The sequence below is a fragment of the Pseudopipra pipra genome, chromosome 26 (genome assembly GCF_036250125.1).
Source record: "Pseudopipra pipra isolate bDixPip1 chromosome 26, bDixPip1.hap1, whole genome shotgun sequence".
Lineage (NCBI taxonomy): Eukaryota > Metazoa > Chordata > Aves > Passeriformes > Pipridae > Pseudopipra > Pseudopipra pipra.
In genome coordinates, this window is record NC_087574.1 from 6,224,206 (window position 1) to 6,496,016 (window position 271,811).

At 61.0% G+C, this 271,811-nt stretch overlaps 17 protein-coding genes and 3 long non-coding RNA genes across 43 annotated transcripts in view; 10 read left to right on the plus strand and 10 right to left on the minus strand.

Moving 5' to 3' along the window:
• The first annotated feature begins 10,908 nt into the window (after positions 1–10,908).
• KAT7 (lysine acetyltransferase 7) lies at positions 10,909–24,203 on the plus strand. The gene is made up of 15 exons (XM_064636664.1): positions 10,909–11,039; positions 12,689–12,836; positions 14,704–14,880; positions 15,030–15,269; positions 15,988–16,070; positions 16,298–16,387; positions 16,975–17,073; positions 17,243–17,353; positions 17,973–18,164; positions 18,454–18,543; positions 19,341–19,481; positions 20,649–20,742; positions 20,854–21,000; positions 21,571–21,677; positions 22,504–24,203. Exons 1-15 carry the CDS (start codon positions 11,025–11,027, stop codon positions 22,603–22,605), a joined length of 1,836 nt encoding a protein of 611 aa, XP_064492734.1. The 5' UTR covers positions 10,909–11,024; the 3' UTR covers positions 22,606–24,203.
• A 70,459-nt stretch (positions 24,204–94,662) lies between these two features.
• LOC135403181 (uncharacterized) lies at positions 94,663–95,943 on the plus strand. Its single transcript, XR_010425325.1, has 3 exons — positions 94,663–94,908; positions 95,491–95,567; positions 95,669–95,943. It is a non-coding gene; the product is annotated as an uncharacterized LOC135403181 (long non-coding RNA).
• Positions 95,944–98,556: 2,613 nt separating this feature from the next.
• On the plus strand, positions 98,557–101,665 carry DLX4 (distal-less homeobox 4). Its single transcript, XM_064636820.1, has 3 exons — positions 98,557–98,833; positions 99,869–100,062; positions 100,848–101,665. Exons 1-3 carry the CDS (start codon positions 98,557–98,559, stop codon positions 101,097–101,099), a joined length of 723 nt encoding a protein of 240 aa, XP_064492890.1. The 3' UTR covers positions 101,100–101,665.
• A 4,203-nt stretch (positions 101,666–105,868) lies between these two features.
• DLX3 (distal-less homeobox 3) lies at positions 105,869–110,818 on the minus strand. Of its 7 annotated transcripts, XR_010425287.1 has the most exons (5): positions 110,127–110,818; positions 109,579–109,769; positions 106,719–107,663; positions 106,620–106,646; positions 105,869–106,394 (listed from the first exon to the last, which is right to left on the minus strand). XR_010425287.1 is itself a non-coding variant. In XM_064636612.1 (3 exons), exons 1-3 carry the CDS (start codon positions 110,443–110,445, stop codon positions 107,325–107,327), a joined length of 849 nt encoding a protein of 282 aa, XP_064492682.1. In that variant the 5' UTR covers positions 110,446–110,818; the 3' UTR covers positions 105,869–107,324. The 7 variants fall into 7 exon arrangements, 1 of the variants encoding a protein (XP_064492682.1); XR_010425286.1 differs by lacking the exon at positions 106,620–106,646; XR_010425285.1 differs by lacking the exon at positions 106,620–106,646 and having other exon boundaries at positions 105,869–106,619.
• A 4,097-nt stretch (positions 110,819–114,915) lies between these two features.
• ITGA3 (integrin subunit alpha 3) lies at positions 114,916–131,615 on the plus strand. 2 transcript variants are annotated; one of them, XR_010425249.1, is made up of 26 exons: positions 114,916–115,175; positions 121,589–121,710; positions 121,791–121,873; positions 122,293–122,542; positions 123,305–123,388; positions 124,296–124,503; positions 124,910–125,103; positions 125,291–125,379; positions 125,689–125,825; positions 125,916–126,002; positions 126,084–126,151; positions 126,306–126,442; positions 126,902–127,048; positions 127,126–127,223; positions 127,310–127,475; positions 127,576–127,644; positions 127,742–127,821; positions 127,944–128,021; positions 128,226–128,328; positions 128,405–128,575; positions 128,681–128,794; positions 128,921–129,034; positions 129,491–129,589; positions 129,686–129,811; positions 130,408–130,568; positions 130,785–131,615. XR_010425249.1 is itself a non-coding variant. In XM_064636419.1 (25 exons), exons 1-25 carry the CDS (start codon positions 114,961–114,963, stop codon positions 130,941–130,943), a joined length of 3,198 nt encoding a protein of 1,065 aa, XP_064492489.1. In that variant the 5' UTR covers positions 114,916–114,960; the 3' UTR covers positions 130,944–131,615. The 2 variants fall into 2 exon arrangements, 1 of the variants encoding a protein (XP_064492489.1); XM_064636419.1 differs by lacking the exon at positions 130,408–130,568.
• Positions 131,616–132,400: 785 nt separating this feature from the next.
• On the plus strand, positions 132,401–139,883 carry PDK2 (pyruvate dehydrogenase kinase 2). Its single transcript, XM_064636421.1, has 11 exons — positions 132,401–132,580; positions 134,291–134,432; positions 135,815–135,886; positions 136,125–136,309; positions 137,187–137,276; positions 137,572–137,649; positions 137,779–137,855; positions 137,935–138,033; positions 138,118–138,225; positions 138,916–139,029; positions 139,105–139,883. The coding sequence occupies exons 1-11, from the start codon at positions 132,463–132,465 to the stop codon at positions 139,243–139,245; spliced, it is 1,224 nt and encodes a 407-aa protein (XP_064492491.1). The 5' UTR covers positions 132,401–132,462; the 3' UTR covers positions 139,246–139,883.
• Positions 139,884–140,492: 609 nt separating this feature from the next.
• On the minus strand, positions 140,493–157,060 carry PPP1R9B (protein phosphatase 1 regulatory subunit 9B). The gene is made up of 20 exons (XM_064636276.1): positions 155,344–157,060; positions 152,742–152,874; positions 152,508–152,628; positions 151,934–152,038; positions 151,461–151,596; positions 151,203–151,355; positions 151,062–151,115; positions 150,326–150,555; positions 149,320–149,416; positions 148,084–148,135; positions 145,675–145,808; positions 145,127–145,178; positions 143,882–144,036; positions 143,308–143,566; positions 143,130–143,217; positions 142,465–142,539; positions 142,232–142,388; positions 141,513–141,626; positions 141,284–141,439; positions 140,493–140,773 (listed from the first exon to the last, which is right to left on the minus strand). The coding sequence occupies exons 1-20, from the start codon at positions 156,640–156,642 to the stop codon at positions 140,615–140,617; spliced, it is 3,729 nt and encodes a 1,242-aa protein (XP_064492346.1). The 5' UTR covers positions 156,643–157,060; the 3' UTR covers positions 140,493–140,614.
• Positions 157,061–158,676: 1,616 nt separating this feature from the next.
• SGCA (sarcoglycan alpha) lies at positions 158,677–162,741 on the plus strand. 2 transcript variants are annotated; one of them, XM_064636422.1, is made up of 9 exons: positions 158,677–158,757; positions 159,435–159,587; positions 160,134–160,276; positions 160,360–160,432; positions 160,521–160,719; positions 161,029–161,191; positions 161,276–161,481; positions 161,656–161,682; positions 162,319–162,741. In XM_064636422.1, the coding sequence occupies exons 1-9, from the start codon at positions 158,718–158,720 to the stop codon at positions 162,512–162,514; spliced, it is 1,200 nt and encodes a 399-aa protein (XP_064492492.1). In that variant the 5' UTR covers positions 158,677–158,717; the 3' UTR covers positions 162,515–162,741. The 2 variants fall into 2 exon arrangements, with proteins under 2 accessions (XP_064492492.1, XP_064492493.1); XM_064636423.1 differs by having other exon boundaries at positions 158,678–158,757; positions 160,137–160,276.
• A 3,049-nt stretch (positions 162,742–165,790) lies between these two features.
• On the minus strand, positions 165,791–181,946 carry COL1A1 (collagen type I alpha 1 chain). Its single transcript, XM_064636418.1, has 51 exons — positions 181,730–181,946; positions 179,865–180,059; positions 179,658–179,692; positions 179,514–179,549; positions 179,336–179,428; positions 179,183–179,251; positions 178,150–178,194; positions 177,857–177,910; positions 177,591–177,644; positions 177,414–177,467; positions 177,205–177,258; positions 177,047–177,100; positions 176,902–176,946; positions 176,582–176,635; positions 176,428–176,472; positions 176,168–176,221; positions 175,787–175,885; positions 175,656–175,700; positions 175,477–175,575; positions 175,167–175,220; positions 174,968–175,075; positions 174,687–174,740; positions 174,393–174,491; positions 174,157–174,210; positions 173,967–174,065; positions 173,727–173,780; positions 173,248–173,301; positions 173,097–173,150; positions 172,915–172,968; positions 172,620–172,664; positions 172,422–172,520; positions 172,145–172,252; positions 171,385–171,492; positions 171,231–171,284; positions 171,068–171,121; positions 170,859–170,966; positions 170,707–170,760; positions 170,281–170,334; positions 169,915–170,076; positions 169,693–169,800; positions 169,460–169,567; positions 169,212–169,265; positions 168,998–169,105; positions 168,300–168,353; positions 168,074–168,181; positions 167,917–167,970; positions 167,655–167,762; positions 167,284–167,566; positions 166,442–166,632; positions 166,121–166,363; positions 165,791–166,040 (listed from the first exon to the last, which is right to left on the minus strand). The coding sequence occupies exons 1-51, from the start codon at positions 181,809–181,811 to the stop codon at positions 165,894–165,896; spliced, it is 4,362 nt and encodes a 1,453-aa protein (XP_064492488.1). The 5' UTR covers positions 181,812–181,946; the 3' UTR covers positions 165,791–165,893.
• Positions 169,013–175,511, plus strand: LOC135402895 (uncharacterized). The gene is made up of 4 exons (XR_010425250.1): positions 169,013–169,150; positions 170,709–170,792; positions 174,673–174,760; positions 175,045–175,511. It is a non-coding gene; the product is annotated as an uncharacterized LOC135402895 (long non-coding RNA).
• A 13,530-nt stretch (positions 181,947–195,476) lies between the features above and the next one.
• On the plus strand, positions 195,477–196,748 carry LOC135403090 (vacuolar protein sorting-associated protein 37C-like). Its single transcript, XM_064636748.1, has 3 exons — positions 195,477–195,559; positions 195,781–196,033; positions 196,502–196,748. The coding sequence occupies exons 1-3, from the start codon at positions 195,537–195,539 to the stop codon at positions 196,604–196,606; spliced, it is 381 nt and encodes a 126-aa protein (XP_064492818.1). The 5' UTR covers positions 195,477–195,536; the 3' UTR covers positions 196,607–196,748.
• Positions 196,749–197,393: 645 nt separating this feature from the next.
• On the minus strand, positions 197,394–206,459 carry LOC135403092 (all-trans-retinol 13,14-reductase-like). The gene is given in 14 exon segments (XM_064636750.1): positions 197,394–197,603; positions 197,605–197,645; positions 198,333–198,492; positions 199,239–199,405; positions 199,599–199,708; positions 200,060–200,130; positions 200,132–200,199; positions 200,814–200,939; positions 201,042–201,239; positions 201,780–201,975; positions 202,721–202,950; positions 203,485–203,667; positions 204,501–205,372; positions 205,461–206,459. Coding segments are annotated over 13 exon segments (1,821 nt in total). The 5' UTR covers positions 204,667–205,372; positions 205,461–206,459; the 3' UTR covers positions 197,394–197,498.
• Positions 206,460–206,738: 279 nt separating this feature from the next.
• On the minus strand, positions 206,739–218,811 carry MPP2 (MAGUK p55 scaffold protein 2). The gene is given in 18 exon segments (XM_064636747.1): positions 206,739–207,857; positions 208,814–208,949; positions 209,554–209,756; positions 210,614–210,676; positions 210,679–210,766; positions 210,890–210,966; positions 211,465–211,570; positions 212,286–212,417; positions 213,783–213,833; positions 213,835–213,965; positions 213,968–214,010; positions 214,521–214,575; positions 214,577–214,668; positions 215,083–215,142; positions 215,144–215,164; positions 215,166–215,243; positions 216,887–217,005; positions 218,764–218,811. Coding segments are annotated over 18 exon segments (1,656 nt in total). The 5' UTR covers positions 218,795–218,811; the 3' UTR covers positions 206,739–207,687.
• Positions 218,812–219,234: 423 nt separating this feature from the next.
• Positions 219,235–221,782, minus strand: LOC135403091 (pancreatic polypeptide-like). The gene is made up of 4 exons (XM_064636749.1): positions 221,176–221,782; positions 220,161–220,338; positions 219,793–219,864; positions 219,235–219,371 (listed from the first exon to the last, which is right to left on the minus strand). Exons 2-3 carry the CDS (start codon positions 220,334–220,336, stop codon positions 219,801–219,803), a joined length of 240 nt encoding a protein of 79 aa, XP_064492819.1. The 5' UTR covers positions 220,337–220,338; positions 221,176–221,782; the 3' UTR covers positions 219,235–219,371; positions 219,793–219,800.
• A 1,341-nt stretch (positions 221,783–223,123) lies between these two features.
• On the minus strand, positions 223,124–227,539 carry LOC135402749 (peptide YY-like). The gene is made up of 4 exons (XM_064636199.1): positions 224,539–227,539; positions 223,821–224,008; positions 223,551–223,622; positions 223,124–223,393 (listed from the first exon to the last, which is right to left on the minus strand). Exons 1-4 carry the CDS (start codon positions 224,734–224,736, stop codon positions 223,369–223,371), a joined length of 483 nt encoding a protein of 160 aa, XP_064492269.1. The 5' UTR covers positions 224,737–227,539; the 3' UTR covers positions 223,124–223,368.
• A 591-nt stretch (positions 227,540–228,130) lies between these two features.
• TMEM101 (transmembrane protein 101) lies at positions 228,131–230,614 on the minus strand. The gene is made up of 4 exons (XM_064636198.1): positions 230,456–230,614; positions 229,738–229,918; positions 229,512–229,658; positions 228,131–228,690 (listed from the first exon to the last, which is right to left on the minus strand). Exons 1-4 carry the CDS (start codon positions 230,590–230,592, stop codon positions 228,382–228,384), a joined length of 774 nt encoding a protein of 257 aa, XP_064492268.1. The 5' UTR covers positions 230,593–230,614; the 3' UTR covers positions 228,131–228,381.
• A 226-nt stretch (positions 230,615–230,840) lies between these two features.
• LSM12 (LSM12 homolog) lies at positions 230,841–240,347 on the minus strand. The gene is made up of 5 exons (XM_064636456.1): positions 240,167–240,347; positions 236,849–236,982; positions 233,024–233,133; positions 232,536–232,662; positions 230,841–231,824 (listed from the first exon to the last, which is right to left on the minus strand). The coding sequence occupies exons 1-5, from the start codon at positions 240,285–240,287 to the stop codon at positions 231,732–231,734; spliced, it is 585 nt and encodes a 194-aa protein (XP_064492526.1). The 5' UTR covers positions 240,288–240,347; the 3' UTR covers positions 230,841–231,731.
• A 116-nt stretch (positions 240,348–240,463) lies between these two features.
• G6PC3 (glucose-6-phosphatase catalytic subunit 3) lies at positions 240,464–246,341 on the plus strand. 2 transcript variants are annotated; one of them, XM_064636453.1, is made up of 7 exons: positions 240,464–240,619; positions 241,588–241,814; positions 242,671–242,786; positions 243,218–243,308; positions 243,983–244,101; positions 244,232–244,373; positions 245,086–246,341. In XM_064636453.1, the coding sequence occupies exons 1-7, from the start codon at positions 240,581–240,583 to the stop codon at positions 245,456–245,458; spliced, it is 1,107 nt and encodes a 368-aa protein (XP_064492523.1). In that variant the 5' UTR covers positions 240,464–240,580; the 3' UTR covers positions 245,459–246,341. The 2 variants fall into 2 exon arrangements, with proteins under 2 accessions (XP_064492523.1, XP_064492525.1); XM_064636455.1 differs by having other exon boundaries at positions 240,484–240,598.
• A 291-nt stretch (positions 246,342–246,632) lies between these two features.
• HDAC5 (histone deacetylase 5) lies at positions 246,633–270,850 on the minus strand. Of its 15 annotated transcripts, none has more exons than XM_064636446.1 (27): positions 270,826–270,850; positions 268,378–268,500; positions 265,972–266,034; positions 262,764–262,990; positions 261,435–261,567; positions 260,613–260,727; positions 260,384–260,511; positions 260,167–260,298; positions 258,949–259,055; positions 258,009–258,137; positions 257,288–257,507; positions 256,607–256,794; positions 255,534–255,809; positions 255,091–255,241; positions 254,270–254,403; positions 254,066–254,186; positions 253,101–253,150; positions 252,922–253,029; positions 251,771–251,826; positions 251,572–251,659; positions 251,365–251,484; positions 251,177–251,299; positions 250,352–250,470; positions 250,139–250,272; positions 249,859–249,943; positions 249,059–249,281; positions 246,633–248,085 (listed from the first exon to the last, which is right to left on the minus strand). In XM_064636446.1, the coding sequence occupies exons 1-27, from the start codon at positions 270,833–270,835 to the stop codon at positions 248,059–248,061; spliced, it is 3,390 nt and encodes a 1,129-aa protein (XP_064492516.1). In that variant the 5' UTR covers positions 270,836–270,850; the 3' UTR covers positions 246,633–248,058. The 15 variants fall into 15 exon arrangements, with proteins under 15 accessions (XP_064492516.1, XP_064492522.1, XP_064492510.1 ...); XM_064636452.1 differs by lacking the exon at positions 270,826–270,850 and adding an exon at positions 269,967–270,078 and having other exon boundaries at positions 249,059–249,212; positions 251,177–251,274; positions 261,435–261,564; XM_064636440.1 differs by lacking the exon at positions 270,826–270,850 and adding an exon at positions 269,967–270,078 and having other exon boundaries at positions 261,435–261,564.
• A 124-nt stretch (positions 270,851–270,974) lies between these two features.
• Positions 270,975–271,811, plus strand: part of LOC135402912 (uncharacterized) — a 1,472-nt gene continuing 635 nt past the window's right edge. The window contains exons 1-3 of the long non-coding RNA XR_010425261.1: positions 270,975–271,048; positions 271,260–271,374; positions 271,573–271,768. This is a non-coding gene — a long non-coding RNA (uncharacterized LOC135402912). The remainder of the gene's footprint in view (positions 271,049–271,259; positions 271,375–271,572; positions 271,769–271,811) is intronic.

The window sequence follows — 271,811 nt, forward strand, 5'->3', positions numbered from 1 at the left end:
GATCCCGATCCCAATCCCGATCCCGATCTCGATCCTAATCCCAATCCTAATCCTGATCCCGCCTCGTCCCCCTCCCACCCCATCCCTGGAAGCACCGGGCACGGCCGTCCCGGGCTTTCCCATCCCCGGGGAAGCGGCGATGAACGAGAGCCGCAAAATGAGGCAAAAAAGCCTGAAATCAGTCCAAAATTACCGTGCGGGCCGTCGGCACCCGGCTCCACGGCCCGGCTCCAGCCCCAGCCCCGTGGCTGAGAGGCTCAGGGGCTGTTGACCAGTTTTCCCGGATTTTTCCCTTTTCCCAGTTTTTAATAATTTTTCCCCTTTACGTCTTTTTAGGGATTTTTTTCCTTTCACCAGCTTTATATGGATTTCTCCCTTCTACCAGTCTTTAGGAATTTTTCTCTCTTACCATCTTTTTAAGGGTTTCTCCCTTTTACCATCTTTTCAGGGATTTTCCCCTCTCACCACCTCTTTAGGATTTTTTTCCCTTTCACCACCTTTTAGGGTTTTTCCCCCTTCCCCAAGCCCTGCTCTGAGCACGGGGCACAACAAGTTGTTATTTGCCTTGAAACCAGAAAAACCTGCTCTGGAAAACTCTCCCCCAAAGTTCTACTGCTGAGAGAACTCCCAGTTTGGGGCACCCACCCCCTGAACCATCTGAAACCCCAGATATCCCCCTGCAGCCCCTCCCAGGCTGAAGGAAGAGATAATATAGATATATAAATATATATATATAATATGTAATACATTATATATAAATATACATAATATGTAATGTATAAAACAAAAATATGTAAATTATATATAGATACAAATATATATAATATATATTAATATATATTTATATATTTTATATATATCTCTGTCTGGGGACAGACCTGTTTGTGGGCTCAGGAATGAGCCAGAAAGGGGGAAAACTGCCTCAGGAATGGCAGTTCCTGGGTAGGACAATAGGAATGCTCAGGATTTTGGGGAGGTGAAGTTGAAGCTGGCAGTACTAAAGGACAGGTTTCTGGGGAATGGGGCCCCACAGCCCTTTCCAGGACGAGGTTCCTCCATCTGGCCCTGCAGTCCCACACCTGGAGGGTGGAAAAGGTGCTTCCAACCTGCCCCAACTCACCATTCCCTGACCTGCTGCTCCCTGAGCATCATTTCTGATCCCATCTTCATTCAGACCTTGGAACTGGGTTCTCACTGTTTGATTCCTTGGAAAGGCATCCCAGCACAGGATTCTTCCTTTTTCTGGTCCCCTAAAACACATTTTTAGTCCTCAGATAATCAGAGAATTCCAGAATGGTTTGGGTTGGAAAGGACTTTAAAGATCACCTTGTTCCTTTTGCAGGGACACCTCCCACCAGCCCAGGGTGCTCCAGCCTGGCCTTGGACACTTCCAGGGATGGGGCAGGCACAGCTCCTCTGGGAAATCCATCCCAGCCCTCACCACCCTCCCAATATCCCATCTATCCCTGCCCTCGGGCACTGGGGAGCAATTCCCAATATCCCACCAAACCCTGGCTCCCAATATCCCATGTAACCCTGCCCTCGGGCAGTGGGGAGCCATTCCCAATATCCCATCTCACCCTGCCCTTGGGCAGTGGGGAGCCATTCCCAATATCCCATCTCACCCTGCCCTCGGGCACTGGGGAGCCATTCCCAATATCCCATCTATCCCTGCCCTGGGGCACTGGGGAGCCATTCCCAATATCCCATGTAACCCTGCCCTCAGGCAGTGGGGAGCCATTCCCAATATCCCATCTCACCCTGCCCTGGGGCACTGGGGAGCCATTCCAGTGTCCATACAGTCTGACCCCCTGAGCAAACTCCCCTGTGGCAGCTCCAGGCCTGGACCCCAGAGAGACACAATCCCAGGGTTCAGGGACAGGAAGGAAAGGGAACCTCAGGCCAAGCGAAGGGTGGGGGTGCTGTGCCTGCCCAGGAGGGGGGAGCTGTGGCACGGGGAGATAAGGACAGGGAGGGCAGGAGGGGGCACAGCAGCCTGGCCCTGTGCCAGCCTGGGGCACCGGTGGTGTCCCTGCGGGGATTGGGCAGCACTGCCTGGGCACTGCAGGGCTGCTGGGATCGGGAACACCGGGGGATCCAGCAGGGACACCGGGGGATCCAGGCAGGGACACCGGGGGATCCAGGCAGGGACACTGGGGGATCCAGCAGGGACACTGGGGGATCCAGGCAGGGACACTGGGGGATCCAGGCAGGGAACACCAGGGGATCCAGGCAGGGACACTGGGGGATCCAGGCAGGGACACTGGGGGATCCAGCAGGGACACTGGGGGATCCAGCAGGGACATTGGGGGATCCAGGCAGGGACATTGGGGGATCCAGGCAGGGACACCGGGGGATCCAGCAGGGTCATGGGGGATCCAGGCAGGGACACTGGGGGATCCAGGCAGGGACACTGGGGGATCCAGGCAGGGACACTGGGGGATCCAGGCAGGGACACTGGGGGATCCAGGCAGGGACATTGGGGGATCCAGCAGGGACACTGGGGGATCCAGGCAGGGACACTGGGGGATCCAGGCAGGGACACTGGGGGATCCAGGCAGGGACACTGGGGGATCCAGCAGGGACACTGGGGGATCCAGCAGGGACACTGGGGGATCCAGGCAGGGACACTGGGGGATCCAGCAGGGTCATGGGGGATCCAGGCAGGGTCATGGGGGATCCAGGCAGGGTCATGGGGGATCCAGGCAGGAACAGCTCCCCCCTGCAGAGCAGCCCCGGGAGGGGGAAGGGGCGGGTGCTGCCGTTACAGGTGGGAGCAAAGATGGGGCAGAAACTGCGGATCTGGGGCTGGAGAGGAGGGAGGAACAGGATGGACCAAAGGGAGCACCCCCCCCAAACTGAGCATCCCCCCCCAAACTGAGCATCCCCCCCCAAACTGAGCATCCAACCCCCAAACCGATTCACTAAACTGATCTTCCACCATCCATCTGATCATCTCCCCACCCCACACTGATCAACCACCAAACTGAGCATCCACCCTCCAGGATGGTCAGCCCCCCCAAACTGAGCATCCCCCTCCCAGATGGTCAGCCCCCCCAAACTGAGCATCCACCCTCCCAGATGGTCAGCCCCCCCAAACTGAGCATCCCCCCCGACTGCTCAGCCCCCAAACCCATCAGCCCCCCCAACCTGCCCTATCTCCTGCAGGAAGGAGCCCTGCAGATCCCTGATAAGGGCAGGAGATCCCTGATAAGGGAGAGCACAATGGTGTGTTCCCAGGGTGCCCTAAGGGTGGGCAGGGAACATTCCAGAACAGCAGCACTGAGGGGGCATTTCTGAGAGTTACCCAAAAAACCACTTCACTATTTCCCTATTCACTCAACCTCACAGCTTAAAATGAAGTTTTAAACTAAAAAAAGGGCCCTCAAGTGTCTGTTTTAACAGTTCTCCCTATCCCAGAGGTAAATCCATCCCTGATCTTGCTGCTCCTCCATGTACAGACGCTTCTTCAAGGAAAGACACCCTTCCCAAAAACATTCCCTTCCCAAGGTCCACAAGAACTCTTAGCAAAGTAAAAAGTTATTAAATATAAGGGAAAAAAAAACAGAGAGGGAACTGCCAAGCACAGGTGTTCAAAAGAACATAGAACTGCCATGAGAAACAGCTACCAGTGCCAAATAGGGAAGTTTTGACCATATTATTGCCTCACTGATGAAGTGGTGGCTCAGCTTTTTCAGGGCCTCCCAACCTCAACATTCAAATTCACTTTCAGTTTCTCTGAGAACAGTCTTTTTTCAGGGCACAGCGATTAGAACCCAATACCCACAGCTGGGAGAAATTAAAAATATTCCCTGCTCTGGGGCTGTTTTGTTCCAGCACAAGGAAGGTCACACAGCTGGGCCTCTGCCTGTTCCCACCACAGCTCACCCTGCAGATAAGGGAGAGCAAATTAAATAAAGGCCCACTCTGACTCCAGGCCAAGTTTTGCTTTCTCCAAAGGTTTAAACCCCCACATTTTGGGTTAATTTGGAGGCAGGGAAGCTCCAGCTGGTGCCTATCAAAGGGGCTCAGCTGAGCTGCACGTTATCAGCCCCCCAAATTTATCTGCAGCAGCAGAGGCCCTTCCCTACCCTGCCCTGCCAGACACACACCCCAGAGTGAGGGAATTCAGGTCCCACATTCCACAGGCTGCACTCCAGCCCTGGAATTAAGGATCCTGATGAAGTGCTGCAGTAACACAACCTTTTACAAGTGCTCCAGGGCTGCAGGTCAAGGATCCAACCTCTTATCATCCTCTGCCTGCTCCTTTCAGGTGCTGGGCAGCACCTTCTGGAGCCTCCTCTGCTTGCCCAGCACCAGGAACTGCTCCCACTTTTCAGAGCCTCAGGAAGCCAAAGTCCCTTCACCACATTTACAAACACCTCAGAATTACAGGATCGTGGGCTGGGGTTGGAAGGACCTTAAAGCCCATCCAGTGCCACCCCCTGCCATGGGCAGGGACACCTCCCACTGTCCCAAGGTGCTCCAAGCCCCGTCCAAGCTGGCCTTGGACACTTCAGGGATCCAGGGGCAGCCACAGCTTCCCTGGGAAATCCATCCCAGCCCCTGCCCACCCTCCCAGCCAAGAATTCCTCCCAGAACCCAACCTAAACCTACTTTCAGTTTGACACCTCAGGGTTTGCAGCCACGAGTGTCACACACTCTGTGGGACAGCCTGGCCTTGTCCCTCTGAGACACCCCTGAGTGCCACCCACCCTCTGAGTGCCACCCACCCCTGAGTATCACCCAGCCCTGAGTATCACCCACCCCTGAGGTCCCAGTGCCACCCAGCCCTGAGCTCCCAGTGCCACCCACCCCTGAGCTCCCAGTGCCACCCACCCCTGAGCTCCCAGTGCCACCCCCCTGAGCTCCCAGTGCCACCCCCCTGAGCTCCCAGTGCCACCCCCCCTGAGCTCCCAGTGCCACCCAGCCCTGAGCTCCCAGTGCCACCCAGCCCTGAGCTCCCAGTGCCACCCACCCCCAGTGCCACCCCCTGAGCTCCCGGGGTCCCTGCAGGAGGGGCAGGGGCCCAGGGCCCGTGTGGGGCCCAGCAGCTGCCCCTGCAGCCCAGCCCTCCTGGGCCAGTCCCAGGGGAGATTACATTTCTGGCTGTTTGCTGTGGGGAGGAGGGAGACAGAGCTTAGATTTAAAGTCCTGATCAGCTGAGCATGAACGTGGAAGATCAAAGGGTCACTCAGCACACAAGCTAAGCTTTCCCTCATTGTCCTTGAACAAAATTCCTCTCACTCCAAACTGTGGAGTAAAAAAATGCCTGCCTGTCTGCCTCCCACTCTATCCCCAAGAGCCACGGCTGAGTTTCACTGCTGGACAGTTTCTGCACTCCAATGTTTGGAGATGAAAAGCTCTAAAGAGCAGCAAGATAAATAAAACTGCAGTTTATTAAAAGAGCCTCAGAGATTATTCACCAGCCCAGCCAAGCTATTTCACAGTCTGGTCATGCCTGCAGTGAAAACAGTGGGAGTTTTGGGAACAGACACAAGCCCTGCTAAGAGTAAGGAGACATTATGAAATGGAGCTTTTCCCTAAGTCATGGCAAGGCAGGAAGCCTCTCCTACCAGTGTGAATCATCCAGAAAGCAGGAGAGCACTTCAAAGCAATCACCCCTGTCCACTGCCAGCCCTGGAACAGGGCATGGAAAGGGACACAGGGAGAGGAGTCACTCACTTATCCCCAAAGCAATTGAAAGCAGGAGCTGCAGCTCCAATCAAACCTGTTCCGTACCTGCTGCTGCATCCTCCTCCTCCTCCTCCCACTGCTGGGACCCCACAGCTCCTCCTGGAAAACACACACAGCAGGGACGGGGGGATTATCCCCTTTAGGATCCCTCCCTCGCACACACAGGTTTGATTCCCAGTTTCCTTTGTGATTCCCAGTTTTCTTAGTGCTGATGGTGCTGGGGGAACCCCCTGGCCAAGGGGCAGGAGCTGGCACTGGAGTGTTCCAAGGGACACACCTGGGGACACCAGGAACTGGGATTTACACTGGGAGATCCCACCTGGCTCATCCTGAGGGATGAACTTGTCTCTCCTCCCACGCACAAAGACACGGATTCAGGAATTAACCAACATCAGGGACTCAGGAGGATTTCCCAGAGTAACATGGGCTGGAAAAATCAGATGTAAAACATGCAATAAAGGAAGAGTATCTTGCTTAGGAGAAGGTGTTAAAGGAAGCTTTATGTTTTCAGGGGAGGCAAAGCCCCTGGTTTCCCAGTTTGCAGCAATGAAAGCTCCAGCTCATGCACCAGCTCCTGCCTGGCAGCTCCCACAGCTCTGCCTCCCTCTCCTCTGAATTCAGTGGGAGAAAGTACCAAAAACGGGCCATAGAAACAAAAACTTCACAGAGGGGGCTGGATTTGGCACCAGAAAATATTATCCCCTTACGGGTCCGAGGCAACCCCAAGACAAACTCCCCTCCCAGCAGTGCTGCTGAGCCTTTCCAGAAGGTGGAATTGCAGCACTGGGAAGCACAGGTAACCCTGACTGTGGGTAACAACTGGCACACTGTAATTAGGAAAAACACAGAGGCTGAAGGAAATCACCTACTTGGCTCACCCTGGAGCTCAGGGAGCCAGGAGTTCATATGGGAAGGAGCTTTATTTTGCCATGAATAATTAGAAAAGCAGGAGTTTCAAAGGAAATCAGCAGTTCCAGCTGGCACAGGAGCCCAGGAACAGCCATTTTGCAGCACTTTCTAACAGGACACGAGTCCCACAGAGCACCAAGAGTGCTCACCCCAAGCTTTAATTATGTTTGCTCCAACTAAGATAATGTTTTTTTCCTAATTAGAGGCATAAACAGGGTTTTTTTCCCCCCCTCTAATTAGAGGTATAAAGGCCAGTGATCATATCCCACAATTAAGTGGTGTAGAAGCCACAGCTCCCATTTTGTGATGTCTCCCATTCTCCATCCATCCCACAAGGACAATTTGCCCTCAGTTTGGTGCTTTTTGGCTCCCTCAGCATTAGGGCTCAGAGCTCACTGGCCTCCCAGGAGCCTGGAGGAAGGAGGGAGCTGCCAGTTGGATGGATATTGGATCCTGGAGCATGTCAGGCCATCCCAACAGTCACTCCATGGACCAAACTGCTTGCATTTCCTCTCCAAATGTCTTGCCCAGCTCTGGCTCTTATTTCCACCTCACTCTTTATCTTAAGGCTCCTTATTTCCAAACACACTCCACCCCCCTGTCTGGGGTGACAGTTGCTTCTCTGTTCCCTTCCTCTGATTCTCACTTTGGATCCACACAGGCACATCCCTAAATTATCCCCCCCCCAGTGATTAGGGATCACTCTTTAATTAGCAAAGTTAACTCTCTGTACTCACATACAACCTGTTTTTAACCCCCTACACCTCTTCCTGTGTCCCAGACGTTCCTGCCAGCTGGAAGCTGAGCTCCAAAGGCTGGGAATGGTCACCCAGAGCCGGATGGAGAAGAGCTGCCCATGGAAAGGCCAAAAAGGATCAGGTTCCACCTTCCCTTCCCACTTCAGGGTCCTCCTGGGTGACAAATGTTTCCTGCAGCTGGGAGGGTTTGTGTCACTGGGCTGGGCAGTGTGAGCAGAGCTCTCCTTCAGGAGCAGGTTGGATTGGGAAGTGAGGAATTAACTGCAGTGCCAGGCAGGTGGAGAGCTCTGCCCAGACTGGAAGGAATGTATTAAAGGGGCAGACCACAGATCCAAAAAAATAACCCATTTTGGCAGGGACAGGGCGAGGGTGGCACAAAAATATCCTGCCTATCAATAGGCTTTATTCCTGCCAGGACAAGATGTGCTTTTATTGGAGCTGTTTAATAATTAGATTATCCTATGAGACCCAGGGGAGGGAGGGGACCAGGAAGTGGGGCCATAATCAGCTGGAACCAAGTGAAAAACCTCTGCTTTCAGCAAAAATCAGCCTGAATCTTTTCTTTTTTTTTCCATCACAATTTAAAAAAAGGAAAGATGTAGGCCAGGCTGGGCTGACCTTGCTCCTGATGCCAGGAAACACAGGCTCCACTCTGTGTCTGCTGCCAGAGCCCCAGGGAAGAGCCCAGGGATTCTCCTCAGGCCCAGGGATTCTCCTCAGGCCCATGGGACACCCCAAGCCACCCACCCACAGCTGGTGGTATTTGCAGACCTGCAGGGCCAGGATTCCCCACTCAGGCATTTGTTTAGGCTCAGCTCAGTGTCCACTCAGCTCTAAAATAAAATAAACCCACCCCTCCCTCCAAACTCATCCTCCTGATGTGCTGCAGCTCAGTAATAGTTTTCTTTAATGCAAAAGTAGAAAATACCAAGTCATTCTGCAGACAAAGCCCCGTTTCAGCAGCACAGAGTGTGCATTAAATACATTTGCTGCTCTTGGGCTGGTTTCTGAAGTGTCCCAAGGCCACTGGAGAGTTTTATGCAGAAGGGAAGACTCAAAAATTTGGGTCAGGCTTGTTGCTGGTCCAGGCTCCCCAGAACTGCCACTGCATTAAATCCTGTGCCCTGCAGCTCCTTCCTCTGGCTCCAAGTCTGCACTGCCCTGTTTGCACATCCCTCACTGCACCAGGCCAGGAACAAGTTCAGGCTGGTGCCAGGACAATTCAGGCTCCAAGCCCTGCTCAGACCCAGCCTAACAGGGATCAGGCTCTGCCCAAAAACCCAGCCAGCAAACAGCAGCCATTCCCAGTTATCCCCCAGGAAAAGTGCCCCTGTGGGAATAACCCAACCCAGAGACATCCAACTGGATCAGGAATTCCTCAGTGTTCCCAAGAGATCCCTGGGGCTGCTCTGTCACGTGCACCTAAAGCCAGGTACTGAAATGATTAATCAGGAACCAAAGCAGAGGGAACCCACCTCTACTCACCTTCTGAAGATGGGGAAGTGAAAGCAGCAGCTACCCTGGATCTTCACATCTGGTTATTTCCAGCTCTCCAGCTTCATCCCAACCTTTGGGCAACTCAACCCCCCAGAGCTGGGCTGAGATGGCACCTAAAAAACAAGTGAGATTTATTGAAATGTAGCAATTCAAGTAAAATATTCAGAGAGTTTAAAAAGTCTGTTTTAAGAACATCACTAAGAGGAGCTCAAACCCCGCTGGGATCCCGGTGGGCAGCAGCTGCACCAGCTCTGCATCCTGGAGAAACTGCTCCCAGATTTCATTCCCTTCATCCACTGACATCTAGTGGTGGTGGCACCGTGGCAGAACCTCCAGCTGCTCCAGTTCCACTTCCCTTTGTGCCTTTCCCAAGACAGACCTGCAGTTTCACTTCCAACGATTCCCAAGAAGGTTGGAAGGACCTCAAAGCTCATCCCCTTCCACCCCCTGCCAGGGGCACCTTCCACTGATCAGGCTGGTTAGAAATTAGGCAGAATTCCTGCATTTATGGGTTTTTTTCAATAGATTTGCAAATGAGTTCCCTGAAATGACCAGACTGGAGCTGTTCACACTCCCATTGTTCTCCTGGGCTCGACTTTAGAGCTGATTTGCACCCAATGCTTCACATACCACACCAGCTGCTCCCCAGTTCCTCCCCGCTGGGATAAGAGCTGAGGGATTTCATCCCTTCTCCAGGTTTGCCCTTCAGCATTTCACAGCAGGCTGGACACACCTACGAGAAATGACAACCTGGAGTGAGAAAAGCAGCATCACTTGCACGACTGAGGATGACAAACCCTCCCGAGGATTAGGGGATTAAGCCCTGAGAAATTCATAATCCCTAAAGACAACCACAGCTGGAAAGAAGTCACGTGTTTGACTAAATATCCTTTTTTCCCCCTAAGTCTTTACATGAAGCAATTTATTGTGGTTGATACACAGTGTTGTCACATTAAAACACAAGCCCAGAGCAGGTGATGGAGCAATTCCTGCTCTGGAGCCAGGCTGGGAGAGCTGGGGGTGTTCACATGGAAAAGGATCCAAGGAGACCTGAGAGCCCCTCCCAGGGCCTAAAGGGGCTCCAGGAGAGCTGGAGAGGGACTGGGGACAAGGGATGGAGGGACGGGACAAGGGGAATGAGTTTAAACTGAAAGAGAATAGGATTAGATGGGACATTGGGAAGGAATTCCTGGGATGGATTTCCCAGAGGAGCTGTGCCTGCCCCATCCCTGGAAGCGTCCAAGGGCATGTTGGAGCAACCTGGGACAGTGGAAGGTGTTCCCGGGGTGGAACTGGGTCTGTAAGGTCCCTCCCAACCCAAATCATTCCATGGTTCTCCATAGTTATTAATAAGCGATCTCGCCCCTCAGCCCGGCCCAGCCAGAGCCACCACACGGCTCCTCAGACACTCGAGACAGAACCACACCGGCAAACCCCTCCAAAAACCTGCCCCGCCCGCCCCCCGCGCCAACATTTTGAGAGCAGAAAGCTCAATTAACGACAATTAACGATAATCCACCTCCCCCCGCGCGCGCCGCGGCCCCGCCCCAGCGCCCAGGCCCGGAACAGGCCCGTCCCTGAGGGGAAGCGGCGGCAGGGCCGGGAACCCAACCGCTGCCCGCCCTCAGCGCAGGGCCTTCCCCGCCCTCGCCCGGCCCCGGCAGCCCCGGCACTCACCGCCCTCCTCCGACCCTCGTCCCGCGGCCCCTCAGCCCGGCCCGGCCCCGCCGCTCCGCCTGCCCCAACCCAACATGGCGCCCCCCGGCACCACCGCCCGCCCCGCGCCTCGCCGGCTTCCCGCCCTCACTCAAAATGGCCGCCGCCACAGCGCCCCGCGCCAAGAGCGCCCGGACCGCATCAAAGATGGCGGCGCGCGGCTTCACTGCCGGTGGCGTCACGGTGACGCTTTGCCCGGCTCCAAGATGGCTCGCGGTCACGTGACGAGGGGTGTGGGCCGCGTCCCGGCGGAAACGTGAGGGACCGAGCAGGGAACGGCAGCTGGAAGCGGCGGGAGCGGGGCTGGCGCCGCCGGAGCAGACGTGCCGCAGGGCGGGAGACACGGCTGTCACCACGGAGCCCGCGAGCGCTAACACGGCGGCGGCCACCGCCGCCTCGCGGGCCGCGGGCGCCGGGGACCAGGCGAGCTCACTGCCCCCGCCCAGGATGCAGCGCAGGAAGGTAAGCGCGGCCGGGGAGCGGGGAAGGCGGCTGGTGGGGGGTACCGACGAGCTTGGCCCGCAGCTTTCTACCATTCCCCGGCCCCTCCGCTGCCTCTCACGGGCACAAAACTGGGGGGAAAATAGCGGCCTTGAGCCCCCTGCGCCCGCCTCCTGCGCTCGCTGATTGGCTCCCGCACGGGCACGCCGCGCGCTAATTGGCCGCCTTGCCTGTCACTTATCGCCCCCAACGGCTACCGCTCCCCCTCCCCTGCTCTGGCAGCGGGTTCCGCCCATTGACGCTTCCGATTGGGCAGGCCGCCATAGAGCTGATCGCGTATTGGTTGAGCTGCAGTGCGGGGCTTGCCGCTGATTGGACTTCGCGGCTGTCAATCCGCCCCCAACGGTCACCTCCCCGCGCGTGCCCTGTCCCCCCTCCCATATCTAACTCCGCCCCCCCGGTTGATGTTGCTGTGGGAGCAAGCGTCGCGCTGATAGGCCGGCTCTGCCGTCAGTCACTTGCGGCGGGCCCCGCCTTTTACGCTCCTTCGAGCCGCCATTGGCGGGTTCTCCCTTTCGCCCCTCCCACTCGCGCTGCGATTGGCTGAGGCTGGCAGGGCTCCGCTGGGTGCAAAACAAAGCGGCGCGGGGGCCGCGCTCCCGCCACCGGCGCGAGGCCTCCCTCCCCTCATGGCGGCCGCCATCGCCGTCCCCTCACGGCTGTGCCCCCACACGAGTCCCGCCGGGGATCCCACCGTGCCCCGAACGACATTCTGGTTGTCCCCTCAGCGCGTCGTGGTTTAAACCCAGGTGGAAATTAAGCACCGCGCTGCCGCTCCCTCATCCCCCCCTCCCTTCAGTGTTTACCATCCAGCTTCTAGGGTCAGATAAAAACAATTTGATAATAAAAAATGAAGTAAAATATAATATTAGTGGTAAATAATAATAAAAAGGGGCAGCTGGAGGGGCAAGATGAGCTGGACACAGCACATGGAATAATCTGGGTTGGAAAGGGCCCCCCAGGATCATCCAGCCCAGCTCCTGGCCCTGCCCAGGAGGTGTCCTGGATGAGGTGGGAACCTTCCCCATGGGGGAAAAAACAGATCATGGAATCCCAGGTTGGAAAAGACCTCCAAGATCATCGAGTCCTACCTGTGACCCAACACCATCTTTTGCTTTCATAAAACCCGGCGCTCCCGTGACTTTTCCTTGGGGATCAGTTTGCAAGAAGCTTTTTATTTTTAAAGGCGCTTACACTGCATATTTATTAAACCAATACGTTTTTAGTTGAATTTACCTATCTAACAGCTCTTCCCATCCCTGGAAGTGTCCAAGGCCGGGTTAGCCCAGCAGCCTGGGTTAGCTGAAGGTGTCCCTGCCCATGGCAGAGGGGTGGGAGCAGATGAGCTTTAAGCTCCTTCCAACCCAAACCATCCCTCGATCCCATGAAATATTTCCTGCCATGTCCAAGCTGAGGTGCTCCCTGTGAAATATTTCCTGCCATGTCCGAGCCGAGGTGCTCCCTGTGAAATATTTCCTGCCATGTCCGAGCTCAGGTGCTCCCTGTGAAATATTTCCTGCCATGTCCGAGCCGAGGTGCTCCCTGTGAAATATTTCCTGCCATGTCCGAGCCGAGGTGCTCCCTGCTGACGTTGGGCTGTGCCGTTGCAGAGGAACGCGGGCAGCAGCTCGGATGGGACGGAGGACTCGGATTTCTCCACGGACCCCGAGCACACGGACAGCTCGGAGAGCGACGGCACGTCCCGGCGATCCGCCCGCGTCACACGCTCCTCGGCCAGGCTCAGCCAGAGCTCCCAAGGTACAGGCTCTGCTTCAGAAACCCAAAAGAAATTCAGCCTCCGAACCAAAACATAAAGGCTCAGTGCACTCTGTGTTTAGAACCTAAACGTGTAGGATTTAAGCATAAACAGGAATTTGTATTCATGTTTTTGGCTGGTTTTAGCACAGCAATAAGCACCTTTACACCTACATATTGTACAGGTGGGGTTGTATAACCTAAAGGGGATGGAAACCAAAACATGAGTGTGCTCTGTTCAAAAGATAAAGCTGACAAATTGTGAAGGGAAGGAGGAGTCAAACCCCATAATTCCACTGCCAGCTCTGCCTCATTTTTCTGAGAACTCTAAAAATCTCCTTTCCCTTCCTTTGGTGCTGGAGCCAAGCGAGGGAGAGGGGGTTCAGGGGTGAAAGTTGGGTTTATTTCCTTTATTTGTTTGTTTGGGGGGTTCTGTGCCCCAAGGGGAGATGTATTTTTGTGCTGTGCTGCCCCTGCTGTGTGACAGACACTACCAAATATTGGCAGTTATTTTGTGTGCTCCTGCTTTGGCACCCAGGCTGTAAAAGGAGACATGGAATGAGTCCACCTCTTTTTTTTTAGTGTTAGTGTGGGCAGTTTTTGGCTGTTGGTTCATGTGTTGCCATCTGGCATGACGGGGAGGAAATGACAGCAGATAAAAACTCATTTCCATTGCTCCTTGTAGACACTTTGATTGAAAAAAAACATGGTTTGCAATTTTATTGCAGATAAGAAATACATGTGTGTGATCATGTATTAGATCTTAAAAGGGAGAGGGAAGGTGTGTGTGGAATGTCTGTGATATTCCTGGGTTGGGACAGCTTTATTTTAATGCAAAACAATTGTTTTATATATATTCCCTGCCCACTGCAGGGGTTGGAACTGGGTGAGCTTTAAGGTCCCTTCCAACCCCAACCATTCCATGATTCTTATGAGCAGTGTAGGATCACAAACCCCCACACAAATCCAAATCCCAAATCAGCTACAAATCCAAATCAAATCCAGGTCCACACTGGAAGCTTTTCCCAAGGCTTATCTAAACACTGACAATTCTTATCTAAACTAACGGATCTTCAGCTTTCCAAAGGGAGCTGCTTGATAATTGCTGGTTAATTAAGTGATTAAGTCCTGAGAAAGCTGATGTAATTCCAGACTGCTCACTGTGGGTGAAATCCCAGAGATTTTATCTGGCAAGGCCAGAGCAGTGGTGAAAGTGGCAGGATAGAACTCTGCTCTTCCAGAGGTCTTCCTCCTCCTCTGGAGCAGGCTGTGGGGCCTGGCGGGGTTTGGGGCCGGGCAGGGTGTGGGGCCGGGCAGGGTTTGGGGGCTGGCAGGGTTTGGGGCCAGGCAGGGTTTGGGGGCTGGCAGGGTTTGGGGGCTGGCAGGGTTTGGGGCCAGGCAGGGTTTGGGGGCTGGCAGGGTTTGGGGCCGGGCAGGGTTTGGGGCCGGGCAGGGTTTGGGGGCAGGCAGGGTTTGGGGGCTGGCAGGGTTTGGGGCCGGGCAGGGTGTGGGGCCGGGCAGGGTGTGGGGCCAGGCAGGGTTTGGGGCCGGGCAGGGTGTGGGGCCGGGCAGGGTGTGGGGCCAGGCAGGGTTTGGGGCTGGGCAGGGTGTGGGGGCTGGCAGGGTTTGGGGGCTGGGCAGGGTGTGGGGGCAGGCAGGGTTTGGGGGCAGGCAGGGTTTGGGGCCGGGCAGGGTGTGGGGCCAGGCAGGGTGTGGGGCTGGGCAGGGTGTGGGGGCAGGCAGGGTTTGGGGGCAGGCAGGGTTTGGGGCTGAGCAGGGTTTGGGGCCTGGCAGGGTTTGGGGCTGGGCAGGGTTTGCCTCTCTGGCAGTCCCTGCTGGTTCTGGGTGTGATTCCCCGTGCCTGGGTCAGACTCCAGCCCGGTGCGGAACCCGGCGCCGTTCGGGGCGGAGGAGCCGGTGTACTCGACGCGCAGGGTGACCCGCAGCCAGCAGCAGCCCGCCCCCGTCACCCCCAAGAAGTACCCGCTGCGCCAGACCCGCTCCTCGGGCTCCGAGACCGAGCAGGTGGTGGATTTCTCGGACAGAGGTGCGTGCCGGGGACAGCTCTGGGAAAACCCTCCTCCAGGGTGTCCCCAGGGCCGGGGTTGGAGCAGCTCTGGGCTCCAGGTGTGTCTTTCAAAGCCTTCTCCCCGATTTGTGACATCTGTATCCTTCCTTATCCGTGTCCTTCTCCAGACACCAAAAACGCGGCGGATCACGACGAGTCCCCCCCTCGCACCCCCACCGGGAACGCCCCTTCCTCGGAGTCGGACATCGACATCTCCAGCCCCAACGTGTCCCACGACGAGAGCATTGCCAAGGACATGTCCATGAAGGATTCCGGGAGCGACCTCTCCCACCGGCCCAAGCGCCGCCGCTTCCACGAGAGCTACAACTTCAACATGAAGTGTCCCACTCCTGGCTGTAACTCCCTAGGTAATTCCTGCCTGGAGTGTCCCACTCCTGGCTCTAACTCCCTAGGTAATTCCTGCCTGGAGTGTCCCACTCCTGGCTCTAACTCCTTAGGTAATTCCTGCCTGGAGTGTCCCACTCCTGGCTCTAACTCCTTAGGTAATTCCTGCCTGGAGTGTCCCACTCCTGGCTCTAACTCCTTAGGTAATTCCAACACGAAATATCCCACTCCTGGTTTTGACTCTCCAGGTAATTCCAGCTCCAGGATCGATCTGTTGGGCTTTGCATTCCTGCCCTGGTGTTCCAAGTTGAGTTATACACCCTGAAAACCATGGAGTTAATTAGGAGCAGGAATATTAAGGAGAAGTGGGATATGAAGCCTAAATGCAGGTGTATCTGCAGGGCTATTCCTGGAGGTGTTTTCTGCCTAGGAGTGACAGGGAATGACAGATAAGGACCAAAATAGGAGGATGAGCCCAGGTGTGGGAGGAAAATGCAGAGTCTTGCAGGCAGGGAACTGATTTTTGCCAGAAATAGATTTCAGCCCCAAATTCCTGCTCCACCATACCTGGCTGCTTGCAGGGAGGGCAGCCTGACAAAGATTTTCCTTGCTTTTGCCACAAAGCAGGAAGTTTGCTCCTTCCATCCCACTGAGCCTGCTCGTGTGGGGGATCTGGGGGAGCTCTGAAACCTCTTCTTGATTATTTCTTATGAGTTGGGTTGGTTCTGTGCCCCTCTGCAGGACACCTGACCGGGAAGCACGAGAGGCACTTCTCCATCTCGGGGTGCCCACTGTACCACAACCTCTCAGCAGATGAGTGCAAGGTGAGTGTTTGGCCTTGTTTTACCTTCGGGGGGATTTGTAGGACAAAAATGCCAAGATTCAGAATTTTTGAACGGGAAGCAGAGCTGACACAGTGGACACAAAGGTGATGTCTTTGGCTGTGAGGCAGCAGCATTTGTGTGTCAAAGCCAGCTCAGAACATTCCCCTGGAAGAGGAGAGGGATGACAAGAGTTTGCTGCAGCACTGACGGTGAATTTTGGGTTCCAGGTGCGAGCCCAGAGCCGGGATAAGCAGATTGAGGAGCGGATGTTGGCCCACAGGCAGGATGACAACAACAGACACGCCACCAGGCACCAGGTAGAACTGGGAAAGCCTCAGCTCCCGCTTCCCAGGACCCGTGGGTTTGACCTGACCTCCCTTCTCCACATCTGCCAGCCGCTGGCACCTCCAGTGTGTTTCAGCAAAGGCAGCTCCTTGTCCCCCTTCAGTGAGGAGCAGCCAGGGAGAGCAGCTCTGTCATACCAGAGGAGGCTGGGGCGTTCTCAGGAGGGGCTTTGATGTGCAGGACGAAAGAATTCCTGCAGAACTGTAAACTGCAATTTGACTCTGACTAAACAGAAAAGAACCAAACCAGGGGAATTACATTTTTCAGCTCCTGGTGTTGGATTTGAGTCAGGATGAGTCAGCTCGGAGCTCTTCCCATGATTAAGCATTCCATGAGGAGTGCTCCCTGTCTTGTGGGGCTGAGGTGCTCTGGCAAAGGCTGTGGTAGGAAGACAAATATCCTGCTTTACATACCTGTGTTGGGCCCTGTTATTAACAGAGGATTTGGTTCAGAGGCAGCAAACCCCATGAAATGAGAGCCAGGACACAGGTCCTGGGGGTGGGAATGGGAATGTTTGGAGTGGATGGAGCAGGGAAAGACCCCACCCCTGGTTTTTCAGGCCCCCACAGAGAGGCAGCTGCGATACAAGGAGAAGGTGGCTGAGCTCAGGAAGAAGAGGAACTCAGGACTGAGCAAGGAGCAAAAGGAAAAATACATGGTAAAAGCACTAACTCTGAATATTCCCTCCTTCCCCCCGGTGTGGAACGAAACCACTGAGCAGGAGTTTGGCTTTCCCAGTCATCCTGCAGCATTCCCAGCCAAAAAAGCTGCAAGGTCCCGCAGCTTGGCAGCAGCCTGGCAGCAGAAGTGTTGTTTGGTTGTTCCAGGAGCACAGACAGACCTATGGCAACACCAGGGAACCTCTCCTGGAAAACCTGACCAGCGAGTACGACCTGGAGCTGTTCCGGAGGGCGCAGGCACGGGCATCCGAGGACCTGGTGAGACTGGGCAGACGTGTGACAATGCACCTCACATCTGTGGGAATGTGGAAGTTTCTGGGGTTTGTGGTACTTGTGCAGAGAAATCTGAGTTTATAGAGCAGCTGCAGCCCAGCCAGGCCAGCACAGTGACACCAGGACAGTGTTTCAGTGCCCCTCATCCCGGGGCACTTCCCGCTGGGAGCGCAGCTGGAGCTGAGCACTGCAGGCAGGAATGCTGCAGTGCCATTCCACAGGTGGTTTGGGGGAAAGAATGGGCACCTTCCCCTGCTGGAAGGGGGGCTGAGGGCTGGTGGCAACAGAAGCCACCCTGGCACTGGCCAGTGACTGAAATGGAGCTCAAAACCTTGTGGTGCTGAAGCTCCTGAGGCGCTTCCCAAAGCCTTATTCCACCTCCAGGGAGGAACCAGAAGAGCCTTTGATCCTTTCCATTTACAGTTGTGTATCTGAGGCAGAGCATTAGGCTGTGTCCTATCCCTGTGGATCAGGATTCACATCCATGACAAGGGTTTGTCATCCATGGCAAGGCATTCACACCGAGACATGGACTCAGAGGACTTGAATGACGTGATTTCCCTGAGGAAAACGGGTCCCTTTTCTTCTTTTTTCCCCTTCCCAGGAGAAGCTGAGGCTGCAGGGCCAGATCACCGAGGGCAGCAACATGATTAAAACCATTGCTTTTGGTCGTTACGAGCTGGACACGTGGTACCACTCCCCCTACCCCGAGGAGTACGCTCGGCTGGGCCGCCTCTACATGTGTGAGTTCTGCCTCAAGTACATGAAGAGCCAGACAATCCTGCGTAGGCACATGGTAAGGGCCAGGCCAGAGCTCCTTCCTTCAGTTTCAAGTCTGATTTTAGCTTGTGAAAGATTTAAACCGTGGCTGGTGTAGCTCAGTTGCTGTGGGAGGTGAGAAGGCTGCGGGTTTCCTGCTCTGTCAGCAGCTGCTGTGACTGTTTCTGTGCTTACAACAGGAGTAACACCCTCATTTTGTCCTTCAGACAGTAGTGACAGCCTGATTTTGTCCTTCAGACAGTAGTGACAGCCTGATTTTGTCCTTCAGACAGTAGTGACAGCCTGATTTTGCTCTCCTGGCACAGGCAAAGTGTGTTTGGAAACATCCCCCGGGGGATGAGATCTACCGCAAGGGCTCCATCTCCGTGTTCGAAGTGGACGGCAAGAAGAACAAGGTAACAGGCTGGGACCATCAGGGCTGTGGAGACAAGCTTTAAAATACAGCAGGCACTGCTCTTCCTGCAGAGCCCCAGGGTGCCCCTGGCCCTCTCTCCCCCAGTCTCAGCAGGGAGTCTGGGCTGTCCATTCTTCAGGAGTTTTTGCTGCATTTTCACCGTGGTTGTTCCTCAGCCCTGCTGTGCCTCAGCAGTTCTGTCTGCTTGGAGATGGGGGTGGAAATCCCTTTCTGAAAGTCAGTGGGGAGATTTCTGTGCTTGGCCTCCCTCAGCAGATTGTTCCTGCCCATCTCCCATTCTCTGGGAACACCCAGTCAAATTTGGGTGAGGGTGGGAAGCAGCCTGACTGACTGGGGTGACCTCCCTAGCCCTGCCCTGAAGGGATCTCAAACTGCAGACTCAGCACCTCACCTGTGCCCTGTCCAGTTCTGTCCAGCCTCGAAGGTTTCAGAGGAAAGGACAAAGGAGCAAATCCCAGAGGCTGGAAGCTGGGAGGAGGCTTTCCCAGTTGCCAGAGATGATTTTGGAGGATTGACACAGTAGGGAGACCCAGTCTCTGCTCCCCTTCTCTGAGGGGGTGATGCTTTGGGCATTCAGGGCCTGAGATCACAGACATCCATTCCCACTGGAAGCCAAGCTTTCCAAGTGCCATCCCAAAGGGAATTGTTTCCTGGCCCAGCTGCTCTGTCACTTCTCAGATGGTTCAGGACTTTCTTGTCACTTCCCATGTACAGTTTTATCCACACTTGGGATATTTTACTGGAATAAACACATGTATCCTGCTCCTTTGCCTCTAGATCTACTGCCAAAACCTGTGTCTGCTGGCAAAACTCTTCCTGGACCACAAAACCCTGTATTATGATGTGGAACCCTTCCTCTTCTATGTCATGACAGAAGCTGACAACACTGGCTGTCACCTGATAGGATATTTCTCCAAGGTGAGTGGAGAACACACACCCCTTCCTTACCCACCTCGCCAAAATGAGGTTTAGGACCCCAGGTACCAGCACTGAATCCAACCCCCTGAGTTTTTGCACTCTCAGGGTTTGCTGCTTTGGGGAACAGATAAAGTTTCCAGCCTGAGCTGCAGGATTTGTGCTGTTTGCTGCAGGGATTGCAGGTGCTTTGCTGCTCCATCTTTTCCCATTCCTTGCAAAAAAACCCAAATCAGCTCCAAGGAATGACTGTTGCCAGGAAGCAGAATGGTTAAAAGCAGAAGCAAGATAAAGAAAGTGTAAAGAAATGTAGAGAAAAATACATTATTAGTCAACATTTTTTTTTTATAAAGGACTCAAAGGAATGAAAATTCTTTGTGATATCTCAGCTTCTCCCCCTCAGGTAACTTCAGCAGATCCCACAGCAAAGTCACTGGCCAAGCTTAGAGTAGGAGCCACTTTTCTCCACTGTTTGCCTAAAAAATAGCCACTGTTTTTGCCTAGAAAAGAGCCAGGATTGTCTGGCTCTTCCTGTGTTTGAGCCACTGATGTGCAGCAGGGATTGAACAAAGAGCTGGAAACCTCCTTCCTGGTTGTTCCTTCTGCAGTGCAGAAAAAGGGATTGTTTTCTGGCCGTGGGGATGTCGTGCAATGCACTTGTTCAGATACGTGAGCCAGAGAAATTCCATAGGTAGGAGAGTGCTCTGCCAAATTAAACTGTGTGGGTGCAATCACCTGAGTCACAAGTGAATAAAGAGCTAAAAGAAAAATGCTCTGAAATAAAAGCTGCCCGATCTGATCCCATCCCTGGGAGTGTCCAAGGCCAGGCTGGTGGGAGGTGTCCCTGCCCATGGCAGGGGTGGCACTGCAGGGGCTTTAAGGTCCCTTCCCACCAACCCATTCCATGATTCCATGAGTCTGCAACTCCATGACCCAGGAGTTTGAAGCCATGCCAGGATTAAAACTGTGCAGCAACCCCCAGTTTAAGGCTGGTGCAGTCAGACACCAGGCTGGGGCAGAGGGGATCACGTTCCTGGGGTCAGGCAGGTCCTGCTGCTGTCCCTCCTTTCCCTGGTGCTGGATCAGTCTCTTGGGCTTGCTGGGGTTAGGGGATCCCCACTGTTTGCACACACCTAGGCCTGCTCATCCTCCCTGCTCTTTGTTTTTCAGGAGAAGAATTCCTTCCTCAACTACAACGTTTCCTGCATCCTGACGATGCCTCAGTACATGAGACAGGGCTACGGCAAAATGCTCATCGACTTCAGTGCGTGGGCAGGGAGACTGAGGGGTGCCACCAGCCAGCCTCACAGGTCTGGTGGGGGTTCAGTGCTTCTCGTGGTTTGGGCAGTGTAAAGGGGTTTTTTTGATGTTTCAGGCTATTTGCTGTCCAAGGTAGAGGAGAAGGTGGGCTCTCCCGAGCGGCCCCTGTCCGACCTGGGGCTCATCAGCTACCGCAGCTACTGGAAGGAGGTTCTGCTGCGGTACCTGCACAACTTCCAGGGCAAGGAGATCTCCATCAAAGGTGAGCTTTGGAGCTCAATGAGCCTGGAGTGGTCCTCTGTGCATCCCCTCAGCCACAGGGCGGGGGTTTGTGGAGCAGCACATTCCTGGAGTCGGGAATGGCCCCTTCCCAGCGCTGCCACCGCTGAGGATGAGCCAGTCTGCAGTGTTCTGACAGCATGGGGTGGCTGCTGCTTCAAAAAAAACACACTTGTGAGAAGATTCAGTGCAGAGCTTTGTCTGCCTGTACGTTGGGGTGTTAATTTTAAAAAGAAAAGTGGCTCCAAGAGCCAATATTAAGAATATTTGGACTCCTGGTAGTCTGTTGGTGTGACCTGGGAGTGTGTGGGTTATCAGGGTAGTCCTGAAAAGGCAGAACTACATCTTCCAGAGGATTGCACCTTATTAATGTGAATCCTGAGATTTATATCACTAAAGCACTGCAGTGCTGGATGTACCTCCCCAGTCCATGGAGGGAATTTCCCGTCTCATTTCCAAAGGAGTTACACAAAGCTCCTGGTTAAACCCCAGCAGTTTGGGGTCATGTGGAGGGATGGATTCCTGTTTTACCAGAACTGCTGGTGTTTTGCAGAGATCAGCCAGGAGACTGCAGTGAACCCCGTGGACATCGTGAGCACCCTGCAGGCCCTTCAGATGCTCAAGTACTGGAAGGGAAAGCACCTGGTCCTGAAAAGACAGGTAAGCTTGGGGAGGTTATCCCTGTGATTTTATTTAGCTGGTAATTATGAGCTTGCTGAAATCAGGGTTTCCTTTGCTGGGTTTTTTTCCAGTCTTCTCATTCCAGTGGGGGAGAACTGGGATTTCCAGATAAAACAGGACTTGGGTGTCCAACCTGATTGTTCAGCAGTGCAGAAATAACCTTTATTGCCCTGCCTTTGGTGTGTGGGATAACACTGCTCATTGTGAGTGGCTTTTTGGGGGAGCAATGGATCAGCATTCCCATCGTGGTCCTCACCACGGCTGCCCTTCACTGGGCAAGGGGATGACATGGAATCTCCTGAGCTGGGAGGGTCCCACAGGGATCATCCAGCCCAACCCCTGGCCCTGCCCAGGACACCCCAACATCCTCCCTGGCCCTGAGGGTGTTGTCCAAACCCTCCTGGAGCTCTGGCAGCCTTGGGGCCATGCCCACTGCCCTGGGGAGCCTGGGCAGTGCCAACCACCCTCTGGGGGAAGAACCTTTCCCCAAATCCAGTCCAGACCTGCTCTGACATACAAGTGAATGGAATTAATGGAATCCTGAATGAGTCCTGTTTGTTCCCTCACCAGTGGTTTATAAATCCCTAAATTTGCCTGTTGTTTTCCCCTCCTGGGACTTTGTCAGTGGGGTTGAAGGGCTTCTGGAAAGCTCTGTGGAGGAGTTGTTGTTGTTTTGGTGTTATTTTGAGCAGTGGGTGGGTGAGTCACCTCCAGATCTTTGGATTTGGGTTTGTGACATTGTGCTGGGGATAATTCCCTGCCTGGACCACGTGTTCTAACCTGCCCTGTCCTGCTGTCCCCCCAGGACCTGATTGATGAGTGGATTGCCAAAGAGGCCAAGAGATCCAACAGCAATAAGATCATGGATCCCAGCTGTTTGAAATGGACCCCTCCCAAGGGCACCTAAGTGTCCCTCTCTCCTGGAGCCAGTGACCCCCAGCAGTAGAAGTTCCCCGGGATCTCTGTGTGTCCATTGCTGTTGTGGTGGGCTGGTGCAGTACCCCCAAACCCCAGCACATCAGCTCCCCTGGGACTGGCCTGGATGTTGTGCTCCCACAGTTCTGAGGAACTTTGATGTCTCGGCCTCAATGAGGTTGCAAGGATTGGATCTGTAGGGTTGGATCTGTAGGGTTGGATCTGTAGGGTTGGATCTGTAGGGTTGGATCTGTACCAGACCCCAGCAGTGCTGGCCCAGGAGCTCTGACACTGCTACTGTCCCTGTCCAGCCACTGGTCTCACCCTCCTGTTCCTGCTCCAGTGAGCTTGTGTCGTGTCCTGTGAGCCAGTTGTTCCTTCCCTCAGGTTCCTGGAGCTCTCAGCACTGGAGTCACTCCTGTGGCTTTTGGACAAGGTCAGATGATTGGGGAGGGTCTGCTTTTCCACTGAGCTGCAGTTACACCAACCTGCAGTGTTTCAGCCAGTCCTGGTCCATTCCAGGCCTGAAAGAGTTTTGGTGGGATAATGTTCCACCTCTTCCAGCAGTTTTCCAGAGGTCTTTTTGTAGTTACTGATGTACAGGCAGAACTTGCCTGTCCCTGAGGGAGCTGCTGGGTGAAGGCTGAGGGTGTGAGAACACCCTGCTCCGAGATGTTCCCCTTATCCTGCAGCTCCCACACCTGCTGGAGAGACCCCTTCCTTCCTCCTTTATCTCTTGCAGTTGGTGAGTCCCTTTACACAGAAACAGTGTATTTAGCTGGAGACACGTTTCCAGAGCAATCCTCCTTGAACTGTGGCTCTCTTCGTGCTGGAGAGGGTTATTTCTTCCCCTCTAGACTGAAGAAACAAAAACTTTGGACAGATTTTGGCTGGCCTTGTCCAAACAGCCACAGAAACTCCAGGAGTTGTTGGGTTGCCCAGGCTGTGCTCCAGGGAGCTGTGGGATGGGTCATCCTCTGGCAGTGCATCCTTGTTTCTCTTTGTAAAACAAACAGAAAAAAATAATAAGCTTTGACTTCCTCTCTCCCACCAGCACCACCAGAAGAAACTCTCCTGCAATGGCTTCCCAGTGTAACCACTGTCCTTGTGCCACCTGTATGGCTCCAGTGGGACTAAAATTGGGGACAAGCTCGGGGTGGGGGCTGGGACCATCCCAGTGCTGATTTCATGGAACCTTCCAGTGCTTCCTCACGGAACAGGCTCTGAATGAAGCACTCGCAGTGTCCTGGCAGGTGGGAGCCATTCCCTGTGAACCACTGCCCCATCCTGCCCTGGAAGAGTTCTCTCTTGCTCCTCTGTTGGTTGTCTGTCCTGGAAAAAATTAAAAAAAAAAAAAAAAGGAAAAGAAACTTCCTGCTCAGTCCCCAGCATGGACCTCGTGGGCATTACTGAACTCCTGTCTGTGCCCTGCTCTGCACTGACACAGATCCTGAGGGGATAGCCAGGGAATTAGATCCCCTGGGGAGTAGGGAAGAGGGCCATCCTCCTGCAGCAGCTGTTCCCTGTCCCCATGGTGTGGTAGAATGTGCTGTCCTGTTCCTGCTCCTCAATAAAGCATGTTCTCTGCTCCGCCCTGGCCTCGGCTTCCTGATTTTCCCACTGAGGGGAAGCTCATTCTGGAAGCCCAAGGGGCTGATTTTCACCCCCTCCCTGGTGCTTTAAGGGTTGGGGCTGGAGCTGCCTCGGGGCTGAACCTTTCCAAAATATCCTCAGGTTTTGATGGCTCTGCAGCTCCTTGTGCACAGGAGGAAACCCTGAGGAATATCTGGATGTTGCCAGATCCTGGGAACTTAAATATTTGGGATTCTGTCCATCAATGTTTGTGTGGATTCCACCCCTGTTCCAATGCTTTACCACCCCTTCCATGGAGAATTTTCCCCTGGTATCCAACCTGAACCTCCCCTGGCACAACTTGAGGCCGTTGTTGGTACAATAAGAGGTTTTTCCCATGTTGGGACAAACTTGTTCCCCCTTTTCCTTCCCTGAGATCTCCCTGCACCTCCAGGAGCTGCCCCGTGGGTGCTGCTCCTTCTCCCAGCTGGGCACTGACAGTTCTGGCTCCTCCCTTCTTGGTGGAATTGTTTGGGGCAGGATGTGGTTGTGTTGTGGAAGGAATAGGTGGTTGATATCCCTATAAAGAACAGGAGAGGGAAAGAGGGAAGCAGGAAGGAAAGGAAGCTAAATATGTCCAATTACTTCAGTTGTTTCTATTGTGATGCCTGGGTGACTCTGAGCTCGGTTTAAACCCCCCTAAGACAGTCCCTCTGCCAGTAACTCCGCCCTCCTGGTGTTCCAAACCCATGGAAAGAGCTGGAACACCAACCTCTCACACCAGCTCACAGGCCAGGGCAAAAGCAGCTCTATTTTTGGGAGCATCCCCTGTAATTAACTCTGCTTTTTGTCCCCTGCCCTGGGCCCACACGGCACAGAAACCACCCAGACCTGGGTCTGGCTCACGGCAAAGAGGGACACAACAAAAGGGAAACAAAACATCCCCAGGAAACCAGTGGATCCCAGAGGCTCCTGTGAGTTTTCTACAATAGATTTCCAACTCCAAGAGCTGCTGGACTGGACCTGACACCCTCCCCCAGCACCACCATTGCAGCCTGGGCTGAACGGGGGAACAGTCCTGGCTTTGGGCCTGCTTTGCACACACAAACAGGGGGGGTTGGAGGGGCCCTAAAGCCCATCCAGGGACAGCTCCCACCGGCCCAGGCTGCTCCAGGTTCCATCCAACTCGGCCTGGGACACTTCCAGGGCTGGGGCAGCTTCCCTGGGCAACCTGTGCCAGGGGCTCCCCCCTCTGCTCTTCCCACATTCCTTCAGCAACCCACTCCTGGGACACCCTCTCCCCTCTCTGACCCTGCTCGGGCAGGGAACTGGGAACAGGAAGCTCCAGCCCCACTTCTCCCACCTCTGGAGCCACAGGGTGACCCCCTGGAGCAGCTGGGAAGAGCAGGATGTCATGGAGCAGCTGGGAAGAGCAGGATGTCATGGAGCAGCTGGGAAGGGCAGGATGTCATGGAGCAGCTGGGAAGGGCAGGATGTCATGGAGCAGCTGGGAAGAACTCACAAGACACTTAATTCTTCTCAAGTTTTCTACTAAAAAGCAAACTCTTGCTTGCTGGGGCTGCGAGAAACCGATTTTACAGATCAGTTGGATTCAAATCACGTTTAAGAATTTTAAAATCTTGTTTCCCAGCCCCCAGTGGGGGATGTATTTATTGGTGCATCCCATTGCCAGCCCAGGAATTCCGCTGCCTTGTGTCCTGGAATCAAACCCAGCTGATTAAAAGAGTTTTCAAACTTCCCGAATTGGTTTTTTTCTGAGTTCAGTTTGATAATTCATCCTGCTCAGCCACTGAACCGCAGAACTCCCTGGAAAGCCCCGGTGAGATGTCAGCGAGGAAAAGCTCCAGGATGTTTTCCAGCAGGGCCTGGAATGCTGGGAGGGCAGCAGAGGGAGCTGCTTTCCCAGGGCAAAGGCAGGGAACTCCTGGGAGCTCCCTGGACTTTGGTTTTGTCCATTTTTCCATATTTTCTGGGCAAAAAAGGGATGTTTGTGTTCGGGGGTGTTTGGGCTGTGGGAAGGGCACGGGGAGAGTTCCCATTCCCGGGCTCTCCGGGGGGTTTTTACCCATCCCCAGCTTTGGGTGCAGGATCAGAGTATCCTCATGGGATGGGTTGGGAAGGGACCTCAGAGCCCAGTGCCAGCCCCTTCTCCCGGCGCGGTCCCGGCGGGATGTGGCCCATAGGTGGCACTGGGGTTCCATCGGGACGGGCTGACCCCCGTAGGTGGCACTGGGATTCCATCGGGACGGGCTGACCCCCGTAGGTGGCACTGGGGTTCCATCGGGACGGGCTGACCCCCGTAGGTGGCACTGGGGTTCCATCGGGACGGGCTGACCCCCCGACCCCTGCCCTGCCACCACACCCCACACGGGGTCACCGGAGCTGGGGGTCATTTCTTCACTGTCCCGTTGTGCTGAGCACCCATCGGGGGTGGGACCGACCTGCACCCCCAGCCTGCAGCAGGGGGGGGATCGGCCTCCCAAAAACGCCCTGGGAGGACTATCCATCCCAGTGCAGCTCCTCCAGGTTTGCAGTTCCCACTAAAATCCTCTGGATCTGCCCCGGAGCTCTGCAAGTGTGTGGAACAACAGGGGATTTTCCCATTCCCATTCCCATTCCCATTTTGGAATGGTTTGGGCTGGAAGGGACCTTAAAGCCCCTCCAGTGCCACCCCCTGCCCTGGGCAGGGACACCTCCCACTGTCCCAGGGTGCTCCAAGCCCCGGGACCCCCAGAGTGAAGGTGGGATCTGCTGCAGCTCCCAGAGTCCTGGTTTTCCTCTTTAATTTCCTTTATTTTACCATCTCGGTGCCCTGATGAACACCCAGAGCTCCCTGTGCCGCTCCACGAACGTGCCGTGGGATGTGAAGAGCCTGGGGTTGGTGCTGGGAGGTGGGAGGTGGGTTTTCCAAAGGTCCCTGTCCCCTCCCTGGAGGAACAGTGGCTTTCCCAACGTGAGCAGCTCCAGCTGAGGTGCTGCTGGTGTTGGAAATCTGGTTCTGGCTGTGACACCAAACCCTCCCAGTGCCAGGGCTGAGACCAGCAGGGAACTGGTCTGGAGGGACTGGTTTGTGACAAAGGGCTGAATCAGGTGGGGAGGGGCTCCCAACATTCCCGGGAGATGCCCAGGGAGGGAGGGAGAGCTTTTGGGGAAAGGTAAACGACTGGAAGGGAGGGAATGGAAGAGGGGAAACACAGGATGACTGACACAGAAACCCCCACGAGCCCTGGAGTGTCTGGAATGTTGTAGGAGCCTGGGAGAAATCCCACCCTGGGTCACCTGAGGAGATGCACAGGACTCCAGGTCCCTTCCCTGGGCTGTTCCTGGGGGCAGGGGGGGATCTGCTCTGGAGTCACAATGCCTTTGGAAAAGGGCCAGTCCAGGATCTGTGACTTTGGGCACAGCACCAGGGGCAGGTCCCCATCCCTGGGCAGGTCCTTCATCTCCAAGGTGTTCCCAAACCAGCATTTCTTTTCAAAAACCAGCCTCTGCAGCACTGGGGGGGATTGTTGGGAGGGGATTTAACCTGGGAGGTGGAGAGGGAATGATGGGCAAGCTCTGGGTGATGCCATGAGAAGAACATAATTGAAAGTTCAGGGCCTGACCTGGGAGAGAAATTTAGTGTTGACACCAAGAAGGTAGAATTTATAAACCACAAAGACACAGAAAACCAGAGATGGAGAAGAAACAAACAAACACAGTGAGTGAGAATGTCCCTGACTGGGGAAAAAGGGAATTTAAAAAAGACTGAAAATTAGACGAGAAAGGATGAAAATCTGAAAGACCTGAGAGCCCCTCCCAGGGCCTGAAGGGGCTCCGGGAGAGCTGGAGAGGGACTGGGGACAAGGGATGGAGGGACAGGACACAGGGAATGGGTTTGAACTGAGAGAGAGTGGGATTAGATGGGACATTGGGAAGGAATTCCTCCCTGGGAGGGTGGGGAGGGCTGGGATGGGTTTCCCAGAGGAGCTGTGGCTGCCCCATCCCTGGCAGTGTCCAAGGCCAGGCTGGAGCACCCTGGGCCAGTGGAAGGTGTCCCTGCCCGTGGCAGGGGTGGGTCTGGGTGAGCTTTAAGATCCTTTCCAGCCCAACCCATTCCATGATTCCACGACCTGTCAGGAAAAGGTTTCTCTGCACAGACCCCCCGGGGCAGACCCTCATTTTTGGGTTCCCGGCCCAGGTCAGGGGGTTCCTCCCTGGGGGTTCTGCCCTCGGATCCAGCTCCTGCAGGGAGTTTTCCCGGTGATTCAGGAGGTGATGCAGCTCCTCTGAGTCAGCCCAGGAGGGGAGGGATGGGGGCCCTGGGGCTGCTGGGCCAGACCAGCTCCAAACCTGACTGCTCAGGTCCTGAACTGCTGGCACAGCTCGGGACACTCCTCTGCAGCTGATAACAGGAATTGCTGCTGCAGCTCCTGGGCTCCTTCCCACAGGTGGGAGAGGGTAGGAGTGGGAATTTGCAGCCAGTGCAGACAAAGGGCCTCAGGACGAGTTTTTCTTGGCCATCCACTGGAAAAGGCACTTGTTTCCTCCCTGGAAACATCACCTGTAAGAAGGAGATGGGCCACAGTGCTGAGAAAAACATTCACTGACTTTCGGAGGTTGGGCCACCCCAGGGGACAATTGGGAAGCAGGAGAACCCCCAAATTAGAGCAGAGTAGTAGAAAACAGGACCTAAAGGCTGAAAATTCCCTGTTGCCCTTCCCCAGCCCAGGACCCTCCGAACCAGGGCCCTCTGGGTTGCCTTTCCATCTTCAGATCCAGAGGCCTCCACCTGCCTCAGACTCATCCCAGGGGTTGCTCTGATGGCCCCAGAAACTGGAAGAAACTTCCCACCCCACATTCCATCGGAGAGAGAGCCAGGCAGGTCCCTCCATCCCGAGGAGGACAGGACAGGAGAGACCAGGGGGTGTCTGGTTGGTACAAACACCCCACAGGGCTCTAGCAGGGTTTGCTGCTCCCCCTGACTCCCATAGGATTCCACATTTGGGATTTTGGGGCTCAAGGCTTTTCCCCAAAACGTTCCAATCTTCCCATCTCCGGGGCACAGAGAGCCTGGAGGAGCCTCAGCTCCTGCTCCCCAGCAGGGCCAAGAGCTCTGAACTCCAAACACCCCTTCCCTCTGTAATTATGGGCTATTTTTAGGTGTCCCTTCCTTTTGCTATTCCGGGCTCCGCATCCTCCGCAGGGTGAACCGGAGAAGGTGCTCGGAGCCGAACCCGCGGGGTTGGGAGGCAGCAAAAGAGGCTTCTAAACCCGGCTGGAGGCGTAGGAGCCACTGGCCAGGGCTGGCAGGGAGCCCTGGCCCAGCACAGACCACAGCTCTCCCACTCTGGAGCTGCCAGAGCCCCGGTGGCTCCGGAGGGCGCAGGGGGAGCGGGATGGGGGGACTGGGCTGTGCCAGGCCTGGGACAAGGGGCTGGGGGGGGTTTGGGTGGGGCTGTGCCCCGTGGAGCTCATCTTGTCCCCTTTGGGTCCAATCCTCAGCGGGTTGGCACCAAAAACTTCAATGGGTGATGGATTTGATGCCTGGCTGTGGCGTTGGGGTGGGCTCAGCTCCAGCTCGGGACGTGCTGGTTGTGCCAGTCCACTGGAAATGGGGGTTCTCTTTCTTTAAAGCTTCTCTCTCTTTAAATCTTTCTTTTCTTGTTCTCTGCAAGTCCTCTGTTCCTTTATTTCCATGTGAGCTGGTCTGGGGGCTTGCTCAGCACTCGGTGGGTTGGACCTGTCACTGGGACAGGGACACATTTCCCAAGGGGCAGCAGGAGGTCAGGAGAGCTCCCTTTCCCTGCTCACAGTCCCCTCCGAGCCCCGGGAGGGCTCTCTCCCTCCTCTGACTGTCCCTCCTGGGTCCTGCCCGTGTCCCCACAGAGGACACTCATCCCACCACCAGGAGGGGGGTTTCTCCTCCCTGCTCCCCACTCCTGAGCCAGACTCCTCCTCACCCCCTGCACCTCGGGGCTCACAAACGCTCATCATTCCCGGATTGCTGCCAAGACAGGAGTCCCTGATTCCAGGGAACCCCTTCCTGTGAGCTGAGCTCTGGAGGGGGAATCTACGGTGGAGTTTTTGCCAAGAGGCTCCAAGAGCGGCCACCCCAGCGTGGGTTCCCTGATTCCCGAGGGAACAGCCCCTGCAAAGGCCAGGGGAGGAAGGGAAGAGGTGTTGAGCTGCTTCTGCATTCCCCCGGGCAGACCGAACCAGCCCCTTCCCCCGAGCGGGGATTTAAACAGCCCTGGGAGCGCCCGGGGCTGTTCCCGGCTCCCACGGGAGCCCGGAGGAGCCGGAGCCGCTTCACCGTGACCCGGGGCTGCTCCTCCATCCCGCTCCCATCCCCGCTGCCTCCGGAGCTGCCGCGGAACAGGGGCCGGAGCGCGGAGCAGCTGGTTCCAGTTAGAGCCGAGACATTAAAGCCGGGTTTATATTTAGCCGGGCCGCTCTAAGAGGAAAGCCTTTTATCCTCGTGGCTGGTCATCCATCAAGCCCCGGGGAGGGCGGGGTGGCGTCTCCAAATAGATCCCAAGGAAAAGCGGCCACTGCGAAACCACATTTCCTCCTGGGAGGGCTCTCCAGAGACGGGCAGCGCTGCGGCCGCGCCTCTGGTCGCCAGTCCCGGGCCGGGCTGGTCACGGGAGCTGGCACGGACACACGGGAGCTGGCACGGACACACAGCAGGACAGGGACACACAGCAGGACAGGGACATCCCCCTGACAGGGACACACAGCAGGACAGGGATATCAGGGACACACAGCAGGGCAGGGACATCAGGGACACACAGCGGGACAGGGACACACAGGGGGACAGGGACATCAGGGACACACGGGAGCTGGCACGGACACACGGGAGCTGGCACGGACACACAGCAGGACAGGGATATCAGGGACACACAGCAGGACAGGGACATCAGGGACACACAGCGGGACAGGGACACACAGGGGGACAGGGACATCAGGGACACACGGGAGCTGGCACGGACACACAGCAGGACAGGGATATCAGGGACACACAGCGGGACAGGGACATCCCCCCGACAGGGACACACAGCAGGGCAGGGACATCCCCCCGACAGGGACACACAGCAGGACAGGGACATCAGGGACACACAGCAGGACAGGGATATCAGGGACACACAGTGGGACAGGGACATCCCCCCGACAGGGACACACAGCAGGGCAGGGGCACCACCAGCACAGGGAAGGGCTTGGCATCGTGGCCTCGGAGCTGCCCCAGAGCCCTGATCCTCCACTTGTTGCTCCTGTAGGAATGGAAGCTGCCCTTGGGGATTTTCCAGCTGGTTTTCCCCAACAAATCCCGGCTGGAGCAGGAGCCCGGTGGCTCTGGGCTGTCACTGTGCTGGGGTGTTGAGGAGGGCACCGGTGCCCAGCCCTCTGAGGTGTCCCCTGGCCCTCAGGGATGGGAGGATCCTGCCCTCCTGCTGCTCCCAGGGGCACCGGGGGCAAAGCTGAGGTGCCCAAAGGGAAGGTGCTGGTGGTGAGGAGGGTTTTCTAATGGGATGTAACAGGAGGTACCATCAGGACACTGGAAGGTCTCCTGCTGGATTCAAACCCAGCTTGGTGCCTGTTTCCTGATTTTTATGTGTTTTATGGAGCAGAACCCAAACAGTGACAGGGCACAAAGAGGGCAGATGGTGATGGGATCAGGGGTGTGAACTGCCAGAGGGCAGGGATAGATGGGATATTGGGGAGATGTCCTTCCCTGGGAGAGTAGGGACAGGATGGAGTGGATTTCCCAGAGGAGCTGTGGCTGCCCCATCCCTGGAAGTGTCCAAGGTCGGGTTGGAGCACCCTGGGATGGTGGAAGGTGTCCCTGCCTGGGACAGAGGATGGAAATGGATGTTTAAGGTGCCTTCCCACACAGACCATTCCATGATTCCATGATTCTGTGCTCCAAAGGCCCCTGCAGGCCAGGCTGTGTGTTTGTCACTGGCACAACCCCTCAAACAGCAGGGAATTCCTCCTGGGAAGGCTGTTCCTGCCAGGCTGCTCCTGCCAGGCTGCTCCTGCCACTCCAGTGCACGGCTCCAGTGCTTCATCCACGAGAAAGATCCCGGGGAGGAGGAACCTGCTGTCAAGGACAGGAAAAGGCTCTTGGCTGGGAGCTCCCCTCCCTCAGGCCAGGAGAAATTCCAGTGGATTTCCTGCAGGTTTGTGTTGGCGTCGCTGAGAGGGGACTTGGCCCCTGTCCCCGTGTTTCACAGCCCTGCTGGGAGCAGGAGGGCTTTGGATCCTGGCAATTCCCTTGGCTTTTCCCAAGGCTCTGCAGCACTGGGGGTGTTTGAGTGGCCACAGATGGGTTTGGAACCCGGAGTGTCCTGGCTCCTTCCAGGGGTGGAATTGCCACCACCAGCGGCAGGGGGGGAGGTTTGGGGCTCCAAGGATGATGATTCCCAAAGTCCTGGGGCAAGTCCCAGCTCTGGGCCAGCAGGACCCACCTGGAACTGCCCTGATTCCATGGAGGTTCCCTCCCCTGGGAAACACCTGGGAGGGGCTCCATGTGTGCACAAGCAAAACCAGTTTGGAACTGGAACCAGTCTGAGATGAAACCATTTCCTTTGCTCTCTTTCCAAGAATGAACTTTATTTTTCCAGTTGATCTGAAAACAGGGAATATTGAGACTGGGGTTGTGTGTGTTTTGTTTTTCTTTCTCTTCTCTTCCTTGTGCCTGGATGAGCTCCCAGAAAAACACAGAAAACGAAACATTTATTCTTCTTCCCAGTGAGAAAGTTTCTTCTTTTCTGGGAAGAGGTGCAAGGGTCGGGCTGGAACTGCCACCATCCTTGTTTTGTGAGGAGCAAACACAGATAGGGAATGCAGAGCCTGGCCACACATCCCAGAGAAAGGGGCTGCAGGGAAAGGTTGGGAACACGCCAGAAAAATCTGCTCTTGTGACTGGAGAGTGTTTTCCTCCTCCACAGCTCCCCAGCCTTGGAGCCCTTCGGACTTCAGGGGCTTTGGGGAACAGAAAAGGGATGACTTTCCCTCTGGAGGGAACAGGGAGATGCCCAGGGAGGAATCTGTTGATTTAACTCTCACTGGAGTTTCTGTCCCAGTCTCCAGGTGGGATCCAGAGCCATTATTTCTTCACAACCCCCATTTTTGTGCCGTGAATTCCCTCCCACGAAAGGCTGGGGGGGTTTATCCCCTGAACACCCCCCTGGGATTCCCTCCCAGCACAATTCCCTGGTGGGGATGAGCCCACCAGTGGCTGTTGGGCTGAGTTTTCCCTGAGTCACCCCCAGCAGCCACTTCCAACCCCCATTTCCATTTCCCAGTTCCAGTTTTGTTTGACTCCCCCCGGGGCGATGCCCTGGGGAGATGATCCTGGTGTTTAATGCTCAACTGCTCAGAGCCAAACACTCCCTGTCCTTCCTCAGCAGCACAGGGGAGGAACTGGCTCTGTCCTTTGTGATTTCCACGGAGAGGAAAGGCTGGATTTCTCCAGGAAGGAGCCTGGGACGCAGTGCTGGGCTAAGGGAGAGGATGGAGCAGGCTGAGCATTCCCAAAGCTGTGCAACAGCAGTTACAAAACCTGAAACTGGGCTGAACTTCCCTGGTTTCAGGTTTCACACCTCTGGATCATCAGGCAGGTACTTCCAGCTGGGGAATTTCTGGATGTGTGTGTGCAACTTCCAGCAGCTCTGGAAGTGCCAGGGATGTCCTGCAGGAATTTGGGGTTGGAAATCAGGCTCCTGAACCTGCAGCTTCTGGAGAGCAGGAGCTTGGTGGTTGCTCCAGCACCCAGGCAAGGCCGGGATGGGGAATCCCTCACTGGAATTTGGGAGGTCTGGAGGAGCCTGAAACTCATTTGAATTTGGTTTTGCAAACCCAAACACTGATGAATCAATCAATCAATCAGTTAAAGTTTTCCCATGGGCTGGCCTGGCCTGCTCTGGCCACGACCCCCCCAAAGACACTTCAATACTCACTCACTGATTTAATCCCAGTCTATTCTCACTCCTAAATCCTCATTCCCTCGAACATGGACATTCCCTGAGCCAGATTTTATAGCTTGGGGCCACCTCAGGTTGGGTTTGTGTTTGCTTGTGCAATGGGTTTTCCTTCCTTAAAAGTGATGCAAAATGCAGCTGTTTATTTTAAATGACTGGTGGTGGATTTGCTCCTTTCCAGCCCCTTCCTGCTCGGGACAGGCACAGGTTGGGAAACTCCTGGGGTGTGACTCAGACTGGCAGGGCTGGAGCTGGGAAGTGGCTTCCACAGGGGAAGAGACAAGAGCCTCCTGCTTGGGGGAGGGATTTGAAAGAGGGGATGATGAGGAAAACGTGATAAAAATCGTGTTTAAAAGCCCAGGAGAAGTGGGGGGTACCTGGTGCATTTATCGTGTAATTAAAATAATAAAAATAAGCAGAAAAGGCTGAGAGGGTGGACCAGGGAAGGGCTGCTCCACCCTGGTGTGCTCCTCCCTCCCTGAATCCACTGCTGATCCCTGAAAAGTGTCCCCAGCGCTCAGGGAGCCCTTTTCCCAGTGCTGGAATGACCATTTTTACAGCTCCTGTTGCTGAGGGTCTCCTGCTCCCAGACCCCTCACATCACCCTCTCTCTGGCCTGGAGATCTTTGCTATTTTCACTTGGTTTAATCCCTGGCAAGAAAACAGGTGGGAATTGAGCTGGGAAAGATTTTCCAGAGACCAGAGAAATGGAGCAGGGCAGATTTAGGAATAACTTCACTCCCTGCAATCTATGGCCATGGGGAAGCCATAAAATCATGGAAAGGCTGGAAAAGAGCTTTAAGGTCGAGCCCATGCACCGACTCAGCACCACTAATCCCTGTCCCCACGTCCCTCTCTGCCTCCCTGCTATCTGCAGGAAGGCTGAGCCGTAGGGAAGGCTCAGCAGCCTCTCAGGAGCTCCATCCAAGCGAGATTCCTGCTCCTGTTGGGGCTCCAGGGCTGGGTGACACTGGGAAAGGTGTCACCTGAGCTCGGGAGCTCTCCAGGACTCTGCTTTGCTCAGGAGCAGCCCCAGTCCCTGGGTTTGGGTCTCCAGGGTGTCCCTGCCACAGGAATGACTCCCAGGGGCTCCCTGAACCCAGAAGTGGGGGTTTGGTTGTTCATCAATGGGGAAACAAGGAGCGTTCCCACAGCCACGGGAAGCAATTCCCGGTCCCAGGCACTGGAGGCACCGGGGGGTTCAGTCAGCCCCGGGAAGGGAGGGGAGGAGGCAGAGCCCGGGATTGCAAGAGGGACAAAACAAGGGCAGGGACAGCAGAGGGTGGAGGAGATGGAGGGTGGGGATGGGCTGGGCCGCTCCTGCATTCCCACCTGGGGGGGCAGGTGAGGGATGGAGGGATCACAGTCCCTCCCTGGAGCACCTTGGGTGTCCTGTGGTGTCACCACAGGCTGCCCTCAGACCATCCCAGTGACCACAACTGTTCCTGCTGCTCCCAGATCCCAGGAAGAGTCCTGCTCCCTTTGGGATCGGGGGGCTGAGCCACCCCTGACCCCAAACCTGCTGCTTCCCTGATCCCAAATGTTCTGTTTCCCTGCTCTGAACTAACCCCTGATCCCAAACTCGCCATTTCCCTGGTCTGAACCACCCCAATCCCAAATTTTCAGATGTGAGACTGGACGTGGCATCAGTGCCATGGGCTGGGAACCACGGGGGGGTTGGATCGAGGGCTGGACTCGATGATCTCGGGGGCTTTTCCAACCCGGCTGATTCTGTGATTCTCTGATTCTGTGATTCCATGATCCCATGAGTCTCTGATCCCGTGGGATCAGCAGCCGCAGCTCTCACCTGCCCACTGTGTCACCCTGGAACTGCCGCCTGTGCCTGTCCTGGCTCTGCTCCTGCCCGGACAGCAGGAGCACCTCCAGGAGCCATCCCAGGAGCACCCCCAGGACTCATCCCGGGATCCACCCCGGGACCCGTCCCAGCCCCGTGCCCCCTCCCAGCCCCCCGTGCTCCCCCTCTCCCGTCCCGTCCCGGCCCCGCCGCCTTTCCCCGCCGGCAGCGCCGCAGCCCCCGCGGGGCCGGAGCCGCCCCGCTGTTTGTTTGGTTCCCGGGTTGTGGTTTCCCAGCGGTGCCTGCAGGTCTGCAGGAGAATCGGCTGCGAGAGGAGCCTCGCCCTGTCCCAGGCTCCGGGTTTCCGTGTGTGAGAGAGAAAGAGGGAGAGCAAAACCTCCCCATCTCCTGGGGGTCCCTCTCTGCCCTGCACAGGTAGCGAGGGCTCCCAGAAATTCCCAAACTAACCCCGTGTCCTGGAAAAAACCCCATTGACCCAACGAGCTGAAAAGCCACAAAGGAGTCTCTCCTGCAGGTTGGAAGAGGGGGAGATCTGCAGGGCTGGATCCAGCACAAGGTCATTAAGGTTGGATTTGATGACCATGGAATGGTTTGGGTTGGAAAAGATTTTAAAGATGCAGCCCTAAACCCCTGCCCATGGCACATCCCACCAGCCCAGGCTGCTCCAAGCCCCATCCAACCTGGCCTTGGACACTTCCAGGGATCCAGGGGCAGCCACAGCTTCCCTGGGAGACCTGTGCCAGGGCCTCTCCCCCCTCCCAGCCAACGATTCCTTCCCGATATCCCACCCAAATTCCCCCCCTCAGTTTGCCCCCAGGAACCTCCACCCCTCATCCCCACCTCTGACCACGGTGGCCCCTCGGACCGACCTCCAAGCCCCAGGAGCCCCATCCCTCAGCTGTAAATCCCTCAGGCCAGGGCTGGAATCCCCCATCCTGGCTCCTGATTCCCCTCCTATCCCCCTCCCACCCCAGCCCTGCTCCAGCCCCTGCTCCTGCCCTCCCAGAGGCCACCTTTGGTCCCATCCCAGGAGAGCACCAGGGTTCTCTGGGAGTCACCTGGAGCTGGTTTTTGGCCGTTCCCTCAGTGCTGCCTCAGAGCAGGGCTGGGCTCTGCCCTTTAATCCCTTAATCCACGGCCCTGGCAGCACGTGGGGAGGCAGGGATGCACTGGGGGCACAGGGAGGGGGTGCTGGGGGGCTGATCCAATCCATGAGTCCCCCCTGAGCCAGCAGAGCTTTTCCTGAGGGCAGGAAATGGCAGATGGGTGTCCTGGGGAAAGCTGCAATTTCCCGCTGCCTTTGCCATATTCCCCGGAGTTAATGAGCACTGTGCCCGCTCCCAGGAGCTGCTGTGGCTGGGAAAACACAGACCCAGGGAGGCTGGAGCTTTCTAGGACTGAGGGGAAGGCGTCTGGGAGGATGGGGTTGGTCAGGAGCCGAGCCAAGCACGACCCAAAGAAGTGGAGCTTTAATTCCCAGTTCCTGCGGACGCTCCGTGCTCATCCCGGGCCTGATTCACCTCCCCATGGTGCCTGAGCTCATCTTTGAAGTCCTGTGGCTCTGCTTCATCCCAGATCTTCTGGTGGGAGCGTGTGGAGTTCAAGGGGAGGCAGCTTTATTTTCTGGAGCCCGAGGAACCCATCCCCAAATCCTGCCTCCATTAAATGTAATGACAAATCAGCCCCTGACGGGTCCAGAGCCCTGTCCTGTTATTTAGTCCTTTGTTGTGCTGCCAACTCCCACGGCCGAGGGGATCTCCCACGTGCTCCTGGAGCCACGTTCTGGAGCTGGGATGGGCTTGGGAAGCCCAGCAAACTGAGGAATGTGTTATTTACTGGTCCCCATTACAGCAGAGTAAACCTGGAAAAAACCATGGACCCAACGAGCTGAAAAGCCACAAAACAAATAGACACAAGAAAAGAAACATTTTGATCAACCTTTAAAGCAATTCCATGGCCTGGGAGCTCGTGGTGTGTTGGACAGTCCTGCTTTGGGCTGAGGTCCTGCAGTCTCTTCTCCTAATTAGAGGAGTCTCTGTGTGCTCCTTCCTGAGCTTAAAGTTCCCAGAGGAACTCTGGAGTCAGTTCCCAAAGAACTCCCACTTCCACTCCCACCACATGGTCAGAACCCCAGAGATAATTTCAATTTATTTAAGTGTCTGCAACTGTTGATATCTCTCTCTATATATATAGATAGATATATATTGATCCAAATATATTCCATATTGATTCCAAGTATTGTTTCCAAAATTCAACTGGTTTGGACTAAAAGGAAGGAAAACACCTTTGTTTCCTGCTCTGCCCCTTAAATGGGATCCAGGTGTGTCCAGAACTTACCAGGTGTGGGATCCTCCCCCAGAAATGAGGGGATCTCCCTGAATCCCAGCTCTGTCCTGGTGATTGTGCCCAGGAAAAGAGGAGCAGAGCTGGGAACAGGAGCTCTGGGTCCCTGCCCAGTGCTCTGGCTGGGCCTCAAGTGTTGCATGTTGTTATTTATTCCTTATCTCCCCCTTGAACCAGCTTTCCACAGGGAAGTGGCTTGAAATGGGAAATGGTTCCTCTCTAACCCACAGATTTTTAATTCCAAAGCCTCTGGGAAGTCAGGAACTTTTTCTGTCTGGAACCAAAGGAAATTCCCACGAGGAATCCGAGAGTTGGGCAGGAATATTTTTCAGATTTATGTATCTGGAGCCAGATCTGCTCCATCCCCTGACCAGCGCTGAGGGCTGATGTCACTCCAAGAAGTCTCTGAGCTCCCTGGAGAGAAAAAAGGTTTGGAATTCTCAACATAGTCCCTAAATCCACATAATTTTGTAGGGATGCTCCATGTTCCTGGCCACACCTTGGGGTTTTCTTTGGAATTCTGGGTTTCAGTGTTTAATATCAGACAGTCCAAGTTGAAAACTGTATTTTCTGCCCCCAAATTCTCAAATTCGTGTCTCCAAAATTAGGGACCCGACTCCTTAAGGCTGAGCATCCCACCCCTGCTGGACACAACAGGAATTCCGGGGATTTAAAGGGTTTTCTTGGAGGCTCTAAAGGTGTAAAACCCCTCCAAAAAGGGATATCTGTTGTCCAAGGGGAGCGACAACAAACCCTGTGCAGCAAAACATCGAGGGAACGGGGAGGGGATGGGAGGCTCTTCCAGGTTTGGGATCCCTGTGGAGCCGGGGAGGCTCTTCCAGGTTTGGGATCCCTGTGGAGCCGGGGAGGCTCTTCCAGGTTTGGGATCCCTGTGGAGCCGGGGAGGCTCTTCCAGGTTTGGGATCCCTGTGGAGGCTCTTCCCAGGTTTGGGATCCCTGTGGAGCCGGGGAGGCTCTCCCAGGTTTGGGATCCCTGTGGAGCCGGGGCCGGGTGTTGCAGCCTGGCAGGGCTGGAGCCATAAATCCATAACTCCCGCAGCTGCTCCGAGCCGAGAGGGAACACGGGCACCTCCTGAGCACGTCCCAGCGCTCCGGGGGTTATTTAGGTCTCTGCCACCCACGGCGAGAGACATCACCCAGGATCCTGCGGAAAAACAAAGGAATCTGGGGGCTGGTGCCTTCCCGCTGCCAATTCCGATTTAGGAATCGTGCGGGGAGGTGCAGGCTCAGGGAGGTGCGGGCTCGGCTCGGGGGAAGCGGCGGGAGCGGTTCTGGAATGAGCGGCTCGTGGCCCGGGGGCTGCTCGTTCCCTGCTCCCCCTCCCAGCAGGGAAGCTCAGCTTGGAGCACGGAAAACCACAGCTCGACCCCCCACAGGCAGGATCCGTCCCAAAATCCGGGATCAGAAACCCCGTGAAAAGGGAGGGACGGTCCCAGAGCTGGGAAACGTGAAGGGGAAAGCGGTACGGACACTGGGATGTGGGAACTGTTCCCTCCTGATACCAAACAAAGCACAAAGGAGGCGAATGAATTTGCCCCGGGCCGTGCAGGAACCGGAGCCGGGAAGCACAGACACATTCCCGGCCCCATTCCCGCGGCTCCAGCTGCTCCTGCATCTGGAGCATCCCCGGTTGTGCAGCAGCATGAGGGAGACTCTGCTCTGCTGGGGGCTGAGGGCAGGGACCCCCAGGGGGTGGCAGGGGGAAAATTCCCGAGGGATCCGCGTTTGGATGGGGTGAGGGTTGGGATGGTGGGAGCACTGGGGTCTCTGGTGAGGAAGGGGGTGAGGAGGGGCAGAGGGAGGTGGAAGAGGAGTTATGGGGGAAGAGGAGGTAAAAGGGAGTGAAGGGGGTGAAGGCAGCACCACCTTCCTTTCCAGCAGCTCCCTGGGCAGAGGGAAGGAGCCAAGGCCAATCCTCCCCCCTGCAGGGGAGATTCTTTATGAAGTGAGGAAGGAATAGAAAAAAAAAAAAGGAGGATTAAGGAGAGCAAAGGGTGGGGATAAGGCCCAGGGCCTGAAGCTTCCCGAGCCACGATGTCTCAGGTGTGTGCAGGGGGGGTTATATTTGAGCCACGATGTCTCAGGTGTGTGCAGGGGGGGTTATATTTGAGCCACGATGTCTCAGGTGTGTGCAGGGGGGGTTATATTTGAGCCACGATGTCTCAGGTGTGAGCAGGGGGGTATAGAAATCTCTGGGAACTGCTGGGAAGGTTGAGTGACAGTTCAGGTTCCCAAGGAATGGCCACCACAGTTTTCCTGCCCTGGCCACCACCCAAACCAGGGGAGAGAGGAAACATCTCCGGGCTCATTCCCGTTCCCTGCAGCCATCTGGTCCTCGGTCGCCGGAGAATTCCCTGCCTGGGAAGGAGGCCCTTTGTGGGATCTTCCCCCGTGCCAGGCTCCGGCTCCCCTTTCATCCCCGCTGCCGTGCCCGCCCCCTCAGCCTTTGATTGCAGGACCTGGGGAGGGAACGTCCCCCTCCTGCTCCCCGGGCGCTCCCCGTTGTCTCCGCGGTGCAGACGGAGGGAGATCAAAGCCCAGGCGGCTGTTTCGGGCCGGGGGAGGAATGCGCGGCCCGGAGCTGTCCCAGCCCCGGTAACCGGAGCCTCCCGTCCCCGGGGGGACTGACGGTGACACGGGGCGGGCGGGGCCGCTCGGCAAGTCCCGACCGCGCAGCGGGAGCTTCTCCGACGGGGCTGGAGATGTCTGCGGTCGGGACGGGATGTGCCTCGGAACACCCGGAGAACTTACCTGGATGGGATTAACCCTTCCCGGAGCTCGGGTTCTCTTCTGCTCCATCGGGGGGATGAACGGCCTCCCTCTGTGACCTGGGAGCGGATTTTTGTCTCTCCCCCTCACTCTGCCCATCACACAGCTCCCACAACCCCGCTCTCCCTGTTTTCAGGGCTTTTCCCTGCCTTTGTGGAACCTCTCACCGGTGGGGTGGGCAGGTCTGCTGGGGTGGCACCACCAGCAGGGAGCTCCAGCTGGGATTTTCCTCCCTGGAAGCACTAAAGAATCCCTCCAGCCTTTCCCACAGCAGCAGGAGGCTCCAGGAATCACCTCTTGGGGAAGTTCATGACCCGGGTTGACCCGGGGGCTCCATCAGACCCAAAATCCCGCCGTGAGGAGCCGGGAGCTGTGCCCGGTGCACAGCTGAGGTCTCCTCTGAGGCACCTTCGGGCTCCCAGTTGCTCCACGTGGATTTTCCCACCTGCTCTGGGCAGGGAGGGCTGGCAGCCAGCAGGCAGCAGGGCTGGGATTCCTCAAACCCCGGAGCCTGGGGCAGGTTTGCTGGGTCTGTTCCTGGCAGGGAACGCTGTGAGCTGCCAGCAAAGCTCTGATAAAGACTTTGCTCAGAGGGCTGTTCATGGAATAAAGGAAAGGGAAACAAGAGGAGGAGATGGGGAGGAGGGGAACTCTGCCCTGAAGAACAGGGAGCTCAGCCAGGGGAGGGCATGGGAAGCAATCCCGTGTGTTTAGGATGTTTATGCATCTTGCCAGGGTGTTTTTCTTGGATTGCTGGAGTCAGATCATCCCTCTGGTTCGTTCCCTTCAGTCTGCTGGGGAGTCACCTCCTCTCCCTGGACCCCTCTGTGTGTTTGGGTCGGGGAGATCCCGGGACAAGGGAAGTGCCCCCGGTGGGATCACTCCAGACAAGAGCTCTGGGCACAGCCCCAGCCTGGCAGGGGGGCACAGCACCACGGAATCGTGGAATCACCACCTTTAAAGCAGGGAATAAGCCTTGGAATTAGAACATTTTCCACTCTCCACCCAAACAAGCTGCTGAGCCTCTGAGATGCTCCAGCACCCCAATCCCCTCCGAGGGGAAACTGAGGCAGGAGCAGCCCCCCGGGCCGAATGCTGATCCTGTGGGAGCAGGGAATGCAGGCAGGGCCTCCTGCCTGCTGGGGCTGCGCTTCAGCCACATCCATCTCCCTGCCCAAGGCCCTTTCCGTGTTCAAAGTGTTCCACAAACAATTGAGGCCTTTGAACTCCTCCTCATCCTGGTTAGTTTGAAAGAGGAGGCAGGGAAGGAAACACCTTCCCAAACTTAGCCCCCAGCCAGCCAATACTTTTGGGAGCCGGGTTTGATTAGGCCTGGGGAGCAGGAATTTGGGCTGAGGTTTAGAAAAAATCCTTTCCTCTCCGGCTGGGAGGAGCAGGAGAAGGATTAGATCCTGCCTTTTGTTCCTGCTCCATCCCAGCTCCCGGTGATGTGCCCCTCTCCACAAAACCAGTGTTTCCCCTGGGCTCTGTCCCTGGAATTTCTCCACAGCAAGTGTAGGAGAGAGGAAAACAGGGGCCGTGGTGCCTCTGGAACAATTCCTTCCACTCCTTGCAAAGTGTGCAAGTGCCATAAACCAGATCATGGAATGGTTTGGGTGGGAAGGGACCTTAAAGCCCACCCAGTCCCACCCCAGGGACACCTTCCACTGTCCCAGGTTGCTCCAACCTTGGACACTCCCAGGGACGGGGCAGCCACAGCTGCTCTGGGCACCCTGATGACAGGAGCTGATCCTGGTTGCCAATATTTCCCCCTGAGCACCTCCAGGGGATCTCCCGGAGCACCACAGCCTGTCCTGCCCCAGGGAGGAGTTTTTTCCCATCCAAGGGGTGTGTTTGCACCTCTCAGCCCCAAGGTGGGACCTTCCTCCCCCTCTGCCAGGAGCCTCCTCACCGCAAGATGTCCCTGTTCAGCTGCACCAGCGTTTTTCCAGAGGGAAAAACGAGGATTCCAGAGGGATGGGTGAAGGGAGTATCAGCCATATGAGGTTTCCATGGATCTGCTGCTGGTTCCTGGGAGGAGCAGGGAGGTTCAGGGCAGGGCAGCCCCCCAGGTGAGCCGGGCTGGACAGGAGGTGGTGCTGTGACCCTTCTGCTGTCCGGGGCTCACACTGGGCTTGTGCCCCCAGTCCTGTCCCAGCTGCAGCAGCAACTCCCCCCTGGCATTCCCCAGATCCCAAACCGGCCAGAAATCACCACCAAGTTCATTATTCTGGAGTCCAGTGCCTTCCACCCCCTTCTCTTCTGCCTCCTGAGACAACCTTCGAGCAAAAGCCTGGAGAGAACACATCTCCTGCTCTGCCTTCCACGACCCAGAGCTGTGTCCCTGCTGGGAATGAGCAAGGCCTGGGAATGGGAGAATGCCTTTGGCTCTGCTGACCTGCTGCCAGCACCCAGGGGGACCAAATCCCCCTTCCTTGTGTGTGTTAATGATTTGAGATGGGAATGGCTGAAGAACTTCTCCGGAGTGCAGCCGAGGCGGGGGGTGGGACCAGGATGACACGATCCCACTGTGCCAGTTTCCCGCTGCCAGCTCGGATCCTGCCGGAGCTGGTGCCAACCTCCAGGAGGTGCCAGCTGCTGGCAGGTCTGGGGGCACCTTGGAGGGAGCCCCGTTGGGAAATGAACCTCCCAGACTGCGAGACGAGATCAGGGGCTGCAGGCAGAGGCTGCAGACGCCTCTGGAGCAATGTTTTCCCTCCCTGCTGAGGGGGAGGACCTTGATAGGTGGCCTGGCTGGGTGCAGGATGCTGCCAGAGAGGTGCTGAGAGCTCCAGAGCAAACAATTCCAAGGGGAGAGAAGCCAGGGAAAAAGGCTCCGGTGGTGCCGGGAGCCTCATTAGCAGGGCCCATCCTAATTGTGTGTTTGCATGTGCTGCTCTGTACTTGCCTTTCCAGCAGCCAGGGAGCTGACAGGAAAAGCTCTGGGATGCCCACGGCAGTCTGGGCTTGGATCAGCTGCAGAGATGCTGATGTGTGATAAGGAGGAGCCCTGGTGATTTATATCCCTTCCACTTCCTTCCTCGTGGGGCTGGAGACATCCAGAGTCCTCCTCTGCTTCCCAGGACGTTCCTGGGTGATCTCACCCTGCTCTGCCCCCGCCTGTGCCCGCAGCACCAAACCCAGCCTGTGCTTTGCAGGACCCCAGTCCCACAGCCGGGCTCGGAGCAGCCTGGCCCAGTGCAAGGAGTCCCTGCCACGGCAGTGCAGGGGCTTTAAGGCCCTTTAAGGTCCTTTAAGGTCCCTTCCAACCCCAACCAGTCTGTGATCCCGTGACCCTGGCCCAGGGAAACTGAGTCACGAAGGACTGAGTCACCCACGGAGACCCGACCCAGCGTGAGCTGAGCTCAGGGAAGGAGCCTCTCCGGGACTTCAGCAGCTTTGGAAGGGACCTTAAAGCCTTCCTGCTGCTCCCCCAGCTCTGCCCCACACTGTGCAAGGGACAAAGCAGCTCCTCTGAGCTCCAGGCAAGGCCAGGAAGTCAGGACAGCTTTGGCCACTTGGGAATTCAGCTCAAGGCAACAGAACAGGGGCTGGAGGTGGAAACCCCTCCGTGACCTTGGGAGCTTCCCAGAGTCCCTGTGGAGTGGGGCTGAGGGGATCCCAATATCCCCTTTGTGTGGAAGGGCTGGGCTCTGGGAGCTCTCTGTGCAGGGGCTGGGCACCATGGTCCCTGTTGGTTATCCATGGTTATCCTGGGAGCACAGTCCTGCTGCACTGGGAATGCTGTTGGAAACACCAGGACCTGTGGAACAGGCAGAGATGTTTTTCCAAGACCTGAACAAAGCCTCTTTGGTGGAAGCAACTGCCCCAGAAATGATATTTCAGGGCACAATGATCAAAAGAGAGCCCAAAACTGCTCCTGAGCTTGGATTGAACTTGGCAGTTTAGTTTGGAGAAGACAGGAGGGAAAACCTGGAGGAAGTTCAAATGTTTGCTTTGTTTCAAAAAGATCAGAACTGAAATTAAATTTTGGGGGTTCAAAGCAGTGTTTTGGTTTCAAATAAAGTTGGGTTGGGTTTTTTTCAAGGTGAAAAAGACAATAAAGTAACTCCAGGTGAAGGTTATGCTCCAGCACAGAACATTTTCCCTTTTTGTTCAGCCAGCAAACAGATGAATCCCCCCCCGGACTGATGGGTGGAAACATGGAGGGGGCTCCTGGAAATCTTGTATTCCAAGAAAATGGAAGAAATTACTGCCTGTTCATACAGGAACAGCTGAAACAGGAGGATGAAGAGAGGCTGCCCAGAGCAGCTGTGGCTGCCCCATCCCTGGGAGTGTCCAAGGCCAGGCTTGGAGCCTCCTGGGCTGGTGGGAGCTGTCCCTGGGTGGGACTGGAGGGGCTTCTCTTCCCACCCAAAGCATTCCACGATGATCCTGTGGAGCCGGGAGCCTCATGGCACAGCTGGTCCCATCCTGCTTGGATATCCAGCAAAACCAGGGCCAATTGTCTCCACCTGGGCACAGGAACAAGGAAAAGCTGCATTTTGAGGGCAGAACCCACCTGGCAGAGCAGAGGGGAGTGTCTGGAAGAGGCAGCTGCCTCTGGGCACCCAGTAAACACCCAGAGTGGTGCCAAAGCACCACCTGACTCACCCAATCAGTTCCCCCTCCTAACGGAAACACCCTGGCAAGGCCCCAGGAATGGGCAAAGCGCTCCGGCCGGGCGGGAGCGGGAGCAGGATCCCTCCAGACACGGAGCCTTGGCTGGAAGGTATAATTTTCTTGCCTTTATTTATTTATCTCTATTACTGTTGTTGCTATTATTATTATTATTGTTATTAAATGCTTTCAAGTTTGTTGGTACAGAACTGTGAGCCCTCTCCCCGAGTCCCTGGCTGTGGTGAGGTGCCGGCTGCCGGGATGCTCCCGCGGGAATGACTCGCTGCTGGGGCAATTATGTGGGGCTGGATGGAGGGTGCCGGGGTGGCTGTGCCAGGGCTCTGTGGTTGTGGGGAGGGTGAGGCTCAGCCCGCTGCAGGGAAGGTGCAGCAGGAGCACAGTCCTGCTTCCGAGGCTCGAGGAGGGATCTTTCATCCTCCCCGGATCTTGGTCCGGCTGTGCCTCCTGGAGACGAGGGAGATCCTTGTCCAGGAGCCTGCAGGATCGTGGAATCGTGGAAAGATTTGGTTGGAAGGGACCTTAAAGCTCATCCAGTGCCACTCCCTGCCATGGGCAGGGACACCTCCCACCAGCCCAGGGTGCTCCAAGCCCCATCCAGCCTGGCCTTGGACACTTCCCGGGATGGGGCAGCCACAACACCCTGTGGCAGCTCAGCTTTTAAGGATCAGCACTGGGATCACTCCTGGAACCAAATTTACCCCCTTCAAGCCTGTCTGAAACCCATTTCTCCACCATGGCCATTTCCCCAAGTCTCCAAACGAGCCAGGCACAAAGTCACTTCAATCCCGACGCCAGAGGAGGGGGTTAGTGTGGTACCAAGGTGGAATTAGTCCACCCAGGCCAGCTAAGCCGGGCTTAGCCCCGTGCCAGAGCCCCTGTGCTCCCCACAGGGTGTCCTGTGCCCAACACCCAACACAACCCTGGGCATCACTCCTCCTCCTCCTCCTCCTCCCCCTCAGTCCCAGCGGTCTGTGCCAGCCCTGCCCCGCCGGGGATGGCTCAGGTGCAGAGGTGACATCCGAGGTCCCACCGCCCCCGGGCCCTCCCTCACCCCCCTCCCCTTTCCCAACCGCGAGCACAAACACGGTCCCCGCGCAGCCCCGACCTGTTCCTCCAACCCACAGCGCTCTGGCACCGGCGGGAGCGAGGAGCGGTCTGGCCCGGGGCCTTCCCACTTCACAGGGCACCTCGTGCCCTGGAATGCGGCTGATCTGGCTCCCTCCCCGCCGGGAGCCGGGACAGCTCCCGGAGCCAGCGCCGAGCCCGCCCAGGGAGCTGCGGAGACACCGCCTGGGTCTGGGGCAGCCCGGCCACCCTCTCCTGCTCATTTCCAGGGAGATGAGGCTCAGGGGTGGGGTTTGCTGGCACTCCTGGCAAGCCCCGTGTTCCCAAGTGCTGACAGAGCACTCCCAGCCCGTGCTGGAGCCCGGGGGTGCTGTGCAAAACCAGCCCTGTGCACAACCAGCCTTGGATACAACCAGCCTGGGCACAACCAGCCCTGTGCACAACCAGCCCCAAGCACAACCAGCCCTGTGCACAACCATCCCCAGGCACAGTCAGCCCTGTGCACAACCATCCCCAGGCACAGTCAGCCCTGTGCACAACCATCCCCGTGCACAACCATCCCCGGGCACAGAAGGGCAGTTCCTGGGTGACCCCTCGGCAGGCTGGGGATGGAACCGGGCTCAGGTTTCCGCAGGGATTGATTTCCTGCTCCCGGCAAAGCGCCCCGGAGAAATTCCCTGCCGGTGATGCAAGGTCAGCCCATGGAGGCTCTCGGGACTCCTCATCCCGCTGGAATGAGGAGCAGCACGTCGGGTCACCGGGCAGGGTGGACACGAGGGGCCGGTGGTGGCACCGCCGGAGCCCGTCCGGCCGGGAGGGAGGTGGATCCGTGGGGCTGCTGAGCCTGGGAGGGGACAGGGAATGACTGGGCCAACAAGTGGTTTAGGTGGCTTTAAAGCCCTTGTGGTGAAGGGCTTGTGGGGTTTGGTGCTGTAAAGAGCAGAGTGAGAACAGCACCACGGGCCGGCCTGCACGTGACCCCGCCGGGAAATGGGGACAGAAAGCAGCGTCCTTTCCATCAGCATCATCCTCCTGCCGCCAGGAGCTGGGAGGAGACCTCAGCTCTCCTAATCCCTCACCCGTGGCTGTGCCAGCATTCAGAGCAGAGCACAATGGAGCTGCCAGGGGCAGGCCCGTGCTGGCAGAGGGCAGTGGAGCACGGGAGGTTGTGCTGGGAGGACTGGGAAGGCCTGGAGGGAGTGTGAGCCCAAGGGAAAAACCAGCCCTGCGGGGCCTGGGCAGGGGCTCTGGGTTCAGAGGAGGAAGGGCTGTGTTAGACCCTGAGCTGGTGGCCCCTGCTCTTGTCCCCAGCTGGGAGCAGGGACAGCCACCCCCGGAGCAGGGAGAGCAAAGCTGGGAGGCAAAGCCCTGCTTTTAACCTTTGTGGCAGGGGGAGGCAGCACATCGACTGCAAAGGGACACTGGCTCTGGGATGCACATCCCTGCCTTGGCAGGGTCTGCACACAGGGATCTCACTGCCCGCTGGAGCCACATGTGTCCTGATCCAGCTGTGTCCTGATCCAGGTGTGTCCTGATCCAGGTCGGTGTGTCCTGACCCAGGTATGTCCTGATCCAGGTCTGTGTGTCCTGATCCAGGTCTGTGTGTCCTGATCCAGGTCAGTGTGTCCTGATCCAGGTCTGTGTGTCCTGATCCAGGTGTGTGTCCTGACCCAAGTCTGTGTGTCCTGATCCAGGTGTGTGTGTCCTGACCCAGGTATGTCCTGATCCAGGTGTGTGTGTCCTGACCCAGCTGTGTGTGTCCTGACCCAGGTGTCCCTTGTGACACCTCTCTGTGGGTGTACCTCCCTGGGTCAGTGACACATCCCAGTTCCATGCTGCCCTCCCAGTCTGGAGGAGGGGGATCCAAGGCCTGTGCTCCTGAGGGGGTGCAAGGAAACACTTCCCTGAGGGTGAGGGCTGAGCCTCGTCCAGCTGCTGGATCCCGTGGGATCCCAGTCAGCCAAGGGCTCCAGGACCACAGCAGTGGCTGCAGGGATCACACTTGTTTTCCTCTCTCTTCTCACCCCCTCGTAACCACTTTGCCACAATATCAACAGCAGGAACCACCGCCCAGCCCCAGGTCGGGCTGATTAAGATCTTCTCCCCTAATTACTCAGCAGCCCACAAGTGCAGCCTCAGTGAAGCCCCTGAGCAGCAGATACCCTGGGCCACCTCTTCTCCCTCTCCTCCATCCTCCTTGTCCTGCTCTGGGGCTCATCCAGCCGGAGCTGTCCATGTTTTGGGGGCTGTAACCGATGCCCCAGACCTTGGAGGTCCGGGGTGTCTGTGGGACTCCTGGTGCTGCCACCCGTGAGTAGCCAAGGGAAAAGACCATGGGGAAAAACCTCCCTGCTCCCCTGTGGGATGGATGGGGATGAGGGTAGGCTTGGGAAGAGAGGACTGGGTGCCTGAAGTCATTTATCACAGAATCACAGGCTGGTTTGGGGTGGAAGGGACCTTAAAGCCCATCCAGTGCCACCCCCTGCCATGGGCAGGGACACCTTCCACTAGCCCAGGATGCTCCAAGCCCTGTCCAACCTGGCCTTGGACACTTCCAGGGATGGGGTGTCCACAACCCCTTTAAAGCCCAAGCTGCCTGTCTGGGATGGGGGGAGTGGAGCAGGAATTCTGTGTGTGCAGAGAAATCCATGACCTGTGTGAGCTCCTGGTGCCCCTGCAGGGAGGGTTTGTAGAATCATAAATCGTTAACGTTGAAAAGACCTCCAAGATCATCAAGGCCAACGGGATGGGAGGCAAAGCCCAAGCTGGCACGTGGCTGGGAAATCCAGGAGCCTGGAGCTGGACAAGATCTGTGAAGTTCCAACCTCACCAGGGCTCCTGCTCAGGACAAAACCTGGGCGGCTCAGGGGCCACTCTGATCCTGCCCTGACACCCGGCTGGGACTCCTCCTGTGCAGCCTGAAAGGGAAAGGTAATGGCAGGGCAATTAATGGCATTACTGCTGAATGCAGAGCTATTATTTACCTCTGGGTAAGTACACACTGGCACAAAATCCTGCGAATCTCCTGTGCACAGAAAGCGCCCTGGCACTAAGCCCAGCCCAAGGTAGGAAGGGACTAAGCCCCAGGCTCAGCTTTCCAAGCCCTCAGCCACCCTGATCCCACTGACAGGAGCCTGTGGGGTCAGCAGTGCTGGCTGAGCAGAGAGCTGGGCAGGGAGGGGTGCCCTCACCTTCCTCACCGGGATCAGGAGCTGATTCCTCGTGGATCAGAGGTTTCCCATCAGCACCAGAGCTGGTGCTCTGCTCCTGTGGGATAAAGGGATGGCTTTTTAGAGGGAATGGAGCATGCTGGAAAAATGTGCTTGGAGAAGCCTGTTCTGTGCTTGGAAGTGCTCAGAGCTGCCTGGCTGATACCTTTGAAGCAGTTGGAGGTCTGGGTTTCCAGGAGAGCTCCACATCCATCCCCCCCAGGCTCTGCATGTGCAAAGAGCTCCTTCCTCAGCAGCCACACAAAGGCCTGAGCTCCTGAGCTCATCCCAGTGCCAGGCTCTGACTCCCGGGATGTACCTGGCCCTGCAGTGACTCCCGGGATGTACCTGGCCCTGCACTGACTCCCGGGATGTGCCTGGCCCTGCATTCCAGGGAGCTGAGTGTGTCCGTGGCCCTCGTGCTGAGCTGGGTTACCCCTGTAGATGGCATCCCAACCTCTCTGCTGGCCCGCAGGGATGATCCCAGCTCCCCCCTGGAGGAGCTGGGCTGCCCCCCCACTCATCCCAACATCCCGAGGGTCCCTGAATCCTCCTGGAATCCTGACTCCTTCCAGGTGACAGTTACCTGCTGCTTCCAGACCTGGAATTGCAGCGTGGATTTACCTGGGAGGGAGTGTTAGATCAGGGCTTGGTCCCAGTCCAGATCCAAACTCCTGGTGGGTTTTACTGGTGGACTTAAATTGCATCTTCACTTCCTAGAGCGGGGTTTGTGTACCTGGGGACATTCGGGAGAGTTAATCTGCATTCACTTTGAAAGTGGATAAATTAAACCACATTAAACATGCTTATAGAGAATTAAAATGGCTTTAATGTGGTTTGGTTTAATTTACTTGGAGAGTGTGTTGAACAAGATTAAATTGAACCCATTTTCATTCTCAAATCTGAATCATGAGTTTAACGGGCTTTAACTGATCAACTTCAAATTCACGCTTTTAATTCATTCGAATTCATTTTCCGGAGTGGCTCCATGTCGACAGGCCTGGTGGGGAGAGAAAACCACAGGGGCCCAGCTGGGATCTGTGGGATCACGTTCCCCATCTGCGGGACCGTCAGGGCTGGGGCGGGATGGGGCTGGAGCTGAAGGGGCTCTACAGGAGCTGGCTGGCACCAGGAGCCAGCCTGGCCATGCTTGAGCCCACTGGAGTCCTGGGCCAGCTCTGCTGAAGCAAAACCCAACCCGGTGGAGCCTCTCCAGGCTGTTGGTTTCCAGGGATTTGGATCTCCCCCAGAAGTATTTAAGGCAAGGCCGTGTGGGCAGTGGTGGCGCAGGAGAAACCCCGCAGGGACTCGCCGGCAGCAGATTTTGGGAGCCTGCTTTGCCCATTTGGAGGCTGGTTTTTCCCTCCCCCTGTCCCTGAGTGCAGAGGGTGGCTGTCACTGCCCTGCTGCATTCCTTCCATCTGAGGCCGGCTGAGCTGGACGGGGCCACCTCGGCCACCACCACGTGTCCCCTCTGACCAGGCTGCCACATCCCGGCGGGTGGCATCCCGTGCGGAGGCTGCTTCCAGTAAACACAGCTTCCCGGGATTTCGACACGCCCCTCCCTGCTCCCTGCAGCCCGAGGAGCCTCAGAAATCCAGGTCACGGCGTTGTGGGCACCGGGAATGGGGTCGGGGGGGGCAGGACCAGCTCGGAGGGCACAAACCCTCGGGCTCCCCCAGCCCTGAGATAATGCTTAGGTGGCCCTTGTAAGGATTAATTAATGTTTGATTAGTTCTTCGGTGTTATAAAGCACCAGATAACCATTAAAGCTCATTAGAACCCAATTTATCTACACAGTGCTTATCACCCAGGACAGTTCCTCAGCGCTCCAGGTACTTTAACACCAACAGCTGCAGCCAAGACCAGGGAATCGAGGATTGTTTTCCACCCAGCTCTCTTCGTCCCAAGTGGATAGAAACTGCCAAGGCTGGGAAAATTCCCTGCTCTTGGGAATAAGGCACTAGAGCCCTGTTTGGACCAGGCTTGACTGGCTGGGAGAGCTGGGGGTAGAGAAGAAAAGGCTTTGGGGAGACCTTAGAGCCCCTTCCAGGGCCTAAAGGGGCTCCAGGAGAGCTGGAGAGGGACTTGGGACAAGGGATGGAGGGACAGGATAAGGGGAATGGCAGGGATAGATGGGATAGTGGGGAGAAATTCTTCCCTGGGAGGGTGGGGAGGGGCTGGACTCCAGCTCCCAGAGGAGCTGTGACTGCCCCATCCCTGGAAGTGTCCAAGGCTGGGTTGGAGCAACCTGGGACAGTGGAAGGTGTGCACAGGGGGTCACACTGGAGGGGCTTTGAGGTCCCTCCAACCCAAACCAGTGTGTGATTCTGTGATTCCTAAGCCCCAGTTATAGAATTTGTGAGTGGATACAGGACAGACCTGTGTGATTCCCATGGGGAATCAGGACCTAGACCCAGCTGGAGCAGCTCTGAGAGCCCAGGGGAGCAGAGCTGTTGTTGTCAGAGTCTGAACCAAGAGAAAACCCAGATTTTCACCAGGCCAGGGAGTGAACACGTGGAGGAAACCAGCTCCCCTGTTGCTCACTCCCGTTCCCCTCTTGGCACATCTGTGTTTTTGTGACCATGTCACCTCCCAGGGTGCAATAGGGAGCACGGGATCCTGTTTGTTTTCCACTCACCACGGGATGGTTGGGCAAGGCCGTCCCGGAGGCAGCGTCACCCAGGGAGTGTCCTGGCATGGCAGGGACACAGGGACACACATCCAGGTGGGCAGGGAAGGGGTGCACCCCACCCTCAGTGGGCACTCCCGTTGCCAAACCTCCCCTGACTGGGTTGGGGTTCAGAGGAGCCGCCTCCCTCCTGCCCAGAGCTCCCTGGAGCCGGGCCAGGGAGCAGGGAAGGGGCTGCAGAGGTGTGTGGAGGAGAGGGAAGGGCTGGCACGTTAATCCTGCTCCGTGGGGACAAACCTGCCCTTCCCTGAGAGCACCAGGAACAATTGTGTGCTTCTGTGTCTCCTGGAATCCTGCTGCAAAGCCTCAGCACCCACTGACCCGAGGGGGATCCTCCTGAGCCCAGGGCTGGGGGGATTTGTGTTCTGCATTTACCTGCAGGGGTCTGGGGCAGAACCTGCTGCCCTGAGTGTTCTCCACCTTCCAGGTTATCCTGCAGAGAGGCAGTGCCAGGTATCCAAACCTCCCCAGGGAGCTCCTCACGCCCCCCAAAGCAGCACCTCCGTGGGTCTGATCCCGCTGGGTCCCTGCTCTGCCTCTCTCCACTCCTGCTTGAGGTGTTTGCTCACAGGGGCACTCACAATTATCTTTATTTACGGGCCCTCAACCCTTCCCAGCTCAGTCCTTTCCTTTGTCAGTCTCCAGGTTCTCCCTCTGTCTCATTTGGATGAAGCCCTTCCAGGCAGGAGCAATATCTCCCTTCATCTCTCAAACACCAGCCACTGGTTACAGCTCCAGATAAATATTTAATGATAATAATTGAACTTGACATTAACAATACCCAGCCACACTTACGTTTTCTAAGCCCTTTCAGACACGAGCTAATTAATTAATTGCAAATTTACAAACGGGATAATTAAAGGATGCCCCGGCTGAGGGAGGGAATGTGCTGAAAGCAGAGCAGGGCTTTTGGAGGGATCTCCATAAATCACGGAGGGGAGGGATGCAGCACCCTCCTCCCAGAGGAGGAGGAGGAGCTCTGAGGACATTCTCAACCCTTTGGTTCCCAAAACTGGACCCAGTTCGTGCTCCTGCCCCTCTCCCCACCTCCCTCCTCGGGTTGCATCATTTCTCCTCCCTCCCCTCAGGGAGAGTCAATTAAAATAGTTGGGTTTGATTTGGGTTTTTTATTTTTTTTACTTCTTTGAAAGGCAACCCCAGGGCCTTTTATTTGATGTAAAATTGTCAAATTTGGGCAGAAGCAGCTCCTTTCATCCCCCACTGGGACAGCAGAGCAGGGAAGCCCATCCAGGAGCCAGCTGGGATCCCCTTCATCTCTCCCCCCAGTTTGGGTTCAACAAGAACTCCCAAGGCCACGGGAACGGTGGGAGGTGGCCAGGCCACATCAAGAAATCCAATATTTCACTGCACCCTCCCTTGTCATTGCCTCCTTTTCACAGGTTTGACACATTTATCCCCGTTCCCTCAACTTTTCTGGGCTGGAAAACCGTGAGTGTGCCATTCCAGCAAACAGGAGCTGTGGCTGCCCGGGGAGGTGGCTGTGGTGTTGTCTCCCCGGGATTCTGGGTGTCGATCAGGTATTTATGCAGATGTTCACAATCTCATGTGGGAGATGTTCATCCTCCCCTCATTTCAATGCCGTTTGTTCGCTGGATCCGGCGCGGGCCGGGGGAAAGTGAGTTGCCCAGGGCAGAGCCAGGAACATCTCGCTCACTTCCCTCTGCCGTGTTTTAACCACAAGATAATCTTAATGAATAATAATAATTCGTGTAAACAGCGGGCCCGGCTCAGCCTGGGAGCAGCAAATTGGCTTCGGATCAGGAGGAAGAGGAGCCTCGACTCTCGCTCCGCACGTTCCCTCCCACGCAGGAGGAAGAGGGTGGGTGTTTGCCGTGGATTTCCTCTTCCCTCCTCCTCCTCCTGCCCGCCCCAGTTCCCGGGATGAGCGAGGCCCACGCCGGGCTGGGTGATCCCAGCCAAGCCGCTCCTCTGGCAGCCGAGCCCGCCCTAATTATTATTTATTGGTGCTGTTGTGGCAGCCCCAGGAAGCCCCAGCCAGGGAGCAGGGTCACACTGCTCCTGGTGCTGCCCCAGTCCCACACAGAGATCCCAAAGGACACCCGGCAGGCGGGAGGGGAAACGTGGCAGCGTCTCCCGGGCTCTGCTCCAGCCCCGGCCGTGCCGGCGTGGCACCGGCGCCCTCGGCTCTGGGGACCCACATCAGAGCCCTCCCGAGCCACCCCTGAGGGCCCTCGTCCCCCTGCACACAGGGGGGCTCGCCAGGGGCTGGGAGCAGCAGGGTCCGAGGGGCTGAGCCGTGGGGTTTCTTGGGAACACCGAGCTGGGAGGTCACGAGACCAAAACCGGCCGGCAGAAGGGCCAAGGTTCCCAGGATGGGGCTCCCAATGGAATGGGGTTCCCAATGGAATGGGGTTCCCAATGGAATGGGGCTCCCAATGGAATGGGGCTCCCAATGGAATGGGGTTCCCAGGATGGGGCTCCCAATGGAATGGGGTTCCCAATGGAATGGGGTTCCCAATGGAATGGGGTTCCCAGGATGGGGCTCCCAATGGAATGGGGTTCCCAATGGAATGGGGTTCCCAATGGAATGGGGTTCCCAGAATGGGGTTCCCAATGGAATGGGGTTCCCAAATGGGGTTCCCAGAATGGGGTTCCCAATGAATGGGGTTCCCAATGGAATGGGGTTCCCAGAATGGGGTTCCCAATGAATGGGGTTCCCAATGGAATGGGGTTCCCAATGAATGGGGTTCCCAAATGGAATGGGGTTCCCAAATGGGGTTCCCAGGATGGGGCTCCCAATGGATGGGGTTCCCAGTGGAATGGGGTTCCCAATGAACGGGGTTCCCAGCGGAACGGGGTGCAGGGAAGGCTCAGCTCTGAGCAGAACTGGTTGTACCAGAGCCTGGGGGACTCCTGGAGCTGCCCAGGCACAGCCAGCAGAGTCTCCCTGTGGAGGGGCTGATGTGCCTGCAGAGCCCTGGGCACGGCTGGGAACGGAGCCCTCTCCTCCATCCCCCTTTCCTGAGCTTCTCCAAAGGCAGGGTGGGCAGAAGGACTGGACAGCAGTGACTTGTGAGTGCTGGTGATGAGGTTTCCAACCCTCCAAGTGTCCAAGGCAGAACAGGAGGAGGCAAAACCCCGGGGATGGTACTTAGGGAAAGGATTCCGCAGCTTTTTCCAGTTCCTGTCATACCTGGACGTGGTGGCCCTGAAGGTCCCTTCCCACGTGCCTGGTGGGCACCTGGTTTCCCTGTCTTACCCCCAGGTTTGTTCTTATCCCCATGGAACACCTCCCTCTGCCTCTATCTTATAACATTTCCCCCTGGAAATCTAATTTACAGCACATTTAACTGGGAAAAGGCAAAACTCCCCCCAGCACCTTGTGCAGGTCTCCTTCTCCTTCCTAAAACCTTGGGGGACCCGTGGGGGAGCCAGAGGCCTCTGTCCCAGGGTTGTGTAACCCTCTTGTAAAACACGTTCCCTGACTCCTCCCTGCACCCATCCTGCTCCCTGTCCCCGCTCCGGCTCCACTGCAGTGCTGCAGTCAGGCCTGGGAGCATCCCAGCTCGGAGCTGCCTGGCTGTGCCAGGCTCTGGATGGGAGCAGGGAGAAGGTTTTATCAGGAATGCCACTGTGCAGCGTGGAAATGGCCTTTGGGCACCTCCATAGGGGCCTGGGTTGGGACCCCAGCACGTCTGTGGGAGCTGCAGACCACGATCTCCTCCTGGGCTCCTGGAGGAACAGCAGGACAGCCCTGGCCACGGCTGCTCCGAGCTGTGCCCTCGGATCCCAGCTTGCCTACTGCTGGCTGCAGTTGTTTGTGGCATGGAAAGCTCCACACAAGCCTGGGGGGCTTCTCTGACCCCCTCAGGACCTGGGGGACACAGGATCAGCCACGGGAGGTGGGAAGGACCCGGCAGGAGCGGTGCCAGCTGGTGCCACCAGCCCCTGCCCAGAAGCAAATCCTTTGCCAGGGCAGCTCAGGGCCCTCGAGCCCCTCCTGGCTCTGTCTGTGCTGGTCTCCCTCCAACCCAGGGTTTGTTTGGCCAAGGCTGTGACTAACAGTGACCTGCAGCTCTCCCGGGGAAAGTGGTGGGTGCTGGAATGTCTCCCATCCCACAGCAATCCCTGCAGCCCCCTGAACCTGCCCAGGGCTCTCTGCAGGCGCAGCAATTCCTGTCCCCTCTGGCTGGAGCCAGCTGGGGTGGTGCAGGATCAGTGCTGGGGGACGGGCGGGGCAGGTCAGGGGTGCTCGGAGCAGCACATCCCAATCCAGAGGCTGCCAGGCTGGGGAGGGAGGAGAGCCAGGACTCGGAGCCAGGGAACCTTCCTGGGCTGTGACAGAGCCAGATGATGCAGCTGGGCCCGAGCTGTGCGGACCTGATGGAAAATCCAGGCCAGTCCCTGGGAGTCTTTCCATGAGCACTGACGTGTTTGGGGCCAAGCCTTTGATTCTGGAGCTGCCTCCAACTTTTCCAGCTTTTTCAGGTGTTTGCAGACGGGATTTTGTTTCAGCTCCACTTCCAGCCTGATTTACTTGGACAGGAGCTCCCTGGAGAGGGGCAGCAGCGTTGGCACCGTGCTGGGCTCAGACCTCCCTCCGCTCTGGGGGACACGTGGGGTGGGGATCCATCTCACCCTGCATCCCACAGGAACAGCATCCCACAGGAACAGCATCCCACAGGAACAGCATCCCCCAGGAACAGCATCCCCAGAGGAACAGCATCCCATAGGAGCAGCATCCCACAGGAACAGCATCCCCCAGGAACAGCATCCCCCAGGAACAGCATCCCCCAGGAACAGCATCCCACAGGAACAGCATCCCCCAGGAACAGCATCCCCCAGGAAGCAGCATCCCCCAGGAACAGCATCCCACAGGAACAGCATCCCCAGAGGAACAGCATCCCATAGGAGCAGCATCCCCCAGGAACAGCATCCCCCAGGAACAGCATCCCACAGGAACAGCATCCCACAGGAACAGCATCCCCCAGGAACATCACCCACAGTTTCCCAGTGCCCGCCCACCTTCCCAGTGTCCAGCCCTGAACCCTTTTGGTGGGAGAGGGAACCCCAGCCCTGCTGGGGCACAGGCTCAGCACAGACTCGTCTCCGTGGGTTCCTGAGGATGCCCCTCAGTCCCGGGGGAGCAACAGGGATTAAGGGCTCCGAGGAAAGGCTGAGTCACCCCAAGGTCATGTTGTTAATCCTCCCCAGCCAGGGAGAATTTGCCTGGCACTGGATCACAAAGGTGAACTTCCACCCTCCTGTGACACCGTGCCCGTGGTGCTTCCTTCCTAAAGCCACTGGCCCAAAGGGAACTTGGCTCTGTTTTCCAGGGATCCTTGGGGGTCCCTCCCAGCTTGGGATATTCTGTGATTCCACAAAAAGGCAAAAGACCCCGAGGATCCCTCTCTGGTGCTGGGCTGGGCTCTGGGCACCCCCAGACGAGATCCCACCAGGGCAATCAGCAAATCCCACTTTTTCTATATAAATCTCAGGGCCTGGATTTAAGGTCCTGCCCGGTGTTTGTGTCAAAATACCTCTGGAGGCTGCAGGGTGGATACCAGGGCTGGGGCCTGGGGAGCTGCACCCCTGAGTGCTGCTGCTCCTCGTGGTGGAGCTGAGGCTCCATCCTTGGAACTCTGCAGTTCCCATAACGTGCATGTTCCTGCTCCATCCCGGCACCGAGCAGCGAAGGCTGCTGGAAGAGAGGGGGCAGGGAGGCAGAGTTTGTGTAATTACCTGCAGGAACCTTTCAGCCCTGAATGGAGAAACCAGGCTGCAGCCAAGGTTTCTGCAAGCTGGGCAAACATCCCGACCGGAGAAGGCTTTCTTGAAACTCCACTCTTCCAGGCGGTGCCTTTCTTGGCTGCTGCTTTGGCAGCACCCGGGCCAGAATGTCTGGAGGCTGTTGCAGGGCAGGACTGCTGCCTCCTCTGTTTTCTTATGAAATGCACCCACAAAGCAACCTGCCGAGGCTCCAGTCTGCCAAATCAAAGGGATCGCACTTGTCCCAGGGCTACACACTCAGCAGCATTCCAAGCAGAGCTGCAGTTCTGAAACCTGGGCCGCAGAAATTAAAGGCACAGGCGGCCCTTCCTCCCCCCAGCCCCGCTGGCTGCGTCCCACCCCACCCTCCCTTCGCTCCCCTGCTCCCCAAAATCGACGGGAATTAGAGAAATCCACAGGTTTTCCAGCCCCTGCAGCCACGGTTGGGATCCATTCCCTGGCGCCAAGTCCCTTGTGATTATGTTCTCCCACACAATCAGATTAAGTCTTGTCTCTTCTCCCTTTCCAGCTTATTCATGTCGAGATTTTGTGCCTTTTTTTTTTTTTTTTAAATTACCTGTGGCTTCTCCCTGAAAAATTCCAGAACTTTTCACACGGGCACAGGGACATGAGTGAGTGTCCCTCCAGTCTGCAGAATTCCAGCACGATCCTCCCCTGGCATGGGGGTGTCCAGGCTGGTTCAGAGCATCTGCAGCACATCTGGGCTGGGTCTGAGCATCCTCAGAACCCCTGGACTGATTCTGAGCATCCCCAGCACAGCTGGACTAGTTCAGAGCATCCCCAGCACACCTGGGCTGATCCTGAGCATCCTCAGAACACCTGGACTGATTCTGAGCATCCCCAGCACACCTGGGCTGGTTTGCTGTGTCCCCAGCACACCTGGGCTGGGTCTGAGCATCTCCAGCACATCTGGACTAGTTCAGAGCATCCCCAGCACACCTGGGCTGGGTCTGAGCATCTCCAGCACATCTGGACTGGTTCAGAGCATCCCCAGCACACCTGGGCTGATCCTGAGCATCCCCAGCACATCTGGGCTGATCCTGAGCATCCTCAGAACACCTGGACTAGTTCTGAGCATCCTCAGCACATCTGGGCTGGGACTGAACATCCCAAACACCCCGGGCTGAGTCTCACCCCAGCCCCCCTCGCCAGCAGGACCACAGGGTTCCCATCCCTTTGGTGGAGCAGGTGGAAGCCTCCCCTGAGCCAAGGGACTGGGAGAGGAGGGGAAAGCCCCTGCTGTGGGCCTCACTTCTGTCCCAGGGCTCGTTTCCACCTGGTTTCCTCCCGGAGGTGGCTCAGCCAGGATGCACCTTTGGAGGCTCCCTCAGCACCCGTGGGTGCTCCAAAGGTGGCTCATCCCACTTACATCCTCTGGATGCCAGGGGAAGCCTGGGCACCGCTTGTCTCCCTGGTGGGACAGACCTTGGCCCCCTCTCTGCTCTCTCTGGGGTCTGTAGGATAACCCAGGGCTGCTCTGTCCCACTCCTGCACCTTCCTGCTGAGCCTGGCCCGTGCCAGGCCACTCCAATTTCCACAGGGTGGACACAGTTCTTCCCTTCCTTACAAACCCAGCACTTTCCAGCCTCTTTGCCCAAGGCCAGATGCAGTTCCTGGCATGAGGACTCACCAAATCTTTCCTCATATATTGTGTTTCTTTAATCCCCTTTATTGTCCACAGTTGTCTTTTGGGATTCACTTGTGCCAGTCTCAGAAGGTGAGGTTTTAGTGAGTGCTTCCCATCTTTTTAATTCAAACATTCCCTTGAAATCACTGTTTTCTGAATTAAAACAGCAGTATTGAGTGAAAGCCATCACCTGGAGAGGCTTTTCCAGGTAAAAACATCGATTAACTCTCCAGTTTTCTGCTGCTTTGATGTCTGAGCATTGTTTTTAGCAGGAATGGTGGGTCACAACCAAATCCCTCCAGGCCACTTTGGTTTATTCTTTCTTTTCTCTCCTGGCTCTTTCTTCTTCTCTCCTGTTCAAGGCGGAAGAGTCTTATCTGAGAGAAGAGGAGACAACAGAGGGAAGCAGGGCAGAGAAGGTGCCAAGCCTTGGCACCTCCATAAAGCTGAGGGTTTCAAAGGAGCAGGAAGACGAGGGTGGAAGGAAAGGAAGCAAAACAGGCAAAGAAGAAGGTACCAAATAGGAAAAACCCTTGTCCCAGGGGGTGTGTGGTGAGCCTGAGTCCAGCCAGGGATTCCTCTCCCAGCCACGAGTCTCAAACTCCACATGGGTGGGAAAGTCCTGAAACTCCAGTCCCTGGAATCCTCGGGAGGGAGGATGGAGCAAATCCAGCAAGTCCAGCTGCTGGCCCTGCACAGGACACCCCGAAATCCCACCACGTGCCTGGGAGGGTTTAGAAGCCAAAATCAACAGAAGACTCGGGATCCTGCTCCAAAAGAGCCGGGAGGACACGAGGAGGCACCAGGACCTGCCCTGACACCTGCCCAGGAGGGTGGCAGTTGTTTTCCAGGGGGACACTCCTGTTTCTGGATGGACTTGCAGAACCCTCAATCGTTTGATAATTAACAAGGAAGTGAATAAATAATTAAAAAAAAAAAAAAAGCCCAGGAGAGAGCCCTTTGAGTGGCTCCCGAGGGGAACATCCCGGGAGAGCTGGGCTGTGATTCCTGCCAGCTCAGCATCAAAGGATGCCCCGAAACTTTACCTTCCCGGTGGCTTCTCTTCTTGCCAATGAAAGATGACCCAGGTGACCTCTGACTGAATGTCTCGATAGTCCCGAAGGCAGGAGCAGGATAATTGGGGCCGGAGCATCTGATCCCAGCAGAGGGGAGGGCTCGGGGCAGGACAATGGGGCTTTTCAATCGCGGGTGTGACTGGGGATGGTCGGGGGGCTGGGCAGGGGGGCAGCCCAGCCTTAAAAGGGGGTTAAGGAGCTTAATTTGGGATAGAGGGGGCAGGAAGCTGGCTGTTATCTCCCAGAGCCATTCAGGCTGCAGGTGTGCCCATCTCCCTGCTGGGGCACAGGGGTGCTCTGGGACCCACCTTCCCGGGCCTGCTGCCTGTCCTGCTGCCTGTCCTGCTGCCTGTCCTGCTGCCTGTCCTGCTGCCTGTCCTGCCTTTCCCTCGGCCCAGCTGAGGGATTTTCCACGTTCCACCAAGTGCTTGGCCCAGCCTCACACGGGAGTTCCAACTCCCATTTCTCAAATTTCGGTTTTAGGCACCGAAACCCCTCCGAATCTTTTCCCTCTCTCCCCAGAACAAGACCTTTTTCAGAGCCCACACCTTTTGGGTGTGTTCTCGGTGTGCACAGGCCTCATCCCCGAGCTTTGCTGGTGCCAGAAAGAGAAATTCTCCTCTCCAGCAGCGCCTGCAGGAGCTGGAGCTCCCAGAGGGAGAGGCTCCCAGGATGCAGCAGGAACCCACCCTCTGCATCGCTGTCCCAGCAGGATTCCTCATGGATATCCTGGCACCCATGGAAGTTCTTCCTTAAGGCTCTTTTTCCCCCCAGAATTCTTTTTTTTTCCAGCTTCACCCCGTGGAGCTCCCGCGGGCAGGGGCTCCTCCTGCTCTCCGGGTGTTCCCAGTGCTGGATCCAGGCTGTTCTTATCCCCACCTGGAGCCTCCCTGTCCCATCTGCTCCCATCCACCCCCCTGAGGTCCTCGTCCTTTCTCCCCTCCTCAGACAGGGAGCATTAAGTGAGAAATGATGAAAAGCCCCCGTTGTTGAGCTGAAAGCTCCCCCTTCCCCTGCGCTGCTTCTTCCCCCCCATTTTCGCCAGGAAACCCCCACACAAGTGCAAAATTATTTCCATGCGGGGCCGGTGACGAAGAAAACTCCGCAGCAGCGAGTTCCTCCCCGGCTCAACAAATTGGACAATTTGGGGCGATTAGGGAGGAATTCACACGTGGGGCTCCTGCAGCCCATTAAGGGCCATTTGGGGTGATGGGCCCATTTGTCTTTGTTGTTGGTTCTGGCAGGGCCGGTGACAGGTCCTTGGTGAGGCTCCTTGGCAGTGAAGCCTCTCCCCGGCAGCATCCCAGCGCTCCTGGGGCTTCCCTTCCCTTCCCAAACCTTCCCTTCCCAAACCTTCCCTTCCCTTCCATTCCATTCCCTTCCATTCCATTCCCTTCCATTCCTTTCCATTCCCTTCCCAAACCTTCCCTTCCCAAACCTTCCCAAACCTTCCCTTCCCAGATTTTTTTCCCTTGCCTTTGTTTTGGGTTAAGCCAAAGTGAAATTTTTTTGGGGGGACTAAAAGGAAAAAGTTTTCTTTCAAAAGGGAAGATTTTGAGGGGTGTCTCCTTTCTATAACCAAAAATCCATCTCTTGGTGGGACGTGATTTGGGAGGAAAACTCTGAGACCTTAATATAACCCAAAATCTCTTCGTGCTGTAAGTTACTGCTCTGATGGAGGGAATCGTGGAATTGCCACAAACCCCGGGGATGGATGAGAATTCCCAATTATTTGCAAACAAGACATGTCTTCTTTTTTTTTTTTTTTTTTTTTTTTGCCTCCTAACTTGAGTTTTGTCCCCAAGTGTTGCCCAGCTCTTCCCCTGGGAAGTTTGACCTGGGTTTAACCTTTTTATAAAGGAAAAAAAAAACCCCAAGCCAGGCTTTGCCCCTCCCCAAGAGTCAACTTTCCCTGGCAAATCCCGGTGGTGTTTCAGCACTCGGGTCCCTCTGAGGTGCCAGCCCGAGCTGCTGTGTGCTGACAGCTCCCATTGTGTCCAGCCAGGGGAATTAAGAACTTGATCCACAGCTTTTCAGCCCCTTGGACTGACAGATGCTGGGGGGCTCTTTGGAGGGGGACAGGGGTGCTAAAAGGTTCCTGTCCCAGCCCACGGGACACCTGGGGCCATTCCAAGAGGATTTGGAGCTGCTCTTTAGCAGCAATTGGGGCTATTTGAGGAATTGGGGTCAATTATAACCAGCCTTCACCTGGCTTGATCCCACAGAGAACTGGAGCCAGATGGCAACTTGTAGGATTGGCCTCTCCCACTGCCATTCCCACCTGGAGCCCGTGGTGTCACAAACCACCAGGGAATGTCGGGTTTAAATGCCAGGACAGAGGTGGAATGAGAGGAAAAATCCACTTGGGCCGAGTCTGTCTCCTCAGTATCTCGTGCAGCAATAGCCTCAGCGGGTGCCAGGGCCTGACTCCAAGCATCCCAAAATCCCCTCGTGGTCATTCCTGCCCAAATTGCCAGCAGGGAGTGAGGCTCAGTGAGTCAGGCTGGAATTCTGTGACCACCCGAGAGATTAAATCTGCCATAAACCTGGACATGTCCAGCCTGCAGCTACTCCAAAGGGGTTTGGGTTGGTTGGTTGATTTTTTTTCAGATGCACAAGTGGATTTAGGGCTTTGTTTATGGGAGTTGGGCTCTGAGAGGCCGTTTCTGCCTTCCCACCTCTCCCCAGCAGGTTCCACCAACACCCTCGTGTCTTGCCCACCAAATTCCCGGGGTGTGATGTCACCCTTCTCCTTATTAATGCTCTCATTAATAACACAGTTTCAGGTAGTTCTGGAGAGCGTGGCAAGGCTGAGAGGAGCCTGCCAGCCTTCCCAGGGCCTCCTGTCCTCTCCTCTTCCTGGCATTCCACCAGGGAAGGTTTTAGGAAAGCCCCACAAAAATGCAGCACCAAAAAAATCTCACAGAGGAAATGAAACCCCTGAATTTCCTAAACCTGCAGGAGACACACGAGCAGAGGGACCTGGAGTTCTGTGGAGGCTGCAACGCAGGGAGGGGAGTTATAAAACATCCCCTGCTCTGGATTCAAGGCCAGGAAACCTCCAGAGGAGGCAAAACTACTGGTGACCCTCCAGCTGGTTGGTTCCTTCCTCTGCAGCACTCCCTGGATAAATCACCCCGAAATGTGGTGTCCCCCTGGGATCAGGGTTGGGCCCAGTCCTGTTCAATGTCTTTATTGATGATCTGGATGAGGGGATCGAGTGCACCATTAAATTTGCAGCTGACACCAAGCTGGGGGAGTGTCAATCAGCTGGAGGGCAGGAGGGCTCTGCAGAGGGACCTGGATCCATGGGCTGGATCCATGGGCTGATTCCAAGGGGATGAGGTTCAACCAGGCCAAGTGCCAGGTCCTGCCCTTTGCCCACGGGCTGGGACAGAGGGGCTGGAGAGCAGCCAGGCAGGAAGGGAGCTGGGATCCACAGGGAGCTGGTGTGGAGCTCTTCTGATGCTTCCCAACCAGGGGGGTCATGGACCTGCCCCTGTGAGTCTTCCTGCTGGCTCCAGCAACACCAAGGGCTGCTCTTCCCCCTGCTGGACCCTGCCCTTGGATTTGGGAAGTGCCACAGGAGCAGCAGCAGCAGCAGCTCTCCTTCCAGCTCCTCTTTGCAAACGGTGCCAGAAACGCTTTTACCCGGCCTGATGTCATCCCGAGGCTCCTGGAGCCAGCAGCCCAGCAAAGGGCCTGGATCTTAATCCAGCTGTGGCTGTTCCTGCTCCAAGCCCTTATTCCCTGCCTAATTCCACACTAGGATATTGCTCAGACATCTGAGGAGATGCAAGCTGGCGATTTCACTCCCAAACATCTCCAGCAAAACAGCCGCCGGTGCCAAGCCCTGGCTCCTCTCCTGCCCTGTTTCTCCTAAGTAAGGAGATTTCCAGGGCGAGTCTGACCCGGCCCCGCAGGAGGCACCTTCTCTCTGCCAAGGCCGGGCTGGAGGAGCCGCTGCCGAGCTGTCGCTCAGGGAGCAGGAATGCAGGCGAGGCTGCCCTGTGGTTTGGGAGGACTCCACCCCAGAGACAGGGACAGGCACCCAGGTACCAACCCCGGGCACTTGGGGCGCATCCAGGGCCGCTGCTGACAGGCACTGATCTGCTCCTTAACCCTTTGGCTCCCTCCTCCCTGGGTGCTGCCCGGGCACCGGGTCTGTCCCGGGCGGGGCGGGGCGGGAGCGGCTGTGGGGGGAAAGCCAGGGATGAGGAGGGATCCAGGGGTAAGGAGGGATCCAGGGATGAGGAGGGATCCAGGGATGAGGAGGGATCCAGGGATGAGGAGGGATCCAGGGATGAGGAGGGATCCAAGGATAAGGAGGGATCCAGGGGTAAGGAGGGATCCAGGGGTAAGGAGGGATCCAGGGACAAGGAGGGATCCAGGGGTAAGGAGGGATCCAGGGGTAAGGAGGGATCCAGGGACAAGGAGGGATCCAGGGGTAAGGAGGGATGAGGAGGGATCCAGGGATAAGGAGGGATCCAGGGGTAAGGAGGGATCCAGGGATGAGGAGGGATCCAGGGATGAGGAGGGATCCAGGGATAAGGAGGGATCCAGGGATAAGGAGGGATCCAGGGATGAGGAGGGATCCAGGGATGAGGAGGGATCCAGGGATGAGGAGGGATAAGGAGGGATCCAGGGATGAGGAGGGATCCAGGGATAAGGAGGGATCCAGGGACAAGGAGGGATCCAGGGACAAGGAGGGATCCAGGGATGAGGAGGGATCCAGGGGTAAGGAGGGATCCAGGGGTAAGGAGGGATCCAGGTCTCCCTCCTCTGTTCTCTGGGCCTGGAGGATGTTTCTAGCTGGAGATTGATGTCCAGGGAAGGGGTCCCCCTGCTATTTTTGTCCTGGAAAGCTGTGATGTGCTGAAGCCTGACTACATTCTCTTTTTACAACATTTAGAAGTTGGTTTCACGTTGGTGGTTCTGCCAAGGTCTCCTGGGAAGGTCTGGAGTCCAAACAAAGATGGTGCACCCAGGGGGGCTGTACTTCAACAGCATTAATTGTCCCTAAAGTGGGCAAACCCAGTGGGTTTTTCCTTCCCTGAGGAGAGCCCCAGCCCAGAGTTTTGGAAAGTCTGGCCAAGTATTTCCCTGGATCAGTGGCCCAAGTTTCAGCTGCTCTTTTATTGTGATGGCAACATCCCACTGTCCCCATAAATCCCCCCAAAAACCTGTGGGTGGAGCAGGCTGGGGCTGGAGGGAACAGCCCAGCTGCCCTTGTGCAGATCCAGGCACTGGGGGTGAATCCCACTTTAATCCCAGGGTGTAAAAGGTGTTGTGACCTCTTGTGTTGCTCCTGCCTCAGCTCTCCATCTCCAAAACACAACTTTGGTCTGTCTTCCTCCTGTTCAAAGTCCTGCCCAGTGTCATACCAGTGCAAGTCCTCACTGGGGCCAAGGCTTTGCTGGTATTTGTGTCCCACTGGTTGTTTTTCACCTGTCTTTCCATGATAAAAACCTCCTGGGATTCTCCTCTCCGTGAACAGGGCAGGTGTCCTGCCTGGTTCTTCCCCCTGCACATCCTGAGCATTCAGGGAGCCAGGTCCCAGATTTTGGCCTGTCTCCCTCGTTGTTCTCCTGGGATATTTGCTTAAGGAATCCTCCCTGGGTGTTTAAATCCTGCACTGGAGCTGGGACGGGTCTTTGAAGCTGCCTCGTGCGCTCCAAGGGGATGAATCCCGTCTAGACCAGGGCTCTGTCAGCACTTCCAAGGCACACAAAGGCACTTAAAAGCACATCACTGATTCCTTAAGGAAAGGGCACAGATCCTGCTTGTTCCTTTGCCTCTCCCCTGCTCCAAACTCACCAGCTGCCTCCTCCACAGGCCTGTTCCCTCTGCCTGTTCCTGCTGGGGAGGCAGCACATCCCTTTGTCTCCACGTGGGCTGGGAAGCTGTTTCTCCTCCTGTTTATGGAGCATTTTGCAGCCTGTAGCAGTCAAGTGCCCCAGAAAGTGGAAATGATGTTGTGGAGGAATCTGTGGCCCCACGTTTTGGGGCTTGTTTCTGTTGGAGAGGAGCTCCAAGTGTGTCCCAGCCTGGCTCTGTGTCCTAAAATGCCCTTTGCAGGGTTTTCTCTGTTCCTGGAGACAAACAAAGTCCAAGGGGTGCCTGTGTCCTGCTTCCCAGAGGCTCTGACATCCCCCTGGTGGCACGACCCGCTGTGCCCGGCCCCCAGCCCGGGGTGATGTCAGGGAGGACACGGCGGTGCCACAACACGCTCCTGCTGACACAGCTCTGCCTCACGTGGGCACCGCCAGCTCGGAGCCTCTGCCCTGGGCTGGGGAGGGTGATGTCAGCCCCGGGCCCTGCCAAGGCTACCGGGGCCCTGCCAAGGCTACCGGGGCCCTGCCAAGGCTACCGGGGCAGCAGAGCCGGCCTTGGCACCTCGCAGCTCGCCCGCTGCTGACGCACCACGCTGGGACCGGCCGGGGGCTCCTGCCCGGGGGGATCCTACTCCGGGGGCTCCTGCTCCGGGGGCTCCTGCTCCAGGGGCTCCTGCTCTGGGGGCTCCTGCTCTGGGGGCCCAGGCTGGGTTTGGTGGGAGGAGGGAGCAGGGGCAGCCCTGGTTCTGCAGGGGCAGCCCTGGTTCTGCAGGGGCAGTTGTGCTCAGGCTGAGGGGACTCCTGCCCGGCATCGCTGGCCCGTGGTGGTCCCATCGTGGACAACACTTGGATCCCTCTGGGAGCAGATCCCAGAGCATGGTGTGGGTTGGGTTGGAAGGACCCATCCAGTCCCATGGGCAGGGACACCTTCTGCTGTCCCAGGTTGCTCCAAGCCCTGTCCAGCCTGCCTTGGACACTTCCAGGGATGGGGCAGCCCCAACATCTCAACAGTTCCCCTGTGGTTGCTCCTGGTTTACAAGGGCAGGGCTGGTCTCAGGGGGATCCTTGGTCTGGGCTAAGGAGGGTGCTGGATCAGCAGGATGGGAAGCAAACAGATCCCCAGGGGTCCCCAACTCCCAGCTGAGGATTCCCCAGGGAGCCCCAAATGTCTGTGGCAACAGGGCTCAGGGATTCCTCCTGCCAAAGAGCCCCTCCTCAGCTCCCACCAGGCTTCCTCCCCCATCCCTCGGCCTGGTGCCACGTCCTGGGGTGGGTAAACCCTCTGTCCCTGTGAGCACCCACTGCTGCAGCACCCCAGGAGTGCCCACAGACCCCTGTGCTGTGCAGGGTGTCTTTGCCCTGCTCAGATCGTCACAAGGGGCTCCTTTGTTTGGTTCCACTTCTTCCTCTGGAGAACAAGGAGACTGTTCCTCCTGGGGGGGGCAGTTCTGGGCACCTCCTCCTGCAGGAGTATCAGGGCTGCCCAGCAAGGCCACCAGTGTCACCTTGGGCACCCTCCTGCCTGCCTGCCCCGTGCTGTGCAGAGCCAGCTCAGCCTCCCAGGGCCGTGAGGGCTGATCAGAACCTCAGTGCTCTCCCCTTCCAGGATGTTTTCCTGACTCTTGGGGTTTTTTGGCACAGAGAAGGATTCATCTCTTTCCTTATCCCCCTGCTTTCCCTCCCATACAGACCCACCCCATATTCCTGCTGCTGTCTCTGCTCCCCTGGGTTTGGGAGCTGTTGTGTGCCTTGGTGGGGTCCTGTGTCCCCCCAGCCCCCCCCGTGGCTCAGCCACCCCACTGTGCTCTGGTGCTTCCAGGATCCCAGCACTGCCTCCATGCCCCTCAGTTTTGCATGTTTTTCGGGAGGGGGGGTTTGACCTTGAGTATGAGGAAGTGCTCCCTGTGTGGGCTGTGTGGGTGCACCACCCTCCTCCAGCTCACTTGGGGCTCGTGGTGTGGTGCAGACTTGTCTTGCATCTCATTAGAGGCTCCTTTCTCCCCTCCTTGCCTGCCACCCGCTCCTCTCCTCCCCGCTCCCTCCAGACCCTGCTTTGGGGACAGCAGGCTCCAGTGCTGGTCCTTTGGGGTCCTGGGGTGCTAAACCTCCCTGCAGGCTAAATCTGAGCAGGGTTTGCAGAGGCCCAGGTGGGTTTTACCAGCTAAAACCACTCGGGAGGCGGGTCTGGCGTCGGAGACCTCACGCCCAAGAGCCAAATGAGTGGATACCCCCTTCTTTTAGGAGTCTGGCAAAGCCAAAGGCAGCTGGATTTACCCCAAGGAGCCCATGGCAGAACCTCTGTGTGCCCCTGAGATCCCAGCACAAGGTCACTCCCCTCCCTCACGTGTGAAGCAGGAATGCAACTTCTCCACCTGGTTGGGGAATATCCCCATGTTGCCACAATATTCCTGCAGAGAAACCCGTGCTCTGCAGGCCAGTGAGGTTTGATTACCTGAGACACAACATGTGCTTTGTAAACTAGGAAAGGTTGTTGGTTTTTTTTTTTTCCTTGGGTGGTGTCATGACCTGGCATCATTTAAAAATGATTTTGTATCTGGGATTATTATTACTTGTATAACGTTACGGGTAATTATCTACCAATAATTATCATGTTGAATAACTCCAGAAAGGGTTTATTTAATATAAACACTTAGAAAGGTAAATACTCTGGGATAAGACAGAGCCCAAGGGCTCAGGACTGCTGGGTTTTATTTCCAGCCATGGCACTTAACAGATGTGGCTTCCCCAAATAACTTGACTTCAGGGGGAAAGGAGTTTTGCTCTCTACCATCAAATAACCCAAAATTACACTGCCAAGACCGAAAGAAGCTTGGATGATACTTTACTGCTCCAACAACACATGGGAAATATCCCAAAGGATCAGTTCTGGGGTGTTAGTTTCTCCTCTGGAGCGATCCAACGTTGTAAAACGCAGCTCAAAGCTGCTCATGGCAAAGTCAGCTCTGCTTTATCGCTTCCTTTTCCAACTCCCAGCCCAAGAGAGCACTTGAAGGCTGGGGAAAAGTCGATGCTGAAAGCCTGAAGAACGATTTGCACGAGGACCTGTTTGTGTGTTTGAAGCCGGGCAGGGAACTCGTCCTAAAAAAAAAAAAAATCAAAAAAAAAATAAAAATCAAGGATGAAACAGTCACCAGAAAATTGATAGACATGCCTGGAAATGCCTTTAACCCTTATTTACTGTAGGGCTTGTGGTTTGGGAGGCCTGGAGTCTGCTCTGGTGCTTGGTCCCCACTGAAATTACAGAGGTGGGAGGACCCACCCGGGGTTGGGCTCAGGGGAAAAGGGGCTCTGCTCCAACCCAACTGTGCAAATGAAAAGCAGGTCCAGGGCTGGGGCTCTGCTGCTGGTGGCAGTGGGCAGAGGGAAGGAGGCTCCTCCAGAGCCGTGGAGCTGTGCCAGGCTGGGCTGTGCCAGGCTGGAACTCCCGGGGGTGTGGAGTCCTCCTTGTTTTATCACAGGGGCTCGTTACCATTCCCTGGCGCTGGGATAAGCAGGAATGACTCCCTGGAGATAAAGGCACTGCAGCCCAGGAGAGCCAGGCTTGCCCTTCCAGGCTCCTCCGAGTCCTGGGATCTCGGGGGGCAGGGCAGGGAAGGAGCTCCCGTGTCCCTGTCCCTGCTGGAGACTGAGGAATGAGAAGGGCCTGGCACGGGGTTGTGCAATGGGGAGGGGCTGCCACTGACACCAGGTCTGGGGGGAGCCTGGTGGGGCTTGACACCAAAATCCACAGGAGCAGAGCAGAAAGTCGGTGATGATCAGCACAAGGATGGCCCTTGTCCTGGGAGCCACAGGGATATGAAGGAAAACCTTCATTATATCACAATATTATATGATATTTTTATATATATATATACAATTATGGTGACATTATATCCCCGTCTCCAAGCACACGAGGCCATCAGGGTGGTGGGGAATGAGTAAAGCTGTTTGGGGTTGGGGTTTTTTTTTGCCTGTTTGGGGTTTTTGGGGTTTTGTTTTTAAAAGGAAATCGCTCTGGGCTTTGCTGCCGTGGGGCTTTGGAGCAGCCAGGCAGAGCAAAAATCCCCAAGTGGGAATCCTGAGGGATTACCAGGATGGGCCCATGCATGCAGGAATGTGTGTGTGCAGCCTCCTTTATGGGTAAACATAAAGGAGAGATCCAGGAGAAGGGACAGCACCACGACCTGGGTCTCCACCGCCTTGAATCCCAGAGAGGTTTGGGATGGAAGGGACCTTGAACTCCATCCCATCCCAGCTCCGTGCCATGGCCAGGGACACCTTCCATGTTGCTCCAGGTCCTGTCCTTGGGCACTGCCAGGGGTGGAGCAGCCACTCTGGGGTCCTCGTTGCCCCCAGCCCAAGCACAGCCCAGTCCCTCCCCGGCATTCCCGGCCCTCCCGGTGTCACAGGCTGCCGGAGGAGCTGTTCCCTCTCCTTTGCTGGGGAGAAGGAGGCTTGGAGCAACCCAGCTCCCTCGTGGTGGCCTCCTGGGGTGGGGCAGGTTTGAACAACATGCCAGAATGTGTGGCTGTCCTTGGACATGTCTAATTTCCCCTTTCCCAGAGCAGGGAATGCTGGAATCGCCCTGTAGCGGTTGGGCACAGAAGGGGAAAGATCATTAACATACAAAGGGCTCCTCTTTCAACACCAGCCGTGAAAACTTTCATGATTTTTAGCTCAGTCTCATCACATTTGTTCTGTGTTGTACTTGGGTTGGTTGGTTTTTTCGGGTTTTGGGTTTTTTTTTAAGTCCTAATTCTTGGAATTGGGTGAAGACCTCGAGATCCCTCAGCTCCTGTGAAAGGCTCCAGCTCCTGATGGGAGCAGGGGAGACCCATGGATGGCAAAGGTGATACAGGGGGTGATCCAGCAGCAACACTGGGTTTCTGTGGCTCCTGTCTGATTCTTACCATATTCAAAGAAACTTCTCTGTGAGGGGAGGAGGAACGGGGGAGTGTTGTCACTCCTGATCACTCGGGGCTGGCAGGGACGGAGCCTGAGCCATTTGCTGATTGCAACAGAAATTCCCACTTCAGCAACGTGGAAAACATTTTTCACTTTTCATTTGCCTGCTTTTCCTCCTTCTGTCTCGCTCTCCCATCTCGGGGGATCAGGGTTGTGACCTGTCCTGGGAATGTGGGAGTTGCCCAGGGAAGGGATGTCCCATCCCTGGAAGTGTCCAAGGCCAGGAGCAACCTGGACTAGGGGAAGGTGTCCCTGCCATGGCAGGGGGGGATGAGATTATCTTTAGGGTCTCTTCCAACCCAAACCATTCTGGGAGAAGGGCTGGATTAGTTTGGGGAACTGTTGAATTGTTGCCTTCACCTCTTGACCCCCCTCTTGGCTGCCTCGTTTCCTCAGGTGGGATTGGTTTATTGGGAAGTTTACTCAGAAATGTTGGGAGTTTAATCCCCTCTCGTGTTGGCACCAGGGCAACTGGGCTGCAGGTGCTGGTTGGACCATTCCAGCTCTGCTGAGGCACGACCCACTTAAGCTCAGGTGTGCTGTGGGTACTGCCAAAGTTATTCAGGTTAAACACCTTGGTTGGTTCTTAGGGCGCTTCTGATGATGGGCCCCAGGGGAAATAGGTCAGGTACCTGGAGATCTGTGTCACTGTGCTGGCCTGGGACATTCCTGCCGTCAGGAGATGCCACAGGGCTGACCCAGGACCCGCAGGATTCCCTTCCCAGGGATTTTGCTCCTCGCTGGAGCTCGTCCGTGTGGAGGCACAAACGGGGGAGAGACGATGGTGCTTCCCCCAAACCTTCATCTGCTGCCCTGGGAGCTGAGTCACCTCTGCAGGAACCTCCTTTAATCATCTCTGGAGGGACAGGCAGGAGACAGGGAAGCGAAGGAATTGCCCTGCAGGGGATCCCTCAGAGCTCGGGGCTCTGCTGCTGAACGACACCAAACCTGTCCTAATTCCCGGGGGTTCGGCCTCTCCTGGGATCCTGGCAGGGCTTTGTCTCTGCTGAACATCCTCTCCTTCCTGATACTGTGGGAATTCTGTGAGAATCTCCGGTTTTCCTTTTTCTTCCCCAAAGTAAATGTGAGTCTTTGGAGTGAAGGGAAGGAAGAATTGGTTTAATGCTCTTTGGTGCCTCTTCATTACGTTCCTTGCACCCAAAAGGCTTTGGTTGCCTATTAAAAATGACCTTTTTCCACAAAAAGTGCAATTTATTTGCTTAAAATATATGTACACACTTGTACATGATGCAACTTATCCATTTTTTAAAAAAATTAAAGCTGAATATTTTAGCACTGAGAGTTGAAGCCTCTCTGCTGTTCCTGCTCTCCTGTTTCCCGTTTTTCGCCACCATTTTAAGGGTAAAACTGAAACAGAAAAAAAAAAAGAGTAAAAGCTGAGTGATTAAAATCTGGGTTCAGGTTGGGGTTTGAGCAGAGATTTCAATGAGAAAAGTATTGATGGGGGGGTTTCAGCTGGGCTGTGCTGAGCACACGGGGAGTCCCTGCTGAGCCAGGTGAGTCCTGGTTCTCCTCCTCCCTCCTGGACCCGCAGGGCTTGTGCTGCTCCCTGTCTCCACACAGGGTCTCCCTCTCCTTGGGCAAGGCAGCCCTGGGGAGACATCAATTCCTCTGGATTTGCATCCAACGCTTGGCCTTGGTTCTGCCACAGCCCCTGGGCTCCTGCTCTCTGCTCCAGGGGGAAGGGGGTTGCTGAGTCTTCAATAAACTGCAGGAACCCGGTGCTTTTCCAGTGCACGGGCTTCCCCAGCTGGTTTTTCCATAGAAATGGACATAAAACCATCATAAAACCTGAAATTGTCCCTGTGGCAGTGCAGGAGGTGCATCAGGAGACACTCAGGATTCACAGCCGAGGAGAACCTTCCCCTGGCTCAGCTCCCTCTGTCAGCCCAGCTGGAGGGGAGCACCCAGCTTTTCCCAGATTGCCTGGGATCCACAGGAAAACTGGGATCCCAGAAGGTCTGGTCACCTCGAGGGCTGCAACTGGAGCTGAGCTCCCTCTGAACTGCAGCCCTGGGACAGGAGGGGAAGCAGGGATGGAAAGGGGGATTGAGGACAGCAGGAGAGTCAGCCTGGAAGGAATTTGCCATTCCTTCAGTGGGAGGAGCCCTGGGAGAGGAGCAGCAGCAGGTACCTCTGCGGGAGCGGGAAACATGTGCTTCCCATTTTTCCTGCTCTCTCTGTGCCAAGGGAATCTGGTTCCCATTGACTCCTGACCCCTCAGAAGAAAAGGGGAAAAACAAAAGAGGGATAACAGGCCAAAGGAGGGCTGTTGAGGTCCATGGCAAACATCCCACCAGCTCCAGCGGGACCTAGAGAAGGAAAAAAAGCCTCTCTGAGCTAGAACAGTAAAAAAATAATAATAGAAAATCTCCTGTCTTGGGCTGGGACACTGGCTGGATTGGGATACAGCGTATTCCCAGGTTATCACCGTGCTGGGTCAGACCCACCTAGAGCTGCTCTTGGAAAAAAATGTATAAAATCCTTTCCTGAAGAGGAAAAATTCTCTTGGGGGGATCTGTGTACCCAGGATAACAGAGACAGTCTTGGAGAAGACCTGAGTGGGAGATGGATTTGTTGTCCAAGGAATATTCCTGGATAAAAGAAAAGCAAAGATCTAAAATATTAATTTAATTATTTTTTTAAAGCTGAAGTGCAGAAAATGAAATTCTCCTGTTCCACAAAAGTGGCCTTTATTCAATAAACTCGAAATATTTAATTTAGTCTGATCTTTCAAAGTGCTCCATGAGTGGTAAGTCTGGCACCAGCTGCCCCAGTTGCACTTCCTTCCCATTTCCATTTCCTTACTGGTTTGGGTGCCTGCTCCCATAAAGGCCAACATTGGCCTCCACAAATCAATGATTTTCTTCCTTCTGAAATAAGAGTTGCAAACCACATATTCCTTCCACACCCCTGTGATTGGTGGCCCCTTCCCTTCCTTCCCAGAGTGCCGGGTCAGACTGACAGCCGGGACTTGGAACAAGAAGGATTTGAACAAAAACCACCCCTGAAGCAGCAAAGGGAGCAATCAAATCAGTTCTCTGCTGAGTCTCGCCCAGATATCAAACCCTCTGTGGTTTGCAGGGCTCCACTTGTCACACAGGAACAGGAGGAGGAGGATTCCACGGACTGTGGGAAGCCTGAGGATGCTCCTTGGAGCTTTCCCATCAATCCCAGGTACTGAATTCTTCCAGGCAAGAAACCCTTGAACTGTTTGGTCTCATTCCCCCCTGGCCTGGCTGGAGATGTCCCTGCTCGTTCCAGCGGGGTCGGGTGCCTTTCAGAGTCTCTTCCAGACCATTCCATGCCCCTGTTTCTGCCTCGTTTGTTCCCCCTCCCCGAGTCTCGGTTTCTCGCCGTCCCCAGCGGAGGAGCTGCATGACACGGGTGTCAGGTGGCCCACGAGGCTCCTTTTGCCAGGTTCCTGCCCGATGACAGGTGACTCACCGCCCGCAGGCTCGCAGGGAAGGCAGGAGCCGAGCTCTGATGAAAGAGCCCAGCGGAGAGAGGCGCGAGGGGAGAGGGAAGAGGAGAAACCTCTCGGGATGCGCTGGAAGTGACTCACCTGACAGGTAGTGCCACCGGCCGGGCTGTAATTAGAGCTCCCCTCGCCGGGTGTCTCCAGAGGAGCCTATGCCAATCACCCCCGTGGCGTTTTCACGCTCCTTATCTGTCGAGCCTCGGAACTGCTTTTTTAGCTGAACTTTGAAGGCTCGGCCCGGCAGGGAGGCGCGGGGGGCCAGACGGGCGGCTCCGGCAGCGGGAGCCTCGCGAGGGGAGCAGCCACGGCTGCTTTGTGGGGACCAGATTTTCAGGAGATGGGAGCTGGTTTTTCAAGGTGGGACCGGGTTTTTCCGAAGCGTTTGGGTCCCGGCAACTCCCAGCGCGTGTTTTTTTTCCAGGGGCACCCGAGGAATTGCAGCTGCTTCTTTAAAACCTCAGCGGGAGCCCCCCTGGAATAATTTGGGGGGAGGAACTCACAAAAATGACCCAAAAATGAATGAAATGGTGGGAAGTGCAAGGATGGGAAGTTCGTGGAATGGCTCCTCGGGGTGGTGGGGAATCCTCAACCCACCACAGCCAGTTATTTTGGGTTGCTCAGGTTCTCAACACCTGCCTTCTGCAGGAGCTTTGTGATCCCTCTGCAGGTGCACCAAGGGCACTGTTATGAACAACTGATTAATGAGATTAAGTTGTACTTAATTAACAAAACCACTGATTGGATTTGGTTCTTTGGCAGTGGTGCCATGTGGGGTTGGAGCTTTGGTGACTTCTCTGGGAGTTATTCCTGAGTTGGGTGAATTGGGGATCCAGCTCAGGTTCTTACACGTGGTGATGCTCTGGAATCAGACCCAAGGGAATCTCCCCTGCTCTTCCAAAATCCTCTGGGATTCCTAAGGAAACACAATTTCTTGTTTTCCTCTACTTGACTCAGGAAGGACTCGGACGAAGCCAGGTCCGTTCCCCTGTCCCTCTCCCAGATGTGTTCTCCCAAGGATCCTGGGGCAGGGCTGGAATAGATGCCTCTTCCCCAGGCCAGCTGAGCCTTCCTCCCCATCCCTTTCCCCAGGGAGGGTGCTGTGGGTGCAGGGATGGCAGTGGGTGCACACACACACTCACCCACGCCCGGTGCCCTCTCCCATGAGCACCCCGTGACTCCGTGCCCAGGAATGCTGCCACCAGGGACTGCTCTCCCACTGGGAATTGCATCAGGCCCCTGAACTCGTTCTGCACAGGATGGAGCGGGCGGTGACACCCGCTCGTGAGCAATGTGGCACCTCTGTGGGGACAGGCGGTCACCGCGGGCTGGGCAGGGGCAGGGGAGGGGTCACCCGCTGTCCTGGCACCAGCAGCGTGGGGGGACGTCCTGCCAGCCTCCACCGAGTCTTAGGACCTGCTCCCACCCCTCATGGAAGGGTTGGAAGAAGTTTTCCCTGGTCTCTGAGCTGTCTGTGGGATTTTCCCAGTTCTCTGGGCTGCAGGGTGAGACCCTGAGCTCATCCCAGCCCACAGGCCTTGGGAGTTCTTGTCCTCACAGCTCCAACTCTGCCCTTTTTTTCCCTTCAAAAAGCTGCTTCTGCTCAGCATCCCCGGGCTGTGTTCTGGGCTCTGGATCCCTCAGTGACACTTGTCCCCGGCCGGGGGGTCTCCCAGGGACGTGCCCTCGGAGTCTGTGCTGCTTCCCACTCGTCCCTCGTGTGCACAGGGCACTGCCTGGAGGTCGGGGTGAGCCCGGGGCTGGATCCCCTCCCTTTCTCGCACATCCCTCCCTGTCTGTCCCAGCTCCCTGTCTGTCCCAGCTCCCTGTCTGTCCCAGCTCCCTGCCTGCCTTCCCGGGGTTCCTGGGCCGTCCCTGCGGAGGCGCCGCTGGAATCCCGGGGCCCATTTCCCCCTCTGGAGCACAGACAGAGCCCCGGGTGCTGTCCCAGTGCAGACGTCCCTGCTCTGAACATCTGAGGCTGGGCAGGCAACCACCACCCTTTGCCTTTCTCACATACATTAAAGCCCCAGGGGCTGATAAGGAACCTGCCCCGTCCTCGCCTAAATTTATTAATGTCCAATTTATACAAATCTGGCCTCGTAGCCACCTTGTCCCTCACCTTCATGTTGCTTTCCCACCCCGGGTGCTCGGGCTGGGCCTCTCTTGAGGCAGAACAGGACAATTCCCTTTCATCTCCCTGTGAAAGCCTTTTCCTTGTCAGAAGGGATCCCTTCAGCATCCTTGCAGTCCTCCTCCACCCCTGGCTTCTCGATCAAGGGGTGATTAAAGAAACCCACATCATATTCCAGGTGAGATCCCTCAAAGCCATACTGAGGGAATACCCCTCTATTCCCACTGGAAACGTTGATCCTGGTATTATTTGACCTGCACCACATGGCAATTCCTGGTTGTCCCAGGGCTGGATAATGCACAGGGATGTTCCTCCCTTTCTGCTGGAGGCAGTTTCTATCTGCTCCAATCTGGAATGCTCAGGTTTTATTCTGACCCAAGCTTTATACCTGGACAACTTATCTCCAGGTGGAAAAAACCTTATCTCAAGAGTCACCCAACAGCCTGTGGAAAACCAGCAGGATTCAGCCAACTCTAGATCTGCCTTTAAAAACCTCCCAGTGCAAAAGACAGGGGAAAAAAAAAAAGAAAGAGCTAAAAAGAAAATATTTTTGAAAACTGTTTGACCTTTCGGAAGAAACCATTCCAGAAAAGAAAATATTATGGTATAGAAGGAAACAGGCCTGTTTGGCCAGACTTTGCTGAAATAAAATCCTCTGCCAGCCCTCGGGTAGCTGGGTTTGTGCTCGGGGCTGGGAGGGAATTTGTTCTTTGCTGTTTATTCAGCTTTGGATTTTTGGGAAACGTCAACATGGGCTGTTGGGCTGGTTTTTTGGGTTTTTTTGTTGTTGTTTTCTTTCCTTTCCGAAAGAGTTAGAAATTTCAAAATGCTGAAACTCTTCCCAAAAGGAACCAGCTGGTTCTTGCTCAACTCTTTCTGTTCCTACCTCCGCCCTCCCGATGAGTTGCACGGAGGGTGTGACGTGCTGGGATCGCGCTGATCCCCAGGTGCTGCAAAGGGCCACTTCCAGCAGCTTCTCCCTAAGTAGGGCTCAGTCCCTCTGTCAGCTGGTAAACCTGTCCCTGCTGGAGAGAACATCCCATTCCTTGGCTCGGGTGCCAGTCCCTGCAGAACCAGCTGCTGAGGCTGCTCCTGACCCCGTGGGGTTTATCCACGTGTTCCTCACGGGGCTTGGAGCCACCTGGGCTGGCTGAAGGTGGCCTTTAAGGTCCCTTCCAGCCCAAACCCTGGGATTTATCCCCGTGTGAACAAGAGCCAAATCCAGCTGTAGGTGTCTCACACCTGAGGCATTCGGGCTTTCTCTGCATTCGTAGAAAAGGCTGAGGTTATTACGGAGAGGTGAAAATGAGATAATAACCGATGTCTCAAGGGTGCCAACCATCCCAGTCTGAAGTGATTCTTTATTCCAGGCACATCATAATTCCCTGGTGACTGCGCTACCTGGAGCCTGGTGTCTTCCTTGCATTTATGGCAGATGATTATAGAAAATACAGTAATTAAATAAGTACTTCAGCCGAGGAGGTTTGGCCTGGGAAAGAGTAAAATTAGACGAGGCAGCATGAGCTGTTCCAAATTGTGAATCTGATTTAATTTCACTTTCTTTTATGGAAACATGTCCAGTAATATTCAGGAGGAGGAGGAGGAGGAGGAGGGTTCTCCCAGGTGAATTAGAGCCCACAGGCTGAACCCCCGGTGTGCTGTGCTGGTACCGAGCGGTGCCACTCCACAAGGTGTGGTACCACAGGGAGGGAGATGATTTAACCACAGCTGTGGAAAACCGTGGAGAGACCCGGGATCTGGCCCCAGCAGCTGGGCAGGGCTGCCTTTTCCTTTTCCCTGTTCCCTTGGCAAGGCAACAGCTGGGATTCCAGGGTAAAAGTGGTTCTTGGGGCCACCTGGTTGTGAGATTTTGATGATAGAATCTCTGCAGGGGAAGCGTCCAGGGCCAGGCTGGATGAGGCTTGGAGCAACCTGGGCTAGTGGAAGGTGTCCCTGCCCGTGGCAGGGGTTGGAACAGGATGGTCTCTAAGATCCATCCCACACCATCCCATGAATCCATGGAGCTCTCTGCTCTTCCCCCCGTGTTTTGCATGCCTTGCTCCTCTCCAGCACAACAATTTCCAGCAGAGCCAAGGCCGGGGTTGGACTGGCTCCAAGCAGCAGGAACCTGCAATTATCCAGGCATCTCCGGGATGCCATCAAGGCAGGATTCCCTTTGATGGAGCGTCGTATCCAGGTAACCTGTTCCTAATCAAACACGACACTCGGGGTGCAGGAAAGGGCACTGCCGGCCATTCCAGGGGTGTGCTGTGGGCAGAGCAAACAGGAAGCCGAGGGATGGACCACTGGGAGCCGCTCCACCTTTGCCCAGGGGTGTTGGGCAGGTGACGAGTCAGCCGGAGCTGGTCCTGCTCCGGCAGTGACGCGTTGTTTTGGACGAGAAATTCCAGGAGCGTTGATGGCCCTTTTGCTTCAGGGACGGCGTCATTGCCTGAGGTTTTTGGGGTTAAATCCACACGGGTGCTGACCTCTCTGGAGCCCAGCAGGATTTGGGGCCAGGGCTCACCCTCCCCGGAGTGCTGGAGGTGCCCAAGGGAGGAGGAGGGTCAGCTGGAGTGGCCGGGGAGAGCAGCCGTCCCCAGACACGAGTCACTGTGCCCGGGCTCTGAACACCCTCCGTGGTGGAGGCCACCTCTCCCACAGCCCATAGAGGGAGCTGATGGAGCTCTGAATCACCTGGCGTGATAAATCTGGCCCTGGTGCTTACATAAGAGCGGGATGCCGAAATTCCTGTATGGCCTGGGCTTCTCGGAGCCACCCAGGAGCCCTTTGGTCTCCCTTTGACGCGCGGCTCTTGCAGCATCACAGAATCCCAGAATGTGCTGAGCTGGGAGGGACCCACAAGGATCATCCAGTCCAACCCCTGGCCCTGCACAGAACCATCCCCAAGAGTCACCCCCTGTGCCCCAGAGGATCAGCCAAACCCTCCTGGAGCTCTGGCAGCCTTGGGGCTGTGCCCACTGCCCTGGGGAGCCTGGGCAGTGCCCAACCAGCCCCTGGGGGAAGAACCTTTCCCTGAGATCCAACCTGAGCCTGCCCTGGCACAGCTCCAGCCATTCCCTGGGTGCTGTCCCTGGTCCCCCCCAGAGCAGAGCTCAGTCCCTGCCCCTCCTCTGCCCCTCCTGAGGAAGTTGTGGGCTGCAGGGAGGCCTCAGGGTGCAGAGGGTCAGACAAGGGAACTGAAGGTGTTAAAGAGATGCCTCTCAACAACAGTGCAGTCTGTGTGGGGTTCCCTTCTCTCTTTGGGTTTCTCCCTTTGTCTCTGATCAAGAGCTGAACCCTTGGCTGACTCTGCTGGACTGGGGCTGAGGAGGGGAGGTGTTTGGGACCCCGGGAGTGGCGGGGTGGGTGGTGTCGTGCCTCTCATCCCCGCCAGAGCGTGATGTGATTCCCTCAGACAGGGCAGAGCTGTGAAAACACTCAGGTTGAGACTTGATGCAGCAACCCCAGGAGCTCTTCCAGCAGATTCCCTCTTGGGCCAGCGGGCAGGGAACGGAGTGGGGGCCGTCGGAGCAGGCAGAGGCTGCTGAGCCAGCACAGCCCTGGGTGCTCCTGTCATCACACAGGGGACGAGGGTCCTCCCCAGCCCTTGGGGGTCAGTGCTCCAGCCTTTGCCTTCCCCTGGGTCTCAGAGCAGGGAAGGGTAGACATCAAAAGCTCCATGGGAGCATCCAAAAGTTCATCTGAAGCTCTGCAGACCTTCAGCGTTTGGAGCGGGAAGTTGGAGAGGTTTCAAGCACTCTCATCCCACCTCCTGGCGCTTCTGCTTCTGGTTAGGGCCAGACATAACCACAAGAACAAGCTTTCTCACGGTGTTTCAGCACATTTCCTGTTGGTCCTGGAAGAAAACTGGGAGAACGTTTGAAATTAGGAGGAGGTCAAGCCTTTGTAGAGCCACAAAGGCCCCGTTTTGGAACCGGGCAGGGGCTCTGAGCGATGGTGAGGGGTGAGGGAGTTCGGTTTCTTAAACCACTCTGGGCCATAACAGTGTCTCCCACCAAAAAAGAGGAGTGGATTTCGTCTCACAGAGAAATGAGTCACGGTCCTGCAGTGCTCCAGGGGGACAGGAGCAATCCTGGGATGCTCCAGGGGACTGGGATGCAGCTCCAGGAGACTGGGATGCAGCTCCAGGGGACTGGGATGCAGCTCCAGGAGACTGGGATGCAGCTCCAGGAGACTGGGATGCAGCAGCCTTGTGCAATTGGAGCCCGCAGAGGGTCAGAGGGGGGGTGAGGATGGAGAGCACAGTGTCCCCCATCACTGTCACACAGGCCCGTGTTCCCAGGGAGCTTTTCCCAATCTTTTTGACTGGAGGGTGTGTTGGGTGCATGAAGCAAAGAGCCCTGGGAAGAGCTGGTTGGAAAACCGTGTGCGTGTCGTTGTGGGGAGGAGATCACAGGGAAACATCCCACTTTGGGCAAGAAGAAGACGTTTGAAAATGGTTTCATCAAACTGTTTGTGCCGGAGAACCACGTGGGGTTTTTTTCCAACACAAGTTGGATTTTGTCTGAGCCTTCCTGGGATTGCTCTTGTTGTGACAGACGTTTGTACCCAAATTAAATCAAACCACAGCAAAAACAGCCAGCAGGAAACCCTGCAGCTCAGTCACCCTTGGGCTCCAGAGCCCTTGGATGATCCTTCTGGGACCTCGTCCTGGGTGGGGACGGGAGCATGGGAAAGCAGCTTTGGGCTGGGAAAAGGCACGGTGAGAACCCACCAAGCCTTGCTGCCACCACGAGAGGTGAAGTGTGTCCATGGAGACACCCAGCCACACCCTTTTTATCCCATCCAGTGCACGCTGCACCTCTGGGTTTAGTTTGGAGCTGATGAGGAGCCAATGACCATTTTGGTGTGTTTTGTTTGGGATTTGAATCCTCAAAATCTAACACATATATATATGTATGTGTGAATATACTCCCACTAAAGAGCATCACAGCAGAGAAGTTTGAACATCCAGCTGAGGAGTGCTGGGACACACAGCAGGATCAAACCCTGGAGCTGGGCTGGGATTTGACATCACCTCCCTACAGAACACAGGTAGAGTTTACTTTCCCTGGTTTATCTTTGCTCAGCCTTAATCACGGAGCTGCTGCAATTCCTGCTGTGAGGCTGAGCCAGAGGAAGTCCCCGGGGCAGGTCATCCATCCTCTGTGCTGGCTGCTCCAGGAGGAATGACCTGGGCTCCCAGTGGGATCTGAGCCGGAGCCTTGGGTGGGAGTTGACCTCTGTGTGGCCCCTCGAATTTGGCAAGCAGGGAGGGAGCGAAGGTGGCCAGATTTGTGTTGTCCCAGAAGGAGTTTCCACATCCCACCTTCTTTCCTTGCTCAGAGAAGTCAGAGCCCTGCCTTTGACTCCCCCTGGGAATTCAGGTCCGTGGTGTGGCGAGAGGGTCGAGTCCCCAGCGCTGGGGGTTGGGTTTGGGGGGTTTGGAGAAGCCCCAGCCAGGGCTGACACAGGCTGAGCTGTCCCTGCTGCGGGTGCACCACGAGCAAGGTGACCTCCTGCATTCCTGCTGCCCAGCCCATCCCTCTGCTCCCAGAGGCAGCACGAGGGTTTCGTCCCACCTGAGGTCCGTGAGGAGGAAATCCCAGCTGAGCCCCCCCGTGTGGAGGGTGGTTCTCCAGCCGGGCTCCTGGGGGCCAACAGCCAGCCCAAAGCACTGGGACAGGGAGCAGGAACACGACCAAGACCACCCAGGGGCTCCCAGCCTTCCCTGGAGCACAGCCCAAGCCCCGGGGCTGCTCTGCCTCCCGCGGGACCAGCTCCCTCCCTGGGGCACAGGGAAGTTTCCTGGGACAATCCTTTCTTCTCATCGGCCTTTTTCTTTTCTTTCTTTCTTTCTTTCTTTTTTTTTTCTTTTAATTAAATGAAATTAAATTTCTGTAGCATCTTTTTTTTTATTATTATTATTATTATTACTATTTTACACCTCAGGCATCGCTCTGAGTCCATCGGGGCGAGCTGTGGAGCACAGAGGAGAGACAGGTTGACTATCTGCCCACTGCTCCTCCCTCCCCTCCCTCTCCTCCCCTCTCCCCAGAGCGACTCTGCTCTGTGTGTGCTTGGGTTTCAGCAATCCCCACGCTGCACATCAAAGGCTCTGAGTGCTTCCCTGCTCGCTTCCCTGGCAGGCTCCGGGATTAATCACTCGGAGTCTGCGTGAACGGCGTGACCGTGTCACCCTTGTTTGCCTCACACGGCTGTTCTCCTGCTTATCTCCCACAAAACCCACGTGGCCCTGGGTCTTTGGGGACGGGACAGCTCTATTTGGGGTTTTTTGGGTTACCAGGCATGACTGAGGTCGGCTGGAGGTGCTGCACAAGCAAAGATGCTGAGCCAGGCTGGGAGAGCTGGGAATGTTCCCCTGGAGAAGAGAAGCTCCAGGGAGACCTGAGAGCCCCTTGCAGGGCCTAAAGGGGCTCCAGGAGAGCTGGAGAGGGACTGGGGACAAGGGATGGAGGGACGGGACACAGGGAATGGCTCCCAATTTAAATCTTCTGCACTTCCTCTTTCCCTTGAGGAGATCAAGATCCCGGGCAGGGGGGGACACCCTCCCTTTGGATCCTCTGCCACAGCCAGGGCAGGGAGCGGTGCCTGTCCCCCTGTGGGCCATGGGGAGAGGGGGACGGGGAAGGAGGAGGTGGTGGCCTTCCTGTGGGTGTGTTTTCCAGAGCAGGAGAGAAACCAAGATGGATCAGGCACCAGCCAAACAAGGTGACTCCGTGGTGAGGAATGCACAGGCTGTGGTGTGAGAGATGCAGGGAGGAGATAGAGGGGTAGCTGGAAAGGCTTCTGCTGGCACAGCCACCACGCTGGCTCCCAAAAAGTGAGAGGGAGGGTCAGTCTCAGCACCCCCATGAGCCTGGAATAAGGTGGAAGTGGTGCAGAACTCACCACCACAGGGCACTGGTGCTGCAAGCGGCTGAGCAGGAACAGCAAAGCTTCTGGAGAGGTGTTGGGATGGTGAGAACAGGGAGGAATTTCAAATGGGAAGTCGTAAAAGGATAAAGGGGTTGAGCAGAGATAAAATCCTCACACTGTGTGAGTGGCAGCACGGGGGAGGAAGAGACAGGCAGGAGCTTATTCCAGGCCAGGTAATCCCCAAACCACTTCCTTTAGGGTTGGGAACTGGAGGGATCCCAGGTCACCCTGGAATAGTTCTGCTCCTTCACGGGTTTTGAGATTGGTGCTGATGTTGGATTTACTCCTCTGGACAGGGCAAGGGAGCATCAAACTGCCTCTGTGGGAGGGAATGGGTCTTGGTGCCGACCTGGCACAGCACAGTCCCCTCTGGGATTGGAAAAGCCCCACATGTGTGCAGACCCTGCAGGATTTTGTTGTCCTGATGCCACCCCATGGCAGGGGGTGAGGTTGGCTCGTGTGAGGGCACAGCCCAGGGAATGCAGATTCCTGTTCTCTGGAAAACTGTCCCAAACAACATTGTCTGCAGGGCCAGAGGGATGGGGCTGGCTGGGGATGACCCTGTTCCTCCCAAATGGGGGCTGTGGAGTGGGGATTTTCCTTTCTGTGCATCCAGCAAGGCCTGTTCTCCCCTCTGATGGTTTGGGAGGGAGGTGGCACAGGGAGGTGAGGGGAGATGAGCAGTGGGAGAGGGGATGGGGAGCAGGAGAGAGTCCCCACAACATTCCAGGACCCTGCCCCTCTGCTCCTGCCACTCCTGCCACTCCTGCCAGTCCCCAGGCAGGGAGAGGGGCCACTCTGAGCTGGGTTCAGGCACAGCCCACGTGAGTGGAGCTCCCACGTACTCGGCCCCATCCGCCTTTGATCTTAAGCTCTGCCAAGAAAGATGCTTTGGCAGGAATCCTGCCCGTCAGGTACCATCCCCAGCCGGCTGGATGTCACTCCTCACCAAGCCCTGGCAGCTCCAGGAGCTCAGGTGTTGCCAGGTTTAAGCCAAGCCTCCACCTTCTGCCCCGGGGCTGGGGGCAGGATCCTCTCCGAGCTCAGGGCTCCCCTCTCCCCTGCCTGGAGGATTCGGGGCTCTGAGCTGCTTCCAAGCATTGGCACAGCTTGGAGGAGCTGCCACTGGTCCCCCTGAGCCCTGGGTTGGGCTGTCCAGACACTGATTGAATATTGGGAAGGAATTCTCCCCTGTGAGGGCAGTGAGGGGCTGGAATGGATTTCCCAGAGAAGCTGTGGCTGCCCCATCCCTGGAAGTGTCCAAGGCCAGGCTGGAGCACCCTGGGCTGGTGGAAGGTGTCCCTGCCCATGGCAGGGGTGGCACTGGATGGGCTTTAAGGTCCCTTCCCACCCAAACCATTCCATGATTTCACAGCCCAAGCTGCTGGACCATCCAAGGGTGGGATCTGCTCTCTGAGCAGAGGCTGAAGCTTCCCCATCCCATCCTCAGCTGATCCAAGCCCGTGCTGCTCCCTGGGCTCCCCCCGGGCGTGGTACCACCGGGGTGTCACCGTGTCCCAGCTCACCTGTGCTGCTCCACCACCCCACCCTCTCCCCAAACACTCCCCGAAGCGGCTCCCTCCCCTCGGCCGGGGTGGGAAGCCACTAGATGGCAACGTTCCTGCAGCCCGGCCGCATTCCCGGGATGGGGGGCACGGGGGACCCCGGCTGCCGGGTCACCTCTTACCTGTCAGCTGGCAAAAAGGAAGCAAATTGTCTTAAACCCACTTCAATTCCGGGTCAGTGGTTTCCCCCTCGGGCTGGTGGCAGCAGTTCTGAGGTGTCACATCCCCGGGCAGAGGTGACAGCACCAGGGGACACAGATGCACGTCCGTGCTCAGGGACACACGTTGGTGCCACCCCTGGAGACTCTGGACCTGCAGAATGTCTCGGATAATCCCCAAAGTGTGCCCTGCAAACCCAGCTGGGGGTGACCCCGGGGGGCACTGGGATCCCTGCAGGGTGTCCAGCCCTGTAAACTCTCACAGAGCCATGGAACCTCCTGAGCTGGGAGGGACCCCCAAGGACCATCCAGCCCAACCCATGGCCCTGCACAGACACCCCAACAATCCCCCCTGTCCCTCAGAGTGTTTTCCAAACCCTCCTGGAGCTCTGGCAGCCTTGGGGCTGTGCCCACTGCCCTGGGGAGCCTGGGCAGTGCCCAACTACTCTCTGGAGGAAGAACCTTTCCCAAAATCCAGCCCAACCCTCCCCTGGCACAGCTCCAGCCGTTCCCTGGGTCACTGCTCACAGAGAGCAGAGGTTGGTGCTGCCCCTCCACTTCCCTGCTCATCCACTTCCCAGGAGCTGCTGTCCTTGCTGGGGCTGGGAGCTGATTTTGGTGGTGCTGAGGGTTTTCAGGTGTGAGCAAACCAAGCTGGCAGTGAGCCAGGCAGTGCTGGGATGTGTGGCAGTGCTGGGATGTGTGGCAGCGTTTGCCCTGCCAGGGAACACCCAAACCTTTCCCTGCTCCCCCCAGGTATCGATGCTGCCCAGTCAGACCAGCACAGCCCTTCAGACTGGAGCAGAGGAGCAGGACAGCTGGGAAATCCATCTTATCCTGGGCCTTTTCCCTTGGAAAGGCAGGGGACAGGCTGCCAAAAGCCTGGCAGTGCTTCGGGCACAATACCCATCCCACTGCAAGAGAGAAGCCACCGAGCTGAGTTATGTGCCTCGGTTTCCCCATGGAATGATCCTTCCCTGCTTCCCCTAAAATGAGGAAGAGGGTGGAGGAGCATGTGCCACACTTCTCCAGGGCAGGTGGATGTGGGATTATCCATCTGATGAACCATCCCAGCGGGGCCACGGAGCAGGAGGAAATGAAACTGTGGCCTGGCGTGGAAGGACAGCCCTGAACAGGGCTGGGATGTGCTGCTCATCCCGGGAAAGGGTGATGGGAGTCCTGAGTCGGAGCTTGAAGTGCTGCAACAGGTCATGGAATAAACACCTGAGGACAGGGAGTGAGAGGCAGTGCTGTGTCATTCCCTGCAGAGCCTGGAGAGGATGGATCACGCTGGGGAGGGAGGCAGGAGCCCTGGAGACAGCTCTGCCCTCGCTCCTGAGCCCTCCAGGCTCCCTGTGCTGCCTCCAGGTGCTCAGTACTATTTTTCCTCCTTTTTTTTCCAGGGCTTTTGTCCCTCAGTCTCCACCCGCTGCCCTTTGAGCTCTGAAACCTGTAAGTTTGGAAAATCTCCTGCCTCTTTCCAGCTCCAAACCTCCAGGCTGGAGCCTCTGAGAGGAGCTCTGCGGGTGGGACACCAGTCCCAGCAGAGCTGCCCCTGGCACAGCGCAGGACAGGGAGCTTTGGGCCCGGGGAAGGGGCAGAGCCCAGGAGGTCTCAAGCCCAGGAGGTCTCAAGCCCAGCAGGTCTCAAGCCCAGCAGGTCTCAAGCCCAGGTGTCTCCTCGTGGCTCCCTTCCCAGAGGGAGCAGAGCTGCTCCCTGCAAAGTCCTGCTCTCTCCACACCCGTCGGGGCCGCAGGTCTTTCCAGCCTCCCTGTGTGACTAACAGGGCTGGCCAGATCCCAGGGAGCCACTCTGGGACCCCGGACAACCCCCGGGAGCCCAGAGCAACAGGAAAGCCCAGAGCCTCCTTCCTCATCACCCTCCTCCTCCTCCTCACTGCCTGCCAAGGGTGGCCCTGGGTGGCCCCGTCTCCCGCTGGCACAGCCGGGAGCGGCCGCTCCCAATTACTCATGGGCTGATGGGATGATGGGCTGATGGGAGGATGGGAGGATGGGATGATGGGATGATGGGATGATGGGATGATGGGATGATGGGGGGATGTGGGGCCGGAAAGTCGGAGCAAATGGAAAGTGGGCACTGGCCTCGTCCTGCCGGGGCTGCAGCTGGGGCTGAGCTCAACCAGGCACAGGGAACAGGGGTGGGAGGATGGAGGGGATCCGTGTCCTGACCCGGGACAGGCTGTGTGGGGACGGGGAGTTGGCAGCGAGCACGGGGACAGCGGGTCCGTGTCACACACGTGTGCAGAACACACTGCTGTGCACACACACGTCAAACACGTTGGGAGTGTGGAGCCACGCCCAGACATCCATATCCACCCCTCCCTGGTGACTGGCACCCACGGGGGGTTCTCTGCCCCCCACAAGAGTTCCAGCCCCCCCGGGTCCAGCAGCTCTGCTCCCTCCCTGGAGGAAGACGCTGCAAAGCGGAGGCAGGACGGGCACAGGAGCTGGAAAGTGGGAGTTGGTTCGAGCTACGACCTGAGCTAATCCCTGCTTTCCTGCTGGTTTGCTGGAAAATGGAAAAGGCTGTGATCTCCAGACATCTGGGCAGGGCCAGGAGTTGGACTCGGTGGTCCTGAGGGGTCCCTTCCAACTCAGCACGTTCTGTGGTTCCACTGATCCCCAGATGTTTTCATCCCTTCATCCCATGGCACTGGATCCCCCCTCAGCTCCCCCACTCATCCCTCTGCCATGGAGGGACCAGGGCTTTCCAGACTCACCTTATGCCAAAAATAATCCCAAAGGTAAGGAAAGAAGGAAAACCTGTCCCGTCCCTGCTGGATTGTGCCTGAACAGCCTCCTCCCACCCCTGGTCCTCCTGAGTCTGAGCCCTTCTCCAGCCCCAGTGACACAAAACCACCTTGAAACCAAACCCACCCCAGCCCATCACGACGATCCCCCACCCCAAACGTTCCAAAATCAGGAGCATCATCCCTGTTTCCCAACAGCAGGATTCCCTGGCAGGATGGCTGCACTGAGCCGCTGAATTCGCTGGTTGTGTTGCCACAATTTCAAAGGATTTCACAATTCACCTCCTGTGGGCTGGAGAAAGACTCACTTCCCACCTCAAAGGTTTCTTTGGAGCACCCCAATTCACTAATGGCAGTATCCAAAACTTCTGCCTTGCCAAAAGCCAGGTTTTCCTACTGAATCCGAGCTTCCATGAGGATGGAAGCAGGAGGGAAGAGACAGGAGAGCTTGGGCAGGCTGGAATCTTCTTCACAGAAAATACATCTTTCGAGGCAAATCTTTTGGCATCAAGAGCTGGGGCTGACTGTGGCTCTGAGAGGCTTTCCAGGTGTCAAAACTGGGGCAAATCCATCTGGGAATCCCTGTCCCACCCAGACACCTACACCTCTGCAGTATTTTGAGGAGAAGTTCTGCCCAGCTCAAAGTAAGCAGCTGGCAAAAAAAAAAAAATCACCATTTCCGATGAATCAACATTTTCCTGTTAAAAACCCCAAACAAAACACTTCCAAAGCCTCCCTCGGTCACTTTTACCGGGCAGGGGGAGGCGGCAGCTGGGCTGGAACCCGCGGGCAGGGTCTGGGTGAAACGGGACCCGCGGGAAAGCCCCACCGAAACCAGGTGGAATTTTCCAAAGCAAAGGCAAGACAAAAGCTCAGCTGGCCAACCTGTCCGGGGGGAGGATGTTCAAAGGGAGCAGTGCCTGCAGTGCCTCCCCTTCCCTGGACCGGGAGGAGGTGGGATTGGAGCTGCTAACACCGTTCCGGGGTTGGGTTACGGGACTGGGGCTGGGAAAGCTCCTCCACAGGTCGCAGGTGGATTAAGGAATTCCAGCCCCATTCAGTGCCCAGTGAACCACAACTAATGTGGGAGCTGCAAAGAGCAGGGGGCAGGAGGGCTGGGAGGTGTTGAATGGGAAAGGCACCTGTGAGGGAGGGCGGTGGGAGCCTGGAATTCGGGGGGAGGTGAGGAAACAGTGGGATTGACCAGCAGACCTGCCCCCAACCTGCTTTTGGGTTTTGGCCTTTGAGTGGGGACAGCCCTGGGTGAAGGTGGCAGGGTGGAAAGGAGGGTTCAGGTGTCACCTCTGTGACGGGGATGCTCCCAGGGAGGGGAACAGTAATCACCTGGTGCAGGTGGATTGCTGGGATGGGTCGGAGCTGGGATCCATGCCAGGCTCCATCCTGGGCATGGGGTGCCAGGGAGCACAGGGGGACACGGCTCAGAGCTCTCAGAGGGTGAGGATGTGACCCATGGACAGGGCTGAGGATGCAGAGGGAGTAGCCAGGGTGGAGGAGATGGTGAAACCCCGAGTCTGTGACAGCTCCAGCGTAGGGGAGGTGACAGCAACTCCCTCTTTTTGCCTGTTAAAATACCTGTGTCCTCCACCAGCTCCAGGCCAAGCCCAGGACACGGGCTGGACTCGCTCATCCGAGTTGCTGACCCCTTGCTCCATCCCACTCCGAGGGTTCTGGAGTCAGGGAGGTGACAATGTCACCTGTGTGAGCTCTCTGGGGACATGGGGCTGCCAGGAGAGCCAGCCCTGGGATGGGCACCTGCTCCCAGCATCTCCCAGGGCCATGGGATGAGACAGGACGGGACGGGCTGGGCTGGGATGTGACAGGGATGGTCTTCCCACACCACAGCCTGGCCTTGGGAGGGATGTCCCGGTGCCACAGAGCCCCTGCTGATGCCACATCCCCCGGGGCACCTCCCCGAGCCCTCCTGGCCGTGCCCGGGGGGACTTTTGCACCCAGAAGCCGTCGGGGAGGCAGCGATCTCGCCCGTCCTGCTCCCCGGGAGACTCCTGGGCGCCTCTTAATGGGACTTTAATTATACATTTACCGTCACCCTTTTTCCCTCCCTCCCTCCCTCCCTCCCTCTCTCCCTGCCCAGCTCAGCTTTCCCGGGATGTAAATCCCCGGCGCGTGCTGCGGGACCGGCAGCCCCACTAATGACCCCCCCGCGGGCCCGGCGGGCAGGAGGTGGCGCGGGGACACGGGAGGGACACGGGAGGGACACGGGAGGGACACGGGAGGGACACGGGAGGGACACGGGAGGGACACGGGAGGGGACACGGAGCTGACACTGCCCCGACTGGCTCGCCAGGGCTGTCCCTGCTCTGTCCCGGCTCCGCAGGGAAGAGCTCCGTGGCTTTGGGATTTGGGGGGCCGGGGGGTCGCGGGGGGGCCGGGGATGAAGGGTTGTTCCCGTGTTGTTCCTGAGCAGCAGGACGATGTCACCGGGCCACCAGCCGCGGGATGGAGGTGGCCACCGGGCACCTCTGCCCTAAGGGGGACCCGAGCTCCCGATACCACCCTGCTCCTCTGCCAGCGGCCGCCCTCCTCCCACCCCACTCTGCTGCCCAGGCGGCTTTTCCAAGCTTTCTTTCCCAGGATTTGGCGGGGACTGAACCCACTTCCCACAGGGGAGAGTCCGAGCATCCCCTGGCACGGAGGGCTCAGGGAAGAGGAGCGTTGGTTTCCGCCCTCCCCCTGCTGCCAGGCAAGACCCGACTCCTTTGCTGAGGCAAAAACTAACAGAGAATTTTTGTTTAAGCCTGGGAATTCGGCCCCAGAGGCTCCAATAATTCCTCCTACAATGGTACACGCCGAGAACAAATAAAAAACCAAGCCAAAAAAACAAGCAAACCAGAAACAGCAATAGAAGAGGAACAATTTCCTTCACCACTAATTTTCTCTCTGTTAATTAACGAGAATGTGGGGGCACTGATTAGAATCTCTCCCAACCCGCAGGTCCTGGCTGGGGACAGCAGGGCTGAGCCTCCCGAGTCCCTGGAGCTGTGGAATTGGGGGGGGCAGGAGGAGACCCTGGGAAGCTCTGGGGGTACCCAGGGCTGGGTTTGGGGAGCTGTCACCCCCTCTGTGGGCAAACTGGGGACTTTCGGGGGGCATTTTGCTCCCAGGCTTGACCTGACTCTGCCCCCTGTGGAAATTCTGGAAGAAAGGAGCCGGGGGGGTGGTTTTCATCAGAGCTGGGACACGGAGAATGGGGTGGATTCAACCCAGGGAGCTTCTCCCTGCTCCCCCAGCGCCATTCCCGGGGGCAGGAATGAGCTGGGCATCCCCAGTCCCCCGAGGGCACACCCAGCCACCCTGCCTGGCACCTTCCAGCAGAAACCCACAGGGGCGAGTCACTGGGACGCGGCGGAAAACACCCATTTCTCCAGCGCCGTCCAAGCTTCTCCCGTTTATTGCTGAGTTTCCCTCTGAAAAAACTCCCGAAATAATATTTTTTTTTTCCCAGAGCCTTAATCACCAAAAAGAAAAGGATGTTTGGGGCTGCTGCTCTTCATTAAAGGGTCCGAGTGTTTGGGGGTTTGGGGAGTTCTGGGATTTCGCCAAAGACGAGAAATGTCAACAGAATATTTGTTTTTCTCTCCAAGTATTTGTTGAAAAGTTTCTGTTCCACCACTAAGACGTCACAGGGGTGTGTTTTTTTTTCCCTCCTTTTCCTTCTGTTCACCTGCTCGTGGGCTCTTGCAGCGTCTGGGGTGGATGGGTCCCCTCCTGGCACGGAGGAGGATGAGGGGTAGGAAAGTCCTTCGTGGAAGCAAGAGGAGGCAGTGCCAAAACCACCCCCCTCCCCATCCTGGTTTGGCAGCTAATAAGGTGGTAAAAAAGGTGCTCACCATCTGAGTCCTAATCCCAAAGTTTCTGAAGTTTCTCCACTGCCTGCAAGAGATTGTGGGGGAGCAAATTAATGGGGTTTATTGGATCGAATTCCCTGCCAGGCTCAGGGACTCCTGGGTTTAAAGGCAGCATCTCACCCTCACCATCGTGTCGTTAAACCCTTAATGGGTCTCGCTAAAGGGAAATAACAGCTTCCCAAATGAAGAGGGAAAGGAAAAGACCGTTTATGCGAGGAAGAGTCCCCTGGAAAGGTGTAGAGAACCTGGGCCAGGTCTTAATTGGGCTTGTGAGGCTCCCCCTGAGGGGAAAATCCATCTCCAAACTGTTATTGGGGAAAAAAAACCTCAATCCAAGACGGTAGTTTTGTTAATTTAATGCACAATAAATTCAAGTTGTCTTAAAAAAAAAATGAACATGGCCTAATATTTGCCATGTCCCATCCCTGGAAGTGTTCAAGGCTGGGTTGGACAGGGCTTGGATCGATCTGGGATAGCAGAAGTTGTCCCTGTGGATGGAAGAGATGATCCCTAAGGTCCCTTCCACCCCAAACCACTGCTCGAGTCTATGATTATTTAACTGTTCGGTTAAAACCCAGTAAATTCAAGTTATCTTTTTTATCTCCTCCACCCATAAAGAAGCAATTTTCCATCATTCCAGCAAAGGCAGCAGAGGCAGGGAAGGGCAGGAGTGGAAGAGCATCACGTGGGAGAAGAGCCGTGACATTCCAACCAAAGCCCAAGCGATGGAATTCCACGGGAGCAGAACAGAAATATGACCCCTGTTTTAATACTTTCTGGGGCATCCCAAAGGATTTTTTTGGGGTTGGCATGAGCAGACAAGATGCTTTTGCTGGTTGGGGCATGGCTTGAGTGACCACTGAAGGGACAGCGGAGGGTTCAGCTCCTTTCCAGCCTCTGCAGCTCTGGGCATTGAGGGAGAAGGGAAGCAAACGAAGGTTAAAAAGCCTCTTTAACTGGTTCTCTTGTCAAATTAGCAGGGCAAGGCGCTGAGGCCGGGGCTAATGAATGGAATAATTGATTAAATATGTCATATTTAGGTTCACACCTTCCCCAAAGGTTTCCAGATGGGGCATAATTATCCCCCAAACCGGCTTCACGCGCCAGGGCACGAGGGGAGGAAACGGTGACACGGGGAATTCAGACAGCACAAAATTGCTCCCACAATTAATCCCAGGCACTTAATAAACTCACCAAAGAATAGCTGGGATGGGGAGAGACCCTCTCGGGGCTGGCCCTTGGGAATAGCTTGGGATGATGGAGCAAATGGTCACCTTGGTGTTTATGGGGCAGCAAAGCCGGCGCCGGTTTTGCTCCTTTCCAAACAGGAATTGGGGAATTCTCCCCTCTCCTCTGCTCCCTCAGTCATCCCTCCCAGCAGGGACCAAGGGCTGAAGGGGTGGAAATGCAGGGGACAATATTCACTGCTGATTTCCATCAGGGTCCTTTGATTCCTTTGATTTCCAGCCCACAGTCCCCCTGAAAATCAAACCCAGATCTACGTCCTGGAAAATATTTTTAAGTTCTAAAACCAAAATATTTGCTTTATTGAGGGGGGACGAGGCGGGGAGTGGGGGAGTCGTGGCTTGTTTTAAGGATTTTGTTCCCATCCCTATGGTTTCATCTCAGCTCAGGGTGGGGATGGAGCAGGGAACAGATCTGGGATGTCACAGTGGATCTGACCACGGCTGTGCTGTTGGGAAAACGCTGATTTACACCCCTGGCTGGTGATTTGGATGGCACCAGGCTGAGCCACACCCACTGCAGAGAGCCTTTGGGTGCTGGAGACCAGGGAACCCCCCAAGCCCTGGATGGGAGCTGGGCTTGGCACCCAGCAAGAACATCCAGGCCGGTCACTGGGGCTCCAGCCTCTGGGATGAGCCATTTTCTGAGCATCTTTTCACAGCAAACCCCTCTCAAATCCCTCCCGGAGCTGCTGGAGCTCTGCGAAGGTAAAAGGGGGGAAAACATGAACTTTCTCCTCCCTTGTGTCCCTCTGAACCTGCCCCGTGTAAGTCCCAGACCCTGCTGGGATGTCACTGTCACCCCCTGGCTCCGTGTGTCCTCTGGGCCACCCCTGTGCCTTCATTCCACAGGTCCTGGGTGCTTTTGGGGGTGTCTGACACCATCCAGGGGACGAATCCTGTGTCCCTCTGGGGCAGGACCAGCCCCTGGGACACGAGGTGTCCCATTCTTATCTCTGTTATCCTCTGCTGGATCTCCAGCCCCTTCCCAGAGGATGCTCCCCTCATCCCCCTGTTCCCCCCGGGATGGATTTTACCGCTGCCAACGTGCCAAAAAAGCCGGGGGTGGTGCCCGGGGCGCCGCAGCGGAGCCCAGCTCGTGCCGGCACCCCGTCTCCCCGCGTTCCCCCGGGATTATTCCCGGGCTGGAGATAGCGCGGTTGTTCGTTAGTGTGGCAGCGGTGGCGTGTGGGAGGGCAGACGCCAGGCTGTCTGCTCCCACTTTGTTCGGCTTGTTATTAACTTCTCCTTGGGCTGCCATTAACCCAGAATTCCTGTACTTGGCTTCAGGCTTTCCCCGCGCCGCTCTATCTGCAGCGCCTAATTACAGCTGCTGGGATCTCCCTTTATCTCGGCGCATCTCGGAGGTTTGTTACCTGGCATATGCTTTCCTGCCCTCCCCCCGCCACCACCTCCCCGCCCCACACACCCTTCCCTGCACCCCTTTAATCCTTCCTGCTTTCATCAGCCTCGGTAGACGGGAAGGGAGAAAATCCGGAGTCTCCGTCGCCCGGGTTTCGCTCAGGTGAATCCAGGGAATCCGCATCCCGGCGCCCACCGGCGGGAGCGTCCCCGGGCAGGTGCCGGGCAGCAGCGCCCTGGATCCCGCGTGTCCCGGCGTATTCCCGGCCACCGCGTGGGGCTCGGCGTGTGCCAGCACCTTCCAGCCCCGAGCCCGAGACTTTGAGTTGGCTCCGAGCGTGGCCTTGATTTATTTTTCTAATTTAATACGAGTTGACTCGATGTATTTGCTTTGGCAGCGGGTTCCCCCTCAAACCCCAAACTCTGCTAAAACAGCCCGTCCTGCCCCTGCCCCCGCCGACACAACCGGGGGGCTGGGACCTGACCCGGCTGTGCCCGTGCCCGCATCCCTGGGGGGCACCGGCCCCCGCCCCCGAGCTGGGACCTCCCTCCCCCCCAAAACCGGCCCCCGGAGCTTTGTGCAGCCTGAGGGCCGGTCCCACATTCCCAGGGGAACGTGGAGCAGGTAGTGCTGTCCCCGTGCCCATCCCAGGTGGGCTCGGGAGTGGGGTGTCCCCTTGGCACAGGACGGGGCTGAGATTGGCGCCAGGAGGAGCAGGAGGAGGAGCAGGAGGAGGAGGAGGAGGAGAAGGATGGTGTCAGCCTCGATGGCCTCGATGCTCGCCTGGGCCATCCCATGCCATGTGTCCCACCTGGAGACCCCCAAGTGGGGGGACCCTCTCTCCCTCCAGCCCCCAGGCGTGGTGGGATGGGGTGGGTGGGGGTCCCTCCTTGTCATCCCAAATAAAACAGCTGTGACCCCTTGCCCCAGGAGGGGATTCGACCCTGAGGGTCCCCCTACCTCTGCCAGAGGGCAAATATTGCCCCCAAGCCCCCACGGGGACACCATCCTTCCCCCAGCAGCCAGCACAGGGCCCCTCTGCTTCGGGACAGACATTCTGGGGTACTTCTATTGAACGATGGGTATTTATGGCATCCCCCTCGCAGCAGAGGGCACAGGGAGCTGGGAAGGGGGGCTCGGTCCCCCCAATCCAGCCTTGGGAGCCTCCCTGCCCCACGGCAGCCTCTGTGGTGGAGGGGGACGCAGCCCCCAGCCCCAGCATCCCCCTCCCACCCTCAGCTCCGGGGTGAGGAGCCCCAGAGCGAGCGGAGCCGCCGGGAGCTCAGCCCGGCAAGCCGGCACCCGTCCCGGAGCGGTGGGAGCTGAGTCACCGGACAGGGAAAGTGAGGAGCGGGATAAAAGCAGATCAGTGCAGGTTTCCTTTGGTACTCGCCCTCGGTACTGGCCAGGCCGGGCTCCCCGGGGATGCCTCAGCCGGCCCGGGCAGGGCTGGGAACATCTGGATTTCTCCTCGTGCTGCTTCCTTCGCTGCTTCGCCCCCACGCTCGCCTGGGTGGGGTTGGGGGATTTTCCACATCTGCCCCGGAGTTTGGTGGGCCCCACAGAGGTGGTGGGATGGCTTCTCCCTCTGCCCAAATTTAAGGCTCGTGTTGAATTTTGAGTCCGTGTCATCTCTGAGGATGATCCCAGGGACACGGCTGTGCTGGGATGGAGAGACATGGGGACTCCAGCACTAAGGCTGTGCTGGAAATGACCCTTATGGTGCCACGAGGGAAGGTTTGAGGATGTGGGGATGGGGAGAGAAGCCACCAGCTCCAACGGGCGAGGGGAAGGGTTGCCCGGGGAGCCTGGGGCAGGACACGGTCCCAGCGTGTCCCGGGGTTACCCAGGAGCTCAGCTATTTATATCAGAGCTGCTGGCCCCAGCTCGGGGTGACTCAGCCCCGATGGCCAGATGGAAACATGTTTTGGAGATGGTCTAATGGGAGGGTGGGGACGGGGGACCCTCCCTGCCAGCACCCCCGGCCTCCTGTCACTGCTCCCTCGGGGCTGCTCCTCCCGGGCAAACCCCGCGTCGGGGGTGGCAGCGGGGACAGACCTTGTGGCCACGGCCCGGCTCGGCACGGGCCCCCCCGCTCCCTTCCCCGGTGTCACCGCGGTGTCCCCGAACCCCGCGGTGCAGCTCAGACCCCGCCCAGTGCGAACTGCACCCCCGGCCCCCGCTGGTGTCCCCAAAGGCGGGGACGGGGCCCCCCGGGCACCCGCCGGGGTCAGGAGGGAGCGGCCGGGCAGGTTATCGCCTGCCACGGGAGCGGGGCCCCGCGGGGACCGGGCGCTGCCGACGCCGAGAAGGGGCCTCCCGTCTGTCGGGGGGTGGCTCGGGGGGTCCCACCCCCGTCTGGCACCCTGGGTGCCCCCCCCGCAGCCTCCCTGAGCGCAGGGATGGGATGTGCGCCCGCGTGTCCGTCCTTCCCGTGTCTGTCTGTCCCTCATGGATGAGCTGAGTGCCCGCGGCCTCAGCTGCCCCGTGCGAGGGGTTTGTCCCCAGGGCTGCCCCGCGTCCCCCTGGGGGGACGAACCCCCCGGGGTCGTGCGTGTGTAGGGGGTCACCGTCCTGCCCCTTCGCCCCTGAAGGTTGGGGGGTCCTTGAGAAGGGGTTACCCCCCTAAACACAGATCACGCCGCACGTGGGTCAAACCCCCACCCCCGGGGAGGCTCCGCCAGGACAAGGGGGGGGTCGGGGTGTCCCCCCCGCCCCGGGGAGGGGTCGCATTGGCACAGGCGGTGGTGGGCGACCTCGAAGGGGGTCGCACACACAGAGGGGGCTGCACCCCCGGGGGGGTGGGCACGGGGTGAAGGGGGTGCCCCGGGGCGTGGCGTCACGCGGGGGGGGGCGGGGCGGGGCGGGGCGTTCAGGGCATCCCCGGGCGCGGGGCCGCGGCAGCGCGGAGCCCGTCGGGGGGCGGCGGGGGCTCGGCGCGGCACTGCGGGGGCTGCGGGGGCTGCCCGCCCCGGCCCGGCCCGGCCCGCACCATGACCATGAGCTCCGTGGCCGAGAGCTTGCTGGGGTCCGACCCCTCCAAAGCCGCCTTCCTGGAGCTCGGCCCCCCCCAGCACTACCCGCTACACGGCCTCCCCCCCGCCGGGCACCCCCAGCACGACCCGCCGCCCTTCGCCTCCTACGGCCGACCCGGGCATTATCCGTACCCCGGGGGGGCCCCCCCGCCGCCCCACGGGGGTCCCTACCTGCCCTACCCGCCCCCCGGCGCCCCGCACCCCCCGGCCCCCGGCGCCAGGCTACAGGACACAGGTAAGGGGGGCGTGGGGGGGTCGGAGCCCCGAACCTCCCACCCGGGGCGCCCACCCGGCGGGGAGCGCCGGGGCTGCGCCCGGACGGAGCCGTCGGAAGCGCTCCGGGGCTGCGCCGCCCCATCGGGGCAGCGCCGGTGCGGGGCTGGGCACGGCGGGGGGGCCCGCGGGGGGGTCCGCGGGGCCCGGGGGTGATGCCCTGTCTCTCCTCAGAGGGCCTTGACCCGCCGGAAACCCTTGGCTTCAAGGAACCCCGGGCATGGGGAGCATCAGCCCCACACTGCCCCTACCCTCTGACCAGAGACCCCCGGCTGCCCATAACCTGCACCTCGAGACCCCCAGTTACCCACACCCTGCAGGCTGTGCCCTCTCAGGCCGGGCACTTCTCCCCTCTCCCCCCCACCACCACACTCCCATCTCAGTTCCCTGCCCTGTTCCCCACTGTTTTCCCCAAAAGCTGATGCAGGAACTCGCAAGCTGAGCCACCCTGGAGAGGAGCGGCCCCAGGGCTGCCCCATGGGGGGGGTCCTGAGCCCGGCTCAGCCACCCGGGCCCTGTTGGCCCCCCATCAGCTCGGGGGAGCCGTGGCCATGGTACCTGGGTGCACAGAAACCCTCAACACTCACTCCAGGTGAGCCCGGAGCTCACCCACACCCTCCATGTGCTGCTGAGCCAGGGACCACCAGTGTGCCCACAGGAAGGGCCCCAGGGCAGGGCAGTCCCTCCTGTTGCACCCTCCATCCCCCCGGGGGGCCCTGCCTTCCCCCCCCAAGTTGGGTGCAGGGCAGAGGGGCCCCTGTCCCATGTGCTTTTGGACTTTATGAATAGTGATATTGGATGAATAATCCCATCCCTCCCTTCCTCCTCCTCTGTCCCTTTGGCTTCCCCCGACGCTTGAACAAGCAGCGAAGCCAAAGCAGGTTCCCCCCTTCCTCATCCCCCAAACAATGACTGTTTTGGGGGGATGGTTTGGGGGTTTTGGGGTGTTTTTTTAACCAGCACGTTGGCTTAACTCTGTCTCCTCTCCCACCCCAAGAGCACGAGAAGCCCCTGGCCGTGCCCAACGGGGAGCTGCGCATCAGCGGGAAGGGGAAGAAGCTGCGGAAGCCGCGGACCATCTACTCCAGCCTCCAGCTCCAGGCGCTCAACCAGCGCTTCCAGCAGACCCAGTACCTGGCGCTGCCGGAGCGCGCCGAGCTGGCGGCGCAGCTGGGGCTCACCCAGACCCAGGTACGGCCCCGCCGAGCGGGACAGGACACCCAGGGGCAGCGGGGACGCCGCGGCCGTCGGGCTGTGCCACGTGCTCCGGAGCGACTCCGGATCCGGGCCGCGTCCCGCCGCCGGGGCGCAGCTGGAGCCGTGCCGAGCCGGGCCGTGCCGCGGCGGGGGAGCTGGCGCCGGTGGGCCCGCAGGGCTCGGGTTTGGGGCGCCCCTGCTCGCACCTCCCAGCGGCACCGGGACTTTCCCAGCCCCGGAGCCTGGCTGCCGGCCCGGCCGTGCCCGGCGCTGGGCGGCCCCGGGCCGTGGGACGAGGCGAGTGGGTTTTTGAAGGCGATGGGGAGAGACAGGCAGGCGGCAGCGGTGCAGCCCGGAGCCAGGGGCGAAGCGAGCTCATAAAGCCAGGGAAGAGGAGACAAGTGGGAACCTGCCGGCAGCGCGGGGGGGACCGCGGGGAGGAATGAGCGGGGCCACCACCCCAGCGCGGCGGGCGCAGCCCAGCCCAGCCCCGGCACCGGCACCCGGCTGGGCTGGTGGGCGCCACAGCCCGAGACACAGAGGGGGGGACGTGGGGATTCCTGCCTCGCTCTCCGTCTCTCTGGGCTCCCTCTGCCTCTTCCCGCGTTCTCCTCCCGCTGCCCTGAGTGGAGTCTCCGGTGGCTCCGAGCCCAGCTTATCTCACAGAGATGATGTGCAGGGGGACCCCGCAGAGGGGTCTGTCCTGGTTGGTGCTGGGGGCTTAGAGGGGGGTGTTGGTCACATCCTCCCCACTCACTCCTCTCTCTCCCCTCCCCCAGGTGAAGATCTGGTTCCAGAACAAACGCTCCAAGTACAAGAAGATCATGAAGCAGGGCTCGAGTGCCCCCGACGGGGAGCACCTCCACGCTACCCCCTCCCTCTCCCCCTGCTCCCCCAACATCCCCCCGCTCTGGGACATCCCCGTGCCGGGAAAAGGGCCCCCCCTGGCCCCCAGCAGCTACATCAACAGCTTTGGAGCCTGGTACCAGCCACACCCGCAGGACACCATCCCCCGGACCCCCATGATGTGACGGTGCCACCGCTCCAGCACCGCCGGATGCAGGAGGGACAGTGAGGGGATGCTCTGCTGCCACCCCCTGAAGGACTGGGAAGCCCAGCGAAGCCCTGGGAGATCCCAGCGAGTGGAGAAGGAGGAAGAGGAGGAGGAAGGTGACCACAGTTTGCAGGAACCTGGACCACCTGCTCTGTCACGGTCCGAAGTGACACAGAGCCCTGGTGTGCCCACCCCTGTGGGACAGGACTCAGCCTCCAGCAGCAGCCCTGGGTCCCCCCATTCATGGACAGGGGGCAGGGGGACCCCAAGAGGGGCTGGGGAGTCCCTGGACCCCCCCGGCTGGCTTTATTTATAACTAGTGTCCGTTATTGTGAGTGCCCCCCTTTATAAACAGACTGAACTCTGGCTGGTTCTGCTCCTCCACCCGCCGCTGCTTTGGGGTGTCCCTGCCTTGGGGGAGATGCTTCCATCCTGCTCCTCGGGGGACCCCACATCCAGAGCTCCTGGGAGAACAGCCCAGAGGGGCTGGGGGTGCTGGAACAGGGGGCTGGGGTTGTGTCCCCCCACCCCACCCATCTGTGCAGGACCTGCTGTTTGTGCTCCCCTGAATGGAGCCGCAATTACCGTAATTGTGGGGCCGGGCCGTGAGGGGCTTCTCACCGCCTCCCCCCGGCAATTTCAGGCAATTTGGAGCTGTTGGAGATGTCTCTTTTAATAAGGGTGGGAGCAGGAGGGTGGCGGGACACAGGCCAGGGGTTCCTGCCCTGTGTCCCCCGCAGTCCTGTGGATACCTGGCCCTGGGAGTGAGGGTTTTTTGGGAGCAGGGGGTAATTTCCCGCTGCAGGTTTGGCCGTGGGTAACCTCTCCCCTCCTCCCTTTGTGCTTCCAGAGGCCAGAACCAGGCTGGAAAATACATTCTTGTGATTTCCTCCTTTTCCCATGTCATTATTTCCCACCTTTCCCGATCCTGCTCAGTGTTTGTCACCCACGGTGGGGTTGGGACCCCCCCGGGGCTCCCCCTGCTGAGGTGGGCAGCGATTCCACACCGAGCACAAACATGCCGTGATCCTCACTCCAGGTGTTCCCACTCTGTGATTCCCCTGCTCCAAGGATCCTTTCCCGCCGTGGGGACCCCATTTTGGGAGCTCTGTTTGTTTTGCACCTTCAGCATCACGCAGGGCCGGAGTCATTCCCAGCACTTGGCCGAGGGGTTGGGATCAATAGCTGGGAATGGCCCGTCTGGGGGTGGTGGCCCTGGGGACCCCCAGGTCCCTGCTGGCATCCACAGGGTTGGACATGATTCCCTGCCACCCTGCCAGGTCGGATCCCTCGGCCAGGAGGTTTGGGGTGCTGGCAGTGATCCCACGGGATGGTTGTCCCCAGCTGTGTCCAGCGATGGCACGTGGGTGATGTGTCCCCAGCACCCCGGGACACTGGGACTGACTGGGATCCAGGACCAAGTGCATGGTGGATGATGTTCCCAGTGGGATTTTCCCGGAGTGATGGAGCCTGCCCGCCCCTCTGAGGCTTTAGGGAAGGAGATGGATCTGCTTTGTGGCAACACTGGAAAGTAGGAGAATTTCCCATCCAGGAACTGGGATAACCCAACTCCTTGGGTGGGATTTACCCCGGACAGGAGCTCGGGGCTGGAAGGGGCGGCTTTCCTTTGGGAATTACTCACAGCCATGGGAAGGGGCTGGTGGTCCTGTCTGGATAGGGAGGCTGGGGATGCTGCCCTGGAGGAGGTCGGTGCCGGGCACATCCCAGCCCTGCGGATTTGGGGTGACCTGCAGAGCCAGCGGTGCCAGGAGGGAAGGATCCCTCGGGATGGGGGAGCAGGAGGCAGAGGCCGTGGCGCCTGCTCGGCGTTCCCGATGGATGTGCTGCCAAGGACCTGCAGCCAGAGCCGCTCACAGGTCCTGTCTTGCAGTGGGAGGGAAGGAGGGAAGGAGGGAGGGAAGGAGGCAGCAGCCTCGGCTCCGGGGCCCGGCTGGCGCCTGGACCCTGGGGGGGGATCCCAGCACAGCCCCCCACCCATGGGAGAGCCACAGCCCACCCCCCACTGCCTGGAGAGGGGGGCAGAGCCGGGTTAGGACATCCCTGGATGTAGGGAAGTCCCTTGGGCACACATGGGAATCAGGTCTCTGCTGCCATCCCAGGTCGTGCTGGGATGGGGACATGGATGGGGGGCCCTGGATGCCCTCAGGAAGGGGTTTGGGGGCTGTCCTGCCTTTTCCCAGCTGGATGGGGATCCAACTTCCCTCTGCACCCAGGGGAGGGGCAGCACAGCCAGCCTGGCATCACTGACCATGGTTGTCACCCTCTCCACCAGCCAGAAGTGGCCCTGGCTGGGGACGCAGGAAAGGCCAAGACATCCCGGTCTGTTTAACCCACTGGATGGGGGAAATGCCACTGGGGGACCGGGGTGTCCCTGGGCCTGTTCCTCCTTCTGCCCACACGGCCTGGAAATCAGGCTGGGCCGTGGGGACGTTGGTGTCACCTCCCCGTCCCAGCAGGGTGATGGGACACGGATGGGGACACCCAGGAGCAGAGACACCCCGAGGCCTCCCAGGAGCACTCCTGGCCCGTTTTCCAGGGGCAAGAGCAGCAGTGGAGCCCCGGCAGTGCTGTGGCTCCGGCGCCGCTCCGGGTTAGCCAAGAGCTGGGAAGGGCACGGAGCCACGGTGGATGCCAGGCCGGGCCGTGGGTGGGCGGCTGCCCCCGCTCCCTGTGCTGGCACTGGGGTGACGCAAGAGGCAAAGGGACGTGTTGTAACCGGGCAGGACCCGCGTGCCGCGCTGGGAGGGCTGTGCCGGGGCTCGGGGGCGATGCCGGGGGCACAGGGGCACTGCCACCCCCCTGCTCGGGCCCACCCGGGCTCCAAAACACAGCTGAGCCCCCACCCTGCCCCTGGCCACTGGAAAATCCCCTCGGAAGGGGTGGGTGTCCCCAGTGTCACAGCGTCGCCATCCCACCCGGGGATAACTGGGATAACTGGGATAACTGGGATAACGAGGGGGGTCATTCCATCCCTGTGCCAGGGCGGGACAGGGATGTTGGGAGGAGTGGGGTGATGGGATGATATCCCCATCGCTCTGGGAACCCTCCCAGACCCCCTCCTGGTCTGGGAATGTGCTGGGACGCCGAGCTTGGCCCCGGGGAGGGATGTCTGGATCCCGCAGCCCCTTTTGGGGAGCTCTGGGGGTCTTGGCCACCTCTGGGCTGGAAGAGCTGGAGGTGATGCCAGTGGGGACCCCCCCGGGGTGTTGGAGATGGGGATGAGAGAGCAGGAAAGGGGGACAGGCAGCCCGAGGGGGCCGTGCCCGGGCAAGTGTCAAGGGGTCCTGCACCCCCTGGGCACTCCCAGCCCCAGGGACCCTCTGGAAAAGTCTCTGAGGATGGGACAGAGGAGCGGGACAGGAGGGATTTGGAGACTACAGGAGCTCAATACCTTCCCAGTGCCCACCCCTGTGCTGTCAGGGCTGCCAGGGGAGCCCCATTCCCAGGCAGTGCTGGGAGGGAGCAGGGTTAGAGCCTGTCCATGGGCACAAGGCACCTGGAATTTATATAATCCATGGATATGTAATCGTCTGCCTTTTTATTTTTTTTTTCCTTCATCTCTAAATTAAAAAAAAAACCCAAACATGAAAAACATTTAAAAAATTAAAAATATATTAAAAAAAATTAAAACTCCCCAGCGCCAGCTCGTGCCATGGAGCTTCTCACGCCGGGCTGGGACACTTGGATTCCTCCTCTTCTGTCCTGGAGCCTGGGATGGGAACAGGGCGGTGGGTGCAGCTCACGGAGGGGCTTAGGGAACCCCCCCAGGGGTGCAAGGTTGGCCTGTGTGGACTTGGGAATGGGAAGGGGGGATGGGGAGACAGATTTGGGGACTCCGAGAGCTCGATGCATCCCGTGCCATGCTGGGGGTCCCCATGGAGGACTGGGGGGGACTGAGGGGTCCCCACAGCCAGGGGGGATGAGATGTAGGGTCCAGGTCCGGGGGGGCGATGGGGCATCACCCCACCCGTGACACGACGCGGGTGACAGCGGGAGCAGCAGGACAGGGCCAGGTCTGGGGGGTCTTGGGGTCACTCGAGCCCCCGACCCCATAACTCCACTGGGGAAGGCACCGTCTCCACAGGGGCAGCGCTTGGTCCTGTGGGATCGGGTTTTGGGGTGTCCTGTCCCCCACATGGCTCGTGGGGTGTCCCCAGAAGGGACACCGGGGCAGCCCAGCCACCCTCCCGGTCTGCACGGCTGGGAGCCTTACTGGTCCCAGTAAGAGGAGCAGGAGGAAGCGCCAGGTCTCCGTGGCAGTTCAGGGAATGCTCCGAAACGCAGGAATAAAATCCTTTCCCCCCAGATTCCCTCTCAGCAGGGCGAAGTGGGATCTGGGGTGGGCCAGCGCCATCTGTGCCCGTCACCCCGTGCCATCCCACGGCCCAACCACCCCCCAGCTGCCCCCGAAAACAGGGCACAAAAAATAGGGTTTAACTGTGCATTTCCAAAGGCGGGGAAAAAACTCTGCTCCAAAAAAAAAAACTGGGAAAAAAACCTGGCGTTTGGAAATTCAAGTTCAAAACACTTTTATCATTTAATATTTCTCGCTTGGTTCCCTTGGAAAGCAGCAAAGGACATTCAGAGGGACCCCCACCCTGTCCTGGGAGGGGGTGTCACATCAACCAGGGGGGGTTTCCTTAAAAACAAAAATAAAAGGACAAAAAACCAGATCGAAACCAGTTTGGTTTGGAACAACTTTATACAAACAAACCTTATGTACACTCGCTTTTTTTCCCCCCCAAACACCCCTATTTATATAAGGCAACATAAATAAGGTCCCCGGGACTGTACAACACGTATGAACACTCCTTAAAACGGCACTTTCAGCTTAAAAAAATAGCACTATTCTCTTAAAAAATAGGAAAGAGTTCGGGCTTTTTTTTTTCCTTTAAAATATGTTGTCGATTTAGTTAAAAAATAGGCATTTTTGTCGCCGTTCCTTAACCCACACCCAGAGGCACTGCCAGAAAACGGAGATTAACACGACTTTCCTCTTTCAAAAATAACTTAAACCATTCCTGAACTGTTTAAATATTAAAATAATTCCCCCCACCCACCCACTTTTTATTTAATTTTAAATAACCACCTTGTTGTCTGAGCATCGTCCCGGGGGATTCCCACGGAGCTGCTGGGCTGAGGGTCCTGGGTTTGCTCCTGTGGGGTGTCTGTCACCCCCCAAATCACTCCCAGTCTGTGGATTCTGGAGCCAGGGTGAAGCACATCCCGCTCCTCCAGCGTCGGCGACCACCTGGGACAGTGTCCTCCATCCCAACCTGGGACCATGTCCTCCATCCTGACCTGGGACAGCATCCTCCATCCTGACCTGGGACCGTGTCCTCCATCCCAACCTGGGACAGTGTCCTCCATCCCAACCTGGGACAGTGTCCTCCATCCTGACCTGGGACCATGTCCTCCATCCCAACCTGGGACAGTGTCCTCCATCCCAACCTGGGACAGTGTCCTCCATCCCGACCTGGGACAGTGTGTCCTCCATCCCGACCTGGGACCGTGTCCTCCATCCTGACCTGGGACCGTGTCCTCCATCCTGACCTGGGACAGTGTCCATCCTGACCTGGGACAGTGTGTCCTCCATCCCGACCTGGGACAGTGTGTCCTCCATCCCAACCTGGGACAGTGTGTCCTCCATCCTGACCTGGGACCGTGTCCTCCATCCTGACCTGGGACCGTGTCCTCCATCCTGACCTGGGACACCGTGTCCTCCATCCCGACCTGGGACCGTGTCCTCCATCCCCACGGAATGTGGGGGCTCCGGGTGCCCCTCCTGGGTGCCCACTCCTGCTCGGGGCTCACTCAGTGGGGTGACCCCCAAAGGCAAAGCTCCAGAGAGGGACCTGCAGCGGGACGAGGCCCCTGGGGGGGCCGGTTTTATTATAGGGGGGAAGGCGATGGAAAAATAAAAAAAAAATAAATGCAGAAGAAGAATTTTCCGCCTTTTCCCACGCTGGGAGTGGAGGATTTGAACCCTTTGCAGTCCTCTGGTTCCTGAGATGAGCGGGGAGAGGGGAGGTAAGTGTGTCTAGGGGTGCGTGTACACGGGTGTCCTTTCTTTTCCTTTTTTTTTTTTAAAAAAAAAAAAAGAAGAAAAAGTAAAAAGTAGGAGGGGAAAAAAAGGAGGCAAAGGAGTTCTGCCACTGTCTCTCGGCCCTGGCTCTCCCTGTTAGTAGACGGCGCCGGCGTTGGGGGGCCCCGGGGAGGTGTGGTGCATCGTGCTGGCCGGCTGTGCCTGGTGGGGTCCGTGGGCTCCGCCGAGGGGCTGCGGGTGGTACCAGGGGTTGTGCTCCTCCAGAAACCCGGGCGAGGAGCTGTAGGGGAGCGGCTGCGGGAGCGGGGTCCGGCCCGGCGCGCTGCCGTGCGAGTTACTGTCCCAGACGGCCGGGGAGGGGGGCGAGTTGCAGGCCATGGAGTCGCTGTTGTTGGGGCTGTGCTCCAGCGGCACCTCGCCGTTCTTGTACAGCTTCTTGAACTTGGAGCGGCGGTTCTGGAACCAGATCTTCACCTGAGGGAGGGAGGGACAAGGGTCAGAGCCCCGGCGTGGAACTGGGGGTGTGGGACGGATGGGGAGAGAGGGTGGTGTGGGGAGCTCGGGCACGAGGAAGGGATGAGTGACATGGGTGTCACAGGGATCCCAGAGACACGGGAAAGCACCTGGAATATGGGCATTGTGGGGACCTCAGAGACACGGGAAGGGATGAGGGATGTGAGGGTCACAGGAAACCCAGAGACATGGGAAAGCACTTGGAATTTGGGTGTTATGGGGACCTCAGAAACATGGGAAGGGATAAGGGACATGGATGTCAAGGGGACCCCAGAGACAGGAGAAGGGATAAAGGACAAGGGTGTCACGGGGATCCCAGGGACACAGTGCAGTGCTGGAAGAGCCCTGGGACATGGGTGTCACAGGGACTCCAGAGACATGATGCACCACAGAACAAGGGTGGCATGGGAAGCTTGGACACACCATGTGGCACTGGAAGGCACCCAGGACATGGACACTGTGGGGACCCCACTCGGTGGGTGGCAGGAAGCAGTCCCGGGTGTCCTGGGGACCCCGGACACACGGTGGGTGCACAACAGGAGGTCACCCGGGATGTGGGTGTCACGGAGAACATGGACACGTGATGCTCTGCGGGAAGCACCCGTGGAATGGGTGTCGTGGGGACCCCCCTGGGGACGCGGGTGTCACAGGAAGCCCCCCTGGGGACACGGGCGTCGCGGGGAGCCCGTCACTGGGTGCATCACGCCGGGCGTCGGGAGCGTGCCAGGGCTGGGTGAGGCGGCGCTGGACGCGCTCGGCCCCCGCGGGGACGGGGTGGGGGCGGCGGCGTTGTCACCCAAACAGGATGTCCCTCTGGGAGCGGGTGACGCGCTCCGTCAGCCCTTTGCCGAGTGTCCTCGATTGCTTCATCGCCCAAGGGAGAAGGAGGAGGAGGAGGAGGAGGAGGAGGAAGGCCGGGTGCTGGGAGCGCCGCGCCAAGGGCGGCACAAGGGCGCCGGCGCCGGCCCGCAGGCAGGGAGGGCACCCGGGCCGGGCTGCGGGGGAGTCACACGCTGCAGGGACAGTGGTGACAACCCACTCCCCTCCCACCAGCAGATCCGCCGGGACAGTTTGTCCCCTCGCCGGGCAGAACCCCAAAAACAAGGGGTTAGCCCCGACTCTGGGTGGTTCGTGGGGAGGAGAAGCCCGTCCCGCACGTCCCTGCTCTTCCAGTCCAGCCTGAACTGCCACCCCAGCACAGGGTCCCGGCGGGGTGTGGGGCCGGTCCCCAAATCCCTTCTCTCTGCCTGAGCCAGGCAGGACAGCGCAGCCGGGGAGCCTCGGGAAGTCCAGACGGGAGGAGCAGGGTTCGGCCCCATGTCCCCGTGCTCCTGCTGGACTTGGGATCAGGACCCGGTGTCGGGATGGGGCGTCCCGAGCGTCCCGTCCCGAGCGTCCTGTCCCGCCCGGGACTCGGTGCCCCGCATTCCCGGGACACCGCGTGCGCTGCTGACCCAGGACCTTCCCAGGCACCGGGGCAGGATTCGGCCCCCAACCCTTGGGGTGTCTGAGCAGAGCAAGGTCTGGGATGGTGCCGGCTCCCAAGAGAGGGGGATAAACCCCAAAACTGGGGAGTGGGGCACGGCTGGAGTCTGTCTCCTCTCCCTGTTCCTTCCCTCCTCTCCAGTTTTCCCTCGGCAAAGCATATCTGCTCCGCGTGGGGAAATCTGCTTTGCCCGCTTTGCACCCGCAAACAAGCGGGGACTATCCATTCCTGGGGACCCCCAGAGCCCCTCTGAGCTGCCCGCGAACAGAACTCCCTCTCAAGACCCCCCCAGTTCTCATTTGTGAGGAGCAGGGCAGCTCTGGCTCCCCCTCTGCCGATCCCTCCCGCCCGTGGTCGGGAATTGGGGGGTCGGGGGGTCTCAGCCCTTACCTGGGTCTGGGTGAGCCCCAGCTGGGCGGCCAGTTCAGCCCGCTCGGGCAGCGCCAGGTACTGGGCTTTCTGGAATCGGCGTTGCAGGGCAGCCAGTTGGTAACTGGAGTAGATGGTGCGGGGCTTACGGATCTTCTTGGGTTTCCCGTTGACCATCCGCACCTCCGGCTCCGGCTCCTCCTTCACCGACACTGGGCAGAGAGCGCAGGGTGAGGCGGGTGGAGGGGTCCCAGCCACCCCCCGTCCCCAGCTCAGGGCCATCCCGCTCGAGGTGCTGGCACTACCCCATCCCCTGGAATATCCCCTGGGACACCGCCTGGGTTATCCCCCGGACGCCGCATCCAGCACGGATCCATCCCACCGCGTCCCCCCGGCAGCTCCGGGAATGCCGGAGGGGGATGAGCTTTGCCCCAACATCCGCCAGCAGCAGCAGCACCTCCCGCCCCAACTCGGCGATAACTTAGACACGCACAGCTCCACAAAACTGCCTCCGGAATCCCCAGGGAGCGGCGGGATGGGCACGACCCCCTCTCCCCACAGCATCCTACCTGCTTCTTGCGCCGGGAGCTGCTGGTCCCTGAAGTGGCCGTACTGGCGGTAGGAAGGGCTGTAGGAATAGTCGGATTTGGGCGAGTAGGTGCCGGCGGCGCCAATGCCGTTGAGGTTGAACTGGTGGTAGGGGTAGTGGCTCACGGGCTGGCTGTAGGACTGGCCCGGGTAGTAGTCGTGCTGGCTGGTGTAGTAGCCCAAATCGGTGACGGAGGACTCCGGTAAGGTGGGCGAGTCCTTGGAGGCGGCATGGCAGCTCAGCGAGCCCGACAGGTCCGTGAGGATGCTGGAAAGCTTCTTATCGAAAGAGCCGCTCATCGCTGGCACTGGCGAGGGGGGAGCTGCCTGCCCGGCTGGGGACCCCCCAACCTGGCGGCTCCGGCTGCCGCGTCAGGCCTGGCGTGCCCGGAGCTGGATCCTGCGCTGCGGCTCTTTGCGAGGAGCAACCAAAGAGACTGTGCCCAAACCTCCGGCCCCGGCCGCCTGCTTAAAGCCTTTAATTAGGGAGCAGGGCAGGGTGGGTGCGCATTCCGATTGGCTCCAGAAATATTGCCTGGGAGGCAAAATAGGCTCCTGCCTCCTCCTGTGTGGGTTCTTTTTTATTTTTTTTCTCTCTCCCTTATTTTTTTTTTCCCTCCCTTCTTTCCCTCTCTCAAGAAACAACAAAGAGTGGGTGAAGGAAGGCGAAGGAGTAAATACAGAGCGCAGGGTCCCGTCTGCAGGAGGGGGGGCCCTGGGGATGCAGGGGGCACTGTGGGGGCCAGAGAGGGCTGGTCTGCAAGGGGACTTTGGGGGCTGTGGGGGATTTGGAGGAGGAGTCGGGGGGGTTTGTTGGGTGGCAGGGAGGGTTGGGGGTTGGGAGCAGAGTGGATCCATGCTTGGGGCTGGGGGGCTCCGGGGGTGTGTTTGTGGTGTCCTCCCTTCTCCCCAGATCCCACCTTCTCCCAGAAGTGACTCCCAGTCCAACGCCATCCCCAAGGCAGAGACCCCCCATCCTCACGGAACAGAGGACCCCTCACCCACCCCAAAACTTGCCGTGCTGCACCTGCCCTGTGGGGACCTCGGGCAGTGACAGGCCCTGATTCTGGGGGAACATCCCCCCCCAGGGCTCCATGTCTCTCCCACCCCCAGTCCGGGTCCTGCCCCCCCCGCTGCCCTCAGAGCCCCCCCCAGCATCGCCCAGCTCAGGGTCCCGAGCCAACCCTGGTCACCCCCGGCCACTCCCGGGGCTGTCCCCAGGAGGACGGGGGGCTTTGGGAGGGGGGCTTTTACCTGCGGGAGGGGGGTCTCCGCTTCTGCAGGGGGGTCTTTACCCTGGAAGGGGGGGTTGGGAGGGGGCTGGGGGTCCTTAAGCCTGGCGGCGGCTGCACCCTCCTGTCCCACCGTGTGTCCCCCCAGCCCCGGGACTGTCCCCCCCAGCCCCTCGGGCCCCCCGGGCCCGCACTGCGGTGCAAAGGCACCACCTGACGGACACCGAGGGAGCTGCGCCCCCGCCGCCGCCACGGGTTCGAGTCCCGGCCCCGCCGCCACCGCCGGGCCCGCCAGGAAAACGGGATAATCGTCGGGAATGTGGAGGGACTGGGGATAGAAAGAGTGGGATGGGAACGGGAATAGGGGTAGGAACAATAAATAATGATAGGGATAGGGATAGGGATAGGGATAGGGATAGGGATAGGGATAGGGATAGGGATAGGGATAGGGATAGGGATAGGGATAGGGATAGGGATAGGGGTGGCAGTAGGAATAAGCAGGAAAAGGAATGAATAGAAATAGGATTAGGAATAGGAATAAGAATAGGAGTAGGTATAGGAATAGGAATAAGATTAGGAGTAGGAGTGGCAGTAGGAATAGGTGTAAGTAGGAAAACGAGTGAATAGAAATAGGATTAGGAAGAGAAATAAATAGGAATAGGAATAAGAGTAAGAATAAACAGGAATAGGAATAAGAATAGGAACAGGGAGAAATAGAAATAGGAATAGGAATAAATATGAATAGGAAAAGGAATAAATAGGGATAGGAATAGGAATAAATAGAAAGAAGGATAGGAATGTGAGCAGGAATAGAATTAGAAGGAGGAATAAGACTAGAAGTAGGAATAGAAATGGGAACAAGAATAGGAAAAGGAGAAATAAAAATAATAGAAATAGAAATATAGAAATGGAAATAATAGGAATAGCTCTAAAGAAATAAATAGAACTGGAGATGAATCCCGGAGGGAAACAGGAGCCTCTGCAGGAGGCAAAGCATGACCCCAAAGCGTGGAGAATGGCACGGACTGGCTTCCCACATGGGAATTGTAACTGGGGATTCGAGGAGTTCATTCAGAGGGGACAGAAGCGTTTGGGCCAAGCCCAGCCCTGGGAGCTGTGCGGGGCCTCCCCGGGGAGCATTCCCAGGGTCCCGGGGAGCATTTCCAGGTCCCGGGGAGCATTCCCAGGGTCCCGGGGAGCATTCCCAGGTCCCAGGGAGCATTTCCAGGTCCCGGGGAGCATTCCCAGGGTCCCGGGGAGCATTCCCAGGTCCCGGGGAGCATTCCCAGGGTCCCGAGGAGCCGCAGGGACATCCCCGGCTCCCTGGCCCGGCTGTCCCCCTCCGGCCGGACTGTCACCGGGGCCGGCTCCTGCCGGGAGAGGGATGTGCCGGCAGGAAAAGCCGGTTGGGGAGCTGGAGGCCAGGGAGGGCGGCTGGGGAGTGGGGCACAAGCGGGGAGCAGGTCCGTGCAGTCCTGAACCAGTTTGGGACTGGGAGGCACTGGGGCTGCCGGAGGCTGCTGGGCCAGGCTGGCGCTTGTGGAGCCCCAAATCCAGGAGCTCAGGGATGGGGGAGAGGAGTGGGGGGACTTGGGGGGGACCAGTTTGGGTGAACTGGGACACTGTGGGGATGGCAGAAGTCGTCGTAATGGGGCACCCGGGGGTCTCTGTGGGTCGGTGCAGGGGCAGGGCTGACCACGGGGTCAGGTCAGCACTCCTCTGCTGTCCCCTGTGCTCCCCACAAGTTTGGGCCCCCTCCCCATACCCCCCCATAGGGCTGGAGGGCCCCCCCTCATCCACCCCACAAGGCCAAAGTGATCCCCCCCGTTCCTCCTACAAGGCCAAAGGGATCCTCCCGTTCCCCCCCACAAGGCTGAAGGGATCTCCCCATTCCCCCCACAAGGCTGGAGGGTTTTCCTCCCCTGTGGCCCCAAAAAGGTCGGCGGGTTCCCTTTATGTGCCCCCCCAAGGCTGGAGGGGTTCCCTCCTGTGGCCCCCTAAGGCTGGAGGACCTCTCCCCCCATACTCCCCCAAAAGGTCGGAGGGCTTTCCCCTCCTTGCCTCCCACGAGGCTGGAGGGGATCCCTCCCATAGCCCCCCGGAAGCTGAACACCAACACTGGGGGGGTCCTGCTTGGAAACGTCCCCCGAGCTCGGCAGCGCCCACGGGGGTCCCCGCGTGTCCCCCCCGCTCCGCCACAGCCGCGGCGCATGGAGGTGTCGAGGGAGGCGCTGCCGATTGACCTGCCCGACCCCAAATCCCAAATCCCAAATCCCCCAGAGCATCCTCGGGGGAACGGCGTCATCCAGTGGCGTTTTGGGGTAATGACACCCCTGCGCGGTGATGTCACCTTGGGGCACGAGGGACAGGGAGGGGGTGGAGACGAAGGACTAGGGACTGGGGACAAGGAACAGAGGACGAGGAACAGGGACCGAGGAACGTGGGACGGAGGGCAAAGGATAAGGGAGGGGGCCAGGCCCCGGTGCCGGAGCCGTGTGCCGGCCGCCGGCAGCGCTGCCCGTGGCACTGTCCCCTTGTGCCGTCACTCTTTCCAGTGACACGGCACAGGGGCACGGGGACATCGGGGTGGGGGACACAGGACATCCTGCAGGCCCCCCAGCCTAGCCCACCCCACCCGCGGGTTTCCTGGCACGGGTGGGAGCGGCGCGGTGGCTCCCGGTGACCTCAGCGGGGTCGGGGACGGGGACGATGGCTGTCCCCGCCGCCACCCCTCCCGGCAGGGAAGTGGCGATGCTGCGGCTGCGGTCGCGTCCCCAGGGCCACCGCGGTGTCCCCGTCGCGGTCACCACGGGATGGGACTGTCCCACGGCACAGCCGCTCTCGGGGTCCCGCCGTGACCTCCTGTCACGGGGGAAGGGGGGTCCCATTCCATGGGGGTCCCGTCCCATGGTGGGGGTTCGAGCCTCGAGGGCTCATCCCATGGGGTGTCCTAAATTGGGGGTCCCATCCCGGCGGTTCCATCCCATGGAGGGTCCTAATTTGGGGTGGGGGCGGGAGAGAGGGGGATGCGAGGAAGGGGGGTGAACACACACGACTCGGTTCCTCCCACGTGGGCGTGAGGGGGGTCAGCGGAAGGGGGGGACGCGACGTGATGCTCCCACGTCGGTTTGGGGGTAAACTGCGGACTGGGGGCAGGGGCGTGGAGGGACTCGGTGCCCCCCGCGTGGGCTTTGGGAGTTATCTATGGGAGGGGAGGGAGACTCGACATAGTACCCCACGTGGGCGTGGGGACTGCGGGTTTGGGGCGAGGGGGACGTTGCCGGTACTGGGGAGAGAGGCTGCAAATTTGGGGGGGGGGTGCGGTGCCCCCGCGTGGGCATGGGGGGGGACACAACAGAGAGGGAGGAGGACACACGGGTGTGCCCGCACGCCCCTCCCTCCCCTCACCTGCGCATGCAGGTACGGGGGGTTGGTGATGGGTGAAGGAGGGGGTGCGACCCCTTTAAAAGGGGGCGTGCCCGGGTGGTGCCAAGCCCCGCCCCCGCCCCGCCCGGCCCCGCCCCCCCGGAGCGCACCGGGCCCGGTGGGGCGGCAGCCGCGGCTACGGCGGCCGGTGCGGGACATGGCGCGGCGCCGCCACCGCCCGCTGCTGCTGCCGCCGCTCCTGCCGCCCCTCCCGGCGCTGCTGCTCGGGCTCGGCCCGGTGCTGCTCGGAGCCGCCGCCGCCTTCAACCTGGACCGCACCTTCCCCGTCCTCAAGGAGGGGGGCCCCGCCGGCGCCTTGTTCGGCTTCTCGGTGGCGCTGCACCGGCAGACGGAGCGGAGGGAGCGCAGCTTGTGAGCGCGGGGAGGGGAAGGCGGTGATGCGGGGAGGGGGGCATGGTGGGGGCGGTTGGGGGTCCCGTGTGGTACGGGAGAGAGGGGAGAGCTTTACCTGTGCAGTGAACCCCCCCATGGGGGGGGTCCCCCGTGGGATGGGAGAGAGCGGGGAGGGGTCCCCGGCGGGGAAGGGTCTCCCGTGGGATGGGGGAGAGCGGGATGGGGTCGCCCGGGGCGGTGTGGGGTGGGTGCGATACCCGGTGGGGGAAGGCGAGAAGAGGTTTTACCTGTGGGGCGGGGGTGTCCCCGTGAAGTGGGGGAGGGTTCAAGGGTAGAGGTGTCCCCCGTGGATCGAAGGGGTCCCCCGTGGGATGGGATGTGCGCGGTGGGAAGAACGAGGAGAGGTTTACTTGTGAGGTTTGTGGGGGGTCCCCCATAGGGGAAGGGTCCCCCGTGGGGTGGAGAGTTGTGAGCGGTCCCTGTAAGGGTCTGGGTCGCCCGTGGGGTGGGGGAGAGCGGGGAGTGTCCCCCGTGGTGGGGGTGAGGGGTCCCCCGATGGAATGAGGGTCCCACGTGGAGTGGTGGGGGGTCCCCATGGAATGCAGAAAGGGGGGGTTCCCCATGGGAGTGGGAGGTCCCTGTGTGAGGGCAAAGGTCCCGATCCCGCCGCCGTGGGGGCGGGGGTGCACCTGGAGGAGGAGGAGGAGGTGGGAGGGGGGGCTCTGCGTGCCGGGAGAGGGGCGCCCGGGGGGCCCAGGTGCTGGGGTGGGAGTGGGGGGGACCCTCATGGCCCAGAGCCCAGGTGAGGAGGGGTCCGTACTCTACAGTGGCTCCTCGGGGGCTTGTCCCCCCCCAGTCCCCTGCTCGTGGCTTCTTTGCACCCCGTTAGTGGTGGGGTGACGCGCCCCCCCCATTGTTCCCTGGGTCCCAGTGACACGGGGAAGGGGGTCTGGCAGCACAGCGGGGACACCCCGTGTCACCCCTGCTGGGCCGGGAGCCCGACAGCCACCCCGGGAGATGGAATCCCCTCCCACCGGAGGGGTCCCGGCCGGCACCGACCCTCCCCGGGGCGGTTGCGAAGTCCCTCGTGTCCCCCCTCGGCTCCAGCCGCTCCTGGCAAGGAGGCCCCATTCCCGTTCCCGGGGAACCTGTTGGACTGTGGTTCCTGCTGCCAGGCAAAGCCCCAACAAAAGCCCTTTTCAGCCGGAGCATTCCCCGTGCGATCCCACCGCTGTCACCCGCCGTGTCCCCCCGCTGCCCCCCCGCCCTGCCAGTCCCCCACCTCCAGCATCCCTGTCCCCCATCCCTCCTGGCCGGAGATCCCTGTGGGATAGCGCTCCTCCGCAGGGCTTGGGCTGGGATTTTCCCGCTCAAGGGCACAGGTTTTTTGCTGGATCACCCTCCCGCGGAACTCCCAGCTCCAGGGGGGTCCTTGGGAGACCCGGAGGGCTCCTTTTCTTTTTTTCCATGGAGAAGGGACTGGCAGCAGCTGCTTGGACGGGAGGCATGTGCTGCTCCGCATTCCAGAGATGCATTTTGGGCCGGCGGCCCCGCCGTGGGATGGGTTGTTGTTGCTCCTGTCCCGGGAGGGAGTGAAGCTGTTCCCTGCGGAGCAGCTGGTGGGGTGCAGGACCCCTCCTCCCCCACGGGGGACACACTGGCTCCCACCCAGGGCCGGGTTCTCCCTGCTCCGGTGCCACGGGAGCAGCTGCCGGGGGGCACCGAGCTGGGGGGCCGGGCTGGCACCGGGGCAGATCGGCTCGTGTCTCCCCGACTGGCTCGGGGTTGGATTTTGGGGGGCCTTGGCCCCCCTAGGCAGGGACCTGCGATCCCTCCACCTGTGCCACGTGGCCCGTGCGAGTCCTGGCGTGATCCGGGTGGGGTGTGGAGGCTCCGCCGGCTGTGGGGGAAAGGCTTCAGAGCCGGGATCCCGCCGGGGATTTGCACCCCCATCCCCCGGGAGCCCTTTGCTGCCCGTCCCCGTGGTGGCGGGGGTTGGAATGGCGTGGGGTTCTCTCGTTCCACGGGGGTGTTGCCCCCAAACTGGGATGTCAGAGCCGTTTTAGGCGGGTGTGGCGGGGTGGCACCGATGCGGGGGTGCCCCCTGAGCGCCCCATCCCTCCCCTTTCGGAGCCGCAGCCCCATGGGTGTGCCGCCACTCCCCGTCACCCGGTGCCGGATGGAGGCTCTCCTGCCCTCTGCTCTCAGGTGCAGGGTGGGGACAGGAAAGGGACGTTTCCTGCCACCGTCCTCCCTGATACGGTCCGCGGGGAGGGGGGGTGTCCGTGCTTTTTTGGGGGGCTCACCCCGTGCCCTCGCTGCGAGGGATGACAACGGGACAAGAGGGATGCTCTTGCATGGATTCATGCCGCTGGCATTCCCAGCCTTCCGGTGGGGTGTGGAGCCGCTTCCCGGCCGGGCGCTGGCGGGGGGCCAGGCTGGCACGGCACGCCCCCCCCCTCCTTCCCCATTCCAACCCCGCCGCGTTTTTCGTGTCCCTTGCAAAGGTTTGTTTGCTCGCCCCTCCCCTGGCCAGGTGAAGGCGAGCTGGAAGCGCGGGTGTTTATCAGCCTTCCCGAGATTAGGAAACTCCTGCTGCTGCCCGTGTCCGGCCGCTCCCGTGGGCTCCGGCCGCTCCCCTGGGCTCCCGCTGGGGGAGCTGGTTCGGCCTGTGCTGGTGGGACCCGGCGAATCCAACCCTTCCCTGAGAAACACGGGGAAACTGAGGCACGGAGCATCCGTGCCAGGAAAACCGAAGACCCCCCCCGAATCTGCCCCCGGGGGGGGGGGGAGGCAGCACCCACATCTGCCCCCCTTGTGTGTGCCTCAGTTTCCCTCTGTGTGTGCCTGATGCTCGGGGGTCTTCCTGCTCCCAGCTGGGTGGTGAGGAGGAGATCGCTCTCCTGGCTGGATTCCCGGTTTTCCCTCCCCCTCGGCTGGGATTCTGTGGATTGCTGGAGCTGGCTGAGCCTTGGCCCGAGTCCGCCGGGGTCCTGTGGGGCTGTGGCTGCTTGGCAGGCAGAGGAGGGGGCGGATGTGGGGCCAGCATCCCGGGGGTCATCCATCCATCCATCCATCTGTCCGTCCTTCCGTCTGTCCAGCCATCCCTCGTGGCCTCCAGGAGCCGTTGCTGGTTTCCTGGGGGACATCAGTGGATTTGCCTGCTTAGGGCCCCCCCTTGAAGGCAGAGTGGCACTGAGGGACGATCCTCCCCTCGGAGCATTGGGGGGGTGGGATATAGTGGAGATCCCTGTTGGATGCTGATTTTGGGGGCTCAGAGGGGACCCCTCGTGGAGCTGAGCTCTCAAACCTGGAGCATCCCCCAGCCCTGGTATGAGGTGGGGAAGTTTGGGGAGGGTCCACTGTGCCATTCCTGCCTTTGCCCAGGGTGGGGGGGAGCAGGATGGGGTGTGGTGTGGAGCCCCCCCCGTCCTGCCTGCTCCTCCTGTCCTGGCACCGTCACCCCTGGGAGAGGGATGAGGTGCTCCCCACACTGCCCAGCTGCTCCCTGGGGAGGGGGCTCTGAGGCTGGGGGGGCTGCGCTGCTGTTGGGGGGAACACAACTCCCCCCCCCATTACAGTCTGTGCTGTGGTGTCTGGGTGAGATCCTCTGCCATCCTCACCTCTGTCACCCCTGCAGGAGTGGCCTCATTTTGGGGTCCTGGTGCCCAGACCCTCCCACAGCCCCCCCTTCCAGCTCAGCCAGTGCTGGCAGGGAGCCCCCCCGCCGCTGTCCAACCCCCCCAGTTTACCAGGGCGGATTAGGACGGAGCACGGCCTCACATTCCTGCCTCCCTCCCTTCCCGGCCTCCCCCTCGCGCTGCTGTTTGACCATGTCCAGCGTAATCCCAGCTCCTCGGCCCCTCACCCCAGCGGGACCGGTGCCACAAACTGGTCCCGGCCTCCCCGGGATGGGAGCTCCAGTACCCCAACCCCTGCTTCTCCAGGTAGCTGTGGGGGCCCGCGGCACCTTGGGGTGGGGGACGCCCGTGGGTGTCCCCCGTGTCTCTGGTGGGACTCCGAAGCCCCCAGCATCCCACACTCCCCCTTTTCCCAGGAGCAGAGCCTGCGGGTGGGCTGCCGTGCCGGGAAGTCTTGGCTGGAGGCAGCAGGATGCCGGAGCTGCTTGGCTTGGGTGGGCTCCCACCCCCCGGGACCTGCGGGCCGGGGGGAGCCACGGTGCTTGTTGGGAACGGCGGGGGTCTGGCTGAGCCGGGACCACCGGGGGAGCCTGGGGGCACCCCCTGCCCGGGGCACCCCCGGGGCAGCACCCGAGGGTCCCGCTGGGGTTTGGGGTGTGGGGGCAGGACCCCCCCTGGGTTCTCCCTCCAGCCCTGAGTCACAGCAGCTGCACTGAGTCACTTCCCCTCCAGGTAAGAGGGGACAATGGTGCCCCTTGTGCCCCCCTATTGTGAGGGGTGCAGGAATTAGGGGAGAGGAGAATTCCTTTGTGCTGAGCTGGAAAAAATCAGGAGGCATCATCCCCCGTTATTCCCTTCCCTTCGCAGCCAGTGGCTCCTGCTTTCCTGGGAGCAGCTGGCACCCCCATCCTGGCATTCCTGGGGGGGAAGAGGGCAGACACCCCTATTTGGGATGAGCAACGCCGTCCCCCCCACACCTGCAGCGCGGGGCTGACTCAGCCGGTGCCGCCGGTGGGGCCGTCACGGGCCGGGCGGGCGCGGGGGGGCCCCGACGTGCCGGGGCGGGGGCTGCCTGGGGGCCCACATTCCTCTGGCGCCTGGGCTTGGAGTCAGCCCGCCCGGACGTGCCCGCGCTCCCGGCCCCGCATTGCTCAGCCTTCCCGGCACTCCCTGCCCGCTGGCGACGGGATGAGGACAGCGGGGTTTGTCCCTGTCCTCGCTGGGGGCTGCGCTGGGGACTGGGCAGCTCGTTACCCCAGTGTGTCCTCACCACTGGCCGTGCTGAGGACTGGGCAGCTCGTTACCCCAGTGCCTTCTGACAAGGTCCCCATCCCACCACTACCCTTCCCAGTGTCAATGGGATGGGATCAGCAGGATTTGTCCCTGTCCTCACCAGTGGCCCTGCTGAGGACTGACCAGCTCGTTGCCCCTGTGATCGGGTCTGGGGGCTGCAGCCACTACCTGGGTGCTGTGCCCCCCACCCCGTGTCCTGCCTGCCAGGAGGGACACACTTCCTCTGCTAGCACGGCCTCCTCCACACCATTGTCCTCTCGGTCCCAAAGGAATTCCTGGCGGAAAGGCTGGCCTTTCCGGAACCCCCGGGCACACCGAGTCCTCCTGCCAGCCCCCAGCCCCAGGTCCTGCTGCTGCCGGGCTCCCTGGCATCTCCCTGGGGTGGGAGGTGTGTGGGGGTCCCTTCAGCATCAGCGTAGGGCTCTGTGGGGTGGGTGCTGCATCCAACCTGGAATGGCAATGCCCCCCCCGCATGGCAGTGCCGTGACTCAGCCGGGCCGTCCCTGCCCTTCCAGGGCTCTGAGTCACCCCCGGGATGGCGCTGCCTCCCTTGGGATGCCCAGTGCTGCCCAGATGCCTTGTGGGATGAGGGGAGCTCATCCCAGCTTGCCCTCCCCATCCCAGAGGGTTGTCCCGGCGTTCCCTGGCACGCAGGGATCGCCTGTCAGCGGGACATGGCCCAGCTGTGCCGGAGCTGTGCCGGGGGCTGTGCTGGGGCTGTGCCGGGGCTGTGCCGGGGGCTGTGCCGGGGGCTGTGCTGGGGCTGTGCTGGGGTCTGTTCTGGGGCTGTGCTAGGGTCTGTGCTGGGGCTGTGCTGGGGCTGTACCGGGGGCTGTGCTGGGGCTGTTCTGGGTCTGTTCTGGGGCTGTGCTGGGGCTGTTCTGGGGCTGTGCCGGGGCTGTGCCGGGGGCTGTGCTGGGGTCTGTTCTGGGGCTGTGCTGGGGTCTGTGCTGGGGCTGTACCGGGGGCTGTGCCGGGGGCTGTACCGGGGGCTGTGCCAGGGGGGTCGCGGCCCCGCTCCCGGCTCAAAGGTTGGCCGGGAAGGGCCGTGGGTGTTTACACAGACACGGGGGCCCCGGGGCTGGCGATGGGGTGCTGAGCAACACCTCCCACCCCAGTTTTGTTTTCTCTGAGGTTTGTGGGGTCAGCCTGACTCCTTGCACCCCACTGTGCAGCAGTATGGGGACTCACCCATGAGCCAGGGCTGGGATCAGGTTTGGGAAGGAGGGGGCAAGGAGTGAATCTGTCAGCCTGACCCCCCTGTCCTCTGAGACCTTTCAGCTCCGGAGATGGTGTTGGGGGGCTGCTATCTCCCATAATTTGGGGGTCAAGGTGTCATATGCTCCAGGTCCCCTCTGAGCACCTCCTCACCCCACCAACCCCTCCCCAGGGCGTGCCGGGCTTTCTCCCCTCCTAAAATGAGCTGGACTTTGTTGGGGCGGATGGACCTGCTGCCCCCAGCCCCCCCACCCACCTCCCTCTCTCTGTGCCCCCCAGGCTGCTGGTGGGGGCCCCCCGAGACGCGGAGCCCGTGAACGGGACCCGGACGGGCGCCGTCTACGCCTGTCCCCTCACCGCCTCCACCCGCGACTGCCAGCGCCTCGACATCGAGCTCAAGGGTACGGGAGCACCCCAGGGCACCCCAGATCCCCTCTGGGAACGGGGAGGCCCCGCTCTCACACCGTCCCTTCCCCCCCAGATGAACCGGACAAGGCCATCATCGATGACATGTGGCTGGGGGTGACGGTGGCCAGCCAGCGGCAGCCGGCGGGGAGGGTGCTGGTGAGTCCATGTGCACACACGTGTGCCACCGGGCAGAGGTGCTCCTGTCACCTCCGTGTCCCCTGGAGTGGGTGCTGTGGGGTGACGGGTGGTGGGTGCCAGTGGGGGTGAAGTGAAGCTCTTGGGTGGCGAGACAACATCCAGCTCTAGAGACCCTCACATCCTATAGACCCTCATCCCGTGGAAACCCTCACACCCTATAGATCCTCACACCCTACAGAGCACCTGTAGAGGATTACACCCTAGAGATCCCCAAATCCTATACACTTCCTATACACTTCCCTCTCCTATACACTTCCCTGCCATCCTGACACGGGGCTCAGGGCGAGGGGTTTCCCCTCCCTTCTGAGGGTGCCCCCTCCCTTCTGGGGGTGCCCCCTCCCTTTCGGGGTGCTGAGCGGCGCCCGCCGTGCCCGCAGGCCTGTGCCCACCGCTACACCAAGGTGCTGTGGTCGGGCAGCGAGGACCAGCGGCGCATGGTGGGCCGGTGCTACGTGCGGGGCAACGACCTGCGGCTGGACCTGAGCGACGAGTGGCAGACGTACCACCACGAGATGTGCAACGCCAACACCGACAGCGACGAGACCGGCATGTGCCAGATGGGCACCAGCGCCGGCTTCACCGCCAACATCATCTACTTCGGCGCGCCCGGCGCCTACAACTGGCAGGGTGAGGGCGGCTGGGGAGGGCAGGGGCGGTGCCCCCTCCCTGGGGTGCCCAAACCTGGGGGATCCCCGTCCCTGGGGTGCTCATACCCTCATACCCCCTCGTGCCCTCTGAGCACGGCGCAGGCATCCCCTTTCCTGGCGTGACTGTGCCCCCACGGGCACCTCCTTCCCCGTGGTGCCTGTGCCCCTATGGGACCCCCTTCCCCAGGGTACCTGCACCCACACGGACACCCTGTGCACATGGATGCGTTTGCACACACACACACACGTGTCCACACGGACACCCTGTGCACATGGATGCGTTTGCACACACACACACACGTGTCCACACGGACACCCTGTGCACATGGATGCGTTTGCACACACACACACACGTGTCCACACGGACACCCTGTGCACATGGATGCGTTTGCACACACACACACACGTGTCCACACGGACACCCTGTGCACATGGATGCGTTTGCACACACACACACACGTGTCCACACGGACACCCTGTGCACATGGATGCGTTTGCACACACACACACACGTGTCCACACGGACACCCTGTGCACATGGATGCGTTTGCACACACACACACACGTGTCCACACGGACACCCTGTGCACATGGATGTGTTTGCACACAGATGTGTTTGCACACACACACACACACACACACATGTGGCCACACATGTGCTCACGTGCCAGGGGAGCGGTGCCAAAGGGGGGGAGAGGGGCTGCCCCCCGTGCTGTGGGGTTGACCCCCCTCGCTGTCGCAGGCACTGACTACATGTTGCAGCGGGAGATGTGGGACCTGCACGACTTCTCCTTCCCCAACCAGAAGAACGGCAACACCTACATAGGTGGGGGCAGCGGGGCAGGGGGGGCCTCCCTGGGGGGGCTTTGGGGTGAGGAGGAGGTTGGGGGGCTGTGGGTTTAGGGGGAATGTCGGGGGGATGTTAAAGGGGTGGGAGGGTTCAGGGAGGTTTAAGGGATGGTGCGAGTGGGGTGGGATGGTGGTACCGTGAGGACGTTGGGGTGTTCAGGTGGCTTGAGGGGGTCACAGAGGGGGAATATGGGGGGGAATTTGGGGCAAGGAGGAGGTTTGGGGGCTGTGGCTTTAACGAGAATGTTGGAGGTGGATGTTAAAGGGGTGGGAGGAGTTGAGAGGCTTGGAGACCCCCGGGAATGGTGTGAGTGGGGGGCAGTGGTGGCACCGTGGTGACATCGGGGTGTTTAGGAGGTTTGAGGGGTGTCATGGAGAGTAGTTTTTGGATAGGAGGAGGTTTGGGGGTTGTAGATTTGGAGACAACCTTTGGGGTGGTTGTTAAACGGGTGGAGGGAGTTAGGGAGGCTTGGAGACCCAAGTGGTGACACCAGGGTGTGTGGAGGGCTGCAGGGGCTTGGGGTGGGGGGACATGGGGTGTGGGGGTCTCTGGAGGTCCGTGCTGTCTCCCTCTCCCTGTGGGGGTGTCGGGGGGGGTCCGTACTGTCTCCCCCTCCCTGTGGGGGTGTCGGGGGGGGTCCGTACTGTCTCCCCCTCCCTGTGGGGGTATCGGGGGGGCTCCGTACTGTCCCCCCCTCCGTGTGGGGGTGTCGGGGGGGGTCCGTACTGTCTCCCTCTCCCTGTGGGGGTGTCGGGGGGGGTCCGTACTGTCTCCCCCTCCCTGTGGGTGTGTCGGGGCACACGGGGTGTGGGGGTGTCGGGGCACACGGGGTGTGGGGGTGCCGGGGGGTCCGCGCTGCCCCCTGACGGCGGCGCTGGCACAGGGTACACGGCCGAGGTGGGCAGCGCGGTGCTGCAGCAGGACGCGGTGACCATGGTGACGGGCGCCCCCCGGTACCAGCACACGGGCGCCGTGTACCTGCTGAGCCGCAGCCCCCAGCAGAGCCTGCACAGGAGCCTCCTGCTCCCCGGCCCGCAGGTCGGCTCCTACTTCGGCAGCGCCATCGCCCTGGCAGACCTCAACAACGACGGGTGAGGGTGGGATGGGGGGCTCACCTGGGTGTCCGGGGGCTCACCTGGGGTGGGACCCCTCAGCTCCCAGGGCATCCTGCAGCTCCCAGGGGTGGGGGTCTCACCTGGGACATCCTGTAGCTCTTGGGGTAGGGAGTCTCACCTGGGGCATTGTGCAGCTTTTGGGGGTCTGGGGTCTCAGCCGGGGCACCCTGCAGCTCCCAGGGGTGGGGGTCTCACCTGGGGGCACCCTGCAGCTCACCTGGGGTCTCTGTGGGTCCTGTCATGGTGGGCACAGCTCTGGGGGTGGGGAGGTTTTTCAGGGAAGTGCTGTTTTGATGGCTCTGGGGGGTCTCCACCACTCCGGGTGTGTCGGGTGGGGCTGTGTCACAGCGCCCCAACCCCAACCGCCCCCTTGTCCCCACAGGTGGCAGGACCTGGTGGTGGGGGCTCCCTACTACTTCGAGAGGAAGCAGGAGGTGGGGGGCGCGGTGTACGTGTACATGAACGAGGTGGGGGGCTTCCAGCTGCACCCCAGCCTGGTCCTCACCGGCCCCAGCTACTCCGGGTTCGGCTTCGCCCTGGCCAGCATTGGGGATGTCAACCAGGATGGATTCCAGGGTGAGGGGCTGGGCACTGCTCTCTGGGGGGAGCTGGAGAGCCCCCCCACTGGAGGGGGCTTCGGGGGGTCCCTGGAGAGGTTTGGGGTGAAAAGATGGAGATGGGAGGGGTGCATTTAAAGTGGAGGGGAGGGGCTTGAGGGGGGAACCCCATCCCTGAGGGGCTGACCGTGCTCTTCTCCCCCCAGATATTGCTGTGGGGGCTCCTTTTGAGGGGTATGGGAAGGTCTACATCTACCACAGCAGTGCTGAGGGGCTGCAGGACAAACCCCGGCAGGTAACGGCCCCATGGGGGGGGGGACCCTTCACTGTGGGGGGTCAGGGCTCTGGACCCCCTCACTGGGGTGTCAGGGCTCTGGACCCCCTCACCGGGGTGTCAGGGTTCTGGACCCCCTCACTGGGGTGTCAGGGCTCTGGACCCCCTCACTGGAGGGGGTGTCAGGGTTCTGGACCCCCTCACCGGGGTGTCAGGGTTCCAGATATCCCCCGAGCATCCCATACTCCAGGGCAGGGTGCAGCGGGTCAGTCCCTGGATCTGTGGGGCTGGTGAGCAATGGATGACACCCCCTTGCCCCCCCAACTCCAGGTGATCAGTGGGTCAGACCTGGGCCCCACCAAAATAAAGACCTTTGGGTACTCGCTGAGTGGGGGGCTGGACGTGGACGACAATTCCTACCCGGATCTCCTGGTGGGCAGCTTGAACGAGCGGATCGTCCTGCTCAGGTACAGGGGCGGGGGGACAGGGACGGGGACAGGTGTCCTGCAGGCCCTGCCACCCCCGGCAGGGCTCAGCCCCAGTCCACCTCTGCCCAGAGCTCGCCCCGTGATCAACATCCTGGACAAGACCTTCACGGTGACCCCCAGCAAGGTGGACCCCGCTCAGTGCACACAGAAGTCCTGGTGAGCCCCCCGGGTCCCCCAGTGCCACCCCTGCTGCTGGTGGCACACCTGGCTCCACTCACGGCCCCTTTGCCCCCCCAGCATCACGGTGACCCTCTGCTTCTCCTACAACCAGAGCGCGGGGGACCCCAAGTACCAGGAGAGGATCAGTGAGTGCGGGGGGTGCGGGGGCGGCAGCGGGGCCCCCCCGGTGCTCCTGCAGGGGGGTGACATCCAGGGGAGGACGTGCACACCTGTGGGGGTGCCCAGGTGTGCGCTGGGGGCACACGCGTGTGTCACACCCTGGCCCTGCCCTCCCCGCAGCCCTGGAGTACACGCTGGAGGCGGACAAGGACCGGCACCCGCCCAGGGTGAGGTTCGCGGGGTCCCCGTCTGCCACCTACACCGGCAGCTTCACCATGCCCGACACCCGCTGCCAGGCCCAGGAGCTCCTGCTGCTGGTGAGCGGGTGGGACTGCAGTGGGAGCGGGGCTGGGGCTGCGGGACTGGCTCCTGGGGGTGGGGACAGGGATCCTGGGAATGGCAGGCTCGGGAAAGAGCGAAATCCCACCCTCTTTCCCTCCCCTTTCTTCCTCTCCCCTCCCTCCCCCCTCCATTCCTTCTCTACGTTCCTCCTTCCTTCCCTTCATCCCATCTCTCCTTCCCTCCATTCCTTCTGTCTCTCTCCACCCATCTCCTCACCCTCTCTCCCCCTTCCCTCTCCCCCTTCCCTCTCTCCCTCCCTCCATTGTTTTCTACATCCCTCCTTCCCTCCCTCCTGTGATGAGTCTCACAGCAGGCTGTGAGTAGGAGGGGATACCCCAAACGTGTCTCAGGGCTGCCTGGCTGCGGTTGGAGCTGCAGTGGGGGCCAGGGAGGGATCTGTGAGGGGCTTTTTTGTGACTCCCACCACCCCTCAGGACAACATCCGGGACAAGCTGCACCCCATCGTGCTCTCCATGAACTACTCGCTGCAGGAGAAGCCCAGAACATTCCAGCTGGGCCCCCACTCCCTCGACTCCTTCCCTGTCCTCAACCAGGACCAGTCCCACGAGAACGAGACCAAGGTGTGCCGGTGGGGAGGGGGATTCTGGGGTGTCCTGGGGGGCCACGGGGGCTCACAGGGACATCCCTGTCCCTCCAGATCGAGTTCCAGAAGGAATGTGGCTCCGACAACGAGTGCTACAGCAACCTCCAGCTCCAGAGCAGCTTCGTCACCGACCAGAACCAGCCCCTGCCCAGGTGACAGCGGGGCCCCCCATGTCCCCACCCACCCTGGGAGGAGTCCCCGTCCCGTTGGGATGTGCTGAGCCCCCCTCCGTGCACAGGCTGAACGGGACCCAGGTGCTGCAGTACAGCCGGGATGTGAGGAAGCTCTACCTGAGCATCAACATCACCAACACCCCCACCACCCCCTCCAACGGCGAGGACGCCCACGAGGCCCTGCTGAACGTCACCGTGCCCCCCAGCCTGCTGCCCTCCTCCGTCCGCCCAGTACGTGGGGGGGACCCCCAGACCCTCCCCAGCTCGGGGAGGCACCAGGAGCAAGGTGGGCTCTGCCAGGGTGTTCCTCACCCTCTTCCCCTGCCCGCAGAGCGGAGCCTGCACGTTCGGGGAGACGGTGCTGTGCGAGCTGGGAAACCCTTTTAAGAGGAACCAGAGGGTGAGTGCTCCCCCCCCATCCACCCCCAGCCTGTTTTGGGGGGTCAGCAGGCAGGTGGGGGTCTGGCTGAGCTGCTCCATGTCCCTTCTGGGTGCAGGCAGAGCTGATCATCACCTTCGAGGCCATTGGGATCATGCTGGACACACGGGAGGTCTTGGTGTGGCTGGATCTGTCCACGTGAGTGGGAACACCCTGGGAAGGAGGAGGGGGGCTGGCGGGCAGGACGGGGACCCCCTGCTCCCCCTGGGAGGGTGGAGGCTGTTGGGATGTGGGAGATGCTGATCCTGGTGCCCTGGCAGGCAGAGCACCCAGGAGGACCTGCAGCCTGTGCTCGTCAAGCTGCTGGTGGACTACAGCATCCAGTCCTCACTGAGCATGTGAGTGCAGCCGGGGTGTCCCCCCACCCCTTGGGGTGTCCCTCTGTGTCCCCTCCATCCCTTGGCATCCCCCCCACCCCTCTGTGTCCCCCCCACCTGAGCGTGGCTGTGTCGGGAGCAGGCACAGCCCCCCGTGTCCCAGGAATGGGGCAGGGGGCTGCCCCCTCTGCCCCCACGCCATTCCTGTCCCCATCCCATTCCCAGAGCCTCCTCCCATGTCCAGTCCTACTTCAGTGGGGTGGTGGTGGGCGAGTCAGCCATGAAGCAGGAGCAGGACGTGGGCAGCCCCCTCACCTTCGACTTCCAGGTGAGCCGGGGGTGGCCGGTGCCAGAGGGGGGTGGATTTGGGAATGCTGGTCTCCACCTCCCGCTCTGCTCCGCAGGTGACCACCAAGGGTGAGTCCCTGGGCTCCTTGGGCACCATCCTGCTGGGGTTTGAGTGGCCCTACGAGATCCCCAATGGTAAATGGCTCCTCTACCCCACCGAGATCCTGGTCAATGGCAACGAGAGCTGCCAGCCCCCCGGGGGGGTCATCAACCCCCTCAACCTCACCGTGAGTCACCCGCTGCTTGGCCCTGTGTCCCTGCCCCACTCCCTGGCTCCTTCCAGCCCCACAGAGCTGCCTGGGCTCTGATGGGGCTCGTGTCCCTCCCCCCAGCTCCTGCAGGACCAGGCTCCCTCCCGGCAGAGACGGGAGCTGGAGCCCCCCGAGCCAGCAGAGCCCCCCATCACCTTGGCCACCGCCAAGAAAGCCAAGTCAGAGACGGTGCTGGTGAGTAGGGGGTGAGGGGGGGTCCAGCAGCACTTTCCCCCCACTGGGACCACTGTTCCTGCTGCTTCTCGGCGCCGGTGTGGTGCTCTGGGGACTGAGCCCCCCTGAGCTCCCCCGTGTCCCCAGAGCTGCTCCGAGGGCACCGCGCGCTGTGTGTGGTTCGAGTGCCCCCTGCTCCACACCCAGCACCCCAACACCTTCACCCTGCGGGCCCGAGTCTGGAACAGCACCTTCATCGAGGTCAGTGCCTGGGGGGGCTGCAGGGGCCAGGGCTGGGCTGGGCCCGTGGGGATGGGCTTGAACAGGGCAATGAGTTTGCCGGGTCTCGGCTCAGAAGATGACACCCATCCATGTGTGTGTGTGTCCCCCTCCATCATTGGTGTCCTCCCCACGTGGTGTGTCCGTCCCTCTGTCATCCTTGTGTCCCCCATCCATCATCCATGTGTGTTCCTCTCCATCATCCATGTGTGTCCCCACCATCCATGTCCCTCCCTTCCATCATCCCTGTGTCCCACATCATCCACGTGTCCCCTAATCATCCACGTCCCCTTCTCTATCATCTGTGTCCCCCATCCCTCATCCATGTGTGTTCCTCTCTGTCACCCGTGTCCCCCCTCTCTGTCACCCATGTCCCCTCTCTGTCACTCGTGTCCCCTCTCTGTCCCCCATGTCCCCTCTCTGTCCCCTGTGTCCCAGGAGTTCCGGGACTTTGACCGGGTGAAGGTGACGGGCACCGCGACGCTGTTCCTGCGCTCCCACGTCCCCACCATCACCATGAGGAACCACACCGTGCGGGTGAGCGGCACCAGGGCCTCTCCTGGGACACGCTGGGACTCACTGGGATGCACTGGGAGCTCTGTGCCCCAACGAGGCTCTTCCCAACCCCTCCAGTTCTCCGTGGACGTGGACTCGGAACTGCAGGAGGAGCAGCCGGCCGAGATCGCGCTGTGGCTGGTGCTGGTGTCGGTGGCAGCCGGGCTGCTGCTGCTGGGGATCATCATCCTCCTCCTCTGGAAGGTGAGGGGGGGCCTGGATTCCCTTCCCAGGAAGGAGGGGGTGCAGGAGCTGTGCTGAGACCTCACAGGCTCGTGCCACTGGGGGCTGCCATCCTCCCTGCCTGGCGAGGGGTGATCGGGAGCGGCGGGTGGAAGGTTCTCCCCCCAGCTGGAAGGTGCCCCCGTGGGTGGAAGGTGCCCCCCAGGAGGAAGATGATCCTCCCAGGAGGAAGATTTTCCCCCCAGCTGGAAGGTGCCTGGCTGCAGAGCAATGAGGAAGAGGAGCACAGAGATTCCCAACTTCTCCTGGGGTGCAAAACTCTTTGGGATCCACAAAAACACCCACTCAAAGAAGGGCTGGATGATGGCACCTCCTTCCTTGTGGCTCCCTCCTCCCCCTCTGCTGCAGGGACTGGGGGACCCCCACAGCCCTCTGGGGACCCTTCAGCTCACAGGGGACCCCTGTGGCCTCCTTGAAGCCCCCACTTTCTGCCCAGGAGGGTCTGCAGGACCACCCACCCCACAGGCACTCTGGGGGGCATCTCACCCTCCGAGGGGTGACCAGGAGCCCCCCAGCCCCTCTCCAGCCCCCCCTGACCCCTGTCCCCTTTCTCGCAGTGCGGGTTCTTCCGGCGGGCCAACACCCGGGCCATGTACGAGGCCAAGGGGCAGAAGGCGGAGATGAGGATCCAGCCGTCGGAAACCGAGCGGCTGACGGACGACTACTAATGGGGGGGGCACCCCCACTGCCCCCCCGGGGCCCCTGCGCCGCCCGCTTGGTAATGCCAGCGGCATCCTCCTCCTCCTCCTCCTCTCCTCTTCCTCCTCTGTCCTGTAGGGTCGCTGTAGGGCGCGGGGTCTCTCCGAGTGGCTCCAGGAACTGCCGCTCCCTTTGCCTCTGCTCTTCGCCGCCTCGTGGGGGGTCTCTCTCCTTCTCTCCAGCCGTGCCCAGCCCCACACTGACCCCCCCGCCTTCTCTTTGCCCCCCTTCCCAGTGTGACTTCTTCCAGCGGACCCGCTACTACCGGATCATGCCCAAGTACCACGCGGTGAGGATCCGGCAGGAGCAGCGCTACCAGCCCGGGGGGCTCCTGCCCCGTCGCCGCAAGAAGCACTGGGTGACCAAGTGGCAGGAGCCGGAGAAGTACTACTGACCCCCTGACCCCCCCCAGACCCTCAGGGGACTCTGACTTTGCACAAGTGCATCTCCCCCCCCGCCCCTTCCCCGATCCCCCCCTCTTCAGATGTGGCTGCAATCCAGCGTTGGCTTCTGCACCTTCCTCTTGCACGTTCGTGCCTTGCACGCTGAGGGGGGAGACCCCTCAAATGTGCCCCCCCTTCCTCCTGTCGTGTTTCCCCAGGTGCTGCTGGGCTCACCGAGTGCCTTCACACTCCTCTCGTGTGTCCCAGACACACGTCCTGGCACGTGGGGACACGTCCTCACCCGCCAGGACCCGCTCGCCCCCCTCCCCTCATCGCTGGGTGTGGGACCCTCTGCTTTCACCCCCGGGCTGGGGCCTTTGGGAGCTCATTCCTTCCTCTTCCTCCTCCCCCGTGTGTTCACCCCGTGTTCGGACGCAGCTTTGGCTTTGGGGGGTACGGAGCATCAGGCCGTGTGTCCCCCCTGTCCCCCTCGCCCCCCACCCCCGCGGGGGGTTAAGTTATTCCATGTCTCTCGTCGGTGTTTTGGTGTTGAGTCCCAGCGTCCCGTCGGTACTTGGGGGTGAGTGGGGAGGAGGGGGTCCTGCGCCCCCCCAGCCCCTGCTCGACCCCCCCTCATTCCCTCCCCACCGGGGCCAAATAAAGCCTCGCTCTGTGATTTGTAACTTCACGTCCCCTCCGTGTCTTGGCTGACAATTGATGGAGGGGTGCTCGGGGGGAGGAAAGGAGGTTCTGGGGGGTAGGGGGCAAAAAGGAGGGGGGGCGATGATATTCCCTAGAGAGGGCGGGGGAGCGGGGGTTTTGGGGGGGTTATAGGTGTGTGGTGGGAGGGTAATACAGCGGGGGGGTAATGACGGGTCTGGGGTGGGCTCAGACGCCCCCAATCCCCCGGACAGGGCTCTGGGGTGGGCTCAGACTCCCTCCCATCTCCCTTCAGGGCTCTTGGGGGGTCCCAGGCACGGGGGGGGGGCTGGAGGGCGTTAAAGGAGGCGTGGCTAGCGCAGAGGGGCGTGGCGACCCAACTATGGGGGCGTGGTTTTCTCGATGGAGAGGCGGGACCCACATCAAGGCGAGCGGTGATTGGCGGTGGGGCGGGACCAGCGGTGAGGCAAAATTAGCATAAAGGGGCGGGTCTTCCCTCAGAGCGGGCGCTGATTGGCCTCGGGGAGGTGATTGACGTCGGGGCGGGACCAGCGGAGAGGCCTCATTGGCAAGGAGGGGGGGCGGGTGTTGCCGCAGAGCGGGCGCTGATTGGCGGCGGAGCGGTGATTGACAGCGGGGTGTGTTGTTTGCGCGCGGCGCGGCGGGGGCGGGGCCGGGCCCGGGGGCGGCGGGGCCGGTTCGGGGCTCTCGGGGCTCCGGGGACAGCGGGGGGACAGCGGGGGGACCGCGGGGGGACAGCGGGGGGACAGCGGGGGGACACCGCGGGGACACCGGGGGGACAGCGGGGGGACAGCGGGGGGACACCGCGGGGACACCGGGGGACAGCGGGGCGCTCCCGGGGCCGCGGCCATGCGGCTGCTGCGCTGCCTGGGGAAGCGCGCGGCGCTGGCCGGCGTCCCCACCTACATCGAGCACTTCAGCAAGTTCTCGCCGTCGCCGCTCTCCATGAAGCAGTTCCTGGACTTCGGTAAATAAACAACCCCCCCTCCGGGGCTCCGACCCGATCCCGGCACTTCCCCCCCCAACAGCCTACGGGATGGGGACACCCCTCCTGCCACCCCCGGGGGTGCCCGGTCTGGGGGGCCGTGCTGGGGGAGGGAGCTCCGTGCACGCCCCCCTGGAAATCCTATTCCAACCCCCCTGGAAATCCTATTCCAACCCCCCTGGAAATCCTATTCCAACCCCCCTGGAAATCCTATTCCAACCCCCCTGGAAATCCTATTCCAACCCCCCTGGAAATCCTTCCCACCTCCCTGGAAATCCTATTCCAACCCCCCTGGAAATCTTTCCAACACTCCTGGAAATCCTATTCCAACCCCCCTGGAAATCCTTCCCACCCCCTTGGAAATCCTTCCCACCCCCCTGGAAATCCTATTCCAGCCACCCCTGGAAGTCCTATTCCCCCCCCCTCCTCCATGAAATCCTATTCCAACTACTCCTGGAAATGCTATTCCCACCCCCCCCATGAAATCCTATTCCAACCCCCCCTGGAAATCCTTCCAACACTCCTGGAAATCCTATTCCAACCCTCCCTGGAAACCCTTCCCACTCCCTGGAAATCCTTCCAACAGCCCCCAGGAAATACAACACTCCCCCCTCAGCTGGTAAATAACAATCCTGGGGGATCGGGGGGCTGTCCCCCCCAGGAAGGACCCCCTCTAATGGGTATCTGAGCCTGGGTAACTCTAACCCTACAAATATCCCCTTATTATTTTAGGGTGGTGGTATTTAAACAACCCCCCCCAGGGTAAATCAGTGAGGCTGGAACATGATTTCCTAATGTGCACCTTTTTTGGGGGGGTCTCCTCTGAACACCTCTCTCTATAACCACCCTCAGGGGGTTATTCATCCCCCTCTCCCCCCCAGTAAGTCCTCCCTGCCCCCCACATTAAATAACCCCGTGTGTGGGACCCCCAGTGTCCCCCCCCACCGCCTGGCCCCACCAGGGTGGGGGACACAGCCCCCCACCCCAAGCCAGACCCTCAGGCAGGTGGAGATGTCCCCCCATCCCTGTCCCCTGGTCCAACCCCCTTCTGTCCCCCCCGGGGGTGTTCAGTGTCATGGCTGTATTTACCCACGTCCCCTCGTGCCATGCTGGTTGCACCCTGGGGGTCCCCAGCCCCTCTCTGGCCCCCCCATAGAATCATAGAATCATAGAATCGATTGGGTTGGAAAAGACCTCCGAGATCATCGAGTCCAACCCTTGGTCCAAATCCAGTCCATTTACTAGATCATGGCACTGGGATGGAGAGTCTTGGTGCTGGTGGGACAGGGCAGAACTGCTCCTGCCTCCTCTGCCTCAGTGTCTCCCAGTCTCCCACACTGTCCCCCAGTTTCCCCCAGCCCTCACACCCCTCCAGCCACAAACAGTCTGCTCCAGTCCTCCCAATGTCTCCCTTTCCCAGTGTCCCCCAGTTTCCCCCTCCAGCCAAGGACAGGGACTTGCTCCTGCCCACCCAGTCCCAGTCCCCCCCGTGTCTCCCTGTCCCAGTCCCCCACAGTGTCCCTCACCCTCTCCCAGCTCCCCCTCCAGCCAAGGGCAGGGATCTCCTCCTGCCCCCTCTACCCCAGTCCTCCCAGTTCCCCAGTCCCACCCAGCAGAGGGGTGGGAGTGACGCCAGCCCCGGGTCCGAGGGGTCCTGGGGGGGCTCACCCCGTGCCCCCTGTGCCCTCCCAGGCTCCAGCAATGCCTGTGAGAAGACGTCCTTCGCCTTCCTGCGCCAGGAGCTGCCCGTGCGCCTCTCCAACATCATGAAGGAGATCAACCTGCTGCCCGACCGCGTCCTGCGCACGCCCTCCGTGCAGCTGGTACAGAGCTGGTGAGGCCCCCGGGGGCTGGGGGGCACGGGGACACTGCCACGGGGGCTGTGGGCTCCGGGACCACCCGGTCCTGTGCTCACGTTGGGTGCGGAGGTGCCACCACCGTTGGTTCTGGGCTCTGGTGGTGGCCCAGGTCCTTCTCGCCTTCACATTGCACTCGGGGTGTTCCAGCCCCAGTTTGGGCTTTACTGGGCTGTACTGGGTGGCACTGGGCACCCAGCCTGCCCTCAGTGGTGGGCTGAGCACTGCCCCCTCCTCAGCCCTCCCAGCCCTCTGGGGTCCCCCTCCAGCCAAGGACCTGCTCCTGCCTCCACTGCCCCAGTCCTCCCAGTCCCCCCACTGCCCCCCAGTGTCCCCCTCCAGCCAAGGACAGCCACCACACCACTGTCACCTGTGTGGGTCCTGCTGCCACCGCGGGTCCTGCCCTGGGGGTCCCACTACAGGGGTCCCACTGTTGTCACTCACGGGGGTCCCACCACTGCCACTTGCCTGGGGTGACACTAGTGCAGGTCACCCCCCCGGGTGCCCCCCTGAGTCCCCCACTGTCACCTGCACAGCTCCCATTGCCACCACGACTCCTGCCACTGCCGTCACCCGGGGGGTCCTGCTGCCACCACGTGTCCCACTGTGTGTCCCACCAGTGTCACCAGCTGCCCTCCCCAGCGGGTCCTGAGGGAGCTGGCACACAAAAGGGGACACAGGAGGTGGTGACAGGCAGGGCAGCCCCCAGCTGGTGCCATGCCATGCCCTTGGTGACGTGGGCTGCTGGCCCTGTGGGGACACCCCCGTGCCAGCGGGGTGTCCCCAACCATCAGGGGGTCACAGTGCCACCTCCCAGCCTCCTGCCCCCCAAAGGGGCTGAGCCAGCACTGAAGGTGGTGGGTCTGTGTCCCTGGGGTGGGGGGGTCTGGGTGTCCCTTTAAGTGTCCTGTCCCCATGCCAGCAGTGGCAGTGTGACCCTTCTCCCAGTGCCACCACGTGACAGGTTGTTTGTCCACCGTCCTGGTCCCCTGCCAGTGGGATCCGGCCATGCTGGGGCAGGGGGGGTCCGGCCATGCCGGGGAATTCCAGCCATGCCACCCCTCCCACAGCCACCTCAGGTCACAGCCACCCTCATGCCCCACACCCCATCAGAGGGGCCTTGTCCCCAGGTGTGCCCCAGGTCCACCGTGCCAGCAGAGGGGTGGGACAGGGACCCAAGCACGGGGTGGTTTCACGGCAGAGCAGTTTTTGGGGTGGGGGGTCCTGGTTGAGGGGTGCTGACCCCTCACCCTGCATGGGGCAGTGCCCCAGGGGACCCTGTGCCCCCCGGTGTGGTGTCCCCGGGATGTCCCCTCTCTTTGGGGGGTGCCAGCTGTGGGGTAACCGTGTCCCTCCCCAGGTACGTCCAGAGCCTGCTGGACATCATGGAGTTCCTGGACAGGGACCCCGAGGACCAGGCCACGCTGGGACAGTAAGCTGGGGGTGGCAGCATGTCCTTGTCCCCAGTCCCGGGGTGTCCCCTCCTCCCAGACTCCCCCTGGTGTGAACTGGTGTCACCTGGGGCTGTATCCCCCCAAACTGCCCCCACCCCATCCCGGTGCCACCGGACTATGCTCCGGGTTTTCCTGGGTGCCACCAGGAGAATCCCGGCCTGGATCGGGGCCGTGCCCGGACCGGGTGTCCCGGGGCCACCCCTGTGCCCTCCCCAGGTTCACGGACTCCCTGGTCACCATCCGCAACCGGCACAACGACGTGGTGCCCACCATGGCCCAGGGGGTCATCGAGTACAAGGAGGCCTATGGAGACGATCCCGTCTCCAACCAGAACATCCAGTACTTCCTCGACCGCTTCTACCTGAGCCGCATCTCCATCCGCATGCTCATCAACCAGCACAGTGAGCGGGGGGCTCCGGGGGCCCTGCACCCCAGGCATCGTCCTCCTGAGTGTCCCCCTGTCCCAGCACCCCCAGCCCCGAGGGTCCCCAGCACCCCTGGGCACCCCTGATAGCACTGGGTGTCCCTACACACCGCCCAGAGTGTCCCCCCACCCCAGGGGTCTGTCCCGAGGGTCTCTCTGCCCTTAGGGTGCTCCTGAGTGTCCCCCTGCCCTGGCACCCCCTGCCCCCAGGGTCCCCATCAGCTCTGAACACCCCTGCCAGCCCTGGCATTCCCCTGTGCCCCCCAGAGCATCCCCCCAAACCCCAGGGATCTGCCCCAGGGGTCACCTTCAGCCCCAGGGATCAGCTCCTGCCCTGAGGAGCCCTCTAAGCATCTTCCTTTTGAGTATCCCCCACCCTGAGGGTCCCCTCCAGCTCCAGGGCTCCTGCCCCTGCCCCTGCCCCAGATGCCCCCTCAAACCTCAGGGATCTGCTTAGAGGATCCCCCCCACCCTCAAGGACTGTGCTCTGGATGTTCCCCTCAGCTCCAAATGTGCCCCCCAGCCCCAGGGGTCCTGCTCCACATGTCCCCCCCCATGTTCCTGCCCCAAGGTTTCCCCCCTAACCCCAGAGACCTGCCCTGAGCATTCTTTTGTCCCAAATGTCACCCCCAACCCCAGGGATCCTGCCACAAGGGTCCCCCCACCCCACATGTCCCCTCCAGCCCCAGGGATCCTGACCCAACGATTCCTCCACCCCCAGGGCTCCCGCCCCAAACTTCCCCTTCCCCTAATGTCACCCTCAGCCCCAGAGCCAGTGCCCTGAGCCCCCTGGGGGTGTCCCCGGGTGTCTCTGGGGTTGGGGTGGGGTCCCCACAGCTCGTTGTCCCCCCCAGCTCTGCTCTTCGACGGCAGCACCAACCCTGCACACCCCAAACACATCGGGAGCATCGACCCCCACTGCAACGTGGCCAACGTGGTGAGAGGTTGGTGGGGTCCAGGGGGCTCCCACCCCCACAGGGGGTGAATTTGGCAGGGGAGGGGTCGCTGAATGTCCCCCTGATCCTCCCCTTACCCTGTTTGGGAGCCATTTGTGTCACAAGTTTGGGTTGCCCTCAGCAAAAGCGTCCCCCGTGCTTTGGGGTCGTGCCAGGAGACCCCAGAAACTTGCTGAATCTGTAGGACTGGAAAATCTTTGGGGGTGGGGGGCAAAGGGGGGGGACCCTAAATGCTCCCTTTGTTCCATTTTGGGGGGTGCTGACCCCTCTGCTCCCCCCCCAGATGCCTACAACATGGCCAAGCTCCTGTGTGACAAGTACTACATGGCCTCGCCTGACCTGGAGATCGAGGAGGTGAACGGTGAGGCCCGTCTGGGGGATTCTGGGGTGTCTCCTTTAGGGTTGGGGGACCCCATGGTGGGGGGATTTTGGGGTGGCTCCAGGGCTGGGGGAGCACAGCGATGCCAAGGGCTGCTCCTCCTCCCCACAGCCACCAACTCCCAGCAGCCCGTGAGCATCGTCTACGTGCCCTCCCACCTCTACCACATGCTCTTCGAGCTCTTCAAGGTAACCCCAGCCCTGCTGGGGGGTCCGAGGGGGGGTTTTGGGGGTCCCCCCTGACCCGGTGACGCCTCCATGCCCCCAGAATGCCATGAGAGCCACCGTGGAGAGCCACGAGAGCAGCCCCCGCCTGCCTGCCATCAAGGTCATGGTGGCCCTGGGCCAGGAGGACCTTTCCATCAGGGTGAGGGGCCACCAGCTCCGTCCCGAGGGGGTACGGTTTGGGGTGGGGGCCAGGAGCAGGGTTGTCACTGGTGATGTCTCACAGATGAGTGACAGGGGCATGGGGGTCCCCCTGAGGAAGATCGAGCGTCTCTTCAGCTACATGTACTCCACGGCCCCCACCCCCCAGATGGGCACTGGGGGCACCCCCCTGGTAGGTGACCCCCCTGGCGTGGGCTGTGGGGGTCCCAGGGGGTCCTGGGGAGAGGAGGGGGGGGTGGGTGTGAGGGTGGGGGTGGTTGGGGGTGTCTGGCGTGGGTGGGGATATTTCAGGGTGGGTGGAGTGGCTTGGGGAGGTTTGGGGGTGGCACGGGCTGTTTTGGGGGTGGTTTGGGGGGGCAGAGTGGCATGGGGGTGCTTTGGGGGTGGCATGGGGTGGTCTGGGGGAACTGGGATGGCATGGTGGTATTTTGGGCATGGCATGAGGAGGTTTTATGGTCCATTGGGGGTGGCATGAGTGCTCTGGGGGTCCTTTGGAGGTGTCCTGGGGTGGTTTGGGGTGGCTGGAGTGGCACGGGGGTGTTTTGGGCATGGCTTGAGGAGGTTTTGGGGTCCATTGGGGGTGGCATAGGGTGGTTTGGGGGGGATGGAGTGGTATGGGAGTGTTTTGGGGATGGCACAGGGAGGTTTGGGAGCAGATAGAGCAGCATGGGGAGTTTTGGGGGTGGCATGGGGACATTTTGGGTTGCCGGGGGACATTTGGACGTGGCACAGTGACCGCTGGCAGGGGCACGGACACTTTGGGCTGCACATGGTGCTGCTTGTGGTGATGTGGGGAGGGTTGGGGTGCCCCGGGGGTGCCACCCCAGCACTGGAGACCCCCCAGCCCATTCCCCACCCCCAGGCCGGGTTTGGCTACGGGCTGCCCATCTCCCGCCTCTACGCCAAGTACTTCCAGGGGGACCTGCAGCTCTTTTCCATGGAGGGCTTCGGCACCGACGCCGTCATCTACCTGAAGGTGGGTCTTTCTCCCTCCAAATGGGGGGCTCGGGGCGGGGGCACAGACCCTGCCCAGCCCCCTGTGTGCCCCCAGGCCCTGTCCACGGACTCTGTGGAGCGGCTGCCCGTGTACAACAAGTCGGCGTGGCGGCACTACCAGGCCAGCCAGGAGGCCGGGGACTGGTGTGTGCCCAGCACCGAGCCCAAGAACACCTCCACCTACCGCGTGCCCTAAGCCCCCCGGGGCTCACAGCCCCCCAGGCTGCAGGGAACCCCTTGCCCCAGCTCACAGGGCCCTCCCGGGGTGGCCCCCAGGGCCCCCGGGGGTTGTTGGAGCATCCCGGTTCTGTGGCTCTTCAGGCTCCACTGGAAGGGGGTCCCGGTGGGGTGTGGGGGGTCCCAGTGGGTTGTGAGGGGGTCCCAGCACCCCCCACCTTGGTGGCACTTAGGTACGTAGCTGGGGGGGTGTTGGAGCAGCGTGGAGGGGGTAAAGCCCCTCTTGCCCCCTCTCCCACCCCCTTCCCTTCACACCCACCCCAGGGGGTGCACCCCAGCCCAGCAGGGGACTGGTCTCCTTTCCCAGTATGACCAGTGGCACTTCCCTGCCCCTCCAGCCCTGACGGGGGGGGGGCCCAGGCCTGACCCGCCCTCCCCCCCATTTCCCATCTCCCATCCCTGTTATTGCACTACTGAGCTGTTCTCACCTGCGTGTGCCCCCCACCCCTGCACCCCTTGCACTCCCCCGGGGTGGGTTCCCCACCCCACACATGCTGTGACCTGCTCAGAAACCTCCCCCTCCTCCCCCAAATTCTCCTTTCCCCTCCACCCCCCAGACCGTCCCTCCCCACTGTCAGTAAATTGGTTGTTGGTTGAGCTCCTGGTGTGGTGTTTTGGGGTCCTGGAAATGCCCCTTCTTTTGCACCCCCCAAATGGGTCACTGACCACCCCCCCCGTGCCTCAGTTTACCCACTCCCAGGCTCGGGAGGGGGCTGGGCACAGCCACAGGGTGGCACTTGGGGACACAATGGGGATCAGCCATGGTCCGTGCCCCCCCCAGCCTGGCACCGAGCTCCCCCCACCCCATCTTGCCCCCCAGCCCCACCCCAGTCAGCCTCACACTGGTCTCACTGTTTTGCACTGGCCCTTGATACCCTTTTATTTCCTGGCGTGGCCTCTGGGGCGCCATATTTGGGGCTGGGGGTGTGTGGGGAGGTCAGCAATCACCCCCACACCCCAACTGGGGGGTGTCCTCGTGGGGGGGGGTCAGGCCACACGCTGTCCCCAGCCAATGCTGGCCGTGACCCCCCTGCCCCCCTTGGGGTGCTGCCGACGGGGTGGGAGGTGACGGGGCAGGGTGGGGGTGTCCAATGTGCCACTTGCATCTGGAAAAGGGACCCCTGGAGGGGGGGGGCCCGGCTGTGCCCGTGGGGTGCAGGGGTGCAGGCGGGGAGGGGGCTGGAGGAGGGGGCACGTGGTGCTCCGTGCTCGTCTCAGCCTGGCACCGTCCCTCGGCCACGCCAGTGTGTCCCACACCGGGGGTCCCCCGGGGCGTCCCGGGGGGCTGTGGGTGGGGAGGGGGTGCAGGGGCACTCCCAGGCCCCCCCTTAACTCCGCCGCTGCTCCTGGAGGTCCTTCTTCTTCTGCTTCTCCCGCTGCTTCTCCGCCTTCTCCTGGGCCTTGCGCTCCCTCTCGGCCGCCAGGCTCAGCTCCTTCAGCTTCCTCTTCAGCACCGCCCTGTCCTGGGAGCTGCCCACCCCCAGTGCCTGTGGGCACAGCGGGGGGCTGGCAGGGGGGCCACGCTGCCCCCCAAGCCCTCTGGGGTACGTGGACCCCCCCTCAGATCCTCGGTACCCACACCCCCCGTGCAGCAGCGCCTTGGAGTCCCCAGAACTTCCCATCCGCCTCCTGGACTCGTCCCTTGGGATGCCTGGAACTTCCTGCCATGTGGAGCCACTGCTTTGGGCAAGGGGGTTTAGGTACCCCTTGATGAGCCCTCTGGGGTACCTGGAACCGTCCCAGACCTGCTCCATGGAACACCCCGTTGGGCTGCCCAGAACCATCCCAGACCTTCCTGCCCTGTGGAGCATCTTAATGGGGTAACTACAACCTGCCTGGACCTTCTGCTCCATGGAACACTCCACTGGGGTACCCAGAACCCTCTAAGACCTCCTGCTCTGTTGGGGTACCCAGAACCTCTTGCCCCACCCCAGAGCCCGTTGCAGCACCCAGAACCCCCCCCCCGTGCCCCTCATCAGAGCCCCCCAGCCCCATACCTTGAGCTTGGCCCCGTCGAGGTGCAGGAGCCGGGGCCCGTCCACGCCGTGGGCAGAGAAGTCCTGCACGTACTGCCCCAGGCTCAGGCTCTCCAGCCACTGCCCCACCTGCTGGCACGTCCAGCCCGCGGCCGCGCCGGGGGGCTCCTCCAGGAACTGCCACAGGGCGTTAGTGGGGGGTCCCCGTGGGGTATGGGGGGGGGAGCACCCCAACCTCGCCCCGGCTCACCTCGTCCGAGGACTGGGACAGGGTGTGGTAGGGGTACGAGCACTTGGCGCGGGGGGGCCCGGGCAGGCGGGGGCTGGCGCTGGGCGGGGGGGAGTCCTCGCTCAGCGTCGAGTCCTGGGGCAGCATGAGGGGGGTGAGGGCAGGGCTGCCCCCCCCGGACCCCTCTACAGCACCCTCCCACACCCATAGGGCTTCCAAACCCCCCTGGGCTTTCATCCCACAGCCCCCCCGTATCTATCTTGACCTTGTGGGGCTTTGGACCCCCACCCCAATACCTGTCTTGACTCTAGGGTCTTGACACCTCCCTCTCCCAAGCCATTTTGACCCTATAGGGCTTTGGACCCCTTCCTAATACCTGTCATGACTTTATAGGGCTTTGATACCCCCCCACCCCAGCCATCTTGATCCTATAGGGCTTTGCCCCCACCCCCAGTACCTGCTTTGACTCTCTAGGGCTTTGATACAGCCCCCCCATATCCATCTTGATCCTATGGGGCTTTGGACCTGCTGCCCCCAATACTTGTCTTGACTCTTTAGGGCTTTGACACCCCCCAAAGCCACCCTGACCCTATGGGGCTTTGTCGTCTGTCCCTACAGCTGGTGTCACCTCCTCTCCTATAGCCACCGAATGCATGGGAGCATCGACGTCCCTATAGGGCCCCCGCCCCCTCCCTTATCCCCACAGTGCCAGGCTCCCCCTCCCCTGGCCGGGCACTGACCTGGGAGGCGGATTTGGGGGGGCTGAGCCCCTCGTGCCGAGGGGAGCCGCAGGGGGACGCGGAGCCGGGGGAGCCCGAGCCCCTGGCGCTGTCCGAGAACCACGAGAAGGGCAGGAAGGGGGAGCCCGAGGGGCGGCCGGGACCCTCCGCCGCCTCCCTGGGCACAGAGCCGTGTCAGGGGTGGGGGCCGTGCCCAGGCAGCCCCCCCTGCCCCGGCTGAGGGGGTCCCTCACCTGCTGCCCGTGGACAGGCGGTTGCTGCTCTTCTCTTTGCGGCTCTTGCCGGAGGACGCCCGGCGCAGGGTCACCCTGGGGGAGAGGGGGGCAGTCCTGAGGGCTGTGCTCCCCCCATGGGCCCCAGGACCCATCCTTCCACCCACCCATCCATCCATCCTCAGAGACCCCTCCGTTTCCTCCAGAGGATCCTCCACTCGTGCATCCCACCATCTTTTCCTCCCTCCAGGCATCTCTCCAGCTGTGTCTCCATCTTTCTTTCTGTTGCACCTCTCGATCTCTGCATCCATCCTCCCTCCATCCCTGCATCCCTCCATCCCCCATCCTTCCCCTCATCCCTCCCTGCATCCACCCTCCATCCCTTCCTGTATCCCTCCCTGCACCCCTCTGTCCCCCTCCATCCCCTCTGCATCCTTCTCTATCCCTCCATTCCCTCTCTATCCCTCCCTATCCCATCCTGCATCTCTTCCTCCATCTCTCCATCCTGTCCTGCATCCCTCTGTCCACCTCCATCCCCTTTCCATCCCTCCCTATCCCTTCCTGCATCCCTTCCTCCATCTCCTCTCCATCCCCTCCTTCCTCCTTTTGTGGCCCACTCCATCCCCCCAGTCCCACTCCACCCCTCCTCCGTGTATCCCCCCGCTCCCCCCAGGGCCGGGTCTCACCCCAAATCCAAGAACTTCCTCCGTGTTTTCTTGTCCAGCCCCACGGTGGGACTGGCGGGCTCGGGGGGGCTCATGTCCCTGCTGTCATCTGCAGGAGAAGGACCGGGGTGTCCCCCACCGCCCCCACAGTGCCGGGGGGTGTCCCAGGGGTCCCCGTGCGCCCCGGGGGGGGTCTCACCTTCGCTGTGCTGCCGGGGCCGGGCATCGCGGCGGGCGAAGCCGGGGGAGCTGTCGGAGCTGGGGCAGGATTTGGGCACGGTGGGGCCTGACAGCCCCTCCTGGGACGAGGTGTTGGTGAGGGGCCGGTAGCGGCTGAGGGGGGTCGTGGGGGCCGGGGGGTCCCCCAGCGCCGCCCGCCCCGCCCCCCCGTCGAAGGAGAAGTCGCCAGCACGGGAGAAGGGCGAGGGGGTTGGGGGGCTGCCATCGCCCTCGGTGCCCTGGGGGGCACACGGCAAGGGGAGGGGGAGTCAAACCCCTGCACTTCCCCGGGTTTGTCCCCTAGACCCCCATCCCTGCCCTAACCCCAGCCATGGATTCCCCCCTCTAATCCCTGGGGTAGATGGTGCCCCCAGCCCTGCAGCCCTCCCCTGCAGCCATTCCCCTCTAGTCCCCGGGGTCTGCGGTGCCCCCCAGCCATGGATTCCCCCCTCTAATCCCTGGGGTCCACAGAGCCCCCAGCCCTGCAGCCCCGACGTCCCCCGACACCATCCCCGGTGTCCGCGGTGCCCCCGCCGCTGCCGCCCCGGTCTCACCGCGGTGTCCCCCTCGTCGCCCTCGGTGGAGCTGGCGCTGTCGCGCAGGCGGGAGCGGGAGGGCCGGTGGCGGCGGCCCTTGGCCAGCAGGCGGGCCCGGGCTTTGTGCAGGCTGCTGTCCAGGCGCGGCGTCTCTGGAACCACAGCGGTAAAATCTGGGGGTGAAAGAGAGACCGGGGCAGAGAGAGAGAGAGAGACGGACAGACGGACACGGGGTGCGGTGCGGTGGGGTGGGATGGGATGGACGAGGAGAGAGAAGGACGATGGGGTAGACGGAGGGATGGACAAGTAGGGAGAAGGGATGGATGGATGGATGGATGGAGAAGGAAGATGGGGAGGGATGGAGGGGGGAATAGAGGAACAGGTAGGGAGAAGGAAGATGGATGGATGGACGGACGGATGGATAAGGAAAAGGAAATGGTGGACAGGTGGATGGGTGGGGCCAAGCAGATGGGAGAAAAGGAGGGAGTGAGGGATTGATGGGAGGTGGAGGGATGGATGGCCAAGAAGGGGCAGGGAGAAAGGGACGGGGGAGCGTTGGAGGGAGGTGGACAGAAGGTCAGGAGAAGGCCAGCCCGGTGGAGAGGGGACAGAGGGACATTGGGGACAGGGCAGGAGAGTCAAAGGGCAGGAGGGGGGTCCCAGGGAGATTGGAGGGGGCACAGGGAGAGGGGAGCATTGGGGACATGGATGGGGCACCCCAGTGGGGCAGGACAGGGAACAGGGGGACAGAGAGAAGTGTTCAAAGAGATGCCCCGGCACGGGGAGAGAAGCAGTGGGGTGACCCCAAGGACAGAATGTCCCTGTCACCCAGGGGGGCCACGCTTTGTCCATGGTCCAACTGGGATCCCACTCATGTCCCTGCCCTGCTGTGACCCCTGTATCTCAACCCAGCGTAAGGGGTGGCTCTGGACCATGACCCCATGTCCCTGCCACCCTGTGCACCTCCCTGTGCCTCTCCCCATGTCCCCACATTCCTGTCACCCTGTGCACACCCCTATGCCCACACCTGTGTGTCCTGAATGTGTCCCCATGTCCCTGACACTCTCTGCATGCCCCTGTCCCCTGAATGTGTCCCCGTGTCCCCCTGCCCATACACATCCCTGTGTCCCCAAGCCCAGTTTGTCCCCCCCTAAGATAGGAGGACACTGAGGGTGGGTGGGGACCCACAGGCAGCTCTGCACCCCCCAGGGTGCTCTGCACCCCATTTGGGCGTCTGCACCCCATGTGCCCACTGGGACTCACCAAAAACCTCGTCCGTGTCCTGCAGCTTGGAGACCGACATGGTGGGGCAAAGCTGGGGACAGAGGGGACAGTCAGGAGAGGAACCAGACCCTCTCCCAGTGATGCCAGTGCCCCCCCTGCCCTCCCAGTGATCCCCGTGTCCCGGGGGTCTCGAGGTGGGGGCGGGGACTCCTAATGCCTTGGCAGCATCGGGGCGGGGGACAGGCGGGGTAACGGGGGGCAGATCCGTTCCTGGCTCCCCCACAGCCCCTCCCTCCCCCCGGGGAACGGGTCCAGCACCGGTGGGGGCTGAGGGGGGGCGGTACCGGGAGGGGACAGGACCGGGGATGATGTAGCGGTGTTTGGAGCTGTACCGGGGCTGTACCGGGGGCTGGGGCCGTACCGGGGGCTGTACCAGGGACGCTGTATCAGGGGTGGGGCTGTCCCTGGGGTGAGGGGCTCTACCGGGTTTGTACTGGGGGTGCTGCCCGGGGGATGAGGCTGTACCAGGAATACTGAACCGGGGGATGGGGCTGTCCCGGGGGAGGGCTCTACCGGAGATGCTGTACCGAGGCTGTACAAGGCATGCTGTCCCGGGGGTGGGGCTGTCCTGGGGATGCTGTACCGGGGATGCTGTACCGGGGGATGGGGCCATGCCGGGGCCGCTGTCCGGGGGTGACGCCCTGTCCCCCCCCGCCCCCGACTCACCGGCGCTTCTGGGGCATCCTGGTCGCCCCCGGTCGCCTCCCGCGGGCTGGGCCGGGGCCGTGGCAGGGCCGGTGGGAGCGGAGGGCGCTACCGAGCCGGGCTGGGCCGCCCCGCCGGGCCGGGGGCCGCGGGGGGGGCACAGGAACCCGGAAACGGCGGGGGCGGGGGCGGGGGGGCGGGGTCAGCCCCGCCCGAAGCGGGGCCGGTGATGAACGGACAGACCGGGGGGGGCACCGGGAGGGGGGCGTGGGGGGGATACACGGGGCTGCTGAACGGACAAGGACGGGGGGCTCTGGGGGCGGGCAGGGGGCATGGGAGGGACAGACGGGGACAGTGCTGAAGGGACAGCGACGAGGGGGGCACCGGGGGAGGGGACACGGGGACACCGGGCACGGACGGACAGACGCGCACACACGGCGGTGCTGAACGGACAGCGACCGGGCACGGGGACACCGGGCACGGACACCGGTGACCCCCACGGTGCCCAGTGTCTGCCATCCTCCACAGCGCCCCGAAGTGCCCCCCACCCCTCGCAATGTCCTCCACATGCTACTCACTCCTCCCAGTGCCCCCCAATTCTCCCCATTCCTCCCAGTGCCCTACAGTCTTTCCTGCTCCTCCCAGTGCCTTCCAACCCTGCCCACTCCCCTCCACTTCCCCCCAATCCCTTCCTCTCAGTGCCCACATCGTGCCCACTCCCCCCAGTTCCCCCAATTCTTCTCACTTCCCCCAGTTCCCCCCCAAACCCTCCCACTCCTCCCAGTGCCCTCCATCCTCCTCGGTCCCCCACCTTCCCACTCCTCCCCATGACCCCCAATCACTCCCAGTCTTCCCTACTCCCCCCATCCTTCCCAGTCTCGCCCATCGCCCCCCGACCCATCCGCGGGCAGAAGGAGGCGGGGGGAAGCCGAGGCCGCGTTTATGGGGTGGGGGGGCCGCGGACGCTGCGTTACAAAACGAGGACCAGTACATACATAGGTACATTATATATAGTATATACACCCACAGGTACACGTGTGAGATTAAATAACCCCGGCCCCCCCCGGGGCTCGCGCTCCCCGACCCCCCCTTAAATATCCTCCCCCCTCCCCAAGTGGCTCCAATCCAGTCGGACCCCCCTTCCCCCCCCCCCCCCGCGTGACCCCTCCCGCCTCCCACTCCCAGTATAACCAGCTCTGGCTCCCAGTTGCCCCCACATCCAGTTACTGTCGGAGACTCGGTACTTCGGGGCAGGGGGCGAGGGGGGCAAAATAGAAATGAAAAATAATGGGGTTCCCCCGGGCCGAGGGGGTGGGACCCCCCGACCCGGCTGGGGGTGGCCAGTAGTGGGGGGTGTCCCAGCCCCAGAGAAATACTGTGATTTGGGGGGGGGTTATTTACAGTTGGGGGGTGAGGGCATCGCCCCCACCTTGGAGGGGGACCCCCGTGTGTCCCCCCCCCGCCCAGGGAAGGCGAAAGCCCCGGGCTCAGGGAGGGTAACAGAGGGTGCTGGGGGGCACTGGGGGCCCCCACAGTGGGGTGCTGGGCAGCCCCCCATTGCCGGGGGGGGGCAGTGGGGCTGGTGCCCCCCCATCCTGCTGCAGGGGTTGGCAAAGGCTGGGGGGCCTGTCCCTCCTGCCTGGCGATGGTGGCACTGAAGGGGAGCGAGAGGGGGGCACTTGGGGTCCCCCCTCCATGGCAATGGTCCCGGGCACCAACCCCGAGGGGGGCACCTCGTTGTGGGGCTGGGGGTGAGTCCGTTGGTGGGGTGGGGAGGGCCAAGGCAACCGGCCCCCCCTGGCCCGTGCTCCAGGTGAGTCCCAAGAGAAGGAGCTGGGGATTGGGGGGGTTTCCAGCGTACCCCCCCAATATGGCTCACAATTTGGGGGGTGGGGGGGTGTCATTGTCCGGTCCCCGCCCCCACAGTGTCCAACCAGGGTGCCAGCTCTGTGTCCGGGGGTGGGGGGGTCACGTCGAGGGGAGGGGGGAGGCCCGGGGGGAGCTGTGCCCCCCCATCGGTCCATCACGTCACCACGAGACTCACACTGGACACAGACACGAACGCGGGGTGTGTCCCCCCCCGAAACCCCCCTCTGTCAGACACCCCCACACACACTGTCTGTGCCCCCAGGGGGGAGTGGGGGGCACCAGGAGGCCTTGGCGGGGGTCTCATCTCCTCCCCGGTGGGGAAGAGGCAGGGAAGGGGCGGGGGGCAGGGCTGGGGGGTGGTTTGGGGAGAAGAAATGGGGGACCCCCCCCACCCCGAAATCGCTGCGGTTTGAGGGTGGTTTAAGTCGGGTTGGAATTTTTCAAAGTCTGCAGCTTGGCCTCCAGTTCGGAGATCTGAAAAACAGCAAAGGGGACAGGTCTCAGCGGGGGGGCCGGGAGGGGGCACACACGGGGGTGGGGGGACACGGCTGTGACCGTGGGATGGGGGCACAGCATGAGGATACAGGGATGGGGACACGGAGATGGGGGGACAGGACAGGGAGGGATGGATGGGACTGGGGGAAGGACAAAGGGGGCAGGACATGGGGGTGCTGGGGCGGGGGGAAACATGGAGGGGTGGGAAGGACGACGGGGAGGGCAGGGAGATGGCACAGAGGGGCAGGAGACTGGAGGGGTGGATGGGACAGGGATGGGGGCACAGAGGTGGGGGGCAGGTTGGGGACACAGGGACAGGGGCACAGAGACAGGTGGAGGGGGGGCAGGAATAGGGGGGCAGACTGGGGGCACAGGGATGGGGAGGGGGCTGCAGGCAGGCAGTGGGTGAGTCTCTGTGGGATGTCAGGGGATATTTTGGGGTGATGGAGGCGGGTGCATGGAGGGGCTCTGCTGGGTGCCAGGGACCTCCCTGCTGTGCCCTGGTGCCCCCCAGCCGGGCAGGGGATGCCCCCCCCCACTGTGACCCATGGCAGACCCTTGGGATCCTTTGGGATCCGGTGAGCCCATGTGGGATCCGCTGTGGCCCTGCACGGCTCTGACCCCACGGCTGGGGGGGATCCAGTGTGGCTGGCATGGAATCCAGTGGGGTCTGTTGGGGGATCCAGCATGACCAGCATGGGATCCGGCTCCCAACAGGATCGTGTGGGATGACCTCTGGGGATCCCTCGTGGGATCCCGCACAAGCAGCCTGGGATCTGGTGCCCGAGGTGATCTCTGTGGGCTGTCAGACCCCGGAGCAGGATCCGCAGGCAGATCCCCTGCAATCCAGGGTGGGATCCGGTGCCGGGAGGAGCCCGGGCGGTGCCCAGCGCCCGAGCAGATCCGCTGTGATCCGGTGGTGGGAGCACAATCCCGCCGGGAGCCCCAGGCAGATCCACCGTGACCCGGGGTGGGATCCAGCGGCCGCAGCTCAGTCCGGAGGGGGCCGGTGCCCCACACGGCTCCGCAGCCCCCGGCGCGGGATCCGGCGGCCCAGCAGATCCCCGCGATCCATCGGCGACGGAGCCCCGGGAGCGGTGCGGCCGTGGCCGGGCGGGGCTGGGGGCTCAGGGACACCCCTGGTCCCGGCGCCCGGTGCCCACCTTCTCCTGCAGCTTCTCCATCTCCTCTTTGTGTGCCAGCTCCGACTCCTCCAGCACCCGCCGCTGCGCCGTCTCCTTCTTCAGGAACTCGATCTCCCTGCGGGAATCGGTGCGTGGGTGCACGGCTCCCCCCGGCACTGGGGGTACCCCAGGGAGGGGGACCAGGGCAGGGGCATCCTGGGACACCCAGCCCAGTGGGATGATGGTGCCCAGGGGTCTTCCAGGGGATGGGCCGTGCCCAGGGAATGAGGGATGCACACGAGCCCCAGGGATCATGGAATCATCAAGTCATGGAATAGTTGGGGCTGGAAGGGATCTTAAAGATGATCTTATCCCACTCCCTGCCATGGCAGGGACACCTTCCACTAGACCAGGTTACTCCAAGCCCTGTCCAACCTGGCCTTGATGGATTTATGTCACAGGGAAGGTCCCTGCACAGGGTCCATGCCAAGAGAACAAAGGGTGCCCAGGAAGGATTTGGTGCCCCAGGGATGGGTCTCTATCAAGAGGAAGGTTCCTTCCCAGGGCATGATCCATGATCAGGATGGAGCTGTTTCCCCAGGGAGGAGTCCCTGCCCGGTGGAATGTCCCTGCCCAGGGACAGGGGGTGCCCAGGAAGGATCTGGTGCCCCAAGGGATGTATTTCTGCCCAAGAGATGTTAAGTGCCCAGGGACAAAGGGTGCCCATGAAGGGGTCAGAGCCCCACAAGAGGGTCCACACCAAGGGCATGATCTGTGCCCACGTTATGTGGCTGTGCCCAGGGACAAGGGGTGCCAGGGAAGGATCTGGTTCCTGGGGGATGGATCCATGGCCAGGGAGCAGCTCACCCCAATGGCACAGTCTGTGCCCAGAGATCAGGGATGCCCAGGGAGGGCCTGGCCCACCCCAGTGTTCCCAGGGACCAGGGGTGCCCGAGGAGGGGTCAGTTCCCAGGGGACGGGTCCATGCCCGGGTGGACACAGGGTGCCCAGGGCAGGACGGGCAGGGGGTGGGCGCTGCCCTCACTTCTGCTGGTACTCCTTGATGAGCCGCTTGGCCTTGCTGTACTTGCGCTCCAGGGTCTGGTACTGGGCCTGGGTCTCCTTGAGGTGCTCGTCCACAGCCTGGCACAGGTTCTGGGCCTCCATCCAGTACCCTTCCAGCTTCTCCATCCGCTCCTTGTTCTCCTCCACGCTCTGCTCCAGCTGGGCCTTCTCAGCCCGCCAGCGTGCCTTCTCCTGCTCCAGGCACTGTAGCTGGGGATGGCACAGCATGGCACAGTCAGGGAGCGGGATATGGCAGAGCATGGCACAGTCAGGGAGAGGGATATGGCAGAGCATGGCACAGTCAGGGAGCAGGATATGGCAGAGCATGGCATGGCAGAGTCGGGGAACAAGCATGGCACAGCATGGTATGGCATGGCAGAGTCAGGGATAAGGATATGGCACGGCATGGCACAGTCAGGGAACAGGATATGGCACGGCATGCTGTGGCATGGCATTACAAATCAGGGAACAGGCATGGCATGGCATGGCACAGCCACGTGGTGTGGCATGGCATGGCACAGCAAGACACAAACAGGGAACAGGCATGGCATGGCACAGCCAGGTGACAAGCAGAACACGGCACAGCATGTGCAGGGCAGGGGTGGGGATGTGAGGAATTCAGAGAGGATGGTGGAGATAGAGATCAGGGGTGCCAGGGGAGACGTCAGGGTGTCCCCCCACCCCTGGGCAGCCGGGACCCCCAGACCCCCACTCACCTTCCTCTTGAGCTGCTGGATCTCGGCCTCGGTGACAGCGTGTTTGATCTGGAGCTGCGGGAGGAGCCGGTGTGGGCACGGGGTGGGCACACACGTGTGGGTAGCCCCCTCTCCCCCAGCTTCCCCCCAGCCCCTTCTCACCTCCTTGAACTTGTGCACCAGCTTCTCGGGGTCCATCTCCACGGGGGACAGCGTGTCCTCGTTCTCGGCCAGCTCGAACACCTCGATGGCCATCTCCCCGCCGGGGAACATGGGGCTCATCTCCTCCTCCTCGTCCGTCGCATATTCACCCGTCTGGGGAGGGCACAGGGCACCATTGGCATCCCCACCCGGGGAAACGGCGTCACCGGCCCCATGTCGGGCGGAGGGACCCCGGGTGGGTGGGCGTTGTCCCCTCACCTCCTCGTCGTCCTCGGTGTACTGGGTGTAGCGCTGCTCGATCATCTCCCGCTGCCACCGCTCCTGCTCCAGCGTCTGCTGGATCAGCTGCGCCACCTCGCTCTGCTCCCCCGGCTTCTCCCGCCCGATCAGGAACCTGGGGGGCAGCGGGCACGGGGGTCAGCAGGGACGGGGGGCCTGGCCGCAGGGGGACAGGCAGGGGACACAGCTGAGGGACATCCCTGCAGTCCTCCTGGGAGCGGTGGGTTTAGGGGCGTCATGGGGGCTGGGGAGCAGTTGGGGGCGTTTTGGGGGGCGCTGGGGTGGCACAGGGCAGGCAGTGGGCATGAGGAGGGAGTGGTATTTATGAGGGGGAGTGGTATTTTGGGGGACAGCCCAGCCTGGGGACAGGCTATGGGGCAGGGACCACAGGGGTCTCAGCACAGATTCTGGGGGTCTCCCAGCCCCTCACGCCCCCCAGCCCTGGGTCCTACCGGACACGGCCCTTGGTGTTCCTGAGGACGGAGGCGGCGAAGCTCTGGGTCACCCCCACCAGGCTGGTGCCATCCACCTCCACAATCAGATCGTTCACCTGGATCCTGGGGACAAGGGGACCGTCACAACGGGGCCACCCCTCGCCCACCTCCCCCACTGCAGGGAACACCTGGATCATCATCTGCTCCCACCCCAGGGAACATCTGGGTCATCATCTGCTCCCACCCCAGGGAACATCTGGGTCATCTGCTCCTATCTGGGAACACCTGGATCATCTGCCTTCTCCTATCATGGGAACGCCTGGACCATTTCCCTGCTCCCACCCCAGGGAGCACCTGGACCATCTGCCTCCTCCTACACCAGGGAACATCTGGATCATGTCCCTGCTCCCACCCCAGGAACGTCTGGACCATTTCCCTGCTCCCACCCCAAGGAACACCTGGATCATCATCTGCTCCCACCCAGGGAACACCTGGATCATCTCCCTGATCCCGGGGAACACCTGAACCGTGTCCCTGCTCCCACCCCCGTGCCAGGAGCAGCCATACAGGTGGGCAGTCCCCCAGCCCGTACCTGCCATCCCGGTGGGCTGCCCCTCCTTCCGTCACCGTCTTGACGAAGATCCCCAATTTCTCCAGGCCCATGTCGGCCCCCGCTCCCATCCCGATGATGCTGATCCCCAACCCTTCGGAGTCTGTGGGGACAGACAGACGTGTCCTGGCGGGGTGGCCACGGCCACTCAATGCCACGGAGTCACCTCCAAGGTGCCACAAGGGCCCTGGGGTGTGGGACGGGGTGAGGACCCACCTTTCTCCAGCTCCACAGGGAAGAGGTCGAGTCTCTCCACCCTCTTCTCCAGCTCGTACTCGGCCGAGGCGGCCATGGGGTCGACGTCCTCATTGCGGCGGTCGTAGTCCTCGTTGGAGTAAGTGCTGAACACCTGGTGGGAACAGGGAGCTGCTCAGCCAGGTGGGAAAACACCAGGGACACCCATGGCAACGGGAATTCCCGCGTGGGAGAGCCCCAGGCATGGGCAGGGCAGGGAGCCTGTAAGACACCAGAGAATCCCCCTCCCCACATGGTGTCGTGGAGCAAGGGGGAGATGAGGAAGGACAAAGGGTTTGGAGGTGGCTCTGGGAGAGGAGATGGTGCCTGCACCCCACGGAAGGATGGATGGACGGATGGATGGATGGATGGAATGGCAGATGGATGAGTGGATGGATGGATGGATGAAGGATGGATGGATGGATGAATGGATAGATGGAAGAATGACTAGAAAAAAGGAAGGAAGGAAGGATAGGTGGAAGAATGGATGGATGAAATGAAGGACTAATAGAAGGATGGGGCACCTCAAATCCTTGGGGATGTTGACTCCTCTCATGAGGCACCCCAAAACCCTCCTGTGTCAAATCCTCAGGGACACTGATCCTTGTTGTGGGGCATCTCTTCACCCTCCCGTGCCAAATCCCTGGGGACGCTGACCCCCACCATGGGGCACCCCTAAACCCTCCCTGGCCGAGGCTGGATGTGCCTCCAGGACGTTGTCCCCAGCCTGGAGCTGGAGGGAGTGGGTGCCATGTCCACTGGGGCTGCTGGGGAGGGGCTGGCAGGGGCTGGGCCTGGCAGATGTCCCAGGAGGGGCCCGGGCCCCTCGATGCCGCCAGAGCGAGTGGATTAGGGATAACACCGTGGTGATAAAGCCTGGACACAAAGGGTATTAGGGATGAGTGTCAGGGGACAAAGCCCAGTGACACCCACAGAAGGGCAGGACCCACACGGGTGGCACCCAGGGGTGACAGGGAGGAGCAGGGCAGGAGATGTGCCAATGTCCCCCCGTCCATAGGAGGTCCCTGGGGGGCTGTGGGCACATGTCCCCACTCACCCTGCTGTGCCTCCCACCCCACCCCCAGGTCCTGGGGGATTTGGGATGTGGGGGGGGCCTGGAGTAGATTCCAAGGGAGAAGCAGCCGAAGCCAAGGGAAGGGGCTGGTGGTGTGTGCCCCCAGTGCTGGGCTGGGGGGGTCCCCAACGTCTCCAAGCCCTACAGCGGGTTTGGGGGGCTCAGCATCACCCCTGTACCTGGGCAGGGACCTGGATCCCACTCTCCACCCACCCCCACATGTGGGACCCCCCTCGAGGTAGGTAAAAGCAGGAGGTTAAAGGCTGTGCTGGGGTGAGCAGAGCACCCCAAAAACGCATCCATGGCCAGGGCACCGTTCCCAGGGCTGGGCTGGCTGGTTCCCACAGGATCAAGACTCCCTACAACGTGCAGCCACCCCAGCACACGGCCACCACTGCCCCCTGCCCAGGCCACGGTGCTCCCTGTCCCCCTGTCCCCCTGTCCCAGGTGGGGCCACCCACCCGCTCTGACTCAGAGCCAGAATATAGGCCGGGGCTCTAAAAATAACCCAGCTCCGGCACAAAGCAACCGCTGCTCCCGCGGCCGGGGGGATCCGTGCGGGAGAGAACACCCCAAAATAGCTGCACGGCCCCTTTAGCCCCCCCTTCACTGGGGGAGCACCCCAGGTAGGGACCCCAAACCCTGCCAGGATCCCCGGCAGGGAGCGGGGGGTGCTCGGGCGATGCCGCCCACCCGGCCACGCTGCCACGGCACTTCCCCTTCCTCCACTTCCCGAAACGGCTCTGGGCACCGGGCTGGGCACACGAGGGGGGGCACAACCCCCCCCAGCACCACCTTGTCCTAGGGGACCCCCCTGTTTGGGAGGAGTCCTGGCACCGAGGGACACCCAGGACCAAGGGTGGCACAGCCCCGGCACCCAGCACCTCGTACACAGATATTTCAGGCATCCCCTCCCAAAATATGGAGTAGGTCTTGGCCCGTCCGGGGCACGATGGGGAGGTTGGCACTGGGTGCTGTGCACAGTCCACCCCAGCGGGTACCTGACCCCATCACACCAGCCCCGGGGGGCCCCTTGTTGGCAGGGGGTCCCCACCATGCCCGGGCTTGGCCCTTCATTAGCCAGCTCGTTAGCCAGACCCAGGCCCAGCTTCCCCCAGTGCAAGGGCACGGCCAGAAGGGATGCCCTGTCTGTGGAGGGCACAGGGCAGGGGGGCACAGACCTGCACCCCATTTCTCTGTCCCCTCCAAACGGGTGATTTTGTGGGGGTCCCATACACCAATCTGGGCTGCCCCTCACCCTGGGGTGCCCTTCCTCTTAGGGTACCCCTCATCTTGGGCTGCTTGCCCACCTGGGCCCACTTGGGTACAGCCAGGGTACCCCTCACCCTGGGTGCCCCTCACCTTGGGTACTCTTCACCCTGGGTACCCCTCACCCCAGGGTACCCCTCACCCCGGGTACCTGTCACCCTGGGTACCCCTCACCCCAGGGTACCCCTCACCCCAGGTTCCCTTCCTCCCCAGCTGCCCCCCACCCCCAGCCAGTCTCACCTGGATGGGCGCTGTGCTGAACTGGATCTTGCGGTTGGGGACGGGCTCCTCTTCCTCAGACAGCCCAGGGATCTCCACACAGCCTGACTCGGGTTCGTACAGCCCTTCGGCCTCCTCCTCCTCCTCCAGCCCGCTGCCCCCCGAGTCCTCCCCGAGCCCGCTGTAGGCACTTATGTCCACCAGGTCCGCCTCAGAGAAGTCCTCCTTCTTGGCCTCCTCGTAGCCATCGCCCTCCTCCGCCCGCTCGCCCTTGATGCCCTCCTCGCCCGCGGCCACCCCGGTGCCCCCATCCAGCCGTGGGGCGGTGGCCACTGGACCCTCATCCCCCTTGGCCAGTTGGGGCACGGGTGGCACCGCTTCGCCCGCTGCCGCCGCCTCCTCCTCCTCATCCTCGCCCTCTCCGCTCTCCTCCACCTCCACCGGCTTGATCTTGCAGACCTCCTGCACCCGTGGGGCGGCCGGTTCCTTCTCCGCCGGCCTCACGCTTTTGCTCGGCGCCTTCTCCTCCTCGGGTGGCCGGGCGCGGGTTGGGGCAGGGTGCCCATCGCCCTGGCGCCCGGCCTCGGCGCCCGGCGCGAAGACCCGCGGCCGCTTGCCCACCACCTTGGCGTTGAGCGGCGCTCCCGCCCTGCCCTGCGCCTTGTGCAGGTTGTTCCGGAGATCGGCCTTCTCGAAGACGGCGCTGAGCTGGCTGACCGTGGGCGACACGGCGTCGGCGTCCAGCTTGTCCAGGGACTCGGTGCTGCCGTTGAACCTCACCACCACGTCCAGCTTGCGGTCCTGGAAGCCGGCGCGCTCCTTGCGGAGCAGCAGCTTGGTGGTGGTGGCCTTCTCCTGCGGGCTCCTCTCGAAGATCTTGCGGGTCTCCTGCAGCTTGGAGAAGGGCTTGTCGGGCTTGGAGTCAAAGCGGCTGACCCGCTCCGAGACGCTGGTGCCCAGCTTGAGGAGGCTGCCCTGGTCCATGGTCTCGCTGAGGCTGCCGGCGCGGGGCAAGGAGAGGCGCACCGGCTTCTCCTTGGCCTTGGCCAGGTCGCAGGCGCCCTCGGGGCCGGGCGCCGTCCCCATCTGCAGGAACATGTTCTTGATCCGGTGGACGTTGGAGCCATACTTCTTGCCCCGGCTCTTCTTGCCGTCCTCGCCGCCGTCGGCCTCCTTTGTGGGCGCCAGGGCCTGGATGGTGGCCTCGTAGGCGTTCCGGTGCGGGGACGCGCTCCGCAGCCCCCCGCCGCCCGCCGCCCCGCCGGAGGAGGGGGACCCCCCCCCGGCGGCCGCCCCTCCGCCTGCCTCCGTCCTCAGCATGGCTCCGCCGCTTCTCCCCGCAGCATCGCTCGCCGCCGCCGCCCCCGCCGAGCCCCCCGCTCACGCCGCGGCCCCTCGCCGGCTACAGCGGCATCGGGGAGGGCGAGGATGCTGCCGGGGGGGGCCGCCGCCGGCACACCTGCACCGGCCGGCTGCCAGGCCCCGTCAGGCCATGTCCATCCTCGGCGGGGCCCCCCCGCCCGCCCTGCTCCGCCGCGGCCCTTCTTCCTTCCTCCCTTCTCCTCCTCCTCTTCCCCTTTCTCTGTGGCTGGTGATGGAGCCGCCGCTGCCTGCGCGCTCTGCCCGCCCCGCTGCCCGCAGAGCCCTCTGGGTCTTAGCAGCGCTCTCTCGCTCTTCCTCTTCCTCGGCGCCGCGCTTCGGCCTCAGCGCCGCCGCCGCCTCAGCCCGGCCATGGGGACCCCCCACCGCCCCCACCCCAAAGCCCCCTCTCCCCCTACGGTCCCCTCCCCGCACCCGCCCGGGGGTCCCCTCCCTGCGGCGCGTCCCCCCCCAGCATCCGCGCTGTGCAGTGTGGGTCCCCCCCCCGCGCCGGCTCGGCCGCCGTTACCACCCCTCGCGCTGTCCCCGTGTGTCCCCCCCAGCGCTGTCCCCGTGTGTCCCCCCCTCCAGCTCTGGCCCCGTGTGTCTCCCACCTCCCCATCTCTGCTCCCTACCGTGTCTGTCTGATCTGCTCCTGTCCCCCCCTCCCCAGTTTTGTCCTCGGTCCTGTCCCTGTTCCCCCCAGTTCTGTATTCACACCCCGTGGGTCTTCCCCTACATCCACTCCTGCCCTGTCCCCACATCTCCCCCCATCCTGTCCCCATATCCCCCGAGATTGCCCCTATGTCCCCCCGAGTTTGTCCCCGTATCCCCCCATCCTGTCCTCGTATCCCCCCCAAGTTTATACCCACAACCCCCCCAAGTTCATACCTACATCCCTCCATCTGATCTCCGTGTCCCCCCAAATTTCTATCCACATTCCCCCACCCTGTCCCCATGCCTTTCCTGGGTCTGTCCCTGTGTCCTCCTGCTCCTCTCCCTGTGTCCCCTCAGCTTTATCCGCATGTCCCCCTCATCCCCCTCCCTGGGACCTCCACACCCCCATGCCCGAAGCACCCCCCCCCCTCCCGGTGTCCCGTGGTGTCCCCCATTTACTCTCTGCCCCCCTAAATCCATCCTGGGGGTGCTGCACATCCCCTCTGACTCCACTCAGGGGTGGCAAGAGGGGAAACTGAGGCAGGGGGTCCCAGAGGGGGGGCTATGGTGCTGCTCCCCTCATTCCTGTAGGGGCCAGGGGATATTTTGGGGGGCTGTTTGGGGGGTTCTTGTCTTCCCACTGGTGGGTAGGGAAGGGGCAGACACTACAGCCTATGGCTGTGTTGGGGGTCCTTGCTGTGTGAGGAGCCCCCCGAGGGGGTGGAGGGTGGGGGGGGGCACCTCTGCACCCCCAGTCTGGGGCAGCAGGACCCTGCAGATGTGTGTGTGTCCCCTTTGTCACCCAAGGCATCTCCCGACCCTTTGTGTGTGACATGGCGTGACGGGGCGTGACGAGGCATGACGAGGCGTGATGAGGCGTGACATGCTGCAACATCCCCCCCATGACCACCCCCTTCCCCTTCTGCCACTGCCACCTGCCCCCCCAAGCCCCACCACAGAGTCTGGTCCCCATCAGTGCCACCCCCTGCTGTCCCAGTGCCCTCCACCCATGTCACTGTCCCCACGCACCCACGCGTGTGCACACACGTGTTCCCATCCTGGTGCCACATACGTGTGCAGGGCAGTGGTGGTGACCATGCTGGTGGGGGCTATCCCCAAGTGTCCCCCATCCCGTCCCCTCATTGCCACCCAAGTACCCTCAGCGGGGCACTGGGACAAGCCCACCCAGGGGACACCCCACGGGTGCCACCAGGGGACACGGGAGGCCCTCGGCAGCCCCGGTGCTCCGTGCCTTGGTGGCAAGAGGTGGCTGTGGCAGGGTGTCCCCTGTGGGACCCCCCCAGGAGGGCCCTCCCGTCCTGGGCAGCCCCTGCTGCCTCTGTCAATCAGCCCTGGCCCCATTCCCAGCGCTGGCGAAGATGGAGGTGCCCGAGCTGCTCCGGCTCTGGGTGCTGGCAGGCGAGTGACAGCCCTGTCACCCCCTCTGGGGGACACGGCTGGGCTTGGGGGACCCCCGGCAGGGAGGGCGGGGGGGGACCCCCAGAGCAGGGTGGGCACGGGGGGTGTAAGTGGGAGAGGACGTGGGGACAGGGCTGGGACGTGACAGAGCTAAATAAAGCCGTCCTGTCCCAGATGCCAGCTGGGTTTGGGACAGGGCGGGGGACAGCGAGTGGGACCTCGGCGTGACAGGGCCAGGGAAAGGGAAGGTGCTGGCCCCATCCCTGACCCTGTCCCCATCCTGTCCCCATCCCTTCCTGTTGTTGTTCCCATCTCCATCTTTGACTCCATCCCCACTTTGTCCCTATCTTGTCCCTGTTCCCATCCTACTTCTTTCCCCATCCCTGTCCCATCCCTGGTCCCATTCTGTCCCTGCCACCATCCGGGCCCCGCCACCATCCTGTCCCCATCTCCATCCCGGTCTCTGTCCCTATCCTGTCCCTGTCCCTATCCCATCCTCTCCTAAATATATCCCCACTCCACTGCCTTGGGACACCTGGCACTGCAGGAACACATTTCTGTCCCAGGGGGTCTGTGGGCACCTGTGGCTTGTCCCGGGGTCTCCGGAAAAGGGGAATCTGAGGCAGGGAGGGGCCGTGTGTCCCCAGCCTCGGCCCCAGCCCTGTGTGTGGTCACAGCCTTGGCCCTGGGGGTGTCCCAGGCCACCCTCCCTGACCACCACGTCCTCCCTGACCACCGCATCTCCTCCGAGACTGGAACTATCTTCGTTCATGAGCTGGAGCGGGAGCTGTTCCAGGAGGCCTTTCCCACCGGGAGTGAGGATGATGATGGTAAGGACCAGCATGGGAGGATTGGGGGGATGGGACTCATAATGGGGGCACTGAATAATCCTCCCTGCCAGTCCCCACCCCAGCTGGGCCGTCTGTCCATCCATCCCTCCATCCATCCAGTCCTGTAAACATCCATCCATCCGTCCATCCATCCGTCCATCCATCCATCCATCCATCCATCCATCCATCCATCCATCCATCCATCCATCCATCCATCCTTCTATCCCATCCCATCCCACCCCATCCCATCCCATCCCATCCTCCATCCCTCCCTTCTTTCCACCCTCCATCCCACCCTCCATCCCTCCCTCTCCACCCTCCACCCATTTGAGACCCCCTGGGCAGTGTCAACCCCCCCAGAGCATCGAGTGCCCCCTCCCCCAGGGGTTCCCTCCCTTTGGGGGATCAGGACCCCCAGGGACCACCCCTGTTTCCTTGTGGGGACCAGTTGGACAGGGAAGGAGTTCTCAGGCGGGGGGGTCCACCCACATCACAGCTGTGCCGTACCCATGTGTGTGTCCATCCCCACCCACCCGTGTGTCCCAGCAGCCCCCATCACCTTCCAAGCCCACCTGCGGGACCACCCGGACCTGCCGCGGTGGCTGCGGTTCCTCCAGCGGGACCCCGGCCAGCCCGGCTACCTGTATGGCTGCCCCACGGCCAGCGAGGTGGGCACCCACACCATCGAGGTAGGTGCCCACCCTCACACCCCCTGCTTCTGGGGTGGCACAGGAAGGGGTGACATCTTCAGGGGTGTCCCCTGTCCTTGCAGGTGCTGGCCTACAACCGCCACACCTACGCCACGGTGTCCCAGCGCCTCGTCATCACCGTCATCCCCGCCCCAGGTGAGGGCTGGGCACCCCCAAGTTGCACCAGGACACCCCACAGGATGGGCCTGGGGTTTCCCCATGGGTGCTGCGTGTCGCCCCACAGGTGGGGAGCCCCCGTACCAGGGCGAGTTCCTGGTGGGGAACAGGAATGTGGAGGAGCTGCTGCCGGAGGCCGCGCGGGAGATGTTCCTGCAGGGCTCGGCCGGAGTCTGGGAGCGCGGAGACCTCCAGGTCATCAACGTCACCTCCGCCCTGGACCGGGGCGGCCGCGTCCCACTGCCCATCGAGGGGCGCAAGGAGGGGTACGGGCAGGGCTGGGGGGGCTGGGGGTGCTCCCTGGGTGGACCCTGGGTGGGTTTTGGGGGTCACCTCCAGCCAGTGCCCCCCCCCACAGCGTGCACGTGATGGTGGGTTCCCACGGGGTCTTCTCAGTGTGGTTTTGGGGGCTCACCTGAAGCTGCCTTAGGGGGTACATGAGGGTAGTTTCCTGTGGCCCCTTCTCCCCATGGGTGGGTTTTGGGGGGCTACCTCCACCACAAGGTGCACATAAAGGTGGGCTCCCATGGCCCCTTCTCACCGTGGGTGGGTTTTGGGGCCCACCTCCCCTGCAGGGTGTATGTGAAGGTGGGCTCCCACAGCCCCTTCTCCCCGTGCCTGGAGTCGGCCGTGTCCCCCCAGAGCCGCTTCCGCTGCAGCCTGGGCCAGCAGCCCCTCGCCTCCTGCTACGACACCTTTGCCCCCCACTTCTCCATCCGCTGGTGCAACCTCACCCTGGTGAGACCCACGTGTCCCCCCACCTCTCACAACACCCCCGTGGGGACCCCCCACCCCTCCTAACCACCCCCAACCCCGTTGCAGCTGCGGGTCTGGCCCAGCCCCACGACTCCGGGGCCGGTTTGGGGGTCCGGGGTGCTGGAGGAGGATGGGGATTTCCAGCCCCCCACCGAGGTGCCCCCCCAGGACCTGCTGCCGGGGTTCCTGGTGACGCTGCTGGTGCCACTGGCGGTGGCTGCGCTGCTCTGTCTGCTCCTGGGCCACCTCATGTGCTGCCGCAGGGAGGGAGTGTGAGTCGGGGGCACGCTCAGGGTGCGGGTCTCCCCTACCCCAGTCGGGGTGTCTCCCCTACCCCAGGTTGGGTGCCCCTTCCCCGACCATTGTGGCCCCAGGACAAGCTGGGGATGGTGAGAGCCCTTCTCACCATAATTATAATTTTTTTCCCTTTTTCCCCTGTTTTGTAGGCAAAAACGGGACTTGCAGACGTCTGAGTAAGCCCTGACACCCCAGACCGAGCTGGGGGGGTGCTGGGGGGCTGCTCTGGGAGGGCTGCTTCGGGGGGCTTTGTCATGGGGATGGGACAACAGAGGAGAGAGGGACAGGGAACAGTTTGGGGGGTGTCCCGGAGGTGGCAGAGCTTAAAGGATCCCCCCATCCCAAAAGGCCCCCCCAGCCCTCCTCCTCCCCTCCCACCCCTCGGCACCCCCCAATAACCCTCCTGAGACACGGGTTGGAGCACAAGAGCTGCTTTACTTCTCCAGTAGCCTCGGGTGGAACCAACAGCAGCCAGGAGGTACCCTGGGCATGGGGGGCAGACCCCAAGGATGGGGGGCAGACCCCTAGGATGGGGGGAACACCCTGGTGATGGGTCCAGACCCCAAAGATGTGTGGGCAGACCCCCGTGATGGGTGGGTAGAACCCAGTGCTGGGGTGCAGACCCCAGTGAAGGGTGGGCAGACCCCAGTGATGAGCTGTACACCCTAATGATGGGGGACGAGCCCAAATGATGAGTGAGCAGACCCCAACGGTGGGGGAGACAAACCCTAATAATGGGGCACCAACCCCCTCCCCAGGGGGACACGGGTGAAAACATGGGGTGCCTCATCCCATTCTCCTTCCCCTCTCAGCATCCAGCTGGTCCACCACACCACCATCCACGGGGACACGGAGGAGCTGCGGCACATGGCCGGGAGCCGGGATGTGATCCGGGACGTGCCCCGGCCCCTTTCCACGCTGCCCATGTTCAACGTCCGCACGGGCCAGCGCATCAACCCCATGCCCAGCCCCCGGGATGGGGCCCGTGTGCCCCTCCTCCCTCAGTGAGGGGCACCCAGGGGCGTGCCAGGGGGAGAGGGACAATCCCAGGGATGGGAAAGGGGTGTCCTGATGTTTGTGGGGGTACAGAAGCCCCCCCAGGCAGCGTTCAGCCAGATGGGTGGTCGCCCTTCTGACTGAGCTCTGCCTGCTGCCGGGCTGTTGCCTGGAGGATTTTGGGGTGTTTCCTCTTTGGGGTGTGTTTTGGAGGATAAATTGACCATTGAGTGATGAAATGAGGCTTTTCTGCTTTATTTGCAGAGCAGGTTTTGGAGTGCCCACCCTGTTCCAGCCACGATCCCCCATGAAAGGCTTGCAACCTCCATAAGGGTTGGGATGACTCTGTGCATCCCCCAGCCTTGTAGAGGGAAAGGGGAGCAGGAAGAGGATGGGAATAGGCACAATGGGGGGGACACAGTCCCTGGGACCCATGATGGCACCCCAATGCCCCCCCCCGCTCACCTGGGTGTCCGTGTCCAGCAGGATCTCTCCTGGAGCTCCCAAATCCTCCGTCCGCACCGCATAGACCTGGATATCCCACTCAGCGTCCCGCTCAGCACCCCCCTAACCCCTCCCCGACCCCCCCAGGGGGTCCCCCAGCCCAGCCCCTCCAAAGAAAGAGCCTCTTTCACCGCAGCCCCCCCTCCCTTGCACGGGGCAGGCGCCAGGGTGGGGGTTAGGAAAACATGGGGGCCCGGGAGGAACAAGGGGACCCATTGATGGGCTGGAGAATGGCAGCATTGAGGGCTTGTCCTGCGGCCAGAGCAGCCCCCCCCCGGGCTGTGGGGGTCCTGCTTGTGCCCACCACCATGGGGAGGGGGGCACTGGGTGGGTACAACCTGCTCCCTGGGCACACGTGGGGGTGCTGCTGGTCCCTTGGCATGAATGAGGGCTGTGGGGTGTGTGGATGGGGCTGGGATGTGTGGGGCACCCAGGGGAGCAGGGGGGGCTTGTGGTGGGGCACAAACGCACTGGGACCCCCCCACACCAGGGCACACATGCTCTGGGGTACCCACACACTGAGGCACCCCCACGCCGGGGTACCCCCATAGCAGAGCACCCCCACACTCACCCACCCACCCCTCTTGCACGGCTTTTGTTTGCCCGCCCCCCTGCCACAATTTTGGGGTGTCTCCCTGTGCCCACCCCACTCCCCAATTCCTTCTGGGGGCTCACCCTGAGCTGAGAGCCCCCCAGTGTCCCCCACTCTGGCACCAGCTGCCCCCAAACCCTTCCTCCCCTTGATCCACCATCCCCATTTCTCCCTCCATTTGGGGAGGGGACACAGACCCCCCCAGATTCCCTCCACTGCGGGTGCCCAGCAGCTCTGCCCCACTAAACCCAGCCCAACCCTCCTACCAGGGGGGTGGGTTCCCCCTTCCTTCCTCTCCCCCCTCATCCCAGGGGGGCTGGAAGAGGAGGAGGAGGAGGGCAGGGGGGCTGGAAAGGAGGATGGGCAGGAGCGGAGTGCAGAAGCTCGGCGGGAGCAGAGTGGGATCAACCGGGATGAGAGCGGGATCGGGGACAAGGAGCTCCCAAGGCCCACCACCCACCCTGGACCCCCTCCCGAGTTCCCCCGAGAGCGAGAGGCGGCGTGGAAGAGCACCCCGAGGTTTGTTGGATCATTTCACATGCTTTATTTCAGCAGTCAAGAAAAAAAAAATCATTTCTTTTTCTTAAAAAAAAAAAAAAAAGAAAACCCCCAAACCACTTAAAATTATTATTATTATTATAATTATTATTATAATTATTATTATTATTATACATTATACAAACTAGGTACAAACTCCGGGAAAAACCCGGAGTATCCACCGGGAGATGGGCCCGGCAAGAGGGAGTGGGTTCGTGCCCCTCTGTGCCTGGGGGGGATGCAGGGATGGAGAGGGGTGGATGGATGGATGGATGGATGGATGGATGGATGGATGGATGGATGGATGGATGGATGGATGGATGGATGGATGGATGGATGGAGGAAAAGCTGCTGGAAGTTGACAGCGGAGCTGAAGATCCACCTGCTTAACCTGGAAAATTCATTTATTCCTTTCTTCCCTTTTAATCCCTTTTGATTTCTTGGCTCTGCTTTGTGTTTGCTCCGGGATTTGCTCTTGGGATGATGGAAAGGGGGGGGGGGGGCGTGGGGAGGATAGCACCTTTAGGAGATTCCCAAGTGGAACTGAGCAGCAAAGAAAGGAGGAAATAAAGCAGAAAATAGAGGGAAATTAAAATAGATTGAGCTGAGATGTGTCTTTGGAGGTTGTAGCACCAGGAGGTCCCGGGTTTGGGTGTTCCGGGGCCAAAATTAAAGAGAATATCTAAAAATAATAATAAAACAAACAAACAAACAAAACCAACCAACCAAAAAAAAACCAAACCAAACTAAAACAAAACCAAAACCAGGATAAAAAATCCTGAGGGAAAGAAACCTCCGAAAGAAAATGGGAATGAAAGATCCACAGAGCAACAAAAGAGAAAGGTCTGGGGGGAGGGGGATAATAGGGGAAAATTAGCACCTTTGCTCTGAACCTGGCAGGAAAGTCCCGGCACGGCTGAAAAACTCCAAACGAAGCTAAAAAACAAAACAAAAGAGAACCCCAAAATTAAAACTAAAAAAGACAATCAGACACCCCGACAGTGGTGAGGTAGCCATCCAGAAAGGGGGGATGCAGCGGAGGGTCAGGTCTGCTCGGCGCCAGGGGCTCCCCTCATGTGCTTGGGAATGAATTGGTTTTGCTGCCTGAATGAAAAAATAAAATTAAAAAAAAGAATTCGTAATAAAACCCAAAGATTCATAATAAGGAATGGCAAGTACTCAAAAGGCTGGTACCCGAAATTAAAAAACTCAAGAGGAGGGGAGGGGAGAGAGAGGGAAAACAAGGAGAAAAAGCAAATTATAACCAAGAATTAAACATCTTCCTGGCAGCAAAAAAATTAATATTTGAATGAGATGCAAAAAGCAAAGGGGCTGGTGGGGAAAGGGGGGGTTTGGAGGGTGGGGGTCGACCAGTCCCAGGGGGGTCTCAGGGATTTTTGGTGAGTTGAGCTGCTCCATCTCCGGGGCTGAGGAATGAGGGGGGGGGGGGCAAGCAAGCGAACCCACTTCCTGGTGATTTTGTTTGAAAAAGTAATTTATTTTTATTTCGGTTTTTTTTGGTGTTGTCTTTTTTTTTTTTTTTTTTTTTGGTTTAATGCTTTTTTTTGTGGGGGGAGGGATTTTTAGGTTTTTCTCTTTTCTTTCTTTTAGAGACGCTGGATAGAAAACCGACACAAATTCAAGTCCATGTGAAATTTTCTCCTTTTTTTTTTGGCTGTTTTTTTTTTCTTTTTTTTATTATTATTATCATTATTATTACTCTCTCCTGTCACGCTTTCGGGGGGGAGGGTGTCCGGTTTACAAGAAGCAGACTGGGCCGATGTTAACGCCGAATTCCTGGTCTGGAGCGCCGACATCCATAGGAGCCAAATCAATGATGGGAAGGCGAGACGTCTTCGTCGTCTTGTACTCGATGACTGTCTTGCCCCACGCGCCGGTGTGACTCTGTGGGGACACCACGGTCATCCCCAGCCCCAAAGGACGTCCCACCGCCCCGCCGGGACCCCCCGTCCCCGAGCACCCACCGTGCAGCCGTCCTCGGTGACGCCGTAGGTGAAGCGGCTGTTGCCTTCAGCCCTGATCTCGATCTCGTTGGCGCCTTGGAGGAGAAGAGCCTTCTTCAGGTTGCCGGTGTCCTGGTCCATGTAGGCGACGCTGTTCTTGCAGTGGTAGGTGATGTTCTGGGAGGCCTCGGTGGACATGAGGCGCAGGAAGGTCAGCTGGATGGCGACGTCGGCGGGGTTGGAGCCCTCACCGCCGTACTCAAACTGTGGGAGAAGAGGAATCGGTCACTGTGGAGGTCCCCCAGCCTGGTTGGCCCCTGACCTCGTGGCCCCCGCGCTCACCTGGAAGCCGTCGCTCATCGTCTCGCCGAACCAGACGTGCTTCTTCTCCTTGGGGTTCTTGCTGAGGTACCAGTTCTTCTGGGCGATGGTGGCCTGGGTCGGGTAGACGCACGTCTCGCCCGTTTCCATGTTGCAGTAGACCTTGATGGCGTCCAGGTTGCAGCCTTGGTTGGGGTCGATCCAGTATTCGCCTGTGGGGTGAAGGGAGGGGGGTCAGGGTGGGGGATGGAGGTGTGGAGCAGACAAGAGGGATGGAAGAGAGGAGCAACCCAGGGAAAAAAAGAGGAGGAGCAGCCAGGAAGGAACAGAGGAGGAGCAGCTAGGAGGGATCAGGTGAGGAGCAGCCAGAGGGATGGAGGTGAGGAGCAGCCAGAGGGATGGAGGTGAGGAGCAGTCAGGAGGGATGAAGGATGACAGTGAGGAACAGCCACAGATGATGAAGATGGAGGTGAGGAGCAAGTGGCAGGAACAGAGGATGGAGGGATAGTTGAGGGATGTGAGATGGAAAGATGAAGGATATGAGAGCTTGAGAATGAAGAGATGAAGGAGGGAGGTGAGCAGCAGCTGTGAGAGGTGGAGGAGGGAGATGAGGAGCAGGTAGGAGGAAGCTCAGGAGTGGATCGTGGAGTTGGGCAACAGCCACAAGGAGGAGAAGAGGAAGGAGGTGAGGAGAAAACAGGAGATGGAGGGACAGAGGATGGAGGTGAGAGCAGCCACGAGAGACAGGATGGAGGAATGAAGATGGGAATCAACCATGGGGATGGAAGAAGGCCGGAGGTGAGGAGCAGATAGAGGGGACAGAGGGATGGAGGTGAGGGCACAGAGGGGCATGGGACACTGACCGCTCTTCCAGTCGCCGTGGCACATCTTCAGGTCGCGGCAGGTCCGGGCAGGGTTCTTGCGAGTGCCCTCGGGGCTGCGGATGTTCTCGATCTGTTGGCTCAGGCTCTTGAGGGTGGTGTCGACCTCCAGGTCGCGGTCACGCATCACGTTGGCATCGTCAGCCCTGTAGTAGCGCCCACCATCGTGGGCCTTCTCCTGGGGCGGCTGGGGCAGGAAGCTGAAGTCGAATCCACCACTGGGGGGGCCGGGAGGACCAGGGGGGCCGGGTGGGCCGGGGGGACCCTGCGGGAGGAGAGGAGGAGGAGGACGGTGAGCAGGCAGATGATGAAGGAGGCGGCGCTGGGCGGGCGGCGGAGGGGCGGGTACGTACGACGGGGCCAACGTCGCCGGTGCGCCCGCGGGGGCCGGGGGGGCCGATGGGGCCGGGCAGCCCGTTGAGACCATCTTTGCCAGCAGCACCAGCGGAGCCAGGAGGACCCTGTGGGATGGGAGAAAGGGTGAGCGTGGCTGTCCTGCCCGGGCAGAGTCGTCCCCTCAAGCCCTGACCCACAGCCCCACGAGGAGCCCGATGGTGGTGGGGACTCCCGTTCCCTCTTGGGATACCGGATATCGCGGCTCATCCAGGGACTTACTCGTGGACCGGCGGGACCAGAAGCACCAGAAGGACCTTGTTCACCAGGAGAGCCCTGTGCCAAGCAAGGAAGAAGAGGAAGAGGTGCCATCAGCATCTCGTGCTGCCTCCAGGACATGGGGCAGCACCCGGAGCCACCGTCACCCCACGGGACTTACAGGAGGACCAGGTGGGCCCTGAAGACCGGAGAAGCCTCTGTGACCCTTCATGCCTCTGTCACCCTGTTCACCAGCTTCACCTTTGTCACCACGGGGACCTTGTGGGCCCTGGAGGAGGAAGAGGAGGAGGAGGAAGATGTGTTGAGTGAGGTCCAGACCAACCACTGCCCCCACACCCGTGGGGACACAGAGACACTGAGGAGGATGGAGGAGAACATCAACTTACAGCAGGACCACGAGCACCAGCAGGACCAGGAGGGCCAGCAGGACCTTGGGGACCCTGAGACAGGAGAGAATGGGACAGGTTAGAGCATCCTCCACCTTCCACTGCCACTGCCTTGGGGCAGCATCACCCTGAGCGGGGTGGTGGGACCTCTGACTTCATCCTGAGCAGGGTGGTGGCACCCCTGGCTTCACTCTTTGCAGGGTGGTGAGATCTGTGGCATCACCCTGAGAGGAATGGTGGGACCCCTGGCACCACCCTTTGCAGGGTGGTGAGACCCCTAGCATCACCCTGAGAAGGATGGTGGCACCCCTGGCATCACCCTGAGAAGGATGGTGGCACCCCTGGCATCACCCTGAGAAGGATGGTGGCACCCCTGGCATCACCCTGAGAAGGGTGGTGGGACCCCTGGCATCACCCTGAGAGGGGTGGTGGCACCCCTAGCATCACCCTGAGAAGGGTGGTGAGACCCCTAGCATCACCCTGAGAAGGGTGGTGTCACCCCTGGCATCACCCTGAGAAGGGTGGTGTCACCCCTGGCATCACCCTGAGAAGGGTGGTGTCACCCCTGGCATCCTGGGGAAGCCCCTTTCAGCGGCAAGAGCTGAGCCTGAGTCCAGACCCCACAAATAAGATCCCTCTTGGAGTGCCCCCTGGCCAGGGAGGGGTACAAGGGGGGCTCTGGGCAGAGCAGCACTTACAGTCTCACCACGATCTCCGTTCTTGCCAGCAGGACCAACAGGGCCGGGGGCACCGGGGGCACCGGGAGCACCAGGGGGGCCGGCAGGGCCAGTCTCACCACGGTCACCCTGTGAGGAGGAAGAGGAAGAAGAGGAAGAGGAGGAAGAGGAGAGGTCAGTGTGGGCCAGTACAACCCCATCATCCCCTACTGTGCCCCCCTCACAGCCCACTCACCTTGGGACCAGCAGCACCATCACGGCCGGGGGCACCTTCAGCACCAGGAGCACCCTGTGGAGGAGGAAAGACCCTCGTTAGGGATGGTGGGGGGTGAAGAGGGGTCACTGCTCAGCTCAACACGGGCACCAACCGCGGCAACATCCACCAGTGCCACGAGCCGGCAAGTCCTCAGCACAACGAGCCCGACGCTGACACACGGGGGCGTCGGTGCCACCAAACACCGATGGATGCCCACGGCCACCCACCTCACGTCCAGCTTCTCCGGGGGGTCCAGCCAGGCCGGGGGGGCCCATGGGGCCGGGAGGGCCGCGCTCACCGGGGGAACCAGAGGGACCTTGTTTGCCGGGTTCACCCTGTGCAGGGGAGGGAACAGGGGGTGTCAGACACGGCTGAACATCCCACCCCCGGCCACGGGGTGAGCCAGACCCCGGCGGGGGTCACAGCGCTGTCTGTTCCTGGGGACCCCTCTGGTACTCACAGAGGGGCCGGGCAGCCCAGGGAAGCCTCTCTCGCCTCTCTGTCCGGGGAGACCGACGACACCGCGCTGGCCGGCGATACCTTGGGGTCCGGGAGTGCCGGGAGCGCCCTGCGGGGACAAGCAGCGCCTCAGGGTGGTGGCAGCGGCGGGGTCCACCCTCCCTGCGGAGGGGACAGCTGGGGGGGGACCGGCACAGGGGGTCTGGCCGGAGGGTTGACTTACAATGGGGCCATCAGCGCCAGGAGAGCCCTTCTCGCCGGGGGGGCCGGGGGGGCCGGCGGGTCCCGGCTCGCCGGGGCGGCCAGCGGGGCCAGTCTCACCACGGGGTCCTTTGCCACCTTCCTTCCCGCTGGGGCCGGGGGGGCCGGGGAGGCCGATGTTGCCCTGGACGGGAGGGGAGGCGATGCCATCAGGCAGCAGGCCGGGACCCCCCCGGCTGCCAGCTGAAGGGCGGCCAGGGGTATCCCGGTACCAGATGGGACAGGGAGGCCACGTGGAGCAGCCTGGACAGGTGCCCAGCACCTCCCGTGTTCCCCGTCACAGGCACCCTCCCGGACCCCACACCTCTCACCCCCTGGGGGTACTCACAGAGGGGCCGGGGGGTCCAACTCGTCCAGCAGCACCAGGGAAACCAGTAGCACCCTGGAAGGGAGAAAAGCTGGAGTCAGCGGGGTGGGATCCAGGTGTCACAGGGCCAGGGGACTGTCCCCTGGCTGGGAGCCACGGGGGGCGGGGGAGAACCCCTTGGCTGGTGGCCAAGAGGGCAGGATCCATCTGGAGAGCTGATTTTGTGGGCATAAAAGCAACTCCTCCCCCTTTTCCCCTCTGCGCTTCCCCCTCCTGGGATGAAGCCACCCAGGCAGTTTTGGGGTTGCCATGTCCCAGGCAGTTTTGGGGTTGCAGGAATGGAGGTGCCCCACGGTGTTGGGGCAGCAGAGCGAGACACAGTGGGGAGTGTTCACGCCCCAGGGGGGGTCCCCAAAACCCCCCCATCCCCACAAGACTGGTACTTACAGGGGGTCCGGCGCTTCCGCGAGCACCTTTGGGACCAGGAGCACCAACAGCACCCTGCGGGGGAGGAAGAGGAGGAAGAGGAGGAGGTGAGGGGTGAGCTGTGCCATGGGACTGGACCCCAAGGGGGTGTGGGGTGGGTTGGGAGAACTTACAGCAGGTCCAGGAGCACCAGTGGGGCCAGCAGGGCCGGGGGGACCGGCATCACCCTTGGCTCCAGCATCCCCAGTTTCACCTTTAGCACCAGGCTGGCCATCGGCACCCTGTGGGAGAGGGAGAGGGGTGGATTCGGGGAGCTCAGCATCACCCCGGCAGGGGCAGGATCAGACCCCCAGGCAGGGAGGAGCGAGGCTATTGCACTTACAGGGGGGCCAGCAAATCCAGCAGGACCGGGAGGGCCGGGCTCACCGCGGTCACCCTGGGAGAGACGGGAGGGAACGGAGTCAGACGAGCGGGGGACGGCCACCAGAGCCACCAAGGGGCGACCAAACAGCAGGGCCATCACTCAGGGTGGGGGGGACACTTACGGGAGCCCCACGGGCACCAGTGGGACCAGCAGGACCGGGGGGACCAGCTTCTCCCTGGAAAAGGGGAGGACAATCGGAAAAAAAGGAGGTCAGGGCTGCGGCGAGGAGGTGGCAGCGTGTGCCGGACACATCCGTCCCCGGGGGACGTCCCTACCTTGTCACCGGGAGCACCAGCGGGGCCGGGGGGGCCGATGGGACCGGTCAGACCTCGGAGACCGTCTTTGCCAGGAGCGCCGTCAGCACCTTTGGGACCGGGGTCACCCTGGGGAGGAAGAGGATTGTGGGTTACTGGGGAGGTCCCTTCTGGGGGCTCGCCCCCTCTTCCCTCTTTCTTGGGTGCACTGAGCCATTCCTGGTTCTTCATCGTCCCTGGAAGAGGCTGGGACCATCCTCCTCCTCCTCACCAGAGCTGGAGTCTCAGTGAGAGACTGTTCCCAAGGGCCACGCTCGGATGAGGACAGAGGTGACACTGAGCACCCCTTCCCCAGGGCGCTGCTTCCCCCCAGCCTTGGCTTGGGGGCACATCCAGCCCTGAGGGGACAATGATGAGGGGGCACAGGGGTGATGGGGAGCAGGTGACCAAGGGGGACATCAAGGTTTTGGGGGCACATCCAGCCCCAAGGGATTGATGAGGGGAGCACAGGGATAGTGGGGAGCAGAGGAGTAATGGGGACATTGGGGTTCTGGGGACGTATCCAGCCCTGATGGGACTATGATGGAGCACAGGGGTGGTGGGGAGCAGAGGAGCAGTGGGGACACTGGGGCTCTGGGGGGCACATCCAGCCCCAAGAGAATGATGAGGGGGGCACAGAAGTGGTGGGGAGCAGAGGAACAATGGGGACATCAGGGTTCTGGGGGATGCATCCAGTCCCCAGGGGACAATGAGGGGGGCACAGGTGTTTGGGGACACGTACCCTGTCACCCTTGGCGCCTGGCAGGCCGGCAGCACCACGTTCTCCAGGCATACCCTGCAGACCGGGGGGCCCTTGGCTTCCGGGGGCTCCGGGAGCACCAGCATCACCCTGGGAAAGAGAGACAGAAAAGAGGGATTAGCAAGACCCCAGCACAGCAAAACCCTCCTGGCTCCAGCCCCAGCCAAAGAAGCAAAGCCAAACCCATCGCCCTTTACAGCTGCACTCAAAAGCTGAGGACAGTCACCCACCACCCCGACATTCCCAAGCTGGCACCTACCTTAGCACCATCATTACCGGGAGCACCGTTAGCACCACGAGGACCTTGGGGACCGGGGGGGCCTTGGACACCACGTTCACCAGGGAAACCTCTCTCACCCTGGAGGGGGGAGGCAGGAGAAGGGCCGAGGCCATCAGGGGGATGTCAGGCACTTTGGGGTGCCAAGAACCGATGGGGAGTCCACGGAATTCAACTTACCCTGGCACCAGCAGGGCCGGGAGCACCGACATCTCCGGGGACACCCTGTGTGGGAAGGAGAGGGTGTGGAGTCAGAGGAGGCACTGGGGACGGGCAGAGGGGTCCAGAGGGGTCCACAGGGTGCCCCCAGGGGTCTCTCAATCCTTGGGACAGGGCTGGGATTCCCACTGCTCCCCCACTGTGTGGAGCACATCACCTGGGGGGGCACTGGGGGGACCCCCCATCAACACACCCCAGCCATGGTTGGGAGAGGGGACATGGGAAGGGGAGGGTCTCAAGTCGCCCACGCACTCACCTGCTCACCAGGCTTGCCAGCCTCTCCGGGGGGGCCAGCGGGACCGGGCAGACCCTGGGGAGGAAGAAGAGGAGCAATGAACCACCAGGGAGGTGGGAGACCAGAGAGGACGAGGGAAAGGGTAACATCACCCCCACCCTGGGTGGTTTATGCCCCTCACCACAGAAGGGGACACCCCTCACCTGGAAGCCAGGAGCACCAGCAGGACCTTGTTCACCTCTTTCTCCAGCAGGACCCTGGGGGAGGCAGGACAAGTATTGAGGCTCAGCTTCTGAGCCCCTTCTTCGGTGGCCGAGCACGGCCGTGGGTGGCCACGGGCTGGGGGATACTCACAGTGGGGCCGGGAGGACCTTGGGCACCAACTTCACCGTCTTTGCCAGCAGCACCCTGGGGAAGAGGGAAAAGAGGGTGCTCAGAGCACGGCCCCGACCTGCAACCCCTGCAGAGCTCTGTGAGCCCCCCACACCCCCCCCCACCTCCCCAAAACAAGGGTGTGGCCACACAGCGTCCTTCGAAGGACGGGAGACACCGCGGGGCGAGCTGCCCACGGCCACGTCACCTCCCTGCTGTCCCCGCTCCAAAGCTGCCGGTAGCCACCGGGATGGAGTCCCAAACACCTCATCCCACTGCCCTCCTCGTCCTTGGGGCTTTCCCTGGCACCACTCAGCCATCTCACACCCCATCCCTGCCACCCCACACTGGGGTGACTCTCCCTGCCACCCCATCCTGGGTGATGCCCCCTGTCACCTCACACAGGGGTGACCCTCCCTGCCGAGCCCCCACCAGACGTTTGTGCTCCAGCAAATACTCACCACGGCACCGGGGGGACCGGGAGCGCCTCTCTCGCCAGGTTTGCCGGGCTCACCCTAAAAAGAGAGCAGGATGAGACCTGTGACGACACTGGGGGGGGGGGACGGGACGGGTCCCCTGAGCCACCTGCCCATGCACAGCCACCGTCCCCGGTGTGGCAGTGGCCGTTGGGTGGGATCCCTCACGGACCAGGGTGCAGCATCACCCTGGCAGCCCCCCGGGGGGGGGGGTGTCACACTCACCGCAGCACCTTTGGGACCAGGGAATCCCATCACACCGGCTTGACCTCTGGCACCGGGGGGGCCGGGGGGGCCAGGGCGACCGTCTTGACCAGCGGGACCCTGTTATGGGAGGAGCCAGAGCCCCGTCAGCTGAGCCCGCGGTGAGCCAAGGGAGGAGGGGACATCAGTGGGGACAGCGGGGACAACTTACAGGGGGGCCAGTCTTGCCGTCGGGACCGGGGCTCCCGGGGCTTCCAGTCAGACCCTGCAAGGGAATGGGAAGTGGGTCAGGAGCTCAGGTATCCCAGGAGATGCTCCAGAGAACGGGAGCATCCTGGAAAGCAGCTTCTCCGTTGGCACGGGGAGTGTGACAGCCGGCATCCATCAACGTGGCTCGTTGCTGCCGCTGCCACCGTGTCACCGTGCCCGCCACCCTGCCACGCTCACCTTGGCACCGGGGAGGCCGGGTTCCCCGGGGCGTCCAGCTTCACCAGGAGATCCTTTGGGGCCGACGGGGCCGGGGGAGCCGCGCTCGCCGGGGGGACCCTGGGAAGGGCGGGAGAGGGGACAGGGATTACTCTGACTGCGGGACAGCACCCGGGGGCAGGGCAGGAGCAGTGTCACCGGAGGTGGCAGCGGCACAGAGCCGGTCTGGCCACTGCCTGGGACAGGTGACAATGCTCAGCGTCCCCATAGCCCCGATGACGCGACTTTCTCATCCAAACAGACACGGGCACCCACCTTGGGACCGGCGATGCCGTCAGCGCCAGGGAAACCACGGCTGCCGGGAGCACCCTGCGAGGGACACCAGAGGGGTCAGCGTGGGGACACGGGGTGGCCTCGGGGGGCTTGGGGGTGCAGGGGAAGGGTGTGCCGGTGTGGGACATGGCCACTGGTGGGAGTAGCCTGGGATGTCACCACGGTGTCCTCGAGCACGCACAAAGGTTCAGCTGCTCGACAGCACGGGGAAGGGGATGGGGACAGGGACATGGCAGGGAGGGGACAGGGATGCTCCTACTCACACGTTCGCCAGCAGGGCCGGGAAGCCCAGCGGGGCCGGGCTCACCACGAGCTCCTCTCTTGCCTTCCTCACCAGCAGGGCCGGGGGGACCTTGGACACCAGCGGGACCCTGGGGGAGGAGACGAAGGGATGAGCACCCACAGGATGTGCTGGGGCCAAGAGGGACCGAGACCCCAAGGTGACACTGAGGAATCACTTACGGGTTCGCCTTTGGCACCAGTGTCACCCTTGTTGCCTGGAGCACCGGGCTCACCCTGGAGGTGGATGGAGAGAAGAAGGAAAAGCTGTTTAACACCAGATTGAGGAGCAGAGGGAGACCTGAGCCACATCCTGATCACCCCTCAGAGGCAGGAGGGTGCTCAGCATCTGTCACCCCCCAGCACCACCCTGCCCTGACAGGGACCAGAGGACACCAGAGGAGGCACCTCCAGGTAGGACATCAGCTTGCTGGAGCAGAGAAAGGGATCCAACCCCAGGAAGAAGAAGATGGAGGTGTCCAGGGATACTCACAGCGTTACCCTTGGGACCGGGGGCACCACTGGGACCCTGAGGTCCGGAGGGACCACGGGCACCGGGGAAGCCGGGAGCGCCAGCAATGCCAGGAGCACCCTGGAAGAGGCAGAGGAGGGTGTGAGGAAGCAGCACAGCCCTTCATCCTGGAGCTGGAGGGGGAAGCGAGGGACACTCACAGTTGCACCCTTGGCACCAGGTTGACCATCAGCACCAGGATTGCCCTGTGGAGAGAAGGGGAAGAGGGGGGTTATGGCGGGGCTGGCAAGACGTGAGGCCAAAGGACAAGGAGCCATCAGATGTCACTTACAGCAGGACCAGCAGCGCCAGCAGGGCCGGGGGGACCGGGCTCACCACGGGCACCTTGGGGACCTTCACTGCCACGAGCTCCCTGGGGACCAGTTTCACCCTGGGGAGGAAGAGGAGGGAGGAAGAGCCATGAGCATGAGGGTTTCCCTGATCCCCAACATGGATGACCTCCCCTCCATCTGCAGCTCCTTCCCCATGGAGGTAAAGCCAGGAGAGATGCCCACGGGACTTGTTTGGGGACATCCCCCTCTGTCCCAAGCAGTGGTCAGCTCACAGCATTTTGGGCTTGGGAACCCATGCCATGCTCAGTCCTCTTCCCCATCCCACTCTCCCAGTTCCCACCAGTTTCTCCCAGCCCAGGAGATGGTCAGGCAGGTCCTACCTTAGCACCAGCAGCACCGGGGAAGCCGGGGGGACCAGCAGGACCAGTTGGACCCTAAATGGGAGAGAGGCTGTGTGTCAGAAGAGGGATCCCACCTCCCACACCTGGCACTGGTGGGATTTCCAGGCAGCAGAGCTCTGGCTGCCATCCGGGATTTCCCATTCGTGGTGGAGCTGGGATGGGATCTCTCTCTGGAGAAGCCGGAGGTGATTCCAGGTTCGGGGGGAGGGTGGATGGGTTTGGGGTTTGAGGTTACTTACGGGGGGACCGGCAGCACCAGGAGCACCGTCATTGCCACGAGCACCCTGTGGGAGAGGACACATCCATGAGTGATGCCCACAGGTTGGAGAGGTGACCCCCAGACCCCCAAACCCCAGGCAGGGGGTCTCAGCCCTGCCCAGATCGAATACTCACAGCAGGGCCGGATGGACCGGGACGGCCTCTCTCGCCAGGAAGACCACGAGGACCCTTGGGAGGGGACAGGACACATTTAGGACATGTTTGGGTCACCTAGGTGGGCACTTACCTCTTTCTGAGCCTCCTCCTATCCCTGTGCCCCCTGTCTCTCCCCACTCCTGCCCCCAGTGACATTTCCAAGGGGTTAATCCCCCTCCCACCCTGATGAATCCCTGGGGAAGCATCCCTGAGGATGAGCTGGTTCCCCATCAGGTCTTGACCCCCATCCCCTCTTGCCCATACCCCCCCACCACGCCCCTCAGGGGTCCAGCACTCACCATCTGCCCGGGAGCACCGTTCTCTCCAGGGCTGCCAGGCTCACCCTGGGAGGGGGGAAGGACAACATGAGGGACCTGCTCTGGAGGGAGGAGGGAACAGCGAGGACATTCCAAGGACAGGGGTGACACTGCCACCACTCCTCACCTTGGGGCCAGCAGGTCCAGGCTCACCCTTGGCACCATCCAGACCACTGAAGCCCTGAGTGGCAAGAGAGAGAAGGGGTGGGGGGTCAGGAAGGGATCTTTGGTGATATTGGGGTCCCACATCCCCTAAATCTCACAAGCACTGGAGGGGGGACTCACTCTGTGTCCCTTCATGCCTGGCAGGCCAGCAGTGCCTGGGAGACCACGGGCACCCTAGAAGGAAAGGGGAAGTGGTCATGGAGGTGTTGTGGGGGCTGTCCCTGCACCCCATTACCCCTGTCCCCAAGGGGACAGACACCTGGTGTCACCAGCAGAGCACAGCAGGGGTGTCCCCTCCTGTGTCCCTGTGTCCTGAGGGGCCACCTCACCTGGGGGCCGGGGGGACCGCGCTCTCCGGGGCGGCCGGGCTTTCCAGCTTCACCCTAGGGAGAAGGACACCAGGTTGGTGGCATGTCCCCAAGCCAGGCAGCTCCTGCTCACCTGGAGGGGCTGTCAGGGCCACCGGGCCCCGAACTGAGGGGGGACCCCATGGACAGGCCACTTACATCATCTCCGTTCTTGCCAGGGGGGCCAGCGGGACCACGGGGACCCATGGGACCCTAGGAGAGATGTAGGGCAGCAGTGAGGATGCTGTGGGTGACAGCTGTCCCCTATCACCCTGCCACCCATCCTGGGCAGAGCCAGGCTCTGCCGGCCCCGTTCCCACGGATCCCAAAGCAGGGACAGTGTGGCCACAGCCAGGGCTGGGAACCAGCAGCATTGTCCCCATGCCCAGAGGACATCAGCTGGAGCAGGAGGTGGCAAGACTCACAGAAGCACCAGGCTCTCCAGGTTCACCAGGGGGACCTTGGAAACCTTGAGGACCCTGGGGGGAAAAAAGGGGGGGGAAAAAAGGAGAAAACGGGTTAGAAAGTGAGAAGTTTGGGCCTGAAGCCCCCAGTGACAGTGGAAGTGTCCTCCAGTATGGTGGCACGAGGACGTGTGTGCCCACGTGCTTCCGTAGCTGTCAGGAAGGATGAAACATCCCCCAGCCCATCCCACCCAAAGGGGCCTTGGGGGTTTCTTGTCCCCAAAATCAAGGGGAGAGGAAGAGGAGACACTCACAGGAGCACCGGGAGGGCCAGGGAGACCACGGGGACCGGCTGGGCCCTAGGGGAGAATGGAAAAGTGAGGAGGGGGTGCCTTGTCACCCTCAACCTATTGCCAAGCCTTCCCTGTCCCCATCACCACCCCACTGCTGCACCCAGTGAGCCTCACTGCCACTCCACCACCATCCCACTGCTCTGCACATCTCCACTCATCACTGCCCCAAAACCAGTCCCTCCTTGTCCCCATCACCCCCATTCCCTGTCCCCACTGCCACCCCATCCCTGCCCCTATTGCCACCCCATCACTGCACCCATTGCCATCCCCACACCATGTCCCCATCCCTGTTCCCATCTCCATCCATTCCTTGTCCTCACTGCCACCTCATCCCTGTCCCCATCCCTGCCCATCTGCATCCCTGTCCCTCTCCCCACCCGTTCCCTGTGCTTGTCCCTGACCCCATCCTTGTCCCTATACCCACCCATTCCCTGTCCCTATTGTCACCCCATCCCTGTTCCCATCACCCCCCATTCCCTGTCCCCAGTGCCACCCCATCCCTGCCTCTATTGCCACCCCATCACCACCCTGACCCCGTTCCCCTCCCTGTCCCCATCACCCCCCATTCCCAGTTCCTCATTGCCATCACCGTTAGCTTTGACACTCCATCACCACATCCCCCCCATTGCCACTCCATCCCTATCCCCACTGCCACCCCATCACCACCCTGACCCTGTCCCCATCCCTGTCCTCATTGCCACCCCATCACCACCCTGACCCTGTCCCCATCCCTGTCCCCACTGCCACCCCATCACCACCCTGACCCTGTCCCCATCCCTGTCCTCATTGCCACCCCATCACCACCCCATCCTGGTCCCCGTCCCTGTCCCCATCCCTGTCCCCATCCCTGTCCCCATCCCCTCCAGGCCCAACATCCCTCCCCAGCCCCCCCATCTCGTGCCACTCAGTGGCATCATCAACACATGAAGCACTTCTGGCACCTCACCCAGCTTGACCCTCCACCCCCCGTGCCCCCTGTGCCCCCCATGCTCACCATGGGCCCAGGCACGGCCATCCCCCCGGCTTTCTCATCGTAGCCGTAGGACATTTGGGGAGCGAAGTTCTGTGGGAGGAGGGAGAGAGCGGGGGGTGAGCAGGGCGTGGGACCCCCGGGGGGGCTGCATCACCGAGGACCCCCCATACTCACTCCGCCGAGGCCTGGGGGGCCTGGAGGGCCTGGGGGTCCCGGGAGACCAGGCTGTCCAGGGATGCCATCTCTGCCAGGGGGGCCGGGGAGTCCCTGGGGGGAGAGAAGAGGAGGGTGAGCCCCAGCGGGCCGGGGGTCCCAGGGGTGATGCCTACCCTGGGGCCGGGGTGATACCCACCCTATCTCCTTTGGGGCCGGTGTCTCCTTTAGGACCCTGTGGTGGAGAGATGAAACAGATGGTTAGAAAAGGGGGTCTCCAAAAATACGGGGGGAGGGGGGATGTCGGGAGGTTTTGGGGGATTAATTTTGGGGGAGCCTTTACCTCTACTCCAACACTTTCTGGGTAGACAGGGGAGGCTGTGGGAGGAAAAAGGGGCGTTCAGAGCAGCCCAACATCACCCAGCAATCCCACACCCACCCAACAGCCCAGACATGGGGAGCGGGGGGGACACTGAGCCCCGCTGGTCCTCAAGGACCCCCTGGACGATAACTCGGCGGTCGGAGAGCTCTGGGGGACACGCCACTGTACCGTCGGTGTCGGGACAGATGGGGCAGCATTCTCCGAAGGGGATCTCGGCGTTGGGACAGTCGGAGGTGTCCTCGCAGATCACCTCGTCGCAGAGGATGTTGCCGCTATCGCAGACGCAGATCTGGCAGGGTTCTGGTTTCCACACATCCTTGTCGTTGTACGTTAGCCCATCCTGTACGCAGCTCCCAGTTTGGACTGGGACACAGGGGCAGGGCAGGAGGAAGCGTCAGGACGGAGGGGAGAGTGGATCCCGTCTGGCTCTCCCCCTCCCCTCCCCTCCTCTCCCCTCCCTTCATCCCTCTCTTTGCTCCTGCAGTGTTTCTCCCTTCATCTGGTTCTCATCAGCCCATCGCGGTGACACAGGAAAAAGCTCCACAATAAACTCTTCCCACATACGCTGGAATTTAAACAAAAAAAAAAAAAAATCCCTCCAGCCACTCTCTACGTCCCGCGGGCGGATGGGGCCAAGGCAAACATCCCCCCCCCAAAAAAAGGCAGGGGGGTCCCCGCCGTCCGCGGGAGGACGGCGACAAGGATGGGGTGGGATGGGGCGGGATGGGACGGGGATGGGACGGGGATGGGACGGGGATGGGACGGGGATGGGACGGGGTGGGTTGGCCCCAACGTCTGGGCTGAAATTAGATCCAGGCGGCTGCGGGATAGGGCTGGATCAGGCCAGATGGGATTGGGGAATGGGAGGACAGAGAGTGGAAGCAGGCGGGGGCTGGCGTGGGGAGGGGAGGGCAGGGCGGCGCGCCAGAGCCCGGGGGTGGCCCCATGGTGGGGAAGGGTCCTGGGGAGGGGGCGAGGGGCTGGGTCAGCTCGTGGAAGCCCACTCGGGGGAAAAAAAAAAGGCAAAAGGGGTAAAAAAGGCAAACGAGGAAAAAATGGCAAAGGGAAATAAAAAGACCAAAAAAAAAAAAAAATAAAAAAAGGGAGAGGGGATGGAAAATGCAAAATTCCAATGGAAAAAAAGGCAGAAACCGGAATGAAAAAAAAAAGGTAAAAAATGCAGAATGGGAAATGCAGGATTGGGAAAAGGGGAATGGGAAACGGAGAATGGGAAATGCAGGATGGATGTTGTCAATGCAAAATGCAGAATTAAAAAAAAAAACCACAAACCAAGGTGTTAAAAAAAAAAAAAAAAAAAAAGCACCAAAAAAATCCTCCCCAAAACCGACAAAATTGGGTAAAAAGCGATGGGTGCCCGGGCCTGGCGCTGCCCCAGCGTCCCCCCGTGCCCCCCTCCTGCAGGTGGCAATGGGGCACAGAGGGGACATGGCAGTGGGGGGGTGACCCCAGCCGTGCCCCCGTCCCCCGTCCCTGGCAGCTCCCTCGGCTGCCGAAACATTTTGCTTATGAATCATCCGAGACTTTTCTAATTCTTTCCTGATGGCTTTCGCAGATCCCGGGGCTGGGCCCCCCCTTCTCCCTCCTCTCCCCCCCTCTCCTCTCTCCCGCGCTCTTTCCCCCCTTTCCTTTCCTTTCCTTTCCCGGCCTCCTCCTCCTCCTCCCCTCCGTCCCAGCTCCCTCCTTCCCCGCCGGCTCCTCTCCACCCTTTCTTCCCTCCCTGCTCTTGGCAGGGTGCCCCGACTCTCCACACGGCCACAGCCCCCCTAAGCCCCTTTTACCCCAACTCCAAATCCCCTCAAGCCCATTTTTGTTTTTTTTTTTTGAAAAGTTTTTCCCTAATTTCCCTACTTTCCCCCTGATTTTCCCTCTCTGCTCTGCATGCCAACCCTGACTTCCTCCTTCCCCACACCAAGGCAGCCGGACCAAGGGTCGCCGATGCCACCAGACCCCATCCCACCCCACACCCCACATCCCACCGGGGTGAAGACCATCACCCAGCGCCGGCTACTCACTGTCTTCTTCTCCTTGCCCGTGGGTGAGTAGTACAGTCGCTGCTATCAACAGCAGTAACCGAGAATCCACAAAGCTGAACATGTCTAAATATTAGACATGTAGACTCTTTGGGTCTCTTTTGTTCTTAGGTTGGGGTCATACGGGGCCGATCCAACCCTGGAGCTCCAAATCCAGACCCCAGCAGAAACTTCCTACTGCCCTTTGCCCACTTCTTTGCCTGCCCTTATATACGGTGCGGCAGCGGCGAGAGGTGGGACCCATTGCAACCAGGGAATTTTGGACGGCCCCTCGGCCAATCAGAGGCACCCAGCGAGTCGGGGGGCACCCCTTGCACACCCCCCCTCCCGTGTGTCCATGCACACGCACACGGACATGTACACGCGTGTTGTGCCCAGGCAGGGCTGCAGTGGTGGCTGTGGGGTGGATGGGAAGGGGATGGTGGGCTGGGGGTTTCGAGGGGGTTTGGGGTGGTTTTTTGAGGGGGGCTGTGATTTTTTGGGGGGGGTTGGCACACTCTGAGGTGTTTTGGGGGGATGGATGTGGCGGGGCGGGGTGGGGACAAGGAGATGTGGCACGTGGCGCTTTGGGGACCCCGGTGCCACGCGACGCCTGGTGCTGTACCAAGGAGGGGGGCGAGGCCCTGCAAACCCCCACCCGCCACCCAACCCTGCACTTGGGGATCCCCAAAACCCACCCACCCACCATCCCCCCTCATCTAAACCCCCATCACAGTGTGGGGCCAAGACCACCGAGCATCCCTTGGATGGGCATCCCCCCACCCATGGACACCCCAAAACCCCTCCAAGAGCCACAAACACCCCAAAAAACACCGGCTTGATTTTTTTCTTTTAGCTCTTTCTTTCCGTCTTTTCCCTTCCTTTCCCTTGATCCCCTCACTCCTGGCCATCCCTCTCCCCTCTCTCCCCCCCTGGCACGCCTCCACCGCCGTTTCCACATTTGAAGGAGCCACGTTGGTTGGAAAAAGCAAAAGCTCCTGGACAATAATCCACAACCTACCGTGCAATTTGGGGAGGGTGTAATTACATGCCAAAAAAATCGACGTATTTACCAGGGCCGGGAGCTCGGGAATGGAGGGGGGGAAGGAGCCCCGCATGGGCAATGTGGCACCCGGGGGGGGCACTCCCGTGTTTCAGGGGGGATTTTTAGGGAATGGGATGGGAAATGGGACTGGGAAGAAGGGAAGAGATGGGTTTAGCCCTTGTGCTTGTGCCCCCCATGCTATGCTGAGGGTTTGTGGGATCATGGAATACTGGGAATACTGGGAGTACTGGGATCAGTCTGTTTGTCCCCCCGTCACTGTGCTGAGGGCTTGCAGGCTCATGGAATACTGGGAATACTGGGAGCACTGGGAGAACTAGGTTCAGCCTTCACACCTACACTTGTCCCCCTCCACCAGTGTGCTGAGAGCTTGCAGCTTCATTGGATTACTGGGAATACTGGGAGCACTGGGAAAATGGAGCTTACTTAGCTTGTGTACCCCCTGTCACTAGGCTTGCAGGCTCATCAGGATACTGGGGATACTGGGAGTACTGGGAGCACTGGGCTCACTCTTGTTGTCCCTCCCACCACTGTGCTTAGAGCTTGCAGGCTAATTGGAATACTGGGAATTCTGGGAGCACTGGGAGAGCTGGGTTCAACCCTCACACCTCTGCTTGCCCTTCCACTACTATACTGAGAGTTTGCAGGCTCAACGGGATAATGGGAATACTGGGAGCACTGGGCTCACTCCGTTTGGTCCCCCGTCAATATGCTGAGGATTTTTGCAGACTCAGCAGAATACTGGGAATTCTGGGAGCAGTGGGAGAGCTGAATTCTGCTCTTGCACCTCTGCTTGTTCCCCCCACCGCTGTGCTGATGGTTTGCAGGCTCAGCGGGACACTGGGAATACTGGGAGCACTGGGCTCATTCCGCTCATTCCCCCAACCTCTATGCCGAGGGCTTGCAGGCTCAGTAAAATACTGGGAGCACGGGGAATACTGGGAGAACTGGGAGCACTCTGTTTGTCCTCACTGCCACTCTGTGAGGGCTTGCAGGCACAGTGGATTACTGGGAATACTGGGAATACTTGGAATACCAGCAGCACTGGGTTCACTCTCCTTATCTCTGCTGCCACTATGCTGAGGGCTTGCAGGCTCAGTGGATTACTTGGAGCACTGGGAACACTGGGAATACTGGGAGTACTGGGGTTACTCCGTTTGTCTGACCTACCACTATGCCGAGGGCTTGCAGGCTCCGAGGATTACTGGGAGCACTGGGAGCACTGAGCTCATTGCAGAGCAAAACCACCATTGCAGAGCAAAACCAGAAGCTCCCACTAAGACATTTCCTTATTTTTCTTCAGGAAAAACACAAGTCAAAACAATTTAACAATGAAATAACTGGGGGGGGGGTGGGGATGACACATCGCTCCCTCCTCGCGCCACCAACTTCTCCGGGGGACTTTTTATTTTCCCTGCGATGAAATTCAATAAAATGCAACCAAATCAAAGCCACCCGAGGAGGGGGGGTCACACACATGCCCACGCACACGCGTGTCCATGGGGCCGGCAGCAGCTGGCCCCCGTTCCAGCCTTGTATCCATGAATCCGAGACACGTTGCAGGCAAAGCCTCCTCCAATCCTGCCTCGGCGACTCGAAAAGCCTGGCCAGGCTCCAGCCTGAAGATGTGTCTTTAATTTTTGCAGCATGACAGAAAAGAAAAGAATGTCATCGGAGGGTTTTTTATTTTTTTTAATAAATATATATGTATGGAGAGGGAGGGGAAATAAAAAAGCAAGGGGGGGGAAAGGACGGGATGATGCCACCTCATCAGCCCCCGACACCCGCCCCAGGAATGCAGGAGGACTTGGAGAAAGGGTTGGGGGCTGGGAAAAGGGAAGAATTCCCACTTTAAATAAATAAAAAAAGTTAATAAAGAAGAAGAATATAAAAAAAAAAAAAGGCTGGAAAAGTCATTAGGATCCTTGGAAGCGGGATGGGAGATGCCAAGCACAGGCCTGGGCTCCCGTGGGCTGCTGAGAGGGGTGGCACCCACCTGGGACCCTCCTGCTCTTAGGGGGTGTTTGGGGGGGGTTGGTGTCACATGCAGCCTCCCCTCAGTTTTGGGGGAATCCCAGAGCCTTTCCTGCACACCCCAGACTGGTTTTACTGGTGCAAACTGGGCATGTGGCTGGCGGTATGGGAATGGAGGTGAGCACACCAAAAAAGATGGAGGTCACCCCAAAAAATTGGGGGTCACCCTAAAAACTCACCGGTCATGCCAAAAGGTGGTAGATGCTCCAAAAATACAGTGGATGCTCCAAAAATCTGGCGGACACCTCAAAAATTTGGTGGACACCCCAAAAATTTGCTGGATGCCCCTAAAATTTATGGGCCCCCAAAAAATCGGTGGATGCCCCAAAAATTGTCCGACCACCTCCAGGACGGGTTGCTCCCGGGGGGAGGTGGGAAGGGTGGAAGGGGGCAGCTCCCCCATCCCTTTTGGGTATGACCCACTGAAAAACGGGGTGCAGGGGGGGTAGGGAGGGGAGGGCGAGGGGGTTTGTTTGCCGAGGAGCTGGAGCAGGCGCCGGCATCTGGAGCGAGTTAACTCCCCTCGACAGCCCAGACACATGGATCGGATTAATTCCCTTTTTTCTCCCCCCCCGTCCCGCTTCCCTGTTCCCCGCTCCACAGCCCCGGGAGCCGCTCCGACCCATATGTCTCCCCCATCCCGCCACTATCGCCCCCTTCTCACCCCCCAAAAGACGGGTCCCCCCACCTCGGTGGTGGTCGCAGTGAGGATGAGGATGGTGTCCTGCAAGGTGGTGACACGCAGGTGTTTGTCCCCGTGCAAGGGGGATTCCCCCCACTGATGTCTCCACAGTAGGACCCCCCCCCTCTCCCAAGGGTGTCCCCGGTGTCCCCAAACCCGCCATGCCAGCACCAAGAACCCCTGGAGGGGGATGTTCCCAGACGCCCCACCCTTCTCGGACCCGAAGCACGTCGACCCCCCACTTTTCCCCCACTCCACGGGGACGTGGTGGGCGACTCGCTGCCTCGGTGTCCTCCCCCCGCCCGCGGCCGCAGCCCGGCACCGCCCCGGCTATTCCTGGTGGCCCGTCCGGCCCTCGGCGCCCTCAATTGTGGCGTCAGGGCAGAACCCCGTAATCACGGGCCGCGACTCCCCGGCTATTTCCAGGGAAAATTGCTAAATTGGCCTCCGGGATGCCAACGCCACGCCGCACCTCGGCGGGGGAACCGGCGGCCGGGGGGAGAGGGGGGGTAGAACACGATGGTGGTGTCCCCACCGGGATGGCACAGGGACCCCCGGGTTGAGGAGAGAACCTGATCCTGCTTGGCAGGTCCCTCTGCCTGGGATGGGTCCAGTAGGATTGGGGGCTTGGGCGAGCCCCCTCCCAGGGCTGGGACCCTCCTGGGGGGCTCATTCTCTCCATCTGAACCCCCACATCCGGGGTTAGGACCCTTCAAGGGGGTCCTCTCTCCCATCTGAACTCCCACATTCCCCCCGTGTTCAGGTCTGGGTCTTTCCTGGGGGGTCATCTCCCCAGGTCTCCATCCCCCCATTCAGGGCTCCTGGGGGGCTCATCCCCCTGCATCTGCACCCCCAAATTCCAGGCCTGGATCCATCCTGGGGAGGCTCATTCCCCCCATCTGTACCCCCAAATCCCCCCATATTCAGACCATGGCAGGGGGAGTCATCCCTCACCCATCTGCACTCCCACATCCCACTTCTGGGGGCCTCATTCCCTCATCTTCACCCTCATCCCGAGACCTGAGTCCTGAGCAGGGCTGGGAATGGACAGGGGCTTTTTGGGCTTGGGGGATTTGGGGGGAGGGGGGATTCCCAGGCAGGGAGCAGCAGCCCAGCCTGGGCCTCCACAGTCTGGGCTCACAGAGCCAGGATGGAAACTCTGAGGGCCGAGCTCCATGCTGAACATTTTCCGTTCCCAGTTCGCTTCCCTGCTCCTTTTTTTTTTTTTCCCTTTTTATTCCTTTTTTTCTTTTTTTTTTTTCCCTTTTTCTTCAGTTTTATTGAAGAATTTGCTGCCCCCCCAAACCTCCCCAGGTCAGTTCAGGGATAGGGAGATGCTCCCCAGCCCTATCACAGCCGGAATGTGGGACTGGAAGGGATGTGGGGGTACCCTGAGCACCCCACATTCCCAAACACCCCCTAGGGAGGGGGTTGCTTATCCCTGAACCCCCAGGAAAAGCATCCCCAGGATCTGCTGGATTTATTTCTTGGGGCAGGGGGTGGGGTCAGGACTGGAGACAAGGAGGGGATGGGGACAAGGATGGGGATTGGGGGGGACGGGACAGGGACTGGGACAAGGATGAGGATGGTATGGGGATAGGAATGGGGTTGGGGACGGGATGGGGATAGGTTGGGTCTGGGAAGATGCCTGGGGATGGGAGAGGGACAGGAATGGGAACACGAGAGCTCCCGCGTTCCGGAGCCTGGCTGGGATCTCTCCTGGTGACCTCATCGGCCGTGGCTGGACCAGAGCCCGGGGCCTGGTGGGGACGGTGGCTCTGGTGCCACGTGGCCAGGGCGTGGGGCTGCCAGCACCAGCCTCGCACCCTCCAGCCCCCCCCAGCTGCCAACCCCAAGGTGCAGGGGGTGTCCTGGGGGTGCCCTGGGGGTGCTGCACCCCAAAATGGGGAGGGGGGGGTGAAAATGCCAAGAGCCCCCAGGTAGGGATCGGGGTGAAGGTTTGGTGGTTTTTGGGGGCCAGAGCTGTGGGCCCTGCCAGCAGGAAGGGTGGCAGGGTCCCAAAGGGCACGCCTGGCACCAACCTGCTGCCACTGCTGGGCTCAGGGGTCTCATTTCCAGTGGGAAATCAGGCACTGATTGGGGCTGTTGGGTTGGGGTTGATGTTTGGGGTGGGTGGTTGGAGTATTTGAGTTGGTGGGCTGGGTTGGGGTATTTGGGTTGGTGGTTGGGGTTCGTGAGTTGGGGTATTTGGGTTGACTTTGCTGGTTGGGCTGTTTGGAGCATGGTTGGATGGTCCAGCTCACTAGGAGTGATTTGCTTTAGATTTGGGGGTCAGGGTCCTCCAGACCTACAGGTGGACAGTGGCAGGGGTGGGTGGCAGGAGAGACGGACGGACGGACAGAGGCCAGGCAGTAAATGTCCCCAGAGAAGTGTGAGGACACCAGTGCTCTGAGGTCCCACAGTCCAGAGGGTCCCTCAGCCATGGGCACCCCCTGCTCCAGGGAGGTGCTGGGGGCACTGGGTCCTGGAAAAGGGGGTCTCCAGGGTGGGGGGGTCGACAGGGCTGGGGATTTCTGGGTGGTGGGGGCTCTGGAGCCTAGTGTGGCATCAGGATCTGTCCACCCCATAGGAAGAGCTGGGGCCTGGCAGGGGGAGCGGGGCTGGTGCCCCCTGCCCAGCCCCCCTCGCCCAGCCCCCCCAGCTCTGCCGCCCTGATGAGGGGTCCCTCCAGCTGGAGCTCAGCCCAACAGCAGCCACGCTCCAGCTCAGCGTCAGCTCTTCCTCCTCCTCCTCCTCCTCCTCTCCGGCCCCACGTCAGCATCTTCCTCTCAGCCCTCCCTCCCCTCTCGCCCCAGTTCATCCCAGTTCCCTGCCAGGGGATGGGACCAGCACAGTTAAGGGGGGAGGGGGTTAACCCTTCCCTCACGGCCTCCTTCTCCCCATGGGAGTGTCCCTCCCTTCCCTGCCGTGTCCCTCATCCCCACGGAGTCTCCCATCCTGACAGGGTTCCCCCATCGCCACCGTTATTCCCCATCCCCACGGGGTCTCTATTCCTGATGGGATCCCCCCTATTCCTTCCATGTTTCATCCACCCCCACAGAGTCCCCATTCCTGACGGGATCCTCCCATCCTCACAACGTTCTCCCATCCCCAGGGTGTCCCCTCACGCCTTCTATGCCCCCCCCACCCCCACAGTGTCCCCCCATCCCGACGGGGTCCCCCTCTATCGCCACAGTGCCCCCAATCTCCACGGACTCCCCATTCCTGATGGGATCCCCCCCATCCCTCCCGTGTCCCCCTATCCCCTCGGCATCCCCGCACCCGTCCCCGCCACGTCCCTTTGGCAGCAGGATCCGGCCGTCGTGGAAATAGAGCGGGGGGGGGGGGGTGATGGAGGGGGGGATGATGGGGGTAAGGGGCGTGGTCTGACAGTGTGGGCGTGGCTTGTGTAGGAGGGGGCGGGGCTATCCACAAAAGGATTTCAAAGGGATGAAATTGGGGCAAAGCCAAAAAAACTTAAAACATTCCCCCCCCCCCAAAAAAACCAACCCAACTCCACCCTCCGCCGGGCTCGGCCCGTCGCTGTCTCTGCACACGTGTGCACCCGCCTGGGAGGGGAAACTGAGGCACGGCGGGGCCACAGGTCTGGCCCGCAGTGTCCCCATGTCACAGGCTGTGCCCAGCGCCGAGGCACCCCCTCGGTGCCTGCACAGACCCCTAGGAACGGCAGCAGTGGGCTGCAAGGGGGGTTCCCGCACCCCAACCCCCCTGGATCCCCCAGCCCACCGCCCCACGAGCCCTAACGGGGAGCAGACGTGTCCCCAGGTGGGGACAGGGACGGTGGATCGGCTCAGTGGCTGCGGTGCCCGGCACATTCCTCTGGCCCTGCCGGCCGGTGCCTCCTCCCTTGGCGGGACGGCTGCTGACGGCCCTCACCCCCTCCCTGCCCCCCCGACATTTGGGGCAGGCGCAGGCGATACCCTTGGCTCCCATCCCACCGCTGACACGTCTCCGGCACAGCCTCCACGTCGGCAGGCGAGGGGGGGCCCGAGGGCTGTGCCAGGAGCTGGGGGGGCTGGGGAGGGCCCCCCGCCTTGTGCCAGGCTGGTTCCCACCCTGCTCACCCCCTGGGGGAGGCTGCAGCACAGGGACCACCCACCTGGGCATCACTCCGAGGAGCTGGCAGGGGCCTGGACAGGGCTGGGAGGTGCCACACTGTGCCACGCTGTGCCATGGGCAGGGCTGGGGGCACTGTGCCATGGGCAGTACTGGGGACATCGTGCCATGGGAAGAGCTGGGATGTGCCACACTGTGCCAGGGGCAGGACTGGGGACACTATGTCATGGGAAGAGATGAAGACAGTGTCATGGCAAGGGCTGTGGTGTGCCACACTGTGCCACGCTGTGCCATGGGAAGATATGAGAATGCTGTGCCATGGGAAGGGACAGGGGCATGCCACACTGTGCCACGGGCAGTCCTTGGAGGCACACTATGGGCAATGCTGGAGCCATGGCAGGGGAAGGACTGGAGCTGTGCCAGGGGCACCATGGCAGGGCCACACCCCCCCGGCCATACCACGGGCAGACCCCACCCTGCTCCATGTGCCAGTGCCCATCCCCAGTGCCAGCACAGGCCGGTGCCGCAGGGCAGGACACGCTGGGGCAGCCGGGCCCGGCTCCACAGGTGCTACTGAGCCCCTCTATGTAGGTCAGGGTGAGATTAAAGTGAGTCCCCCACCCCTGCCCGCGGGCACAGCAGGCAGCCAGCATGTCCCACGGGCACTGGCAGGCCTGGACAGGTGGGGCCCCACCGTGGGGACACGCTGGGTGTCATCCCAGAGAGCTGTGTCACATCACTGACTCCTGTGGCACCCATGGGCTCATCCCAGTGGTGGGCAAGGGGGTCACTGCTGCTCCACAGCAGGGAAGGGTTTTGGGGGAATAAAAGGGGTTTGTGGTAAACCCAAGGGTGGTTTCTTCCTTTTAGGGGCTGTTGCTGCCATGCCTTGAAATGTCCCCTTGGCTATGGCACAGCTGTCCCTATGCCAGCTGCCCCTCTGGTCTCCACTGTCTGTCCTTTATCCCATCCGTCCTGTCATCCATCCCTCCCTTCATTCATCCATCCTGCTTTCCATACATACATTCATCCCTACATCTCTCCATCCCTCCCTCCACCCTTCAATCCATCCATGAATCCATCCATCCCGCCATCCTTCCTGCCATTCATCCATCCTGCCGTTCATCCATCCAGACATCCATCCATCCCTCCCACTATTGCACTCCTTTATTTATTTATTTATCCCTCCATTCCTCTGCTCCTCCATCCCTTCTCCATCCCTCCACACAAACTTGGGTGCAGCCCCTGCGTGTGCAACCCCAGCACGCGCAACCACTGCTCATGCACACGCGTGACACAGGCACATGAATCAGCCCCAGCCGGACGTGTCTGCACCCACAGACAGACCCACATGGGCCCCCCCTCGCCATCCACCTCCATGGTGGCACCGACCCCCATTCCCATGCCCGTGGATGCTCTCCCGCCTTTGGGTGCTGGGTGGCCGTGCTGCCTGCGGTGTCCAGCTCCAGCCCTGGGCCGGGTGCCAAATTCCTCCGCCTCCGCAGGAAGCCGTCGACGCTGGCTCTGCAGCGGGGCCGGGCCCGGCCGGAGGGATGCCGGAGGGATGCCGGAGGGATGCCGGAGCGGGAGAGGGCTGGAGGAGAGAAAGCAGGTCAGCCCCTAGCCGCCAGCGTCACCCTGGCAGCGGCAGCGGCGGCGGCTCCTTCGAGGAAGCAGGGCGAGGATCCGGCCCCGTGACGTCCCTCCGGCGCTCACGGCCTGGCCAATGCACTCAAGGAACCCGCTGGGCCCCAAACAGGGGGTAAGCCCCAAACGGGGATGTTTTCTCCCCCCGGGGGCTCCCACAGCCTGAGGATGAGGAGGGAGGTGACCCGCTGTGGGGCTCAAGGGTGTGATGAAGGGGAGCAGAGGGTTCGGCTCAGGCAGCGCCTGCACTGTCTCCCTGTGGTGTTCCATCCCTGTGGGCTGCTCCCATCCCTGGGCATTGCTCCCATCCCCAGGTACTGCTCCCAACACTAGGTACTCCTTCTACACCCCTGTTGTCCCCCCAGTCCCAGGTGATGTCCCTGGGTACCACTCCATCTCCAGGTGATGTGCCCACCCTGAGCCCTGCTCCCATTCTGGGTGCTGCTCCCAGCCCTGACCAATGCTCCCATCCCCACACTGTCCCCTCCACCCCCGGGTCATGTCCCCGCTCCAGGTGATGTCCCCATCCTCTAGTAGCTCCATCTCCAGGCGATGTGCTCACCCCAATCCATTGCTCCTTTCTGGGCACTGTTCCCATCCTCATGCCAATCCCATCCCCTCGTGCTGCTCCCACCCCTGGACAGCACTCCCTCCCTGTGTCAGAATCCCGCTCCCATCCCCGCCTCCATAACCCCCTTCCCCCCACCTCGTCCCCCTCCCCGCGGTGGGAACCCGGGGGTCCCTGCCCTTCTCCCGTGCTCCCTCCCCTCCTCCCTGCCGCCGCTTAAACACAAACACGGCTCAGTGGAAAATGTGACCGGCCGAGGAGCTGCCGATAACTGGGGCCGGGATGGGGCCAACTGGAACAGCACGGGCTTGGCTGTGGCTCCGGCTCAGCCCGGGGCAGCCGAGGGGGGGGGCGGGGGACCCTGTGGGGGGACAGCTCGGGACTCCCTCCCGCCTCATTCCCTCCCGCCTCCAGCATCCATCCGACACCGCTCCGGCACCCGGCGCTGGCTGCGGCCCCGCAGGAGGGACACAGGGGAAGAGTAGGACCTGTCCTTGGCTCAGCTCTGCCCTGCGGGGGGGTGGAGACCCCCGGGATGATGGCACATGAGCAGGATGGAAGTGCCTGGGGATGATGCCGGATGGAGAGGATGGAGATGCCCAGGGATGGTGGCACTTGGGCAGCACAGAGATGCCCAGGGACAGTGGCGTACGGACAGGACAGAGATGCCCATGGATGGTGCTGGATGGGGAGGATGGAGATGCCCAGGGATGGTGGTACATGGGCAGGATGGACATTGCTGGGATGGTACTGGAGGGAGAGGATGAAGATGCCCAGGGACGATGCTGAATGGAAGGATGGAGTTGTTCAGGGTCAGTGGTACGTGGGCAGCATGGAGATGCCAAGGGACGATGACGCACAGGCAGGATGGTGGTGCCCTGGGATGGTGCTGGATGGGGAGGTTGGTGACGCCTGGGGATGGTGACAGATGGGTACAAATTAGATGCCCAGGATCGGTGGCTCATGGACAGCACAGAGATGCCCTGGGACAATACTGGATGGAGAGAGGATGGAGATTCCCAGGAATGGTGCTGGATGGGGGGATGGAGATGCCTGGCGTGGTGGCACAGAGGCAGGATAGAGATACCCAGTGATGGTGGCATGTGGGCAGGATGGAGATGTCCAGGGGTGGTGCTGGACAGGGAGGACAGAGATGCCCAGGGCCGGTGCCAGATGGGGAAGACGCAGGTGCCCAGGGCCGGTGCCAGGAGGGCCGGCGGTGCCCGCGGGAGGACGGTGCCAGGAGGGCACCGGGAGGTGCAGCCCCGTCCCCACAGCCGGAGGTGTGTGGGTCGGGAGCAGCCGCGGCCGAGGAGCCCGTTTGTTTCTCATTAGTGGCTCTTGGCAGGAGCTGTGGAAAAAATAGCTTCAAACAGGGAGCTGGAAGGGAAAAGGCTGGGAGGCTGGAGGGAGTGGAGAGGGGCCGTAGTGGGGAAGGGGGGCACGGGGCCAGGCGGGGGCGGGGAGGGGGTCCAAGGGACGGTGGCCTGGACGAGGTGGGGGGATAGGGACAGGGGGACACGAGATGTTCCCTCTGCGGCGTCACGGCGGCCAAGGGAGAGGCGGCTGGGTCCGTTCGGGGACCTCGGTCATGCGTGTGACCGTGCTCACTTGTGCACACTCGTACGCGTTTGTACATGTTTGTTACAGGCTTGCACACGCATGTGTGCACAGGGCAGTGAGCGTAGCGCATGTGTGCACCCTCGATGACCTGAGCAGCCCCGAGGAGGGGACAGGGACACACGGCTGGGCACATCCATCCGCACGGGGCATCTCGGCCCCTCGTCCTCCCAGAGAAACTGAGGCACGTCGAGAATGCCCCGGGGTCCCGTCCCTGCCCCGCCATGGGGCTCCCGCTACCGCCGCAGCTGGTTCTCACGTTTTTTGGGGGGGCCTGTCACAGCCCCTTACGCAACCGCGTGTCTGCGAGCGCCGCCAAGGCAGCTCAAAGTGAGCAGGGGGAGCGCGGGGGGGGCCCGGGGTCCTCCCTGACTCCTGCCACGACAAGAGTTTGGCAGCGACGGGGGCGTGACCCGCCCTGGCGTGGCTGTGCCAGGGTGGCACCGGTGCCAGGCTGTCCCATGTGTCCCCTCCCGTGACACCACCCTGGCCTGGGAAACGGGCAGCGGGCGAGACGGGGTCACTTGGGGACACGGCTGGGGATGGCGCTTGTCCCTGCGCCGGAGCCGGTGGCACCGTGGCAGCCTTGGCAGCGGGCACAGGGTTGGCACCGCGATGCCCTGCAGGCACAGGGAGACTTCCACGGGCTCCGTGTGCCAAGGGATGCATGTGTGTGTGTGCACGTATGTGTACATGTGTGCACATGTGTGTACATGTGTGTGCACCCCCTGTGCTGGTGCCCGCGTGTCCTCCCAGTTTGGCCACCGGCACTCACCTGGTGACACGGATGTTTCTGCCTCCAGCCGGGATTTAATTCCCCCCTTTCTGCAGCTGGTGTGTAATTAGGAGCCCAAAAGAAGACCTGGCCACCATTCCCCTCATGCCCTGGGGGGGCACCCACCCAGCACCCCGGGCTGGACTCAGGGGGCAACACCCGGCCCCGAGGGGTGAAGGAGCCCCGTGTCCAGCAGCAGAGACTGACAAACTCAGTGCAGTCAGGACGAGGTGTCTCGCCTGGCTGGGGGGCTCTGCCTGAGCAAGAGGCTGATTTTGGGGGGTCCCCACCAGGGCATGGGAAGACACGTGGTGGCAAATCCTTCGTTAAACCCTTGAGCTAATTATGGGGCTGGAGCTGCCTGTGACCCCTGTGGTAAAGCCCTCGTGCCTCAGGCAGCCCTAAACTCCTTAGGGGGATGATCCTGCTTAGGGCACCCCACGGCTCGTTCCCCCCCCGACCCTCCGTTTCTCTAACCCTCCCTTCCAAACTGTCCCCTTGTCCCCCCACCCACACTCCCTCTTCCACCACCTCCCCATCTGCCCTTGGGCCACTTACCTGCTCACCGATGCCACCACAGTTCCAGGGGGCAGAGTGTGGGGCACCCCCTGTGTCACCCGGCTCAGCCCGGCATGGGGCTCAGGAGCTGATTGGATTTGGGAGCTTATGGTGCTGAGCTGGCAGCTCGACGGCTCTTCACACTTGCAGGAGGATCTTGTGCCTTCAGCCTTGGTGCCTCCTCCTCATCCTCACCTTGGCCTTGGCAGCAGGGCACAACCCCAGGATGTGCAGGGCCCCCCTGTGCCAACCCAGGGATCCCCTCTATCACCTCAAGCACTCCTTTTGTCACCCTGAGCATCCTCTGTGTCACCCTGGGAAACCTCTTTGTCACCTTAAGCACCTGCTGTGCCATCACCCTGAGCACCGTTCTGGGCATCCACTGTCACCCTGGCACCCCATCTACCACCCTGAGCACCCCCTGTGTCACCCCAGCCACCTACTGTTACCCTGGTATTCCACCTGTCACCCCGGGCACCCCATCTGCCACCCCAAGAACACCCTGTCACCCTGAGCAGTCCCTGTCACCCTGGGCACCCCCTCATGCCCTCCCCAGTTTGGAGGCTCCTCTCCTCAGCAGGGTGCCAGCACCCCTTGGCATGGTCCCACCCCTAAAAAAGCCCAGTTTACCCCAAACTGCCCCACCATGGGGGTGCCCCCTGAGCCCCCACCCAGGACAAGGTCCACAGTGGGGCAGGGAGGGTGCAAAGGGCACCGGGTGTGGGGTGCTGGGCACAGAGAGTAGGGTGTGCCGGGTCCAGAGGGCGGCTCTGGCACGGAAGTGACATGGATGGGCCGGGGGACACCTGGTTCGTTGGCAGGGGGCTGGGGGGGCACGGAAGTCACGGGCACCCCGCAGAGGGTGCTATGCCTGGAAGGAGCCTGTGGGGATGGGGGTTGTGGGATGAGGAGATGGAGAGACCCCGTGAGCCCTGTGGGTGTGGGGACAGGGCTGGGGTGGGCAGACACCCCTGAGTGCCAAGGAGGGGGTATGTGCCAGCCCCCAGCACACACCTCCCGGTGTCCCCAGGACTATATTCTTCATCATCGCCATCACCATCGTAGTCATCGCCTTCCTCATCCTCACCTTCCGCCTCTGCTACAAGTTCTGCCAAGACCGTGTGCCCCCCCCAGCCTACAGGATGCCCCAGGGCCCCATGACCCTCCCATCTGATGGAGACTCCCGTGGCCCTGTGCCTCCCCCGCTGGCACCGATGCCTACGCTCCCCAGTCTGCCCAGTGGGGCCATCCCAGTGGGGCTGGAGCCCCCACCCTACAGCGAGGTGGGTTAGGGGGGCTGAGCTGAGCCTGGAGGGGGGGTCGGGGTGGGCTATAGGGTGGTGGGTGCTGGGATATGGGGTGGTGGGTGCTGGGATATGGGGTGGTGGGTGTTGAGGTTATGGGGAGGTGGGTGTTGGGATATGGGGTGATGGGTCTGGCATATGGGGTGGTGGTGGGTGTTGAGGTTATGGGGTGGTGGGTGCTGGGGATATGGGGTGGTGGGCGATTGGACATTGGGGTGATGGATGGTGGATATGAGGTGGGGGTGGTGGAATATGGGGTGGTGGGTGGCCTATGGGACTCAGCAGGGCATGGGTGAGACCCCCAACCCCTTCCCCATACCAGGGCTCCCCCCTTACTCCCACACACCCTGCCTTGCCCCTCAAGGAGGACACTCTTCTTCTCTTGGGGCCCCCAGGAGCCATGGGGGTGCCACATGTTCCCCCCCCACTGACCCCCCTCACCCTTAGGTGACAGCGAAGCCCTTCCTGTACCCGCTGCCACTGGGGCCGTGCCCCGAATGTGGCCACGACCCCAGACCTCAGCCCCCCTTCACCACCCAGACCCAGGGGTGAACCCCCCTCAAGGACAACCTGGTGACAATGCTCCCCTTCACTGGGGGGGGGACATGGACCCTTTGAGGCATCCGGATGCCTGGGTCCATGGCCCCCCCCCATGTCTGTGTCCCCCCCCATCCCAAACCATCTCATTGGGTTCCTCTATTTATTATATTTAAAATGTAAAAGGATTCCTGGCTGTGCTGGGCTGGGGGGCTGGGGAGGCTCACGAGGTACAGGGAGACAAGGGGGGAAATATAAGGGGGATTCTGCACCCTGTATTCACCCCCAGCTGTGGGGGCACCCTGTCCCCATCCCTGTGTCTCTCCCCATCCTGCCCCCATTCCTGTCTCCATCCTAATCCCATTCCCCTCTCCATCCCCAACCCATTCCCATCTCTATCCCCATCCCCATCTCTATTCCATCGCCATCCCCCTCCCATTCCCATCCCTATTCCAGTCCCCATTCCTTTCCCATTCCCAACTCCATCCTAACCCCTACCTGTCCCCATCCCTATCTCTATCCCATCCCACTCCTGTTCTCATCCCATCTCCATCTCCATCCTACTTGTTCCCATCCCCACTCCTGTCTCCATCCCATTCCATCCCTATCTCTACCCCCATCTGCACCTACATTCCATCCCATCCCATTCCTATTCCAGTCCCCATCCCACCCTCATCTCCACACCATCCCACCCCATTTCTGTCCCCACCCTGACTCCATCCCCATCTCCATCCTTTTCCATCCCCATCCTATCTCCATCCCCATCCCTATTCTATCCTCATTCCCAGAGACAGGCAGAGGCCAGTGGGACATCAGGGTTTACTGAGCTGGGAGCAAACTCCCAGCCCAAAGCCATTCCCTAGGACAGGTGTCCCCACACCCGGTGTCCCCATGGCCGGTGTCCCCCTCACGCCGTGTGCCGGCCCTGGCGCCGCTTGATCTTCCTCTTGAGGAGCAGAAGGTCCAGGTAGAGCAGGCGGCCCAGGACAGCCGAGGCACAGAGCAGCCCCCCCGTGCACGGCCCCTGCCAGCCCGCAGGAGAACACGTCCTGCCCTGCAGACAGGCCACTGTGGGACATGGCCACCCCAGGGGGGGACATGGCCACCACCAGGGAGGACAGGGACCCCCCCAAGGAGAACACAGCCACCCCTTGGGGACAGGGTCACCACCCTGGGGGACATGGACACCCCCAGGGGAACACAGCCACCTCCATGGGTGGCACAGCCACCCCTTGGGGACCCAGTCACCACCCTGGGGGACATGGACACTCCCAGGGAGGACCTGGCCACCATCATGGGGGGGGGTATCTGGTCATCCTTGTGGAGGACACAGCCACACCCAGGGGGCACATGGTCACCCCCGCGGGGGACCCAGCTACCACTCTTGGGGACATGGCCACCACAATGCAGACCCAGCCACCCCTGTGGGGAACCCAGCCACCATCATGGGGGTTGTGACCAACTCTGGGGGGGACATCGAAGCCCTCATGGGTGACCCAGTCACCACTGTGGGCGACACAGCCGCCCCTGGGCAAAACAGCTACCCCTTGGGGACCCGGCCACCATCATGGGGGACATGGCCACTCTCAGGGGGAACAGAGTCACACCTTGGGGACTTGGTCACCACCATGGTGCATCCAGACACCCCTCACTGCAGGGAGCCCCTGGGGACACCATCCACAGCCTGGAGCTGGTCATGGGGACAGCAAGACAGGGGGACATGGGGACACTCCTTCCTCACCTGTCAGGTAGAGGTTCCTCACGGGGGTGTCGGCTCTCAGGGTGGCCATCACGGTGGGGCAGAAGCGGCCCAGGTCGTGCTCGGCACCATACATTGCCCCGTGCGGGGCCGCCAGGTAGTGCTGGTTGGTGAGCGGTGATGCCGCCTCCACGAACTCCACCTGCCCGGGCACAGGGTGCTCGGGGCATGCCGGGGGACACCAGGCATGGGGGGCATGGATAGGCCCATCCCACCCCACAGCAGGTCCCACCACAACAGGTCTGAGCCCATCCCATGCGGAGGTGCTGGGGCTGCGGAGCCGCATCACAGGGCACCCTGTCCTCGCTGGGCACCCCAAACCCACGGGCACCCCTTCCTGTTGGGCACATTCCCTTTGGGTATCCCAGCTCCAAAGGGTGCCCTGTCATCACCAAGCACATCTCTGCAGGGCATGCTGCTCCCACAGGGCACTCCATCCTGCCTGGGCACCCATCCTATAGGGCACTCATCCACAGGGCATCTCATCCCACCTGAGCACCCAATCTTCACTCTGCACCCATACCCATGGGGCACCCCACCCCTGTGGGACACCTCAACCTGCCCCACAGACCACCCCATTTCCATGGGGCGTCCCATCCACACAGGGCACCTTATTCCCCACTGGGCACCCCAACCCTGCAGGACACCCAGTCCCCACTGTGCACCCCATTTCCACTGTGTTTGCCCATCCCTGTGGGACACCCCAAATCTGAAGGGACACCCCAAATCCCAAGGGGCACCCCAACCCCACGGAGCACCCCAAACTCCACAGTACACCAGGATGCTGCATCCCTACACTCCCTCCCCTCCCTGGAAATCACTCTGTGCCCATCATGCCCCCTCCCCTCTGGGCACCCCCAGGCATGGCAGGGCTCCCCGAGGGGTCACCTTGTCCCTCAGGTGTGGAAAGCGGAGCAGGGCCCTCTCCAGCAGCCGCTGGGCGATGGACATCTTGTACTGCTGGTAGTCGGGGCTGCGGTGCCTGGGGAGGCTCCCGGCCCACTCCTCAAACCACTCATACCGTGCCATGGTCAGGATGGTCATGCACGACCGGCCTGGGAGGGGGACACAGCTGGTGACACCCCCTGTGCCACCACAGGACCACAGTGGGGGTGCCAGCCAGGGACACGGCGACAGTGGTGGTGCCCACCTCGGGCTGGTGGCATTGAGGAGCCTCTGGCCCCTCGAAGCTGAGCAGATCAGGGGTGCAGAGCTGGGAGTGGCCTGAGGGGTCCCCAGTGCCGTTACCTGGGTGCCGCTGCTCGTAGGTGGGGTCCTTGGCAGCGGGGAAGGTGATGAACATCATGGCCAGGTTTTCAGGGACGTCGTCACGGCTCAGGGCAGCGTAGCGGGTCATCCTGCGGGCAGGGAGGGTTGTGATGTACCCACTGTGCACCCCCTGTGCACCCACCCACCCACCATGTACCCACTGTGCACCCACTGTGCACCCACCCACCCACCATGTACCCACTGTGCACCCACTGTACACCCACCCACCGTGTGCACACCATGCTCTCCCTGTGCACCCACCCACAGTGCAGGCCCCACACATCCCCCATGCACCCACCCCACTCACCACGCACAACCCTGCACCCACCCCACCTGCTGTGCTCCCCCAGGCACCCCTCATGCACCCACCCTGCGTGCACCCGCCCACCTGCCGTGCCCCCCCGCCCCCATGCCCACCCCAGGGTGCCAGGACCCCTCACATAGTGTCCAGGTCGTTGTGGGGGTAGATCCAGAAGTTGGTGGGGGGCAGGCCCAGCTCGGCCGCGCTGCCCCCGCAGCCCCACGAACACCAGGAAGGAGCCCATGCTCGGCCGCACCATGGCCAGGCGGGACTGGACACCTGCGGGGACACGGGGGTGACACCCCGACCCTGCCTGCACGAGGGACATGAGACTGCTGGGAACATGAAGGTTCTGGGGATGCCAGGGACACTGGGGGCGTATGGACACAGGGATGCTGAGGACAACAAGGGTGCTAGGGACTCTGAGGACACTAGAGGCATGGAGATGCTGGGAATGTGGGCATGCTGGGGACACTAGGGATACTGGGAACACTGAGAACACTAGGAACACGGGGATGCAAGGATGCTGAGGACATCAGGGGTGCTAAGGATGCTGGAGATGCTGAGGACACTGGTGATGCCAGGGACACCAAGGATGCCAGGGACACCAGGGATGTTGAGCAACCCTGGTGATACCGGTAATGCTGGGGACACTGGTGATGTTGGGGACACTGGGGACATCAGGGACATAGAGATGCTGAGGACACCAGGCATACTGTGAACACATGGATACTGAGGACACTATGGGCACCAGGGACATGGAGATGCTGGAGACATGGGAACACAGGGATGCTGGGGACACTGGTGATGCTGGGGACACAGGGATGCTGCAGACACAGGGATCCTGGGAACACTGAGGACACCAGGGACATGGGGACACAGGGTTATGTTACCGGGGTGGCTGCGGATCTGGGGGGGCAGCAGTTTGCCGAAGGTGTTGAAGATTCCAGCATCAGAGATGACAAGGGGCACACGGATCTCCAGCTCCTCCTCACTGGACCCCACCTGCACCGCCACCCCTGGGGGCCAGGGTGGGGGGTCAGGGGGCACCGGGCACTGCCACCCCGTCCCCATCACACACATGTGACCCCCCCGGGCGGGGCTGGGGGTCGGGCGCTCACCCAGGGCGGTGCCGGCGGGGCTGACGAGGACGCGCGTGACGGGGGCGCGCACCAGCACGGCCCCCCCCGCGCGCTCGATGACGGGCACGGCGTGGAAGGCGATCTCGCTGGCCCCCCCCCGCGGGTACCAGGCCCCCCGCTGGTAGTGGTGAACCATCAGCACGTTGGCCAGGAAGCTGGAGTCCCATGGGGCCGTTCCTTTGGAGGGGGCAAGGGGGAGGTGGGCACGGCTGGACCCTGCCCCAGTGCAGGGCAGCCCTCCCATATCATGACATTCTCTCCCCTGTCGTGATGTGACCCTCCTCATCACTATGTAGCCCTCCCCTGTCAGGATACAACCCTCCACTGTTGCGACATAGCCTCGTCTGTTGTGATATGCCCTTCCCTATCACGACAAAGTTCTTCTCATCACAATACAGCCCTCCTCTATCATGATATAGCCCTCCCCTATCAAGACATTGCCTCCCCTATCGTGACACAGCCCTTCCCATCATGATGCAGCCCTTCCCTATCATGACAAGGCCCTCCTCACCACAATATATCCATCCCTCCCCTATCACAACACAGCCCTCCCCTAGCATAATGTGGCCCTCCCATATCACAACGGAGCATGCCCCTATCACGATGGTGCCCTCCCCTATCATGACACAGCCCTCCCCTATATGACACTACTGTCGTTCTCCACGACGGTGCTCTCCCTATCACGACAGACCCCTCTCTATCGCGACAGCTCCTGACCATAGAAGAGGTAGCCGAGCAGGGCGCGCAGGTCGGGGTCAGAGGTGAGCTGGGCCACAGCCTGGCTGTGGCTGGTGGCGGCCAGGCGGAACACGGGGGACAGGAGGGACAGGAGGCCAGAGCGGAGCAGGAGGGTGGCCACCCAGCGTGGGACCAGCTTCAGCACGGCCAGCAGTGCCACGTGCCGCGAGGCCACCTGGGGGACATCGTGCCATGTCACTGTCACCACCCCACCCTGCCACCACCACCAGTGTGGGGCCAGCTTCGGCACAGCCAGCAGTGCCTCGTGCCACCTGGGGGACTTTCTGCCACTTCACTGTCACCACTGACACCACACCACCCTGCCACCACCACGAGCATAGGATCAGCTTCAGCGCAGCCAGCAGTGCCACGTGCTGCCAGATCACCTGTGTGACACTGACCTGTGTCACCACTGACATCATCCCAAATCACCACTGCCACTGCAAGACCAGATTTGGCACCATCAGCAGTGCCACATGCCCAAGGCCACGTGTGGGACACCAAGCTAGGCCACTGTCACCACCAACGCCTCCTTGCCTGGCCACTGTGTCATCAGGACTGTCACTGTCATGACCCCATGAGCACCACCTGTGGCTCAGCACCCATACCCACCATGCCTAACGCCCGTGTTCTCACTATGCCCAGGACTTCCCTCCACCATGCCCAGCACCTGTGTCCCCTCCATGCCCACCACGCTTGTACCCATCATTCCCATCACTTCTGTCCCCTCCACACCCATTACCAGTGTCCCCACCATTCCCATTGCCCCTTCCCCACCATCACCCATGTCCCCACAGAACCCACCAGTGCCACCACCACACCCACCCCCCTATTCCAGGCTGATCATTCCCAGTCAGAGCGACCCCACCACCCCTCCCTGACCCTGTGGTCACCTCCCCATGGGGGTGGTGTGTCCCCACCTTGGAGATCTTCATGAACTCCCTGATGGCCGCCTTCTCCGCGGGGAACTGCTCCTCCAGCGCGGTGACAAAGGCCACCTTGCCGGCGCGCAGCTGGTAGCGCCGGGGTCCCAGGGTCACCTCGTCGTAGGGGTCGGGCAGGCGCTGCCAGCAGAGCTGCCCGTCCGTCAGCTGGTCCAGTGCCACACGCAGGAGGCTGCCCTCGTGCAGCTGCCCCACATAGTGGATGCCTGCGGGATAGAGACAGGGGACATGGCAGGGGGACACCGGGGGGGTCACATGGACATGTGGTCGGAGCACCCGGGGGGCAATGGGGGAGAGAAGGGCTTGGCTTTTGCCTGTTGTGGGTCACACTGAGGGTGGGGGGTGGGATGGGCTGCTGGCACGGACACAGCATGGACAAGGCATGTGAATGGCACAGGCACAGAAAGCACATGGCATGTACACAGAGCACACATGACATGCCCATGGCATGGGCACGGCATGGACAAGACATGAACATGGCATGGTCACAGCATGGACACGGCATGGACATGGCACATAGATGCCATCGACACAGCACACATGCACAGTACACACTGTGCACACACACACTACATGCCAACAGCACGTGTGTTGTATGCAGACAGTGCACACATAGACTGCACACAGCCCTGCACACAAGCCCTGCACACTCAGGCACACACACACAGGCGCTGTGGCAGCAGCGGTGCCAGGGGATGCTGGGGGCTTGGGGAGCGTCGGGGGGTCTTGGAGGTCCTTACCGACGTCAAACTCGATGCCGTGCTGCTGGAAGGTGTGGCAGCACCCGCCGGCCTTGTCATGCTGCTCCAGCACCAGCACCCGCCGGCCCGCCTTGGCCAGGGTGGCGGCCACTGCCAGCCCCCCCACGCCACTGCCGATGACCACGGCGTCCAGCTGCTCTGGCACCCGCTGGGGGCTGAACCCTAGGCACAGGTGTGGGATTAACCACTGCCCATGGCAACCACTGGGCACTGAACCCTGCACACATGTGTGGGATTAACCACTGTCCATGGCCATCACAGGGCACTGAACCCTGCACACATGTGATTAACCACTGCCCATGGTCACCATGTCCAGCTGCTCCGGCACTCGCTGGGCACTGAACCCCGCATACATGTGTGGGATTAACCACTGCCCATGGCCACCACTGGGCACTGAACCGGGGCACACACTTGTGGGATTAATGACTGCCCATGGCCACTATGTTCAGCCGCTCTGGCACCTGCTGGGTGCTGAACCCTGGGCACACACGTGTGATCAGCCCCTGCCCGTGATCACCACCAGACGCCCTGAACCCTGTGCAGGCACAGTGCACCTGACGGTGTGCTCAGACCCCACAGTGACCCTGCAGTGCCCATGTCCAGCCACTCTGGCACCCACAGGACACCAAGCCCTGCACACGTGATCAACCACTGCCCACGGGAACCACATCCAGCCTCTTTGGCACCTGCTGGGTGCTGAACCCTGGGCACAAGCGTATGATCAGCCCCTGCCTGTACCCACCACTGGGCACTGAACCCTGTGCACACACACCTGCTCAGCCTCTGCCCACCATCCCTACTGGGCACTGAGCCCTCTGCACATGATCAGCCCCTGCCAGTGGCCGTCCCTGGGCACCCTGTGCACACGTGTGTGCTCGGCCACGCTGTCACATGCAAGAGGCAACCGAGGGCACACAATGGGCAGCACGCCCAGCATTCCACGGGACAGATGGACACACGGACAGACAGATACCCGACGGACACTCAGCACTCACCCCGCTTCAGCACCCTGTCCCGGGCGCGTTGGTCCGTCACCAGCGGCCGGGGGGGCTCCAGGGGTGGCCCGGCAAAGGGGTTGCCGGACGGGGCCAGCAGCTTGTGGGCCACCCGCCCCAGGGCCAGCACACCCAGGGCCACCAGCAGCAGCAGTGTGGGCCACATGGCTGTCACCACAGGTGGGATGGACAGGTACCGACACGGTAAGGACACACTACAGCCCCGCACGTTCGGCCCCGACACTTATAGACACAGCAGCTTATGGACAAAGGGGATTATGGACAGGCTTACAGACACCCCTGCTTAAAGAGCTCATGGACACACCCCCTATGGAAATGGCATCTTATAGCCACGGCAACCTATGGCACCCTATGGCCACAGCTCCCTGTGGGACCCTCTGGTACCCTATGGCCACAGCTCCCTTGGCCATGGCATCCTATGGCTCCCTATGGGACACAATGGCACCCTCGGACGCCCCATGGCACCCCGTGGCACTCTGTGGCACCTCATGACAATGACGCCCTATGGCACCCCTGTGGCACCCCATGATGCCCTACGGGTCCTTATGTGACCCCGTGGCCATGGCACTCCATGTCAGTCTGTGGCACCCTGTGGTTCCTTATGTCACCCCCATGGCACCTTATGGCTCCTTATGGCACCCAGTGGCTCCCCGTGGGAGGTGCACACACGTGTGCATGGAGCACAGGTGTGTGGGACACTGGTGTGTTGGGCACTGCACACACACACATGTGTGTGTGCACACAGGCAGCTGTGCACATGTGTGCACACCTGCACTTGTGCAAGGGAACACACCCCCCACACACGTGTGAGAGCAACGGGTACACACACATGGGCTGGCACACACACACGTCTGTGCAAACACACGTGCACACACACATACACGGGCTGACACACACACATACATCTGTGCACACACACATACACGGGTTGACACACACACATACATCTGTGGACACACACACATGTGCACCCATGCACACACTGACCCTGTGCAAACACACGTGCACACACACACACACTGACCCTGTGCAAACACACGTGCACACACACACATACAGTCACCCTGTGCACACACACGCAGGCTGACATGTACGTGCACACACGAGCTGACATGTGCACACACATAACTGTCCAAACACACATGTGCACACACGTCTGTGCACACACACTTACCCTGTACAAACACACATGTGCACACACCCCCTGTGCAAACACACACATATATGTGCACACAAGTATGTACCTATACACACACACTCCTGTACAAACACACATGTGAACACACATACATGCATGTGCACACAATGTGCATCCATGCACACGCTCCTGTGCAAACACACGTGTACACACCCCCTGTGCAAACACACGTTTGTGCACACACAAGTGCACCCATGCACACACTCACTCCTGTACACACACATGCACACACCCCCTGTGCAAACACACACGTGCACACACACATGTATGTGCACACACATGGGCACCCATACACACACTCACTCCTGTACAAACACATGTGCACACACACATATATGTGCACACACATGTACACTCATGCACACACACTCCTGTGCAAACACACACGTGCACACACACATCTATGCAGACGCACACACACTTGCACAGCCACACACAATCCCCCGCACTCCCCTTTCCCCTCCCCCGGTGCCTGCAGCTCTGCTGACCTCTCCCGGCAGCACCAAGGAAGGGCCCGTGTGTGCACCGTGACACACGCACACACGTGTGCGCACCCACGACACCCTATGTAAACCCCATCCCCTCCCCCTCATCCCCTCAACAATCTCCCCAAACCGAACACACCACACACCCACAGTCACCAAACCCCAAATATAACGCGTGCACACGTGTACACACGCGTGCACACACACAAACGTGTGAACATGCATGTACACCCCATGCACACACCTCGTGCCCCATCAAACCCTCCCCACCCCACCCCAACAACCCCCCCCAGCACCCCCCAGCCACCAAACCCCAAATATAACGTGCACTCACACATGTGCAAACACACATATGTGCACACACGTGTGTGCACACTCACACACCCTCCAGCCCCAAACTGGTGCAAAATGGGGATTTCCAGATAAAAAACCATCACTATCAGGTGGGAGAGGGGCAGAGGTGACACAGGTGACACCGAGTGTCCCCCGGGGGTCTCCCAATGCCCCCCACATTCACCACGAGGGACGAACCCACCATTTTTCTCTCCTTTAATAAAATCCACAGCAAAGTACCAAAAAGGAGCAAGGGGGGGACAGGGAGGGGCCGGGGGGGGCGAGGTGGGGGACATGGGGCAGGAGGGACATGGGGACACACCCTGCACTACCCGTGTCCCTGTCCCTTGGGGTCACCCCATGTGTCACCATTCCCAGCCCAGACACCCCCAGCGAGCCCCGAGCCACAGCCCCCCATGGGGTTAATTACAGGGTTAATTAAGAGTTATTACAGGGAGAAACCCGAGTGGGGAGGGGGGAGGGAGGGGTTATTGCTACCTGGGGAGGGGGGCCACAAAAGGACAGAGAGGGACCCCCCACCCCGGTAAAGGGAAAGGGGGTCCCACGGGGGGGTTGTGGCCTGGGGGGGTGGAGGGGTGGGCCAGGACACTTGGGGCCACAGCAGCTTCTAAGGCTCCAGTTGGGTGTGACCCCCCCACCTAAAACCCCACAGCCCCCCCGACCCCAATCCTGGGGGTCCCAATCTGGGACAGGGTGGGCTTCCTCATGGGGAAACTGAGGCGGGGGGCTATGAAGAGTGGGGGGGACCCCTGTCCTCCCCGTGTCCCCCATCTGAGAAGTGGCACAACCCCCTGGGGTAATTTGGGGAGGGGGTGAGGTTTTGGCAGTGAATTAGCTGTGTGGGTGCTGGGCATGGTGGGGGGTGGCCGTGCCCCCCCATGTGGCCCCCAGTGGCTGATTCTGCCTCCACCCCCCCAAATCTGGGGCTGAGTAGGGGTGAGAGAAGGGTCAGGCTTGGGTTGGGGGGCTCTACAGAGAGCCACACACACACACCCCCACGGTGCTGAGCACAAGCTCATCACACCAGTGGGTGAGGCACAACCCCCCTCCACCCCCCACAGCCCTCCTGGGTGGGCTGGGGGGGTTGAGGGGAGGGTTTTATGGCCCCCCCTGCGGGGTGGGGTGGTCACTAGTAGACCCAGGTGACAGGCACCCACTGGGGCTGGACACGCAGGTGGTCCATGGCCTCCCGGAGCCTCCCGAAGGTTCGCTCCAGGTCGTCGTTGATGAGGCTCAGGTCAAAGTAGTGCCCGTACCCACGTTGGATCCGGCTGCTCTCCTCCACCGTCCGCTGGGCATCTGCCTCCTGCACCCCACAACTGCCTCAGGATCCCCACTGCCCCACAGGGATGGCAGAGGAGCACCCTCTGTCCTCCTCTTGCCCCGGCAACCCTGCCTCAGTTTCCCCGTTGCCCCCCAGTATTGCAGAGGAACACCCATCATCTGCCTTCAGCCCCCCAATCCTGCCTCAGTTTCCCTGTTGCCCTCCAAGGTGGCAGGGGGGACACCCATCATGAACTGTGTGTTCTTCTTCTGCCCCCACAGCCCTGCCTCAGTTTCCCCATTGCTCCCCAGGATGGCAGGGTGACACCCACCATCCACTGCCCACCCACCTCCTGCACCCTAAACCCTGCTTCAGTTTCCCCAACAACCCCCGAGGTGGCAGAGGGACACCAACCATGAGCTGTGTGTCCTCCTCCTGCCCCCCAAACCATGTCCTCAGTTTCCCATCACCCCTCCATGCCCCCTGGGTAGAGGGAGGACACCCACCATCCACCTCCTGCCCCCCAGACTCTGCCTCAGTTTCCCCATCACCCCTCTGTGACAGAGGGGGACACCCGCCATGAGCTGTGTCTCGTCTTTGTGCCCCCCAAACACAGTCTCAGTTTTCCCACTGCCCCCTAGGGTGGCAGAGGGATGCCTGTCATTCTCTGGGCATCTGCCTCCTGCACCCTAAACCTGCCTCAGTTTTCCCCATCACCCCCAGGATGGCAGGGGGACACCCACCACCCGCTGCCCACCCACCTCCTGTCCCCACAGACTTGCCCCAGTTTCCCCAAGACCCTGTGTGCCCCCCTGGGGACAGAGAGGGACACCAACCATGAGCTGTGTGTCTTCCTCCTGCCCCCCAAACCCTGCCTTAATTTCCCCATTGCCCCCCAGGGTGGCAGCAGGACACTCACCATCTGCCTTCAGCCCCCCACAGCCCTGCCTCAGTTTTACCTTCCCTCAGTTTGCCCCCCAGACCCCAGGACACCCACCCGTGAGCTGTTTGGTGGCCACACCACTCTCCAGGGCCGCTCGGTTCATGGCCCGCAGGGTCTCGGGGCAGGGGGCTCTCGATGAACACCACATATGCACAAACTCAGCTGTTCTCAGCACCTTCACTGCCTGGGTGGGAGGAGACAGAGTCACCAAAATCCTGGGAAATAAACCCTCTAACCCAGTTCGTCAGGTTAGAGGGTTTATTCAACATTGAGGTACATGGGGATGGCTCCACAAAACCTGTACATCAGTTATTAAAACTTTTAAGTATTTATACATTTTAGCAAACAAAGGAATTAGTGTTCATCGGCTTATGCAGTTCTCTTCATTAATTATTATTCTATCTTCTATTGCTAATTGATTTCTCATTTCTCACGCTAATCAGTCCCCATTTTCAGTATTCTATTACTTTTTCCCAGAGAGGGAGAGTCCCTGGGAAATTATCTGTGTTCGTTTCTTCTTCACCTCTTGTTTCTGCATCTTTGTGGTTTATATAAATTCTGCATTTGATGTCAACACTAAATTTCTCTCTCAGCTCTAAGAGCACTGAGCCATGCCAGGCCCTAAACGTTCCATTTGTTCTTTGAACACACGGGCATCACCCAGAGCTTGCCCATCATCTGTTATCTATTCCACTAATTAAATCTCCCCTCAACAATTCCCCTCCACGGCTGCACTTTTAAGAAATACAACTTGTTGGGTAACGACAGTCATTATCCCCCTCCCCTACCTGGGGGTTGACATCCAGGATGCACATCTTGCCAGCCTCCACCACGGCTCGGATGGAGTCGATCCTGGTTCCGTACAGGTTTCCCTCGTACTCGCCGTGCTCCAGGTACCTCCCAGCCTTGATGTCGGCCTCCATCTCCCCCCGGGACACGAAGCGATATCCCTGCCCATCCCGCTCGCTCTCCTTCGGCTTCCGAGATGTGTCTGCCGGCAGTGGGGACCCACCTGAGTGACACCCACCCACCTGGGGTCCCATCCCGGGGGCGCTCACAGGGTGTGGGAATGATCGCAGGGGACAGGGATGCTCACAAGGGACAGGGATGGTTGCAGGGGACAGGGATGGTTGCAGGGGACAGGGATGTCCCCAGGAGACAGGGATGCTGGTGGGGTCGGGACAGGGATGCCATCAGGGGACAAGGATGGTCATGGAGACAGGCATGGTTGTAGGAGACAGGGATGGTCATGGAGGACAGGGATGGTCACAAGAGACAGGGATACTGGAGTGGACAGGAATGGTTGCAGGGGACAGGGATGCTAGAGGTGGACAGAGGTGATCACAAGGGACAGGGATGCTGGAAGGGGACAGGGATGGTTGCAGGGGAAGGGATGTTCACAAGGGACAGGGATGGTCACAGGGGGAAGGGATGTTCACGAGGATGGTGATGCTCATGGGGACTGTGATGCTCATGGGAATGATGCTGCTGCAGGGAACAGGAATGCTCACAAGGGACAGGAATGGTCGCAGGGGACAGGATGTTCACAGGGACAGGGATGCTGGAGTGGGACAGGGATGCTCCCAAGGGACAGGGATGGTTGCAGCAGGTGCATCGATGCTGGCAGGAGACAGGGATGGTCGAAGGGGAGAGGGATGCTCACAGATGACAGGGATGCTCCAAGGGACAGGGATGATCACGAGGATGGTGCTGCTCACAGGGGACAGTGATCTCACGGGAGTGATGCATGATGCTGCTGGCAGGGACAGGGAGGCAGGTGAGGGGCGGGTGATGCCGGTGGGCTCAGCGATGCTCATGGGGGACAGCGCTGCCAGCGGGGGGACTCACAGGGGATGGTGGTGCCGTAACGCGCCTGGTCCGACATGATGAGCTTGTTCTTGAGGCTGCGCGCCCCACGCCCTGCGCCCCGATCAGCACTAGCGTTTTCCGGCGGAACGGCGGCATCCGCGCCACCTCCTCGTAGATCAGCAGCTCATGCCGGTTCAAACTCTGGGCAAGGGGCAGGGCTGGCACCCATCCAGGGGGGACACCCTGTCCCCAGGAGGTGCCACCACGAGCACAGCCCCAGGGCTGCTCCCCCCTTTCCTGAGGGAACGCCATCAGACACTCACCGGCGTTCTTTGTTGTCAGGTACATCATCCTCTTCTTCCTCCTCCCGCTGAGACTGCCACACAGGGCCCCTGCGAGGGCAAGGGGCCGGCTGAGCTGGGACAGGGACAGTGCCGTGGCACAGGGACAATGCAAGGGGAGCTGGGACATGACACAGGGGCAGTGCCATCGGGACATCACCCCTAAGAACTGGGGACATCACCCTGGGAACTGGGGACTTCCTGCAGTGACAGTGCCACGGAGACATCACCCTGTGAAGTGGGGACCTGTCTGAAGGACAGGGCACAGGGACTTGACCCTGTAAACTGGGGACATCACCTTGGAATTGGGGACCTGCTGCAGTGACAGTGCATGGGGACATCACCCTGTAAACTGGAGACATCACCCCAGGAACCGGGGACCTGCCACAGAGGCAGTGCCATGGGGACATCACCCTGGCACGATGGGGACATTGCCACAGGGTTCAGGGGGACCCACTGTGCTCCCCCTCCAGGATGTGCCCCCCCTGGTCCCCCCACCCCCAGAGCCGTGTCCTCCCCCCCGCCGAGGCTGGGCTGGGGTCCCCATACCCGACGTGGGGGCCACCTCCCCATCCCGCTTGACGAAAGCCTTGCGCTTCTCCTCCAGCAGCTGGCTGGGCACCAGGCCTGCACTGCCCCCCTCCACATGGCACGCCTGGGGGCACAGAGTCACATGTGGGGACCCCCTCAACCCCACAGAGACCCTCCTGAGCTACAGGGCCCCCCCTCGGCCCCACAGGGAACCCTCTCAGCTACAGGGACTCACCATCCCCCAGAAACACTTCCCAGCTCCAGGGACTCCCCCAAGCTGCACAGGGAACCTCCCGAGCTCCAGGGACACCCCCAGGCTCCAGGGACCCCCAGCTCCCAGAGACCTCTCAATCCTTACAGGGACATACACTCAACTCCAAGGACCTCCCCCATCTCCAGGGATCCCCCAAGACCCCCAGGGAACCCCTCCAGCTCCAGGGTGTCCCCCAATATCCAGGGACCTCCCCAGTTCCAGGAACCCCCTAAGGCCCACAATTACTCCCTCCCAGTTCTAGGAATGCCCCGTTTCTTGGCACCCTCCCCAAATCCAGGGACACCCCTTCAAGCTCCCAGGAAACCCCTTTTTTCCCAGGGATGCCTCCCAGTTCCCAGGAACCCTTCCCAGCTCCAGGGACACTCCCAGCTTCACAAACCCCCCACTTTCCAGGGATCCTCCCAGGCACCCCTCAAGCCTACAGGGACCTCTTGATCTCCCATAGAACCCCTGACCGCCACCCCCCCCCACACACCCCCCACAGACCCCGCTGCCAGGGGGACCCCCAAATGGGATCAAAGCACCACGACCCCCCCCAGACCACCCCCAGGGGGGCACCCCTGACCTGCCACCAGTTGGGGTCATCCTGGTTGACGATCTGCAGCAGATCCCCGGCCATGAACTTGAGCCCGGCCTCCTTGCAGGGGATGAGGCTGTCGGTGGCCGGGTCGTAGTCGAAGTGGCACTTGACAAACACCTGGGGACCGTGGGGGTCAGCGGGGGGACCCCGGACCCCCCACTCCGCTGTCCCGTGCCTCCGTTTCCCCAGCAGGGACACCCGTGTGCCCCCCCTAGGTGCCCCCTGTGCCGCGGTGCCCCCCCCGTGCCGGTGCAGCCAGGCCCGTGCGGCCCCTGCGCACATGCAGAGGGTCCGGCCGCTGCCGCCGCGCCCCACAGGACCCCCACGGCGACCCCCAGGCACAGCCCCACGGCCACACACAGGCACACACATGTGCCCAGCGCTTGCCAGCGCCGCCCCTGCCAGGACTCACATGCGTGTGCGGGGACGTGTGTGCGCACACACGCGTGTGCTGGCACACGGGATACGGCGCTGGTGGCGGAGGGGTGTCGCGAGGGTGGCCCAGGCAGGGACGCGCGGTGCCAGGGGATGTGGTGTGGTGACAGGGTTGTTTTGTCTCCCTACGGAGACAGGGGGTGGCTGGCACGGGGCGGGGAGGGGGGGCACGGGGTGGGCACCCTTTGCCACCCGGCACCCTGGGTGGGGACAGGGGTGGGGAGAGGGTAGGGGACAGGGCAGGGATGGGACAGGGACAGGGCAAGGGCAGGGATAGGGACAGGGATGGGGACAGGACGGGGATGGGGATAGGACAGGCACAGGCAAGGACAGAGACAGGCCAGGAATGGAACAGGGCAAGGACAGAGACTGGCCAGGGATGGGGACAACAGGGACAGGACAAGCACGGGGACAGGGCAAGGACGGGGTAGGGCAAGGACGGGGAGAAGGCAGGGATGGGGACAGGGCAGGGACAACACAGCCTGGTGCCCACCAGTGCCAGGCACAGAGGGCATGGTGGGGGATACGGGGGTACCAGCATGTTGGCACAGGGCATGGACAGGGGGACGGGGGGGATGGGGGGCTCAGCAGGCACATGGGGAGATGAGGAACATGGCAAGGGAAACAGGGGATGTGGGGCACGTAGGCACTGGGACATTGGCAGGGCGGCACAGGGACAACATGGGATGGGGACACAGAGATAGGGGCCACAGAGCAGGGGGAGTTGTGGGCAGAGTGCTGAGTGCGGGATGCAGGGTGGGATGCAGGGGTGACACCTGCCAGGGTGGGATGCAGGGCGGGATGTGGGGCAGGATGTGGAGCAGGATGGCAGGGCACTACCTGGCGGGGCTGGATGCAGGGTTGGACACTGGGTGGGATGCAGGGCAGGATGCAGGGATGGTACCAGACAGGGAAGGATGCGAGGTGGATGGGGTGGGATGCAGTACCTGGTAGGGTAGGATGCAGGGCAGGATGTGGGGTGGGATGAAGGGTTGGATGCAGGGTCGGATGCGGGATGGGATGCAGGGCAGGATGCAGGGGCAGTACCTGGCGGGGCGGGTGAGGCTCCTGGTAGCTGGGCAGGATCTTGAGGACGACCGCTGCCGCTGGCGTGGCGCAGGCTGTCCTGCAGTGCCCGCGGGTCGCTGCCCACCTCGCGCCCGTTCACCTCACGGATCACGTCCCCCACGTGCAGCAGCCCCTGCTGCGCCACCATCCCCCCGTGCAGATGCGGGCGATCACCAGCTCCCCCCGCTCCACCCGGAACGTCACCCCCTGATGGGCACAGCCCACTCAGCCCCCAGCAGGGACCCACTACAGCACCCTGTGACACCCACCCAGCACCCACCGGTCACCCTGCAAGGCACCCAGCACTCTGAAATACCCCCAGCACCCCATAATGTCCCCAGCACTCCAAAATGCTCCCAGTCATCCCAGCAATGTCCTCAGCACCCTGAAATGCCCCCAAGAACTCCAAAATGTCCCCAGCACCCCAGCAATGTCCCCAGCACCCCACAACACCTCCAAGAACCCCAAATGTCCCCAAGCAGCCCGAAATGACCCTCAGCACTCTGCAATGCCCCCAGCACCCCCAGCAACGTCTCCAATACCCCACATTGTCCCAGCACCCCAAAATGCCCCCAATATCCCCACACCCTGCATTGCTCCAACACCCCACAGCACCGGGCAGTACCCCAGCACCCCGTAGCACCCTCAGCACCCCAAAATGTCCCAGCACCCCCCCAATTGCCCCCAGGACTCCCCAGCCCCCCCAGCTGGGCTCACCAGGTTCTCCCCGGCTGCCTTGCGGATGCCCACCATGCGCACGGCATCGGGGGCACGGGCTGGGACCCAGGGGGGGCTCTGGGCCAGGGCTGCTTGGGGGGGGGTCATAGCTCTTAGCAGCCACCGAGTCGTGGGTCTCCAGCAGCGACTGGGACACACAGGAGAGGGTCACAGCTGTGTCCCACACACCTGGCACACATGTCACACACCCCCGGCACAGGAGGGGGTCACACCTGTCGTCCCACACACCTGACACATGTATGTGTCACACACATATGTGTCACACCCCCTGGCACACACGTGTCACACCCCCCAGCACTCAGAGCGTTCCACACCTCTGGTACAGGAGGGGGGGGTCACGCCTGTGTACTACACACCTGGTGCACGTTGTGTCACACTCCCCCAGCACACACGTTTGTCACACTCCCCCAGCACACACACGTGTCACACAGGACAGGAGGGGGATCCAGCACAGGAGGGGGATCCCACCTGTGTCACACCCCCAGCACACACTTGTCCCACACTCCCCAGCACAGAAGTGTCCCACGCGTGTCCCACGCACCTGGAAGTGCGGTTCCCGCAGGATCCGGGCCAGCTCGGCCGCCGCCCCCTGCCCGTCGGGCCCGCGCCAGCCGCCCGATGTCCCCGCAGGATCTCCTGCACCAGCGCCAGGTTGTCCCCGCGAACCGCCTCCAACTTCCGCTCCTCCAGCCGCTCGTGCGCCTGGGGAGGACACCGCGGGGAGACCCCCGGAGGTGCCAGGGGGGTTAGGGAACGCTCGGGGGTTAGGGACTCCCAGGGGATCAGAGAGGTGGAAGTCTCAGAGGTGTTAGGGAGTCCCAGGGGCTTGGGGGATTAGGGACCCCCAGGGTCTCAGGAGCTTACGGAACACCAGGGGGAAGGTTTAGAGACCTCGAGAGGGCACAGGGTCTTCTACGGGTGGACAGGGTGTTAGGGACCCCCAGGAGCAGGGAGGATTAGGGACCCTTGGAGGGCACAGGGAGTTTAGGGACCCCCGGGGGGAACACAGTCCCCCAGGGTCGGGAGGTTAGGGACCCCCCGAGGAGACAGGAACCCCCGGGAGAGGACAGGGTGTTAGGGATCCCTGGGAGGGGTTAGGGATTCCTGGGACAAAGGGGATTAAGGATTCCTTGGGGGAAGGATGGATAAGGGACACCTGGGACAGAGGGGATTAAGGATTCCTTGGGGGAGGGATGAATTAGGGACACCTGGAAGGGCCAAGAGGTTTAGGAACCCCCAGGGGAGTTGGGGACCAGGGGGATTAGGGACCCCCGGGGGGGCTGGAGCGGGGGGCAGAGGGGTTCAGGACCCTCAGGGATTGGAGGTCCCTGGGGGGGGGGGTAGGCGACACAGGGACCCTGGGAGTTGGGACCCCAGGGCCAGGGGAGTTTGTGACACGAGGCAAGAACAGGGGGTTAGGGACTCCCGGGGCCTTGGGGGGGGAGATTAAACACACGCATGTAAGGGCACATCCCTGCAGGCACACACACATGCAAGCACAAATCTACACATATGGACACGCATGCACAGATGTGGACTTGCACACACATGTGCAAACACCCATGGGCACCTCCCCTGTGTGCACACATATGTGAGCACACGCACATCCACACACATGTACAAGCACACGTACATGTGCACATGTACACATATTATGGTGCAAACAAGCACACCTTCCTGCAGCCACACATGTGCAAGTGCCCCCACACGCATGTACAAGCACACATACATGTGCACATGTACACACGTGTGCAAACACACAGACAGTTCCCTGCACACACACACTTGTGAGCACACATCCAGTTATGCACACATATGTGCAAGTGCCCACCCATGCACAAGTGCCCACCCACGTGCAAGTGCCCACCCACATGCATGTACAAGCACACATACCTGTGGAGGTGTATGCACACACATATGAGCATACACCTACATATGCACACACATGTGCAAGCACAGATCCATGCATGCACACACGTGCAAGTGCACACACATGCATGCACACACACATGCAAGGATCCATCCACATGCACGTCCAAGCACAAATACATGTGGAGGTGTACACATGCGTGTGCAAACATGCACAGACCCCTCCCTGCATGCACACACACATCCATCCGCACGCATGTACAAGCACACATACATGTGCATGTGTACACACACATGTGCAAGTATGCACAGATACCTCCCCACATGCACACACACACATACCAGCACACACCTCTGCATGGACACGCGCTTGCACGCATGGACATGCTGACACACACATGCACACACATGTGGATCACCCCCCCCACAGCCTGGGGGTCCCGGGGCGGGGCACGGTGCCCCCCGTGCCGCGGTACCTTGGCCAGGGAGCGGACGATGGGGCTCTCCATGATGCCCCGCAGGAAGATGAGGTCAAGGTCGGCCACCCCCGGGGACCCCGGGAGCCCCATCAGGTTGTCCAGGACCTGCTGCATGGCTGGGGGGGGCAGACGGGGGACGTACGGAAGTGGGGGACATCCACGGGGACACGGTGGGGACACGGGGGACACACACGGGGGGACACAGAGAGGAGGGAGAGAACGGCAACGTGGGTAAAAGTCAAGTGCAGCCGGGGATGCTCGTTCGCCCACCCCCCCATTCCTGCCCCGCTCGCCCCAGGGCCCCTCGCCATTGTGGGCATGGGCACCGTGCGAGGGTCCTATGGGAGCAGGGAAATCCCCCTTCCTCGTCCAGCAGGAGGGACAAACGGATGTGCCCCCCAAAGTAAAACGCCTCCCAGAGGGGAATGCAACTGGGGAGGGGAGAGGGGGAGCTTGATGCAGTTGGGGCGGTGATGCAATTGGGTGGCAATGGAATGAGGGGTTGCGCCGGGGGGGTGATGCAGCTGGGGGTACGATGGAATGGGAAGGGGGGTTGCGATGGGAGGGTGCGCATCCGGGGCCGCGGGGGCGGGAGCGGCTGCGCGGCTGCGCTGCAATGGCGGGGGACGATCGCGAAGCAACCGGGGGGGCGGTGGGGGGCTCATCCATCAGCCCCCCACACCTCTGGCGGGCCACCCCAGAAACCCCCCGCCATCCCCATCTCCCTGCATCCACCTCATCCCCCACCCCATCCCAACCGCCCCATCCCCACGCCACCCCGCCCGAATGGCATCACCACCCCGCGTGGCATCACCTCCCGCTCTCCCCAGCCCCCTCCCGTACCTGGGGGTCCCGGGGGGTCGCGGGCGGGGACCGAGGCGGGCGGCGGGGACCCTCGGCCGGGGCGGCTCATGGCTGCGGGGCCGGGCTCCCCCGCCCCAGATCCGGGTACCGCCGCCCCCCCCCCCGCAACCCCCCGGCCCCGCGTGGGGCCCCCACCCGCGCCGGCCCCGCTCCCCTCCCCACATCCTCGCCGCCTTGCACACGCGTGTGCACTGAGCACGGTCTGGCCGCCTTTTGCGCACCCGGCGGCGTGGGCGCGGGCGTGCGCTCACACGCGCGGGCACGGCTCGTGCACGCGCACCTCACGCGTGTGCACCCACGCGCGCAAACGCCCCCTGTGCGCGCTCACACTCCCGTGCGGGCACCCGCTGCGCGCTCGTTCAGCGCACACGCGTGTGCGCGCACTCGCGCTGACACGCGCACCCCACCGTGCACGCCCACGCGCGCCCCCACGCGCGCTCACGCTCGCCCCCACGCGCGCTCACGCTCGCCTGCAAACTCCGCGCGGGCCCCCCGTGCTTCCCCCTGCCCGTGCGCAACCTCCCCCGTACCCGCTCACCCGTCCTTGCACACCCGAGTGTCCTACACACCCGCTCACGCGTGGGAGCCCCCCCGCAGCGTCCCCCGCGGCGTGGGGAGGGGGGACAGCGGGGGCTCGGCCCCTTTAAGGGGGCGGGGAGGGGGGGTAGGGAGGTGGGAGCACGGATTTAAAGGGGCCGCACCGCGCTCGTGTGCCCATTCACCTGCACACGCACCCGCACCGGCAGGAGCCCACTCGCGCAGAGCCCATCCCCCTCCCACAGTGCCAACCCCTGCAGGAGTGACCCCCCCGCTCTTGCACACACGCCCAAGCCCGGGCGTGGCCCGTGCGCACGCGTGTGCCCATCCTGTGCCCCACAGCACACGCACCCTGTGGTCCCAGCACGGCCCCCCACCCGCAGCTGCCCCTGCACACGTGCACGGGGGCGTGTTATTGCACACGCGTGTGCCCCCGTGTGTGCGTGTGCAAGCGCCGGGTGGGGCACACTTACCCGTGACCGAGGCGGGGGTGGCCGCCGGCATCGCGGCGGGACACGAGTGACTGGCACCGACGGGACGGGGACGGGCAGAGGGACGGCCGCGGAGGCGTGTCCCCAGTGCCAGCAACCCCAATGTCCACAGTGTCCCCAGCACAGTCAGCATCACAACGTCCCCAGTGCCAGTGTCCCGTGTCCCCAGCATGCCCAGTGCCACCAGTGCCCTCATCCCCAACACGTCCAGCGTCTCCAGGCCCAGTGTCCCACATTCTCAGCACCCCCAGTGCCACCAGCATCCTCTTTGTCCCCAGCATCCCCAGCACCCACAATGTCCCCAGTGTTCCCAGCGATCCCAGCGCCAGTGCCCCAATGTCCCCAGTGTTCCCAGCACCCCCAGCGTCCCCAGCACTCACAGTGTCCCAGGCACACCCAGCCCCTCCCAGTCTCCCCCCAGGGTCCCCCAGCAGGCAGAGGCAGGACAGGTGGTGGCTGCAGGGGGGTTTATTGCTGGGGGGTCTGTCCCGACCCTGCGGGGTCAGCTCTGGGGGGGTCGAGGGTGCGGTGGAGGGGCAGGGGCCGCACTCCCCGGGCTCCTCTTCACCCACTCGGCCCCAGCAGTGTTCCTGCAATGAGAGGGGGGTCAGCACCCTGAGATCCTGAGGGGACCCTCAGCCCTATGTCCCCCGCCCTGCAGGTCCCCCCCGGATTCCCCCAGCCCCATGTCTCCCAACTCAACACCCTGCAGGGACCCCCCTATCCCCCTTGTCCTGTGTTCCCCAAGGGCCCCCTCGATGTCCCTGGACCCATGTCCCCTATCCTGCAGGGCCCCCATGTTCCCTACCCTGCAGGGCCCCCAAAAGATCCCCCTGGCCCCGTGTCCCCCACCTCGCGCACACCGCAGAGACCCCTTGAATCCCCCCAGCCCTGTGCCCCCCCCCCAGGGTTCCTCCTTCTACCCCCAGGATGACACCCATTGGGGAAACTGAGGCACGGGTGGCACTGGGGGAGGGTCCCCCCACCCTGCTGCCCTCGGTCCCCCCTTACCTGGGGACTCAGCACCCCGCAGCACCAAAGGGCTCCTCGCCCAGGACGCGCCCGCCCGCCCGCTTCCCATACCTGGAACGGGGGGGGGGCACGTTACAGGGGCAGCGGGGGGGGCACGCCGTGATGGGGTGGGGGGCACGATGGGGGGCGTGTCGCAATAGGGACTGTGTCGTGACAGGGAGCGTGTCATGACAGGGATAGTGTCGCAGCGGGGAGCCTGTTGCAATGGGTAGCACACCGTGTTGCAATGGCGAGTGTGTCGCAGAGGGAAGTGTGTCACGACGGGGAACGTGTCACGACACAGAGCGCGTCGCAGCAGGGAGGGTGTTGCGACTGGGAGCGTATCGCGACAGGCGGGCCCTGCTCACCGGGGGCGTGTCACGACGTTCAGATACTGCTGCAGATCGTTGTAGAAGCGCAGCAGGTCCTCGACGGGCGCGTCGTCGCCGGGGTAGGTGGGCTGGGCCGGGGCCGCGCGGGGCCTCAGCGGCAGCAGCGCCAGCGCACAGGCCACCAGCAGCAACGGGGGCCAGCGGGGAGACATGGCTGGGGACAGGGCAGCTGTGAGCACACGTGTGTGCACGGCACACAGATCACACAACACTTGAACACAGCACTGTGTGTTCACACACGTGTGTGCACAGCACGTGGCATGCACATATGTGCAAACACAGCATCGTGTGCTCAGCACACAGCACACGTGGCTGTGGACAGCACTGTGTGCTTGCACACACACGTGGACAGTGCACAGCACACACACACACGAGCACGTCACCTGGCTGCACACACACGCACACAGACACACACATGCACATGTGTGTGCGCGCCAGCCAGTTGCACACATACGGGCACAGCACTGGCTGCACACACATGCACACACACATGCACACCACCCAGCTGCACACATACACACGTATACACTTGTGCACACTTCCTGGCTGCACACACATGCACATGCACATATCAGAGCATGCACTGCCCTTGCACACTCACACACGCCCATCTCTGCTCCACATGCCCACACAGACCACCCCTCCTGCAGCACACACATGTCAGGGCATGCCTGCCTCACCATGCACACGCACACACCTGCACACTTCATGTACTCACTCACATGTGCATACACGTGTGAACGCTCAAGCACATACACACGTGCGCACACACACACACACACACTCCCACATGCACATACCCGCACACTCCCATGCCCACCCCATGTCCCACCCCCGCACACTCACCCCCACTCCTGGCCTTGCACAAGGGCGTGCACACCCGTTTCACACCTCCACACGTTCCAGCCCCTTACACACCCTACTGATCACACACCCACCCGCTGCTCACATCTGCACCCCCACCTTCCCACAGCCCTCCGGCCCCACTCACCTGCTTCCACGGGTGGGGACACAGGGACACAGCGGGACAAGGGGACACGGCGGGATGAGAGGACGCACCTGACACCCCGGTTCCTCGGTGCCACTGCTGCCACTGCCGTGCAGGTCCTTATATCCCCCTGTCCCCCCTGATGTCACCCTGCCACGCAGCACCTGTGGCCAGGTGCCCATTCGGCCGGGGGGGACAGGGGCCATCGTGGGGGGTGACAGGGACAGGTGGCCCCTGCACAACACTGGTTAATGTTTGACCCTGGGCTGGGGGGGCTTCCGTGGGGAGACAGGATATGGACATGGGTGTCCAGCATCAGGGATGGACAGAGGGACAGCTGTGGGGACAGAGGGATTAGGGGGGGACAGCCAGGGCGTCTGGTGGGGTACAAGGGTAGGAAGTAGTGGGAGGGGTGGACAGATGGATGGGGAGTGGGACAGGGAGACATTGGAGGGACAGACAGATGGACAGGGGGGTGGGAGGGCCAAGGGGGTGAGGTGGGTAATGTTGGGGTGAGGGGTGGGATAGAAGGACAGAAGGATAGAGGCATCGGGGCAGGGGAGACACAGTCACCCCCCCACTGAGGCCATGCCTGAGGACGTGGCTGTTCCCCTGCTCCCACCATGGCCGGGTGGGGGGTCAGAGGGACGGGGAACCCCCAGCCCTGGCACAGCCCTGATGGCCACAGTCCCTGTGCGGGGGGACCCCACGGTGGGTGTCAGCACCCACTGCCCATGCACCCCACACCCAGTGCACCCCAGTACCCCCATACACCCCAGCACCACTACCAGTACACCCCAGCACCACTACCAGTACACCCCAACACCCAGTGCACCCCACACCCAGTGCACCCCACACCCAGTTCCTCCTACAGCCAATGCACCTCTGCACCCACTGCTGGTGCACCCCACACCCAGCACACCCCACACCCAGCACACCCCAGGACCCAGTGCACCCCACACCCAGTGCACCCCATCACCCAGTGCACCCCACACCCAGCGCACCCCATACCCCCACCCCAGCACCCACCACTAGTGTCCCCCTGTGGCCCATGAGCTCCAGCACCATCACAGCCCCCCCAGCACACCCCCACATCCAGCACACCCCCACACCTTTTGCAGCCCCACGCTCGGCCTCAGGGGACCCAGTTTCCCTGTGCACCCCAACACCCATCAACAGTGTACTCCCCAGAACTGCCCCCACCTTACCCCACACCCAGTGCACCCCAGTATCCAACCCAAGTGTGCCCCAGTGTACCCCACTTCCACCTCTCCCTCCCCACCCCTCTCCCACAAGCCCCCATCCCTCACCCCCTTCCACTCCTCCATTCACTTCCCCCTTTCAACCCTCCACCCCCCATCTCTACCCACCCCTCCACCCCCTGTCCCTGCACCCAAGGATGTCCTGTCCCTTGTTCCTTCCACCTGGTCTCAACTCCTCCATCCCCCCTGCACCCCTCCATCCCTCCTGCATCCTCCCTGCACCCCTCCATCCCCCCTGCACCCCTCCATCCCTCCTGCACCCCTCCATATCTCCTGCATCCTCCCTGCACCCGTCCATACCCCCTGCATCCTTCAATTCCTCCCACTTCCCTTCTACAGCCCTCTACCCCTCCCTCTCCCCTCCATCCTCCCCTGCACCCCTCCAGCCCTACTGCATCCCCCCCCAGCATCCCTCCATCCTTCCCTGCACCCCTGAATCCCTCGTGCATCCCCCCCTTCATCCTTCCTGCACACCCTCCATCCCACCTGCGCCCCTCCATCCCCGCCCCTCTCCATCCCCTCTTCACTCCCCTCCTCCCCTTCATCCCACTTGCACCCCTACATCCCTCCTGCACTCCTCCATTCCCTCTGCATCCTCCCTGCATCCCTTTATCCTTCCCTGCACCTCTCCATCCCCCTTGTACCCCTGTATTCCCCTGGCGCCCCCCCCCCCACACAGCGCAAACCCGGCAGTGCCCACGATCGTGTCTTTATTGCCGCTGCGGGGGCGTGCAGGGACCACGCGGGACCCCCCCAACAGCGGTGGGGAGGGGATGGGGTCGGGGCCCCCCCCGACAGCGGGACGCCCCTGGGCCGGGATCTGGAGGTTCCCGACCCTCCAGAGGGGGGTCCCGCACTGGCCCTGGGTCCCCTGGGGAGACGTGGAGAGAGATGGGGAGGGTTTGGGGGACAGAGGGACTGGAGGGGGGTGCCGTCACCATGCGGAGTCGTCGTCGTACCTGCCGGGAAGAGCTGATGTGAGAAAAGAGGGAACGAGACCCCCAAATCCCCCTGGGACCTCAAACAACCCCGGGACCCCCACCCCGGGGTGTGGGGGCCGGTGCAGCCCCTTGTCCCTGTGCGCGGGTCGGTGGGGACAGGGACGGGGAGACTCACCTTGACCTGTCACTGCCGGCCCCCAGGAGCAGTTCCGTCACCGCGGCGTCGGGGCTGGCGCGTTTGCCGTACCTGTGGGACACAGGGCACACGCGTGTGCAACGGGGACCCCACGGGGGTGTGCACGAGTGTGCAAAGGAGGAACCGCCGGAGCCCCCGGGGGCGCACAAGGACGGGCACGGGCGTGAAAATGGAGACTCGCGCGTGCAAAGGGGCTCGCACGAACACCGCGGGGTTCGCCCACACGCGTTCACGGTCACTCGCGCTCACCTCTGCCGCGTGACCAGGTTGATGTAGTGGCGAAGGGCCGAGAAGTACCGGGCCATCTCCTCGGGGGACGCGTCGTCCCCGGGGCTCTCGGGCTTGGCGGGGTACGCGGCCGTCAGCGCAGCCAAGCACAGCAGGGCGCAGAGCGACACGGCCACCAGCGCGTGCCACGGCCGCGGGGATAGCACCATCTGCGGGGACACGGGAGCGAGGGGCGGCTGCGGCTTCGTGTGGGTCACCTCCAGCGCACCCTGTCACCTTGGGGTACCCCTGTCACCGCCAGGTATCCTCTATAGGTCACCTCCATCACCCTCAGCTATCCCCATGACCTTTGGGTACCCCCAAACCCTGCTCTGTCCCCCGCCAAACCCCCATTCCCCCGAGATATCTCACCCCCAAGGACCCCAACCCCTATGGGAATGTCACACCCCCAGGATGCCCCCCTGCCCCCGAAAGGGATATGTCCCTCCACCACCTGGGACTCCAGCCTCACTCAAGAGACTGCTTCCCTCTAGGGACCCTCCCATGTCCCAGAGACCCCCACAGTGTCCCAAAGGGGCTGTCCCACCCAAAAGGACCCCAGAGGCCCACGTCCACCCCAAGGGACACCTCCCCATAAGGGACGCCACATGTCCCCAAGGGAGGGGGGTGATTCTCCCTCCCTGGGATCCCAGCCTCCCCTCAGGGACCCCCAGGACCTCAGTCCTGTCCCCGCACTCACGATGGCAGAGGCAGAGGTGACAGGCAGGGCCTGGCAGTGGGGTGACAGTGCCAGGGACACGGCAGCTCCTCGACCCGCCCAGGGTTTTATAGCCTCGGAGGGGGCTCCTGGCTCCTCCCTCATGTGTGACCAACCCATGGGCACGCAGGACCCCGGCGACCCCCCCGCTACCACCCCCGGCCAGCACCTTGTCACCATCCCTCAGCAGAGCACCCCAGCCTGGGACCCCGAGGGGCTGGGGAGGACAGAGCATGGGGGGCATAGATGGGACACAGAGATATGGGAACATGGGGACACGAGCGCAGCCAGAGGACACAGATGTGGCAATGCCAGATGGGCGCAGGACACGGACACAGATGTGACATGTCACCAGGGCACATGAACATGGCACACAGGTACAGGTGTGACAGGTAGCTGGGGCACACGGGCACAGAGGTGACAGGCAGCCATGGCACAAGGACACGGGACACAGACACAGATGTGACACACAACCATGGTGTGTGGACACAGGTGTGACAGGCAGCCATGGCACACAGGCACACATGTCACGTGCAGCCATGGCACAGATGTGACGTACAACTTTGGCACATGGGCATGGGACACAGACATGGATGTGACGTAGCCAGGGCTCCTGAATATATCATAAGGACACAGAAGTGACAGGCAGCCATGGCACAAGGACATGGGACATGGACACAGATGTGACACAACCATGGCATAGGACATCTCACACAGGTGACATGCAAGCATGGCACATGAACACAGACATGACAGGCAAGCCTGGCACATGAACATGGCACACGGACATAGATGTGACATACAGCTACAGCAACTGGGCACAAAAGTAACACAGCCATGGCACAGGGACACATATGTCACACACAGCCACGGCACACACATCTGCCCCCAAGACAGTCTCTGGGATGTGACAGTGTGACACAGGAACATCAGCCACACCCAGGGACACAAACACAGTACAGCCACGACACAGCACATGGGACACCACCCACGGCCCTGGCAAAAGCTGCCCATGGGGGACAGCGCAGGGGACAGTCCCAGCCCAAAGCCGCGGCTGCCTCAGTTTCCCCAGACGGGGCACGAAGTCCTTGTCACCACAGCTGCTGTCACCGCTGTCCCCGCCACCGCCATCGATCCCTGTCACCGCCCCCAGGACGGATGAGGTGCCCTTTCCAGCCTCTAGCACCGGGAACACTAATCCGGTATGGATTTACCATTAAGGAGCAATCACCGGCTCCTGGGGAAACTGAGGCACGGAGGGACCCAGTGGGAAGGTGCCCACCGGGCAGAGACCACCAAAGCCACCCTGTGGGTGCTGGGACGGGGAGAGGTGGCAGAAGGGGGTCCCCAAAAACGTCGGGATGGTCCCAGCCAGATGCAGCCGCATCTCCAGACGGTGGGATGGAAGGGACACGGATCGTCTCTGCAGGGGACACTGCGGGGTGATAACGGCCCAGAAAGAGGGGACACAGCTCGGGGGGACACTGCGGGGTGACACTGGCCCAGATAGAGGGGACACGGCTTGTGTGCACCACGGCTCGGTGTCGCGCCACTGCTCCGATTGGAGGTGACAAAGCTCCTGGGGACCCCGCGGGGTGCCACCGTTCCGCATGGTGGGGACATGGTTAAGCGAGGACCCTGCGGGGCGCCACCAGCCCGGCTGGAGGGGACATGGCACACGGGACCCCGCGGGGTGCCAGTCCCGGCCGGAGGGGACACGCTCCCCACTCCTGCCCCGGCCGCCACCCCGGCGAGCGGCGGCAGGGACACGGCTGATGGCAGTCCACCGCGGGGGTCCCAGCCCCGGGGGGGTCCCCAGCCCCGGGGGGAGGTCACCCCCGTGGCGTGGCCGCGGTGTGACACGCGCCAGTGTGCGGGGACACGGGCGGGGGGTCCACGCTGCCCCGGGCGGGAGGTGCCGGGCTTACAGCAGCCTGGGGTGAGGGGGGGAGCTGAGCCCCCCCAGCCCCCGCAGCCCCCCCAGGCCGGCACCTTTCACGTCCCCGCGGTCGATGCGGGGCTGATTGGATTGAGGGGGCTCCGGACCCCCCGCAGCGTCCTGACAGGTGTGCAGAGAAACTGAGGCAGCGGGGCTGGATCTGCCCAGCAGACGAGAGCCCCGAGGGAAGGGTCTCAGCCACCCTGACGTTCGGGGAGGACACACACCACCCCCACAGCCCCACCGACCCCCACCACAGCGGCAATGTCACCGCGTTGTGTCACAGACGTCCCCGAGCCGCGGCCGGGGGAGATATCGGGGTGCGGGTGGCCCCCAGCCCCCCGGGGGGGGGGGTCGGGGAAGGGACACGAGGACTTTCTGCCCCATTTATTCCGAGTGACGGTAAACAGCCATTTTCCAAAGGTCACAGGATGGCTCTGCCAGCGGAAGGGGGTGGACACAGAGGTGGTGGAGGGGCTCCCTCAGCAGAGGTGGGACCCCGAAGGGGACAGGGCAGGGGGGCCCCCCCATCTCTCCACTGGGCATTGAGGAGGATGAGGAGGGTCTGGGGGTGAAGGTGCGTGGCTGCAGCCCCGAGGGGGGGTCCTGGGAGGGTGAGGAGCCCCAGTGCCCCCCCACCCCGAGCAAACAGGGCTCTGCCGCTTCCCCGCGCTTTATGGCCCCGGTTCCGCCGGAGGCACATTAGGGCCCCCCCGGGCTCCCCCCACCCCGGAGGAAGCCCCTTATCAGCCCTGTTTGCTTTTCCGGAGGGGGCAGGGGGGGACGGACACCTGCCCAGCCAGGTGACAGGATGGGGGCAGCGAGGACACAGCCCGTGGGGACTCTGGGGGGGTGCCAATTGGGCCCCCCCCCCCCCCCCATGCCAGAACACTCATAACCCACCAGCTGAGCAACCCAGGTGGGCACGGGCAGGGCACCCGGCCTGGGACCCCCCTCGCCCCCCCGCCCAAGTTTCCCCACTGAAGGGAGGGGAACACCCAGTATCACTCACACTGGCTCCCCCCCAAGCCCCTCAAGTAGCTTCTCTCCCCTCTGAGCCCCCCAAAGCAGCTCCCCCTTCAAACTCCCAAAACTTCTCTCCCCACAGCAGCTCCCCCCAAAAGTAGCTCCACTCCAAGCCCCCCAGAGCACCTTGCCTGAAGACCCCAAAAAACAGCTTCCCTGATGCAGCCCCTCCTCCAAGCCCCCAAAGTGGCTCCCCTAAAGCAGCTCCCCCAACTCCAAGGCCCCCAAAAGCATCTTCCCATATTGAAGTCCCCCCCAAGGCCTCCAAAAGCTTCTCCCCATATTGCAGTTCCCCCCAAAGCCCCCCAAAAGCAGCTCCTCTCAAAGCAGTTCGCCCCAAACCTCCCAAAAGTGGATTCCCCTGAATCAGCTCCCCCCTGCAAGCCCCTCAAAAGCATCTCCCCCAAACCTCCAAAAACAGTTCCCCCCAAACCAGTTTCCCCCAAAAGCAGCTCCCTCCAAGCCCTCCAAAAGCATCCTCCCCAAAAGCAGCTCCCCTTCCAAGCCCCCCCAAACAGTTTTTCCTTCAAACCCTCAAAGCTGCAGCCCCCCACTCTTTGTCACACAACAGCCAAGCTCCCCCGGGGAAATGACATAAAAGACTTCTCCTTTCATCAGTAAAAATACACTTTTTTGGGGGGGGCCAGTGACACTCCTCAGCGGGGAGAGGGGCTGTGGCCACACAGTGGCTGGGACCCCCCCGGAAGGACCCCCCACACCCCCTCAGGAGCCCTGACCTCTGCCAAAATTATCAAATACAGTATTTACAAACAAACAAACAAAAAACCCAATGAATAAATAGAGGCAATCCTTAAAAAAAACCCCGCCCCTCTCCCTCCCCTTCCTTGCAGTTTTCCCGCTCATCCATCGGTGGCCAGGATCACCACAGCCCCGAAAATGCCGACATTCTGGCCGATGAGCTTCATCTGGTTCCAGAACTCGACGCGGCGGGCGGCGTGCCAGTACCCCAGGTTGCCATCGATGAGCAGGATGGCGAGGGGCAGCAGCACTGCCAGCACCTGGGCAGCTGCCCGCACGTAGTATCCCGACAGGAATGCCAGGGCCAGCAGCCCATAGAGCAGGAAGAGCAGCTGCAGGGCCAGCTCCCCTCCCAGCAGATGGTCCAGGTAGGCCAGGCGGTCCTCGGTGCTGTGCTGCAGGGAGTAGGCCTGGTGGGGCAAAGGGGGGAGTGGGGTGGCACTGGGGACACTCATAGTGAGGGGTGTACCCCAGGGGTAATGGGGGGTGGCACTGGTGCCAATGGTGGCACTGGAAATGCTTGTCCAACGCTTCTCCCTCAGGGACAGTGGGGGAACTGGAGTGCAGTGGCACTGGTGCCAGTGGTGGCACTGGTAGCACTGACTGGAGACTTCTCCCCCAGGGACAATGGGAGAAGTGGACTGTGGTAGCACTGGTGCCAATGGTGGCACTGGTAGCGCTCACCCAAGGTTTCTCCCCCAGGGACAATGGGAGAACTGGAGTGTGGTGGCACTGGTAGCACTGGTACCAGTAGTGGCACTGGCAACACTCATCCAAGGCTTCTTCCCCAGGGACAACAGGGGGCAAAGTGCCACTGGTGGCACTGGGAACACTCACTCAAGGCTCCTACCGCAGGGACAATGGGGGAAAATGGTGCCACTGGTGGCACTGGGAACACCCACCTGAGCTTCTCCCAGGGACAACGCGGGGCTGGGGTGTAGTGGCACTGGTACCACTGGTAACAGTGCCCTGAGGTTTCTCTCAGGGACAATAGGGGAAAATGGTTCCACTGGTGGCACTGGTGGCACCCACCTGAGCTTCTCCCAGGGACAACATGGGGCTGGGGTGTGGGGCACTGGTACCGCTGGTAACACCCACCTGAGCTTCTCTCAGGGACAATTCGGGGCTGGGGCGTGGTGGCACTGGAAACACCCACCCCAGGAGGTTTCTCCCCAGGGAATTGTGGCTCCATCCCCCAAGCAGCAGCGGGGCAGGGATGTGTTCCTCGTACCTGGCAGATGAGGTAGATGCCCAGGAACACCTGGCCTGTGGACTGCAGGGAGCGGCTCCGCGGTTTCTGCCGGTACAGCTCCCCGGCACCGCTGGCCAGGATGAGGAACCCACCGATGATGGCGATGGTCCGGGAGTACATCCGCACCTGGGGGGGGTCACTGTCACCGTCACCGCACCCCCCCGGGCTCTGGGGGGTCTGTCACGGCCCACGGAGGGGCTCTCACCTTCAGCCAGTCGCCATAGTGCACGTGCCCCCCAATGTGGGCGGCGTAGGTGGCCACAGCGAGCTGCAGGGCGGCCCCCAGGGCGAACCAGCGCCGCTTCACCCCGAAGGACATGAAGCTGGCACAGAGCACGGCCACACCCATGTCCACATACAGGTAGGGCACTGGGATGTCCGGCTTCCTGCGGGCATGGCAGCTCCAGGGTGTGCCCAGTGCTCCTGGGCAGGCTGGGCACCCCCAGGCTCACCCCAGACCCCCCAAACCCTCCCCTAGGTCATAATTCTGCCAAAACCCTTCCCCAGCCCCCCAAACTCTCCAGACACCCCAAACTCTCCCTCACTCTCCAACTCTGCCAGGACCCTCCCCTGGCCCTACAGAGCCCCATATCAGCCCCAAGCCCCCTCCAGGCCCCTCAGCCCCACGCCAGTCCCAGATCCCCTGGGCTCTCCTCCAGACCCTCATGGCCCCACACCCCACAGCCACCCCCAGCCCGCCGCAGTCCCCCATCAGCCCCAAACCCCACAACCGGCCCCGGACCCTCCTAGCCCCACACCAGCCCCAGAATCACCCCCAGGCCCTCACAGCACCGGGACCCCCACAACCACTCCCAGACCCCACAACCACCCCCAGACCCTCCCAGCCCCACAACCACTCCCAGACCCCGCAGCCCCCTCAGGTTTATCCCCTCCCCTTCTCCCCACCCCGCCCCGCCCCGCACCGGCGCAGGTCGGCGCGCTCCGCGCAGAGCAGGAGGCCGCTGAAGCAGTGCCAGAAGGGGAAGCGGGTGAGCAGGACGCCGCCGCCCGCCGTGAGCAGCCGCAGCGCCCGGCGCCGCCACCCGCGGCCCGCCGCCATCACGGGCCCGTCCCGCCGGAAGTGCCGCGCCGGAAGTACCGCCCTGAGCCCTAACCCTGCCCCAAGCCCCACCCCCTTTCCTAAGCCCTGCCCCATCAATGACTTATTTCCTCCTAAGCCACGCCCCTTGTGCCTAATCCACACCTCTCCATTGAAATTGACCCCCACTCCAAGGTCCGCCCCCTCGCCTAAGCCCCACCCCCTCCATTGAGGCCCCGCCCCCTCCGTTGAGCCCCAACAGACGCCGGTGATGGTTAAAAAAATTTCGGGTTTTTATTGTTTTTTTTTTTGCTAAACAAGACTAAAAAATTTTCCTTTTTTTTTCTTTTTTTTTTTCAATTTTTTTTTTTAATCTTTAACTCTCCTAAAGGCAGGGCTTGAATTGTTTTTTGAGTTTGATCCATTTGTTTTTTGTTTTTTAAAAAAAAAAAAATCAAACAAAAAAGGGGAGGGAGAGGATTGTGGCAAAAAAAAAATTAAAAAAATTAAAAACTAAATGAAAAAGGGCAAAAAAATTAAAAACATAAAGGAAATAAGTGGGGGGGAACCCCAAATCCAGGTTCTGGATGATCCTGGGATGGGTGTTAGGGGGGATTTTTTGCCACAATCCTGCTAGAAGCAAATATTTAAAGAACATTTTAATATATATTCATATATATATTTAAAGATAAGAAAAATAAGACTAATTCAAGCCTTGCCCTGTGCAAACAAAATTAAAACGAGACCATGTTGGTCACGAGGGTCCCGGGTTGGCCACCGCAGTGAGCTTGTAATTTTATTTTTTGGGCGTTTTTTGGGTGGGGAGAGGGAAAGGTAGAAACTGGGACAAAAAAAGGAAAAAAAAAAAAAAGCCAAAAAATAAAATTAACAGAGCCTGCCCTGCTGGAGGGGAGAAAACATGGCAGAGAAAAACCAAAGTCTGTTAGTCAAGTAATGCATGAAGAGGAGCTTTTAAATTATTCTCTTTTTCTCGTTTTTTGCTTTTTTTTTTTAAGTTCTAAAGTTTGGAATTTTGAGTTGAGATTTTTCCCCCCCCAAAAAAAAAAAAAAAAGGAAATAAAAGTGTGAAGGTGCCCCCGGCGCCGCCTCCCGGGAGGGAGGGGACAACGGGGACAGGGCGATCTCATCCCGAGATGGCCTCAGGATGACAGGGACGTGTCCTTCTGTGTCTGCTGTGCTTGTGAACGCTGCAGGACCTTCTGGCTTTCCACGTCCCGGAAATGTTTCTCCACCTGCATTGGGAAGGGTGGGATGGGGGGAGAAAGAGATGTGTTTAGGGGGAAAAAAAAAAGGTGGGGACGGGATACGGGGTGGGAAGGGGCTGGAATCTACCCAGGGATGGGTCACAGGTGTCCCCAGGGATGTGACACCCTGCCAGTATAACCAGTGTCTCCAGTCCCCCCCAGTCCCTATTCACTATATAATGTATTTAAAAAAAGGGTGGGAAGGGGATCTGGGGCAGGAAGGGGATCCATGGGGTGGGAAGGGATGCCCAAGAGAGGCTGGAGATCACCAGGAAGGACTGGAGACCAAACAAGGAGGAATACTGGCTGTCCCCAGGGATGTGACACCCTGCCAGTATAACCAGTATCCCCAGTCCCTACTCATTCTTGTGTATGTGACTCAGAAAAGGGTGGGAAGGGGATTCAGGGTGGGAAAGAGATGCACAAGAGGGGCTGGAGAGCCCCATGAGGAGCTGGAACCAACCCAGGGATGGGCTACAGGGGCCCCCAGGGATGTGACACCCTTCCAGTGTCCCCAGTCTCCCCCAACCTGTACTCACTATTTTGTGATGTGACTCAAAAAATGATGGGAAGGGGATTTGGAGCGGGAAGGCGATGCCCGAGAGGGGCTGGAGCCCACCCAGGGATGGACCGCAGGTGTCCCCAGGGCTGTGACACCCTCCCAGTATTCCCAGTATCCCCAGTCCTCCCCATACTCACTATTTTCCGTACGTGACTCAGGGCGCTTCCCTCTTTGCCTTTACAGTTTTCCACCTGGTACGGAGGAGCAATAACGACTTCTTCCATCACAACTATGTTCTTCTCCTGCCATTTACAGTCTTTAATGCTGCAGGGGAGGGAAAAACGGGATCAGGGAATGCTGCCTGACCTGGGAAAGCCACCACCTGCCCTGCAGTGTCTCACTGAGGGGGAGTAAAAAGCCCCTCAGTCGCTCCAGGGTATCCAACTAGAGAGGGATGGGAGTCAAGGGGATGGGATGTGCCAGGAAGGGGCAGGGAGCAGGAAGAGAGCCATCTTCCCTCCCTGAGGATTCCATGGCTCCATCCAGCACATCCCAGGACACACATCAGCACCATTCCATGGCAAACCCAAGGGACCAAGCAATGGGAATTCCCCCCAAAAAAGGGTACGAGTGACCCCAAAACAGAGCGTGGGAGGGACTAGTGATCCCGAGGGAAGGGACTTACGTCTTATGGATAGTCTGGAAGAGCTGCTGCCCCTCCAGGGAGACACCAGCACTAATTGCATATGCCTGGCTCATCTTCTCCTCCTTCTCCGTCCGTGCTTTGTTGGCAAGCTGGGAGAACACAGGGAGAGGGAATTTGGCTGGGTGTCACCTCGGAGCTCTGAGGGGACAAAGGGACCCCCCCAGGCACAGCTCTGCCACTCCCCATTAAATCAGGATAACAACAAATGTGACATCCCCACCCTCCCACCATCCCTTCTCTGCACAATTCCAGCCTTAATTCCTTTTTTGAGGCACTGCCAGCATCCCCCTGATATTTGGGGAATGTGGGTGTCCCCTTTTCACATCCCCCTATCCCTTCCCCTCAGCCTTCTTCAGAATAATTCTGGCATTTTAGGTCCAAACCACCTTCACTACTTGGTTTTCTCGGGTGATGGAGATGGGGAAGAGGAGCCTGGAATAACCATTACATTGGGAGTAAATGCTCCACACAGGAGGATGGGGAACTTTATCCCAGAGCAGTTACTCTGTTCCCAAAATAAGGACAGAATTGGTTATCTGGGAGTTGCATCCATGTGTGGGGAAGTGTGATTCCACACAGGGTCCTGGAATAAAGAAAGGAAAGCCCAATCTTGACATCTCATGGATGTGGGAGGAGAAGGACACAGTGCGTGGAGGCAGGAGCCCTGGACCAGCCACCTTTTCCTGGGCCTTTTCCCAGCTGGAGCTGCCACAGTAGAAGAGCTACATTAGCATTGCCCCTCCTCTTCCTCCTCCTGGAACCTCCCTGCTTCCCAAGGCGGATTGGCTTCCTGTGTGAGGGGGGTTCCACCCCTTCCAAAGCCCCTCTGGATACAGAAAGCCCGAGCTCCCACTGACTGGGGACACTTTTGTGCTCTCAAGGGACAGGTGTCCCTGTCCAAGCCATCCCACGTCTTCTCTCCATGTCCAGGGAAGCAGGAGTCACTGAAGGAGAACTGGGGTGCTCCCCACATGTTTCCCAGCCTTCCATGGAGCAAAGAAAACCTCAGGAGGGATGGGATCCTTCCTCACTCCCAGCACAAGCAGTTCCCAAAGCCTCCCACCCCGTTCCATGTGGGAATTGCTCATTCCAAGACCCACCAGTCAGGCTTCCAAACTGACCACAACATTCCACAGGAATTTTCCTGCACCCCACGTCATCCCCAGCTGTCTGTGGGGATGCCATAACCCCTTGTCCATCTGGGGGGGATGCCCCAAGGCTGGAGAACTGAGATCGCCTCCAGCTCCATCACCTGTGTCAAAGCTTCCCCCCATCGAGCTGGGATGGACTGGAATTGTGGCCCTGAGCACTGGGAATCACCTCTGCCGTGCCCAGCTCAGCTCCCCGAAGCAGATACCTTTCCCAGATAGATCCCCTTCCCAGAGATCCTCTTCCCAGCCAGTAGATCCCCCTTCCCACCCAGACCCCTTCCATCCGGCAGATCACCATTCCCCAGCCTGAGATTTAGATTCACTTTATCCAAAGCCTCTCTCTTTCCCAGGCCTTGGGATGCTCTTCCAGCAGCTGCAGCATCCAGATTTGGGATTTGAGAACAGCCCTGGTAAGAGGCCACCGGGGGAAGACTGGAAACACCAGAGAGGTGAGGATGAAGAGCTGCCAGCCTGGGCAGCATCCCAGCATTTCCATCAGGATCCATCCCTGTGCTCCTCATCTCCCTACCCATCCATGTTTCCCAACAAAAAACGGATCAGAACCACCAAGCTCTCCAGCCTTCTGGATTCAAGCATTCCAAGGAATCCCAGTATTCCCCCTGCAGGGAGCATCTCCGGGGCTGCTGGAAAAGCTGGAATAGGGACACACACCTTGTGTGAGGTGGAATGAATGGATGAGTCACTTCCCTGCTCCCTCTGGTTGAATGACGGGAGTATGCAGCAGGAGGCACAAGGAGAGGGTGAGGGCCACCAAGGGCCATTCCAGGGCCTCCCAAAGCTGGAATGGCCCCTTATCCCACTCAGGTGCCAAGCACAGCTTGGGGGATCACCTCCCACCACTGCCCCCCATCCCTTTCCAACAGGGGTTCTGGATCCTGCTGTTTTCCAAGCCTTTGCTCCCAACACCCTCTCTCCACTGAGAACCAGGCGAGGTTCTTTGGAGCTCTGCTTCCTCTCTCGGGCCTTCCAAAGGAGCACCTGGAGCACCACAATTCCCATTGTGCCAACACACAAAACACCACCATCTAGACCCCCAAACGCCAAAATCCAGACCCCAAATTCTGAAATCTTCTCCCAGTACAACCAGAATCAGCCATCCATACTCCAGTCCTGCAGCAACACCAGATGCTTGTGCATCCATGGGGAAGGAAACGTGGGGTCAGAGCCTCTCAGAACCCCTCTCCTGCCACTGGATTTGGAACATGGACATTCCAGTGGCTGGAACACAACCATCCATTACTTCCCCACAATTATGTGGATGCTGGAAAAGACCAGAGTGTTGGAATTCCTGAGTGGTTTCCCCTTGGGCTGCGCTCCCAGTGATGCCAGTGACAGCCAACAGTCACATCTTGATAACAGCTGTGTCACCCGAGACCTCCTCCGATGTGTTAATCTAACCCTAATCCATCGGGAAGGGACGGACACCCGGCTGGTGCCATCTGTGTGACACCAACCACCGGGAGAAGTGTCCCTGTGGGATGAGGAGGTGACAGCTGAGACCCCTACAGCCAGGCCCCACACCTAGACTCATCCCAGCACCGAGGGCTTGGGGTCACCTTCCCTTTCTCTGACAGCACTGCTGGGAATCAGCAGCGATCCCATTCCAGGGATTCCTCAAAATCCACATGCGCTTTGTCCCTCCTGTCTGCTGTGCCACCACTCAGCTTCATCCAGGCCCCAAACACCATCACTTAGAGCCAAACTGCCAGAATCCAGGCCCAAAAATACCAGAATATCCAGGCCCCAGAATACTGTCATCTGGACCCCAAATGCCAAAATCAAGGCCCCAGAATGCCATCATCTTAGACACAAAATACCAAAATCCAGGCCCCAAAGCACCAAAAATTCAGACCCAAAATGTCCAAAATCTAGACACAAGTCACTCAAAATCCAGAGCCCCAAAATACCAAAATACGGGCCCCAAAACCACCCAAAATCCAGATCTGTAACACCAAAATCCAGGCCCCAAAACACCACAACTTCAGACCCAAAATCTAGACATAAACCACCCAAAATCCAGGCCCCAAACCCACCCAAAATCCAGATCCAAAATGCCAAAAATCCAGGCCCCAAAACTATCAAAATTCAGGCTCCAAAACCACCAAAACCCAGAGCCTAAACCCACCAAAATCCAGACCCAAAATACCCAAAATCCAGGGCCCAAAATGGCTAAAATCCAAATCCAAAATGCCCAAAAGCCAGGGCCTAAACTGCCAAAATCCAGGGCCAATTGCCCCAAAATCCAGACCCTAAGCCCACCAAAATCCAAACCCATCGAAATCCAGGGCCTAAACCCGACAAAACTGAGACCCAAAGCCAACAAAATCCAGATGCAAAATGCCCAAAATCTTGGTTCTAAAGTGCCAAAATCCAGTCTCAAAACCCACCAAAATCCAGGCCCCAAAACATCCAAAATCCAGATCTAAAATCCCCAAAATCCAGGCCGCAAACCCACCCAAAATCCAAACCCCAAATCCCCAAACCCAGACCCCAAATCCCCAAACCCAGACCCCAAATCCCCAAACCCAGACCCCAAATAGAACTGTGGGCAGTTGCGATGGAAGCAGGTGAGTTCCAGTGCCCAATCCTCCCCCGTCCCAGCAGGAGGAGGGAATTCCCAGTGCCCCCCTACCTTGCTGACGTTCAGGGAAGCTAAGGGGGGAGGCGTTTCCGTGTGGTCATTGATTATTTCCACTTCTGACACATACTGTAAGTTTACGAGCAGGATGTCTGCGTGGTTGGGCTTCCCACTGGATGAAGGGCATTCTGGAAGGGGGAAAATTAAGGAAAACTAATCCAGAGGGAGGTATTTATGGGCTTGACACAGCCCAGGAGCAAACCGGGAGAAGGTTTGGTTGCCAGTGAGTTCCTCCACTCCCGTGTCCCTGCCCAGCCAAGCTTGGGGTCATCCATGATCCCAGGAAAGCCACAAGTCTCTTTCTGGGGTTACTTAATGCTGATCCCAGTTTTCCTGACTCCAGATTGAGTTTTCCAGCCCTACCCAGCACAGCCCAGTCACTGGTTTGAACCAGCACCACCAAATCTGCACTTTTTACACCAGAGTATTTCCTCTGGCAAGAAGTGGCTCAGCCAGAGGAGCATTCCCTCACCTAGATGGAAAAGAATTCCCAGGAAAGGCCTCCTTGCCCTCACGCACGAGGTTGGTATCACTGTTGCAAATACCCCCACCCCCTTCCAGAACTGACAATTCAGGGACTGCACGGATTTCTGCACTATCTGTTCTCATGAGGATGGACAGAGCAGGGAGCACAGCATGGAGACCCTCTTCCATGCCAACACAATCTCCTCATGGAAGAGATCCTTGTGGAAGTCAGTTCCTCTCTCCCAGCCCCCCGTGAGCCCAAGGTGGAGCCCTCCCTAAAAAATGCCATTCAATAATGATGAGAAAGCAAGGGATGCCAGGGAATTCCTTCACAGAATTCCAGTCTCTTCCTTCAGGAGGATGAGCTGGAGCATCCCAGCTTTGGCATGAGGAAGAGCCAGGCTCAGGGAAAAGCCAGAAGGGGAGCACTCAGTCCCCTCTGGAGCAGACCAGCAGCACTGAGACACCTGTTGGAAATCCTCTTGGATTTTCCTGCTGCCCCCAGTGGCATCTGGGAGCTCCTCCAACTCCAACCACATCCCAGGCACCCAGGGAGGCTTTTCCCATCGTGTTTCCACAGCTCCTGCCACAAACCCTCTCCCTGCCCCTCGTTCCTCTGGAACTCACCCTTGGGCTCCCAGAACTCCAACCCCAGACCCAGGGCTGAGAACCCCCTTTTCCTCTCTCCACGGTCCCTCCACAGTTTTTCCAACAGCCTTGGCTTTTCCCATTCCTTGCAGATTCCAAACAAAAGCATATACAAATACATGTATATTGGGGGGCCCAGAGCACCCCCAAACCCCCTCATCTCCTTCACTTCCCAAGGTCTTCTCCCAGCACACTGGAGAGTCCACTTGTGTCCCCAAATCCCCCTACACCCCCCTGCAGCCCCCAACCCTCAGACCTCATTCTGACTCCCCTTAAATCCCCCACAGGGGTCTCTTGACCCCCTTCCTATGGGATCCCACCCCTCTAGGCCTCCCCCATCCTCCCTGGACCCCCCCAGGCCCTGCCCACCACACAGGACCCCTCTGTGCCCTCTCTGCACCCCAAAATAGGTCCCCAACCCCTTCCAGGAACCCCCCAGGGCTCCAAAATCTGCCCCCTCTCAAGACCTCCTCCTCCTCCCTGAACTCCACAGGGTGCCCCTGTCCCCCCGAAAACCCCTCCAGCCCTGTGGGAAACCCCCGATCCCAGGTCCTTATGGAGCTACACCCCCACCAAATCCCCTACAGTGATCCCCCAGAACCCTCCTACATGGCACCCACCCCCTCAAAACCCCATTGGAGGGCTCCCCAATAACCCCATTCTGGAGCTCCTGAGTCCCCCGAAACCTCCCTATAAGGCACTCCCACCTTCCCCCCCCAGTAACTTCACTAAAGGGCTCCTCACTCCCTCCAAAACTACCCTACAGGGTGCTCCATTCCCCCAAAAAACCTCTATAGGACACCCCACTTTGCCCTAATAACCCCACTAAAGGGTTCCCCACTCTCTCCTATTCACCCCACTAAAGGGCTCCCCCAAAACCAGCCCACTCCCCCCCCAAACCTCTTTATAGGGCATCCTCTTGCCCCCCCATTTACCCCAATAGAGGGCACCTCACTTCACCCCAAAAAACCCTATAGGACACCTCACTCCCCCACTCACCCCAATACAGGGTTCCTCACTTCCCCCAACCACCTCAATACAAGGCTCTTCACTCCTCCCCAAAACCTCTCTATAGGGCACCTTCTTGCCCTCTCCTTCACCCCAATACCGGGCTCCCCATTGCCCCCCAAAAAACTCTGTGGGGCACCCCCTTGCCCCCTCTTAACCCCAATATAGGGCTCCTCACACCACTCCATTCACCCTAGTACAGGGTTCCTCACTCGCCCTCAAAAAACCCTCCCTATATGGTGCCTCCCCCAATAACCTCACAGTGGCTCTTCACTCTCCCCCAAAACCTCCCAACCCCATTCATCCTAATACAGGACACCTCATTCCCCCTCAAAAAACTCTATAGGGCACACCACCCCCCACTCACCCCAATGCAGGGCTCCCCAATTCCCCTACCCAAAAAAACCCCTATAGGACACCACATTCACTCCATTCACCCCAATACAGGACACCTCATTCCCCCTCAAAAACCTCTCTATAGGGCACTCCCTTTCCCTTCCTTCCCCCCAATACAGGGCTTCTCATTCCCCCCACTCACTCCAATCCAATGCTCTTCACTCCCCCCCAAAACCTCTCTATAGGGCATCCCCTTTCCCTTCCTTCACTCCAACACAGATCACCCCACTCCCTCCCCAAAAAACCCTATAGGACACCCCGTTCCCCCATTCACCCCAAAACCGGGCTCCTCACTCCCCTCCAACCACACCAATACAAGGCTCTTCACTCCCCCCAAAATCCTCTCTAGAGGCCACCCCCTTTCCCTCCCTTCACCCCAAAACAGGGCTCCTTACACCCCCCATTCACCTCAATACAAGGCTCCTCACTTCCCCCAAAAAACCCTATAGGACATCCCCCACTCCCCCCATTCACCCCAAATCAGGGCTCCTCACACTCCCCCATTCGCCCCAATAAGAGGCTTCCCACTCCCCCCCCAAACCCCCCTGTAGGGCACCCCCTTCACCCCAATACAGCGCTCCCCACTCCCTCCTCGGGGGTCTCCCCGCTCCCCCCCAAACCCCTCCCCGGCGCCGCCCACCTCGATCCCCTCAGACCCTCATCCCTTCCCTCCCCTTTCCCCTCCCTCTCTCCCTCACCGCCCCCCCCCCATCATATCGGGCGGGCCGCAGAGGCCCGGGCGGGCCGCGGCGGGGGCCCGGGGACCACCGGGACGAAACACAGGCGGGCGGATACTGAGCGCCAGCATCTTGCTGGGGTAGTCGAAGGCGACGACCTCGCCCTGGAGGCGCTGCTCCTGGCAGGTGCGGCAGGACACCTGGCTGCCCACGCTGAAGTACTCGCCCGGCGCCGCCATCTTGTCCGCCCGCAGCGCCCGCGGCTCCGCTCGCCTCGGCCCAGGCGCGGCGGGAGGCGGGGCCGCCTCGGCGGCGAGGGCGGGGATTGGCGCTCCGCCCCGCCGATCTGCTCCGCCCCGCCTCGTGATTGGTCGAGCACCCGCGGGGTCTCGTCCCCCTTCCCCCGCGCCTGGCGGGGTTTGGCCCGCCCGCGCCGCCGTCAGCGCGCGGCGCCGCGGGGGGCGCCGGGAGTTGTAGGCGGAAGAGGGGCTGTGAGAGCAGCGGGAGGGACGGTTTGGGGGGTTCCCCCGACATGGAGACCCCCCCGCAGGTACCGCCCGACCGCACCGGGGTGAGCGGGGAGCGGCGAGGAGCGCGGCAGGGCGTCTCAGAGGGTCACGCGGGCAATGGGAGGTCGCGGGTCTGGAGTGAGGGGGACCCCAGGGAGGCCTCGGGCCTGAGAGGCCAAGGGAGGCCCGAGGAGACCCCGAGTCTGATCCAGGGAGACCCCAGAGAGGCCTCGGGGAAATCTCGGGGTCTGAGCCAGGGAGAGCCCTGGGAGGGTCCAGGCCTGAGACCACAGGGAAACCCCAAAGGGAGCCCAGAGAGATCTGGCACCTGCTTTAGGGAGACCCCAAAGAGATCCCAGAGAGCCCCTAGGAAGACCCTGGTCCTGCTCCAGGAAGACCTCAAGGAGTTTCCCTGCTTGAGACCACAGACAGACCCCAAAGAGACCCCAGGTCAGCTCCAGGGAAGTCTCAGGGGACATCCCAGTCCTCCTCCAGAGAGACCCCCAAAGGGATCCCAGGGAAGCCCAGGATCTGCTTTAGAGAGACCCCAGGGAAACCCCAAAGAGTCCCCAGGTTGGCTCCAGGGAAGACCCCAGGGAGACCCCGGGCCTGCTCCAGAATGACCCTAAGGAACTTTCCAAGGGAAGACCCCAAGGAGTCCCCAGGGAGGTCAGGGCTCTTTGGAGCAACCTGGCTGCTCCAGCAATTCCCACAGGGATTCCCCCAGGATCCTGCCCTGGCCCACATCCCTGACTCCCAGCTCTGCTCTGCTGGGACCCCCCAAGCAAAAGTTTGGAAGTCCCTTGTGGGCAAACTTCAGGTGGTGAATGACTCCCTGGATCCTTGCTAAGGCATCCCTTGGGATCCAGCCACCTCCCAGGCCCTTCACAAGACATCCCATCCCTCAGGATCCAGCCACCTCCCACCCCCTTCCCAAGGGATTCCCTCAGGATCCAGCCACCTCCCAGCCCCTTCCCAGGGGGATTCCCAAGGGATCTGTGCCCAGCTGACCTCTGTCCCCATGTGCTAGCCGGGTGCCATGGATGCCCTGCACGAGGCCGGGATCTGGGCAGCCCTGGCCCTGCAGGCTGGGCCGCCCTGGCTGGAGCAGTTCTGGGTCTACCTGACATCCCACTTCGATCCCAAATCCATCTACACCTTCTGCTTCCCGCTGGCCCACGGGCTGGATGCCCGGGTGGGGCTTATGGTGCTCTGGATCGGGCTCGTGGCCGAGTGGCTCAACGTGGTCCTCAAATGGTGAGGGGGTGGCACTGGGGGTGGCACTGGGGGTGGCACTGGGGGTGGCACTGGCATGGGGACACAGCTCAGGGAAACTCCCGGAGTTCTGGGCACAGACTCCCTGCAACATTCCGCAGGGTCACCCGAGCTGCCCCAGGCATCTGCCAGGAATCCCTGGCAGAGAAAACCCTGGGAGGCATCAGGACTGGCAGGGATCCTGCTCTTCTGCTGTGGCTCCATCCCTGGTAATCCCAGGATGAGTGGCAGGGATCCTGCCCTCATGGGCCACCTGGGATGGGTGCAGGAATCCTGCCCTCCCACCGTGGATATATCCCTGGAAATCCCGGGAAGAGTGGCAGGGATCCTGCCCTCCTGCTGTGGCTCCATCCCTGGTAATCCTGGGATGAATGGCAGCCCTCCTGCTGGGGCTTTGTCCCTGGAAATCCCAGAATGGTTGGCAGTGATTCTGCCCTCCCAAATCCCCAGATACCATGGGATGGGTGGCAGGGATTCTGCCCTTTCCAATCCTCTGGGATGGGTGGCAGGGATCCTGCCCTCCTGCTATGGCTCCATGCTGGGTTCCCTTGGGATGGGTGCAGGGATCCTGCCCTCAGGGATCCCCCAGGATGGGTGCAGGAATCCTGCCATCCCACTCTGGCTTCATCCCTGGAAATCCCAGAATGGTTGGCAGTGATTCTGTCTTCCCAAATCCCCAATACCATGGAATAGGTGGCAGGGATCCTGCCTTTCCCGGTCTTCTGGGGTGGGTAGCAGGGATTGTGCCCTCATGGATCCCCCAGGATGGGTGCAGGGATCCTGCCCTCCTGGATCCCCTGGGATGGGTGGGAAGGCTCCGTGTTTTCCATCCCTCAAGGTTCCTGTTTGGGGAACGCCCGTACTGGTGGATCCATGAGTCCGGGTTGTTCTCCCAGGAGGAGCTGGAGAAGTTACCACTGCGCCAGTTCCCGGTCACCTGTGAAACGGGACCAGGTGAGTCACAAGTGAAGCCTTCATGTGTCCCGGACAACCCGGTGATCCCTGGGGAGGAGCCACAGGAGCCAGGAGGCTCCACCCCTGCAGGAATGCCGGGCTGGAAGCGGGAAAAGCCGTTCCTCAGCCAGGAAATATGAGGGAGCAGCAGGGAGCGGGTCCGAACGACCCGCCGGCGCTGGCACAGCCCTGCGGCACCAACGGCTCCGGGGCCAGGAAACCCACGGGAGAGTCTGGGAATGTCACTGCTACACCTGGGCTCCCTGTAAACGTGCCTGGAGTTTCGGGCACCGGCTCCATCCCCATCCCTGAGCCTCCAGGCCCAGCCAGGAGGGATCCCTGGGTGTAGGCAGGGTTAGGCTCAACATTCCCAGCTCTCATCCTGCTGGGACAAGCTTCCCCCGACCCTCCATGTGCTTCCCCCCACCCAGGGAGCCCCTCAGGCCACTGCATGATCCCCGGGGCGGCCCTGTGGCCACTTGTCACCGCACTGACAGCTGAGGTGGCCCGGAGCACCCGCAGGTGAGTCTGAGATGGGCAGCGCCTGGAAGCTTCCAGAGCACCTGTGGGAAGAGGGGATAGGATGTGGCACCCCTCCTTGGCAGGCAGCACCCATGGGGGATAGGCAGGATGAGTCCTGGGATGGGGAAACTGTCGCTTGGAAGTTTCCAGAGCACCTGTGGGAAGAGGGAGGTGGGATGTGGGACCTTTCTTAAGTGGGCATGGTGAGTCTGGGATGGGGAAACCAGAGCTTGGAAGCTTCCAGAGCACCTTTGGGAAGAGGGAGGTGGGCCAGATGAGTCCTAAGATGGGGAAAGCAATGCTTGGAAGCTTCCAGAGCACCTGTTGCAAGAGGAGATAGGATGTGGGACCCCTCCTTGGTGGCAGGGGAAGTCTGGGATGGGCAGTGCTTGGAAGCTTCCAGAGCACCTTTGGGAAGAGGCGGGTGGGATGTGGGACCCCTCCTCAGCAGGGGGTGAGTAGGATCCCTTCCCCTCCCAGCAGGGCAGCTCCAGAGGGACACATGCCCTGGCAGCTCGGGAAGAGGCTGTGAGACCCCCCCTAACATTTTTTCTTGCCTTCTTCACCTCTGCTTCACCCATTCCTGCTGCTCAGTGGGATCAGTCCTGCCCTGCCTGGCCAGAGCAGGAGCCAGGGGCTGCCTCCCTCCATCACTGACCCCGGTTCCCTTCCAGCCGGGTGCTGAGGCTGATCCCTTTCCTTGCCTACATCCTCTTCCTGGTGGCCATGGGGCTCTCCCGGATCTTTGTCCTGGCCCACTTCCCCCACCAGGTGGTCACCGGCATCCTGGCAGGTGAGGGGAGTGGGGGGCACACGTATCCCAACACCCCATCCTGGCTCAGGGTGTTGGGGGCACCTTCCCCTTCCCTCGAGCCCCTTTCCCAGTCCATCCCAGTCCCAAACCTGCCTGTCCCCTGTGCCAGGGTCGGCGCTGGGCTGGGGGCTGCAGCGCTGCCCCCCCAACTTCCGTGTGTTCCGGTTCTTCGTGGCGGTGGCTGTGGTACTGATGCTGAGTGCGCTGGCCTTGCACAGCCTGGCCACGGCTGCTGGCATCGACCTCGACTGGTGAGCGCCCAGGGAGGATGGGGGATATCCCCAGGGATCAGCGTTCCAGGGTGGAGGGGGGGGTATCCCCAGGGATGAGCCCCTCAGGGTGGCAGGGTGTATCCCCAGGTTCAGCCTTCCAGGGTGGAAAGAGGTATCCCCAGGGATCAGCCCCTCCAGGTGAAGGGTGGTTATCCCCAGGGATCTGTTCCCATGCTATTGTGGGGAACAGCCCTAGGGATCTGCCTCCAGACCATTTTGGGATGGGACTAACTGCAGGGATCTGCCCCCTACACAGTTTTTGGGAGGTGTTGGGGAGAACAGCCCCAGGGATCTGCCCCAGACCATTTGGGAAGGGGCTACACAGAGATCTCCTCTGAGACTGTTTTTGGGATGTGTGTGGGGGTACTAACCCCAGGAATCTACCCCCAGGCTGTTCTTCGGGGAGTACTATACCCAGGGATCTGCCCCCAGACTATTTTGGGATGGGAGTAACCCCAGGGATCTGCCCCCTACACTCTTTTTGGGAGGTGGGGGGTGGTCCTACCCCCAGGGATCAGCCCCCAGACATCTGGGGATGGGGGGGGTGCTATCCCTAGGGATCTGCCCCCCAGACTGTCAGGATCCACTCTGACCTAACCCCAACTCATTTGAGGAGGGGGCTACCCCAAAGACCTACCCCCAGCCCCTTTTTGGGGTGGGGGGAACACCAACCGCGGAGCCCCCCCCGCAGGTCCCTCCGCCTGGCCAGCGCCTGGTGCTCGGACCCGGCGTGGCTGCGGCCAGACACGCGGCCCTTCGCCTCGCTGTGCCGGGTGGTGGGCAGTGCCCTGGGGCTGGCCCTGGCCGCCGAGACCCCCCTGCGCCGCCGGGACGAGGAGCAGCTCCTGGATGGCCGCCTGCGAGTGGCGAGCACGGTGCTGGCCCTGCTGGCCCTGCAGCTGGTGCACAGGCTGCCCAGGCCCTCGGACGCGGCCGCCCTGTACAGGCACGTGGTCGTGCACTACGCGGCCGGGCCCTTCCTGGTGGTCTCCGTCCTGCCCCGGTTCGTCATCGCCCTCAGGAACTTCCTGGAGCCCTCCCAAGTCCCCCCCCACACCAATTAGGAGGCCTCCGCCCTTGTTCTGGCTTGTTCTCGACCTCATAGAGTAGGGGGATCCCTGACCTGCCCCGGCTCATCTGAGAGCCCCCCCCACTGAGTAGGGGGGTGCCCACTCCCTGCCCTGGCTCATCCTCAGCTGCGCCCAGGGTCCCCCCCCCCACTGAGTTGGGGTCCCCCCCTCCTGCCCTGGCTCATCCTCACCTTCACCTGCCCCTGGGGACCCCTCAGACTGAGGAGGGGAGTCCCTGCTCATCCTCACCCGCCCCCGGGGACCCCCCCCCACAGAGTAGGCATCCCCCTCCTGTCAGGGTTCATCTTCACCCTCACCTGCCCCGGGGACCCCCCCCCCCGTGCAGATTAGGGGTGTCCCTGCACCTCTCCCAGCTCATCCTCACCTTCACCCGCCCCCTGGGACCCCTCACTAAGTAGGGGGTCCCGGCTCATCCTCACTCGTCCCCAGGGACCACCCCCCCACCGATTTGGGGAGTCCCCGCCCCCTCCCGCTGATTCCCACCCCCGTCCCGGCTCTGCCCTTTGCTGTGCCCATCGCCGGTGGCTTCAGGCCAGGGGAACCCCTCCAGGCCCCCCCAGTTGTTGCACTAACAGCCCTGTCCCCCCTCCCCCGGGCAGCAGGACCCCCCCGGGGGGGCAGAGCTGGGGGTGCCCCGTGCCCAGCAGGTCTGGGGACACAGCATAGGGACAGCCCCAGCCCGGGGGTCACTGACCTGCCACCCCCCCACCCCCCTCCAGCTGCCCCAGTTCTCCCAGTTCTCCCCTCTCTGGAGCAGGGATGGGACCCCCCCCCCCCCCAACGCCGGGAGCCCCCCTTATACCACCGGAGGCAGGGGGGTCACCTCGTTTCTTACCAAATAAAGCACCAAAACCAACCCACCGGGCCGAGTCCTGCAAAGACGGGGCGCACAGGCAGAGCTAGGGGGTCCCAGGGCAGGGCTGGGAGGGGGACAGAGCCCCCCCAGCCATAGTGGGGGGGTGACAGGGACGGACAGAGCCCCTCCAGACACGCTGGGGGGGACATGGTGGTCCCCTCCCTGCACCAGTTGCTGTAGGTGGGGAAACCGAGGCACAAGGGGACACCAGGAAGCCTTGGGGACACCAAGGGATGGGAACAGGGACACGGGGACCCTCCCCACCCCCCAAAGGCAGTGGGGGCTGGCGGGTATTGCCAGAAACAGTTTATTTATACAAGGACGAACATCGGTGACATCTTACAAAATACTGAACCGAGACCCAGAGCGAGCGTGAGCAGGGGGTGGGACGGACAGCAACCGAGGGGGGACACGGGGGGACACACGGGGGTAGAGGGGACACCAGCCCAAAGCAAGCCGGGCACACTGCTGGGGGGCCGGCACCCCCTTCTCCCCATCCCGGGGGTGTTTCTCCTTCCCGGGATGGGGATCTGGGACCCCCCACCACCACCACACACGGGGTGTCCCCAACACTGGGGACACCCACACTGGGGTCCTCACAGTGACACCCCTCTCTTCCTCACCCTAAACCGGGGTTCTTTCCCCCCCACCCAGGGTTAGGAGAGGTGACCAAGGACACGCTCATCCCTCTGTCCTAATTTGGGGACCCCCCCAAATTCCCGTCACCCCCAAAATAACCCACAACGCGCTGTCCCTGTCCCCGCCCCTCCACCCCCCCATTAAAAAAATACTATTAAATAATCCATCTGTAATAAAATTATATCCCTTTTTAGGGGGGTGGTTGGGTAGTTTTCTCTCTTTTAAAGCTAAAATTGCTCCGAGGCCCCTCTGGCTGGTGATAAAACTGGAAAATTAAGTGGTTTTTTCTCTTTTTGTGTCTCTTTTTTTTTTTCCTCCTCTAAGAACAAATTTGATCCCAACGAAGGGGTGACAAAGGGATGGGGGGACACACACAGAGCTCGTCCCTTTGTCTCGTGTCCCTGTCCCAAACGGGGAGGCCGAGGGGAAAAAAAAAAACCAAGAAAATTAAGAAAACCCAAAATTAAGGGAAATTAAGGCATTAAAAAAAAATAATTAAAGGCACAAATATTTCCCATCGCCTCCCCTGGGGGTGGGGTTGGAGGAGCAGGGAGGGAACAAATGCCAGAGCCGAGGAGGGAACAAAGGGGGGGACACACACAAAAAATAGAAAGGGAATTAAGGGAAAATCCCTAAAAAAAAGAGAGAGGAGCGCCAGGGGGGTCCGGGCAGCGACGGGGGGGACCCAACGGACACGGTGGGGACACGGGGTGCTGGTGGAACCGCTGCTGCACAAGAGACACAACCGCAAACACCGCGGGGGAGCCGGGGGGGGGCACTGGACAGGGAGGGGGGATTTTTTTTGTGGTTTTCTCCTCTTTTTAATAGAAAAAGAAAATATTTTCCTCTTTTTTCTGGTTTTCCTTCTGGTTTCTGCCTTTTTTTTTTTTGTCTTTTTTTTTGGTCTTTTTTTTTGTCTTTTTTTTTCTTTTTTTGGTCTTTTTTTTTAAGTGCTTTTTTTTCCCTTTTACTGTGATTTTTTTTCTCTGTGTGTGTGTGTGTGAGTTTTTTCATCTCTTCTGGGTGTTTCTTGGTTTTTTCGGAGGCGGGAACGATGCAGGTGGGTCAGAGCGTAGGCTCAGCCTCCATCGGCTCCTCCACTGGTCTGGGAAGGGGAGGGACACGCCAAGGTGGAGGACACGTGTGTTTCACACACCCCACCCCCCCCCCCGGACACACATGTCTGTCACTCCCTCCAGGACACACCTGCTTCATGCACAGCCCCAGGGACACGTGTCCTCCCTGAACACACACATGTGGCTCCATGCACAGCCCATGGGACACACATATCCCAGAACACACATGTGACTGTGAGCATCCCAGGAGAACATACATTCCCTCCCCCCGAGGACACATGTGGCTCCATGCACAGCCCAGGACACACACGTGTCCAAGAGGACACATGGCTTCTTGCACACCCCCAGGGACACGTGTGTCCCCCAAGAACACACATGGCTCCATGCACAGCCCATGGGACACACATGTCCAAGAGGCCACAGGTGGCTTCTTGCATGCCCCTAGGGGAACATGCAGCCCCCCCCAATGACACACATGGCTCCATGCACACCCCAGGGGGCACCTGTGACTCCATACAGAGCCCTCGGGACATGCACACCCACAGGGACACGTGTCCCCCAAGGACACACATGGATCCATGCACACCTCCAAGGGAACATGCAGCCCCCCATGACACAATGTGGCTCCTTGCACATCCCAGGGACATGTGTCCCTCCCCACAATGACACACGTGTCCACCTCAGGGACACATGTCTCCCCTGAACACACACACACACACGGCTCCACACCCACCCCAGTGACGTGTGTCTTCCCTGAACACACACATGTGCCTCCATCAAACCCCAGGGACATGTGTCCCTCCCCACAATGACACATGTGGCTCCATGTACCCCGCCAGGGACATGTGTCCCCCAAGGACACACACAGATCCATGCAAATCTCCAAGGGAACATGCAGCCCCCCCCTGACACAATGTGGCTCCATGCCCACCCCAGTGACACACGTGTCCCACCCCATGACCCGTGTGCCTGCACACCCAGCAGGGTCCCCAGGGGCCGTACCTGGGCTGGGGGTCTCCCCCGGCCTGCTCGGCGCCCACCGAGAGCAGGGCCATGGCTGTCACCGTCTCGGCCTCCTCGGCCTCCCTGCGCTGGGCCTCCAGCAAGGACCGGCCCACGGCCGCCGCGAAACGCCGCACGGACCCCCAGTGCTTGCCTGCCGGGGGCAGCGTGACAGGGGACACCCGGGCTGGGACAGGTCAGGGGACCCCCAGGGACCCCATGGCTGAGATAGACCCAGGGAACAAGGACCACATGGCTGAGACAGACTCAGGGGACCTCCAGGGCTGCAGTGGACCTGGGGGACTCCCAAGAACCCCAGGGCTGAGACAGATGCAGGAGACCCCCAGGGACCCCATGGCTGAGATGGAGCTGGGGGACCCCCATGGCAGGGACAGACCCGGGGGACCCCCAGGACTGGAACAAACCCAGGGGACCCATGAGACCCCAACAGTTGAGATAGACCCAGGGGACCCCTGAGACTCCCACAGCAGGGACAGACTCAGAGGACTCCCAGGAACCCCATGCTGGGACAGATCCTGGGCACCCACAAGACCCCCATGTCAGGGACAGCCCTAGGGACCCTTCTCGGTCCTCCCTCAAAAGAGAGACAGTCCTGGGGACCCCCTCAGGATCCCAGTGGTAGCACTGGAGACCCTCCAGCTCCTTCCACAGCAAGGACAAACCCAGGGCCCCCCCACTGGGGTCCCCCAGTGACTCTTTTGTGCCCCCCCAGGATAGAATCAGCCCTGGGGACCCCCCAGGGGACCCCATCAGGGTCTGCCCCTGCCCCACGTTCTCACTCTGGATCTCGATGACCTTCTCCAGCGTGGCCACTGCATTCACATTTGGCTTCTGCTGCAGCAGGGACGGATCCAGGGGCTCCAGCTGGGGAGAGGGGACACACATCAGTCCCCCAAAACTGCCACCAGCACCCCCAAACCCCCCTCAGAGAGAGCAGGGATGGAACCACAGCTCCTCACCAACCCACACAGGGAAACTGAGGCACGACACGGGGTGGGCACCTCAATACACCCTGCCCCCAGGTGGGGTCTTCAGGGATTGAGGGGGTCCCCACCGTACCTCCAGGCCGAGCAGGGCAGAGACACAAGCCTCGGAGGCGTCGCAGATGGCCGTCAGGTCGTGGCCCCCCTCCAGCGCCAGCACCACCCGGCCCCCTGCCAGCATCATCAGCTGCTTCGTCAGGTGTCCAAAACCTGGGGGCACCGGGGAGGGGGGGGTGAGGGGTGGCTGAGCTGGGGTCCCCAGCCCGGGACACCCCCGGACCCCACTCACACTTGGCGGTGACAGAGTAGCCACCGAGCGGGGACAGGTGGCCCTCGACGGCGTCGAAGCCAGCGGAGACCAGCACCAGGTCCGGGGAGAACTCCTTGGCGATGGGCATCACCACCGTCCTGGGGGGCACAGGGTCAGCCAGGGGCAAGGGGACCCCCCCCAGGGCTGTGGGGAACCCCTCAAAGTGCAAGGATCCTTCCCAGGGTACAGAGAACTCCCAGGACACAGGGATCCTCTAGGGTTTGGGAACCCCCTGCAGGACACAGGGATCCCCTCTGGGGAGTGGGGAACCCCCCCAGGAGTGCAGAGACCCTCCCCAAGGTGTAGGGGAACCCCCAGGGTGCAGGGTCCTCCCCCAGGACATGGGGATCCCCCTGGGTTGTAGGGACCCCTCCCCAAGGGCACAGGGATGCTCTCAGGATGCAGGGACCTCCCCCAGGGGCATGAGGACCCCCTCAGAACTCCCTGGGGTGCAAGGACCCCTCCTCAAGGGCATGGTGACACACCCCTCCCAGGATGCAGAAACCCCTCAAGGGCACAGGGACCTTCCTCCACAGGAACACCTCCCCAAGGATGCTGGAACCTCCCCCAAGGGCATAAAGACCCCCCCAGGACACACAGACCCCCACTAAAGGGGCGCAGGAACCCTCTCCCCAAGACGTGGAGACCCCCCTAAGGGCACAAGAACCCCCCCAAGGGCGCAGGGACCTCCCTCAGGGTACAGAACCCCCCCCAAGGACATGGAGACCCTCTCATCTGGACCCAGCAACTCCCCTTGAGCCCAGGGACCCCCCCAAAGGCTCAGGCGCCCTCCCAGACCCCCACCTGAAGGCGGTCAGATACTCCACGTCCCCGATCGGGGGGTCCACGCCGCCAGTCCAGGCGATGTTGATGTTGTAGCCCACTCCCAGCCCACTGCCCACCTGGGACACAGCCACAGGTGACCCCCTGTGCCACATCCAGGGTTAGGGGGATACAGGGGGACCCCCACCCCTCCCCCAAGCCCCCCGTACCTCCTCAGGGGCCCCACTGCCCGGGAAGAAGTTGCCGTCGTCGTAGCGGTGCAAGGAGATGTAGAGCACGTGGGGGTCACTGTAGAAGGCCTGCTGGGTCCCATTCCCATGGTGGATGTCCTGGGGGGGCACCCGTGATGTCAGGGACCCCTCTGTCCACCCATGGGGTCCCCATCACCCGTGGGGGGGTCCCCCTGCTCCCCCTACCCAGTCCACGATGAGGATCCTGCCCACGCTGAGCCGCTGCTGCAGCAGCTTGGCCGAGATTGCCACAGAGTTGAAGAAGCAGAAGCCCCTGGGGACAAAAGAGGATGAGAGACAGGGGACATTCAGTGGTGGGGTGACCCCCAGGACACTGTGGGGTCCCCTCCCTGGGTGGGGGTCCCAGCACTGTCCTCACACTCACATGGCTGTGGACTCCTCGGCGTGGTGGCCCGGGGGGCGGATGACCGCAAAGCCGTTCTGTGAGGACAGAGAGAGGGATGTGTGTAGGAAAGACAGGGACACATGTGGGACACAGGGACAGTGGAACATGCACGGGACACAGGGAGATGTGTGGGACAGAGAGGAACACACAGGGCCATCCACTGAGTTGGACTTGATGATCCTTGTAAGTCCTTCCAACTCAGAATATTCTGCGACTGCAATGCTGAGAAGTGGTTTAAGGACACAAAGGGACATGTAGTGTGGCGACAGAGGGACACACGTGGGGTGGGGACACAGAGGAAGGTGTGGGACACAAAGGGACATGTGTGGGACACAAAGGGACGTGTGGTGCGGGGACACAAAGGGACACATGGGACAGAGGAACAAGTGGTGTGGGGACACACAGGGACAAGTGGCGTGGGAACAGAGGGACGTGTGGGACAGAGGCACTTGTGGGACACAGAACGACACATGTGGGACAGAGGAACAGGAGTGGTGAGGGGAGAGGGACACGTGTGACACAGGGAGGGACACATGCAAGAAGGCAGCACGTCTGCACACAAGCTGGCACAAGGAGCCCTGCACTCAGGAGAGTGTGCAAGAGAACAGCACATGCGTGCTCAGCCTTGCACAAGGACCATCTCGCCCCAGGGGAGCGTGCAAGAAGGCAACACACGCACACGAGTGTGCACAGGGACTGTCACACCCCAAGTGAGTGTGCAAGGAGCACACACGTGCACATGAGTGTCACAGCCCAGGTGAGTGTGCAAGATCACACACACAGGCTTGCACAAGGACTGTCACACCTCAGTTGAGTGTGCACAGGGACTGTCACAGCCCAGGTGAGTGTGCAAGACCACACACACAGGCTTGCACAAGGACTGTCACACCTCAGTTGAGTGTGCACAGGGACTGTCACAGCCCAGGTGAGTGTGCAAGGAGCATACATACACATGAGTACGTACAAGGACTGTCACATCTCAGATGACCGTGAAGGCAGCACACACACACACACGCAGGAGTGTGCACAGGGACTATCACACCCCAGGTGAGTGTGCAAGGCAACACACATGCACACGAGTGTGCACAGGGACTGTCACAGCCCAGGTAAGTGTGCAAGACCACGCTCACCTTGAGCTCGCCTGCAGCCACCTTGAAGGCCAGCTCGAGCAGGCAGCCCACGGCCGTGCGCACCGCGCTCGACGAGTGCAGCTCGTTCCACACCGTGTCACTGTCCACCTGGGGGGGGACACTGGGGGTCAGCGGGGCCAGCCCACCCCGGGGACCCCCCCCCGCACCCCCAGACTCACCCCGATGCCCCCGCATGGCAGCACTGCGTATGTCTTCTGCGTGATGGGACCTGAGGGGTGGAGCGGTGTGGTGGGGACAGCGGGGATAGGGGTATCCCAGGGGATAGAGGCACCCCTGGGCACCCCAAAGGATTGGGAACTGGAGGGGACAGGGGTATCCCATGGGATAGGGGCACCCCTGGGCACCCAAAGGACTGGGAACCCCATGGGACAGAGGGATCTCATGGGACTAGGGGATCCCATGGCAATGAGGAATCCCACCGGCAGTCCAAAGAATTAGAAATCCCCGGGGAAAGGAGCATTCCATGGGATAGAGGGACCCCTGAGAACCCCAAAGGATTGGGAACCCCAGAGGATGGGAAGATCCCATGGGACAGGGGGACCCCTGGGCACTCCAAAGGATTGGGAACCCCAGGGAACAGAGGGATCTCATGGGACTGGGGGATCCCATGGCACTGAGGAATCCCATGGGCAGCCCAAAGCATTAGGAACCCCGGGGGACAGGAGAATTCCATGGGTTAGTGGGATCTCTGAGCACCCCAAACGATGGGGAACCCCAGAGGACAGAGGGATCCCATGGGACAGGGGGACCTCTGAGCACCCCAAACGATTGGGAACCCCATAGGACAGGGGGATCCCATGGGATACGGGGACCTCTGAGCTCCCCAAAAGGATTGAAAACCCCAGGGAACAAGAGAAACCCATAGGATGAGGGGAACTCCAGCCACTCCAAAGGATTGGGAACCCCAAGGGACAGAAGAATCCCATGGGACTGGGGACTCCTGGGACACCTAAGGGTTGGGGCATCCCATGGCATAAGGACACCCCACAGGACATGGGCTCTCCTGGACATCTAAAGGGACAGGGCATCCCAGGGACCAGATCCAAAGGAATAGGGGGTACAGGGTGACCCCAGCTCCAAAAGAGGGGGGTCCCAGGCATCCAGGGCCCCCCCAATCACCCACCCAGCAGCTTCTTGCTGTCCAGTTTCTGGCGGTTGAGGGGGCTGGTGCCGTAGAGCAGCGCATGGTGCTCTGAGTGCACCGTCTGGATCTCCTCCAGTGTCGCCTTCCTGCCCCGGATCCGCTGGCAAAGGGGGCACAGGGGTGAGCCCCCCTCTCCCCAAGCCAACCCCAGCTCCCCCCCAGGACACGGGGTTCTCCCCTCACCTCACACTTCCCGAGCAGGCCAGTCTCCTGGAGCCGGGACCAGATGCTCTGGATGCGGCCGGCGTGCTCCGGGTGGATCGTGGTGTTCCCACAGGTGCACTGGTGCTTCAGCATGAACGTGTCGTACACCACACCTGTGCCAGCAGCACACCTGGCACCGGACCCTGGCACCCCCCCAGGGCTGGGGCACTGAGGGACATGGGCACCCCAGGGGATGGAGGGATCCCATGGGATTGGGGGTCCCCTGGGCACCCCGGGGGACTGGGAACCCCGGGGAACAGGGGGAATCTGTGGAATAGGAGGATCCCTGGGCAACCCAAGGGAATAGGAACCCCAAGGGACAGGGAAAGCCCACGGGTACCCCAAGCAATTGGGAACCCCAGAACAGGAGGATTCCATGGGATATGGGGACACCTGGGCACCTTGAGGTATTAGGAACCCCAGGGGACAGGGAGAATCCCAGACACCTTGAGGGATGGGAAACCATCTGGGAGAGGGGCCCATGGCACACAGGCACCCCGAAGGGTGGGGAACATCCCCATCCCCTGGGGACAGGGGGACCCCAAACACCCTGAGAGACTGGGAACCCCATTGGACAGGGTCACCCCCAACCGCATCAAGGAATGGGACACTCGGGGTGGGGGGATACAGACATCCCTGGGGTCTACCAAGGGATGGGGCACCCATGGGACACAGGGCCAGGGGGATCCCATGGGACAGGTGACACCTCATGGGACAGGAGCACCCTGAGGGATGTGGGACCCCCAGGGACAGAGGGACCCCAGGGGACAGAGGGACCCCGACCCCCGTTGCCCCTGTACCTGTGGTGAAGAGGTGCTTGGGGGGCCCCTCGGGCACAGGCGGCTTGACGCTGGCGGGGGACGACTGGGTGCGGGCGAGGGCCGGGTGGGACAGTGCCAGGACCCCCAGGGGGGGCGTGGGGTAAAGCTGCAGTGGTGCCTCGGGGTACACCTGGGGGAGGACACCCAACATGACCCCTCATCAGCCCCCATGGCCAAGGGGGGGGATGGGGGATGAGTCATGGCAGGGAACGGGGGGGGTCATGGTGCAGGGGTGGCAGGGACGGGGGGATGCAGAGGGGGGGATGAGTCACCGACCCTTCCGAGTCATCACTGCAGCATCACCCCAAAAATGGGGGGAGGACACACAGCTGGGTGCAGAGTGGGGGCAAGGGATGCACAGGATGCTTGTGTGTGTGGGAATTAAGGAGTCTGGGGGGATTTGGGCCCCCCCAAAATCTCACCTGCTTGTAGGTGACGCCCAGCTCGGTGACGTCAGGGTACCCGGCACCCTCAGCCTCATCCCCGCTGTCCCCTGTCCCCTGGCAGCCCTTGGGGTCCTGCAGCTGCTCCGGGGGGTCCCCAGCCTCCGGGGAGATGAGGGTGAGGGGGGGGCCGAGGGGGGGGCCAGGGGGTCCCCCCTCGCCTGGGGGGGGTGATTGCTGCTCTGTCAGCTCCTCCTCCGTCTCCTCAGGGTGGGTGGGGGGCTGCCGTGCCAGCTCCCCCCCCTTGGGGAGCAGCTGGGGGGCATGGGGGTGTTAGTGACCCTCCTGCACCCCTATATCCCGTCTGCCTGAACCCCGTGCCCAACCCACAGTCACCCCCTGCCCCACAGCAATTCCATACCCACCCCATGGTCCCCTCGGAACCCACCCCATATGCAGCCCATGCCCATGCTCACCCTATGCCCCATTCCCACCCCACATGCACCCCACGCCCATCCCGTGCCCCAAAGCCACTCCATTCCCATCTCACAACCACCCTATGCCCCACCCCACTCCCCCCAGCCCCACTCTCACCCCCACCCAGTCCTTCCCAGTTTTCCCCCTGTTCCCCCTCCTTTGCCTCAGTTTCCCCTGCTTGCAACCTCACCCCTCCCAGCTGTATCTGGGGGGTTAGTGGGGTGTCGGGGTGCCCCACAGCTACCCAACATCCCACCCCATGCCCCATTCCCACCCCACATACACCCCATGCTCACCCATGCCCTCCCAGCACCAGTCCCATGCTCAACCTGTGCCCACCCACACCCATCCCACGCCTTATTCCCCACACCACATACTCCCCATGCCCACCCCACACCCATCCCATGCCCCACACCACTTACACCCCACACCCCATTCCATATACACCCCGTGCCCACCCCACACTCATCCCATACCCCATTTCCCACATCACATACACCCCATTCCCACCCCACACCCATCCCATACCCATTCCCCACACCACACACACCCCTTTCCCACCCCACCGCCAGCTCCACTCGCACCCCATACCCACCCCATGCCCACCCCCACTCCCAGGGCTGCCCCCTGCCCACCTTGCCCAGCTGGACCTGCTGCTTGTCGAGGAAGTGGTGCTGGAGGGGGCCGTGGGGCAGGGCCTGGGGGCTCTGGGGCAGCGGGGACGACTGGGTGCGGCTCAGGGGCCGGTGCCGAGGCAGTTTGTTCCCACGGGGACCCCCCCCGCGCTCCCCCGTCACCAGCGGGGACTGGCCGTGCAGGGGCACTGGGGGGCACCGGGTCAGTGGGGCACCCGACACCCCCCGGGCCCCCCAGTGCAGCTGGGGGTGAGGGTGGGGGGCTGTAGGCAGGGGAAACTGGGGCAGGACTGGGAGGGAACTGGGGAAGGACTTGCAGGGGAAAGTGGGGAAGGACTGGGAGGAAAGTGGAGCACAGAGGGCAAACTGGGGAAGAAGGACCAGTGCAAGATCAGGGCAGGACAGGGAAGAAATTGTAGAAGGACTGGAGAAGAACTGGAGAAGGACTGGGAGAAAACTGAGGGGAAAGTGGGGCAGGACTGGGTGAGGGACTATGGAAGGACTGGGAGAAAACTGAGGCAAAACTAGGGATAAACTGGGGAAGGACTGGGGGGGGAAACCAGGGCAGGACTGGGAGAAAACTGGGGGAGGAACTGGGGAAGGACTGGAGGAAAATTGAGGGGGAACTGAGGAAGGACTGAGAGGAAACTAGGGCGAGACTGAGGGGCAGTGGGGCCTTACCAGCGATGAGGGTGCTCTGCTGCCGCGCCTGCTCCAACAGCAGGACATGCTGCAGCAGGGACGGGGGACCGGCCGGGGGGTCCCCATCCAGGGCCACCCCCAGCAGGCACCCCGGGATTGAGGACGTGCTCAGGAACTTCCCGGTGAGGGCGGCCCCGGGGCGCAGGGGGGGCACCCCCGGGCGCTCGCCCTCAGCCTGCGGTGACAGCTTGGGGGATGCCTGAGGGGACATGGGTAGCAGCGGGGGGATCCCCACACTGCCCCCTGGAGTGCCACCCCCGTGGGGTCCCCACATGGTCCCCATGGGTCCCCCCCATCCCCCCATAGGAGGGTATCAGGTCCCCATGCCATCCCCTGTTGTGTTCCCACATCCCTCCCCACAGGATTCCTGATCCTAATGTGGTCCCTATGCCATCCTCTTTGGGGTCCCCCCCAGTCTCTATGGACTGGTGCCAGGTCCCCATGGGGACCCCCACATCCCCCCCATGGGGCGCCAGGTCCCCGTGCCACCCACCGTGCGGTCCCCATGTCCCCAGGGAGTCCCCACATCCCCCCCATGGGGCGCCAGGTCCCTGTGCCACCCCCCACGGAGTCCTCATGTCCCCATGCCCTCAGAGCATCCCCACATCCCCTCCATGGGGTTCCAGGTCCCTGTGCGACCACTCCATGGGGTCCCCACGCCCCCCATGCCCCCAGAGGGTCCCTGTGCCCCCCCACTCACGGGGAGGTGGGCGCTGGTGACAGTGACAGTGGCCTGCAGCCCCAGGGACAGGTTGGGCAGCGACGGGGACGTGTAGAGGCTGAGCTGGGCCCCATCCAGGGCCAGGGCACGGGGCTGGGGCAGGAGCTGCTGCGGCACCACACGGCACGACACGCCATCAGCACACGTGCCAGGGCACAGCACGTCATCAGCACATGTGTAGGGGGCAGGTCATGCCATCGGCATGCATGTGCCAAGGTAAAACTCGCCATAAGCATGTGTGAGCCAGGGCACACCAGTGACACATTATCTGCACATGTGTGCCAGCACATGCCACTGACACCGGCCACGCTCACAGCGCACCTGAACACGTGTGCACCTTAAACATACAGCATGCACTTGAGCACACATGTGCACCCTGAGCACACCCACAGCACACGCCTGCACACACATGTGCCCCCTGAGCATACCTCCAGCACATACCTGGTTACACACGTGTACCGTGAACATGCACACACTGGCTGCACACACTGGCCGCACACACTTGAGCACATGTGTGCACGCAAACATGCTGGCTGCACACACTTGAACATGTGTGCACCCTGAGCACACCCCCAGCACGCACCTGAACATACACGTGCCCCCTGAACACGGACACACCGGCTCCGCACACTTGAGCACACGTGTACCCACACATGCTGGCTGCACACACCTGCACACACATGTACACCCTGAGCACCCCCCTAGCACACACCTGCACACACACGTACACCCTGAGCACACTTCCAGCACACACCTGAATGTACATGTATACCCTGAGCACACCCCCAGCACACATCTGCACAGACGTGTGCCCCCTGAGCCCATCTCCAACACACACCCGAATATACATGTACACCTTGAGCACACCCCCAGCACACACCTGCACACACGAGTGCCCCTCCCTCCCCTCAGGCTGTACCTCGGTGTGGATGTTGGGGACGGAGGCGGCCAGGCCGTTGTGGGCACCGTGGGAGCTGTTGGGGGAGCTGGGCCCCGACCCGGGGGCACTGCTGCACACCGAGGACACTGCAGCACATGTGTGTGTCACACACAGGGATGGGGACACCGGGACCCCCACCCACCTCAGGGACAGGGCGGTGCAAGGGCACCAGCACACCTGTGCACACGTGTGGCACCACTGCAAAGGCACGTGCATGGATTAGTGTGTGCATGAACACACGTGCACTCGTGTTGCAGAGGAACACACATAGAGAAGCACATACGTGCACAAGCATGTGCAGATGTGCACACTCACATTACAAACACACGTGTGCACACGTGCTGCACAAGCACGCACGTTAAAAACCTCCCACAGGAACCAGCCTACGTGCGTGCACGTGTTCCACAAGTGCATGCAGCAGCAGTGTGTGTGCTCCTGTTGCACAAGCACAGGGGTGACGTGTACACTCACGCTGCAAACACGTGCCCAAGCACATGTGCTGCACAAGCAGGTGCATACGGACATGCATTCATGTTGCACAAGTGTGTCCGCAATCATGCGTGTGCACACGCATTGCACAAGCACACGTGTGAAAAAACTCACACAACAACAAGCACATGTGTGCACCAGCGTGTGCATGTTCCACACACATGCAGCAGCACGGTGCCCTCCTGTCACACAAGCACACACGTGCAGAAGCACACACGTGCACAAGTGTGTGTGCGGATGCGCACTCCTGTTGCACAAGCATTTGCCTTGGGGGGATGAGTGTTGCTCAAGCACATGCGAAAAATCTCCCACAGGAACAAGCGCGTGTGTGTGCACATGTTCCACAAGCGTGTGCAGCAGCACTGCATGCACTCTTGTTGCACAAGCACACACGTGATGTGCACACTCATGCAGCATCAGTGTGTCCCCATGTTGCACACAGATGTGCAGAAACACACACATGCACAAGCGTGTGTGCAGACACGCACACTCCTTCTGGACAGCGAGTGTCTACGCACACACGTGCACACGTGTCCAGCAGTACACGTGTCCCACAGTCCTGTGCAGCCACAAGGACGGGGACGCGGCTCCCTCCCGGGTGCTCCGGGGAACCACCGGGTGACCTGGGGAAAGCGAGGCAGGTGGCGTGTCCCCACCCATGACCTCCCGCGTGGCCCATGCCGTCACACCCGCCCCCGGGGGACGCACCGGTGATCTCGACGTGGCGCTTGCGGAAGGCGCTGAGCACGGAGCCGTCGCGGCGCCGCAGGAGAGGGCTGCTCCGCCGCTCCGCCACCTTCTGCTTCAGCCGCGACCGCACCTTCAGGTTGGGCTCAGAGGCTGGGGGGACCCCAAAACGTGTCACCCCAAAACGTGTCACCTCCCCTGGAGGTGTGTCATGCCCTCCCCGCCCGCCGGCACCCACCAGTTTTCCGGAGAGGAAAGTCATCCCGGCCATCGTAGGTGCCGAGGAGGGGGAGCTTGTAGGACGGAGGGGTCCCCGGGCTGCCTGTCTGCGGGGGGGAACTCTGGTCCAACGAGGTGTGGTGAGCCCTGGGCGGGGAGGGGAAGGCGGCAGAGATCCCGCTAGGACGCCTGCGTCCCCCCCCCCGAGGTGGTTTGGGGGGGTCCTGTGGGGCTGGGGGGGGACCTACCAACATTTGGGGTGCTGGGGGAGGGAATGGTTTGGGGGGCCGGGGCCTGGCTCCTTCGTCTTGCTGAGCAGGAACTCCTGGAGCTTCAGCTTCACCTCAGTGCTGGCGATGGCACCTGGGGGACACGGGGGGGGTCAGAGGGGCAGTACATCCCCTCTACAGCCCCGAGATGCCCCCAGCACCCTCAGTCCCACTGCCCCCTCTGAGCACATTGCCCTCAGTGCCCCCAACTCACCCCAGAGCCCCTCATCCCACCTCAGACTCCATTGCCCCCAGACCCCCCTGACTCCCCCAGTCCCAATTGCAACCAGTCCCTGCCAGAGCCCCCAGCCCTCCCAGGGTCCATTGCCTTCCCTTCCCCCCAAACCAGCCCCCAGCACCCCAACCCCAGATGCCCCCAGCCCCCATTTCCCATGGCCCTCCTCGATGCCCCCAGCCCCATTGCCCCCCCTACCCCCACAGCCCCCCATGTCCCCACTGCCCCCAGCCTCTCAACTGCTACCTGTCCCCCCCGAGATGTGCCCAGTCCCATTGCCTCCACCTAGAGCCCGCTGCCCTACCAGTTCTTCCACCCACTCCCCAGCCCCCCATCACTACCAGCTCCCCACAGATGTCCCCAGCTCCACTTCCCCCCCCAGATCCTGCTGCCTCCCATTCTCCCAAATCCACCCCACAGCCCACAACACCCCCCACCCTCAACTGACACCATTCCCCCCAGTCCCACTGCCCCCTCTGAGCACATTGCCCCCAGCGCCTCCAACTCACCCCCAGCCCCGATTGCTACCAGCCCCCTCCCCAGCCCCCCGATGCTCCCTCGCTCACTGTCACGGCCCCTGTCCTTGGGTCGCAGGCTCTGGAGCTGCTCCAGGCGCTGCTGCTCCAGCTCCTGCCGCTCCCGCTGCCGCTGCTGCTCCAGCTCCTGCTGCCGGCGGGCGGCCAGGGCCTCCTGCTGCTGCTGCAGGGCAGAGGGACATGGGGGGACAGGGATTGGACCCCTGGAGCACGGCCACACCGGGGGGATGCACTGCCCTGCCTCCTCTGCCCCACCTGGGTCCGGTACCCCAGGATAACACCCCACGGCTCCAGCACCCCAAGGAACATGATGGCCCCATGGCTCTGGCACCCCAAACCCCCTCAGTGGCTCCATCACCCCCAATCGCCCCCCACGAGCTCCATCACCCCAGATTACAGATACCCCACAGCTTCATCCCCCCAACCTCCCTCTCAACAGCTCCATCACCCCATAGAGGCAATACCCCACAGTTCCCTCACCCCCAATAGCTCCATCACCCCCAGCAACCCTCCCAGCAGTTCCATCACCCCAGATAAATGGTATCCCACAGCTCCATCCCCCCCCCCGATCTCCCCCAACAGTTCCATCACCCCACAGAGGTGATCCCCTGCAGTTCCATCATCCCCAGTAGCTCCATCACCCCAGTATCCTCCCCTGTGGCTTCATCGCCCCCAGTCTCACCTCCAACTCCACCACTCCCAATATCCCTCCAATAGCTCCATCATCTCAGATAGGTGATACCTCTTACCTCCATCACTCCCAATATCCCTCCAACAGCTCCATTGCTCCTTATCTCCATCACCCCCAGTATCACCCCCCTGGTTCCATCACCCCCACTATCATCTCCAACACCTCCACCACCCCAAATCAGTGATACCCCGTATTTCCATCACACCAATCTCCCTCCCAACCACTCCATCACCCTCCAACTGCTCCATCACCCCCATTATCCCCCTTCCCACAGCTCCAGCACCTCATTCAGGCGACACCCTGTATCTCCATCACCCCCAGCATCCACCCCATGGCTCCATCATCCTCAATCACCTCCTAAGAGCTCCATCACCCTCGATCAGTGATCCCCCACATCTCCATTCCCCCAACCTCCCTCCAACAGCTGCATCACCCCCAGTATCCCCCCAACAGCTGCATTATCCAAGATTAGTGATCCCCCAAATCTCCATTCCCCCAACCTCCCTCCCAAGAGCTCCATCACCCCCCATTGCTCCATCAGTCCCAGTATCCCCCCTCCAATAGCTCCATCACCCTCCATATACCTCCCCATGGCTCCACAACCCCCAGTATCTCCCCCAACAGCTCCATTCCCCCAATCCACCCCCCAAGGCTCCCCCCCATCACACCTTGAGGTGCTTCTGGAGCTGGACCTGGTGCTGGCGAGTGAGGTGCTCGTGCTGCTTCTGGAACTCGGCGAAGAGCAGCTGCTTCTGGAGCTGCTGCTGCTGCTTCAGGGCCACCAGCTCCCGCTGCAGCTGCCGCTCCCGTGCCGCCGCCAGTCCTGCGTCCAACCCTGCAGCCTCCGGCCCCGCCGCCTCCAGCCCTGGCCCCTCCAGCCCCGGCCCCTCTGGCCCTGCGAGGCCACACCGGGTTACGGGGGGGGGTGGGATGGGGGTGGCTTGGGGAAGGGGTTCCAGGGGTATGGTGGGGACTTGTTTAAGGGGCGGTTTTAGGGTGTCCCAGGGATGTGGGGGAGACACAAGAGTGGCTTGGGGGTGTCCCAGGAATGATAGGTGGGCTGGGACTTTGTTAAGGGGCAGTTTTGGGGTGTCCCAGGGATGGGGGAAGGGAATTAGGGGCAGTTTGGGAGCATCAGTGAGAGGGGAAAAAGCTGGGGGCATTTTGGGGATGTCCTAAGGATGGGGGGGAGCTGGGATCAGTTTTGGAGTGCGCCAGGGATGGAGAGTGGAAATGGGAGTGGCTTTGGGGTATCCCGGGTATGATGGGAGGGGGGCGCTGGGGGTGTACCGGGAATGATGGGAGGGATAAGACTTGTTTAAGGGGCAGTTTTGGAGTGCCCCAGTGGTGGAGAGGGAACTGAGAGTGGTTTGGGAGTGTCCCAGGGATGATGGGGGGCAGCTGGAACTTCAAGGTATAATATAGGGGTGTTCCAGGGATGAGGGTGTCAACCCAGTGCAGTTTTGGAGTGTCCCAGTGGTGGAGAGGGTAGCTGGGAGCAGTTTGGGGGTGTCCTGGGGATGAGGGGAGGTGTTAGGGGCAGTTTGGGGGTGTACCAGGGATGGGGGAAGAGGCTGGGCATTCCCAGAGATGGGGGGACAGGAGGGGACAGCTCAGGGGCACCTGGGGGGTTGCCGCGGGGGGGTCAGTGATCAGCCCCTCCTATGAAGCTCCTGGGGGTCTCCCCCAGCTTCCAACCCACTGGATAAGCCCGGGATTCCCCCCTTCTCCCCCCAGAAAAAACCACATGGAGGTCCCCCCAGTCCAAGCTCCTGCATTTGCAACACAGAACAACCAACCCAGAGGGCAACTGGGGGGAGGGGGGGAGGGAGGGGAGGGCAAGACTGAGCCCCCCATCCCCAAACATCCCTCTTAAACTCCCCAGCGATCACCGAGGGGCACAGACATCCCCCCCTCACCTCCATCAGCAAAGGACACGGGGAGGGGACACAGCGTCCGGGCCGCCCCCGCCTCGAGCCCTCCCCCTCCCCACGCAAACAGGAAGGCGGGGGCGGGGGGCACGCGCTGAATGTTAATGCGGCCCCCCCCTCCCCTCCCCGCAGCCCCCTCAACCTGGCGCGGCCACACGTCGGGCACTGACGTGCGCCTGGACGGACCCACGGACGTCACCGTGCGCGGGGGTGGGGCACCCCAGCCCCCCCTCCCGCTCTGACAGACCCCTCCGGGGCATGCCAGCCCTCCCCGAGGACAGCCAGCCCCCCAAAACCTGCCAGTGCACAGTACCCTGCTGCACTCCTCCATTGCCAACCAGGTCCCTCAAATATCAGCCCCCCTGATAGGCAGTATCCCCCCCAAGCTAACCAGCCCCCCAACTAGGCAGTACCCCCCCCCCCCAAGCTAACCAGCCCCCCAAGCCAGGTAGCTTGTCCTCTTCAAACTAACCAGCCCTGCCAGTGCCAACCATTCCCCCCACAAACCAACCAGCCCCACCTCCCCAGTGCCAACCACCCCTTCCCAGTATGAGCCAGCCTCCCAAACACGCAGCACGCCCCCCCAAACTAACCAGCCCCCCATGTACCAGACAGTCCCCCCAGTGCCAACCAGACCTCACTGGTATGAGGCAACCCCTAAGACAGGCAGCACCCTCCCAAAATGACCAGTCCCTTCAGTGCCAACCAGCCCCCCAACACACGAAGCAGCATCCCCAGTTTCAACCGGCCCTCCCTCCCCAGTGCTAACCAGTCTCCCCCAGTACGAGCCAGCCTCCCATGCCAAGCAGCATCCCCCAAGATAACCAGTCCCTCCCAGTGCCAACCAGTCCCCCAATATACCAACCAGCCCCCCGAGCCCCCCATCTCAACCAGTCCCCCCAGTATGAGCCAGACCCCCAAGTCAGGCAGTATTCCCCCAAACTAACCAGTAACCCCAGTGCCAACCAGCCCCCCCCAGTATCAACCAGCCCCAGTATCAACCAGCTCCAGCTCCTCACTAACCAACCAGTCCCCCCAGTATGAGCCAGTCTCCCAAGCCAGGCAGCAACCTAACTGAGGGGCAGTTGAGGGGCAGCCCCTCAACCTAACCAGCACCCCCAGACACCAACCAGCCCCCCCCAGTCAGTGCCAGCCCCCCCTTGACATGCAAGAGGGGAACCCCCGGCCCCCCCTACCCACCCCAAGTCACATCTCGGGGGGGAGATATTTTTGGGGGTGCATTGGGGTACTCCTGCAGCCCCCCAGACCTGACACATCCCAGTTTGGGGGGTAATCAAAGGCCCCCGGTGGGTGTTGGGGTGCAATGGGGGGGGGTGGAGGTCAGCACCCAGCCCTTTCAGGGGGGAGGGGAGGGGGCAGCACCCGAGGAGCCAACCCGACACTTTGGGGTCAGTGGTGGCTCTGGGCTGGCACCGGGCTGGGGCCACCACCCCACCCTGTGAGGGGACCCTCACCCTGTGCCCCCCCCCAACGGAGAGGGGTTGCTTGCACAGCTGTACACACATGTAGCTCTCCCCCGACACACCTGTGCACACCTTTACACACTCATGTAAAAAGAGCAGCTCTCCTCCTTGCACACCTACACAAGGGGAGCAGCTCTCCTTCCCCTTGTACACCTGAACACTCTCATGCAAAGAAAACAGCTCTACCCCTTGCACAGCTGAACACTCAGGTGCAGCTCTCCCCTGACACACTCGTGTCAAAAGAGAAGCTCTCCCCTTGCACAGCTGTGCACACTCCTGCAAGGAAAGCAGCTCTCCCCCTTGCGCACCCCCCCACCATGCTACACTCACACCTCACTGGGGGGGCATGACCGGCTTTTGCGGGGGGAGTGTCACAGGGTTTTGGGGGGAGTGTCACAGGGTTTTGAGGGGGGGGTGTCACAGGGTTTTGGGGGCACAGGGAACCAGGCTCTCCCACTCACCTGGGGTGTGCAGCAGGGTGCAGGGCAGGAGCTCCAGGGGGGGCTCATGGCCAGACACCCCCTCTGCAGAGAGAGACCTGTGTCCCCCCCCGAATGGGACCACAGAGGGGCTGGGGGGCACACGCACCCCCAAACGTCCCCCTCCATCACCCTCTCAGCAGGGGGGCACAGAGAGATAGGGGTCACAGAGCATCCCTTGGAGTTTGGGGTGATTGGAGAGGAGGTGGCCCCCCCTCTCATTCTAGGCAGGGTAGGGCTGAGGGGCCCCCCCTTGCTCACAGCCCCCTCCATGCCCCCCTCCATCCAGGCTATTCTCTCCGACTCCTGGAAATAGCTGGCGCACGGGAGGAGCGGGTTATAAATAGGGAATTGTGCCAGGGGGGGTGTGTCACAGCAGATCCTGTGGGATGGGGTGTGCTGTGCCCCCCCCAACACCCAGCTGCATCCCCAAACTGCCCCGGGGACAGGGCACAGCAGCTGCCCTGCATGGGGGGGCTGTGGGGGGCCTGGGATCCCACCACACCCCTCCCATCCTCATCCCACCCCCCTTTCCACATCCCCCTAATTGCTGGGGACATTAATCCGCATCAGCACTGCCAGGAATAAAATCTGGGATGTGCAGAGAACGATTAGCCCCGCTTTGAGAAAATGAAAGCAAACGACCCCCCCACCCTTCCCAGGACCCTGTGACTCCCCCCAACAAGACCCCCCAGGGAGACAGGGGTGCAGGGGGGTGCAGATGTCGACTCAGCACATTTCCCATGGGATTAGTGTCCCAAAGCAGCTCCACGGGGACAAATCAGAGCAGGGGGTGACAACGGGCTGAGGTGTGGAGACCTCCTTTTGGGAACGGTGACCCCCCCTCAGCACCCCAGCCGTGCGTAACCCCCCCGGGCAGCCGCCACGTTTATTTACCAGCATGTTAATCCCAAGCCAAGACTTTTAATAGCTGGGATATTTCTGGGACACCCCCCGCCCCCCCCATCGGCCCCCCCCACAGGGTGCTTTGGGGCTTGACGTCAGCCTGGCTATTTCTGGTGTTGCCAGCGGGCAGGAGGCCGCGGGAATGGGCCCTCCTGGCTCCTGGACCCCCTTCCTGGCTCCTGGACACCTTTTCTGGTGGCCAGACCCCCATTACAGCTCCTAGACCCCCTTCCTGGCTCCCCATGGAGCCCCATCCAGAGGTGGTGGCATACCTGGGGGATGGGGGGGCCCTCAAGGAGATGGAGAGTAATAGTGGGGACCCCCAGGCATGACAGGAGAGATGGAGGGGAGGCGGAGGGGCTGCACCCGGGGATGGTACTGGCACCCACAGGACCCCCCCCCCAGTTTTGGGATGAGCATGGGAAAAGGGTGCAATTGGAGAGCCCTGGGGGGCACAGAGCCCCCCCAAGCTCAGGGGTGGGCTCTGCCACGTCCCCGTGATTGACCTAGCTCAGCTGAGACTTGCCCAACTCATCACAGCAGCCAGAGAGTCACAGCATCTCTGGGGGGGCCCCAAACCCCCCTTCCAGAGGCAACTCCAAAGCCACAGCTGGGAGGGGACCCCGAGCAAAGTGCCCCGGGGATGGCAGAGGCGGGCAGGCCGTGTCCCCATGCCACCGTGTCCCCGTGCCAGCCTCGTGCCAGGCACGGCCGGGCGATGCTCCAGCCCTGCGGCTGCTCCAAAAATACCAGCTGGTGGCAACCAGGGCGGTTTGGGGGCAGAGAGGATACACGTATCCCCATCCCCAACCGGCAGTGAGTCCATCCAGGGGACACGGGGGCTCTGCCACGGCCCTTGTGCCTCAGTTTCCCCTTCAGAGCCCACGGGGGTCAGCGGTGCTGCGTGTCCCCATCCGGGAAGGGGGAGAGGACACTCCCCCCCTTCCCCCTGTCCAGATGTCGCCGGAGTTCCCACCGGGATAATTACAGGGCGGCTCTGCTGGGGAGCCAGCGGGAGCCGGGACAGCGCGGGCACAGCCCTCATGGTCACCACAGCTGTCCCCACGCGTGGCACCGCAGGGACTCCGCGCAAAGAGCCACGCATAGGCCGTGCCACGGCGGGGACAGGAGCCGTGCCTCAGCTTCCCCTGAGGGTGGGAAATGCCGGAGGTCTGGGAAAACCAGGAAGGGGGATACCTGGCATGGCCCGGGATACCCGGGGGAGGGGGGTGGCTGGCAGAACCCCCATCCCCCCCCTCGCCCTGGTGTCTGGCACGGTGACACCCCCACGGCAGCGGGCACAGACGTGCCGTGGTGGGTGGGACACTGCCACAGCACCCTGTGGGACCCCAACACCCCGTGGCTGTCATGGCGAGGGGCTTTGGGGCCACAGTGCAGACACGACAATGTGTAGGGGGGACGCGGCTGTGACCACCGCCTGGCAGAGGGGAACACCCCCATCCCGGGGTCCCCAGGGCTCACCTGTGTCGCTCTGGGGGTCCATGGTGGGCGGCGGGTGCCAGGGGGGTGTGGAGAGGCACGTGTCCGGCGAGCCCGTCAGTGCCACCCGGGGCACCGCGGCTGTGCCTGCGCCACCTGGGAGCCCTGCGGGACCAAGAGCCCTGTCAGCACCCTGGAACCCCCAAAATACCCCCAGCACCAAGTGAAAGGGGGACTGGAGCCAGCACTGAGCCCCCCTCCAGCCCCTGAATACCTGCCAGTGGCAGGATGTGGCCCCGCTCTGCTCTGCTGCCCTCAGGGATGGGGGGACCTGTGGGCACCCCCAGAAGGGACCTGGAGGGGCAGAGGGGACTTGGGGGGGCTGAGGGGGCTTTGGAGGAGTTGGTAGCATTACACAAAGCTCTGCAGGAAAAGAAAGGGGAGCACAAAGGGGGAGCCCAGAGGGATGGCAGAGAAGTACCCCCCCCCCGTACCACCCCAAAAGGACGCGGGTGGGACCCCCATAAGGACATGGGTGGAGGGAACACACACACTCACTTGTGGCTGCCCCCCACACCACGAGACCCCCGGTGCTGCCACCCCCCCCCAAAACCGAGGCATTGCCCCGAGATGGGAGTCGGAGGGTGCCACGCATAGGAGACACGCGGCGGGACGGACCCCACGGAGGGGAGGGAGGGACAGGACACGCAGGCTGCCGGCAGCCCCGAGCCCGACGCGGTGCAGCGGGGCCCCCCCGGCCCCCCCGCTGCAAACGGGCCGCGCTGCGGAGCTGCCGCCGCGCTGGCGCACGGGCCCCCCGACATCGCAGGATCCCCCCATTACACAGACCACCCCACTCCATTGCACAGAGCAAAGCCCATCGCACCGGGACTCCACAACCCACATCGACCTCTTCCCGAACCGCACCGGGGCTCGTCATTACAGGGCCCCGCCGAACCGCACCAGGACCCCCCAACAGCACCGGGACCCCCCAGCATTGCAGAGCCCTCCCGAACTGCACAGAGATCCCTCTAGACTGCAGGGCTCCACCATTGCGTGGGCCCCCCCTCCTCCGAACCATGCCGGGACCCCGTAACGCATAGGACCCCCCCTGACTTGCACTGGGGTCCCCCATTGCAGCCTCCGCACCGAACCGCAGCGGGATCCCATTGCAGCCCCCCGTCCACCCGCACCGAGACCCCCACTGCAGTCCCCCCAAAACCACCCCACTGCAACCCCCTCCTCGCGCTGCACGGGCCCCCCCCATTGCACCACCCCGACTCTCACAGGAGCGTCCCCCCCATTGCAGCCCCCCCCCAAAGCCGCACAGGGGTCCTCCATTGCAGCCCCCCCCCCATCCCGCACGGCGCAAAGCCCCATCACATCGAGCCCCTCCAACCACACAACAGCCCCCATTACAACCCCCCCTCCCCACAGCACACACACACACCCCGCCCTAAACCGCACCGGACCCCCGATGCGCCTCCCCATTGCAGCCTCCCCACCAATGCACGGGGGGCCCCCCCGGAGGCGCACAGGAGGGACCCCGGTACCGCACCCCCTCGCGCTCCGCCGCGGCCCCCCCCAGGCGCGGTGCCCCCCTTCCCGTGCCCCCCGGGCCCCCCTCGTACCTGGGGTCCCCCCGGTGCCGCCCGGCGCGCGCCCCGCCGCGCCCCCCCCTCCTCCTCCATCTTCGCCGCGCGGCCCCGCCCGCCCCGACAACAACATTCGGTGACGTCACTCGCGGGTCACGTGACGGCGCCCGTGCGCTAAAAATAGATCCCGCGCGAAGGGGGGGGGACCCTCCCCTTGGGGACGCGGGGCTTAAAGTGGGGCGGGGCTTAAGGAGGCTCTTAAAGGGGCCGCGGGGTGGGTGAGTGTGGGACGATGTCGTTGAGCGATGGCACAGGAGCGAGTGGGCGTGTGCGGATAAGTGTGCAACAGTACACGTGTGAGAGCGAGCGTGCAGTCGCACACGTGTGTGTGTAAATGAGTGTACAATGGCACGTAAGTGTGAGCGTGCAACGGCATATGGATGTACGAATGTGAATGAGTGTGCAATGACACACGTGTGTGCGTGTGCAATAGAACAGGTGGGTATGAGAGAATGACTGCAATGGCACACGTGTGTGTGTGTGCAATGGCACACGAGCAAGTGTGAGTGTGCAAATACATGTGCCCGAGTGTGCGTGTGCAATGGCACACGTGTGTGAGTGTGCAATGGCATGTGAGTGGGTGTGAGTGAGCAAGGGCACACACGGCCTCTGTACCTCTGTGCAGCTGCTCGTCAGCCTATCGTATGTGTGGACACGTTCACACGTGAGTGCACGTGGGCCTGGCATGTCCTCACACACGAGTGCAAAAGACACACAGATACACACGAGCAGGACACGCGTACAGACGCACCCACAGACACGCGTGCATGAAACACATACTCATTTTCTTACAAATTACAATCCCAAATACGAATTCTAATACCAACTACAATACCTGTTCTCATTAAGAGTCCTCTTCCCTGTTAAGCCCTTTACCCATCCTGATTTTAACTCAGAGATGCAAACTAGGTGCTGCTGCTCCCAGAACCTTTATACCTTCTGAGATTGGGCTCCTCCCTTTCCCCGGGGCCTCATGGGAAGGGAGGTGGGCAAGGCCAGGGGTATATTAACCCCAGCCTTTGCTCAGGGAGTTCATTCAGCAGCCGGGCTTTAATGAGGTGGGAGCTGTCCCTTTCTTTCAATGAATGGGACTTCTGAAGCTATTTCTGCTTTATTGAAGCATCAGCTTTGGTATCCAAAGAAGCAGGGCTGTATGTGGCAATGAAGAGGATTACACTCAAATGCAGGGTTTTTAAATTTAATCGTTTTGTGTCCTGTGTTCAGAGATGGTAAGGTGCTTTTGCAACTTATCTTTTTTCTTTTCCTTAGGAGCCTTGCATCTTTTAGCATCTCCTGATCATCTCAACTGCAGTTTGGCATTTTTTCACAAGTGTGATCCAGCCCCGAGATGAAGCTGCTCTGTGTTGAAGATGGCTACAGACAGGCAGGTTTTCAAGTAGTTAGTGGGGGGTTACAGCCCAGAGAGAGAGAGAGGGCTGGGGTATCAGCTTAGGAATTGCCAGGGGTGTTTTGAAGGTAGTATGGGTGGAAAGCAGTGTCCAGGAAGAGCCCCCTAAGTGCCTGTGAAGGCATCCACTGAGTTTTCACGTGTGCCACTAAAGTTTTTCTCTCATTCGTCTAGATATTCTGTGTGATGATGGCCACAGTCTTCAGCTGCAGGCAGTGACCCTAGGTGGTTTGCCTAAAGAGAAGGGAGACTCCTTCAGCTCTCCCTGTGCACCTGGGTGACTTCGGTACATCATTTCTTTTCCACGTCAGAGGGACAGGGTGTAAAGCAGAGTTGAACAGAACGGAGGCCAGAGGAGCAGAGCAAGAAGGTGGGTCATCACCTGACATCAGCACAAAGATGTGGCTTTTGGA

Bases quoted from the DNA above. Each gene is read 5' to 3' on its own strand.
- LOC135402749 (XM_064636199.1), bottom strand. From the start codon at position 224,736: ATGGTGACAAGGTGCTGGCCGGGGGTGGTAGCGGGGGGGTCGCCGGGG. The intron at 224,009-224,538 runs GTGAGTGCGGGG...GTGTCCCCGCAG, and splicing joins TCACCTCTGCCTCTGCCATC to ATGGTGCTATCCCCGCGGCC. The intron at 223,394-223,550 runs GTGAGTCTCCCC...TCTTCCCGGCAG, and splicing joins GCCGGCAGTGACAGGTCAAG to GTACGACGACGACTCCGCAT.
- G6PC3 (XM_064636453.1), top strand. From the start codon at position 240,581: ATGGAGACCCCCCCGCAGGTACCGCCCGACCGCACCGGG. The intron at 241,815-242,670 runs GTGAGGGGGTGG...CCATCCCTCAAG, and splicing joins CTCAACGTGGTCCTCAAATG to GTTCCTGTTTGGGGAACGCC. The intron at 242,787-243,217 runs GTGAGTCACAAG...CCCCCCACCCAG, and splicing joins CACCTGTGAAACGGGACCAG to GGAGCCCCTCAGGCCACTGC.
- PDK2 (XM_064636421.1), top strand. From the start codon at position 132,463: ATGCGGCTGCTGCGCTGCCTGGGGAAGCGCGCGGCGCTGGCCGGCGTC. The intron at 137,856-137,934 runs GTAACCCCAGCC...CCATGCCCCCAG, and splicing joins TGCTCTTCGAGCTCTTCAAG to AATGCCATGAGAGCCACCGT. The intron at 138,226-138,915 runs GTAGGTGACCCC...CCCCACCCCCAG, and splicing joins GCACTGGGGGCACCCCCCTG to GCCGGGTTTGGCTACGGGCT.
- COL1A1 (XM_064636418.1), bottom strand. From the start codon at position 181,811: ATGTTCAGCTTTGTGGATTCTCGGTTACTGCTGTTGATAGCAGCGACT. The intron at 176,636-176,901 runs GTGAGTGCTGGA...TCCCCTCCCAAG, and splicing joins ACGGTGCTCCCGGGCAGATG to GGTCCTCGTGGTCTTCCTGG. The intron at 168,182-168,299 runs GTAAGTTGATGT...TTCCTCCTCCAG, and splicing joins CTGGTGCTCGTGGTCCTGCT to GGCCCACAAGGTCCCCGTGG.
- LOC135403091 (XM_064636749.1), bottom strand. From the start codon at position 220,336: ATGTCTCCCCGCTGGCCCCCGTTGCTGCTGGTGGCCTGTGCGCTGGCG. The intron at 219,865-220,160 runs GTGAGCAGGGCC...CCCCCGTTCCAG, and splicing joins AACGTCGTGACACGCCCCCG to GTATGGGAAGCGGGCGGGCG.
- PPP1R9B (XM_064636276.1), bottom strand. From the start codon at position 156,642: ATGCTGAGGACGGAGGCAGGCGGAGGGGCGGCCGCCGGGGGGGGGTCC. The intron at 152,629-152,741 runs GTGGGTCCTCAC...CTGTCCCCACAG, and splicing joins CCCTGTGGAGCTGGAGAAAG to ACTCCGAAGGGTTGGGGATC. The intron at 150,556-151,061 runs GTGAGTGGGGGT...TGCCATCCCCAG, and splicing joins TCCAGCAGCTCAAGAGGAAG to CTACAGTGCCTGGAGCAGGA.
- DLX4 (XM_064636820.1), top strand. From the start codon at position 98,557: ATGACCATGAGCTCCGTGGCCGAGAGCTTGCTGGGGTCCGACCCCTCC. The intron at 98,834-99,868 runs GTAAGGGGGGCG...TCCCACCCCAAG, and splicing joins CGCCAGGCTACAGGACACAG to AGCACGAGAAGCCCCTGGCC. The intron at 100,063-100,847 runs GTACGGCCCCGC...CCCCTCCCCCAG, and splicing joins TGGGGCTCACCCAGACCCAG to GTGAAGATCTGGTTCCAGAA.
- LSM12 (XM_064636456.1), bottom strand. From the start codon at position 240,287: ATGGCGGCGCCGGGCGAGTACTTCAGCGTGGGCAGCCAGGTGTCCTGC. The intron at 236,983-240,166 runs GTATCCGCCCGC...TCCCCCTTCCAG, and splicing joins CAGCAAGATGCTGGCGCTCA to AATGCCCTTCATCCAGTGGG. The intron at 231,825-232,535 runs GTGAGTATGGGG...TTCCCAATGCAG, and splicing joins TGAGTCACGTACGGAAAATA to GTGGAGAAACATTTCCGGGA.
- LOC135403090 (XM_064636748.1), top strand. From the start codon at position 195,537: ATGGATGGGCCGGGGGACACCTG. The intron at 195,560-195,780 runs GTTCGTTGGCAG...CGGTGTCCCCAG, and splicing joins GATGGGCCGGGGGACACCTG to GACTATATTCTTCATCATCG. The intron at 196,034-196,501 runs GTGGGTTAGGGG...CCTCACCCTTAG, and splicing joins AGCCCCCACCCTACAGCGAG to GTGACAGCGAAGCCCTTCCT.
- DLX3 (XM_064636612.1), bottom strand. From the start codon at position 110,445: ATGAGCGGCTCTTTCGATAAGAAGCTTTCCAGCATCCTCACGGACCTG. The intron at 109,770-110,126 runs GTAGGATGCTGT...CTCTCTGCCCAG, and splicing joins GCTCCCGGCGCAAGAAGCAG to TGTCGGTGAAGGAGGAGCCG. The intron at 107,664-109,578 runs GTAAGGGCTGAG...TCCCTCCCTCAG, and splicing joins TGGGGCTCACCCAGACCCAG to GTGAAGATCTGGTTCCAGAA.
- ITGA3 (XM_064636419.1), top strand. From the start codon at position 114,961: ATGGCGCGGCGCCGCCACCGCCCGCTGCTGCTGCCGCCGCTCCTGCCG. The intron at 127,476-127,575 runs GTACGTGGGGGG...CCCTGCCCGCAG, and splicing joins TGCCCTCCTCCGTCCGCCCA to AGCGGAGCCTGCACGTTCGG. The intron at 129,035-129,490 runs GTCAGTGCCTGG...CCTGTGTCCCAG, and splicing joins GGAACAGCACCTTCATCGAG to GAGTTCCGGGACTTTGACCG.
- KAT7 (XM_064636664.1), top strand. The intron at 17,354-17,972 runs GTGAGACTGGGC...TCCCCTTCCCAG, and splicing joins CACGGGCATCCGAGGACCTG to GAGAAGCTGAGGCTGCAGGG. The intron at 19,482-20,648 runs GTGAGTGGAGAA...TTTGTTTTTCAG, and splicing joins TGATAGGATATTTCTCCAAG to GAGAAGAATTCCTTCCTCAA.
- SGCA (XM_064636422.1), top strand. From the start codon at position 158,718: ATGGAGGTGCCCGAGCTGCTCCGGCTCTGGGTGCTGGCAG. The intron at 158,758-159,434 runs GCGAGTGACAGC...GTGTGGTCACAG, and splicing joins CCGGCTCTGGGTGCTGGCAG to CCTTGGCCCTGGGGGTGTCC. The intron at 160,277-160,359 runs GTAGGTGCCCAC...CTGTCCTTGCAG, and splicing joins TGGGCACCCACACCATCGAG to GTGCTGGCCTACAACCGCCA.
- TMEM101 (XM_064636198.1), bottom strand. From the start codon at position 230,592: ATGGCGGCGGGCCGCGGGTGGCGGCGCCGGGCGCTGCGGCTGCTCACG. The intron at 229,919-230,455 runs GTGCGGGGCGGG...CCATGCCCGCAG, and splicing joins GAGCGCGCCGACCTGCGCCG to GAAGCCGGACATCCCAGTGC. The intron at 229,659-229,737 runs GTGAGAGCCCCT...GACCCCCCCCAG, and splicing joins ACTATGGCGACTGGCTGAAG to GTGCGGATGTACTCCCGGAC.
- HDAC5 (XM_064636437.1), bottom strand. From the start codon at position 270,063: ATGTTGTTGTCGGGGCGGGCGGGGCCGCGCGGCGAAGATGGAGGAGGA. The intron at 262,991-265,971 runs GTGAGTGGGAGA...GTGGCCTCGCAG, and splicing joins CACCCTGCTGCACACCCCAG to GGCCAGAGGGGCCGGGGCTG. The intron at 251,485-251,571 runs GTAGGGGGAGCA...GTGCCCCCCCAG, and splicing joins GGATCCTCATCGTGGACTGG to GACATCCACCATGGGAATGG.